Below are 202,494 nucleotides of genomic sequence, written 5' to 3' on the forward strand. Positions count from 1 at the left end.
CCTTCCCTGGGCACCCAGGTGCAACCACAGCACTTTATTCTGTTGCCAGGGCTAGGCAGGAAGATAGAAACACATGCTACCTCATTGCTTTCCAGCTTTCCAGGTAGACTAATGTCCCACCTCTGGAAGACAGCTTTTTATCACTGTGGATGCAGTGCGACCAAGTGTAGAGGGCTGTCAACAGCTGCACAGGGCAAGCATGCTCTAGATCCCCACGTTTTCAGCACAGCTCTGAACCCCCAGACAAATCTGGGTCTCATGGTTTCTCAGACCCAGCTAAACTTCATCAGTGGATGGACACTGCTAGGTGTAGATAAAAATCATATCTCAATTCCTCTGTGTAGAGGAAATGCTGTCCATCAGTGACCTCAGGGACAAGTAGCCTCCACCCCCACTCCCTGCTGCCCATCCCCATCCCCAGGTCCCTCTGGGGTCCTCCTGTGCAGAGGGAGCTGCCAAGCCCCATGCACCTGAGGCCACTCATCCTGAGGGTGGAGGTTAATTTTCAGAGGCAGAACTATAAATCAGCGGTTCCCAGCTCTCCCATATCACAGACCCCTTGGGGTCTCCAAAACACTTTACAAGTATGTATATGCTAATAATTTAGTAGCCGTTTGAAAGCCATAGACATAAATTAAGACAGAACTATTTTTATTTCACTCTGAAAAAACTACCATTTAGTTACTAGCAGGATATGTGTGTCCATTGGGCGCCGCACAGCTTCTCAAGCCTCACAGTTGGATGCGACATCCCTTGCCCCACAGTGATCTCCATGTGGTACTAAAACCCATCTTTGCCAGGGTAGGATCACCAAAAGGGCTGGAGTGTCATGTAGGGCCTAGGGCCCGCAGCCCCACCATGTTTAGCAGAGGGATCTGCATCCCCTGGAACTGAGCCCCCATGTACCCAGCAGCTCCCACCTCCCAGCAGGCTAAGGAACTCCCCACCCCTGACCCCTCCACCTGGCCCCAGCCTCAGAACGCAGAGCCTGCAGAAATCAGGACAGGTCTGCCAACAGTGGTGGGCTCTGAGCCAGGGTGTCAGATACCCAGGCAGGAGCCTGGCTCTGAGTGGTCACTAGCATAGAACATGAGTGCCAGGGTTCATGCTCCCGGGACCCCAGGCGCTCATGGGAATGTCCCCGGGTGCTTGCATGACTATAACCTCACAGGAGAGTGTGGGTAACAGCACCCGGAGGGCACCATACTGAGGCAGGAAAGGGGCCTCAGTGGTGGAACGCAAGTCTGTCCTGCACCACTTGACACAGAAACCAAGACCAAGAGTCTGTCCAGCAATGAGCTAAAGGCAGTCCATCATGTGGTCCCCACACAGCAGGGCTAGACCAGGGTCTGTCTGTGGTCTCTGCAGTCCCAGGGAACCCTACAGGGATCAGCCACATTCCTGAACATAACTGAGGGCACAGTGATGCTCTATGTAAAGACATTTTTTTCTTATTGAGATTTTATTTATTTATTCATGAGAGACAGAGGAGAGACAGAGACAGAGACACAAGCAGGCTCCATGCAGGGAGCCCAACGTGGGACTTGATCCCAGGACTCCAGGATCACACCCTGGGCCAAAGGCAGCGCTAAACCACTGAGCCACCCGGGCTGCCCTGTGTAAAGACATTTAAAAGAACAGATTGCACAGAAAGAAGACGGAAAAAAATACACAAACAATATTTGATATTCAGAGTATTTGTTTTTGAAGTGAAAATACAGGCTATTTATCTTATTTTCTTGCACTTTTCAAATTTTCTAAACTATATAGGTATCAGAATAAACTTTTTAAAGCAACGTCTGACTCACAAACCCTGAATTCCTCTCCATCTAAAAGGGCCAAAGTCTGAAAAGGGGGATCTCAAACTCAAATGGCTCGAGGTGTCTGGCAAGTTGAGTAAATGAGAGCAAAGGTGGACCCGAGGCAAAGGGGAGTTGGTGGGGACTGCGGAGAACTGGCTGCTCTGAGAGAAGCAGGCGACTCCCAGCTCCAGCTGTGGCCTCGGTAATCTTAAAGCATCATAAAAGCTCTGCTGGAAGCCTATTTTGAAGACAGAAACAAGGGAAGCAGAGCCCCAGGTGACACAGCAAGGAGCAGCTGCCAGGTGCGCACAGGACTCGGAACGTGCGGGAGTGCGGAGCGTGAGCGCCACCTGCCGGCCGCGGAAAGCCCTCCCGGCAGCGGCTGCCGAGCGCCACCCCCTGGATGCCCCCCAGAGGGATGCCCGCGGGCGTCCTTTCGGCAGCTCAGGGCGGCCTTGCAGGGGGTGCGGGAGTGGGGAGAGCACTCAGAGGTGCGAAAATTCCCCAGCATCATTATGGAAAGCCTACCGGTGAAACAGAATCTTTACAGACTTCGCACAAGGGAAAAGATGGCTATTTAGAAATTGTCTACATTAAAATCAGGAAGTTCTGGTCTTTAAAAGGCATCAAAAAGAAATGAAAAGCAAACAAACGAGGTGAGGAGAGAATGATATTTAAAATAATATACGTGAAAAATGACTGATAGATAGATAGATAGATAGATTCTTCAGTCTGGACCAAAAAGAAGAAAACACAAACTGAACGGCTTAAAACTTAAAACTCGCTACTTAATAAATAAATAAATAAATACATAAATAAATACATAAATACATAAATACATAAATACATAAATACATAAATAAATAAAACTCGCTACTTCCTAGGAAAGGAGCCAGGAGGGCCAGTAAATGTGGGAGATATCCAGCTTTGTTTTCAAGGAAGCATACATTAAAAGCTGGTATGCAATTTCCCACTCACTAAATTAGCAAAAATTAAAATCTCTGTCAGTATAGAGTGTTAGGAAAGAGGGAAAAATAAAATAACTTCCATACCCAGCTAGTGGAAATCGAAAATGGAGCAATCACTGGAACTCCGTTTGGCAGTTAATGAGGGTGGATATCTAACAGAGGTGCTTTCCTGTGGTCCAGGATACCTCTCCTTCATGAATATACTCAAAAGAAATGCAAGCACACGTGCCTGGGGACCCAAGTCAAAGAATGTTTGCAACAGAAAAAAAAAAAAAAACTCTGAAAACAACCCAAATAGTCATTTGCTGGCATGTCCCCACAGTGGACTAGTAGCAAGGAAAAGGAATGGCTGCACACATGCATGAACCCCAAAATCAAAGTCCACATACCTGACACATGCACAGGATTTACATAAAGTTCATTTATATAATATATGTGCTTCCGAAGTGAGCGCAAAGTTCATTCATATAAAGTTCAAAGAACAGGTAAAACTAAATAATATTAAGACAGTGTTTCTCAACCTAGATTTCATAATCACCTTCCAAAGGAGACCTTTTAGAGATTTTTTTTCTTTAAAATGCCAACCTCCCATGAAATTTTAATTCTGTAAATATACTATATAACTGTTCACATATTGTGGCTCTTTGGGGACCACAAGTCACTGTGTTATCTAAGTATTTTTTGCCTGTCTCCAACTAAGAACCAATTTTCACCTCCATGAAATAATATTGCCCTCTTGAAAATGCATGGGTTAAACCATGTGAAATTTTCTACATTCAGTTTCATGTGGTTTGACCTAATACATTGCTTTAAAGTACATATGCTTAGTGAAGTAAGTCGATCAGAGAAAGACTATAATCATATGATTTCACTTATATGTGGAGTTTAAGAAACAAAACAGAGTATTATAGGGGCAAGGAGGGAAAAATAAAATAAGACAAAATCAGAGAGGAAGGCAAACCATAGGAGACCCTTAACTATAGGGAACGAACCCCCTTCAACTAGCAGTCACTCATCAACTAGCAGCAGATGAGTCACTTCACTCATCTGAGTCACTTCACTCATCTAGGCTGAGGATTATTCTATCAGTCCAAACTTCAGCAGCCCACTTGTGGACTTTAGCCCCAGAAATACATTCATTTGTTCATTCTTTCAGTCCTTTAACCACCTAGCATTTCCCTCATGACTACTGCTGTATTAGGCTGGACAAGAGAGGGAAAGAATCTTTACAACCCAAACTTCATTCTCAAGAGGCGTGTCTGGCTTTCTGGACCTGGTTCATTGGTACCACCAGTCCCCACCAATATGACAAGAGATGTGCAAGACCCATACACTAGAAACCACAAAACACTGCTGAGATAAATTAAAGAAGACCTATACAAATGGAGAGATAAACTGTGTTCCTGGGTTTGAAGACTCAGTCCTGTTAAAGTGTCAGTTCTCCCCAGATTGAACAAAGATTAATGCAATCCTAATCAAAATCTCAGCAAGCTTTTTCATAGCAATTGACAAGTTGATTCTAAAATGTATGTGGAGGGGCACCTGGGTGGCTCAGTGGTTATGTGTCTGCCCTCAGCTCTGGGCATGATCCAGGAGTCTTGGGATCAAGTCCCACATCAGGCTCCCAGGGAGCCTGCTTCTCCCTCTGCCTCTGTCTCTGCCTCTTTCTGTGTCTCTCATGAATAAATAAGTTAATTCTTTTAAAAAATAAATAAATAAAATAAAATAAAGTTTATGTGGAAATGCAAAAGACCTAAAAAAGCCAAAATATCTCTGAAAAAGAATTTTAAAAATTTATGAGCCAGAACTACCCAGCCAGAGTGCTCCCAAATTCCCGACCCATGTGAAAATAATAAATGTTTATTGTTTGACACTGATAAGTCTGGGGGTTATTAATGCAGCAATAGATAACTAAGATAGTAATCTTGGGTCTGGCAAAAATGCCTTAAATATGACACAAACAGCATGAACTAAAACCAGAAAAAGAAATTCATAAATCTGATTTTATAAAAATCAAAAACTCCAGGGTGCCTGGGTGCTGAGTTGGTTAAGCATCTGCCTTGGGCTCAGGTCATGATCCCTGGGTCCTGGGATGGAGCTCCGCATTGCAGAGCTTCTCCCTCTGCCTCTGCCCCTCTCCTCACTTGTGGTCTCTCTCAAATAAATGAGCAAATAATCTTTTTTTTTTTAAGATTTTATTATTTATCTAGGAGAGACACAGAGAGAGAGAAGCAGAGACATAAGCAGGCTCCACACAGGGAGCCCAATGTGGGACTCGATTCCAGGACTCCAGGATGATGCCCTGAGCCACAGGCAAACACTCAACCGCTGAGCCACCCAGGCATCCCAATGAGCAAATAATCTTAAAAAATTATCAAAACTTCTTCTCTGTCCAAGAAACTTCAACAGCATTCCAGATAAGATGACATAGACATCATTTCTCCCAGTTCCTTCCACTAAGTACAACTAGAATCCTGCACATACACAGCTGGCGATCATAGGATCATAGGAAGGGAGTCTCAATGAGCTCAGACAGCCACAGCACAACACCACAGAACTGTGAGGAGTAAGAACTCCTCACAGTTCTAGAGGGTGGGAGTCCAAGGTCAGGGTGCTGGTCGATTTAATGTCTGCTTAGAGCTCTCTTCTGGAGTTGCAGACAGCTGCCTCTTGATGCCTTCTTACATGGTCTTTCCTCAGTGCACTTAGGAAGAGAAAGAGAGCTCTGGGGTCTCTTTTGAGTTATGTAAGGCATTAATCCCATCATGGGGGCATGACCTCATGACCTCATCTAAACCTAATCACCTCCCAGAAGCCCTGCCTCCAAATACCATCACACTGGGAATTAGGACTTCAACATATGAATTTTGGGAAGACACAAACATTTAGTCCAAAACAAGAACTCCGAAAGATGGAAGGCAGATTGGTGACACAATGGTAGCAGAGAGGCCTGGCCAGCCTAAAGACAGCACTTTGGTGCCCTGTCAATATGCAGTCAGTGATGAATGAATAGAGAGACATCCCCCTGCCCTGTAGTAGCAGGTAGCCCTGGGTGGAATGCTCTCCTCCCTCCAAGCACGGCATCAGCAGAGACTATAGCCTCCACGTGGGTAACAGATAGCCTATGGCAGCACAGCAACAGCAGATAACCTGGGGCATTTTCTTCCCCCCTGCCAGCTATGTTAACCAAGGATGGAGTCTGGACTTCCATCTACCACCCAGCAGCACCTGAAGCCTCAGAGAGTCCTCCCTTGTGGATAGCATTTAGTTTGCATTTAGCAGTGGTAGGCAATGCCCCTCACTTTCCAAACTAGGAAATGGTGGGAGGGTTTTGGAGAGAACAGAACTACAGGGATCCTCTAAACCTCTCTAGGATATTTTGGGCAGACAGCTAATTGACCCAGGTTTTCAGAGCAGCCTTTGAATAGCACACATACAAAGTAGACCAGAATAGCGTTGCAAGGACTTGGAAATGAAATTGTCATTGGAACCAAAGCCCACAAAAGTAGGCCAAGACCAGCATACTAACCTAAATAGAATGACTGTTTGCTAAAATAGACTGTTTCAATAGGATCCACAGTCTCATAACATTATATCCATAATGTCCAGGTATACAATAAAAAATCATTCATCATACCAAGAATGAGGAAAATCACAACTGAAGGGGAAAAGACAATCAACAGATGCCAACACTGACATGACTCAGATGTTGGAATTATCTGACAAAGATTTTGAAGCAGCCATCATAAAAATGCTTCAGTAAGCAATTATGAATACTTTTGAAATACATAAAAATAAAAAGCCTCAGTAAAGAAATAGAAGATATAAAAAGAACCAGAGGGGAATTATAACATTAAAGAACTAAAGAATCAAAATTTAAAACTCACTGGATAGGCTCAATACTAGATTAAAGATGAGATATGAAAGAAGACAGATCAATATAATTTAGTCAGTCTAGGGGTGCTTGGGTGACTCAGTTGGGTAAGCAGCCAACTCTTGATTTCAGGTCAGGTCATGATCTCAGAGTCATGAGATCAAGCCCCACGTAGCACTCTGCACTCAGCAGGGATTCTGCTTGAGAGTCGCTCTCCCTCTCCCTCTGTACCTCCCCCTGCTGTGTGCTCTCTCGCTCCCTCTCTAAAATAAATAAATAAATCTTTTTTAAAAATAGGATTTGTTCAGTCTGACCAAAATGCACAGAGAGACTCAGAGGACAATAACAGAAGATCTAACATGTGTGTCATGGATGACCCAAGAAGAGAAGAGAAAGTGTGGAACAAAAAGCATATATATTTGGAAACATAATGGTTGAATATTTCCAAAATTTGGTGAGAAGCATAAACCTATTCATTCAAGAAGTTAATAAATCCACCTAAGACATATCATAATCCAACTTCTGGCAAGTAAAAACAAAGAAAAATCCTAAAAGTGACTAGAAAGAACTCATTGCCTATAGAAAAACATTTTAAATGACAGCAAATTTCTTATCTGAATCCAAGGAGACCAAAGGAAGCAACACAACATTTTTTAAGTGCTGAAAGAAAAGAACTATCAATACCAAACTATATGCAGATAATATTGCCTTTAGAAATGAGTAGGAATGAAGTCATTCTCAGGCAGAGAAACACTTAGAATTTGTCACCAGTAGATCTACTTCTAAAAAATGGCTAAGGTCAATCTCCAAATAGAAAGGAAATGATAACAGAAAGAATCTTGGGACATCAGGAGAAGAAGAAGAAGGAAGAGGAGAAGGAGGAATGAAAGAACAGTGGAACAGGTTTAAAAATAGGGGTAAATATAGTGTTATCCTTCTCACAAATTTTTTTAGTTGTGTTTGGTGGTCAAAGTAAAAATTATAGCATGAGCTAATGTGATGCTCAATACATGTTGAGGAAATACAACAACTGTATTTTAAAAGTGGAGAAGGTAAAAGTATCTAAATGGAAGTAAGTTTTCTATACTTTCTTTGCAGACATAAAATGTCAGTACTAGTAGTCTGTAATAAGTTGTGTATGTATATGTCAGCCCTGGAACAACGACTAAAATGAAAATATGCACAGAGACATACTCAAAAAAACTATAGAGAAATCATAAACATAATCCCCCCCAGAACGTTCAAGTAACCCAGAGGCAAGCATTGAAAAAGAAACAGAGAGGAACAGGAAACAGAAGGAACAAACAGAAAAATATTAGAAATATTGGAAATACTGATGGTTCCCTAAATCTCTAATTTGGAAGTATGCATAACAATCACCTCCTCTGAATCTCTTGACTTGAACTAAGCTTTAAAATCATATAAGTAGGGGATCCCTGGGTGGCGCAGCGGTTTGGCGCCTGCCTTTGGCCCAGGGCGCGATCCTGGAGACCCGGGATCGAATCCCACATCGGGCTCCCGGTGCATGGAGCCTGCTTCTCCCTCTGCCTGTGTCTCTGCCTCTCTCTCTCTCTGTGACTATCATAAATAAATAAAAATTAAAAAAAAAAGTTAAAAAAGAAAAAAAAATCATATAAGTAAATCAAGTGGAATCCCCCCAAAAATGCTCAGGTAACTCACAGGAAGGCAAGAGAAGAGAAGCAAAGAAACGAAAAACAATGGAAACAAACACAAAACAAAGAACTTGTAAGACTTAAGTCCTAACATAGCAATAATACTTGAAATGTAAATGATTTAAGGCAGCTGGAAAGGGGGGAGCTTAGTTATTTAGCACCGCCTTCAGTCCAGGGCGTGATCCTGGGGACCCGGGATCAAGTCCCACATCGGGCTCCCTGCATGGAACCTGCTTCTCCCTCTGCCTGTGTCTCTGCCTCTCTCTCTCTCACACATTCTCTCTCTCTCTCTCTCTGTGTCTCTCATGAATAAATAAATTCAATCTAAATAAATAAATAAATAAATAAATATTAATGATTTAAATATACCAATCAAAAAACAGACTGGCAACATATATTATAAGAAAACACAACCCAATTGTATGTTATATAAGACACTCATTTCAATCTATAGGTAAGCTGAAAGTTAACAGGTGGAAAAATATACATCCTGCAACTTTTTTTTTTTTTTAAAGCAGGAGTGGCTTGGGACGCCTGGGTGGCTCAGTGGTTGAGTGTCTGCCTTTGGCTCAGGTCATGATCCTGGGGTCCTGGGATCCAGTCCCATATCAAGCTTTTCGCAGGGAGCCTGCTTCTCCTTTTGCCTATGTCTCTGCCTCTCTCTGTGTGTCTCTCGTGAATAAATAAATAAAATCTTTAAAAAAAAAAAAAAAAGGAGGAGCAGCTATACATTAACATCACATAGAATAAACTTCAAAGAAAAAATTACTAATGATAAAGAGGAATATTTTGAGATAAAAGAATTGATCCACTGGAAAGGTATCATGATCCTAAATATGTGTGCACCAAAAAACAGAGCCTTGGGGTGCCTGGGTGATTCAGTCAGTTAAGCATCTGCCTTCAGCTCAGGTCATGAACCCAGTGTCCTGGGATGGAACCCACGTTGGGCTCCCTGCTCAGTGGGGAGCCTGTTTCTCCCTCTCCTCACAGTTCCTGTTCTATCTCTTTCTCTCTTTCAAATACATGCATACATACATACATACATAATCTTCAAAAAAACAGAACCTCAAAATACAGGAAGCTGAAAGAAGAAGTAGACAAATCCACAACAATTGCTAGGGACTCGAGCACCCCAGTCTCAGCAATTGATAAAACTAGACAGGAAATCAGTAAAGACATGGAAGAACTGAGCAACAGAATTTAACTGACATTTACAGGACACTCTAGCCAACAACAGCAGAATATACATGATTTCCAAGTGTCCATGGAATATTCACCAAGACAGACCATTTCAAGGGTCATAGAGCAAACCTTAATAAATTTTTAGAAATTGAAATCATATAGAGTATATTCCCTGACCATAATGGAATTAAAAATATAAATAAATAACTAGAAAATCTTCAAACACTTGGGAACTAAACTCCATGCTTCTAAATAACCCATGAGTCAAAGAGGAAGCCTCAAATGAAATTTAAAAAACACATAAAACTGAATGAAAAGAAAAACACAACATATCAAAATTGGTGGGATACATCTAAAGTAGTACTGAGAGGGGACTATATAGCACTAAATGCTTACATTAGAAAAGATGAGTTCCTACCTCAAGAAACTAGGAAAATAAGAGTAAATAGACCCAAAGAAAGAAGGAAGGAAATAATGAAAACAAGAGCAGAAATCAGTGAAATTGAAAAATAGGGAAAAAAAATACAGAAAATGAAATAAAAATCAGTTCTTGAAAAGATCAATAAAACTGGTTAAAACTGAATAAAATTGATAAAAATAAAGAAAAGACACAAGTCACCAATATCAGGAATGAAAGGGGGGTATATCAATACAGATGCTACAGCCATTAAAAGTATAAAAAGGAAATAAATAAATAAAAGTATAAAAAGGAACTATTACGAAACTACTTACTTAGATGAAAGGCGCCAATTCCTATAGAGTCACAAACTATCAAAACACACCCAGAATGAAATAGATAACTTGAATAAATTCTATGTCTACTAAAGAAATCGAATCTATAAATAGAAATCTTTGTGCCATGATAGTTTCCCTGGAGATATTTATCAAATATTTAAAGAATTAACATGAATTCTATACAATCTCTTCCAGAAAACAAGAGAAGGGAACACTTCCAATCTCATTTTACAAGGCTCTGAAGCCAAAACCAGACAAAGATGAGATTTTTAAAAAAGAAAACTATAGACCATATCTCTCATGAACTTAAATATAAAAATTCCTCAACAAAATATTAGCAAATTGAAATGAGCAGTATTTTAAAACATTATGTACCACACCCACCTGGGATTTATTCAAGGGATAAAAGGCTGGTCCAATATTTGAAAAGTAATCAATATAATCTGCTATATCAGTAGACTAAAAGAAAACTCGTGTGATCATGTCAATTGATGTAGAAAAATAATTTTACAAAATTCAATATCCATTCATACTAAAAGCTCTCAGAAAACTAGAAATAAAGAGGAACTTCCTGAACTTGATTAAAAAAATACATCTAAAAAAAATCCTACAGCTAATATCATATTTAACAGTAAAAGACTGAATATTTTCCCCTTAAGATCAGGAACATGGCTCTCACAAATCTTAGGCAACATAGTGCTGGAAGTCTTGGCCAGAACAATAAAGCAAGAAATGCAACAAAATGTCCATATGTGAAAAAGGAAGAAATAAAACTGTCCCAATTTGCTGACAGCATGACTATCTACATAGAAAATTCTAAGGCATCTATTAAAAATAAAATTCCTGGGATAAATGAATTTAGTAAGGTTGCAAGATACAAGATGAACAAATATAAAGCAACTGTATTTCTATATACTAGCAGCAAAAAGTGGAAACCAGAGTTAAAAACACAAAACCAGGGGATCCCTGGGTGGCTCAGCAGTTTAGCGCCTGCCTTCGGCTCAGGGTGTGATTGTAGAGTCCTGGGATAGAGTCCCATGTCAGGCCCCCTGCATGGAGCCTGCTTCTTCCTCTGCCTGGGTCTCTGCCTCTCTCTATCTTTCATGAATAAATAGATAAAATCTTTAAAAAAAATTTACAATCCATTCAAAAAGTTAAACATAACAAAACATACATAGAACTTGTATGCTGGAAATTACAAAACACTGATGACAGAAGTCAAAGAAGCTTAAAATAAATGGAGAAACATTCTGTGTTTGTGGATTGGAACACTCAAACACTCACATAGTAAAGATTCTCTCAAATTGATATACTCAATCTATCAAAATGAATTAATTCAATTCTGTCAAAATGCCAGAAAGACTGTTTTGTGGATATAGAGAATATTTTTAAATGTAAAACCATTTCAAAAAGGAAAAATAGAGAGGAACCACCTAACTGATGTTAAAACTAGCTCATAGCTACAGTAAGTCAAGACTGTGTGCTATTAAAAGGGAGATAGACACAAAAAACAGTGGAACAGCATAGACTACTCCAGAAATATGGAACCCCAAATAGATTCATGCAAAATCACCCAGTGATTTTTTTTTTTACAAAGGCACAAATTAGTTTAATGGAGAAAATATAGGCTTTCAACAAATGATGCCAGGATAGTTGGACATTCATTGGCAAAAACATGAACCTCAATCTAAGTAAGTCTCATGCCTTTCTAAGAAATTAATTCTAAGTTGACAATGCATTTAAATATAAACTGTAAAACTATTTAAAATTTTTAAGAAAAAACAAAAGAGTATTTTCAGGACCTAGTGCTAAGCAAAGTGCCCTGAGACATGAAGCTAAAAGCACACAAAAAAACTGGATAAATTGAACTTCATCAAAATTAACATTTTTGCTCTATGAAGTAAGCTAAGAGGATGATATCCACAATGAGCTATCACTACACATCTATTAAAATGACTAAAATTTAAAATAGTGACACCACCAAATGAGGAAGCACCTGGTGAGGAAGCAAAGAAACAGTTTTGCATACATTTCTGATGGAAATGTAAAATGATACAGACAGTCTGGAAAACAATTTGATGGTTTTTCAATAAGCCTAAACATGTACTTACAAAATAAACTAGCAATTGCACTCTTCAACATCCCCCCCACCCCGCCAAAAAAATGAAAACTTACGTTTACACAAATGTTTATCCCACTTCATTCATAATAGCCCAAAGCTGACAACAACCAAAATTTCCTTCAATGGGTGAACGGTTAAAAAGAAACTCTCTGGTGTATCCACACAAGGAAATACTATACAGCAATAAAAAGTAGCTTTTAGGGCAGCCCTGGTGGCACAGCAGTTTAGCGCCGCCTGCAGCCCACAGCGTGATCCTGGACACCCGGGATCGAGTCCCACGTCAGGCTCCCTGCATGGAGCCTGCTTCTCCCTCTGCCTGTGTCTCTGCCTCTCTCTCTCTCGCTCTGTATCTCTCATGAGTAAATAAAATAAAATCTTAAAAAAAAAAGTAGCCTTTAACACACACAACTTCAATTGTTCTCAAGGGAATTATGCTTAGTGGGAAAACATCAATATCAAAAGGTTGCATACTATATGATTCCATTTTCTGTATGACACCTTGTGAGATTCTGGAAATGACCAAACTCTATAAATGAAGGACAGTTAATGGTTGCTAAAGGAGAGGTGAGGGTGATGGAGAGAAAAGCAACTGTAAAGAACAGTACACAGCAATTGTTTCATGGTGGGGGAACAGTTCCATATCTTGATCATGGTGGTAGTTACATAAACACATATGTGACATCAATTTGCATAGAACTACACACACACACACACACACACACAAATGAGTGCATATAAAAAAAACTGGTGAAAATGGACAGTTCTGTGTCATGTCAGTTTCCTGAGTTCAATGTTGTACTGCAATTAAACCACACGGCCCTATTAGTGGAAGGTGGGGGGAGGGTAAATGAGACTCTTTGTACCATTTTTGCAACTTTCTGTGATTCTATAGTTATTTTAAAATTAAAAGTTTTTTAAAAGCTAAAAAAATTTACAAAAATGAAAACTCAAGCCACAAACGAAAACGAAATATTTGCAAAACATGTATTTGACAAAGGACCTGTGTCTAGAATAACTTGCAGAACTTGATAAGAAAAATACAAATAGCCCAATTTGAAAAAAAAAAAAAAAAAAGAACAAAGTATTTGAACAGACGAACTAGGGGTGGTAGAAGGGGAGGAGGGCAGGGGGTGGGGGTGAATGGGTGACGGGCACTGAGGGGGGCACTTGACAGGATGAGCACTGGGTGTTATTCTGTATGTTGGTAAATTGAACACCAATAAAAAATAAATTTATTTAAAAAAAGTATTTGAACAGATACTTTACCAAAGAAGATAAACAGATGGCAAATAAGCACATGAAGAAAAATATTCAATTTCACTAGTGTTAGGGAAATGCAGATTAAAACCTCGACGAGACCACCACACACCCAGGAGAGTGACTAAAATTTAAAGATTTAAAGATAAAAGATAAATTTTAAAAGATAAATTTTATCTTAAAATTTAAAGATAAAGACCATACCAGGTGTTGGGCAATGATATAGGGAAACTGGAACTTTCCACCCTGCTAGTGGAAATTTTTAAAAATGGTAAAATCATTTCGGAAGCCAGTTTGACAGTTCCTTAAAAAGTTAAACATACACTTTTCATATGATCCCGACTTTCCACCCCAAGGTATGCACCCAAGAGGAAGGTGGCTGTACAAAAGCGTGTGAGTAAATATTCTGAGCAGCTCTATTTATGATACCTGACCACCAGGATTACTTAGCCAGAGCCTCACAGGTACCGAGGGTAACCTATACTTTCATATGTCTAGGTCAGTGTTATTCCCATAGTCACATGGGGGTTTATACTTAGACAAAGGATGTGGGCAGGAGGTAGAGTAGGGCTGGGGACAGATCTGCTGTAGGGGGAAGGTGCTTCGGAGCACTTAGTCTCGCCCACCTCCAGGCAAGCCCTGGGAGAGCAGAAGACTTGTCAGCAAACTAGCCCACCTCCAGTCCTGAAGAATTGCAAGCCTACCCAGTCCTCAAAGGCAGATGTCTTGGGAGTTTCCACCCCTGGCAAGGAAGGTGAAAGGAGACGCAGCCCTCAGACACCCTACATCTCTGAGACCCTCTACTGCCATGACCTTATACCCACCGGAGCCTAATCTCTAAAACATCACTTTTTCCACCAAACTAACAAAGAGGTTTTTAAAGTGCTGATACCCCGGGTTGATGAAGATGGGGGAAAAAATAAGACATACTCATATCTGCTGCTTCTGGGAGACATTCTGCAACATATATTGTTTTTAAACCTTAAAAATATGCAAACTTTCCCACCATTTTAAGAATGTATCCTAACTCAACATTTTAAAAAAATAGCACCAACTGAAGTATTTATAATATGAGAAAGTGGAAATAATTTTTTTTTAAGTCCAGCAAAATGTAGGAAAATTATTCCCAGCCTCAAATTCCACATTCATCCACATACCATCAACTGTAAGGGCAGAATTAACAGATCTTCAGGCTTAAAAAGACTTAGAAATAGCTCCCATACACTCTTTCTTAGAAGGGATGTCCTTTGACAAAACAAGGTGAGGCTCTGAGAGGGGGAGGCCCTGGAATCCAGGATACAGGGCTCCCACAACTGAGAGGCAATGGGGACCCTGGTCTTGAGCCCCCTCAGCCAGGATGAAGGCCAAGCTTGAGCAAGGAGAGCCATGGGGCAAGTATCCCACATCCAGATGATCTGAGGTCTGTGCATATTCAGGAAGATGATAGAAAGGCCTTTGATAGAGATGTTGGACCGTTTGGGGAAAAATGAATGAGTAGACAACTAAGCAAATGAGAGACAGAGAATTAACTCAGTTAAACTAAGTTATGTCAACAAGGAAAGAAGTTGAGGGGGGCAAGTTGGTGGAGGAGTCCTCACCTCCCCCGGCCCCACCAACTCACCTGGATAACTTTCAAACCATCCTGAAAACCTACGAATTCAACCTGAGATTTCAAGAGAAAACAGCTGGAACGCTACGGAGAGAAGAGTTTGTGCTTCTAACAAGGTAGGAAGGCGGGGGAAAAAAAAATCCAGTCGGGGAGGGGCCTGCGAGGAGCCGTCTGAGGCCCAGCCCCGGAGAGGCAGGAGCTTTAAAAATCCACACCGGATGCTTCCCGGAGGGAGATGTGCTCAGCGGGGAAACCAGGCAGAGCCGCAGGACGGGCGGTGAAGCCTCCGGGTTTCCGGGGTCACTAACAGGAGGTGCGCCCCGGGGACATTGCGCCGCGCACCGCGGGCCGCGCGGGAAAGGGCTGGAGCGCGCGGCGGGGCCTTGGGAGCAGCTCGGGCGGCGGCTCCGGGCGGAGGGGGCTGCGCCTGCTGCCTTCGAGGCCGCCCCCCGGGAGCAGATTCCCGCAGCGCAGGCCCCGGAGCCCAGGGCGCCCAGCGGACGCAGCCAGGATCCTGCGCTGCCCCGGGCAGGCAGAGGCGGGAGGGCACAAGAGAGTGAGGATGCTCCTGCCCCGGGCGCCCCCGAGCTGTGCAGATCAGCGCCCCCGTCCCGGGAGCACCCAGGCCCGAGCGGACTGGGAGACTGGGCTAACTACTGCGGGAGCGGACTCCAGAGCTGGAGACCTGGCCGCTGCCAGTGTCACCCTGTGCCCGGGACAGAGCAGGGCCGCCAGGGAACAGGGGCCTCACAGGATAAACAGCTGCCACTGAGCGTGCACACACCTGAGAGTCAGCACAGCAGCCCCCCCCCCCCCCAAGAAGACCAGCTGGAAAGAAAGCTCCAGGGGAGGTCTAGGTACTTACAGTATATAGAACCATAGGATACACCTCCTTGTTTGTTTTGTTTCTGTTTTGTTTTTCTTTTTGTTCTTTGTTGCCCCCCCCCCTTTTTTCCTCTTGTTTTCATTCCTTTTTCCAGTACAACTTGTTTTTAGCCACTCTGCACTGAGCAAAATGACTAGAAGGAAGAACTCACCACAAAAGAAAGAATCATGGGGATCCCTGGGTGGCACAGCGGTTTAGCGCCTGCCTTTGGCCCAGGGCGCGATCCTGGAGACCCGGGATCGAATCCCACATCGGGCTCCCGGCGCATGGAGCCTGCTTCTCCCTCTGCCTATGTCTCTGCCTCTCTCTCTGTGTGGATGACTATCATAAATAAATAAAAATTAAAAAAAAAAGAAAGAATCAGAAACAGTCCTCTCTCCCACAGAGTTACAGAATTTGGATTACAATTTGATGTCAGAAAGCCAATTCAGAAGCACAATTATAAAGTTACTATTGGTTCTGGAAAAAGCATAAAGGATTCAAGAAACTTTATGGCTGCAGAATTTAGATCTAATCAGGCCGAAATTAAAAAGCAATTAAATGAGATGCAATCCAAACTGGAGGTCCTAACGACAAGGGTTAACGAGGTAGAAGAAAGAATGAGTGACATAGAAGACAAGTTGATGGCAAGGAAGGAACGTGAGGAAAAAAAGAGAAAACAATGAAAAGACCATGAGGAAGGGTTAAGGGAAATAAATGACAGCCTCAGAAGGAAAAATCTATGTTTAATTAGGGTTATAAAGGGCACCAAAAGGGACAGAGGACCAGAAAGCCTATTTGAACAAATCATAGCTGAGAACTTCCCTAACTTGGAAAGGGAAACAGGCATTCAGATCCAGGAGATAGAGAGATCCCCCTAACATCAATAAAAACTGCTCAACACCTCAACATTTAATAGTGAAACTTACAAAGGATAAAGAGAAAATCCTAAAAGCAGCAAGAGACTAGAGATCCCTAACTTATATGGAGAGAAATATTAGACTAACAGCAGACCTCTCACAGAGACCTGGCAGGCTAGAAAGGGCTGGCAAGATATATTCAGGGGCCTAAATGAGAATAACATGCAGCCAAGCATACTTTATCCAGCAAGGCTCTCATTCAGAATAGAAGGGGAGATAAAGAGCTTCCAACATAGGCAGAAACTGAAAGAATATGTGACCACCAAACAAGCTCTGTAAGAAATATTAAGGGCGACTCTGTAAAAGAAAGAGGGAGCCCAAAGAAATAATCCATAAAAACAAAGACTGAATAGGTATTATGAGGACACTAAATTCATAGCTTTCAATAGTAACTCTGAACATGAATGGGCTTAATGATCCCACCAAAAGATGAAGGGTTTCAGACTGGATGAAAAAGCAAGACCCATCTATTTGCTGTCTATAGGAGACTCATTTTAGACCTAGGACATCTACAGCCTGAAAATGCAAGTTTGGAGAACAATTTACCATTGAAATGGTCCTCAAAAGAAAGGAGGGGTAGCAATCCTCATATCATATATATTAAAGTTGATCCCAAAGACTGTAGTAAGAGGTGAAGAGGAACACTATATCATACATAAAGGATCTATACAACTAGAGGACCTCACAATCATGAATATTTATGCCCCTAATGTGGGAGCTGCCAAGGATATGAATCAATTAATAACCAAAGTAAAGATATACTTAGATAATAACACACTTACACTGGTAGACTTCAACATGGCGCTCATGTAAATGACAGATCTTTGAAGCACAATATCTCCAAAGAAACAAGAGCTTTAAATGATACACTGGACCAGATGGATTTCAAAGATATTTACAGAACTTTACAACTGAATACACATTCTTCTCAAGTGCACATGGAACTTTCTCCAGAATAGACCACATACTGGGTCACAAATCAGATCTCAACTAATACCAAAAGATTGGGATTGTACCCTGCAATTTTCAGACCACAATGCTTTGAATCTTGAACTCAATCACAAGAAGAAATTTGGAAGAATCTCAAACACATGGAGGTTAAAGATCAGCCCGCTAAAAGATGAAAGGGTCAACCAGGAAATTAGAGAAGAATTTAAAAGATTCATGGAAACTAATGAGACTGAAGATAACAACTGCTCAAAATCTTTGGGATACAGCAAAAGCAGTCCTGAGAGGGAAATACAACACAATACAAGCATCCTTCAAAAAATTGGAAAAAACTCAAATACACAAGCTAACCTTGCACCTAAAGGAACTGAAGAAAGAATAGCAAATAAAACCTACACCAAGCAAAAGAAGAGAGTTAATAAAGATTCAAGCAGAACTCAATGAAATAGAGACCAGTACAACTGTAGAACAGATCAACAAAACCAGGAGTTGGTTCTTTGAAAGAATTAATAAGATAGATAAATCATTAGGCAGCCTTATTAAAACAAAAGAGAAAAGACTCTAATTAATAAAATCACAAATGAAAAAGGAGAGATCACAACCAATACCAAGGAAATACAAACGATTTTAAAAACTTATTATGAGCAGCTATATACCAATAAATTAGGCAATCTAGAAGAAATGGATGCATTTCTGGAAAAACACAAAATACCAAAACTGGAACAGGAAGAAATAGAAAACCTGAACAGGCCAATAACCGGGGAGGAAATTGAAGCAGTCATCACAAACTTCCCAAGACAGCTGAGTGAAATGAGTCAATCAGAGAAGAACAAACATATGTTCTCATTCATTTGGGGAATATAAATAATAGTGAAAGGGAATAGAAGGGAAGGGAAAAGAAATGGGTAAGAAATATCAGAAAGGGAGACAGAACATAAAGACTCCTAACTCTGGGAAACGAACTGGGGGTGGTGGAAGGGGAGGAGGGCGGAGGGTGGGGGTGAATGGGTGACGGGCACTGAGGGGGGCGCTTGACGGGATGAGCACTGGGTGTTATTTTGTATGTTGGCAAATTGAACACCAATAAAAAATAAATTTATTATTAAAAAAAAAACTTCCCAAGACACAAAAGTCCAGGGCCAGATGGCTTCCCAGGGGAATTCTATCAAACTTTTAAAGAAGAAACCATACCTATTCTACTAAAGCTGCTCTGAAAGATAGAAAGGGAAGGAATACTTCCAAACTCATTCTATGAGGCCAGCAACATCTAATTCCAGAACCAGACAAAGACCCCACCAAAAAGGAGAATTATAGACCAATATCCCTGATGAACATGGATGCAAAAATTCTCAACAAGATACTAGCCAATAGGATCCAACAGTACATTAAGAAGATTTTTCACCATGACCAAGTAGGATTTATCCCCAGGATGCAAGGCTGGTTCAACACGCAAAAAACAATCAGCGTGATAGATCATATCAACAAGAGAAAAAACAAGAACCATATGATCCTCTCAATAGATGCAGAGAAAGCATTTGACAAAATACAGCATCCATTCCTGATCAAAACTCTTCAGAGTGTAGGGATAAAGGGAACATTCCTCAACATCTTAAAAGCCATCTGTGAAAAGCCCACAGCAAATATCATTCTCAATGGGGAAACCCTGGGAGCATTCCTCTAAGATCAGGAACGCGACAGAGATGTCCACTCTCACCACTGCTCTTCAACATAGTACTACAAGTTCTAGCCTCAGCAGTCAGGCAATGAAAAGGAATAAAAGGTATTCAAATTGACAAAGAAGAAGTCAAACTCTCTCTCTTCACAGATGACATGATACTGTACATATAAAACCCAAAAGACTCCACCCCAAGATTGCTAGAACTCATACAGCAATTTGGCACTATGGCAGGATACAAACTCAATGATCAGAAGTCAGTGGCATTTCTATACACTAACAATGAGACTGAAGAAAGAGAAATTAAGGAGTCAATCCCATTTACAATTGCACCCAAAAGAATAAGATACCTGGGAATAAACCTAACCAAAGAGGTCAAGGATCTATACCCTAAAAACTACGGAACACTTCTGAAAGAAATTGAGGAAGACATAAAGAAATGGAAAAATATTCCATGCTCATGGATTGGAAGAATTAACATTGTAAAAATGCCAGTGCTACCCAGGGCAATTTACACATTTAATGCAATCCCTATCAAAATATCATGGACTTTCTTCAGAGAGTTGGAACAAATTATTTTAAGATTTGTGTGGAATCGGAAAAGACCACGAATAGCCAGGGGAATATTAAAAAAGAAAACCAGAGCTGGGGGCACCACAATGCCAGATTTCAGGTTGTACTACAAAGCTGTGGTCAACAAGACAGTGTGGTACTGGCACAAAAAAAGACACATAGATCAATGGAACAGAATAGAAAAATCCAGAAGTGGACCCTCACCTTTATGTTCAACTAATATTCTACAAAGCAGGAAAGACTATCCACTGAAAAAAAGACAGTCTCTTCAATAAATGGTGCTGGTAAAATTGGACATCCACATGTAGAATGAAACTAGACCACTCTCTTGCACCATACACAAAGATAAACTCAAAATGGATGAAAGATCTAAATGTGAGACAAGATTCCATCAAAATCCTAGAGGAGAACACAGGCAACACCCTTTTTGAACTTGGCCACATCTTGGAACTTCTTGCAAGATACATCCATGAAGGCAAGAGAAACAAAAGCAAAAATGAACTATTGGAACTTTATCAAGATAAGAAGCTTGTGCACAGCAAAAGAAACAGTTAACAAAACTAAAAGACAACCTACAGGATGGGAGAAGATATTTGCAAATGATGTATCAGATAAAGGGCTAGTTTCCAAGATCTATAAAGAACTTATTAAACTCAACAGCAAAGAAACAAATAATCCTATCATGAAATGGGCAAAAGACATGAACAGAAATTTCACCAAAGAAGATATACACATGGCTGACAAGCACAGGAGAAAATGCTCCGCATCCCTTGTCATCAGGGAAATACAAATCAAAACCATGAGATACCGTATTTATTTAAAAAAAAAAAAGGGGGTGGTGGGCAGCCCCGATGGCGCAGTGGTTTAGTGCTGCCTGCAGCCCAGGGTTTGATCCTGGGGACCCTGGATCAAGTCCCACATCGGGCTCCCTGCGTGGAGCCTGCTTCTCCCTCTGCCTGTGCCTCTGCCCCCCCCCCTTCTCTGTGTGTGTGTGTCTCTATGAATAAATAAATAAAAATCTTTAAAAAAAAAGTATTAAAAAAAACACGAGATACCACCTCATACCAGTGAGAATGGTAAAAATTAACAAGACAACAAATGTTGGAGAGGATGTGGAGATAGGGGAACCCTCTTGCACTGTTGGTGGGAATATGAACTGGTGCAGCCACTCTGGAAAACTGTGTGGAGGTTCCTCAAAGAGTTAAAAATAGATCTGCCCTAAGACCCAGCAATTGCACTGCTGAGGATTTACCCCAAAGATACAGATGCAGTGAAATGCCAGGACACCTGCACCCCGATGTTTATAGTAGCAATGTCCACAATAGCCAAACTGTGGAAGGAGCCTCAGTGTCCATCGAAAGATGAGTGGATAAAGAAGATGTGGTCTATGTATACAATGGAATAGTACTCAGCCATGAAAAATGACAAATACCCACCATTTGCTTCGACGGGGATGGAACTGGAGGGTATTATGCTGAGTGAAATAAGTCAATCGGAGAAACATTATATGGTCTCATTCATTTGGGGAATATAAAAATTAGTGAAAGCGAATAAAGGGAAAGGAGAGAAAATGAGTGAAAATATCAGTGAGGGTGACAAAACATGAGAGACACCTAACTCTGGGAAATGAACAAGGTGTAGTGGAATGGCAGGTGGGTAGGGGGTTGGGGTGACTGGGTGATGGGCACTGAAGGGGGCACTTGGCGGGATGAGCACTGGGTGTTATGCTATATGTTGGCAAATTGAACTCCAATTAAAAAAGGATTAAAAAAAGAATTACTCATGATGATGAAGTGATATTCATTCCTGGGCTCCAGGGGTGGTTCAACATTTACAAATTAACCAAAGTGATATACCACATTAGGAAAGAAAGGATAAGAACCATATGATCCTGTCAATAGATGCAGAAAAAGCATTTGACAAAATAGAGCATCCTTTCTTAATGAGACCCCTGAACAAAGTAGGGATAGATGGAACATATCTCAACATTATAAAGGCCTTATATGAAAGGCCCATAGCTAACATCATCCTCAATGGGGAAAAACTGAGAGCCTTTCTGCTACTCCAGGAATAAGACAAGGATGTCCACTCTCACCATTACTATTTAACTTAGCCCTGGAAGTCTTAGCCTCAGTGATTAGACAACAAAAGAAATAAAAGGCAACGAAATAAGCAAGGAAGACGTCAAACTTTCACTATTTGCAGATGACATTATATACTATGTAGAAAACCTGAAATACTCTTTCAAAAAATTGTGAGAACAAATACATGAATTCAGCAAAGTTGCAGGATATAAAATAAAAATGCAGAAATCTGTTCCATTTCTATACACCAATAAATAATCAGCTTATAAAGAAATCAAGGAATCAATCCCATTTGCAATTGCACCAAAAATAACAAGATATCCAGGAATAAACCTAATTAAAGAGGTAAAGGATCTGTACTCTGAAAACTATAGAACACTTATGAATGAAATTGAAGAGGACACAAAGATGGAAAAGTATTCCATCCTCATGGATTGGAATAATAAATATTGTTAAAACATCTATACTACCCAAAGCAATCTCTATCAAAGTAACATGAGCATTTTTCACAGAATTAGAACAAACAATTCTAAAATTTGTATGGAACCAGAAGAGACTCCAAATAGCCAAAACAACCTTGAAAAAGAAAAACAAAGCTGGTGACATCACAATCCCAGACTTTAAGCTGTAGTTCAAAGCTGTGATCATCAAGACAGTAGTACTGGTACAAAAACAGATACTTAGATCAATGGAACAGAATAGAGAACCCAGACATGGACCCTCAACTCTATGGTCAACTAATCTTCCACAAAACAAGAAAGAATATCCAATGGAAAAAGTCTCTTCAACAAATGGTGTTGGGAGAACTGGAAAGCAACATGTAGAAGAATGAAACTGGACCACTTTCTTACACCATACACAAAAATAATTTCAAAATGGATGAGAGACCTAAATGTGAGATATGAAACATAAAAATCCTAGAGGAGAACACAGGCAGCAAACTCTTTGATGTTAGCCGTAATAACTTCTTACTAGACATGTTGCCAGAGACAAGCAAAAGTGAACTATTGGGACTTCATCAAGATATAATGCTTCTGTACAGCAAGGGCAATCATCAACAAAACTAAAAGCAGCCTACAAAATGGAGAAGATATTTGCAAATGGAATATCTGATAAAGAGTTAGTATTCAAAATCTATAAAGAACTTATTAAACTCAATACCCCAAAACCAAATAATCCAACTAAGAAATGGGCAGGAGACATGAATAGACACTTTTCCAAAAAAGACGTCCAAATGGCTAACAGACACATGAAAAAATGCTCAACATCACTCATCATCAGGGAAATACAAATCAAAACTATGATGTGATATCACCTCGCACCTGTCAGAATGGCTAAACTTAACAACACAAGAAACAACAGGTGTTGGTGAGGATGCAAAGAGAGGGGAACACTCTTGCACTGTTCATGGGAATGGAAACTGGTACAACCACTTCGGAAAACAGTGTGGAGTTTCCTCCCAAAGTTAAAAATAGAACAATCCTATGATCCAGCAATTGTACTACTAGGTATTTACCCAAAGGATATAAAAACTCAGATTCAAAAAGATGCATGCACCCTAATGTTTATAGCAGCATTATCAACAATAGCCAACCATGGAAAGAGCCCAAATCTCCATCAACTAATGAATGGACAAAGAAGAAAGAAGAAATGGTACATGTATACAATGGAGTATTACTCAGCCATAAAAAAGAATGAAATCTCGCCATTTGCAACAACATGGATGGACTAACTCCATCCATTTGCACTTAATGTGAAATAAGTTAGTCAGAGAAAGACAAATACCATATGATCTCACTTGTATGAGGAATTTAAGAAGAAAACAGATGAACATATAGGATGGAGGCGGGGAAAGGGAGAGAGGTGAACAAACCATAAAGGATTCTTAAGGATAGAGAACAGAGTTGAGGGAGGTGGGTAGGGTAGATGGGTGTTGGGTATTGAAGAGGGCACTTGTTGGGATGAGCACTGGGTGTTGTATATACAAGTGATGAATCATGAATTCTACTCCAGAAACCAATTGCAATTGGGTATGTTAACTAAAATTTAAATTTTAAAATTATTTCCTTAGTAGTTATGTTGGGTATTACAATTAACATCTTAAACTTACATAGCAACTTAGTTTGAAAAACAACTTGGTTTCAATAGAATACATTCTGTCCCTCCCCTATTATTTTGCCAATTATATCCTTACATAATTTGTGCTCATTAATAAACATTTTCAACTATTGTTTTATATATTTGCCTTTTTAATCATATAGGCAAAAAGATGAGCTATAAACTAAAAGTAAGTGATACTGGTTTTCATATTTACCCTTGTAGTTATGTTTAGTGATGTTTTCTCTTATGGCTTTGAGCTACTGTCTAGTGTCTTCATGTCAACCGGAAATATTCCCATTAGCATTTCTTGTAAGGCAGGTCAACTATTAATGAACTCTCACAGCTTTTGTTTTCTAGAAGCATCTTAATTTCTCCTTTATTCTTCAAAGATAACTTTGCCAGATATAGAATCCTTGATTGAGAGTTTTGGTTTCTATCTTCTGGTTTCTGTGGTTTCTGCAGAGAATTTGGCTATTAATCTAAACTTGTACTTGATTCGTTGCTTCTCTTTTGCTACCTTCAAAATTCTGCCTTTGGTTTCAATAATTCAACTGTATGTCTTGGTGTGGATCTCTGAATTTATCTTGCTTTGAGTTCATTAAATTTCTTGCATGTGTAGATTCAACAGATTTGGGAAGCTTTTGGCCATCATTTCTTTAAATACTTTCTCTGCACTTTCTTCTCTTTCTAGGACTCCTATGATGCTTATGTGGGTACACTTGCTAGTGTCCCACTGGTCTCAGATTCTTCCATTTTCTTTCAGTTTCCCAGACTAGATAATTTCAACTGTCTTAGTCTTTAATTTTCTGATCCTTTTTTTCTATCTGCTCTTATCTGCCTTTGAATACTTTCAGTGAATGTTTCATATCATTTAGTGTACTTTTGAGCACTGGGATTTGGTTCCTTTTTATAATTTCTATCTTTTTAAAATATTTTTTTCATTTTGTTCTTATGTCCTTTTCCTGACTTCCATTAGTTCTCTGTCCATGGCTTCATTTAGTTCATTGAGCATATTAAATCAGTTGATTCAATGTCTTTAATAATTCCAATGTCTGGGGATCCCTGGGTGGCTCAGCGGTTCGGTGCCTGCCTTTGGCCCAGGGTACGATCCTGGAGTCCTGGGATCGAGTCCCGCATCGGGCTCCCGGCATGGAGCCTGCTTCTCCCTCTGTCTGTGTCTCTGCCTCTCTGTGTGTGTGTGTGTGTGTCTATCATAAATAAATAAATCTTTGAAAAAAATAATTCCAATGTCTGAGCTTCTTCAAGGAGAGTATCTGTCAAATTCGTTTGTTTTTCCTGTGACTGGCCATATTTTCCTATTTCCTTGTATGTTTTTAACTTTTCTTTTTAAAGAAATGGACATTTTGGGTATTATAATATGCTAACTTTGGAAATTGGATTCTCCCAGTCCTCAAGGATTGATGATTTTTGCTTACTGAAGCTGAATCCATCGGTTTGTGGTTTTCCCAAACTATTTTTGCAAAGTATGCATTCCTTGTGTGTGGTTCTTGAAGTTTCTGCCCCATTTTCTCTGTAGTCAAGCAATGACTGAGAACAATTTCCTTAAACATCTATCTCCAACAAGGGAAAAAAGAGGGTCCTATCTCTACAATTTCTGTTAGATGACACCAGGAAAAGCCATTGCTACTGAGGGCCAAAACCAATGCAGGTATCTGTGCCAGTTCCCCAGGCATAACTAGACCAGCTCAAATGCACAAATCCAAACATTTTGAAGACAAGATCCCCTCTGCCCACACTGGCATCAACCAGCTGTTTCAAGAATACAGGCTGCTGTTCCCACGGCCAAAATTGTGCCAAAATATGGGAGTAGTAGTGGGTTTATGAATGCCATTCACAAAAGATCAGAAGCCTCTCCCTTCATGCAGCACTATTCTGGTTATTGTGTCCAAATGTGTTCCAGAGTTCCAAAATAGTTTATTCCAATACCCTTTTCAGTTTAGTCATTGACTCAATGAGTGGCTGACCACAGATACATTTTAAAGTAATATCATTAGATGCATATATATTTAGGATTGTTAACATCTTCTTGATTGACTTTTATCATTATAGAATGTCCTTTCTTATCCTCTGGTAATATTCATTGTCTTAAAGTTCACGTTGTCTTATATTAACATAGCCCCATTAGTTTTCTTATGCTTGTGTGGTATATTTCTTAATTTCAAACTATTTCCATTTACTGTGCATCTCTTAGAAATTATTTTGTAGGGGCACCTGGATAGCTCAGTGGTTGAGTGTCTGCCTTCAGCTCAGGTTATGTTCCCAGGTCCTGGGATCAAGTCCCACATCAGGTTCCCTACACGGATCCTGCTTCTCCCTCTGCCTATGTCTCTGCCTCACACATTGAATGTTAAAACAGCTTTTTATTTTTATTATTTTTTGCTTTTCCTTCTTTCAGCACTTTAAAACATTATTTCACTGCCATTTTTTTCCTATTGAAAAGTCAGCTCTCACTATTGTTTTGTGTATCACATGTCTTGTTTTCCTGGCTACTTTTAAAAGATTGTCTTTATCTCTGGTTTTTAGTGTTTGACTAAGCTATGCCTAAGGTATGGCCTTTATATTTATCCTGTTTTGAGGGGAGTAGGGTGACTGTCTCCCTTCTTTGCTCTTCAATTTGGATAATTTCTATTAACCTGTCTTCAAGTTCACTGATCCTTTCTTTTGCAGTGTTTAATCTTTTTACAGAATTTTTGTTTTGTTTTGTTTTTGAGAGTGGGGCAAAAAGAGAGGAAGAAAATCTTAAGTAGGCTCCATGCCCAGCAGAGAATCTGACATGGGGCTCAATCTTGCAACCTTCAGACACTTAACTGGTTGAGCCATCCAGGCAACCTGGTAGTGTTTAATCATTTAAGCCCTTCCATGAAGTTAATTTTTTAAATTGTAGGTCTCCTCTAAAATTCCCCACATCATCCTTTGTATTTATCCTTTTCTATAGATACTTTAATGTATTTATAATTATTTTAAAATTTTTATTCAATGATATTAACATCTTATTTGTTGGTCTGTTTTTTTTTTCCCTTGGTTATATGTCATACATCCCTGTTTCTTCCACAACACAACTTCTCCAGAGTTGTAATTGCGTATGGACATTGCAGATATGTGTAGAGACCCTGAATTGCTGAGCTTTGTTTAGTAGGCCGTTAAGTTACCAGCAGATCACCTTGATTCTTGGCTTTGAGTGAGTCTGTTTTAGTTCTGCCCTTAGTCCTAGGGCCTAGACCTGAGTTCTGAGCTGTGGTTCTTATCTTAAGGCACAACCTACTAGGTTTTCAATGAAAAGCCCAAAATATTTACATCTCTCGACTTGGGACATAAATCCCAAACTTTCCCTCCCCAGCACCAGCCTCTGCTGAAATCTTAGTTGAGCTTGTCCAGCCTTTCAGGTGTTGTTTTCCGTTGGGCTCCCTGGAATCCCAACCAATTTATGTATAACCTAAGAGTCAGACAAGGATTTGAGGGGAGTATCAGGCAAACACAAGACTCTGTAGTTTCCTCCTTTCTGGGATTTCCTTCTTGAATTTCCAAGCTGTTCCAACAACCCTGAATTCTGACTTGCTTCCTGCTTCATGAGATTGTCACTTTTTGTTTTATTCCCTGTGAGCACATGAGGAATAGTCACTGAAAATAGATCCTATCCAGTGTCTTACTCTTCTTTCAGTAGATGAATCCCCTCTAGTTGACGTCCGTCTCTGATCACTTTCCTTACTTCCCAGTGCATTTCAAAAATGTGTATAATTATCAATAGGAGGGTTTGTCTGATACGACACTCTTGCCCTCACAGGAAGCCAGACTAGATAACATGTTTAAATAACATGTAAACACCTTATTTAAAATAAAATCCAGCTTCCTTTTATTTATTTCAGTAATGGTTACACAAGTGTGTTCACACTGAAAATCCATCAAAGTGTATGTTTGTGTACTTGGGTCTGTTATTTGCCAATAAAAAGTTCATTATGAGAAAAAGCCAACTTCATGTCAGTACCCAGTTAAAAACCACTCCAGCTTTCCTCTGGCCTTGGGATCAAACTCAGATCCTTGCCTCAGACTTCTCTCCTGGCTATAACTTCTAGGTTCACTTGCAGCTTCCTAAATGAGACACATTAGCTCCTGTTCTTCCCTCTATCCCCACCTCCCACATTCTATATGGATAACTTCTACTTACTCCTCAGGCTTCAATTTAAGCATCGTCTTGTAGAAGCTTGTCCTGGCCACCAAGTTAATCCATCCTTTCTTCCACCTTAGGTATCCTCTGTTGCCTTGTCACAGCCACCAGGTCCCACTCCCTGACCCCCACCTCAGCAAGAGCACTCGTTAAACTAGCTTGCAGTGTCCAATGAGCATCTGAGTGTCAGGAACCAGATCTTTAAGTCTAGCCCCAGAGTAGTTCAGAGAGTGTGCAAAATGTTCAAACTATGCCTTCTCGTTATGGTTAGCCTTCCCAGGGCAACTTGCCTACAAGATCCCACCTACGGCAGTTCCCCAAGGCTAGTGACCTTGAAGAGGTACAGATGCTACTGTGAGAATTCAGAGAATTGGAAACAAGTACACCTAGCTCCAACACCAGAGGAGACATTCCGATAAAGGTCTCCTTCCTGTCCAGCCCTGCTTCTTCTGTCAGATGAAAGGTTGGAACCTTAAATTCTGATAATTCAGTTCTTCCTAAACATAATAGCTGAATGACTGACCAGAACGTTTTGAAGAAGACAAGGAAAAGTTTATTGTGTTGAGCAGACCTTATTTTCATTACAGTACCAGGAAATTCATTCTCAGTTCACTTCAGGTGCAGAGGGCTCTGCAGACATTTAGAGCCTCAGCGCTTCTTCCCAAGCAAGGGGCAGCACCTGGACCAATGTTGCATTTGATGGAATAGATTACAGTAAAACAAAACAGTTATAAAGAAGGTTTTCTAATACATACTGTTCTTTAAAAATTCTAACATTTTTCATTTTTCTGTTTACCTTGTTATTACCAAGGATAAAATGGTACTTGATCATCTTTCTCTCAGATTGTTAACCTTAGATTTTTCTACTTTTATTTTGAAGAGGAATTATGCCACTTCTCTGGAAATCTAAATGGTGACAAGTAAGGCAATGCATAAGTTACAGATGGGTAAAGGCCTTAACTCATACCCTAACTTGTTTCCTCTTAAATCTCCACATTTGCCCTCTGCGTTGCTAGGTAATTTAAGACTCAGGAGATAGCCTCTTGCTTGCAAAATCATTATCAGTGAGTTTAAACTTAATGCACTAAAAAACAAAAAACAAACAACAATAAAAAACAACCTAAATGCACTACTTTTGGGGAGCATGCAGCTGCATGAAGCTGATTTTTAGTTTCTTCTTATAAACTTGTCAGCACCCAATGGCACCCTGAAAGGAGAGATCCACTACTCCATGCCCTGACACACTGTTACCTGGAAGTGTTGTTTCTGTATTAGACCAAGAGATCAAATACCAAATGAAAGAGAAAACTGGTATCCTCCAGATAGTTTGAAATATCGATTACAACCTGAGCTAACAAAGTCTCATTAGCTCGAGTTCAATCAGGTAATTAATTACCAAAGTCATGATTGAGACCTTCCACCACTACATCAAGGCAGGGAAAACATGAATTTAGGTAAAAAATGTTATCCCACCAAACTAGACATGATAGCTATATTTAACTCTTATCATCCCACAAAAGTATTTCCATAAAATCAAATATTTAAAAATTATTAAAATTACACAATGGAATCGATATTTAAATAAATTTGCACACAATGCACCTTCCATTTGTTGTTGCCAACAAACAGTTTCCATTAGGTGACTTTACCTAAACATTTCCATTTCCATGAAATCTGATGCCATAGCACTAACACTATATTCAGAAAAATGCACTAGAAATTTCCTTATAACTCTTGAGTTGAATTATTTCTTTCAATCATTCATGGCAATTTTAGAAAAGGACTGCTCTTAAGTACCTACATTTACTCCTAGGGGAAATGTGGGTAAGGGGAATCATTTTACTCATTGCTAGGAGGGTGGTGTCTGACTTGTTCCAAATTATGGCATCCTTCAAGTGTAACTCCCAGCTAAAGGAAATGGATTCCCTTCCTATTACCTGGGCCAGTCTCTTCTGAAAACTGTAATGCCACCTCTAGCTTTCAACTCTTTATCCGAGGACTGAGTCCCTGCAACCAGACAAAAGCTTTTCATTCAAGTGAAGCCTCAACACAGTCCATTATATGAGGACTTGAGGAAAGGAGAGTTCATTAAGCTCTATTCCTGGAAATGATTTGATAATCTTTGCTCTCCCACGAGCTGAGTTCATACAACACACAGGCGTATCATGAGGCATATGCATGTAGTAGGTAGGCAAACATCTGTACGTTTCCATTTGAAATGCCACATTTTGAGATTCTACACTTTATCGGCCTTAGGGAAAACTAATGTGTCATCATTCTCAATGTGTAAGGATTGAGTACAATTTTAAAATAAACATAGGCATGCCCCCACAGCTCCAGCAGCAGGCTGTGTGCATGGGTTTGATCTCAATCAAATACCACTACTCATAGAACATAAAAACACACTGCTGCGTGTCACTCTGACATGTAACATTATTTTACAGCACTCTGGCACTGATTCAGAAAGAAAATTTCCCATTATGGCATGATAAGAGAAAAAATTCCATTACATATAAATAAATGATGGTTAAAAATAATGCACTGTGAAGTTTCCAGAAGCTTGTGTGTTTCATTGCCATCCGCTCTTGCCTCTTGAAAAAAAAATCTTTTCAGTCACAATTTGTTTTCACACAGTAAAGACAATAGACAAAGCTGACCAAGACCAAATTTTAGTGGTATTATCACTTTCTAGGGCATCAGAGGTTCATCCTGAAAGATGCTGATGACACATGAACCAAGAGAAGGAAGGCAGGCCCTCGACTATTTCAGAAGTAAGCTGGATCTTACATATATAGATTCAGCTACTGGTAAAACTTCCGTTTAGGGTGGTGATGAATAAGGGCAGTGAGGACACACATACTACAGACAACAGATTTCACACTGTACTTTCCTCACATGGAATATGCACACGAGACCTGGTGGAAAGACATGAAGAAATGTCCATGTCCCATGGGAACCACCATTTAAAAAGCATACTCCAGTGACTAGTATTTCCTGCTCAGTCTCCCAGAAAATAAACTCAGAAAATGCACAACTCTGTTCACGATTATAGACTAAAGCTGCGGGAGCAGAAGCCTCTCTGAAGGCTTAATTAAATTGAAGACGAAGCTGAACAAATATTTTTTGCTCTGATTCTATCCCTTTAGCTATTCTGACCAGGTGAGCAGCAGGGCAGGGGGAACTCAAGCTACAGCCTTTGTCAACAGCAATGATTCTGAGGTATCTTTCAGTCTTGGATCAATTTACAGAAAAATCTTTTGAGCTCCCCTCGTCCCAATTTTTAATGTAATTATAAAAGCAAACTGAAAAGCTCCTTCAGGCTGAGAGACTCCTAAGCTAACTTTTGCTTATGTGTATATGGAAAAAATTCCTTGGTAGTTGTCACAAGACTTGATTTTTAAAAAAAGACTGCAAATCAATGTTCCCTGGCTTAGAAGAGTGAGGATTCTCCTATCCATTTGCAGCCCCTCCTCATATTTTTAAAAAGCAGGCAAAATATTGGAGACAACACCAGTTTGCCCTGGAAGAAAGTGCAGTCCCATGGGAGTACTCTTGCTGCTTGCTGTACTCTGCAGCCTGGGCAGATGGAGGGAAGGAACCCAGAGCCTCACACCCATGCAGCCCAACACCACACCAGAAGACTCTCTTGTGGGTGCCTCCCCACACTGTCTACTTACCAGGAGAGGCTTCTCCAGAAGGACTGTTCTGGGTTGCTAAAGCAAAGACACTAAAGGCAGGGACTAAAGGGCCAACACACCTTCAAGGTGTGATTTTGTGCAATCAGAAGAGGTGGCATACCGGCAATTTCAGCAAACCAAAGGCAACCCACAGGCTCAACTAAAAGGAATATAGAACAGTGTAGAGAAACAAATTAACATCTCTCCTGTTCAACATCTCTCCTGTTCTCAGCTCTGGGATTTCCTCACAGAGAAGTCAAGCCAGCTTTGCCTGGGTCTAAAAGAGACAATCCCTTCCCCAGGAAGCAGAGGGATGAATGATGCAATGACCTTTCTGAGGGAGCCCCGAGCCCTGCGAGATGGATCACCAGAGGGGCTCGCTATGGCTGTATCCAGTAAGGAAATCCATAACAGACTTTTTTTTCTTTTTTTTTTTTTAGAAAGTGGGAAGAAAAAGCAGACCTTCACAAATACAAAAATTGTTTACAAAACAATTATCTAAAAAGTTTACTGGGGTTGGGTGGGGATTAAGAATCATGTTTTCATTTCAAATTAGTCACATGGTACTGATGGTTTATAAAAGAGAATAGTCAATTTCTGTTTTCCTCATTTCCCCTCAGACACCCCAGAGTCTTCCTACTTCTGCTATGTTCCCCACCTTCACCCCAACCCACCCCATCCTGTCCCCAAATTAATCTGTCCCGAGCCAACTCCAAAGACACATGATTGTTGGTTGGGTTTCAATTAGACAATGAACTTAATGCTGGAGAAGAGAACAAAAGGACACAGGAGCACACTGGCATAAACCTCAAGGTGTGTGGACCTTGCACAAAGCTTCTGCCACACAGAAGCTTCTGCCACCACAGTGCAGGCTGCAGACTGAGCTCCACTGCCAGTAAACTGAGGTAAGGAAGAACATGGCTGCTCTGGCTGGTTGGCTTCCTGTGGTGGTACAGCATGTGTGTGCTCTTGGGTGTGGTCACCACAGGACTCATTTTCTTCCAGTTGCCTTTGCCATTTTCCCTTCTGGTCAGAAGACTGCTCTTTACAGAGTCTCAAAAGATCAGTCACTTGTCTTCCTATGAGGTACAAATCCAATAGAGGTTTAACTCTAAAAATCCAGAGCCCACTGGTATGCAGAAGTCAAAATCAAATGGTCAGAATCAAAAGGTGTGGCACACCTGCCCAGCCAGTTTATCAGCAGTTGTAGAGACAGATCAGAAAAAAACTAGCATTTAATATAAAAAGTGTTTTTCAAATGGTGTAATTTCCTATCCGCTTGTGAATGAAGATCATAACTCTTCTCGTTTCTGAGGTCCTATGGAAAAAGAGGACAATTGAAAATAAAATGGTTCAATCTTTAAGTTACAAAAATACAGACTGGATTTCTTTTCTGGTATTATAACCTATTAATTACAGCCCCACCTCCATTTTATCTCTCTTTTAAAATTTTTAGGAGCTCTGGTTTGGTGTATTATATTTTGAAAAAGAAATAAAGATCTTTTTTTTTTTTTTTTGATCTTTTTGTTTTTAAAAACACTGACACTACCTGCATACTCCTACTCCAGCAGAACTGTTTTCACAAATACAATATTTACTTCTGGTAAAAACGCGCATATTTTTAGTCAGGATTCTTCTTTCTTCACTTAACATGTAAACATTTTCCTAAGTAAAAGTGCAGCTCATATACTTTATAAAGTGCAGCTCTTGGATGTTTAAACTGTTTTTAATGCTTTTGGTTTATAAATAATATATTTCTCCATGTATATGACTTTTTTCTTGTGTGGACTTATTTCTTTAAGGTAAATTCTCAAGAAAGGAACTATCAAGGGAATAAACATGTTAATGGTTTCTGACAGCCAATTTATTATCTCCCTCCTTTTTTTAATAGAGGGCAAGAGGGGAGCTCACAGAGAGAGAGGGAGAGAATCTTAAGCAGACTCCATACCCAGCACAGAGCCTGACACTGGGCTCGATCTCACAACCCTGAGCCAAAATCAAGAGTCAGACACTTCACCAACTGAGCCACCCAGGTACCTTATTATTGCTTTTTAATAAGGGCTGTTCTAATATACAAAGCTCCAGCAAGGTAGACCCAGAGGAGTTTCTTCACCATCTCCGCAACAAAGGGCATTATCAGAAACAATATACATATTTTTTCAATGGAGTATATATTTTAATGACAGATTCCTTTAATGTGATTACTGTTTCTTCAACTTCACTTACTGTGTTCTTCTCTTATTTGAACAGTTTGTCTACATTCTTTATCTATGCATCGACAGAAATCCTTTAGGTTTCACTACTGAATTTTAATTATTTTTATGCTGAATATCCAGCCTCTCGGCCGTGATACTTAACATCATGGTACAGTCTTCAGGATGGTTGGGTGAATCACTCAAGATCCATGTTCTGTAATTGCTCTTTTAGAATTAGTTTTGAGCTGAATAAATGTTTAAAATCCAGATCTCAGCTTATTAATAGTTTACAAAAGGTCACTTTTGTATTCTAATGATTTTTGTCAACTGCATACCATTTGAGATGTATATAGCATAGGGAAAATATTACATGAACATTTAGTCCCCCTATTCTTAGCCTAAATTAAATAAAAACACTCTATCCTCCACCCTAATATGCTTCTTTGAAATAATATTTTTTTTCACATCAATATGTACTTTGTCTTGATCCTAAATGTATTTACTAGTGCCTGGAGAGATTTAATAAAAAGCCAAGGAATATGACAAGAGATCCCCAAAATAACACTGGGCTTGTCAGATAGAGGGAAGGACCTAGAACCTTATGCCTAAACAGGCCAACAACACACCAGAAGACTCCCTGCTTGTCTTATGTATCACAAAACTCATAGGCCTACCTAACAATAATCTCAATTAAAGCACCTTTTCTTGAGATGCCCGGGTGGCTCAGTGGTTGTGCATCTGCCTTTGGCTCAGGGTGTGATCCTGGGCCCCAGGATTGAGTTCCACAACAGGTTCTCCATGGGGAGCCTGCTTCTGCCTCTGCGTATGTCTCTGCCTCTCTCTCTCTGTATCTTTCATAAATAAATAAAATCTTTTAAAACAAAACCAAGTCAAAAAAAGCACCTTTTCTCAAAAACATAAATAAATAAATAAATAAATAAATAAATAAATAAATAAATAGGCAAAGAAAAGAGGACAGTGATTGTATTAATACAATCGATGTATTACAATGGTAATACATACCATTTAGAAGGCCAATTGAAAAAAGGAAAATAAAAATATATACTGGTTGACGTCAGGACAGAAGTGCTGAGATTCCTTTTATTCATTATTCTGTTTTTGCAATAAACACAAATCAGGAACGTAAATAAGTACTTCTCTAGGGCTGAAGGTTGGACCTACCTTCCCAGCGTGACTCTTGTGTTGTCTTCTCCTTGTCCAGCACTCCTGTCTCTTTCTCCCTCTGGAAACGGGTCTGTAGCTGCTTGATCTCCTGGTCGTAGTCCTGCCACTCTGGGACAATTCGAACAGCTGCTTCCAGCTTGGGCTCTTTGGTCATTGGATTATTACACTGTGAAAAACCAAATCGTATACTTCAACCAAGGTAAAGACAGGGCACATTATCCAGAATTCAAAGGTATGTCTGTTCCTGGGTTATAAATCCCAACTGAACAAAAAAGAATAACACTGAGGAATCAAATGACAGATGAGCAGAAGCAACATGGTCACATAAAGCTTCTACAAAGTTGTGGGAAGTGACAGGAAAGCAGGAAAAGAAAATTCTTGTAGTAAAATCACAAGGCACAGAGATAATCCATAAGAAAAGTAGTAACTTTGCTGATTTTAGTGAAAACAGCCCCATCAGACACTAGAGGACTTGGCTGCCTGCTGCAAGCAGCAGAAATCTATGTATGTTACTGTAAGACAAGCTGCAGTCCCCCAACTGTACAACCACAGAGAACACTAAGTAAGACTCTCTCTGTGTGTTAATAATGATCTAGTTGTAAATCACATTGGACTAGGACGCAGAAAAGAACCACAGAGAGCTTACCAAATCTATCGTTTTTGCCCTTTTCTTAGAGGCATCATCACACCACGTTTCACACCAAAGCCATTCTTGAGGGAGTGATTTAATTGGCACCTGATGGATCATGTTATTGGGCAAATCCTGTTTGGTAAAAAAGAAAATAAAACAACAATCTAAAGTTCTGGGAGAAATTTAAATCAATGAATAGCAAATTAGTGATGATAGTTGCTCATTACATATCACATACCAATCACAAATTTTTAGAACTGAAAGGGTCTACTAAAAACCTTAGAGAAGCTAAAATATTTGTGATGTTTTTTAAAACCACAAAGTTTAGAGGACTCAAACTACCTATGATAAGCACCTGAAAAATTTTAGCTTAAAATTCACAAATAACCTGCACCTAGACTTCCCTCCATGAGGACAATTCTAAGAAAAGGTACTACTGCCTCTTGAAAGTTAACTAAGCATAGAGCGTGGTTTTATACTTCACAGTTTTGCATAAAGGAAGCTCTGAATCCACCTTGTCACCTGGGGCTTGATCCCAAGTGGACGAAGCTCACATGTTTTTGAGTCAACTATATGCCTTGAAGCTTTGTTCTCAGTGTTCCATGGTCTTGTAACAAACAACCAATATGATCCAGAAATTCCACTTCTGGGTATATACAAAAAAGAATTGAAGCAGGGACTCAAACATATACTTGTATGCCAATGTTTACAAAAGCATTATTCACAATAGCAAAAAGCTGAAAATAAGCCAAATATCCATCAACAGATGAACAGATATACAAAATATGGGATATATATATATATATATATATATATATATAAAATATATAAAATGGAATATTCTTCCATCATAACGAGAAGGAAATTCTGATGCTATGACATGGATGAAACTTGAAAATAGGGACGTCTGGGTGACTCAACAGTTGAGCATCTGCCTTCGGCTCACGGCATGATCCCGGAGTCCCGGGATGGAGTCCCACATCAGGCTTCCTGCATAGACATAGAGCCTGCTTCTCCCTCTGCTTGTGTATCTGACTCTCTCTCTCTCTCTCTCTCTCTCTGTCTTTCATTCATTCATTCATTCATTCATAAATGAAAGAAAGAAAGAAAGAAAGAAAGAAAGAAAGAAAGAAAGAAAGAAAGAGAAAGAAAAAAGACAAACTTGAAAATAGTATACAAAGTGAAATAAGCAAATAAGCTAGGCACAAAAAGGAAAAATACTGTATGATTCTGAAAGTATCTAGAATAGGCAAATTCATACAGATACAAAATAGAATAGAGGTTGCCAGGGGCTGGGGGAAGGAAAGAAGGGAGAGTTATTCTTTAATGTTTACAGAGTTTCAGGATGAGATGATAAAAAGCTCTGGAGATGGTTAGCTGTAACAGTGTGAATGTACTTAATGCCACTAAACTGTATAGTTAAAAATTATTAAAATGGGAAATTTTATGTTACATGAATTATACCTAATAATGCAAGTACAATAGACACTAACAGACAAAAAGAAAAAGAAAAAAATTGTTACTAGTAAACTTACATTAAGGAAAATAAAATGATATTCTTTAGGCAGAAGGAAAATGATCCTATATGAAAGCCCAGAAATGCAGGAAAGAATGCAGAGTAACCATGTAAGCAATTCTAAAATGACCAAATGTCAAGGAAACTACTACCTATAAAACATGCGGAATGCAACCAAGTTTTGCTGAGGTAGCATCTGATCCTTTCAAATGTATATATTAGAAAAGACTAAAAGTTATGAACTAAACACCTATCTCAAGAAATTAGGGAAAAAAATCAAATTAAATAAAAGAAAGAGGTAAGAACAATAAAGAACAATCAGTGAAATAGAAAAGAAACATAGGATGGAACACATTAAAAGATGCTTCTTTAATTCTTGGCGAGGTGATAAAGGAAAAAAAAGCACAATAAACAATGTCAGGAATTTTTAAAAGAGAAAGAGAAGACACTAGTATAGATGCTATGGACTTTAAAATGATAACTGGAGTAACGGAAGCATTCTGGCTCTGGATATACATTTTCTGATGTGTATCATCAGAAAATTAATTACACAGTGCACTTAAAATCTGAGCATTTCACTATATATAAATTATATTGTTTTTTAAAATGAAAGGATAGTAAAAGCAATTTCATGACAATATGTTAAGGAAATTTAGAAACCACTTAACAAAAACAGTGATAAAAGAAATAACAGAAAATGTCAACAGTCCCATAACTATTAAAGAAACTGGAATCATAATTTAAACACAAAGAAATTAGAGGCTTCACTAGTGAATTCGACCAAGCATTTAAGAAAGAAATAAGGCCAACCTTATACAAACCAATTACAGGTAAATGAAAACAAAAACAAAAACAAAATCCAACTCATTTCATTAAGTCTCAATACCAAAATCTGATAGAGATATTATAAGCCAATGTCACATAAAAACATAAATGCAAAATTCTTAAATAAATACTTACCCCCAGAATCCAGGGCTATATAAAAAATTATAAATCATGATCAAGTTTGATTATATAATTCAGAAATTATATTTAGGTATAAAATTAACTCTATTTATAATAAAAGAGAAAAGCATATCGCAGATGTCAAAAACAAAATTTAACACAAAAGATTTTTTTTTTAAAGTAGCAAACCAACACTAAAAAGAACTTCCTCAATGTGAATAATGGGTATCTATAAAACATCTACAACAAACATTATACTTAGTGGTGAAATGCTGAATGCTTTCATCATTTTGAGTCAAGAATGCCCACTATCAACATTTCTATTCAACATTATAGAAGTCCCAATAAATAGTGAAAGCGAGAAAAAAAAAAGTTTTTGTAACATAAGATTGGAAAAGAAAAAGTAAAACAGCCATTATCTGTAGATGATACACTTATATATATAGAAAAGACAAAAGTATATAAGATTAGCAGGGTAGCTGAATACAACAATGAACAAAAATCAACTGCAATTCTAGACACCAGTAACAAATAGAAACAAAAGCAGACTGTTGAGCACATGTTCCAACATACACCCAGAGACTGATGGCAAAGAATGCAAATCTTAGTGGTTCTGAACACTTAAGGAAATCTCCGTTCAATTTTAGCTGACTACTAAGCTAATCAAGCAAACCAAAAATGCAGTCTTCACAGAAATGGTTTAGAACTCCAAAAACAACTACTACTACAATAAGCAGCAACAAACTCTGGGGGAAGGGGAAAGTCTGATTTCCAGAGCTGCCACACTATATTACTTGAAATGTTCGGTTTTCAACAAAAATGAAGAGACTTACAAAATACCAAATATATAAAACCCATATACAGGGGTAAAAAACAATCAATAGAAACTATACTTTTGGTGGCCTAGACATTGGATTTAGAACACAAGGACTTTATCAGGTATCTTAAATATGTTCAAACAGGACAAAAGAAACCATGTCTAATAGAACTAAAGGAAAATATGAGAATGATGTTTCAAAAATTAGATAATAAAGAGATACAAATTATACAAAAGAACCAAACAGGAAATACACTGTTGAAAAACACAATAATTTAAATGAAAATTCGCTAGATGGGTTTAACCACAGATTTGAGCAGCATAAAAAATAATCAGTCAACTGAAGATAAATCAATTGAGATTATTCAGTCTTGAGATTATCCAGAAGCAGAGAGAAGAATGAAGAAAACTAAACAGAGCCTCAGAGAACTGTGGAAAACCATCAAATAAATACATGAACACACACAATGGCAGTCCCAAGAGGAGAGAGAAAGAGGTAGAAATAATACTTAAAGAAACAGAATGTTCCCAATTTGGTGAAAAATCTTAATCTACACAAGCTCAATGAATTTCAAGCAGGATAAATTCAAAAGAGATCCAACCTAGCTATATCATAATTAAACCATCAAAAGAAAAGACTAGAGATAGTGACTTGTCAGGTAAGGGATTCTCAAGATTAATGCTAACTTCTCATCACAAAATACAGAGGCCAAGAATTTGTGGAACAATAGATTCAAAGAAAAACAGGAGAAGGGAGGAAAAAAAAGCTGTCAGGCAAGAATTTTATATCTAGCAAAATTATTCATCAAAAAACAATGAAGGAGAAAATTATACATTCTTCAAGAGTTTGTAGCTCCAGGGCTATCCTATCAGACAGATTATAGGGAGTCTTCTGGCTGAAACGGAAGGGCACTAGACAGTAGTTCAAATCCACGTGAAAAAATAAAAAGCAGCAGTAAAGGTATGTAGGTAAATATAAAAGATAATATCAATGTACTTCTTATGAAGAGTTCCTCCCCCCCCCCAGTTTAAAAACAATTCCAAACAGTAATAATTATAAATCTGTGTTGGTGAGCATATGATGTATAAACATACAAATTGTATGATAATAAAAGTATGGGGAGGAGGGAACACAGCTATTTAGGAACAAAGTTTTTGAATACTACTGAAATTAAGTAGTTAGTAACTCAAACTAAATTATCATAAGTGGACAGCCCCGGTGGCCCAGCGGTTTAGCACCGCCTTCAGCCTGGGGTGTGATCCTGGAGACCCAGGATCAAGTCCTGCATCGGGCTCCCTGCATGTAGCCTGCTTCTCCCTCTGCCTGTGTCTCTGCGTCTCTCTCTCTCTCTCTCTCTCTCTGTGTCTATCATGAATAAATAAATAAAATCTTTAAAAACTGTCATAAGTTAAAGGTGTTAATGATAGTCAAGACAACCACTGAGAAAATAACTCAAAAATACATAGCAAAGGTAACAAGGAAATTTAAATGGCAGATGTAAATTCTACTTCACTAATGATTATATTAAATATAAACATAAAAAACTCTCCAAATGAAAGTCACATAGGATAATGATTCACATATACCAAATTAACAGACTGACAATAAATACTGGTCAAAACATGAGCAATAGGAATTCTTACATGGCTAGTGGGAGCATAAATTACAACTACTCTGGAAAACTGTTTAGGATCATCTAATAAAGAAAAATACACTAATCTGATGACTTGGTAATTCCATGTGTTGCTGTACACACAACTGAAATGTACATGTGCATCAAGACAGTTGCATGAATGATCACAGCAGCATTATCCATGGAAGACAAAAAATGGAAAACAACCCAAATGTTGGATAAACAAAGCAATGTACCACTACACACAACAAAATGGATGGATTGTACAGACATAATGTTGAACAAAAGAAATTAGCTCAGAAGAGTACATATTTTAAGATACTGAGGTAGGGAGGAAAAAACCATTCAAAACCAATCTATAGTATTTAAGGATACATGTTAAAGCAGTAATTTAGAAATAAAGCATTGAGGTGATTACCACAAAAGTCAGGATGCTGGACACCTTTGTTAGAGAAGAAGGGTGGCTGCTGGGATGCTAGCAATGTTCTATTTTCTTTTCTTTTTTCTTTTTTTTTTTCTTGTTTTGCAATGTTCTATTTCTTGAACTGGATGGTGGCATATAGGCATTTCCACAAAGAAATTAATGCATGTGAATATGTACATATTGGTATATTTTTGTTTTGTATGCTTTCTTTCATAGATGCTATATATCACAATAAAGGCTTTAACATGTTTAAAGCAGACTTATGCAAAACAAAATATGTGAAACTAGGTATCTAAAACAAACTATAAACTCACTTCTGAAAAATATTTAGCTAATACACTGATTTGGCTAAACTTAAGAAAACCCATGGTTTTTGACATAGAAAAAAGGGAAATTGAAATTGTGAGACTAGATACAGTGAATCCTTGCTAAATAGCTCCTAAAGAGAAACAAATTGCTCCTAGCAGGCAGAGAAACAAATTTATCAGATTACCGTGGGTACAAAATTTAAAAATATGCTAATGATTTGAAGAGGCTGCATCATCCTTCTATCTCCCTTCCAAACCAACATCTATGACATCTATGACTATGACATTTTTCAGGAGAGATAAAAATGTCACACACGCACACACTGCACAATTCCTTTCCACGAAGAAACAAAACACTGTCCTAACAGAGGAGAGAACAGAGAGGAAAATAATTCCTGACACAATACTGCATACCCATCACTGAAAGTGTTAACCAAAAAAATAGCCACTTACTTGATCAAGATTTGAGAGGCTGTTAGGATCCTGACTCAGACCTTGGTACTGTCCCCTGAGTCTGTCACCAGCAGCTATTTTCCTAAACTTCTTCAGATCCACGACATACAGTGCACTGGATAGAGAAGAACTACTTGTTATAACCATGGATTGTGGCACCAAAAGTAACCTCACTAAATAACAGTCACCAGGTAAACATCCTGGCCTCTCTTTGAAAAGTGAACTATGGCCTCATGGTACAGCTCAGGGTCAGTACGTGCCTCTTCAAAGATGCTCAGGAAATTATTGCAAAATCCATATTCTGCCATCACAAGCTCACTTTGTCACTCCTCCTTATTCAACTATCTTCCTTACTTAGCTGCCTTAAATCTCTGACAAAAGACAACTTCTATGAAATGTCAGCAAATAAAGTAATAAAAGCTAATCATCAAAGATACCCTGATGTCTTAAATGTTGCAGGAAAAAATCCCCACAGTGTTATGGATCTTCTGGACCAAGAACATAACTAAGGATAAATCACCAAACCTCAGAGATAAATATCTCTGTAAATGCTACTACCTACACATCCCCTGACCTTCCAGATCTTCCAAACCACATCCAGCCCAGAGCAGATAATGTAACATTACACAGTCCGTTCTAGCAGTTCTACTTCTAGGATTCTGTCCTACAGATATGTCTGAAATATACTAAGTGATGTACCTAATTATTCACTGCAACAACATATGTCACAGCAAAAGATCATAAAAAAACATCTATCTACTGGAATAATATGTAGATGTAAAGGAAGGTCTCTCTCAACTCACTGACATAAGATTTAATAGAGATATTAAATAAAACAAGGCACAAAACTGTAAATATGATGGTATTATTTTGTGTAAAAAAGAAGTCTAGTTGTTTATGTAAGAACTAAGTTCTGGGAGGATATATATAAATTAATAGAAGAGGTTATCTGTTATAGAAGTGGGAACTGACTAGAAGACAGGACTGGGAAGATTCTTTTTCATGACATATTTTTTATAATTTTTATTTCTGAACCATATTAATTTATTACCTACTCACAATTTCTAATATGCAAAATAAATTTTTTAAGAAAAGAAAATCAAATAGCTTTAGGAATATAGCTTTTTCAATACCTGATATGATACTTTCGCCCAGCCAAATGACTGGCCCAGTACCCTGATTTCCAGAACCTGTAGCCATCCATTTCTTTCCGGCTATCACAGAAGGGAGTATAGCCATAAGGAGCACCATCCAAGTTGAAATCTCTTAACTCTTTCAGATCTGTTCGTACAATCTGGAGAAAAGAAGATCCCAAGTCATTTGGGTTGTTTTGTTTTGTTTTGTTTTGAGTGTTTTAGAGGAAGAAAAGGAGAGGGAGAAGGTAAGAGAGAGAAAAGGGGTAAGGGTAAAGGGCAAAGGGAGAGAGAGAAACAGAGAAAGCAAGAGAGAGAGATACAAAGGGCGAGGGAAAGGAAGAGAGAGACTCTTCAACAGGCTTCCCACCCAGCACAGAGACCAACACAGGGCTCCATCTCAGGACCATGAGAGCATTACCTGAGCCAAAATCAAGAGTCAGACACTTAACAAACTGAGACATGTAGATGCCCCACAAGTCATTTGTTAAACAGCCATAAAGACAGCAGTTTCTTTAAAATACAGACTACCGGGATCCCTGGGTGGCTCAGCGGTTTAGCGCCTGCCTTTGGCCCAGGGTGTGATCCTGGAGTCCCGGGATCGAGTCCTGCATCGGGCTCCCTGCGTGGAGCCTGCTTCTCCCTCTGCCTGTGTCTCTGCCTCTCTCTCCCTGTGTCTCTCATGAATAAATAAATAAAATCTTTAAAAAAAAAAATACAGACTACCTCACTGAGACATTACAGAGGGTAGCTCTGAGGTTAATAGCACAGGGTCTATGGGTAGACTCAGTCTAAACCCAGATTCTTATACTGATTAGCTGACTGCCATCACTAACATGTAAGATATTTTGTCTGGTGCCTGGCACACAGTATTCTAAGTATTCAAAAAGACAGAAATAAAACAAATTTACACTACTTAGCCTCTCTATGACTGAGTTTCCTCATCTGTAAAATGGAGACCCCACAGGATTACATTAATCAATTTATGGACAAATGTGGAAAGATGTCTGGCACATATCAAGTACTCAATAAAGAGTAAGTGTGCTTATATCAGAATCCAGAAAGCATGCTTCAGGTCTAGCCAGTTGTGATACTATGAGCCAGATGAGGCAAGTAATTCCAAAGAGGTAGATGAAGTTTCTGGCCATATGGCTTTTACACATATTATATATCACTTCCATTCAGATGATTACCTCAGATTTCAGCCAGATCAGGGTAAGGGGGAAGTCTGTGAAGGAGAACTATAATCACACTTTTTGAGTTTGTATGTTTTAAAACCAAAGTGTGTTCCTTTTAGGTCAAATCTTGACACGGGGAAGAATAGCTGAAGACTTCCAAATTATCAAGGCCAAGCATCTATCAACTAGAGCTTCCCCTCTCTTAACCATGTCAACAACTCCTAGCTTTTGGGTAAAAAATTGGAGATAATTGCAAGCACTGTTAAACCTCAATCTTCCAGTTTTTAGTTTTAGTTTAGTTTTTAGTTAAAGTAAGAAACAAAACTGCATACATGATGTAATCACAACTGTGCAAAAGAGGCATTAAAAAAAAGATGAAAAGGAGATAGATCAAATGCAAACTTTAAAGGTGATCACATTTGGGTGTCACTTTCCATATATCCTAAAATAATGTATCATAAGCATGTATTTTTCTGTAACTAGAAAAACAGGGGCACCTGCGTGGCTCAGGGGTTGAGCCTCTGCCTTTGGCTCAGGTCGTGGTCCTGGGGTCCTGGGATCAAGTCCCACATCAGGCTCCCCAGAGGGAGCCTGCCTCTCCCTCTGCCTGTGTCTCTGCCTCTCTCTTTCTGTGTCTCTTGTAAATAAATAAAATCTTAAACAAAGAAAAAATCATTTAAAAAATGAAAAGGAAGTCTAATGCCCTTAATGCAAGCTGTTTAAATCTGGCTTGTAAGAGAGCTTACCTGATCAGCATCCACAAACAGGAATTTGTCAACAACTAGTGGGAAGAGCACATCCAGGAAGAGGATCTTATAACCCCAGATGATGCGCTGTTTCTCAGTCTGTTGATGAAGCCACCGGGGCCATTTGTACTGAACAAGTTCATATTGGAAATTGTATTCATTTGCCATATAAGGTATGAACTCCTATTTTTGGACATAGGAAACAACAAACCACCATTTATTTTGATGAAGAAAATCAACTGTATAATGTAAATCAGTCATCATGATTATGGTACAAGTAAAACACATTTACCATAAGAGCAGTCTAATACAGAAATCTGACCCTGACTTACCTACGACTACATAAAAGAATACAGAATAATGTGCCAAACCCCCATTTCTTTATGACTTCTGATTACCACATGAAATGACAAATCTTTCAATGAAGGGCTTTTGTGTTTATATGTGTGTTTTATGGGAAAAAACTGTCAAAACATGATTTCAGTAAAACATTGTTTGGGATTGATTTAAAGCCTTTCTCATACCTATGCCTAACCCAGGAAATAACATGGCCAATCCAAATATTCTGAACAAATTTATGTTAAGTCTTTCAGATCCTAAATGTAAGTACCTTCAGAGGATCAGAAGTGAATTGCCTATCTAGGAAAGATACTGCTGAATACATTAAAAGTTGTTCAGCAAATTCTATAGAACAATAACAACCAAAAGATATATATAAATCAATTTAGATAACAAATACTAACTAATATAAATAAAGCAGAAAACTTTTCAAAGTCTTGTTTTCATTTTGCACATAGGGAACATTACTTCCAGAGACCACTGGGTAGTTAATTGCTCATGATAGAATGAATCATCCTCCTCACTGGAAACCAGCACTATGCTTTCTTAATTGTGCTTTATAATGTATGTGCTCAGAGGAAGAGAATGTTATTTCATCAACACAAAAGATTCTCCTCCAATGTTATCCAAGCTTCAAAAAGGTCAGAATTTTGTGCTTGGTATCATAACAACTATTCCTCCAAAATAATCCAGTCTGCAATGAACACAGAAATATGCAACTGGGGGTGCCTGACTGGCTTAGTCGGAAGTGTGTGTGACTCTTGACCTTAGGATCACCAGTTCGAGCCCCACTTTAGATGCAGAGATCACTTAAGATAAATAATTTTAAAAATATATGCAACTGAATTAAGGAAACCTAATCAAAAGGAAAATTTTTTAATCATACAAATAACATAGAAGCAGTAAAAAGTATATTATTCCATTCATATCTCCTTAACAAGAATCTTCTCCTTCCCCCTGAGAAACAAACCTTAAATGTGGGAGACAAATAATTCTTCAAGAACCAGAATTTCACAGGAGTCTTAGTATTCTTCAGTACTGATAGCATCATTATACTGTCAAACAAAAGCAAATGTAATAATAACCTTTCAATGCTTTTTAATGTCAACAAAATCAAGTAGAGTTAATCATGAAACCATTAAGTGTTCTCCATGGCAGAGCAGACTGATGGCAAAGAGAGACCTTTACTAATGGAAAATGGAAAACTGCAGCTATTATAAGGTTATCAATGGATGGAAAAGAAAGAGTATTTCTCACCCATAAAAATATATCTGATAAAGACAAATGTTTTAATCATGTTACATTCTTTAAATATACTTGCTTCATGAACTGCTGTCTTAATTATGGTACAAATAAGTAACAAAGTTTGTGGTAAACTCACTACAGGACTCTGAAAAGAAAACCTGTAAGGTCACAGCAGCTCTGTGTGGCTGCATGCCCCCCACAGCCTCTATTAGAGACCCCGCCAGGAAAGAGAACAGGGAGAGGACGGGGGTGGCAAATGGCAGCAGCTCTGTGTGGCTGGGCAAATGGCAACAGCGTCATGATTTCCTACTTTGAAAACAGACAAAAACAAACTGAGTCAAGGAACTTAATTAAATTATTACTAACACTTGACATAACTATTTTAGGTCAGTTATTTCTTGGAAATAGGAGGGCTGAATCTGATTAACATGATAGTTTAATTCTTTTCCATAGTAGATTTGTCACAGAAAGTTAAAAGTAAAGTGAACCCTAGCATTAGGAAACTCCCTCAAGTAAAGGAGCATATTCACAGCCAAGCCTTCCCCTGGCCACCACTGCATCAACCAGCCCAAGGCTGTGACTTCCCTGTGGCTCTAGCTGGGTGACCTCAGGCCTCCCTTTACCCTCTGAATAGGTCTATAAAACAAAGGTGTTCTGCATCTTTGGAGGCCCTATTCTACTTCTACTCTCTGTGTTAACCTCCTAATTTCTGGCTTAAGCAATGCTTGGGGGCCAATTATTTATAATGTGTGCATAGTGGTATTAAACGTTTATAGTCTTGTAATATCCACAAAGATGCATTTATGATACAGCCAGACTTTATGAGACTACCAGATCAAAACAATACAATGATATATTCACAATCTTCAGAGTGCTTCAGATACACAGAAACGTTAACAGACAGAATCCCATAAAACATTCTCTAAATAAGAATATTGTGACAAACTCATTGGTATATACTGAAATAATCAACATGACTAACCGAAGAAATCTCTCATAGAGATGACCAGATGCCACAGAGAAAATATTAATTATGTCATCTTTATCTTGTTTCACTTCCTCAGTCTTCTGTCCTCCTGTAAAGCCCCTATAATAATAAAGGTAAAAACAAGAACACTTGAAATGCTAGTACAGAAACATAGCCCTTTAAGAGAAGAGCTACAGAGATGGTGTTTTCCATTCCAGTTCCTTCCCTGGGGGGGTGGGGGTGCAGGAGGAGCCAGTGAAGCATCTGCTGGCACCCGGAGAGGGCATAAGGCAACGAAGCCACCACAGGGTAAAGAGATGGATGCTGCCTGCAGGCTACCACGTAGCTTCAGGGACAGACTGAACACAGGCGATTCCACAGAATGTGATCTGCTCAATGGAAGGACAGGCACAACGCAACGAGAGGCAGGAGGAAGTAACTTCCCCACAAGGGGACATTAGCCTCCTTCACTTTGTCAGTGGAAAACACACATCTACTCTAAAGAGAAGCAGAAGATTTGGTGGCAGAGTGTAGACGCTGAAAGGCCCAGATGGGATTCTTTTTTTTTTTTTTAATAATAAATTTTTTTTTTTATTGGTGTTCAATTTACCAACATACAGAATAACACCCAGTGCTCATCCCATCAAGTGCCCCCCCCAGTGCCCGTCACCCGTTCACCCCCACCCCCCGCCCTCCTCCCCTTCCACCACCCCTGGTTCGTTTCCCAGAGCTAGGAGTCTTTATGTTGTCTCCCTTTCTGATATTTCCCACACATTTCTTCTCAGATGGGATCTTATACTCAAAAGAAGGGAGGGATGGTGTCATATCTCAGTCTTTCCTTAAAAAATCTTACTTTATCTTACTTCATTAAATGATGCCAATTTACCATTTGAAGGAGTCCCAAAATCCAGATTCATTCTCAATAGTTCCATCACTCAGCAAGTCTTCATTCACCATGTCTGCCTTTTTCTGAACCTGCAACCATATGCGAGGAGTGCCATCAACAACAGGGAATGAATTCTCCCACAAGCAGACAACCCACCTGGAGTACAGATGAATTCAACAGAACCATCTTCAACATATCATACCAAAGCCTCAGGTGACGAGACAGCAACCTCTTTTAATTTGTTTTTACTCTGAAAAATGGTCACAGAACCTCAAATTCTACTGTGTAGGAAACAGAATCTGAGCAAAATTAGAAGCCTCATTCACCAAGCTGACAGCTGGCTGCAGAGGAAGAGTGCAGTTGGCATTAGCATGGTCAGGAAGAAGTCACTTCATGTCACAAACAAATCCTGTTTTCAGGATTTACCAGGATAAAGACAGGTTCAATCTTCTCACCAGCAGAGACCAGTTTTCTGCTCCACCGTGTATGGTCTGCCTTACATTTTACTGTGTATAATGATTATTTATTCCATAATACCTTTTACTTGAATTTAAGGCACTAAGAACTTCAAAATTCTAAGTGAAAAGAAATGAAAGAGGGCTACCACTTATTACTGTCATTGAAATTTTCTTCTCAATTTTTTGAGAACAGTCATGAACAATAATGTGAACTATGGCTATGTAAGCAAAATCATATCTAGGAAAACACTTTATGTAAAATGAGACTGATATTTCTCACTGAGATTTCCCAAAAGGTGCCATCTCTCAGTTGAAGAAAGCCACAAATGTATATTTACAAAAGACATTTTACATTTATTTTTTTTTATTTTTATTTTTTTTAAAAGATTTATTTATTTATTCATTCAGAGAGAGCAAAGAGAGAGGCAGAGACACAGGCAGAGGGAGAAGCAGGCTCCATGCAGGGAGCCCGATGTGGGACTCGATCCTGGGTCTCCAGGATCACACCCCGGGCTGCAGGCGGCGCTAAACCGCTGCGTCACCGGGGCTGCCCAAGACATTTTACATTTAAAGAAGTATTCTGGAGCACCTGGGTGGCTCAGCTGGCTAAGTGTCTGACTCTTGATTTTGGCTCAGATCATGATCTCAGGATTGTGAGATTGAGCCTCACATTGGTCTCCACACTGGGCATGGGGCCTACTTAGGATTCTCTCTCTCTCTCTCCCTCTCCCCATCCCCACCACCCTACCCTGCATATGCTCTCTCTCAGGGGGAAAAAAAAAAAAAAAAGGGCATTCCTATAAACACTATAAAACTCCAAAGGTGAATTAAAGTTTTAAGCTGGATTTTTCCCCCATCAGCTTTACTGGCATAAAATTGACAAACAATATTATATAAATTGAAGGTGTACAATGTGATGATTTGATATGCATATATATTGTAAAACGATGACCATGGTGATAGCATTATCAGTTAACACATCCATCTATTTCTAGGTAAGAGCTATTGAATGCCAGAATATCGCCACCTTTACCCACTATAAAAGAGTGGCTGCCTTAGCATTACCAAACTCACCTTCACTTTAATAATTTTGCTCTTGAAGTTGTTGAGGACAACAACAACTTCATCAGCATCAGGAGGAGAATCTGTGCCATCATGGCTTAGAAAGAAAAGAAAGGGAAAGAGTAAGACAGACATTACAAATTACAATTCTCAAAATGCAGTAAGTGGTCTGACATCAATCTGCCATATTTGTCCATCATCTTTATCATAAAGGAGTTTTCCAGAACAAATTATTTCCTCACAACCTGTAGGAAGCCCCTTCAAGCTACACAGAAGCACTTTGTCAGAATCTCTATCCTTCAAACATTGAGCATTCTAATCAGTCACAACCCAAACCTCCTTCTTGAGTCTCCTCTTTAAATTACCTTTCACAGAGTGAAAAGCTGCCAGTGCTGGCAAGCTCATGATGAGCACTTAATCAAGGCCTATATTCACAAAGTCTGAGCCAAGCTCAGTACCAGCAATAAAGGAGTGCCCAGGGGCATGAGCCACTCTTAACCATCACTAGAAACATATTACTCTACTCCTTCATGGACAAATAAAGCATGACTCTACTTCAGAGTTCTGTACAGGCATCTATCTACTCTATCCTTTTGCCTAGAGGCACACAACCAGCCAACTGTAGGCCCTGTACTCAATCTGGTGCCCATGTTCTGGAGAAAGAACTATAATAAGCTCTATTTGCAGGCAGAGCTTCGGCAGAGGAAGAAATATTTATAATTAAAAACAAGATATCCCCAATCAACTGCAATGCCTAAAATTTCCAAGCACCAATTTTCAAGGTGTTAAGTGCAGAAAGCCACAACAAAATATGAACTCACTGTATTCATTCACTGTAATCCAGCAGAGAGCAGAGTTCTCAGGCAAGGTAAGTTTCTAATGGGGGAACATGAAATACTCCTAATGGGGGAACATTAAATACTCCAGAGTCTGAGAATATCCAAGATAAAGAGAGCCCTAGACAGTAGGAAGAAAGGAGGACTCCCCACTGCTAGGGAAGGCAAAGAGTAGCCAGGAAAACAAAGGGACAAAGTTTAGAAGAAGAACAAGTAAAACTTCTAACGATGGGATTAAATTCTACAAAACAATATTTGGAAAACATTATTTGGAAGAAAACCTGGTATTTACAATGAATCTGTTATTATAATACAGGTTCAAAAATCCACACTGCTCTAAAGATCCTATAGAAGTAAGATGACACAAGAGAATATTTTAAATACACTGTAATGGGAATCACTTCCTAAAAATAGACATGAACTCTCTTCACATAGCTTAAAATTAAATTGTGTTAAGCAGAATTTAGATTATACCTTTTAAAAGGCAGTATAATTTTTTTAAACTAATAGGCAGTCAGAGCAAATCTCAAGGCAAAAACCCTTAACCAACGAAATGCTCTGACATACTTCCATACTCCCACAGCCTGGGAAAGCCAGGGCCAGTACTACAGATTTCATGGCCAAAGCTTATACTTATTGTGTATCTGCAATTCACCCAGGGTCCAGAAATACACTGTCTAGGTAGAAAAATCTGTTATTCATTTTTTCTTTCCTTTCTTGAAATGACTCGATTTTTCATCTGCCTATGGTTTTCATTGCAGTGAGAAAATGATCTGATTCAAAGATGCTATTAGCACAAAGGAAAGACTAAAGAGTGAAATTTGACTATACTTCCTAGTATTTAACACCAGTTATTGCCCTATCATACCCTGACAGTTCTTCTATACTCAATTTTCTAGAATAGCACTGTTTCATCATACATAAATTAAATCCTTATTCCCTAGCTGTCAGTGTAGTACTCAATTCAAGCTGATTCTTTACAAAGTGTTCTGGAAAAACAGCACTTACATCACTTAATCCTACCTGTAGATTCTATAAATATCTTCAGAACGACCCTTCCTTAGTCTGAGAATCCAAGCACCCGGGTTGGCTTTTAACTGAAAGTAGCCCTACAGCAAGAAGAAAGACAAATTTTAGTTCTCTTTGAAATATCAAAATACTGTTTTCGAGGGATAGTTATAATTTCGGTGCAATTCTTTAAAAAAACAACACACAAACAAACAAAACCCTACACATTAGAAACACTAGCAAAATACAGGCCAGTGAAGCCAAGAAGGGGGTTCTTGATCTGTGAGTGAAGGATCAATGTGTCATGTGTGAATAAGCTACAAACCTTCAAAGCCAAGAAAAACACTGTCAGCTCATAAGCAATTTATTTGCAGGGGCCAGTTTACTTAGAAAAGAATATTAAGAATATTCTAGCATTTTTTTTAGGCTGACATGTAATTCTGACCTACAAGCTCATAAGCAATTTATTTGCAGGGGCCACTTTACTTAGAAAAGAATATTAAGAATATTCTAGCATTTTTTTTTAGGCTGACATGTAATTCTGACCTACAAGGTTAACTTATAATTTTTATATTGACCAAATTCAGTCGAACATGGATTTTAATCTCCCTCATGTTCACATTACAAACTCCTTCATCATAAATCGTAGTGTCCAAATTAATATGACTCAATACCACCACGTGATGTACTGCTTATTTACCAGATTGGCCATAACAATGGTATCCACAATGACTGGGTTGGCTGAAGTTCCTAATGTAAACTGCAGTCCTCGTGGGGGCTGGCCTGTGGTGATGTCGTAGCAGTGACCTTCTAGTAAGAGGTACTCCAGCTCATACTCAGCAGCCACCACACTATCCACCTGCAACAGCAGAATTAAATCACTTGAAAATTACTCACCAATAAAAAAACCCAAACTGTTATGGGCACATGGGTAGCTCAGTGGTTGAGCATCTGCCTTTGGCTCAGGTCATGATCCCAGGGTCCTGGGATTGAGTCTCGCATTGGGCTCCCACAGGGAGCCTGCTTCTCCCTCTGCCTCTCTCTCATGTGTCTCTCATGAATAAATAAATAAAATCTTAAAAAGAAACAAACTGTTGAGACATGTAATAACATGGGATTTCAAACACATTGTGCAAAGTGAACAAAGCCAGACATAAAAGACTATATGCTGTATGGCCATATTTCTAAGAAATTTAAGGAAAAGCAAAACTATAGTGACAGAAAGGGGAGGGGAATGCCTGTAAAGGGGCACAAGAGAACTTTCTGGGGTGATGGAAATGCTCTGTATCTTGATTATGCTGGTGGTTAACAACCATATACAATTCTCAAAACTCAGATGGGTTGGGAAAAGAATCAGGAAAAAAAGAATACAATAAGGAGGTTCTGTACAGATGAAAAGATCACATTATCATCTAGGAAGTAGTATGGGGAAAAGTACGTAAAATACACTGTCAAAAGAACAAATAGATCTAAAAGCTAAAGAATAAGGAAGATAACAATGAGAACAGCAGAGAAAACTGTAAATTCATCTTGGCCTACAGGATATAGCTGAAAATACTAATGCTGTTCTAAATGCAAATATCTAAAATGTATCATAGCTCCATGACATAAAACCATTCATATTCTACATCAATTGCCTAAATTATTACTGATTCCTTGCAGAAAATACAATATAATTGCAAGGTCTTGGGGCAGCTTGGCTTTTGTTAATTAAAGGGTTTTTATCCCAGGCTAGTTCACGCTTGGCTCTGTAATTCTACCTAATGCTAATAATGCACCATTTGGAGCTTAATGTGTTACTGCAACACTAAATTCCAAAAGCATAATAATGAAAGCTAAGGGGTAAACCTCCACAAGCTCACCAAGTCCCATGCTCTGTTTTCAGCAGATACAGAGAAAGCCCAGGAAATAGCAGCAAAAACTCTAAGGATATGGAAGAGAGCTGCTCTGCATCTGTTCTGTGCCTTCTTGCACTGCTCTTTAGTGCTTTCTGTGGCCATTGTACAATCTCCTCGCCAAAAGTTGGTTCTTCAAGGGCAAAGACTGTATTTCCCATTTGTTACAAATATGGTAGACAGGTTTGAGGTGGGAAATAAGGCAAGTGTGTACACACACTCTCCCCTCACTTATTAGCACCTGTGGGATTCTTCTTTACCCTAATGAAAAGAAGGCTGAGGAGTCCTTTAATAACTATCTTCAAGTTCCTGATCTCCCAATTCCTAAGAAGAGGAGCCAGGAAACAGGCTTCAACTCTAGGAAGAGATCTTTAGGACAGACACAGAGACAGTTATCTTAAAAGGAAGAAGGCTCTGAGATGCCATTAGCTCCTTGTAAGTAAAGACCATGTGTTTTAATTCTTTTGTTAATACACTCTGAGCCAGGTACAGAGAGTGAGGGCTGTAAAGAGACATCAGTGAAACTACACTTGTGAACTCTCGATCTTTGAAAGTGGACTGAGGGAAAGGACCACTTACCTTAGACACTCAAAATAGTTATATGAACATAAATGAAATAAAGAACAGAAAAACAGAGAAAAAAAGATCAATGAAGCCAAAAGCTGGTTCTTCAAAAATATCAACAAACTGACAAACTTTTAATTGGAGTGACCACAAAAAAAAAGAGAGAAGAGCCAACTCACTGAAATCAGCAAGGGAAAAAGACACATCACTATTAAGCTTAAATTTAAAAGACTGTAGAAAAATGCTATAACTACAGACCAATTATAATCTAGATAAAATGGATAAATTCCTGAGACACAAACTCCAGAAACTGACTTGAGATAGAAAATCTAAACAAATCCATAATAAAGGAATTAATTGGTAATTTAAAATTTTCCCAAATAGGTAAGAAAATTAAATAAAAGATATTTGGTTTGAAGAAATAAAACTACCTCTATCTGCAGATGACATGATCTTTTATAAGCTTGTATACTAAGACCTATAAAACATTTCTGAAAGAAATTAAAGACTCAAATAAATGGAAAGGCATCCCATGTTCATGGGTCAGAACACTTAATGTTAAGATGGCAATATTCTTCAAACTGATCTAGGGATTTAATGTAATCTCTAACAAAATCTCAGCAGCCTTTCCTACAGCTATTAATAAGCTGATTCCAAAATACAAAGAAACCAAAATAGCCAAAACTATCCCAAAAAAATAAGAATAAAATTGGAAAACTCACCAGTTTCAAAACTCACAACAAAGCTACAGTAAGACAAGTGTGGTCTAAGGACAGACACAGATCAAGAGAATAGATCTAGGGATCCCTGGGTGGCGCAGCGGTTTGGCGCCTGCCTTTGGCCCAGGGCGCGATCCTGGAGACCTGGGATAGAATCTCACATCGGGCTCCCAGTGCATGGAGCCTGCTTCTCCCTCTGCCTGTGTCTCTGCCTCTCTCTCTCTCTGTGACTATCATAAATAAATAAAAACTAAAAAAAAAAAAATTAAAAAAAAGAGAATAGATCTGAGAGTCTAGAATTAAATTCATGTAGGTTTAACAGATCTTTGACAAAGGTAGTACCAAGATCATTCAATGGGGAAAGAATAGTATTTTCAACAAATAGTACTGTGACAAACGGATATTCACATGCAAAGAAAGGTGTAATAATACCTCATACCAAATACAAAAAACTCAAAATGAATAAAAGACCTAATTGGAAGAGTTTAAAACTTTGAAAGTCTTCTAGGAGTAAATCTTCGTGACCTATGATTAAACACTGATTTCTCAGGTATACAACCAAAAGCACAGGTAACAACAAAAAAAAAACAGGGACACCTGGTTGGCTCAGCGACTGAGCATCTGCCTTTGGGTCAGGGCATGATCCCGGAGTCCCGGGATTGAGTACCATATCATGCTTCCTGCATGGAGTCTACTTCTCCCTCTGCCTATGTCTCTGCCTTTCTTTCTCGCTCTCTCTCTCTCTCTCATAAATAAATAAATAAATAAATAAAATCTTAAAAACAAAACAGCTTTCATCAAGATTAGAAACATTTGTGCTTCAAAGAACATTATCTAGAAAGTAAAAGACAGCTAACAGAATGAAAGAAATTATTTAAAAAAAGAGAAATTATTTACCAATCGTGTATTTGATAAGGGATTTGCATCCAGAATATACAAAGAACTCTTACAATTCCACAATAAAAAGACAAGGAAAAATTTTAAAATAGGCAAAGGAACTGAACAGACATTTCTCCCCCAAAGAGAATATACAGCCAATAAACACTTGAAAAAAATGCTCAACATCATAGGCAGGAATGGGAAAATGGTGCACTCACCCTGGAAAAGTTTGGCAGGCCCTCAATTAATTAAACAAAGAATTACTGTATGATCCACCAATTCCAAGAGAAATAAAAGCACATCTACAAAAACTTGGACATGAATATTCACAGCAGCATTATTTATAATAGGCAAAAAGTAGAAACAACCCAAATGTCTATCAATGAATGGATAAACAGAATGTGATATATCTATACAATAAAATATTACCTGGCAATAAAAAAGAATTAAATACTAATACATGCTACAACATAGACAAACCTTAAAACTAATAATTTAGGTGAAAGAAGCCAGTCACAAAAATATATGATTCTCTTTAGATCAAATGTTAGAACAGGCAAATCCACAGAGGCAGAATGTAGAATAGTGGTTGCCAGGGGTCATGGGGAATGACTGCTAATGGGTATGGTTTCTAAGTAGTGGTAATGGCTGAACAATTTTGTGAATATACTAAAACTACTGAATTGTATACTTTAAAAGAGTGAATTTTATGGTATGTGAAATAGATCTCAATGAAGCTATTATTTTTTAATAATACAATTATAAGTGATAACAGACATCTCTGTTCAGTCAGAAACTACCACCACTCCATCTTAAACAGTTTTACAACACAAGATTACATACGTAGGAGCAATGACATTCTTACCTCTTCTAAATAAATATTATCAAGATCATACGGTGTTCTGACAGACTCCACCATCCAACTCTCCGGTGTGTTCAAATTCAGGGTGAAAAGAGGAGACTGTGGCATATCCAAAAATTTTGCTATTGGACCCTTAGCAAAGCTATTGTCTGGAGTGAAAGAAATCTCTGGTTCTAAGACATATCTGTAAAAGCTGAAATTAAAAAAAAAAAAAAAAAAAAGTGAGTCTTTTTAGTACTCCCATAGTCTTTAAGTTCACAGGCATTCACACAGGTAACTAGCTAGTTTAAAATAAAACAAACTAGATTTGCAAGGGTATCCTCCCAGACTGGGAAAAGTGTATCCAATACCATCTCTTGACCTAATTATGCCTCCTGTGGCTGTTGCAGATGCAAGAGCAGGAGGAACAGAATTGAGAGGAGAGGTCATTCTTTCTGATACTGGTAAGGGTGGCTGTTGTTTGGAGTCACAAGATTTCCTGAACACATGCCTCCCATCAGTAAGAGAAACTTATTTTTCTCTTAAACACAAAGTCCTAAATGGTTCTCAGGTGAGCCCTGAAAACACTACATGCAGTAGTTTAAACATTTCTCCTACTCAAGGACAATGGTGGAGGTTGAGAATGGTTTAGTCACTTTCAAACGGTGTTTGAGTTCACTTAGAATCTAACTTCTAAAACATGGCACATACAGGGGCGCCTGGGAGGCTCAGTTGGTAAGCATCTGCCTTCGGTTCAGGTCGTGACCCCAGGGTCCTGGGGTAGAGCCCTGCTCAGCAGGGAGTCTATCTCTCTCCCTCTCTCCCTCTGAACTCGCCTCCTGGCTTGTGCTCTCTCTTTTTCTTTCAAGTAAATAAATAAAAATTAAAAAAAAAAAAAACAAACAAACCCACAAACAAAGCACATTTGCACATCAGGAATTTCCCACAGACCCAGCAGATGGCTACCCTATTACTATTAACATCTTTTTATATAACTTTCTCCATAAATGACCATTCCAAGGTTCAGACAACATAGAGCTAAGCCTGCTCTCCTTCTCAAGATACATGCAAATGAGTTTCCTCTGACAAATATACTCCAACTTGAAATAACTGCTCCACTTTTAAGATAAAAAGGAACAGACAAGTTTCTTTCTGTACCACAGCACATTTTTTTAACTAGGTAAATTTAATAGCTACATTGATCCAAATACTCTAAAATTAAAGAACTATGTAATTCCAAGGGAGGGAGGGAGAGAGGCAGGCAGGCTCAAGTAACCTGAGTTAATGCCACTTAAATGCTTCCATGCCCACACTAAGTTCTTAGAACTGTGAATGAGAGCAGAAATTGAGCAAAACTGAACATACAGTTAACAATCTTTTCAAACATGAAGTCCACCTATAAACCCATTTGAACTTTAACATTTAATATCACCTTTCAGATACCACATTTTCAATTGATTTTCTTAAACAGTTTGTTTTACCTTTTTAAAGGCATGTCAGAAAGTTTAGATTGGCAGTTCATAAACACTCTTAGATTCATGTTGATCAGCTGGGTTAAAACCTAAAAGAGTAAGCCAGGGACAAAACATAAAATTTTCCTACATAGAAAGTGACTGATATTTGAGGCAAAATATTTATATATTCTCTTCAGAAACATCCACTCTGACACTAAGTTAACACCTCTTAATATCTCAAGAAACACAGAAAGGTAATAAAAGCCATAAAATCTGTACTGGAGAAATTTCTGAAAATCACAACTCTGGCACACAATCTAAATCACAAACACTTATCACTTGGCAAAAGCATGGCAAATGGGCTACTGCAAATCACTGCTCCCCCTCATGTAATGAAGCAACTGATGGATAATGGGAGAGCTGTCTATACAAGGAAAATTTTAAAGGTTCATCAGTATGGTCTATATACTATAGTAGGAAAAAACCTTATATACACACACCCACCAAAAGGTTAGTTGATTATATGTCAATTAAATGTCACCTCAAAAAAGAAATACAACTCAAAAAAAAAGATGTTGAGGCAACTGTCTTTTTGGCAGAGTTCTTAGATTTTCTTAAAATTGTAATATACAAATCTACAAGACATGCTAATCTAAAAAATGCTAGTTTTTAAAAAGGAAAATGATAAAGTAAAATTATTTTACCCTTTTTAACTCTTATTCATTATAAATCAAAATATGGCAAAAATCAATTTAATTATTTTTTTTTAAGATTTTACTTATTTATTCATGAGAGACACAGAGAGAGAGAAGGGCAGAGACACAGGCAGAGGGAGAAGCAGGCTCCACGCAGGGAGCCCGACCTGGGACCCGATCCTGGGTCTCCAGGATCAGGCCTTAGGCTGAAGGCGGCGCTAAACCGCTGAGCCACCCGGGCTGCCCCAAATCAATTTAATTAAAAGACATCTTGCTCTAGGGACGCCTGAGTGGCTCAGAGGTTGAGCCTTTGGCTCAGGGCATGATCCCGGGTCTGGGGATCGAGTCCCACATCTGGTTCCCCCCGGGGAGCCTACTTCTCCCTCTATGTCTCTGCCTTTCTCTGTCTCTCATGAATAGATAAATAAAATCTTAAAAAAAAAAAAAGAGAGAGAGAGAGAGAGAGAGAGAGACCTTGCTCTAAATAGGACATTTTTAAAAAATTACATGAGGAAACCAACCAAACTTGTGCCAACTTTCAAGGTTATAAGGCTGTTTGCAGAGCCATTATCAATCTTTATGAAGACATTTGTGCTTTGCCAAGATGCCCTGTAACATTTTCCAATGCTCTCTGAAGATAACCAGGGGAACAATGACACTCAGAGAGTCACAGGGCCTGGGACCAAGAAATGTGAACTGCCATTTAGGGTATGCCTACCAAGAGCAATGGGGCAAGTCTCTGTGCTTCTCTGGTGACAGGGTCAATGACAACCACGACATCAAAATACGTCTCTCCTTCCTTTGGCCTCATTTTAATTGCACTACAGAGATCAAAAAGACAAAACATTAATCTATTGGAAAAGAGAAAACAAGTTAACTTTTTTTTTAAAAGGTCCATATAACCTATCAGCCCTCTCAGCATTTCTAAAAACACTTGTTTACTAGAACAGTAAGATTACATGGTGGTTAATCATGTAATTATATCTACCTAAAAGTTTGCAAAACCTGCTAAAGACTCAAGTTCACTCTAAATGAACAAAGAGATATGTGTTGAGAAGGAAAACCAGCTTGATGCTAAAAGCTGATGTTTGTTTTTGACAATTACAAACACTATACCAATTTTTTAATTTCTTGGCAAGAAGAGTAATGAGTAGTGAAGAAACAGATTTTTAAAAATAATACAAAGAACATTACAGAAAACTTGTGAGAGAAAAAGGAAATAATCACAAAATCTCGCCATCCCAACCCAACCATGCTGTGGCATTTTTTTCCGTAGACCTTCTCAAATGCCCATAGATATAGAGCAGCTATACCTAACGAATATTAGCAATTTTAGAACAATATCCTTGCTTCCCCCACCACTTTATCACAATGATTTTTCCATATTGTTACACATTAAGCATCCTGAATAGGAAATAATCTTCAATATACCAAGTCAATCTGGCATGTTTACTTAAGCTATTCCTTATTGCTGGACATTTGGACGGCTTTTGCAACCTATAAGTAACACCATACATACAAGTTTTTTTCATACTTAGAAATTTCTTTAGAGTTGACAGAGTCCTAGACATGAGATTACTGAGTCACAGGATACAAATATTTTTGTGCATAATACATGTTTTTAATCGCATTTCCAAAAGAACTGAGTCCCTTTACAAGGACATTAAGTCATACATATTTTGTCTTAGTAACTGAAAAACAGTAGCCGTTTAGACGTCAGGTTGTACATCTAGGCTTTCTGAGGAGAAGGTGCACCTTCCCAGCTGCTGTTTCTAGTCACATGGCCTCCTTCTGAAGTCATATTGACTTAGATGACTTAAGAGGAGCAGGAGCCTCTGATACATTTTGAAAATGAATAAACTTGAAAGGGTTTTAAAACACATCCAATTTTCCAAAATCTAAATTTGTCAAATCAATGCCTATCTCTGGTTGCTCTCAACAATATTTTAATGTAGTTCTGGTGCTAATCATTACTGTTCTGTGCAAAAGCAATTTACTCAGTGGGAGGAAAAACAAAAGTACAAAATAAAATGTAACTAACAAAACTGAGGAACTATAGTTTAAATGGTGATGAAGGCTATTTCAAATCTTAACTGCTTTGGAAATAACCATCAAAATAGCTTTGTGCCCGTTATCAAAGCAGATGTTTTCAATTTTTGATAAAATTTCCAGCTGCCAATAATTATTCCACAATAACCTTTTTCCCCACTCTAATACAGCTGTTTTCAAAGTGTGGCTCCAGACCAGCAGTATTAGCTTCATCTGGAAATTTGTCAAAAACAAACTGTCAGCAACAATCCACACTTCCTAAATCAGAAAGTCAGGGGGTGGGTCAGGCAATTTGCACTTTAACAAACTCTAGGTAAAAGTCAAAGTATGAGAGCCCTTCAGATAACCCGGACCTCTGTGCTATTCCAGAATTCTGGACAGAGAAGCTCACTAAAGAATGGGATTATATAAATTCTCACAAAAGGAACCAGAAGAAACGTCCCAAACAATGCTCTATAGCATCTGAATAAGGCACACCCAGGTCAAAACCTGTGAACCTGGTAGGTTTGGGTAGAGTTCTGTGTGACAAGTTAATGTTCTGACCCAATGTTCTAGGTGATCCACAACAGGCAGTACCAGAAATTGACCTTGTGTGTTCTTTTAACCACTCCACATTTCTATCACAAAAAAGAGAATAAGACAAAAACCAAGATTAGAGGACTAACAGTATGGAAATGGAGAATAGTATAAACTAACAATATCATGTTGAAAGATACTAGCTGTATTAGAGAGAGGACCAGAGTTAGGCCAAAAGTGACAGACAAGAAAGGGAAGAAACGTGTGTTAAAGCCAAACCAATCATTTCATGTTAAAGATTAGCTCATGCTGTTGCTGTTCTGTGAGCCACACTTCAAGGGCAAGGATATACATAAGCAATAATTCAGACCTTTCTATTTCTCACACAAATAAGAAACTTCTGATTTAAATATAACAAACACTTATTTAACACAACCCCAATGAGAAGAATTTCTCTAATTAGAATTTGTCTCATAACAGAATTTGTAATTAGAGCATTTTAATTATTTAAGACTCATGGAAAAAACGATGCTCTAAAAAGAAGAGATTCTTGCTCGAGACTCACTATCTTGGCCATGAAAGGCAAACAAGATAGCAAGCCAATTAGGAAATATGTTTCCTGTGGTGGTAACTGGGTAAGTTATTTCCTGAAAGTATACAATGATAAAAAGATGAGTGCTAATGGGCAAAATCCAAACAGGGCTAGCGAGGAGCCCAGAAGTCTTCCCCCAATGACAATGTAAGAAATTAGAACATACAGCCAGGGAGAAAGGAGAGGGTCTCCTCTCTAGCCTTAATCATCAAATAAGTCTGGTCAAATTTGATCCCCACAAGAACCGGCTGTCAGAAAGCCCAGATCAATGAAACCAAAGTCCAATCTACCCCAGACTAATTAAATCAGAATCATAAAGGAGCATGATGCAAGCTTCAATATCTAAAACCTCTAAGGCACAATCAAAATATATAATCTGCCTGGCTATATACATCAACTGCAAGGATTCTTCCCTAAGGATAACTTAATCTTAAGACTAATCAGAGGAGATGACCCAGACTATGGGACATTCTACAAGATAACTGGCCTGGACTCTTAAAAAAAAAGTCATTGTTGAGGAGGAAGGGTAAGATGGTAAGGGGTCCTCAACAAACCTGGTGCCACCAACTTACCTAGATAACTTTCAAAACATCCTCAACACCTACAAATTTGACCTGAGATTTAAAGAGATACAGCTGGAATGCTATAGAGAAAAGTTTTCGAAGGAAGGAAAGGAAGGAATAAGAAAAGAAAGAGAAGAGAAGAGAAGAGAAGAGAAGAGAAGAGAAGAGAAGAGAAGAGAAGAGAAGAGAAGAGAAGAGAAGAGAAGAGAAGAGAAAAGAAAGAAAAGAGAAGAGAAGAGAAGAGAAGAGAAGAGAAGAGAAGAGAAGAGAAGAGAAGAGAAGAGAAGAGAAGAGAAGAGACATAAGAATAAAGTAGGGGAGGGACACCGTGAGGAGACTTTGGGGGAGGAAAGCCCAGCCCTGGAGAAGCAGGAACTTTAAAAACTCCCAGGAGGTCACATATTCTTTCAGTTCCTGCCTGTCTTGGAAGCTCTTTCTCTCTCCTTCTATTCTGAATGAGAGCCTTGCTGGATAAAGTATTCTTGGCTGAATGTTTTTCTCATTTAGGACCCTGAATATATCATGCCAGCCCTTTCTGGCCTGCCAGGTCTCTATGGAGGGGTCTGCTGTTAATCTGATATGCCTCCCCATATAAGTTAGGGATCTCTTGTCTCTTGCTGCTTTAAGGATCTTCTCTTTATCTTTGGAATTTGCAAGTTTCACTATTAAATGTCGAGGTATTGAACGGTTTTTATTGATTTTAGGGGGGGGGGGGTCTCTCTTATTTCCTGGATCTGAATGCCTGTTTCCCTTACCAGATTAGGAAAGTTTTCAGCTGTGATTTGTTCAAATACATATTCTGGCCCTCTGGCCCTTTCAGCACCCTCGGGAACCCCAATTAAATTTTTCTTCCTCAGGCTGTCACATATTTCCCTTAATCTATCCTCATGATCTTTTAATTGTGTCTCTTTTTTTTTTTTTTTTTAAGATTTTATTTATTCATGATAGTCACAGAGAGAGAGAGAGAGTCAGAGACACAGGCAGAGGGAGAAGCAGGCTCCATGCACCGGGAGCCCGATGTGGGATTCGATCCCGGGTCTCCAGGATCGCGCCCTGGGCCAAAGGCAGGCGCCAAACCGCTGCGCCACCCAGGGATCCCCTAATTGTGTCTCTTTTATCCTCAGTTTCCCTCTTTGCCATCAACTTGTCTTCTATGTCACTCACTCGTTCTTCCACCTCGTTAACCCTCGTCGTTAGGACCTCTAGTTTGGATTGCATCTCATTTAATTGATTTTTAATTTCTGCCTGATTAGATCTAAATTCTGCAGTCATGAAGTCTCTTGAGTCCTTTATGCTTTTTTCTAGAGCCACCAGTAGCTATATAATAGTGCTTCTGAATTGGCTGTCTGACATTGAATTGTAATCCAGATTTTGTAACTCTGTGGGAGAGAGGACTGTTTCTGATTTTCTTTTGAGGTGAGGTTTTCCTTCTAGTCATTTTGCTCAGTGCAGAGTGGCCAAAAACAAAGATATAGATGCAATGAAACGCCGGGACACCTGCACCCGATGTTTCTAGCAGCAATGTCCACAATAGCCAAACTGTGGAAGGAGCCTCGGTGTCCATCGAAAGATGAATGGATAAAGAAGATGTGGTTTATGTATACAATGGAATATTGCTCAGCCATTAGAAACGACAAATACCCACCATTTGCTTCGACGTGGATGGAACTGGAGGGTATTATGCTGAGTGATACAAGTCAATCGGAGTAGGACAAACATTATATGGTCTCATTCGTTTGGGGAATATAAAAAATAATGAAAGGGAATAAAGGGGAAAGGAGAAAAAATAAGTCAGAAAGGGAGACAGAACATGAGAGACTCCTAACTCTGGGAAACGAACTAGGGGTGGTGGAAGGGGAGGTGGGCGGGGGGGTGGGGGTGGCTGGGTGGTGAGCACTGAGGGGGGCACTTGACGGGATGAGCACTGAGTGTTATTCTGTATGTTGACAAATTGAACACCAATAAAAATAAATTTATTTAAAAAAAAAAAAAAAAAAACTCCCAGGAGGGGCAGTGAAGCTTCAAGATTCCTGGAGTGACTATAAGAGGAGGAGCACCCGGGGGTAAAGCGCACTGCAAACTTCCATTCAATATCGGTAAAGGGCTAGAGCACTGCAGCCCTCAGGGAAGTTAGGAGAAGCCAGTCGGTGGGCCGGCTCCAGACAGAGGTGGCTATGCCCAATTCCCTTCAGCAGAGGTGGACCCTGGGAGCGCGGGTCCAGCGGCACAGGGTCCCAGATACCAGGGCACCCAAGCGGACAAAGCCAGTGATCCTGTGCTCCCCCTGGGACAGGCAGAAGCAGGGAATGCACAGGACAGTGAGAACTTTCCTGCCACTGGGCACCCCCAAGCTGTGCAGAGCAGTGCACCCATGCTGGCCCCAGGAGCATCTACGCCAGTGAGGAATGGGAGATTGCATTAATTACTCGCAGGGAGCTCGACTCCAGAGCTGGAAATCTGGCCATCACCATTGTTGTTTTTCCTCGTTTCACCTTCTGCCTGTGAGAGGCGGGGCCACCAGGGAATAAAGCCTTGCTGAGGGATAAACCAAGGATAAACAGCTCATACTGAGCCCTACACCTGGTGAGGGGCAGGCATCTCCACCCAGGCACAGACACCAGACAATAAGCACAGCAGGCCCCTCCCCCAGAAGACCAGCTAGAAGTAAAAGGAAGAGCAAGCTCTTGACCAAGCAGCGCTGGAAAGGTCTAGACCAAGGGAAAATCGAGGGAATACAGTATATAGAACTAGAAGGTACCCCTTTGTTTTCCTTTTTCCATTACAACTCGTTTTTATACCAGACTAAAAGTTTCCAATATTTTTTCTCTTTTACCATCTTAACTACAATATTTTATCAACTCTTCATTTTTAAGTTTTTTCCTTTTTGGGCTTCATATTTCTATAATTACATGTCTTAGATACATTTTTCACTTCTGGATTCTTTTCAACATATTCAATTTAATTTTAGGAGATATACAAAATATAGGTTTCTGTTTTGTGTTTTTTGTTTTCTCTACCTTGTTTTGTTCTACAAAGGCAGAAGTTAATACCTTCTAAAACATGACCAGCATACACCCAGAACCAAGTAGAATACCGTGCTGGTTCATTCTGTGAGATTATATTCTCTTCATTCTCATTCTGCTCCCCTCCTTTATCTTGCTTATGCTTTGGTGGTCATTGTTGGGGCTTTCTATAAGTATTGCTGGTTTATACAAATTTGGGACTGAGCATCTTCTAACATACAAAACAAAATACATTCAGAACTAAGAGGATCACCCTCTAGGACCCCTCAGGTAGACTACATTCTCCCTCCACTACCACTTCTTCACCACCCTCAGCCCCCAGCCCCCCCTATTTCTCTTCTCTTTTCTTTTTTTCTTTGTTCTTTTTCTTTGGGGTTTTGGCCTTTTATTTTTTACTTTTTTTTTTTTTTTTTTCACTTTAGTGGTCCTTAGTTTTATTTTCTGATCTTTTTCATTTTCTGGTCTCTGACCTCTTTGGAATCATCTAGGGTGAATTTTACTTAAGTCGTGGTTGATATTTTTGACTCTGCCTGCTCATACAGCCACTCTGCACTGGACAAAATGACTAGAAGGAAGAATTCACCACAAAAAAAAAGAACCGGAAACAGTACTCTCTGCCACAGAGTTACAGAATGCGGATTTCAATTCGATGTCAGAAAGCCAATTCAGAGGCATGATTATAAAGCTACTGGTGGCTCTGGAAAAAGGCATAAAGGCCTCTAGACACTTCATTACAGCAGAACTGAGATCTAAACAGGATGAAATTAAAAACAGATTAAAAGAGATGCAATCCAAACTGGATGTTCTAACTGCTAGGGTTAATGAGGTGGAAGAGAGAGTTGAGTGACATAAAAGACAAGTTGATGGTAAGGAAGGAAACTGAGGAAAAAAGAGAAAAACAATTAAGAGACCATGAGGAAAGGCTTAAGGAAATAAATGATAGCTTGAGAAGGAAGAATTTAAATATAATTGGGGCTCCAGAAGAGGCTGAGAGGGAGAGAGGACCACAAAGTATATGTGAGCAAATCATAGCTGAGAATTTCTCAAATCTAGGGAAGGAAACAGGCATTCAGGTCCAAGAGATAGAAAGGACCCCCTCCCGAAAATCAATAAAAATTGTTCAACATCTCAACATTTAATAGTGAAACTTGCAAATTCCAAAGATAAAGAGAAAATCCTTAAAGCAGAGTGAGATAAGAAATTCTTAACTTATGTAGGGAGAAATATCAGATTAACAGCAGACCTCTCCACAGACACCTGGCAGGCCCGAGAGGGCTGGCAATGATATATTCAGGGTACTAAATGAGAAGAGCATGCAGCCAAGAATACTTTATCCAGCAAGGCTCTCATTCAGAAGAGAAGGAGAGAGAAAGAGCTTCCAAGATAGGTAGAAACTGAAAGAATATGTGACCACCAGCTCTGTAAGAAATATTAAGGGGAACCCTGTAAAAGAAAGAGGAAGCCTAAAAAAATAATCCACAAAAACAGGGACTGAATAAGTATTATGATGACACTAAGTTCATATCTTTCAATAGTTACTCTGAACGTGAATGAGCTAAATGATCCCATCCAAAGACTCAGGGTATCGGACTGGATAAAAAAGCAAGACCCATCTATCTGCTGTCTACAAGAGACTCATTTTAGACCTAAGGACACCTCCAGCCTGAAAATGAAGAGAGGGAACTGGGTGACAGGCACTGAGGAGGGAACTTGATGGGATGAGCACTGGGTGTTGTACTGTATGTTGGCCAATCGAACTTCAATAAAAAAATAATAATAATAATAAAAATGGGATGAACACTGGGTGTTGTACTATATGCTGGCAAATCAAACCAGTAAAATAAAATAAAATAAAATAAAATAAAATAAAATAAAATAAAATAAAATAAAATAAAATAAAATAAAATAAAATAAAATAAAATAAAATAAAATAAAATAAAATAAAATAAAATAAAATAAAATAAATAAAATAATAAATAAAATAAAATAAAATAAAATAAAATAAAATAAAATAAAAAATAAAATAAAATAAAATAAAATAAAATAAATAAAATAAATAAAATAAAATAAAATAAATAAAATAAATAAAATAAAATAAAATAAAATAAAATAAAATAAAATAAAATAAAATAGATTTCATGATATTTGGTATGTGGTAAAGTACTGAAATAAATCTCTAACTTCAGAACGTGGGAAAAAAATGTCATTGTCATAAAAGACAAAACAAAACAAAACAAAACAAACAAAAAGCATGTAGGGAAATGTTCTGGATTTAAGGAGACTAAAAGAGACCCACAACAAAGAGCTGCAACATGTGATCTGGGTCAAATCAAAGAACAAAACAGTTTTCAAAGGTCATTACTGGGGCCTTGGAGAAATGTGAATATGGACTGTGTACTACTTAGTATCACTGCTTCAAGGTTAAATCTCTAAGGTATGCCAATAGTGGAGACACTCCTGGCGCTCAGGAAACAACATGCTGAGGAATTCAGGCATGATGTGTAATGATGTCTACAATGTACCTTCAAATGGTTCAGGAAAAATATAAGTACGCGTATGTTTGTATGCAAACATAAATATACATTTTATGTGCTACACATACATATGCACAAACAAACCCACATAGATGACAGATAAATGTGGCATAATGTTAACAACTGGTGAACCCAGGGTCAAGATATCTAGGTGTTCACTGTAAAAACGTTTCCACTATTCTTTAGGTTTGAAACTTTCAAATAAATAACTCAGAACCAAAAGGCAAGGACTTTTTTCACAATGCTAAAACTTATTTTTATTTTATTGAAAACAAAATCGTTTTCATTGGTAGGGTGCCCTACCAACCTGTGTTTATTTTTGGGTATCAGAAAATTACAACTAATTTTTTTCTATTTATGCTTTCTGTTTTCTAGAAGGGTACAGTCAGAAGTATTTCAGATTTATTTAGAAAAAATGTCAACTTTTATGCAACTGAGTCTGTATATGAATTCTGCATAAGAAAATGAGTATATATGAAAACTGCACAACCAGGCAAAATTTTCCATTCAAACAACTTATATACACACTTCAGATAGAAAAATAAAGGAGATGAGGTAAAGGCAATTTTACCATTTTATTCAAGAATATGCATAGATTCAATATTAATTCTGTACCTGTGTCGGTCTTCAAAAAATTGGTATTCGATTCTTGCATCTCCTTTTGGTTGAGCTGACAGGAGAGCATCTACCTTCATTACCAAGTCACTTGCCCTGAAAGACATGGTTGGTGAAAATTTAGTATCTCTTTAACTGAAAGTTTTTCCAATTACCAGTCTAAGTATTGAATGCCACCGAAATTGTTTAAAGAACATATGAACTTTTACCAATAGGCAAGAGAAAAACTACTGATTTTGTAACTGAGTAGTTTCATAACCTTGAAGAAGATACTGATTTTTGCATATGTGAAATGGGGATAGTACATACTTTGTATGACACTTGTAAATATTGCACCAGCTAAACATTTTATAAAGCACCAAGCTCAGGGCCTGGCCCATAACAGACTGTAAGTTTGTGTTATTTACCTTCTCCCTCACCCGCTTCTAAATAGCTTTATTAGTCTTTAGGATTATTAGAGTAATAATTCACTGAAAAAAAATTCAGGAAAAAAAATGAGAAAACTGATATATATACAATATCATTATCAAGAAATAAGCATTAATGACATTTTGGTTCATAATTCTCCTACATTTTTAAATATATACATATATATAAACAAAAGTTGGATTATATTATTTGATAACCTGCTTTTCCTTTTTTTTTTTTTTTAAGATTTTATTTACTTGAGAGAGAGAGAGAGATGGTGAGCTGGGGAAGGAGCAGAGGAAAAGGGAAAGAATCTCAAGCAGACTCCACGCTGAGAATGGAGCCCAATACAGGGCTCAATCCCACAACGCTGAGATCATGACATGAACTGAAACCAAGAGTCAGATGCTCAATCGACTGAACCACCCAGGTGCCCCTGATGACCTGCTTTTTCATTTAACTATATATTACAAACATCTTTTTGTTAGTTAATACATATAGGGTACATCAATATTTTCAATGACTATCATTAGATTTCCTGATACACAATAATCACCAACTGGCTAGTAAACATCTAGGTTGCTTCCTACTTCACTATTACAATCAACACTGCAGTGAACAACTTAAAAAAGCACTTCTGCTTTCCCTGCCTCTTCTAAAGTTGATTTCTAACCAAGGAAGATCTTGAACTAAACCATAAGACTGAAAAAAATGCTTGAATCTGCTGAACCAAGGACTGAATTTTAAGAATTCTAAAAAAACACTTGTGAATATATATGAACTGGAAACAAGCCTATACATTTTCTCACTGAACCAAATCAAACTATCTCTCTTGGTACTTCTCACTGAGTCTGAACCTATATAATACAGGCCACTTGTATCCTGTGATATGTCAACATTCACAAAACATTTAAAGGGATGCTGGATTATGTAGACTTGAGTAAGCAATGTGGACGTGGGTGAGCAGGCAAACAACAGACTCCCTAAAGTTTCACAAAGCACGCTTATGTTTAGTCAGTGCAATTGTGATCAAACAGCCCACAGTGAACTTCAGAAAGTGGAGAATGGCCTTGTGGCTGCAGGTCTGGGCCATGAATGAAAGCTGTGGCTATCACAGGGGGCCCTCTCCAAGGTGGAGCAGCTATGGCACTAATGAAAACCCTAGGCAGGCAAGGTAATTCTGAGAACCCAAATAGTTTTAGTTTATCTTTAGGTAGCCCTATGACTACCTTATTTCCCTCAATTAACCCTCGAGAGATGGTGCCACCTCTCTTTAATAAACGGCAAGTCTTCCATGCCTAGTCTGGCAATTATATAGTCCAAAAGGAGAAAGAATGGTCCAAGGGCACAGCACACCAAGCCTATGCCGTGATATGATGGTTTCAAGTCAGGGGCGCACCTCCTGGCCTGCATCAGGGAAGTGTTTCATAGGCTGGAACAAGGGGCATCACTAAAAAGCCACTAAAGTAGAAGGAAACTTCTTTATCTGTTGCCTTGTTTTTGGTTGAGATAAAAGAAGATTCCTTCCTCTATCACAAGACTTGGCAAAGGGACTGGTCTGGCAGCTCTCAAAGTCAATACTTCACTGCAGCATGAAGGTATATGGAAGAGATGAAGGAAAAAACCAGAACTTTCAAACTTTATATCCTCCAACTATTCACCAAAGGACACTAACAAAAGAATGAAAATGTAACTCATGGAATGAGAGACCATATTTGCATATTGTCTATCCATAAGAGATCAATACCCAGAATATTTACTTATTTATATAGAACTCCTATAACTCAACAATAAAAGAAAAACAATATAAAATGCACAAAGTAAGGGCACCTGGGTGGCTCAGTTAGTAGAGTGTGCATCTCTTGATCTCAAAGTTGTGAGCTCACAATGGAAATAAACACCATGAAATAGGAAGCAGGAGTAAAGTTCAACACAGTCCCTATGACATTCACTAATTAATTTCTTCCACAAAACTTACACATCCTCTTCTACCCGAAGCTGTTGAATATGGGATTTGATTTTCTGTCCCGAAGTTTTTAAGATGATATTTTCTAGGAGGTGGAAATCATCTTGATTAAAGAGTTCACTGTCCTCCAGTGGCCCAATGATCTGTGAAGAGGAGCAGGGCAGTCAGTGGTAGCATTATAAGCTGAAAAGAAGGACTCTGTTGTCCTTAGGCTATCTTATAAACCTAATCATTTTAAAGACCCAAGACATGTATACATCTAATAAAATCAGTGAAAAAGGTAAAAATAAAACCCAAATCAACTCATCCAGTTATTTATTTAACAATTCCTCAATTACAGAATGTAGACTTAGACTGTATACTCCACAATATTTTTATAGTTAAGCAACTCTGAAATAAAACAAAATAGCGAGTTTCATTGATTCTCACTGGATATAAATAACAGAACCAAACAAGAGATGCAGTGTAGTGAGGAACAGACAGCAGAGATTTCACCCTTGGTGCTAAGAGTTCAAAGTTTGGTACCCCACCCCCCACCCCCAGTTTCATGTCCCTGGCTGCAGGTATGTATGAAATAGTCTAAGCCTGCACCACTGAAGTTGACAGAGACTACACAACTATGAACACAGTTCCCACAATGGATGTATACTTCATGTATCAGAGCCTTATCAGCTTATTCTCTGAGAGACAACACACTCCTGCCACCACTGTACATGTGGCAGGACATAATTAAACAGCAAAAAGGTTTTAGTTTTACATAAGGATGCTTCTGTCAAAAGCAAATCACCTTTGAAATAGGGTGCAGAAACTACCATCATCACTGCATAAGCCCCAATTCCCTTTGGAAAGAGTGGCTCTGTTTGAGGAGTCTACTAGCTTCAGAGGAGAACACGACCAACACTGCTCACTGATCTAATCTGAAGTCAAGTTTGTCTCAGGACAAAAAAATCCTCACCCTTCCATTGCTGATCACTGCCCTCTGTCCCTTCTTCAGCTTCAGAACATCCCTGCAGTACATGGCATGAGACAAAATGAAATCCATTTTGGAAGACTCAAAGACCTCTTTAAAAAGACTGAAATCCATGCCCTAGGAAAGTAATTGTTATTAAGGAAAAGTAATTGTTATTAAGCAAGCTATAAAAGTGAATAATCATAATGAATAAATCATAAAATGATCTCTTAATGGAGAGTCAGAACTAATTTTAATAATTAACATTAATGATGTCTCAATTCTCTACTCCTCCCATTTTCTCCCACCCTCTAATTTATCAAGTAATGCCTATTTCCTATAACTATTCTCTTATGTGATTGCTCAATTGGCAAGTTATTCTTCATCATATCTTTATTCTGTATTTTTTTATTCTGTATTTTAAAATCCTGCTAATTTTAAGAGCCTTTTTGCTAACTGAAACATCAAGTATATACTTATCATTTTGTAAGAATTTTAAAATTATGAAATAGTTCAAAAGGTAGTAACTTATATAATGAACATATATGGGCTTATATCAGAACACATCAAGAACACGTAAGCCTCTAACTCATAAGAAGCTTCAATCATAGTTTTTTGCTCTATAAACAAATCAAATATTGCCTGTCTTTTAAAAACTATACAAAACAAATGGCTTTGTGCTTAAAATATTTAAGAGTTCAATCCTGAAACTTTATTTAAAGGTATTAAAAGTGGTAAAGGGAATGTGGCACAATTGTTATTTCCTGGAAAGATACTTCCAAAGTAAGAAAAATCCTCTGAAACTCAGTACTAAAATCACAAATCCCAATCATGAACAAGATACATCAGCCCCTGAGACTGAATTTCTGTGAAAAGTAACAAAACAAGACAGCTCCATGCAACACACAGAGACTTACCCCGACAGAGAACCCCCCGATGTCAGCTCCTGCAGCCAGGGCCTCTGCAGTCTCCTCCTTGGCCATTTTTGTGATGAAATTCTTAGCAGAGTTGGAGGTCTGTGTTTGGAGAGCTGCCCAGATTGCTCTGGAAATCTGAGTGTTCTTATAATTTATATCTTCACTAGGATTATTGATCATGCTTATTCTAACATTGTTACTGGATTTCTATTTACAAAATGAGAAATAAGAGTTATATGGTAGATGTTTTGAACTTAAAGAGTGACACTAACATCTTCGTATTTTATTAAGAAGCAAATATAATCTCTCTTAAAAGTCTTTAGTACTGCTCATCTGTATACAGAATAAAATTTAAATGCTATAGCCAGGTTTTCAAACCCCTACATGAACTGGTCCCAAAACTACCTTTCCAACTTCCACTTCTTACCATCCCTATATATATAGCTCCATTACAGGCTGTCAGAGTCCCATGTTCCCCAACACATTTTGTATCACTCTAACACACTCCATGCTTCCTGTTGGCATGCAAACCCCAAGTCCATCCCATCCTTCCTTCCCTCAGTCCCAACCAATCTTCAGTTTCTATTCAAAGACTTCTTTGTTCACATGGCCTTCCCAGATTCCTTGTAAAAATTAATCTCTCTCTGAGTAAAAAGATAAGAACCTATGTTGGAAAAGTTATCTGGGATCCATAAAACCTTGTGTCACAAACATGAGCAACAAAAACTCATACTAAGGTATAGCTAAAGATGCATATAAGGACGGTGAAAGCAGCCTTCTTCAGAATAGCCCCTAACTAGAAAAAAGACTATCCATCAAAAAGATTAAATGAACAAACAAAACTTTGTGGTACAGCCATATAATATGATACAGCACAGTGAAAAAAGAACTAACTACCACTACTTGTAATATTATGGATAAATCTCAAAAATGTTGATTAAAAAAAAGGAACACAAACAAATATGTGAGGGGTGATGGAGACACAAGCAGGAGAGGGCTTTCTGGAATTTGATAATTCTCTATGTCTAAAACCAGGGTGGTGGGCCACCTGGATGTTCCCTTTGTGACATTAAGTAATTCTAAGATTTGTGTACTTCTTTTGATCCTATATTTTACTTCAATTAAAATATATTTTTTTAAAATTTCAATTCTTAGGGTGCCTGGGTGGTATAGCTGGTTAAGTGCCTGACTCCTGGTTTCAGCTCAGGTCATGATCTCAGAGTCATTGAGATCAAGCCCCGCATAGGACTGTGTGCTCAGCATGAAGTCTGCTTGAGATTCTCTTTCCCTCTCCCTGCCCCTCCCACTTGTGCTCTTCCTCTAAAATAAATTAAGAAAAAAATTTTTTCAATTCTCCCTTCTTGTTCTCCCACTCTATCACCACTCAAAAATTATAGACAATAAAGGCACTTAACATGTTAGGGAAGTTGAAATCACCTCGGTATTTCAGTACTCCAATAAGCCTCCTTGGGACACAGGGTGGCAAGGAAACATGGGAAGGGTGTGAAATTGGATGAAGATCCAATCTGAAACTGCTCAGGAAAAGGAACAGCTCAGTCTCTGACAATGACACTCTTTAGAAGAGTCCGTTTCTTCTCAACCATTCACCCTTGCCATTCACTCAAGTTCTACAATTTATGTGCAATGTATCTTTCAGACCATCTATATATGCATTCCTCTGCGTGCCAAGATCTGCTATTACATGAGCACTAAGATATCTGCATAGTATTTCCCCCACATCTAGACCTCCTTCAATGTAAAGGTCCTGCCTCCCCCCACACAATATACAGCCTGATCTTTGCAGCATCTCTGTAGAAAGAACATGAACAGTCACCCAACAAAAATTTGTCTATGATAAGGATCTCATTATTTCTTTTTTCTAAAAGAATCTATACCCTTAAGTAAAGTCAGAATACTGCAGTCTCCTCTCTTTTCTCACTAGTGGGCAGACCTTCAGAGAAACAATGCTCCTTTCCCTCAAGCAGTAGAAAAGCAGGACTCCCACTTCCCATCTAGTACAGTAACATCAGCACACAGAATGAAGGTGTAGATACTTGCCTGATGTTTAATAGCATCATACAGTAATTGTCTTCCAGAAGGGCTATCAAAATCCCCAACAATCCAAAAAGTTACAGGCCTAATGAAAGAATCATCTATAGAAAAACAAAACAACACACTGAGTCAGAGGGAAAAAAGCACATTCTATGTTTCAATATTATTTAAGCCAAAAATTTCTGAAAACCATGCAAAAAATAAGAAAATGACAAGTGTAATAAAACAAAAGTAGTAAAACTTCTATACTAGATCAAAAGCAGGGTAACCTTCCATGTGGCTTAATTACAAACTAGGAACATGCATTTATTAATTCTGTGATTTAGGCATCTGTTAGCATATACAATGAAAAATAACCTTTGAACGTGTGGGTAGCATATCTAGTCTTTAAGCATATTAATTTGTAACTTTCTAAAATAGAATTCTTTGTAAACACTTATACAAATTTTATCTGCATTTGATAAATTATCTACTGTTACCCACAAGTTCCAGAAATGTCATAATGAAGTGTCAATAAATTCTGAATCACAACATTGCCTGAAACCACATAAGATAATTAAGAAAAGAAACCGAACATTCTGAAATTTAAAGTTACCATAGATTTCCTTGGAGGACATTCCTAGACAGAGGTAAAGGAAAAAGAGTAGAAGAAAATGTCATTGCTATAACTGATGCCTATCATAAGAGTCAAAATTTTAAATAATTCCTAATACGATCAATCTTGTCTCTGCTCTGTAGTCCCCTTAGTGGTATAGCACTATTCCAGGACCCCTCAGAACAATTTCCTTGAGGAACCAAATGGAGCAATTACTTTTATTTACATAGATCTGGAAAGCCAGAAATTCTCTCTAGGACAAGACTACAGCATGGATAAAAATAGCTGCCTTAAATGACAGTCAGTGCTTTGAAAGGATAATAAGAAAGACCAGAGAAAGAAAGCATCTGTCTGCCATTAAAATGATATCAATTTCACACAATATTAGCCTAAATAACTGACTCCACATTAAAATCAGTTTTAAAATGTGCACAAGGATTCCTAGAACCAAGTTTATCTTATAAACCCTTAAAAAAATTAACTCAATGTTGTCAGTGAAGAGGCAAGTCATATCAATTTTCAATCCATTAACCCATGTTTACATCGTAAATGTTTTCACATTTTGAATCATGAAAAAACTTTTCATTCAACCTTAATATCTAATAAAATTTATAAAAACATCTAAACTTTTAAAAACATAAAGAATTGAATTTTAAATAGGTATTTTCTGGATTCAAATCATTTTAAGAAATTATTAATAAAAAAATGACAATCTCTGACAGACACTAAAGACTGAATTATTTCTAAAAATACTAAAAAAAGAAAGAAAAAAAAGTTGAATCCAAGATAAGCCTAAAATGGATTACCTTTCTTTGTCAGATAGTTCATACTATTTGCAATAGCAGCAGTCTTGCCTTGGGAATCCAAGACACTAAATCTAGCATAGTCATCCACAAAAAAGTTATCTGAAAAAGAAAATTGAAACAGATTTATAATTAACGAGACTAAATTCAATCTAACATTAATATTCAATTGATAATCTGACTTGACCATAATACAAGATTTATAAAAATGCATGAGTGAAATCTATTGTTTCATGTTTATTGATTAGTGCCCTCGGGCAACACTCTTATCAATCATTTCCCCTCAAGTTACTTTTGCTAAAATCTCATTTTCATCAAGTCATTCCTTTGATCTAAACTACCCAGTAGGGATCCCTGGGTGGCGCAGCGGTTTGGCGCCTGCCTTTGGCCCAGGGTGCGATCCTGGAGACCCGGGATCGAATCCCACGTCGGGCTCCCGGTGCATGGAGCCTGCTTCTCCCTCTGCCTGTGTCTCTGCCTCTCTCTCTCTCTCTCTCTCTCTCTCTGTATGACTATCATAAATTAAAAAAAAATAAAAATAAACTACCCAGTAATTTCTTCCTACATACAAAATGGTCTCCATCCTGTATCATCCTTTATCTCCAAGAACCTCCTCAATCTCGTGCCTTATTGCACTCCAACACAAATGTCACTCTTCTCTCACCATCCTCCAAGTAAAGCTGGCTTATTTACCCCTCCTATCTATGTCCACTTACTCACCTGTCTATCCTTTCATTCAACAGACCATACCAAGCACCTACTATCCTTAAACTCAATATTCTAGTAAAAGGAAAGAAATGGTAAGTAAGACACAGCTCATGGGGACAAAAGCACCAAAAGCCTTAAAGCCTTAAAACAGTCTCCTTCTAAGAAGGTCCCAGGACAACAAAGGCCAACAGCTGTGTAGGTAATCATGGAACTATGACTGCAGGGTCAGAAGGATGCTAGCTGCTCCTCCACTGACAGCTCCAAAATGTTTACCAGGCAAACTGCATTTTTGCCACTATGAACTAGCATCATTTCACAGGTGATCACTTCAACATCCAATGGATAAAGATATCCAAAACACAGAACTATTGTTGTGCTCCTCATCCATGAATACCTCAAAGAGAGCTCCTTACGGTTTAATTTTAAATGATAGAAACTACAAAAACTTAGGACAAAGACTCTATTAAAACTTTAGGTAAAAAGCTAAAACCCAATTATGAAGAAACAGTTTAGGTCACTTTCTGACTACTTCCTTTTTTCAAATATAAGCAGAGATGTACATCTTGCTCTAAAAGAAAAGGCATTCAGTTTCAAGCAGATTAGAGACGGGTGCCATAAAGTAACAAGCACACCTAAAGCTCTGTGTGCATCACACCCCACTCACAACAGCAAAGGCCACTGGCTTGTACTTCTTTGTTACATTTATCCTTTCTTGTGGAGTAAGACTTCTGCAAGTGACCACAGCTCCACCTATTTCCAGCTCTTTGTTCAAATGGCCTTCGGAGCGACAAGGGAAGGCATAAGGAACAAACTGTACCTAGGCTCACACAACTACCTCTGAAAGGGTATTCTTTGTGTTTCACACAAACATCTATCAACTAAGGATTAGATATGCCAAGTGTGGACTATCCATGTAAGAAAATATTAATTAGCCATACAAAGGCAAAAAGTACTGTGACATGCTGCAACATGGATAAACCTTAAAAACATGGTAAGAAAAAGAAGCCAATCACAGAAAACTCAGAATCATACAAAATATCCAGCAGAAAACTCCCTCAGAGACAGACACTAGATCAGCGGTTGCAGGCCGGGTAGGGGAAGGGGAAATGGAGAGTAACTACCAATGGGTACATGGTAGGGGCCATGATATATGTTCTACAATTAGACAGTGATGATCAGACAACTTTGAGAATACACTAAAAATTGTGCACTTGTATAAAGTTTCAAAAGACTGTTTTATGGCATGTACACTATATCTCAATGAAAGTTTAGTTTTAGATAGGCATTCATTCCTAGCCTCTCAGAGTAAAACCACCTGAGTTGTTTGTCCACATCACCGCTAGCGGATTCTAGAACAAGGCTGAAGAATCAACAGCTGCTTAACAGCTTTATGACTCTTAAGAAAGTCAACAATTCAGATGTAGTCCCATCACTTAAGGCCTTAACAGCTGGCATTTAAAGGACAATGAGGGGTACCTGGGTGGCTCAGTCAGTTAAGCATCCTACTCTTGATTTTGGTTCAGGATTCAGGTCAGGATTTCAGAGTTGTGAGAGGCTCTGCACTAGGTGTGGAGCCTACTTAAGATTCTTTCTCTCCCTCCCTACCTCCCCTTAAAAAACAAAAAAAGACAATGGATACTCTTCAAAGTTTATAAGGATTTATACAGGAAGAATTTCTCTGTTTTTGGAGGAAACGCTTATGAATTTAGAGGCTCATGTTATGAACTAAATGTGTGATGAATGAAAACATAAAACATTAAAACACTGTGTCACAATCTTGGGTTATCTTCTGGACTTTACAATCCAACAGATGCAAAGATTCTGAAACAAAAATGAGAAAAAGCCCAAAGCTGTTCCTGAAACACTCCTTACTGGTTGCTGTTAAATCCAGGTATTCTCGCTCGGATGTCAAAATCCTAGAATTGATTCGTGGAACAACATTTGGCTGATTCATGATATACTCTACCACATCCTGATCATGGGACAGTTCACCCTACAAGAAAAAAAAATTAACAAGATGGGGGTGGGATAAATGTTAAAAAAAATTAGAGCAATAATAATAATTTATTAGGAATTAAAAAGTTATTAACTTTACAATTAAAGGTTCTTATGTATCGATAACAGCTAAAAACAGAGAAGTCTCCATGTTAGAGGTCCCTATTGTTGTTAAGCACAGCTTGACATGTTATGTATGTACATTATCTTTAATTCTTTCAACATCATGAGGCAAATGTTATTGACATTTGTTTTAAAGATGGAAGCTGAGGTACAGTACAGAAAGGTTAACAAATTTATTCAAAGTCATAGACCTAAGGAGATTCAAGTATGAAATGCAAAGCCATGTCTATGTTGTCTCTCCATGCACCACTGTGCTTCCCCCAAAATAAGTAAGCTCTACAAACTGGGTAAGAGTTACCAAATTCAAAAATCCATCCTCCATTCTGCTCATAGCCTCATTCTAAAGCAAAAAGCCAAATGCCTTCTCTCAAGCAGTTAATGTATTTTATAATAAAAATCACTCCAAGGGGCACCTGGATGGTGCAGCCAGTTGAGCGCCTGACTGTAGGTTTCAGTTCAGGTTGTAATCTCAGGGTGGTAAGATCAAGTCCTATGTCAGGCTTCTTGCTCAGCAGTGTCTTTTTAAGACTCCCTCTCCCCCTGCCCCTCCCACCTCCCCGTACACCCTCGCATTTTCCTCTCTCTCAAATACATAAATAAATCTTAAAAAACAAAAATCATCCCAAGCTTTTTTCAATCTCAGGCATCCAAGTAATTTCCAGAGTCATAATTACACTTCAGGGATTAGAACTCATTTATCATTTTTTCTTCCCTTTTATATACCTCCAAGATGTATAGAAATACTTGTACTTTATGAAGGTGGTCTCAAAGCCAAGTTTAAATAGCAAGTTCTTCACACTCAAAAAATTTCATATAAAACTGTATTTTAAAATATAAAATTTCATATAAAATTGTATTTTAAAGCAATTTTCTTTCTTTTTTTAAAAAAATTATTTATTTATTTATTCACGAGAGGCCAGAGAGAGAGAAAAAGAGAGAGGCAGAGACACAGGCAGAGAAAGATGCAGGCTCCATGCAAGAAGTCTGACATGGAACTTTATCCCGGGTCTCCAGGACCATACCCTGGGCTGAAGGTGGTGCTAAACCACTGAGCCACCTGGCTGTCCTAAAGCAATTTTCAAGGGAGAGATAGATGTAAATCAAATACACAGTCAAGTCTAGAAAACTGCAATTAGGCATCTTCTGTGGCTACTTACCCAGAGAAACTCATACAATTCTCAAACTATAAACTAATAATGAGTATACGAACCAATCATACAAAAGACTACAAAGTTACTAGATGATTCAGTATATACGTAAGCCCATGTATATAACTTTGGTCTCTATTATAAATCTGGCCTGATTCTACTCAGAAGCCTTAACTAGCTAAGGGAGGGCAATTTGGTAACATCTATCAAAATTTCAAATGTACTTAACTTTTAATGCAACCCATCCACACACACACACACACACACACACACACACTGGTTGTTTCTAGAAAGAGAAGATAAGTTGCAGGGAAAGAGGAGTGAATGAGTGAAAGTTTCTCTTCATTCACACCTCTATTCACACCTTGAGTTTTACACCATCTGCCTATCGTACCTTTTTACAGTGACTCTAGTTCAAAATCTTAAATGTACATGACCCTTCGACAAAACAATTCCAATAACTGGTATTTCTCAAAAAAAAAAAAAAGGGTATAAAGATATACATATAAGACTAGTCATTTTGGGACACCTGGTGGCTTAGCAGTTAAAGCGTCTACCTTCGGCTCAGGGCGTGATCCTGGAGTCCCGGGATCAAGTCCCACATCGGGCTCCCTACATGGAGCCTGTTTCTCCCTCTGCTTATGTCTCTGCCTCTCTCTCTCTCTCTCATGAATAAAATCTTTAAAAAAAAAAAAAAAAAAAAGGACTAGTCATTTCAGCAGTATTTGTAACAGTGAAATTCTACAAGCAATGTCCAACATTAGGGGATGAAATAACTGATTGTTCATTCTTAAAAATAAAAAAACCAGAGGGATCCCTGGGTGGCTCAGCAGTATGGCGCCTGCCTTCAGCCCAGGGTGTGATCCTGGAGTCCTGGAATCAAGTCCCATGTCAGACTCCCTGCGTGGAGCCTGCTTCTCCCTCTGCCTGTGTCTCTGCCCCTCTCTCCTTCTGTTTCTCTCATGAATAAAATAAAATAAAATCTTTAATAAAAAATTTAAAAACCAGACAGCAATCTAAAAGTACTAACAAAGAGTTGTATATTCCGAAATACAAAGCAGAGATACATTTAATTAGAAAGGTAAGCTAAGGGCAGCCCCGGTGGCGCAGCGGTTTAGCACCGCCTACAGCCCAGGGCGTAATCCTGGAGACCCGGGATCGAGTCCTACATCGGGCTCCCTGCATGGAGCCTGCTTCTCCCTCTGCCTGTGTCTCTGCCTCTCTCTCTCTCTCTAGCTGTGTCTCTATGAATAAATAAATAAAATCTTAAAAAAAAAAGAAAGATAAGCTAAAAAATACATATATAAATATATATTTCTATATATATGGGGACACAAAGAGCTATTTCTCCAGGGATTCTGAAGAAGGGAACAACTCTCATATTTACTTTAGACACTTTAATATTCTCCCAAATTTAGACTTTTCTAAATATGTACAGGAGCACATCTGACTTTTGTCACAATATTTCAAATAAAACTTTCTTTAGCTAGAGCAAACCAAACTTCTCACTGGCAATTTAAGGAGAAGCAGAGGAAAACTAGCATCCAAAGGGAGAATATTTAAACCACAGATATCTGAAAAACAAAAACTCTTCTGAATTTTTACATCCAACAATGTTGAAAAAGAAATGTTTTAAACAGATGCTGGAAAACCAACATGTTTGAATTATCTTTTATCTTTTCATTAATATTATTTAAACAAAGAGAATAATTATCATTTCTTCTAAACTATCCTTAACTTTGGAAAATAAGTGAAACTCATTAAAAAAAAAAAACCATGTTTTCATATTTTGTTCTAGTAGCTCCATGAAGAACAAATTATTTAACAAAACTACCTTATTCATGAGGGAGCATGCAATAGAATTTAGTCAATACTTTTTGTTTGGGGTTTGTTTTCTTGTTTGTTTGTTTTATAAAAGGATTATCAGCATGATAAGAGTAGCTTTTAAAAATATTTTTTGGGTCTTTTCAACAAATGGTGCTGGGCAAACTGGATATCCATATGCAAAAGAATGAAGTGGGGCCCTTACTCACATACTCACACCACACACAAAAATTAACTCAAAATAGATCAAAGTCATAAACATAAGAGCTATAACTATAAAACTTTTGGGAAAAAACATTGGGGAAAATTTTCATGACATTGGATTTGACAATTATTTCTCAAATATGATACCAAAATCATAGTTAACAAAAGAAACAACAAATAAGTTGGACTTCATCAAAATTCAATACTTCTATGCATAAAAGGACACCATTTAAAAAGTGGAAAGACAACCAAGAGAATGGAGGAAAATATTTGTAAATCGTGTATGACAAGAGATAAATATCCAAAATATATAAGGAACTCTATACTTCAACAACAAAAAATAACCTAGTTCAAAAATAAATAAAGGACTTGAATAGACATTTCTCTGAAGAAGATAAACAAATGGCCAATAAGCACATGAAAACATACTCAGTCCATTAGTCCTTAAGGAAATGCAAATAAAAAAAACCATGATGGGATACCACTTTACACCAACTAAAATGGTTATCATCAAAATAATAGAAACTAAACAAGTATTAATGAGGATGTAGAAAAATGAAATTTTTGCATATTTGGTGGTAGAAATGTAAAATGGTATGGCTGCTTTAAAAAATAGGGTAGTTCCTCAAAATGTTAGACAGAATTACCATACAGTCCAGCAATTCCACTATGTATATATCCAAATACTGAAAGCAAAGATTTGAACAATTATTTGCACACTAATGTCCAGAGCAGCATTAATTCACAGTAACCAATAGGTGGAAACAACCCAAATGTCCAATACATGAATGGATAAATAAAATGTGGTATATACATATAATTCAATTTTTAGGAAGGAAATTCTGATACATGCTACAACACATATGAACCTTAAAATATGCAAGACACAAAACTGACAAAAACCCTATGATGTCATCTAGAATAAGCAAACTCAAAAACACAAAAAGCAGAAGAGTATTTACCAGTGGCTGATGAGAGCCAGCAATGAGAGTTACTGCTTAGTGGGTAAACAGTTGGTGCTGGAGGTGATAAAAATATTCTGGAGATAGAGGAGTAAAAGTCAAACAACACTGTACCTACTTAATGTCTCTCTGCATAATTTAAAATGGTTAAAATGGTAAAATTTATTTCATATATTTTACTACAATAAAAATACTGTATTTGTGAGTGACATTCAACAGAAATGGTCCAGTGAAGATCTCTAAAAAGCCTCTATTTCAAAAACAAACCATCAAGGACACTGAGAAAAAATCATCAAACTTTTTCAAAACTCTGGAAATTAACCAAAGGCTTACAAAATTCCAAATGACTTTTATTCGAGAAAATGGCTGATTCTTGGCAGGAAAAATAACCTTCATAAACTTTAACTTGTCTTGTTACTTATCTACCCAGCTACACAGGAATCTTGAAAACCAACAGCCCTGAAATAAATGTAAAAACCAGCAAGCTGGGAATATTCCCAGGTGCTCTTTCTCTAGTTGAGCTGAATTAGATCATACTCAGTGCCAATAGCTTTTTCCTGGAGACCTTTTCAAAAAGAATCAGAAGCAACTGTTTAATGTCTCAGTTGCTTAACGTGGTGACAATAGTTGGGCTGACAAGTGTCAAAAACATAAAAGAAAAAGGTGGCGAATGAGATGTCCATTAGGGGTTTTGAAAAGCTCTCCCATATTCCTTGGAACCTCAAAGGCCACATGCACAGTGCCCAGGTTTGAATGCATGTCCACAAAAAATCTTGGACAGTCCTAACACTCTTGCTTCTGACTAACCTGACCATCTGTTCAAGTAGGAATTGAAGGCTATGGCAGAGTTGTAAATTGTCAAGTTAAGTATTGAAGGTGTATCCCAACATGTACACAAAACACTCCTGAGAAAAAAATGAGAGACTTTCTTGGACTCATGCATTTAAGAAAATCTCTGTTTATTTAATAGCTGACCAATAAGCTACCAAACAGAGACATAAGAGGTAACACACACACACACACACATACACACACACACACACACACACACAAAAGAGGCAACACAAGACAAAGAATACAGACTTTAAAGAATTAGCATAGGAAAGTCCCTAAACAACCAACCACCATAACAACAAACCTTGGCAGACCTAGGACTCTGATTTCTAGAAGCGTAATATAATATTAGTCAAAATGTCCAATTATCAACAAAAATTTAAAAGACATGCCAAAAAAAAAAAAAAAAGACTGTATGACCCACATTAAGGAAAAGAAACCTAACACATATAATTCCTAAAATAGCCCAACCATCGGACTTACTCCACAAAAACTTCAAATCAGCTCTTTTAAATATATTTTAAAAAACTAAAGGAAACCATCTAGCAAACTAAAGGAAACTTTGAGACTTAACGTCTCACCAAACAGATTGTATCAAGAGAAAGAAATTATGTAAAAGAATCAAACAGAAAAACCAGAGTTAAAAATATAATAACTGAAATTAAATATTTGCTAGAAGGACTCAATAGCAGATTTTAGCTATTAGCTAACACTAGCAGGTATTAAATTAGCTAGTGAGTAGCTAATTTACTGCTATTACCAGTAAAAAAACAAAGAACAAAAAACCCAATTAATTTCAAGATATGTCAACTGAGACCATTCCATTTAAGGAAGAGAAAGTATCAATACATGCATCTATCCAGAAGAAGAGGAAAGAAAGAAAGAAAAAGAAAAGAAAGAGAATGTGTGTAATAAAGAATTTGGCTGGTGCCCTCATAAGGTAACCTCTTAATTCTGGAGTTTCCTGAGTGATAGTAGTGGCATCTTTGTTATTCATGCCAGGACCTATCTATCAGACCACATCTGATAGTTTATACTAATAAGGTGACTCATGGTGGTGGTCTTTTAGACTGTTTATGCTAATGAGACAACTCAATGAAGGCTGCCCAAGCCAGAAAGACCAACCAACTGGCTAAAGGGTTGGTTGGGATTTTGAGCAGCAATAGTATTAGTCCGAACTCTGGAAACAGGAAGAGGGGCTAGAGACTGAATTCAATCACACAGCCAATGATTCTATCAATCGTGGTTACATAGGAAGTCCCAATAAAAACTGAACACCAAAACTTGGCTGAGCTTCCTTGGTTGGCAATATCCCATGTGCCATCACACACCAATAATCAGGAAGGGCAATGTATCCTGACCTCACAGGGAGAAGATAACAGAATCTTTATGTTTGGAACCTTCTGAAATCCTGCCCTATGCACCTCACCCTTTGGCTAGTTCACATTTGCATTATTTTATTATCATAACACAAATTGTAAGCATAGCACTATCCTGAACTCTGTAAGCTATTCTAGCAAATTACCAAAACTTAGCCAGTTCATACTAAGTGCGGGTGACTTGAGGACTCCCAAATTTGTGGCTGATGTCTGAAGCGAGGGCAATCTTCTGGCAAACTGTGTCTTTAAACATCACATATGGCCTAACTCTGAATAGTTTTGGTGTCAGAAGTCATTACAGGAAGAAAGACTACTAAAAGAAACAATGATTGGAAAGCTCCTAATTTTGATATTTAAGAAATGTAATGTACTCCACATAGGAAAAATTCACAGTTCCACACTTAGACAAATTAATGAAGTGTCAAAAATGAAACACAAATAAAGGACTCTGAAAACAGGAATGAGAAGAGACTCCTAACATAGAATGGATCCTCAGTAAGATTAACAGCTAGTCAAAAGAGGGTATGAGGGCGGCCCGGGGGCTCAGTGATTTAGCGCCACCTTCAGCCCAGGGCCTGATCCTGGAGACTCGGGATCAAGTCCCACATCTGGCTCCCTGCATAGAACCTGTTTCTTCCTCTGCCTGTCTCTCTGTGTGTGTCTCTAATAAATAAATAAAATCTTATAAATAAATAAATAAATAAATAAATAAATAAATAAATAAATCCTGATTTGACTGGAAGAATCAAAACTATCTCTAATCAGAGATGGCATGTTTTTGTCATCTGTAAGATGACAACATTTTCTATATAGAAATTTTTTTAAAAAGCTTTAGAACTGGGACGCCTGGGTGGCTCAGCGGTTGGCTCAGGGCATGATCCCAGGATCCAGGATCTAGTCCAACATCAGGCTCCCTGCATGGAGCCTGCTTCTCCCTCTGCCTGTGTCTCTGCCTCTCTCTCTCTCTCTGTGTCTCTCATGAATAAATAAATTCTTTAAAAAAAAAAAAGGCTTTAGGACTAATAAGTTCAACAAGGTTGCAGCATCTAAGATCAATATATAAAAATCAATTGTATTTCTATTCACTATCAATGAACCATCCAAAAATTAAATTAAGGAAATAATTCCATTTATAATAGCATCAAAAAAATACTAGCCAATAAATTTAGAGAAAGAAGAGTAAGGATGCTTCATTGGAAACAACAAAACATCACTGAAAGAATAACAAGACCTAAATAAATGGAAACACATCCTGGGTTCATGGGTTAGAAACTCAATGTTGCTAAGATGTGAATTACTCTCCTAATTGATCTACAGATTCAATGCAATTACTACAAAATCCCAGCAGCCCTTTTTTGCAAATACTAACAAGTTAATTTTAAGATTCATATGAAAATGCAGATGACATAGTTCAAACAATCTTTAAAAAAGAGAAAGAAAAACCCAAAGTTGGAAAACTCACACTTGATTACAATTAAGACTGTGCACTACTGGGCAGTCCGGGTGGCTCAGCAGTGTAGCACCGCCTTTGGCCCAGGGCCTGATCCTGGAGACCTAGGATCGAGTCCCACGTCAGGCCCCCTGCACGGGGCCTCTTCTCCCTCTTCCTGTCTCTGCCTCTCTCTCTCTCTCTCTCTCTGTCTCTCATGAATAAATAAATAAAATCTTAAAAAAAAAAAAAAGACCGTGAGATAAAAAAAATTTATCTCAACTTTTATTAGCAGTTGGGGAAGAAAAAGGAGAAAAAAGGATGAAGTGAATTTCTCAGATGCAAACTTCTTTTCTTAACCTGTAAATATTCATTTCTTTTTATGATGGCATCAATGTTGAATGATAGTTGAATGTGAAATTCAGACCGACAAATATATTCCCTGTGCTTCTGACCAAAGAGTCCCCACACTTGCTTCCTTCGGTTCCATTAATCTGCTTGAGCGGCTCACCGACCTCAGAGACACCCACTCCTTGCTACATCTCCGGCTTACTTAGAAAGGCTAACTCAGGAACAGCCAGCTGGAAAAGACGCGTAGGACCAGGTGGGGGGAAGGGCACGGGGCTTCCACGTGTTACATAAGAACAAATATGTAAGTGAATGGAAAATAGGCAGTTCATAAATAAATCTATATATTAATGGTCAATTTATTTTTTTACATGAGTGACATGACACTTTAATGGGAGAAGAGCATTCTTTTCAATAAACAGTACTAGGACAACTGCATATCCCAAAAGACATCTAGTTGCATGCCAAACTGGATATGACCAAAAAAAAAAAAAAAATGTGGACTCCTACCTCACACCATATACAAAAACTGAAAATACATCCAAGAACTAAATGTTTAAGAGAAAAAACTATAAAAGGTATCAATCTTCATGACCTAGAATAAGCTCATACATATGGCACAAATAGCACAAGCAACAAAAAAAGTAAATTGGACTTAATCAATATTTAAAGCATCTGTCCTTTAAAAGACAAACCATGAAATCAGAAAAACACTGGGAAATTCTATATATAAGGGATTACTACCCAGAACACATAGAGAATTCAAAATAACAAAACAAGTTAGTCAATTAAACACATAGACATTTCTCCAAAAAAGATATAAATGGTCAATAAGTACAGGAAACAATTTTCAACATTATTCGTTTTCGAGTAACACAGGTAAAAACCATAATGAGATATTACTTAATACCCACTAGGCTATAGTCAAAGAAACAGACAATATTAAGTATCAGCTAGAATGTGGAGAAATTAGAACCTGCATGCATTGCTGGTAGTAATGTATAATGGTACAACCACTTTGGAAAAGACTAAACAGGCAATTTCACTTCTAGGTATACACACAAGACAAATAAGAACATATGTCTACACAAAAACTTGTACATGACTGTATTCACAAGTAGCCACAGAGAGGAAACCTAAATATGCATCAACTGATGAGTGGGTTTTTAAGATGTTATATCCACTCAAGGAACTATTATTTGGCCATAAAAAGAAATAAAGTACTAACACATACTCCAACTGGAATAACCTTGAAAATATTACACATGAAATCACACACACTAGACCACATATTATATGATTCCTTTTATATTAAATGTCTCAAATAGGCAAATCCATACAGAAAGAAAATAGATTTGAAGTTGCTAGGGTTTAGGGTAGAGGCAAATGCAGAGTGAATGCTACAGGGTGTTGGCCTTTGGGGGGTGATGATGATGTTCTAAGATTTCACAGAGGTTATAGTTGCATAAATTCTGTGTACACACTAAATACACTGAATTGTCCACTTCAAAGACTGAATTTTATGGCATGTGAATTATATCTCAACAATAACTGTATATACACAAGTATATATACACACATATATATATGTGTGAGCCTTTCCTAAGTCAAAATCCCCTACAAATAGAACAAATGACTATTGGAAATGCTAAGTTCTTTAGAATTTTTTAAATAAACACTTAATCTTGACAACAATAAACTTAGCTATTTCAAATAGAATTCACAAAGTCTTGTGAATATTTTCATTATATCTGTATATGTGCAAATATATATATAATATATTTTTAACATATATATTACAACTGATGTATAAAAACTAATAATACTTAAAGAATGTTATGGCTTACTACAGAGATTACAAAAACATAAGCAAAACCATTCGCTTTCAAAATCAGCCTTGAATTACCACTCACCAAGTACACTGCTCTTTGGAAGAAGGTTGTGGTCTCCAGGATTTTGTGCATTGTGATGGTTTCCAACTCATCAGGATCTAACTGTTCCTTTTCAAAGGGCATTCCGTTGAACAGAACAACAGGCAATGGACCAACCCCAGTCTGTTCATAATAGCCTCTCGCTTCCTGAGACACAAGGGACAACAAATAATATCTTTTGTCCTTTGTAAGATAAATGGAACAAAGCATATTTTTCAGGCATATGTGCTAATAAGAAAAGTAAAATCAACAGAAATATGATCACCAAGAAATAACTAAAGAAATACCTTTAAAGAAATATCAGAAGAGACAGAGTTAATATCCAACTGGGTAATCTGAACCTGAGTTACTCAGTTTTTATAAAACCACAAAACCTTGCAAATTAAGAAGTGATTTCAGGGTAAGGGTAATTTTAAGCAACCCAGGCTACCAAACCTTAATTACATATACTAAAGCCAAGGCTGTATAACAAACCTTTCAACAATGATGGAGATATTCTATCTTTGCTGTCCAATGCAATAGCCACTAACCACATGTAACTATTGAGCACTTGAAATTTAAATTAATTTCCATTTTAAAAGCCACATGCGACTAGAGGCTACCATAATGGGCAGCACAATGACAGACTGCCATAAATTATGAGTGCTCTTGGGCAGATAAGATGAAATATTTACACCCCAATCTAAATTTAAAAGATCCCTATCACTGACAAAGAAATTACACTTTTAGAAAACAAAACAAAACTGGTAGTAAAAGAGTGCTTAAAAATTGCTCTATGATAATACTAAGCCCAATCTTTTTCCTTCTTCTCAAAGACAAAAGAGGTTCCTTAGGAGGAAAATGCTAGGCTAACAAAAAAACAAATATATCTAAGATGAGCATTCTTCTCTGATGGTCAATATATAGATATACATTCCCCCTGGATATCAACCACAGCCCCAAAGCCAACTTGTCACAGTAAAAACTTTAATTACCCAAGGTGTAAAAGGATTCCTTGTAACATTCTTGTTAAGACATCTTTTAACTAATACCTCTGAAAAATAGCAAAATTATATGTATTTATATATAAATAGAAAAGTATTTCAAATGGGTAACTGACAATCAGCAGCAGCAACACACTGCTCAGTTTCTAATCAGATCTAGCCATAACAGTAACACTTACCAGATGGGTGAGAACATGGCACAGGCAGAAAGGCCTTGTATGTTATTTCTGCCATTTCCACATATCATAGTTTATACTTTTAAAATTTACATTTCCAAAATTTTTACCATGCTAATTCTGTTCTTTAATGTCTCAACTATTTCAAAGACATTCATTAAAAATTCAATTTTAAAATACTTTGTTTCGAAAATCATCCCAACAAAACAAACAAACAAACAACAAAAAAAAAACAAACCCACATTATAACTCTAAGAGACAACAGGGCAGCCCGGGTGGCTCAGTGGTTTAGCGCTGCCTTTGGCCCAGGGCATGATCCTGGAGACCCGGGACTGAGTCCCACATCGGGCTGCCTACATGGAGCCTGCTTCTCCCTCTACCTGTGTCTCTGCCTGTGTGTGTGTGTGTGTGTGTGTGTGTGTGTGTGTGTGTGTGTTTCTCATAAATAAATAAAATCTTTAAAAATAATAATAATAACTTAAGAGACAATAAAAGTAACACTGGTTTTCTCCAGAAATGGCAAATGAGTGAAAATCAGGAGTTAAGAAGGAGATGTTTTGACTATATAGACCTGCCTTCCTTACAAATTGTAAATAACTTACCAACCAAATAACAGAATGCAGTCTAATTACCAAAAAGCCAAACTTAAAAATTACATAAGAATTTCTATCAATACTAACTAAAAATGTTAACTGTAATTTAAAAACCTTAATTAATTACAGGCAAGGTCTTATGAATTAGCCACTCACAAATGATAACTGAAATTAATAAGGACTCAAAGTTAACATGCCAAATGCAAAATGTCTACATGTATAAATTAGGACTTAAGTATCATTATCTTATTAGCTTGAAAGATATATATATACCTATCAGACATATTATCTTCAGTTTAAAATTTCTACTTTAATTGTACACTCTAGTACAAATAATTACAACTTTCAAATATCATACACAGAGGATATCATAGCTTCAAATTTATAACAAAAGGTACAGGTATGTATTTTTTTTTTTAAGATTTTTATTTAAGAGAGAGAGACTGTGCACGTACAAGGTGGGGAAGGGCAGAGGAAGCTCGGAAACTACTAATGAGCTATGTAATAAATTTATCTGATACATCAGTAAAATGAAGACTGTAACACATGTAATAAAAATACCCTTTTACTCCATTTGTCCAATATATCTCAAGAAAATACTTTTATTTATTTTTTAAAGATTTTGTTTATTCATGAGAGACACAGAGAGAGAGAAAAAGAAAGAGAAAGAGAGAGAGAGAGAGAGAGAGAGAGAGAGAGACTCAAACAGGGAGAAGCAGGCTCCATGCAGAGAGCCTGATGTGGGACTTGATCCTGGGACTCCAGGATCATGCCCTGGGCTGAAGGCAGGCGTTAAACCTCTGAGCCACCCAGCTGCCCTAAGAAAATACTTTTAATACAGCAATCATCCACAATAGAAATGCAATGTGTACTGTTCCTTCAGGAAGATGAAGGAAAATTAAAGGGAACTGTTTTCCAGGTGAAACCAGTGAAAGAGATAAAGGGATCAAGAGTACACTTAACAGGATGAGTACCAAGTAGTGTATACAACTGTTGTATCATTATATTATACATTTGAAACGAATATAATACTGTATGTTAATTATACTTGAATTAAAAAAATTATTTAAACAAGTGAGATCTAATGTTAAAATGGTAAAAAGCAACCAAGCAAGCACACTGGGGCAAAATCAGGCACTTCTCCTTTCCAGGGGAAAAAAAATTAAATTAAAAATTAAAAATAAACATTTTCCAAATGAAAAATATGAGAAAACTTCATGAATTCCCTCAATTCTTTCATATTCCCAAAGTGGTCCTTCTTTCCTTTTATTTCACCTATTCTTTTTCTACAGAGTATTACCTCTTGCTGTTTTTGTCTATCTAGAAAATTACTGGGCACCATATCAGTTTTATTTTATTTTAAAAAATAAATAAGGTGGGGATAGCACCTGGGTGGCTCAGTGGCTGAACATCTGCCTTTGGCTCAGGTCATGATCCCAGGGTCCTGGGACCGAGTCCTATATAAGGGTCCCTATAGGGACCATGCTTCTCCCTCTGCCTGTGTCTCTGCCAATCTCTCTCTCTCATGAATGAATGAATGAATGAATAAATATTTAGAACACACACACACAGGCAAGTGAGCAAATGGAAAGATACAACAGAACAATGGAATTATGTTCAGTCTACCCAGACCAGACCTCATGACCAGCTGCAACCCTAAATCTGACTTAATACACCTTAAAAACAAAGGAGCTCAACACTAAAGCAAGAGTGACATCAGTATTTTGGCTGAAGAAGAAGACATACACCATTGGTGCCCCCAATCCTGAACAATAAGTCAGCATTTAACCACAGACAAAAGTGCCTTTGTGGAAGCTTTGGGATCTAGCACCATATGCCAAGAAGTTCACTTACCCATGCATCAGGTAACAGCCATACAAGTTCAACCCTGGCTGTGGACTCTGTATTGGTTCATCAACTGGCTCCAGCCCCTCCCAGTCACAGCCTGAGGACCCCTAGAAAAAACTGTCTTAAACAATCACACCTTCAGACAAGAGACCTCTGTGTAAATCCAGGTTTCCAGAAAAGAAGTTCCAAAACACCACTGGAGCAAAAGAAAAAAGAGATTGGATGCACCAGAGAAGATAAAAACAATAGTCTGACTTGACTTGGCCCCAGCACAGCTTAGGGCCAAGAAAGATTTTTTGGGCCTATGATGTCTCCTGCTGGGGAAACAGAGAGCAAGTGAGAAAACACTCAATTTCCCCCACTACAAGCAACACTGCCAAAGAAGCTCATTTTTCTCTTAACCCATCGAGAGTACTGAATTGTGAACTGTGTAACGGGGTAGAAAAAGGCTGGAAAAGGGCAGCCAATAGTACTCAGCACTCAAAGAGGATGGATCATACTTACTGCATCACAAACTCCATCAAGAGCTCACCCATGAACCACTGGGGACACTTCAGCCACAGATCCCACTAAATGGCTCATTGGCACACCTCATCTACACTCACCCTCACCCTGTGTCCAGCTCCTTGTATATGCTCCTTACAGTAGTGGCAAGAGTGAGCTTTACCAGATGGCTAGTGAGAAAGCACAGAAAGCCAGCCCAAACATGAGGGCAACAGAGAAAAAATACTGGAGCTTTATGGCCACCTCAAGGAAAGCAAAAGAAGGACAGTCAGCACCCCAGCCTTTAGCAATGTAGACTCCAAAAGTTAGGCACGGTTAAGAATTCTGTATAAGAAAGAATAAGTATGGAGCATATACATCCACAAATGGCCTGAGAAAGCCTCAGAATTCCTAGGTTTGACAGAAGGTACTTCTCTCCCAAAGGCAGTTTAGTAGAGACTGTGGGAGGTGACTGCTACCTCAAATGCAAAGAAGCAACAAAACTGCAAGGAACATCAAGAAAGCACAATTGCACCAAAGGATCACAATAATCATTCAGTACCCAATTCCAAAGAAGTGGATACCTATGATTTACCTAATAAAGAATTCAAAAAAGTTATTTAAAAAGAAACTCAATTACCTACAAGAAAACACAAAGATAATTCAACAACAACAAAAAAAAACCCACAAAATTTCAAGTTTAACAAGAGAGACAGAGAGAAATCATTTAAAAAAAAAAAAAAAAAAAAGCCAAACATATTCTGGAGCTAAAGAATACAATAAATTCTTTGGAAAGAAGAATGAAATAGCATTAATATCAGAATGGATCAAACAGAAAAAAGAATCTGTGAGTTAAAAGGAACTCTGAAATTATCCACTCAGAGGATAACAATAACAACAAAAACGATAGGAAAAAAAATGTTATCTAGATGTTTTCCAAATTACTAGAGTTCCAGAAGGAGATAAGAGGTTTGAGAAGGTGTTAAAAAGTTTACTTAAAGAAATAATGGCTGAGAAGTCCCCAAATGTGGGGAGTGATTTGATATTCAAGTTCATGAAGCTTATAGGTCACCAAACAAAATCAACTTAAAGAAATCCTCTGCAAGACACATAATAAAACTGTCAAAAATCAAAGACAAAGACAGAATCTTGAAAGCAGCAACAGAAAACACCTTGTCACTTATCGGGGAAGGCCAAGAGCAGACTTCCCAAAAGAAACCTTACAGACCAAGCAAGAGTGGGATGATATCAAGTGCTGAAAGGTAAACACTGCTAACCAAAGATATCCTACCTGGCAACATTATCCGTTAGAAATGGAGACAGACTTTCATAGATAAATCAAAGCTAAGACACTTCATCACCACTAAACTTGCTTTACAGGAAATGGTGAAAGGACCTCTTCAAGCTGAAATGAAAGGATGATACTGAGTAACATAAAAACATATGAAAATATATAAAATTGGTAAACACAAGTATACTGTAAAATGGTGACGTGTTAGCCACTCACCTCTAATATAAAGGTTACAGGACATGGGTTTTGAAAATGACTATAGCTATACTAATTGGTTCATGAATGCACAATATAAAAAGAGATAAGTTGTGACAACAAAAACAGAAACAGGGAGAGAGTAAAAAGAGTAAATAAGTTTTTGTATGCAATAAAAGATGTCAGCAGCATAAAGCAGACACTATACATAAGATGGTCCATGTAAGCCTCAAAATAACAAAGCAAAAATCTACAGTAGCTTCACAAAACATGAAGAGAAAGAGATCAAAGCATACTACTACAGAAAAATCAATTCACAAAAGAGGCAGGAAGAAAGGAACAAGGGAAACATAAACAGCCAGAAAATAACTAATAAAATGGCATTTGTTTGTAAATAATCTATGGAATACATCAATAGTCTATCAATAATACTCTAAATGTAACAATGTTAAATTCTCCAATCAAAGGGCAGAGAACATAGCTGGGTAGATCAAAGAAAAAAGAAAGAAAACAAGACTCAACTATATGAATCCACAAGAGTCAACTATATAAACCTACAAGAGTTTCATTATAGCTTTAAGGACACAGATAGGCTCAAAGTGAAGTGATGGAAAAAAATACTCCATGCAAATGGAAACCGGAAGACAGCAGGGGTAGCTATATTTATATTAAACAAAATAAGAGTTTAAACACAAAACTGTAATCACATGGAAAAAAAGATCCTTATGTAAAGGGGCCAATTCATTGAGAAAGCATAACAATTTTAAGTGTATGTACAGGCAACACATATTAAGCAAATATTAACAAATCTCAAGGGAGAAACAGACAACACAATGTGAGTACAGTGAAGAATTCAATACCTCACGTTGAACAATGGATATATAAACCACACAGAAATTAGTAAGGAAATACTGGACTTTAATTATACTGTAAACCAAATGGACCTAACAGATATATACAGAATACTCCATCCAACAGCAGCAGAATACATGGCTTCAAAAGCACATATGAAATATTCTAGAAATCAGTAACATGAGGAAAACTGGAAAATTTGCAAATATGTGGAAATTAACAAATGCCTTGATAATCAGTGAGTCTCAAAGAATAAATCAAAAGTGAAATAAATACCTTGAAATAAAATTAAAATGGAAACATAATGCATCAAAACTTACAGGATACAGCAAAAGTAGGTCTAAGAAGGCATTTTATAGTGATAAATGCTAACATTAAGCAAAAAGAAAGATCTCAAGTAAAAAGCTTAACTATATATACCTCGGAACTAGAAAAAAAAAAAAGAAACTACACCCAAACTGCTGAAGGAAAGCAACAAAGATCAGAGACCAGAAAAACAAATGCAAAGTTCAAACTGTTTTTTAAAACTAAGCTGTTTTTTAAAAGATAAAAAAATTTAGCAAACCTTTAGCTAAATGAAGAAAAAAGAGAAAAATTTAAATAAAATCAGAAATAAAGCAGGAGAGAGGAGGGGCAAGATGGCAAAAGAGTAGGGGTCCTCAACTCATCTGGCCTCACAAACTTACATTGATAATTTTCTTTTTCTTTTCTTTAAAGATTTTATTTATTCATGAGAGACACAGAGAGAGGCAGAGACATAGGCAGAGCGAGAGGCAGGTTCCATGCAGGGAGCCCGATGCGGGACTCGATCCTGAGGCTCTAGGATCATGCTCTGAGCCAAAGGCAGATGTTCAACTGCTGAACCACCCAGGTGTCCCACATAGATAATTTTCAAAGCATCCTGACCACCTACAAATTCAACCTGAGATTTAACGAGAGAACAGCCAGAATGTTCCAAAGAAAAGTTTTCACTTCTAACAAGGGAGGAAGGGGCAAAAAAATAAAAAAGAATGAAGTGGGGTAAGGGAACTGTGACTTAGCAAGACTAGAGCAGAGCTGCAAAAGCCTCTGGGGCAGGAAAGTGTGGAGGCCCAGAAAAATTAAGGCCATTCCACCTCAAGTTTAGCATTAGCACAAGCACAGCCATCTTAGGTCCCTGGGAATAAGAGCTGGACTTTACAGGAAAAACTGCAGATTGTCCTAGGCAGGGAATCCCATATCAGAAAGACAATAAAGCTCAGAATGCCCTCGGCAGAGAATGCCGTATCGGATCTTAAGAAACTCTCCCACCCTTTCCCCCATATTGGAATGGAAAAAATTCCTCCACTCCTTCTGAAGATCCCCTAGACCAGCCCATAAAAAAACCCAGCTGTAACCCACTTCGGGGTCCAAGTCCCTGCTCTGCTGTATGGAGTATACTTGGACCCAAGCTTGAGCTTGTAAATAAACCCTCATGTACTTGCATCGGTGTCAGCTCCTTGGTGGTTTCTCGGATTCGCAATCTTTCTGTTTCTCGCACAACAGAAAGAACAGCCCTGGAGAAGTGGGAACTTTAAAAATCTGCGCAGTTTTCCCTGATGGAAAAGTGCTTAGCAGGGAAATCGGGCAGAATCGCCGGAGGGGCAGTGAAACCTAGAGAATTCCGGAGTCACTTTAAGAGGAGGGGCACCTGGGGGAAAGCGCACCCCAAACTGCAGTCTGACACCAGTTAAGCCCAAGAGTGACTCAACCTTCGGGGCATTTGGGAGAAGCCAGTAGGTTACGGGCTGCTCCGGAGCTGCCTGTACCCAAGAGGCTGGCACCGGTGTTTGTGCCCTATTCCCTTCAGGAGAGGCGGCCCCCAGGACCACCGAGTCCAGCAGAACAGGGCCCCGGATCCCAGGGTGCCCAAGGGGACAAAGCCCACAATCCTGCGCTCCCCCTGGGACAAGCGGAATCAGGGAGGGCACAAGACAGGGAGAACTCTCCTGCCGCTGAGCACCCCCAAGTGGTGCAGATCAGCACACCCGCACTGGCCTCGAAAGCATCTAGCCCAGTGCAGACTGAGAGCTGCCATTAGTTACTTGCTAGGAGCCAACTCCAGAGCTGGAAATCTGGCTGTCGCCATTGTTGTTGCTCCTCTTTGTTTCACGTTGTGGCTGTGAGAGGCCAAGCCTCTAGGGAACAAAGGCCTCACAAGATAAATAGCTCTTACTGAGCCCTGCACCCAGCAGGAGGCAGGACATCTCCAACCAGGCACAAACACCTGGAAATCAGCACAGCAGACCCTAACCCCAAAAGAACTGCTGGAAGTAAAGGTGAAAGCAAGTTTACTCAACAAACAGCATTGGAAAAGTTCCTCGACAGAAGAAAAATAGTATATAGAACTAGAGAGTCCTTTTTTTTTTCTTTTTTCTTTTTCCATTACGACTCATTTTTATATCATACTAAAATTTTCCAATGCTTTTTTCTCTTTTCCCACCTAACTATAGAATTTCATCAACTTATTTTTAAGTTTTTTTCATTTTTGCCTTCAAATTTCTTTTTTTTTTAAATTTTTTTAAATTTTTTTTATTTATTTATGATAGTCACAGAGAGAGAGAGAGAGAGAGAGAGGCAGAGACACAGGCAGAGGGAGAAGCAGGCTCCATGCACCGGGAGCCTGATGTGGGATTCGATCCCGGGTCTCCAGGATCGCGCCCTGGGCCAAAGGCAGGCGCCAAACCGCTGCGCCACCCAGGGATCCCGCCTTCAAATTTCTATAATTACATGTCTTGAACATATTTTTCACCTCAGGATTCCCTTCAACGTATTCAATTTAATTTTGGTAGACATACAAGATACGGGTTGTTTTGTGTTTTTGTCTTTTCTACCTCGCCTTGTTTTTTACACTGGTGGAAATTAGCACTTCTAAAACATGACCAACATATACCCAGAACCAAGTGGAACACTGTGTGGTTCATTCTGTGAGATTATATTCTCTCTTCATTCCCATTCTGCCCCCTTCTTTTATCTTCTTTATGTTTTAGTGTTCAATGTTGGAGTTTCTATAAGTATTGCTGGTTTATATAAATTTGGGACTGAGAATCTTCTAACATACAGAACAAAACACACTCAGAATCAAGAAGATCACCTCATAGGACCCCTCAGGTAGACTGCATTCTTCCTCTCCTACTACTTCCTCACTACTACCATCCCCCCTTGCCTTTCTTTTTTTTTCTCTTTTCTTTACCTTTTTTTTTTTCTGTTCCTTTTTTCTTTGTTTTTGGTTTTGGCTTTTTATTTTTACCACATTGTTTTAAAATTCCTTTTTTCACTTTAGTGGTTCTTTTATTTTGTTCTGTTCTTTTTCTTTTATTTTCTTCTCTCTGATCACTTCAGAGTCATCTAGGATGGATTTTACTTAAGTCATGGTTTATATTTTTGACTCAACCTGCTCATACAGCCACTCTGCACTGGATAAAATGACTAGAAGGAAGAATTCACCACAAAAAAAAGAACCGAAACAATACACTCTGCCACAGAGTTACAAAATGCAGATTTCAATACCATGTCAGAAAGCCAATTCAGAAACAATTATAAAGCTACTGGTGGCTCTGGAAAAAGGCATAAAGGAATCTAGACACTTCGTTATTGCAGAATTCAGATATAAACATGCCAAAATTAAAAACAGATTAAATGAGATGCAGTCCAAACTGTATGTTCTAACTGCTAGGGTTAATGAGGTGAAAGAGAGTGAGCAACATAGAAGACAAGTTGATGGTAAGGAAGGAAGCTGAGGAAAAAAGAGAGAAACAATTAAGAGCCCACAAGAAAAGGCTTAGGGAAATAAATGATAGCCTGAGAAGGAAGAATATACATCTAACTGGGATTCCAGAAGAGGCTGAGAGAGAGGACCACAAACTATATTTGAACAAACAATAGCTGAAAACGTCCCAAATCTGGGGAAGGAAACAGGCATTGAGATCCAAGAGATAGAGAGGACTCCCCAAAAATCAATAAAAATCGTTCAACACCTTGTCATTTAATAGCGAAACTTGCAAAATTCAAAAATAAAGAGAAAATTCTTAAAGCAGCTTGTGACAAGAAATTCTGAACTTATATGGCAAGAAATATCAGATCAACAGCAGACCTCTCCACAGAGACCTGGCAGGCCAGAAAGGGCTGGCATGATCTATACAGGATAACAGATGAGACAAACATGCAGCCAAGAATACTCTATCCAGCAAGACTCTCATTCACAATAGAAGGAGAGAGAAAGAGCTTCTAGGATAGGCAGAAACTGAAAGAATTTGTGACTACCAAACCAGCTCTGCAAGAAATATTACGGGGGACTCTGTAAAAGAAAGAGGGAGCCCAAAAAAAACAATTCACTAAAACAGGAACTGCATAGGTAATATGATGACACTAAATTCATATCTTTCAATAGTTACTCTGAACGTGATCCCATCAAAAGACACAGGGTATCAGACTGGATAAAAAAGCAGGACCCATCTATTTGCTGTCTACAAGAGACTCATGTTAGACCTAAGGACACCTACAGCCTGAAAATGAAGTGGTACAGAAATATTTACCATTCAAATAGTCCTCAAAGGAAAGCTGGGTAGCAATCCTCATATCAGATAAAGTTTATACCAAACACTGTAATAAGAGATGAAGAAGCACACTATATCAGACTTAAAGGGTCTATCCAAAAGGAAGACCTAACAATCATGAATATTTATGCCCCTAATGTGAGAGCTTCCAAGCATATCAATCAATTAATAACCAAAGTAAAGACATACTTAGATAATAATACACTAATAGTAGTAGACTTCAACACAGCACTTTCAGCAAATGACAGATATTCTAAGCAGAACATCATCAAAGAAACAAGGGCTTTAATTGATATACTAGACCAAATAGATTTCACAGATATATATATATATATATATATGTATATATATAACTTTCCATCTGAACGTAACTGACTACACATTCTTCTCAAGTTCACATGGAACTTTCTCCAGACTACACCACATACGGTCTCCTATCACAAATCAGGTCTCAACCAATACAAAAAGATTGGGATTGTCCCCTGCATATTTTCAGACCACAATGCTTTGAAACTAGAACTAAATCACAAGAAGAAATCTGGAAGAAACTCAAACACAGGGAGGTTAAAGAACATCATACAAAAGACAAATGGGTCAGCCAGGAAATTAGAGGAGAATTAAAAAGATTCATGGAAACTAATGAGAATGGAGATACAATTGTTCAAAATCTTTGGGATACAGCAAAGCAGTCCTGAGAGGGAAATACATCATAATACAAGCATCCCTCAAAACATTGGAAAAACCTCAAATATACAAGCTAACCTCACACCTAAGGGAACTGTAGAAAGACCAGCAACGTAAAGCCTACACCAAGCAGAAGAAGATAGTTAATATAGATTCAAGCAGAACTCAATGAAATAGAGACCAGAAGAACTGTAGAACAGATCAACAAAACCAGGATTTGGTTCTCAGAAAGAATTAATAAGAGAGATAAACCCCTAACCAGTCTTCTTAAAAAGAAAAAGGACTCAATAAAATTATGAATGAAAGAGGAGCGATCACAACCAATAACAAGGATATACAAATGATTTTTAAAACGTATTATGATTAGGAAGCCTGAGTGGCTCAGCGGTTTAGCCCCTGCCTTCAACTCAGGGCATGATCCTGAAGTCACCAGATCGAGTCCCACATAGGGCTCCCTGCATGGAGCCTGCTCCTTCTGCCTGTGTCTCTGCCTCTGTGTGTGTGTCTCTCATGAATAAATAAATACAATCTTTAAAAAAAAAAAAAAAAACGTATTATGAGCAGCTATATGCCAAATTAGGCAACCCAGAAGAAATGGATGCATTTCTGGAAAACCACAAATTACCAAAACTGGAACAGGAAGAAAAGAAAGCTTGAACAGGCCAATGACCAACAAGGAAACTGAAGCAGTCATCAAAAACCTCCCAAGACACAAAGTCCAGGGCCAGATGGCTTTCCAGGGGAATTCTATCAAATGTTTAAAGAAGAAACAATACCTATCCTACTAAAGCTGTTCTGAAAGATAGAAAGGGATGGAATACTTCCAAACTCGTTCTATGAGAACAACATCACCTTAATTCCAAAACCAGACAAAGACCTCACCAAAAAGGAGAATTATAGACCAATATCCCTGATGAACACAGATGTGAAAATTCTCACCAAGATACTAGCCAATAGGATCCAACAGTACATTAAGAAGATTTTTCACCATGACCAAGTAGGATTTATCCCCGGGATGCAAGGCTGGTTCAACACTCCTAAAGCAATCAATGTGATTGATCATATCAACAAGAGAAAAAACAAGAACCATATGATCCTGTCAATAGATGCAGAGGAAAGCACTGGACAAAATACAGCATCCATTCCTGATCAAAACTCTTCAAAGGGATAGAGGAACATTCCTCTATATCTTAAAAGCCATTTATGAAGAGCCCACAGCAAATATCATTCTCAATGAGGAAACACTGAGAGGCTTTCTCCTAAGATCAGGAACACAACAGGATGTCCACTCTCACCACGGCTATTCAATATAGTACTAGAATGAAGAAAAAAGAAGAAAGAAGAAAGAAGAAGAAAGAAAAAGAAGAAGACTGATTCTGCCTCAGCAATCAGACAACAAAAAGAAATAAAAGGCATTCAAATTGGCAAAGAAAAAGTCAAACTCTCCCTCTTCACAGATGACATGATACTGTATGTAGAAAACCCAAAAGTCTCCACCCCAAGATTGCTAGAATTCATACAGCAATTCGGCAATGTGGCAGAATACAAAATCAATGCACAGAAATCAGTGGTATTACTATATAAAAAATGAGACTGAAGAAAGAGAAATTAAGGAGTCAATCCCATTCACAATTGCACCCAAAAGCATAAGATAGCTAGGAATAAACCTAACCAAAGAGGTCAAGGATCTATACCCTAAAAACTACAGAAAACTTCTGAAAGAAATTGAGGAAGAGATAAAGAGACGGAAAAATATTCCATGCTCATGGATTGGAAAAAATAAATATTTTGAAAATGTCTATGCTACCCAGGGCAATTTACATGTTCAATGCAATCCCTATCAAAATACCATGGACTTTCTTCAGAGAGTTGGAGCAAATCATCTTCAGATTTGTGTGGAATCGGAAAAGACCCCGAATAGCCAGGGGAATACTGGAAAGAAAGAAATCCAACGTGGAGGTATCACAATGCTGGACTTCAAGCTGTATTTCAAAGCTGTGATCATCAAGACAGTATGGTACAGGCACAAAAAAAGACACATAGATCAATGGAACAGAATAGAGAACTCAGAAATGGGCCCTCAACTCTATGGTCAACTCATCTTCAACAAAGCAGGAACAATTATCCCCTGGGATAAGGACAGTAAAATGGTGTTGGGAAAACTGGACAGCCATCGTGCAGAAGAATGAACCTGGACCATTCTCTTACATAAAGATAAACTCAAAATGGTTGAGAGCTCTAATGTGAGACAGGAATCCATCAAAATCCTAGAGGAGAACACAGGCAACACCCTTTTTGAACTTGGCCACAGCAACTTCTTGCAAGATACATCCATGAAGGCAAAAATGAACTACTGTGACTTATCAGGATAAAAAGCTTCTGCACGGAAAGAAACAGTCAACAAACTAAAAAAACAACCTACAGAATGGGAGAAGATAGTTACAAATGACCTATCAGATAAAGGGCTAGGACTTAAGATAAAAAGCTTCTGCACAGCAAAGGATACAGTCAACAAAACTCAAAGACAACCTACAGAATGGGAGAGGATATTTGCAAATGATGTACGAGAGAAAGGGCTGGTATCCAAGATCTATAAAGAACTTCTTAAACTCAACACCCAAGAAACAAACAATCCAATCATGAAATGGGCAAAAGACATGAAGAGAAATCTCACGGAGGAAGACATAGACATAGCCAACAAGCACATGAGAAAATGCTCTGCATCACTTGCCACCAGGGAAATACAAATCAAAACCACAATGAGATACCACCTCACACCAGTGAGAATGGCGAAAGTTAACAAGACAGGAAACAACAAATGTTGGAGAGGATGTGGACAAGGGGGAACCCTCTTGCACTCTTGGTGGGAATGTGAACTGGTGCCACCACTCTGGAAAACAGTGTAGAGGTTCCTCAAGAAGTTAAAAATAGAACTACCCTATGATTCAGCAATTGCACTACTGGGGATTTACCCCAAAGATACTGTAGTGAAATGCCGGGACACCTGCACCATGTTCATAGCACCAATGTCCACAATAGACAAACTGTGGAAAGAGCCACGATGCCCCTCAACAGAAGAATGGATAAAGAAGATGTGGTCTATATATACAACGGAATATTAGCCATGAGAAAGGACGAATGAATACCCACCATTTACTTGGATGTGGATGGAACTGAAGGGTAATATGCTGAGTGCAATAAATCAATCTGAGAAGGACAATCATATGATTTCACTCATATGTGGAATATAAGAAATAGTGAAAGGGATTATAAGGGAAAGGAGGGGAACTGAGTGGGAAAAATTAGAGAGGGAGACAAACCGTGATAGACTCCTAACTCTGAGAAACAAAGGGTTGTGGAAGGGGAGGTGGGTGGGGGGAATGGGGTAACTTGGTGACAGGCACTGAGGAGGGCACCTGATGGAATGAGCACTGCGTGTTAGACTATACGTCAGCAAATCGAACTTAAATAAAAATGAACGTAAAATAAAAATAAATTTTAAAAAAAGAAATAAAACAGGAGACATTACAACTGACACCACAGAAATGCAAAGGATCATGAGACTTCTATGAAGAATTTATACACCAACAAACTGGAAAACCAAGAAGAAATGGATACATTTCTAAAACCAGTATAGCAAGACTGAACCAGCAAGAAATATGTCCTTCACTTAAAAGTAAAAAAAGAATTCATAAATACATTTTTATTATTTTAAATTAAAATGTCTCAGAAATGTATTTAGATCCTTTGCCTGAACATTTATTTTCAATAAACCAACTACATTGTTCCTGCTTGCAATAGATAAAGTTCCTTTTAACTGTATTTAATGTTTCACAAAATAAAGTATTATCTTTAAGTAAAAATTTTAAATGTTTCCCTATATCCTTATTACCACCCTTTCCCATTCTGCTTATTATGTTTCTTAATATATTTTTATCTTTAGACTACACAACTAAATAAATGATATACATCAATATGATAAGTCATACATCATACACTTCTAATAGCTTTTATGTGGAACATACATCATACAAGTACTACCACTGCACCTGTGAAGAAGAAAATTTGTTTTTCAATTTAACAGTTAATATGCCAGCCAAAAATCAGTAGTTTCTTCACAAAATTGAAATATAAACTGCATTCATAAACACAGAAAAGTAACCTGGTTTCTAAGTTAAATGCTAGGTACCTAAATACTTGAACCACCACTATCTTTATTAATAACAACTCCCTAGAAAGGGGAGGTAAGGAAAGTATAGTGTTGCAGGCCAATGAGAACTGCCAAAGAATTTCTCACCTTCCGGTTCTGGTCATAAGCAGAGTCAATCCCCAAAATGCTATTCACTTCAACATATGGATACTTCTTTTCCAGGACACTGACCACATGTTCAACTTTTACTTTTTCTCCAGTCCTTACTTTGTTATATATCTGAAGAAAGAAAAATCAAGTAACCAAATATACTTTTAAATCCAAATTTCAGAATGTTTATTACAAAAGATTTCTGAATGTAAAGTGAAAACATGGCTATTTTTCTCGAAAGGTAAAATGGAACATGTTAGCAATTCTCCCTTTTTTATATACTTCCTTAAGGTATCTTCTTATATTAGAAACTACATATTCTTTTTTTTTTTAAGACTTTATGAGAGACAAAGAGAGAGAGAGAGAGATACAGAGAGACAGAGACACAGGCAGAGACACAGGCCGAGGGAGAAGCAGGCTCCATGCAGGGAGCCTGACATGGGACTCGATCCCAGGTCTCCAGGATCATGCCCTGGGCTGAAGGCAGCGCTAAACCGCTAAGCTACCAGGGCTGCCTGAAACTACATATTCTTAAAACGACCCAATTAGTTCATACTCATATTTAAGTCTCAAATGCAAAAACGTGTTGATTTTTTTAAAAATCTGACTGCCTTTATATAATCATTGAAATAAGAACTCATGGCCTTGAGGCGCCTAGGTGGCTCAGTGGTTGAGCCTTTGGTTCAGGTCGTGATCCACAGGTCCTGGGATCAAGTCCCATATCGGGCTCCCCACAGGGAGCCTGCTTCTCCCTCCGCCTATGTCTGTCTGTATCTCTCAGGAACAAATAAATAAAATCTTAAAAAAAAAAAAAAAAAAAAAACTCATGGCCATGATGTTTAGGGGAGAAAAAGTTATATGTATAGCAAAATCCTTGTTTTTAAAACAGCAGATATAAACCAAATAACACAACTGTCTCTGTATACATACAGTTAAACACCTAGAAGGACATAAGACAACCTTCTAATAGTGTCTGCCTTTAAGGAGCAGGATTTGGGAAGGCAGAGAATGAGAAATTTTAAATCAATACACTTTAATATTATTTTTAAAAATTTTACAATCCACATACAATGTTTTTTCTTGTTGCAATTAAAGATTTTAAAAAATGAAAACTCGTATTATCCTTTCCTTCATATACACAGCTATCAGGGTGGTGGACCAACTTTAAAAAGCAGACTTTAAAACACATCCTCAGCAGCTTCTTCTGAACTTCTTTCTTTCTCCCTAGTTCTATTGCTAACCGCAATTCACCATCGTCTCTCTCACAGAGATCCCAACAAGAGCTCACAAACTATCACTGCCACCACCTTTACTCTGTGTTAGATCTGCCTCCATACATGCATCAGAATGCTTTTAACTGGAGTTTAACTTCTGCAAACTGGACACTCGTTGCCTGGCTGATGGCCTTGATGACTAGGTTCCCCTCTCAGCTCTGCTCAAGCCAAATGGACAACAGGGAATCACTACCTCTGATTTGTAGCCATTGCTCAACTGACTTCTGTTTTCCCTCCTACACTCAGTTGGGACAACTTCCCACTCCAAAACAATGCCATCCCTAGTGGAATGAGGTCTTGATGTTGCCATAGTTGGCTGTGGTTCCCACACTGCATTAACCACCTGCACAGACATCTCTCCCACCAGACAGCAAAGTCTTTGAGAACAGGGGGAAAATTTTACTCTTCTTTGTATTCCTTGCAGCTTGTAGCAGGCCTGGCAAATGGTAAGTCTTTAATAGATGTTAGCCAAATAAATAAATGAACATTTTAACTAATAAAAAAATGCCCCAGACTGAATTTCTAAACAATAAACATAACAAACATAATAAACAGCAGGCTGACATGTTTATAAATTTTTTAAAAAGTGGTGAAAATCAACTGCTTTAAAGATGGTTTTCTAATAATTACCATTAATCTGTAAGCAAAACAACTGTTACTTATAAATTTTTTATATTCAAAAATAGAAAAAAAGAAAACACCAGACTTCCTTGTTTGAACTTGAACAAATATCTTAAGTATATTTAAAACTTAGAGCATTTCAGTTCCCAAGGCAAAAGATATAGAGAAAACAGACAATAAGAATTTATAATTTGAATATTAAATTGAATTAAAATATCATAAAGACCTTAAAGGGGATAAAAGCAAACATTTTTTTAAACAAGAAGAGAACATTACATTTACCAAAAAAAATTAGTGATTTCAAATCACCAAAAGGCAGAAGACTAAGATATATTAGTAGGGCTCCTAAGGAATCTTAGCTGAAATCACAGCAATCTATTACTAACATCAGTAAATCAGTAAAAGCAACTCCTTAAATATAAAACACAAAAGTTGAGAGAATTTATCAAGCTTTTTCTCTTTATAGAAATATAAGATCCTTTTAACTCATACTGTTTCTTAAAGTTAAATTAAGAAAATTATTCACCATTTTGATTGAAAACATACATGTATCAGAGTTTGGAAGGCATGATAATCATCCACTTCTTGAGCAACATAATTATATGCTCTCAGAATAGCCACTCCAGCATCTTGCATCCCATCAACATCTTCAGAGTCATTAACCACAAAGATTAAACCAATTCTGAGGGAGAAGGGGAAGGGCAAAAAGAAGAAAAAGAACTTATCTCAAAAACGCAACTGGTTAAAAGGAATGGCATTCCTGTATCCCACTCACATATTGTAACTTCCTCTACTGAAAACTTCCTCTTCTGAAAAGCACAGTTCACATCCTACTCTAACACGGTTGGCAAAGGCATTCATCACTCAAAGAAGAGAAAATCAGGTTCCCAAAGGTGGTTTAGACTTTGCAACTGTTAAAGCACACTGGTTCCACATGGTGAAATAAGGCCTTTACTGAAATGAAGGGTTTCACTATAGTTTTAGATGGGGATTTTGTTTTTAAACAAAACTTAGGGGAAGTGAACATTTTCAGAATGTGAAAATATATTAAAAAAGGGGGTTATTTAACATAGGCAAGATGAAAATCATTGGTAAATGGAAAACATGAAAATCATTATATTACCTGTTGGCAAAAAGCTACAACCGAGATTAATGTTTATTACATATTAAAAGAATGAACCACAATAAGATACCATACCATTACACATCTACAAACTAACATGCACACACGCACACACACAAACAAAAAAAGCCAAATAAAAGCAAAAACTTGCACTGGCCAATACAGAAGTCACTAGCCTACATACTGAAGCAAAACCAATTCAATTGATAAAGAACAGTCTTTTTAACAAATGATGTTGTAACTGGACAACCACAATGCAAAAAAAAAAAAAAAAATCTAGGCAGAGACCTTGTATCTCTCACAAAAAATTAACTCAAAATGGATCATAAACATCAATGTAAAACACAGAACTATAAAATTCCTAGAGAAAGGAACACAGAAAATTTAGGTGATCGTGGGTTGGGCAATGATTTACTGGATCTAACAGCAAAAACATGATCCATGACCAAAAAAAAAAAAGATGAGCTAAGCTTCATTGAAATTAGGGCTTCTAAAAAAAAGAAAGAAAGAAATTAGGGCTTCTGCTTTGTGAAAGACATCATTAAGGGAATGAAGACAAGCCACAGATTGGCAAAAATCCTATCTGATAAAGGGCAGATACCCAAAATGTACAAAGAACTCTTCAAACTCAACAAAATTTTAGGATGGGCAAAAGATCTGAACTGGTACCTCAGCAAACAAGGCAGAGTTGTCAAAAAAAGATGCTCAACATCATGTAATTAGGGAATTTCAAATTAAAACCACAATGAGATTTCACTACAGAACTATTAGAATAGCTAAAATCCAAAACACTGACAACATCAAATTCTAGAGAGTATGTTGAGCAACAAGAACTCTTATTCATTGCTGGCAAGAATGCAAAATAGCCCAACCACATTGGAAAACAGTGTGGTAGTTTCTTTTAAAACAAAACACTTGGGATGCCTGGGGGCCCAGCAGTTGAGTGTCTGCCTTTGGTTCAGGGTGTGGTCCTGGAGTCTCAGGATCAAGTCTCACATCGGGCTCCCTGCAGGGAACCTGCTTCTCCCTCTGCCAATGTCTCTCTCCTTCTGTGTCTCTCATAAATAAATACATAAAATCAAAAAAAAAAAAATTTACCTTTTACCATAAGATAAAGCAATTGTGCCCCTTGGTATATACCCAAATGAGCTAAAAACTTATGTCCATACAAAAACCTATACATGGATGTTTTTTTTGTTTTTTTTTTTTTAATTTTTTTTTTTTAATTTTTATTTATTTATGATAGTCACAGAGAGAGAGAGAGAGGCAGAGACATAGGCAGAGGGAGAAGCAGGCTCCATGCACCGGGAGCCTGATGTGGGATTCGATCCTGGGTCTCCAGGATCGCGCCCTGGGCCAAAGGCAGGCGCCAAACCGTTGCGCCACCCAGGGATCCCTATACATGGATGTTTACAGCAACTTTATAAATTGCCCAAACCTGGAAGCAACCAAGATGTCTGTCTATAGGTGACTGGATTTAAAAACAAAACAAAACACTGGAGTACATCTATATAATGGAATATTATTTGGCGATAAAATGGTCTATCAAGTCACAAGAAGACATAGACAAACCTTAAAAGCATACTGCTAAATGAAAAAAAAAAAAGCCCATCTAATGAAGATATAAATATCATGAGCCTAGAAACTCATATTGTCTGGAAACAGCAAAACAAGGGAGACAGTTAAAGAGACCACTGGTTGCCAGTGGTTGAGAGGGAAGGACAAACAGATGAGGCACAAGGGATGTGGAGGATAGTGGAACTATTCCATAGGATTGTGTGCTGGTGGAAACATGTCATTGCACATCTGTCAAAAACCACAGAATATACAATGCAAACAATGAACCCTAATGTAAGGTACAAACATTAGTTAATAATGTATCAATACCAGGTAATTAACATTGCTCTAAAAAAATACGGTCTATTAATTAGACAAAGGTAAAGCTTAAAAATAGAAGAAGAAAATACAAAAAGATACATAACCAACATCATGCTCTCCTGAGATATGTGTACAGTGTATGTATATGTACATGGTGGTAGCAAGAGGGTTTGTTTATAGATGAAAATTGTGTTTCTTTTTTAAAATCCCACTCGTAACAGAAATCATAGGAGTAGGCTCCGGGCACAAATGACCTAAATGTTACTCTTATGAAAACAGATATAAGAGCTAAGCATCTCCTCACAAAGGAATTCCCCTTTCCAAGTTTCTAATTTCTAGAAAGGGCATCAGTTTTTCTGTTAGGTAGGCCTCAAAATTCAGACTTCTTTTTCTTTCAGGCCCAGTCTCTCATCAAGTACCACGGATTTGTCCCCTCTCCTCAGCCCGTCAACCCCACAGCAACAGAAACAAAGACTAAAGGAGATGCCAGTCTGCCTTGGGGCTCCATCAATGATGCCAACACACCTCTCTACTACCATGAGTTAAGGGTCTTCTCACCTACTTTGCAATATGAAAACTATATTCCCTCTTCTTATCCCTCAATACAACTCAATAAACATTTAGTGCCCACTGTGTACCGTGGGCCAACTTCTTCGATGTTCTTTTATTTCCCTTTTAATCAAAATAGAGCTCTGGCTGCAATCCAGTAGTTTAGTCCTCCATCAAACGAGGGGATATTCATATTTCACATGAAAAATTTCACTAAAAAAAATCTCTGCTTTTCCATCAATAAAAACCCTCTATTTTCTTCAAAGCTTAACTAATATCCAACTGTTCCATAAAACCTTTGTCTCGCCCAAATAACCTTCGTTTATAATCTTTGGTTTCCCTGAAATTATAAAGCTAGGACATAACCTAGCACCTGATCAAGTATCTTTAAGTGAACGAAATCACATACAGTATTTTTTCCAAGGAGGTAGGAATACAGCTTAGATACTATCCACAGCATTTAGCTCAGTGCTGGCTGGGTACAGAACACACACAACATTTGTTGACTAGCCTTTTCTTCTTCTCTATTTTCACGTTTTCTAAGAATTCAAATTTTCTGTTGACATTATTCATGAAAATATCTTAATACACATACATAAAGCATTAAAACACAGTTCTTAAAAGGCACAGTGAAAAATCCAGCCAATCAAGTACTCTGTTGGTAGATTTGGCAACGCAAATAAAACAAGTGTGTCTGCATCTACAAAAAGCAGCATGTACACCTGGTCTTTAACAGTCTAAAGAAGCTGTTGGCAGAGCTCTTTATCTTCACTGGAAGGGGAAATAGGCTTTGCGATGTTGATGCTTACCTAGGAAAATTCCCATCCACTGGGAAGCAAGCTGGTCTATTTTTACATGGGCTATTTATTAATAATTCAGTGGTGTTAAGTTTTTATTCATTGAGAATCAAATTTTCTAACTCAAAAGATACTGCTTCATACTTAAACAAAAGATACAACTGCCATTAATGATCCAACTATTATTTTTTTTTTAAGATTTTTTATTTATTCGTGATATACACACAGAGAGAGGGAGAGAGAGGCAGAGACACGGGCAGAAGGAGAAGCAGGCTCCATGCAGGAAGCCCGATGTGGGACTCGATCCCAGGTCTCCAGGATCACACCCTGGGCCAAAGGCAGGTGCTAAACCGCTGAGCCACCCAGGGATCCCCGATCCAACTATTATTTATCTAATAGCAGCAGACTTGCACTTAAGAATGACAAACAAAACCTCAGCTAATTAGGTTTATAGCATACAATAATACCAGTGTTACCTTAATGGTATATGATTACTGAGGAACATCTCAGCTGTGTTAATCAACTCTGCTGTGGTCTCATGAGGAGGATCAACGATGAAAACCTGTGAAGGGGAAAGGAAAAGGGAACACATAAAATGAAATTTATTCAAATATCACAGGGCCAATAAAAATGCTGTTACGCTTTGTACTTAAAGGTAATCTTTTCCCAGTGACTCTTGAACCACATAAAAAAGGAGTTACACAAACAGCAGTTTCCCTCCTTAATGTTCAGAGAATATGGTACTGAAAAGCGAACTCATTTTCCATGGTGTTCTGCTAATAACATGGGAACTGTGTTCCAGATTATCAACACCCATACTTTTATGACACCTAACAAAACCCAGGTTTTATTAACTCTCTTACCTTTGAAAACAGAGATTACCTTTCTTGTGTATTCATTTCTAAGCATCTTTTAATTAAGAACTCATTCAGAATTCAATTTTTAGACCACAATAGAACTATCATGTATTAACACTTCATAATGTGCATTAAATACATTTATAATCTCATTTAATAAACTTCAGAAACATAATAAGAGAAAGAATGAAATACTGACTGGGAAGGAAAAGAAGTAGTTTCAAGAGTGAGGCAAGTATAGAGGATAGTTTCGCTTGCAAGCTCCGGGGAAGATGACCTGCCCCCAATCTCTAAGAGCAAATGGTGGAAAAAGAAGAAATGAGAGGCAGAAAAGAAGGCCAACTAAAAACCTCTCCTCTCTCTAACAAGTAGGAGCTCACAGAAAGATGTATTGAAATTTTAGAAATTAAGATATTAAAGGAAAAGAATAGCGGCATATTCATCTTCTGAGTAAAAATATCTTTAAATAAAACAAAGGGTGCCTGGGCGGCACAGTCACTGAAGTGTCAGATTCTTGATTTAGCTCAGGTTGTGCTCTCAGGGTCTTAAGATTAAGCCCCACATCAGTCTCCACACTCAGTGCAGAATCCACTTAAGATTCTCTCTCCAAAAAAAAAAAAAAAGATTTTCTCTCCGTCCCTCTCCCCCTGTCTCTCCCCATTCTTGCCTGCATGCACACACACTCTCTCTCTCTCTCTCTCTCTCTCCCCCTAAAATAAATAAATAAATCTTAAAAAAAAAAAACTAAAACAATACGATCTGAACTTTCAGGTTAAGGATGAGGAACATTTTTTATGACTTGATGGAGGCAGTATTGCTACTGTGACATCTCACAGCCTTAAACATGATCAATACATTTTAAAACCCTTTCAGTTTGAATATGGAGGTAGAAGAACATATTTAGTGGTCATAGTGGTGGAAGAAGCAGCTACTACAGGGGAGAAATGAACAGTCTAGATTTGCCTGAAAGGCAGGGAAGAAGGCAAGGGAGAAACAGCACATTGCCAGACAATAAGGAATTTTACTCACCATGTTATGCAAGTTTTTCCTTATCTGCCGGATAACACCAGGAAAGGTGGGTCGAAGCAACTCTTGTAGACTAGAAGGCCATGAATTATATCTGCTGTCAACCTCCAAGTTGTTGATCCACTAGGAAAAAAAGCACAACATGGGGCATACACTTTAGTTACTATTAGTGAAATTACCAAAAATAACAGTAAGACTTGAAATGATTTTAAGAAGAATCACATAGGAAAGACCTCTAAATACAAAATAATCAAAGTTCTTTTAAAGAAGGATTGGCCAAAAAATATATACACAATAATCACACAGAACTTGTATGCAAATGAGAAAATACAAACTTAGCATTCTTTTTCCCAAAAGACACTCAAGCTGAATTCTAGGGGGAAACAAAACTGTAAAAATCACTGTCGTAACCAAATTAAATATAATAGTTTAACTTTTTGGAGGATTTAAGAGACTACTTTATCTTATATACAAAGTCCCACATAAGCAGTTGTTCTAAATCACTGTTTGATGCCAATAATGTAAGTAAGGGATGGGAAAAATAATTTACTTCTCACAAAAGACAAGTGAGAAAACCATAATAAAATGCCTGGCTAGAACGCTCCTTGGACACCCCAACAGAATACCTACTGAAATAGCAGGACTCCGGATGTCTACAGCATAGTCAGCCTCAGAGGGCTGGATGTTCAGCTTCAAAACATTATGCAGAGAAAGGCCTTCTATTCCCAATCTATGCAGACCCTCCATTACCCGAGCTTCATTCCTCAATACATCAAACAGACTGGGGAGGAAAAAAGGTATTTAGAAGAAAAAACTTTATTTAAAAAAACCTCACCATGAAAAAATTTATCAGTTCAAACACAATGTTCTGTTCAAATAAAAAAAAAAAAAAGGAGTTCTTCCCCTTGCTTCATCTTGTCAAAATATGTAGAACCAAGTAGATAGGACTTGCTTCTTATTTATACTTATCAATGTTATCTACCAGATATAAAATTATCTCTAAATATAAACACCCAGTTTGAGAATTATATAATCCTCACCTGAATTTTATACTGCATGTTTTTAAAAAACACTATGGTAACCTCTCTATTATTTCTTACAACTGCACATAAATCTACAACTATCTCATAATTTAAAATTTATCTCAAAGAATACATTACGTAGATTTAACGTAAATTACAACATCGGTGTCAATTAACAAAGTACACACACTTACAACCACAGTAAAAGGTATGGAGGAATTTATACCCAACGAAGAGATTTGCTAGGAAAAGTAGAAGAGATATGGAGGAGGAAGAAGTAAGAAATCAGGATGAAGGGGGATCCCTGGGTGGCGCAGCGGTTTAGCGCCTGCCTTTAGCCCAGGGCGCGATCCTGGAGACCTGGGATCAAATTCCACATCAGGCTTCCGGTGCATGGAGCCTGCTTCTCCCTCTGCCTATGTCTCTGCCTCTCTCTCTCTCTCTCTATCATAAAAAAAAAAAAAAAGAAAAGAAAAGAAAAGAAATCAGGATGAAGACTTTACTTTTCTTAGTTCTTTTACCTGTGTATCATCTAAAATTGTTTAAATGAGCAAAGCACTCAGTTGTAAACTCTGAAAAATTAAAGAGACATGCGTCTATTTTTTACTTTAAAAAAAAAAAAAAAACAGACCTGGGCAATTTTTTAAAGTATCCATACCCATTTTACTAACTCTGAAAAGTAGGAGAACATAAAAGCTCAATTAAAATAATGTAAAAAATATCCTACTGTGAGAGAACTCGTTCTTCTGAAGGATTAGCAATAACTTTCGTTTTTACTATTACAAAGCCACAGTGTCAAGTCTGTCGATCTTAATTCTATGGACAAAAATTTGAATTCTACCTAACAATCCACACCCCTCCTTGTAAATTCATGAAGCCAACTAAGAGCAAGTTAGTCCTGAACCACATTTTAACAACACAAAAAAGAAATACTTTTTTTTTTTTAAAAGATTTATCCATTTGAGAGACAAAGGAGAGAGAGAGACAGACAGAGAGGGAGGGAAGAGGAGAGAGGCAAAGGGAGAAACCCAAGCATACTCCACGTGGGCCTCAATCTCACAGCCCTAAGATTACAGTCCAGAGATTACCACCTGAGCTAAAACCAATAGTCAGCTACTTAACTGTGCCACCCAAGCGTCCCTCTAGATATTCAAAGGCATCCTCTAAAGACACTTGGGCCCTCAATGTCCATTATGATAAATGACAGTATCATCATGCCCATCCCAGTCCTGAACCTACCTAAAGTGCTCTCACTGCACCTAGTAAGCCATTAGGCTTTACACATGTCACATCAAGTAAGAAAAACAATTTGAACATGTTATAAGGAGCTAACATTATAGAACATTTCCAGAGAATATTATCCATACCTGAATATATCCTGTGTATCTAAATCAATATGAAGTCCATTGATGAACAGTGCACTATCTCCAGGCTGTAATCCTAAAGTTCCCTTGAAATACTGAAATATTAAAAAAAAAAAAAAAATTGTTAAGCAGCAAGAGAATGTTTAACAAAAACTTCCATATTTCTGATTTCATGTACAAATGCTGCACCCTTGTATTATAGAAAATCCTGAAGCTGGGATAAGATTTCCTTTTATGTACTCCCAAAGACCCTTCTTAGCATTTATTTCATGGTAATGAAACTGCTGGTTCATGAGAAATATACCTCTCTTCCCTTCTTCCTTCCAACTATGATTAATAGAATGGTTTCCTATAATGTTGGGGGAAGGAGGAAGAGGGAGATTGGTTAAATAAGCCAAGCGCTGAGGGTCACTTTTCATAAAAGAGGACTTCTATTACTTTTCCCTGCTTGTGACACCAAGGTGGTAGCAGCAGTCACTAACAGCTGGGCCTTCTTGATGAACTCCAGGGATCTAATCTAAAATGGTTTCAAACCCCCACAGCTCCCTTAAACCTTCAAACTAATGCACACTAAGAAACTGAGTTGCTGCCCTGAGGATAGCACCTACATGCAACCTAACTCTCCAAGACCAGCTCTACTCCCTGAGACCATGGCTGCCATGGCACACAGGTGACTGCAGTCCCTACAGCCCTTCAGACCTGCCTGACCCATCCAACACACTGCTTGGATGTCATGCTGTAGCTTCTGTTGACTTCTTTCCATTTAATTACTCTCCTTCCAAGGAAACCGAGACTACTATTCATATTCCGCACCACAGGGAGTTAATCCACACAGCAAAGGGAAGAAATTACTCAGATACTAAACAGAACTCAGTTCTCGCAGTGCTAAGAGGAAGAAGACAGGGACTGCTGAACTTCCTTCATTTCTCAGTCATCAGCAAACTAAGAGAAGTAAACTTTAAGGTCCAATATTGCAATGAGTGAAGCATAAAACGATGAGGAAGCCACAGCTTTTGCTTCTTTCCCTGTAAGGCTTAAACTGCCAAGTAAAATAAGGGAAAACTGGAGAGTTACATCAATTCAGAACTGGAAATTTCTTACATGGGAAAGAAAAACTCCATGTCCAGGTCCACTCACACCCAAGCCCAGTCATCCTCTGACTGTAAGAAGTACTGATTCTGAACTGATAAATACAACTCATATTTATTTCAAGATCTGAGTGCTGGTAACAGACTGAAGTTCACTTTGTGAAAATTCATCACACTAAAGATTTAGGGTTTGTGTACATTTTTGAGTGTTTTATACTTTCATATTTTATACTTTAATACAATATGAAAAAAAAAGAATCCAGGAAATACTACAGTTTATGTGATTTAGTGTTTTATTCTCTTGTGGGGGAAAAAAGCCCTAAAAAAAGGTAAATAAAAATTATCAATAAGGTTTCTTCAATTTAGTAAACATCTGAGATAAATTTGGTTTCCTTATCCTCCGATCTATTAGTTAATATCTCATATGCAAACATCTTAAAAATCTGGGGTAAAGATATTAGACTGAACACAAGCATTTCTTTTTTTCCCTCCTGAAACTCTGTTGAAATGTCAGGGTTTTTTTGTTTTTTTTTGTATTTTGGGGGGGAAAGATTTTATTTATTCATTCATGAGAGACACAGAGAGAGGCAGAGACACAGGCAGAGGGAGAAGTAGGCTCCCTGTAAGGAATCCAATACAGGACTTGATCCCAGGACCCCGGGATCACAACCTGAGCTGAAGGCAGATGCTCAACCACTGAAGCACCCAGGCATCCCAAAATGTCAGTTTTTTAAAAAGGGACTTTTATAAAGTCATAAATCCAAAACAATAAACAGAACAAAAAAGAAAAAGGGTAATTAATTTTAGAAGGTAGAAAGGAGCTGCATGAATAGCAGCAACTGTTTTAGCAACCCTAAGAAAGCTAAATGCCAGGCCAATAGTGGAAAAGGCCAACTAAAACCACAAGTTATCTTATGGAACTCCTTAAAAGACTCAATCAAGATTGACAGCACAAAGAACACATGTACAAGGGGGTAATAACTAAGTTAAAAAATGAGTTCTGGTGGACAGCTTTTTATAGATAAGAGCCCTCAGACTCCCCTGCTGATTTCATGCAGCAAGGTGACTGCTGTCATGACTCCCTCTACTCCAGAAAAAATGGAAGCTCATTCCCTGGAAAGAGTGAAGGATAGAACCTGGAACTTGGGAAACCCAAAGAGGGCAGGGATCCCATAATGAAAACAGGGGACTGAGTATAAGTTCCCTAATGTTCTTCCTACTGGGCTTCTACCACCCAGGCAGACAGACTTCACCCTCCAGGCAGAAGATCCTTTTCTGGAGACTGAACAGCTAAAGAAGAGAAGTTTCAGGATACTAACACTGGGGCAACCTAGGAAAGCCTACAGTCAAAAAGCCTCATCCTAAAGGCTTCCCACCAGCTCTTTACTGCCCATTCTCTTCAATAAGAGCAGATCACCACACCAAACACGTAAGGAAAGCCTCTAACATTAAAGCAAGAAACCAAGACAAAAAGAAAGTGAACTTAAGAGAAAACAGATGATGCAAGAGAGAAAAAAATATACACACACACCACTGATAATTCAAAAGGTAAGAGAACACTATAAAAAGAATCTAAATACAATATCCCTTAGAAATTAAAGATTTGACAACTAAAGGAAAAATGTCAACCAAAAGGCTTGAATATCTTTCCCAGAAAGTTTAAAAATATAAAAGAATTGAAAATAGGGGGGGGGGAATTTTTTTTAATTGGTCAAACTAGCCGAGGAGATGCAATACCTTAAAACTGAAGAATTCCAGAAAAACAAAAGAGAGAAAGCAGAAGGAATGAGGCAAAGAAATAATTCAGGCAAACTTCCCAAAATCAAAGAAAATTAATTTCCAGATTTGAAGACCACTAACCACCTAATAGTACAGAGATTTTTTTTTTTTTAAAGGAAGAGCAGTGTGAAATTTTGGATTACTAGGGTCAAAGAAAAGATCATGAATAATTCTGGAAAAGAAAAATCAGATCTAAGTTCAGATTTCTCAATATTCACAACAGAAACCAAAATTCCAAGAAGCAAGGCCTTTCAAACTGCCACCCTTGACCACCTGAACTCAGGACTGACCTACTGAACTCAGGAAACTCCTAAAAGGTTCTACAGGCAATTTTACTGTTTAGAAACTAACAAATTGCTGGAACAGAAAAAGAAACAATTGAGGATGATAGATGACACCCCCTGAGAAAAATCAAAACTTGCTCCACATCCTCAGCTTCATTACAATGCAAAAGTCCCTGGTTTGGGGAATATTCATCCCAAACCCTAAAGAAGGAGCCAGCTTACCCCTACTGGGACAGTCATGGCTTTGGAAATTATTCCCCACGATCTCCCTATTTATACAAATAAAGATGACCTCAGAGGCAACCCACCTGGTATGGTCTCAACCTGCCTACCAAGGGGCAGAACCATCCTAACCTAGTAACAAAACTTCTAAATGACTTCCAATATAGAATTCTATACCCAGCCAATCTATCAATAAAAACAGAAATGGAAAATTGATTTCTCAGAGTCTGAAATTTATTTTGCACACAACTTTTCTCATGAAGAATGATGTGCTGCACCAAAATAAGGAAGTAAACCAAAAACAAAGAAGACCTGGAATCCAAGAATAGGAGATCCAACAAAAGATTGCTTTAAAGCAAGGTCTCAGGATAACTGGTATGCCCTAGACATAAAGAACCACCAGACTACAGTGGAGCAGAACAAAAATTGATAAAATTACAACACGAAAATAGAGAGACATGGGAGTGCCAATATGGATTAAAGGCAGACATGGGGTTGAGGGACAGTGAAAGAAACTTAAACATCATCCTTGTAATAGGAGGCTGAGACAAAGTTTGAAACTGGAAAACTGTACCAATTCAAACTTGCTAGAAATCTGGGGATAAATATCAAAACAATTAGCTAAGTGTTGATAGTAAATACTTCTGACAAGGGGGATAAAACAGGGAATAAAATTTTTTTTAATTTTTACTTATTTATGATAGTCACACACAGAGAGAGAGAGAGAGAGAGAGGCAGAGACACAGGCAGAGGGAGAAGCAGGCTCCATGCACCGGGAGCCCGACGTGGGATTCAATCCCGGGTCCCCAGGATCACGCCCTGGGCCAAAGGCAGGCGCCAAACCGCTGCGCCACCCAGGGATCCCCTAAACAGGGAATAAATCATGTTAGGAGTATGCTGTTTATATAAACAAAGTGGTGGCACCGTCTGATTTTTTTTAAGATTATTTGTTTGAAGGCAGGAAACAACAAATGTTGGAGAGGATGCGGAGAAAAGGGAACCCTCTTACACTGTTGGTGGGAATGTGAACTGGTGCAGCCACTCTGGAAAACTGTGTGGAGGTTCCTCAAACAGTTAAAAATATACCTGCCCTACGACCCAGCAATTGCACTGCTGGGGATTTACCCCAAAGATACAAATGCAATGAAACGCCGGGACACCTGCACCCCGATGTTTATAGCAGCAATGGCCACGATAGCCAAACTGTGGAAGGAGCCTCGGTGTCCAACGAAAGATGAGTGGATAAAGAAGATGTGGTTTATGTATACAATGGAATATTACTCAGCTATTAGAAATGACAAATACCCACCATTTGCTTCAACGTGGATGGAACTGGAGGGTATTATGCTGAGTGAAGTAAGTCAGTCGGAGAAGGACAAACATTATATGTTCTCATTCATTTGGGGGAATATAAATAATAGTGAAAGGGAATATAAGGGAAGGGAGAAGAAATGTGTGGGAAATATCAGAAAGGGAGACAGAACATAAAGACTGCTAACTCTGGGAAACGAACTAGGGGTGGTAGAAGGGGAGGAGGGCGGGGGGTGGGAGTGAATGGGTGACGGGCACTGGGGGTTATTCTGTATGTTAGTAAATTGAACACCAATAAAAAATAAAATAAAAAATAAAAAAAATAAAAAAAAAGATTTCAAAGATTGTTGTTTGAAAGAGAGAGAGAGAGAGCACATGTGAACAAGCCCAAGCGCAGAGAGGAGCAGAGGGAGAGGAACAAGCAGGACTATACAATGGGCACAGAACCCAAGATGGAGCTTGATCCCAGGACCCCTAAGATCATGATCTGAGCTGAAATCAAGAGGCAGATGCTTAAATGACTGAGGCACTCTTGTTCAAATTATATTAATATTCAACTTTGATTAAAAATTAAAAATATAAAAAAAGATTACAGAAATAAAAGACTACCATTCTTGATAAAAGGAGAGTAAAACTGTTAAATGTCACTGATGTAACTCAGATTTCCTCATTTTAAAAAATACAAAACAGAAAGGAAAATAGTGATTTTCCACTGGGTAATACCTTCTGATTCTCTTCCACTTCGCTTCTAAGTTCCAAACTCACTGCCGTTTTTGTTATTGCTCTAAAGAAATAAAAATATTAGTGTTTAGGTTAACATTTGATATAAATGTCTTCAATTTCCCTATATTTAGATATGAAACAACACATTGCTCAATACTTTACAAAAAAACTAAATGGAAAAAAAAAAAAAAACCTCATCTTTACAAATATATTTCTCCACTCAGGTGTACATAATATTTTCATTATTACAAGATATGACACCACAGAAAAGTAGCAGAAATAGCAGTATTTTAAAGCAAGGGCAGTTATTCCCAAGATCTTAAATTAAATATATGTAACTCTATTCCTATATATGAGCTCTATTGTTCACAGGCTAAAGGCTAATGTTAAATTAAGGTGACAGACTGCTCATCCTATTTGAGCACTTTTGATGGAGGTGGAATTCTACATGTATATCTTTAATAGCACGCTGAACTAAATGAGAATGTACCATATGATTTATAAGTCCTGTCTAAGAAATATTTTCCAAGACTAATCAAATAAATTTATTTATAAAATATCTCACATCAGAAGTCAAAACACCTGTTCAGTTACTCAAGAAAAATACTGGCAATCATTTAAGTTGTTATAGTCTCTAAAAATTTGGCTTTTAAAATTATTTACTTATGTGATGTGGAGGATCATTATACAATTGAAAGCAGTATCAAAAAGCAGCATTCAGGGGGCGCTTGGGTGGCTCAGCAGTTAAGCATCTGCCTTTGGCTCAGGGCGTGATCCCGGAGTCCTGGGATCGAGTCCCACATCGGGCTTCCTGTATGGAGTCTGCTTCTCCCTGTGCCTATGTCTGTGCCTCTCTCTCTCTCTCTCTATGTGTGTCTCTCATGAATAAATAAATAAAATCTTAAAAAAAAAAAAAGCTGCATTCAAAATCTTATTGCGTCATAATGAACAAGTCAGCCTCTAGAACTCATTTTCCTCACCCAGTTTGTTTGTTTGTTTGTTTTCCTCACCCAGTTTGAATAAGATGATATATATGAAACTCTTCAGGAGCTTGCAGGTACATCTGCATACATCAGATTTTGTTAACTCATCTAATCCTGAGAGGCAGGTATAATTATTTCTATTTTACTGCCGAGGAAGTAAGGTAAAGAGAGGTTGCTTATTTGCAAACATCACACAACTACCAAATGGTAGAGCCAAGGACACAAGCTAGATGGGTCTCTCCAACCTCACTATATATATGGTATTGCCACCTTCCCAAAAAGCACTATCAGTAGTATGGTACTGGTAGTAAAACTTTAATTTCCTAAACATTTTCATATTTTACTTGCCTCATTTTGCATGTAAACATAAAGGTAATTAGATAGTGTCAAAGAAGAATGTCTCAGAGCCTTACTCTTTATTACCTGGCTTTGGTAGGAAAATTTTGACTAAGATCCTTCATAACCACCAAAGCTAATTCAATAGGAGCAGCCAAGATTCGGGCAGCAGTCTGGAAACTGAGATCTGCAACAAAGTCAAATACAATTGAAAGTGCATATTCTAATGCGAAGAGAAATAAGAAAAAAAAATGCATTTCTTTCTCACAATTTTTTGGTAACTGAGAATGCCTGAGAATACAACCATTTCAGGGAGTGCAGATGGTTTAATTTCAGTTCGTATTCACTTCATAGACCCTACAATGTTTATTGTTGCCCTTCTTTGCTATACTTGCATAAAACACTGAAATATATACTAACACATTTACATTTAGCACAAGATAAATCTGTCCCAAATCTTTTTCCTTTTTCTGAATTTACAACATACCACAAAGTATAGCAAAAGATTTAATAAAATGTTAAAAATAATAATACGACAGATCTTTGGACCAGAAAAGCACAAATATATCCTGCCATGTTAATATTTTTTTAACATTTGACTGATACACTGTTTAAGAAATGTATATATAAAGAAACATAAAAACTAAGACAGACAAGTTTGTACTATTATACTTATGTATCTGTTTAGATAAAGATCAGGCACTCATCTACTTCTGCACAGTATCTGTCTACAAAAGGTTTTCTGATTAATCATAATCACTCTATCTTGAAAATCTGTGTACCCTCGGAATCAGGCAAATAAATAACATTAGGGACACTTGGGTGGCTCAGCAGTGTTGAGTGTCTGCCTTCGGCTCAGGTCGAGATCTCCGGGGTCCGGGATCAAGTCCCACATCGGGCTCCCTGCATGGGACCTGCTTCTCCCTGCCTATGTCTCTGCCTATGTCTCTGCCTCTGTGTCTCTCATGAATAAATAAATACAATCTTTAAAAATAAAGAACACTAATTTTTAATTCTACATTTTTTTAATACCATAAAATTTAGTCAAAAAGTAAACCAGTGATTCTTCTATATGTTTATTACCTTGCAACTGCCAAACTTTTAAAGGTGCCATTTCATTGGTGCTCTCCACAAGGTGTTTTCTGAGTTCTTTCAACTGCCCCTTCAGGTCAGGGTGCAGGTCTCTGAAAGAAACATAAAATCAAGTCTTATTAATGTGCCTTTTCTTTCTAAAAGCACATTTAGAAGTTGGCTCCAATTTTATCTTCATGCTTTTCTCCCCTTAGCAATTAGGAGAAAACTCCTACTATATAGGAAAAATATTAAAGCATAATTATTTTTCTTGAAAAATAAGTTAATATAGAAAATTATAATTTTAAAAACCATAAAATTTACAGATTAAAAAATGAGTCATGGGACGCCTGGGTGGCTCAGTGGTTGAGCGTCTGCCTTTGGCTCAGGGAGTGATCCCAGAGTCCTGGGATCAAGTCCCATATGGGGCTCCCTGCATGGAGCTTGCTTCGCCCTCTGCCTATGTCTCTGTCTCTCTCTCTGTCTCTCATGAATAAATAAATAAAATCTTTAAAAAAAAGAATCAATAGTGATTTTCTGTGTCGGGGAGAGGGGACAGGACTGAGAATAGGAACAAAGGGAACCTCAACTCTACCTGTAGTGTTTTACCCTTGTTTGTTTCTTTTTTAAGTAAAAGGCATATGTTGGCATAAACTTGATTAATAGTTCTTTGGAACAGAAAAGCAAGTACAATTACAACAATCAATTCTGGGTAGTAAGTACATGGGTATATTCTATTATTTTCCATACTAGACTGAATCTTTCTACTTTCTCAAAATAAAACTGGAAATATATCATTGTCAGTCCCAAAATGAATTTCTTTCAGCTACATGGACACAAATCCTTTAATCACATAAAAAATACAATTTAAACTAACCAAGATAATTGGATTTCCTTTAGTTTTATCTCGAAATAGAGTACATTCTATTTAAAACTAGTAAAACAGAAGGTATCAGAGGTAGATATGTATCATTTAGATCAGACAACAGATGGTTGGTAGAGTAATTCTGTACTTTTAAGTGCTAGAAATTCAAAATTTCTTAAATGCCACATACATAAAGTAAAATATTTACTCAGATTCTTCACCTTCCAAGCAATCCATTTCCAGTCAGTTACTACAAACTTTTCTTCATGATAAGACTATCAGAAAATGGTCCCATTACTTTAGACAGCTAAATAACCATTCTGAACACCTACATAAGAAAATCTCTTGAATACTCTACATACTACCTTTGTGCTCTAAATACATAAGATCATGATGCTATCCAGAAACCAAACATAAAAAACATGAATATGAAAAGAAACTCTGAAAACCTGGGTCCAATGAAATTGGAATCTGACTGTATACTAATGAGGCTAAAACTGATGTTAAACACAAAGAAACATGCATATGCATAGGATGAACTGAACACATGCGCAGAATTCAACATGAACTGAGTCACCTCTGCTAACCTGTTCAGATGATTAAGTCATTTCACTGGGCCAAATGTTAAAGCTCAAGTACATGAAACTGGGCCTACACATATTTCTTCATGATCCATTCCTTTACAAAAGAAAAAAGACAAAACAAACAAAAACACAAAAACCAAACCCCACTGCAGCTGTCCTAATTAAGATTTCCAGATAAAGCAGAATTCAAGGCTCCAAACAATTATCACGGCATAATAGAAATAACACTTAAAATGACAGCTAAGAATTTTCAGCTATAAATTTCAATGACACTTTCATAAAATGGCTATGAAATTTTCTTCAAGAAACATCTTTTGTCCTCTTTCATATAAAGCAAAGTCTAATGTATTTCAACTGAACATGTATAAGATCTATTGCACCTTTTTTGCATTGTTTCAGGCTATTCTTAGTTTAAGTAAACAACTATAAGCTCTTTCACTTAAAATACTTTTTATTCTCTTGGGAAAATTTGAGTGAAACAATCAGATGTCTCCTATTATGTGAATCAAAAACTGGCATGTAACTTTCTGTCATCAACTGCAAGGCTCAGAAAGGAAGTCAACTAAAGCCATAGCCAGGCCACCCTAATATCATTTAATAATAACATGCTACAGATGCCTGGAGATCATAAACTATACAGTTAGTGAAGTGGTAATCGCTTCATATCAATTTGCATATATACAGTATTACTGCGAGACCTGTAACTGTGGACAGTAAATAGAAAGATGATGCTTATAATGGGAGGAAGCCTAGAGCATAAAGAGAATAAGGGCATTTCCCAAAAGACTATGCCATACCTTAATTTTCCAAAGAGGAATCCTTGAACTTCATCAATGGGATCATTTTCACCAATCACTGTGGTGTTTACCTCAGTTCCTATAAAAGCACAGGCAAATACATGTCTAATTGTTCAGAAGAGAAATTAAAATGTTATTAACCTCATATAATTTGAGTAATGTAAACCAAATTAGAAACACCTGAAACTCTAATACTATTTAAAACACTGAATACCTCAATGAACACTTTGCAATTTTTTTTTAACAGAATAAATTTGTTTTTCAATGTATTTTGTATTCTGGATAAAGCAAAAATATATTTTCCCCTTAAACTTTGGAAAATTTTATATTTTAAAAAGCTCAAAATTAATACCTTTAAAATTATGAATAGTGGATTTTTCGGTTATCTAAACTCTGAAGACTTTGAAATTAGGCAACCTACACCTAAATATAATTATTGAGTACAGTATGATGTACTAGACTATCCTCCATTTACCCAATCATTTTTTTCTTTAAAGTGAGTTCACAACGATTATAATAGACTGCACATAAAACTTGTGGCTGAGAGATGGCTCAAGATAACCCCAGGGTCCTGGGATACTGTCTCACATCAGGCTTCCCGCAGAGAGCCTGATTCTCCCTCTGGCTATGTCTCTGCCTCTCTCTGTGTGTCTCTCATGAATTAAATAAGTAAAATCTTTAAAAAAAAAAAAAAACTAAACAAAAACCTTGTGTCTGAAATAATGACTTCAAAACTCTAAAGTAGTACAATAGGAAGTATATTCATATAAAACTATTCTAAATGCAGAAAATAATAAAAAAAACACAAAACTGTTCATTAAGTATATGATAATTTACGATTTCACACTAGATCACAAATCAATGTCTACTTGTGAACTATGCATTATCAATAATAACAGCTACAATTATTGAAATTTTTGTGCAAAAATACTGTGCTACACCTTCTTTACCTATATATCTTATTCTCTCCTCACAAATACTTTAGGACGCACAAACCATTATCCACACTTTACAAAGGAAAAATTTAGGACCTACGGAATTTGCTTAACATCACCCAACTCAGAAGTAACAGAACCAGCATTCAAACACAGGTTCATCAAACTCCTAAATCTGTTATTTTACCTTCAGGAAACAAATTCCCTTTCATTCACATTTTAAAAAAAGAAAACACATCAGTCTTAATTTACAAATTCACCTTTCACCTGAGTATCATCCTTGGCCTTGTACTCAGTGCTCTTAATTGCCAATTCCACACCATAGCCAGAGAGGTAAACAGGCTCCTTCCTGGGATTCTGCAAGCAGAGTTAAGTATTCCATCATTACCATTTGGCTCTTTATATGTCACAGTGAAGGGGACGTGGAGGGTATTAACTTCACATAGACGCCACTAGGATTACGCACTCAAAGTATACTTAAACTTCCATGAGATTCAAGCCTCCTTTAGACTTCATTAATATCCTGCCACAAGTATGGAAATGGGAATTCTAAAGTAAAAGGAAAAGCAGATGAAGGGACAGCTGACAGGGCAAAAATAACCAAATCATGTGAAAAAAATGGAGAAAAAGAAAAGGAAATTCCAGAACCTACATAGCAGGGCTGAAAACCGATGAGGTTTCAAACCCAGAAGTACTTTGCTGGCATCGTGTGTGTTATGCGTTCATTGTTAAATGAATTTAAATGTCTTCAGGTAGGGCTTAGGCTGACCAGCTGTCACTGTCACAGGCTTATCACCATCCTGAATGAGGATGGAGCTTTAGACATTTTAATCTTTAAAAACAGAAATAAAGTCTGGGAAGCAGGGAGAAGGAGGGCAGTTGCCAAAAACTGTGTATTTTTTTTAATCTGTTTCTGTTCATACAAATTTTCATTTAAAAATTTTACTTGGGGCACCTGGGTGGCTGAGTGGTTGAGCATCTGCCTTCAGCTCAGGTCATATCCCAGTGTCCTGCGATAGAGTCCCACATCAGGCTTCCCACACAGTACCTGCTTCTCCCTCTGCTTATGTCTCTGCTTCTGTCCTTGTCTCTCATGAATAAATAAATAAAATCTTTTTTAAAAAATTTATTTTACTTGTATGGACTTACCACTCAATTTTACTGAGATTATGACACAGAAACTTTAAAGGCTAATATGTTTACACACATATATTAGATGCTAAATGTTACAAAAGATTTTTAAAATTTAATTTTAAATCAATTTCACTTGTTTTTACCTCTCTAGAAATCCCTCCCTTTCTATCTAATGAAAACATTCCAAAATGAAGAAAAAGGTTTGAAAGGAACCGAATTTAAGAATCAGTTTAAAAAAAAAATCAGTTTCACAGTACACTGATTATACTAAACCTAGAAAATATAAATTACATGCTACATTTTTAAATATAATATAAATCTTATTAAGCCATTTTTTAATCATAATTCTTTTCTATTTCTTCAGAAAGGCAAGCAAAAGTACCTCCTATGTGCAAATCCATGTGCACATGAAGAAAAGTAGTTCAAATTATTTTATTTTATAAAGGGGTGGTATTATTAACTTACATGCCAAAGTCATGCTGGGCAAATTAATATTTACAGAAGTTATAAAATAAATCAATACTTACAAGTATATAATGTCTGAATACATAATTGATTTTGCCTGCATTGCTTTCTGATATAAGTTGGTGGTGGAAATTATAAAATTCCTCATAACCAATCTCAGAATAGAAAATCACCACTGGGCTTTCAAGATTAGATGAGGGGTATCTGTGATCTCCTTTGAACAATAAAGGCTTGGGTCTGAAAATAAATATCAAAATCTTAAAATTTTGTTTCAATTTTTATTTCAAGTCCATTCAATTAACATACTGTTATATTTTTTCAGGTGTACAATATAGTGATTCAACAAATCCATACATCACCTGGTGCTCATCACAAGTGTACTCCTTAATCCCCAATACATATTTCACCCATCCTCCCACACCCCCTTAAAATTTTAAACTTAAAAAAGTACTTAAACATTAAAAACAGTACAAGATATAGCTACAGCAGCAATGATTTAAGATTTTAAGTATCTTAATAATATAAGAAGATCAAAATCTGAAAGTTTTGACAGTAAGAATACTGTCAAATATGAGTCTTACTTATTCATGACTGAAAATAATAAAAATACATGCATTATATAAATACTAACTATAAAATGCGGACTTAAGATTAATAATTGTTACCAATTCCTAAAGAAGGATGAAAGCCAGAAAAAGGATACTAAACTTTAGTAAGCTATTCTACTATGTAATCATTTTTTTAGACTTATCTAAAATAAAATCTATTGACCTAAAATAGATTTATCTATTTCAGGGAGAGAGAGAAAGAAAGAGAGAACGTGAGCAAGGGGAGGGGCACAGACAGGGGGAGAAAGAATCTCAAGCAGACTCCACACTGAGCTCAGTGCCCAACTCAGGGGCTCAATCCCATGACCCTGAGGTCAGGACCTGAGCTGAAATCAAGAGTCAGATGCTTAACTGACTTCATCACCCAGATAACCCTAAATAGATTATCCTTTTATCTGAAAACATAAGTACAAATAATGTGAAAAGGCACGATGACTTTAAAGCATATAACTTGCCAACCACAGCATCTCCCTCCTCTATCATTTTATTAAATGATCTTCCTACTAAATGATTTAACATTTAAGTTTCCTCCCAAATTTCAAAACTTCACCCTCAAAAACAATTCCCTAACAATGGCATCAAGATATTAAGAGATCACAGGTGCCTGGGTGGCTCAGTCAGTTGGGTGTCCAACTCTTGATTTCTGCTCAGGTCATGATCTCAGGGTTGTGAGATGGAGCTCTGTGTCAGATGTAGAGTCTGCTTGGGCTCCCACCCTCCATCCCTCCCCTCTTATTCACTCACTTTCTATCTCTCTCTCTCTCTCTCTCTCTCTCTCAAAAAAAAAAAAAGATATTAATAAGTCTTATTACACAGACTTAATGATCTGCCATTCCCTCTTACAATGAACTATAATTAAACTATTTCATAGAAAGTAAAAATGTATAAATAAGGATGTTCACGAAAGCCTCACCATAATAACAAAAACAAACAAAGAAACAGAAAACAACTTTAAAACTATCAGTAAAAAACTACAGGACATTCTTACATAGTTATCTTGCATGTGGTAAAAATATGGAGATACACTACATATACTACTGGGAAGAAATCGCTTGTAAAAATAAACCTACATACCTGTATAAATTTATAACCACAGAAAAAAACTCCAAAACACTATGACAAACCACTAAAAATAGTTATCACCTCTCAAAAGAGGAAACACTATCACTCTTTTCTTTACGAAGGCTTATATTATTGTTTCAAGAGTAGGGATCCCTGGGTGGCTCAGTGGTTTAGCACCTGCCTTCGGCCCAGGGCATGATCCTGGAGTCCCACATCAGGCTCCCTGCATGGAGCCCGCTTCTCCTTCTGCCTGTGTCTCTGCCTCTCTGCCTCTCTCTCTCTCTCTCTCTCTCTCTCCTTCTGCCTGTGTCTCTGCCTCTCTCTCTCTCTCTCTCTAGTTTCTCATGAATAAATAAATAAAATCTTTAAAAAAAAAAAGTTTTCGAATGTCCATTCCTTGACCTGAAGGTAGCTGGAACACACACCCCATTTTCTGGTTGTCATTCTGAGTAAAAGGCTCTCATGCCATTTAGTGAGCAGAGAACAAATGCCAGGCAGATAATCTTACTAAAGAAGAACTACCCTGCCTAAAACGCTCTTCTGAATCAACAGAGCAACACCAGAGAGAGATCACTGTTATCTTATTTATAATGCCAGTGGAGAAAAGGTACAATTATTGCCATAGCCAGACAACAAGAGGCACCTGTTACATCTGTCCACCACAGGAAACATAACTTTAAGCAAAAAAGTCAGCCCTTTAATTACCAGTTTAAGGGATGCCTGGGTGGCTCAGTGGCTGAGCATCTGCCTTTGGCTCAGGGCGTGATCCATGGATCGAGTCCCACATTGGGCTTCCTGCATGGAGCCTGCTTCTCCCTCTGCCTATGTCTCTGCCTCTCTCTCTCTCTCTGTGTCTCTCATGAATAGATAAATATTTTTTTTAATTACCAATTTAATATTCAAATTAAGCTTGCAATTATCTTTTAAATGGTCTCCTTTGCCTGAAACTAATAATACCCTGAGAAATCATTATTAATATAATTACTTCAGGCCCTTGCTTTAATACACCAGGTAATTCTTTACTAAGCTAATGACAACACCTATGTAATCTCTCAGACAGTTATTACTAAATAATAATAGTTACATTAAGTACTCTTATTATCTCCATTTCGAAATGAGATAGAAAAAGAAAGGTTAAGTAATTTACCTAAGTTTACAAAACTATTTTTAGTAATGGAGCTGGGATTCAAATCTAGTCAGTCTGGCGCCAGAATCCATACTCTAAGCAACTGTACCTACAGACCACAAAACCCATCAGAAAAATCCAATGATGGATTTGATATAGAAGAAAGCATAATGCAATGCATGACATTTACACAAAGAAACACACAATCTACCTTTCAGATGCCGTGAGGAGAAGAGTCTCAAGGGTATCAAAATCACAGGTCTTCTTTCCATGCACAGAGAAAAATGAGTTACATTCTTCTGGTGGAGGTTCATCAGCTGCTATCTGCCATTTAAGACACAAGACATGCTTGCAATGATTTCTAATCAAAGAAGAGTAAGGACGTGAATACTCTAAATAGGTAATCAGATGGCAATACAATAACATCAATAAAAACAAAAATTAACATCTACTGAACCCCCATGATGTGACAGGATTTAAGGGTTTTTATGCATCACTGTTTCCTACTTATTATTTCACCTAGCTACTCCCAATATCACCCCAAGAGGTAGATGTTAATATCGCCAAAAGAGAATTTGTAAATTCTATCTCAGAAAATAATAAAAGATGTCCAGGGACACAGTATGTACCTTGAAGAAAACTAACCTTACAAATGTCAACTTCAAGCATCAGAGTGCAACTACACAGTTCTTATTAAGTGTATTAGGCCCATATAATAAGTATAAAATGCAAATTAACTTGAATCCCCTCTCTGAAACAGGAAGATGACATAGAATCTAAAAAAGTAACTGGATTGGGATGCCTGGGTGGCTCAGCTGGTTTAAGCGTCTGCCTTCAGCTCAGGGTTATGATCTCAGGGTTCAGGGATCAAGCCCATCAGGCTCTGCTTGGCTAGAAGCCTGCTTCTCTCTCTCCCTGCCGCTATCCCATTTGTGTGCATGCTCTCTCGCTCTCTCTCTCTCAAATAAATAGATAAAATCTTTTAAATAAATAAGTAACCTGGATCTAAAAAGGAATGTAGACAAAAGGTAAAATTATCTACAAAGCATAGTAAGATATTTCAGGGAAAGGTTGAATGAGACATAAGTTTATTTTAAGTGAATATGCATAAATGCCAATGCATGAGATGAGTCAAGCTGCAACTTTCTAATGAGAGGCACAGTGAGAAGAGTGAGTACAATGAGATGGGAAAACAAAGGATATAATGACAAGCAATGTTGTGTGCACTGATGTCATTTACGTAATACAATAATATTAAGATGTCCTTTTCTATTAATTATAAATTTAAGAGAAATAATCCAGAGATATAGAAATGGAAAGCTTGCCATGAAAAACTGACATGAAATCTTTTCATTACAGTCTTGATTTTTTTTTATGAGTTATAAAACTTACAAAGACAAAGAAAAGAATAGTATGATAAACTCCCCTGTATCCAGGACCCAGCTTCAGTATTATCAACTCATGGCCAATCTTACTTCATCCACCTTCCTGCCACACTCCAATGGATGGATCACTTTGACAAGATCCCAAATAACATTTCATTTGTAATGTTCAGTTTATCTCAATAAAAGTTTTTTTTAAATACCTCATTATCACACTTTTAAAAAGGAATAAAATTCTGCATAGATGACAACTGGCAATAGTTTTTCAATTTTCCCAAGCTCCCTCATTACAACAGAGCAACTAGTTAGTCAATGGATCACACTATGACAAAATGAATGCGAAAAAATATCCCTATGACATAAGACCTGCAGGTATCAGATGCCATAGAGAAGAAAGCAGAGGGATGTTTTAATAACAGAAATTTTGATGATCCTGACAACAAAAAACAAAACAGCCAACAGGTTTTCACTGCAAAGTATGGTGGGCCAACGCATTTGTTCAATCTAGTACCAGGTGAGCACAAGGAGGCCCATGAAAAGGTTAAAGGGCTTAGTGCAATTTAGCTGCTCTGAACTCTCAAAACTCACAAGCTAGGAGTACCTGCTAGGACAGGGCCCCATTGTAAGGAGAAGCTGCTGAGGGTACAACAAAACTTGAATAGCAGAGAGATATTAAGACAACTAAAGAGAAAGTCCAATGAAAGGGCAGGAGGGGAACAGAGGAAATCTCAAAAACCATACCACCATTTTTTTTTTAAAGCCACCATGTTTTTTAACACTACCTAAAATAAACAGAAGAGGGAGCCATGCCAACCTTTAAAAGTACAGGAAAACCCATTTCACATCAGAAGGAGCAGAAAAGTCCCAATGTCAAATCCCTCACAAAGCTAAGAAAAGATTGGAAGGAGAAATAGAGTAACATCCTTATCTTTATAGATGAAGACCGTACAAGAGAAATTTCAGCAACAACAGAAATCTATATCCACACTGTCCAATGTGGTAGCACTTGCCACCAGTGACCATCAAACACTTAAAATTTGGCTGATGCAACTGAAGAGCTAAATTTATTTCATTTAATCTTAACTTATTTAAATTTAAATACTGACACATGGCTGCTGGCTACCATATTGGACAGCACAGCCATACTCAATAAAGCCATGTCAGAAATACACAGCCAAAAAACAGATGTGAGGACAGCCTGGGTGGCTAAGCAGTTTAGCGCCACCTTCAGCCCAGGGCCTGATTCTGGAGACCCGGGATCGAGTCCACGTTGGGCTCCCTGCATGGAGCCTGTGTCTCTGCCTCTCTCTCTCTCTCTCTCTCTCTCTCTCCCTGTCTCTCATGAATAAATAAAATCTTTTAAAAAAATAGATATGAACTACTATTTCAAACAAGTTAAAATATATCAAGAAAATCGTATTAGACATGATTCTGCTTTTAGGTTCTTCTTTAAGAACCTAAGGCAGAATTGGAAAAACTCAGAAGTGAGGTGAAGGTGAAAGATTAAAGAGAAAATTTGTAAAAGAAAAATCAGCGTAGAAATGAAAATTAAACTAGAAGGGGCACAAAAACAAACATGAGAAGTAATGACTTAAGAAAAACAGAAGATGAAAAGAGAAAATATTTTAAAATGATAAAGAAATAGGGACACCTGGGTGGCTCAACGGTTGAGCATCTACCTTTGGCTCAGGGCATGACCCCAGGGTGCAGGGATCGAGACCTGCATTGGGCTCCCTGCATGGATCCTGCTTCTCCCTCTGCCTGTCTCTGCCTATCTCTCTCTCTGTGTGTCTCTCTCATGAATAAATAAATAAAATCTTTTTAAAAAAAAAGAAAGAAAAGAGAAAGCAATTCAGAGAAAGTGACAATGAAACTAAGCAAAGAAAATTCAACATAGAGATAATATGAATTCCAAAACAAGGGACTAAAACAAACTATTTTAAGTTTTTAAAAAAATTTCTTGAAATAAAAAATGATCTGAAACTCTGAATTAGTAAGAACATACTGGATACCTGGGAATAATAACCCAGAATAATCACTCTTCAAATTTCTTCAAAGTCATAATTTACTAGAATTTAGTATAAGCTATATTCCAGCTATAAAGTATAAGCTTTATTCTAATAAATTATGACTTTGAAGAAATATTAAAAATTCTTTGGGCCTCTAGACAAAAAGAGCAAGAGACTTTAAGGGAAAGAAAATCAGATTATCATACAACTTTCTGCAGAAAGATTTTATGCTAAAAGAAAATGAAATTCAGGGGGATCCCTGGGTGGCTCAGCAGTTTAGTGCCTGCCTTCCGCCCAGGGTGCGATCCTGGAGTCCCAGGATCCAGTCCCGCATCAGGCTCCCTGCATGGAGCCTGCTTCTCCCTCTCCCTGTGTCTCTGCCTCTCTCTGTGTGTGTCTTTCATGAATAAATAAGTGAAAGAAAGAAAGAAAGAAAGAAAGAAAGAAAGAAAGAAAGAAAGAAAGAAAGAAAGAAGAAAGAAAGAAAGAAAGAAAGAAAAGAAAAGAAAAGAAAAGAAAAGAAAGAAAGGAGGGAGGGAGGGAGGGAAAAGAAAAGAAGAAAAGAAAAGAAAAGAAAAAAGAAAAGAAAAGGAAAGGAAAGGAAAGGAAAGGAAAGGAAAGGAAAGGAAAGGAAAGGAAAAGGAAAAGGAAAAGGAAAAGGAAAAGGAAAAGGAAAGGAAATTGGTTTTAGTCAAAGAAAGAAGATATAAACTAAGGAGTTTATATCTAACATATATAAACATGCAAAACTGAGGAAACATTGTTCCCCTGAGCCCTTCTTGAGCAATCTACCAGAAGCAAGAATCAGAAAAGCCAACTGAAAAGAAAAAAAAAAAAAGAAAAGCCAACTGACTAGAGACATGTGGCAAAAGGACTAGTGGGGAGCATTAAGATATAAATTATTTATAGAACTACAACTAAATGAGTGTTGAAGGGTAAAGTATAATATGAAATATCTATGTTCTAGGTAGAATATATTCACTTTTTTAAATGGGAGAAGGGAAAATGGCAATCATTATGCCAAAAGAAAAATTTTTAACTGTTTATAGGAAATGTAATTGTGGAGGCGCATAGTTGGCTTCTCAGTCTGACTCTTGTTCTCAGCTCAGGTCTTAATCTCAGTTCAAGCCCTGCCTTGGGCTCCACACCCAGCATGAAGCCTACTCAAAAATGGAACAGAACAGAAATGAAAGGAAAAGGGTAAGGGAAGGGGAAAGGAAACATAATTGTGGAAACGGTATGACTACTGTTATTAAGGTTACTGCGTATGTAATGTGGATAAAACAAGTAAACCATAAGATAGTTTAATTCTATCATCCCTTATAACTTTGAGAACTAATATTCTTAGTGTGGAAGAATAAAGATATAACAAAGTAGTCCTAAATTTGAATTGGAAAATCAGTATGAACTCATGAAGTATTTCATCTATACATAGCTTTATATATTTTGCCTTTAGATACCTGTAGTCACTTCCTACCTCTATCCATTTAAAAGGCCTAAGAACAATGACCTACCCATTTGCAATGAATACCCCTAGTGCTTTCACTGGGCTCTTAAAATACCATTTCCACCAAAGAAAACAACAAACAGATAAACAAAGAACTTTAATTAGCCTCTTAGACAAATAACTGATCTCAAATCTAGGGCCAGAGATATACAAGATAAATCTGAAACTACTTACATATCAGATAGGAAGGAAGCAATCAAAGACTACCAGCATGGCATCAAAAGGACTCAGTAGAAGACTCATACTTTGTTTTCCAAAATTAACACAAAGCTCAGCATTCAAAACAGTATAGTACTTTCATAAATAAAGATATATAAACCAATGAAATAGAATAAAGACTCCAAAAATAAACCATCATATTATACAGTCAACTGATTTTCAACAAGGGTGCCAAGACCATTCCAGAGAAAAAGGACAGTCTCTTGACAAATGGTGCTGGGAAAACTAGGTATCTACATGCAAAAGAATGAAGATGGACTCTTATTCTATACCATATACAAAAATTAATTCAAAAAAAAAAAAAAGAAAAAAAAAACTATTTCAAAATGGATCAAAGACCTAACTTGAGAGCTAATACAGTAACTACAGAACTATAGAAGAAAACATAGTTTCATACATTGGATTTGGTAATGATTTTTGGATATAATACCAAAAGCACAGGCAACAAAAGAAAAAATTGATAAATCAGATTTCATCAAAATTTTAAATTTTGTCTATCAGTGAACACCATCAACAGTGAAAACACAACCCATAGAACATGAGAAAATATTTGAAAAGCATATATCTGGTAAGTGACTAAAAACCCAATGTATATATAAAAAAAAAAAAAAAACCCTACCACAACACAAAAACAAATAATCTACCTGAGAAACAGGTAAAAACAAATAATGGGCAAATCTCCAGAGAAGATACACAGATGGCCAATAAGGACAAAAGCCCCACATCCTTGGTCACTAGGGAAATGAAAGTCAAAACCACAAGACACAACTTCCTATCCATGAGGGCAGCTATTATCAAAAACACAGAAAATAAAGTGTTGGGAAGTATGTGGAAAAAGTGAAATCCTGGAGCATTACTGGTGATAATGTAAAATGGTGCAGCTGCTGTGAAAAAGTTTGGTAATTCTTAAAATGTTAAACACAGAATTGCCACAGGATCCATGAATTATGCTCTTTTGTACACACCCAAAAGAACTGAATACAGAGTCATAAACCAATGTTCCAAGCAGCATTATTCACAATAGCCAAAGCCAGAAACAATCCAAATGTCCATCAACAGAGGACATACATAATCAAATGTGTTCTATACATCCAATGGAGTATTATTCAGTTATACAAAGAAATTAAATTTTGATACATGCCACACATGGATGAACCTTAAAAACATTATGCTATGTGAAATAAGCCAGACACAAAAAGACAAACACCATTATGATTCCACTTGAAGGAGGTATTCAAAATGGGCAAACTCAGAGATAGAAAGTAGAATGATGGTTACCAGGGATGGGAAGGGTGGGTATGGGGGATGGGAAGTTATTATTTGAGAAGTATATAGTTTCAGTGTAGCAAGATGAAAGGAGTTCTGAAGATGCATGGTGGTGATGCTTGTACAATAAGAATGTCCTGAATACCACTGAACTGTACACTTAAATTAACAGCCAAGATGATAAATCTTACATTATGTACATTTTCCCACAATAAAAAAAAAAAAAGTTGAACCAAAAAACTAAATGGTTGGGCAGCCCGGGTGGCTCAGTGGTTTAGCGCCGCCTTCAGCTCAGGGCGTGATCCTGGAGACCTGGGATTGAGTCCCCCACGTCGAGCTCCCTGCATGGAGCCTGCTTCTCTCCCTCTGCCTGTGTTTCTGCCTCTCTCTCTCTCTCTCTCTCTCTCTGTCTCTCATGAATAAATAAACAATTTTTTAAAAAACTTAAATGGTTAAAATAAAAAGATGCTAGTGAATCAAACTCATTCAAAAACCTGGTAAACAACAGGAAAGAATCAAGCATGTACTCTGCCATCCCCATGTGAACAGTACCAGGTGAGGAGAGGTACCTCTTTAAATCCATATTCCAGGAACAACAACACAAGAATGAGAGTCACCACTTTACAACATAAAGAATTAATAGATTAAGCACAGAGCAGTAATGGCTGCTAAATCAAAGAGGTCTCCTAATGAAACAGTGTACTACCTATACACTTGCCGAAGGGGAAAAAAGCCACAATTCTCATTGAGCCTCTGGATCAGCTGCCAATTTGCAAAAAACAGAGGACAAAAAAAGCTGAACTGCATCATGAGTATGTGATCACCAAAATACAGACTGAAAAAATTTACAGGGCCAACAGCTCGTGTCACTCAAAGAAAAGAGAGGAAGAACCTATAAATTCAGCACCACCCACCAAAAACATTATCAAAATTTTTAAAACTGAGCAATACTAAATTACTGTGTAGATATGCACTCTTAGACAACATAATGATAAAGAAACACAGCAAGTCATTTCAACAGAGGTTGATAAAGTAGTTCCTGTTGAGGGTGAAATGTGGCTGTAATGAGAGCAGAGCACAAGAAGGGTAGGCTGCCAGAGGGCCTGGCTAAGCTCTACTTCTTGATCTGGGGGAAAATTACAAGTGCTCACTTTGCAAAAATTCATTACACAATATAATTCATGTGAGTGGTTTTCTATGCCTACTTTATTTTATAATAAAATAGTGATTTTAAAATTAACATTTCTTTTACATCAAATATATGATCAGTATGTGCTCATCTTTGAGTCTCTCACTTTTTTTTTTATACAAGGAGAGTCTGGTTCAACTCAAATTCCAACAAGATCCACACACTGCATTAAGCAGATACATATTTTAAGTCTCCCTTGAAGTTTTTCCTTCCTTCTTTTCTTTCCTCATAACATATTTGTTGAAGTAATAGACTATTTTACTACAAAGTCTCCTACATTCTGGATTTTCCTATTACCCCTGTGATCCTGCTTCATATTTCCCATCCCCTGTATTTCCTGTGAACTTTTTTTTTTCCTGTGAACTTTAGATCTAAAGGCTGTGATCCAGATTTACAGTCAATTGGTTTAGCAAGACTATACCTCCTATGCTGTGTTGTATAAATGAAGTCTGGTAGTTTCGTCTTTGTGTGGATATTTTTTCTTTCTTCTTAAATGAAAATGAGTGCAAATTATGTTTTTTTATTTAAAAACACCTGTGAGAGGAAGACATAGACATGGCCAACATGCACATGAGAAAATGCTCTGCATCACTTGCCATCAGGGAAATACAAATCAAAACCACAATGAGATACCACCAGTGAGAATGGGGAAAATTAACAAGGCAGGAAACAACAAATGTTGGAGAGGATGCGGAGAAAAGGGAACCCTCTTACACTGTTGGTGGGAATGTGAACTGGTGCAGCCACTCTGGAAAACTGTGTGGAGGTTCCTCAAAGAGTTAAAAATAGACCTGCCCTACGACCCAGCAATTGCACTGCTGGGGATTTACCCCAAAGATTCAGATGCAATGAAACGCTGGGACACCTGTACCCCGATGTTTATAGCAGGAATGTCCACAATAGCCAAACTGTGGAAGGAGCCTCGGTGTCCATCGAAAGATGAATGGATAAAGAAGATGTGGTTTATGTATACAATGGAAGATTCCTCAGCCATTAGAAACGACAAATACCCACCATTTGCTTCAACGTGGATGGAACTGGAGGGTATTATGCTGAGTGAAATGAGTCAATCGGAGAAGGACAAACAGTGTATGTTCTCATTCATTTGGGGAATATAAATAATAGTGAAAGGGAATATAAGGGAAGGGAGAAGAAATGTGTGGGAAATATCAGAAAGGGAGACAGAACATAAAGACTCCTAACTCTGGGAAACGAACTAGGGGTGGTGGCAGGGGAGGAGGGCGGGGGGTGGGGGTGAGTGGGTGACGGGCACTGAGGGGGACACTTGACGGGATGAGCACTGGGTGTTATTCTGTATGTTGGTAAATTGAACACCAATACAAAATTATGTTATTAAAAAATAAATAAATAAATAAATAAATAATAAAAACACCTGTGATCTGAAGATCTAATGTCAGCTTTGCTTTCTATTTATAAACAAATCATAAATCGTCAGAAATTTCACACAGAAAAATTATAGCTCTGTAACACAATGCCAGGACAACCCCAATATATCCAATCATCATGTTATACAACCCCTAAAAAATACTGTTATCTCTAAGCACTGAACTTACCTGCTGGAAGGCTTGAATTGTAGCCGAGTAAGAATGAAGGGACAGACAAAATTTCAACAAATTCTGCTGTAGAGGGGACAGAAACTGAAATGCAGTTTCCAGTATTGCATGATAATAGGAATAATCAGTACCTGTCAAAGGAACAAATTAACCAAAGTAACTATATAGGACTAGACATACCCAAATAAGATAGTTCACAAAGTATAAAGCTATGTGTTACAAAGGTATATGATGGCAAAATTTTACCACTATCCTATCTTGAACTATTGTCAAATGCTTAGAATTCCCTAGAGTACACAAAGTAATTGGACTCTTCCTCTCTTCTTTCCTTTTTTCACACTATTCCCTCTACCTGGACTGCAAGTGTCCCACTTACCTGGATGACTAACTTCTACTTAATCTCCACTGGAAGAATTCAGTTATGACATTACTCACTCTGCAAAGTCACTCCCAATCCCTACCCCATGCCTCACTGGACCAAGTACATCTCTTCTTTGGTCCCTTAATATTTCTCTGCTTACCTCTTTCACTTATCACATCAGATACTAAATTATTTATTCACTATCCACCCCTCCCAAAATAGTTCTTGAGCCCCAAGAGGGGCTCAAACGTATCTTTGTATCCCCAATGCTAACATGTTTATTACTTAATCAATAACCCAACAAAACTGAGCTGTATAATGAGAAGTACAAAGTATTAAAGGATATTAAGGAAATGGTAGTTTGGGGAGAAGCATATTTAAACAATTGAAACAAACTATCAGAGGGGAGAAAAGTTACATGTACCAGTATGAAAAAATCCCCAGGATATATTCTTAAAGTGCAAGGTACAAAACAACCGGCAGTTGACCCCTGAACATAGTTTAGAGGCATCAACTGCCCCACAGTCAAAAGTCCATGTATAACTTTGACTCCCCAAAAACTTAACTACTAACAGCCTCCAAGTGATACAGTTTACATTGTCCTGAATTTGATACCTTGACACTCAAGTTGTGGGTGACTGGCAGGCTTAACGGGAAACATTGTGAATGGCACTAAATTAATGATAATAAACCTAACAGATAACAGGTAAGTTGTATAGTTAATTCATAACAAAAGAAAAAGGGAATCAAAACTGATGGTAATTATGTTAATACTAAATGATTTTAAATGAATTTGACTTCTACAAAACATTTATACAGCACTTCTAATAAAAGAACACAAAAGAACAAAGACAAAGTGGGGAAGAAACAGTACTTATAGGAGAAGTTATAAACTGCTTCAGAAGGAAGTATTAGTTTGTATTGGCTCTGCAGGCTACCATCACAGCTCTAGTCATTAAAAATAAAAACGTTTTCCATTAATTGCCATGCCACAAATACTATGAAAGAGAGCGTTTTTTCCTAACATTTTCCCAGATACCAAAGTCAAAGAAGCATTTGCTTCAATTTTACCGTGATGATCAGATGATCCAATATTTTGACTGGCTTCTACAAAATTCCAAAATTTCTCTTGACTGTCTTCTGCTAAAAACTCACTGGGAGAAAAGGGAGGAAATATCAGAAATAAAATAACTTAATAAAATCCTCTAATATAAGTTACATTACAAAAGAGAGCAAAAAGAGGTTTTTAAGTATACAAATGTCCACAGTTTGGCTTTTATAACATATATTATACACAAGCATGTATAATATATATCCTAATGATAAGCAAGTCTTATTAGCGTATTGGCTATTTATAACTAATTAGCTTATTAGTAACTTATTCACTTACTCTATTAATAGCTTAATAGGTATTCCTTAAGAAACCTGGATTAATGTAACAAGAAGGGAGTCCCAATATAAATAAAGCTTATGAAACCCTGTTTTGTGATAATGCTGCTGGTAGTAGAAGCAGAATTAAGAACTGATAATTCTGGTACTAGTTCTGCTCATTTATTTTCTGAAAGACTTCATAAAGAACAAAAAAATATGTTTTGCCTAAGATTCTCCCAAGGAAAATATGAACCCTAGAAAAATCTCTAGGAGACTAAAGGCAGCATGTTGTAATCTTTTAACATCCATAAATCCAAATTTTCAAGATTACCAAATTTCAGTTTAATAAAGTTCTTAGAACTTAATACCACTTTCATTTTTTCTTGACTTTACAGATCTAAAATAATGGCCATTCTAAATTTCCTTTCATTGGAGAGTATAAAATCCCTAAAAGAAAACACATGTACTGATTGAATGATTCATGTCAATTGGTTCTCTTCTCTGAGATAGAATACCAATGTAGGCGTGATCTTTCACTTCTTAAAGCAAACTACAGATCTGGATCTCAGCTTACCTAGCCAAAGGAAGACTTTCCCATTACTTGCCAACACTGGGATGTACAACTCTCACTCTACTCCACAGCTAGACACAGAAATATGGGAAAAATAAGAAACATTTCCTGGTAATACACAGCCTCTCTAAAAATAGGTTTCTGAAAATACCCATTATCATAATGTATTAAATACTTTAGTACCTCCTTGAATGTGGAATTTTTCTAGGCTTTCTAGTAACTAAGAAAAACATACTAGCCTTATAATAGCTTGTGGTCTAAGAAAACAGATACTAAGACAAATAGATTGTAATATGCAAATAAACACTAAATTAATTAATTAAAGCTGCGTCTACAAGATAAGTTTGTGGAAGACAGGGAAGGGATAATACACTCAAAGGTTGTAATGGTGAGAAGAATTCACTGAAGCTAAGGCCCTCCACGTAAAGGCCATGTACAAATACATATATGCTCTTCATATAATTACAAGAAAACTTGAAACACACATTCTTCTTCATCCCACTGCATAAATAAGTCTTACAACATCTAAGTTTCAAACAGTCTTAAGAAAATTAATTACTAGATCCACTGAATTAATCCAAAAACAGTAAGAACAATACAAGATATTATTAAAAGGAACGCTGCCATCTGTTTACAATATAATTCAGTTTGTTTGCTTTTCTTTTTTTTTTTTTAGCTTCTTATTCCATTGAGTAAAACATCTATAGTTTTTCAGATGAAATTATATGATGTGTAGGATTTGTTTTAAAATATTCCAGTAGGATAAGGGAGGAGGGTAGCAGTGATGGTGATAGATTACTGGACTTCTGTTGATAATTGCTAAAACTGGGTGACAGGTAGAGGGAGAGCACATTATACGTACCACACTCTCTCCACTTACAAATGTTTTGAAAGATCACAATAAAAAGTTTTCAATTATGGCAAAAGAAAAAAAAAAAACTATAAACCACCTGAATGTCCACCAGATAGCATAAATCTGGTAGCAAACTTGTTTTCTAGATTTCCAAAGTTGTTGGAGATCAGAACTCGTCTTCCTTCCATACAGAACTAGAAAGGGAAGGGAAATGAATATTTAAGGAGGGCATACTATGTAACAGGCACTATGCTTGGCATATTCACCCATGTCCTTAAAGCCTCAAAGCCATTCTGAGTTATAACCATTTTTAGAATAAAACTACAACTCAGAGAGGTTACTGATTTGCTTAAGGGCACAGAGATAGCAAATGAAAATTCTGGAATGCAAACTCAAATCTATTTGATTTATCTCTATCATGCTGCATTCTTGGGCCATTATAGTATCTAGTGCTCAATAAATGATTATTGGTTTCAATTTTAATACTACTTTACTTATACAATATTTGTTAGTCACTATGGCTGTTCAAAACATATTCAGTGTTCTACTTCAATTAAATATGTATCACTTCATGAACAACCAGAAAGCTACAACCGCTTCAACAGGATCACGCCTAATCTAAAAATATACATGGGAATATTTTTAGTCCCTAAGGGCTAGATACAGGGAAGGCAAAATATCTGTGGTAGCCGCATGCCTCAATATGTAGAAAAATATTCTGTCCCATCACCCTCACTCAGATGGACGGTGCTGTGATCCGCCACTGATGTCTGCCATGGACCTGGGAGGGAAGAATGGTGGCCTCAGCTAACTCTGGAGGTAAATATTGAGGATTTCAAATATGCACAACTTATTTCTGAGTTGCCTAAATGTCCCATTACCTTGGCAAACTGTCTGCAAATAGCCACAGAAGAGAACTAAAAATAACCAACCAAAATGGCAAATGGCCAGGAAATTATGAAAAGGGGCAATGTTTGTGAGAGGAAAAGTTGGTGAAGGAAGTGGTATACACTATCCACTTCACAGAGATCAAAGAAACAGAAAAAAAAAAGTGGATTAATTAAGGCTGACAGTTTTAACATACTTTTTCAAAAGTCCCATAAGTATGTACCATAAGAATCTTCTGAGACAATGAGACAAAAACCAAAAAATTAGTGTGAGAACAACCGAGTGGAACTAAGGAATGTCAAGCAGAGTATTATAAAACATCTGTTACAGTTAACTACACAAAATTATTTAGAAAGTGACAGTAAATCTCAAACACTTAGATTTATACCAGACAAATCATCCAAAATAGGATTGTGGGGAAAAGAGTTCAGCTAAGTCCCGGCTCAGGCAGTTTAGATGTCAAACAACCTTTGGTCACTTAACTTTTATAACTATCCTCTATCTAATAAAGTTCTGATACTGGAACCCATTGATCAGATTGTAACCCTGCTATGAAATAAATGCAGTAGGAATTCTTTCTTTTGGCCATTTTATTGCTGAGAAAAGGGAGGCACAGAGAGTGCTGATCAGCAAAAAGCCCATGAGGCTCCTCAGCAAGCCAAAATCAGGTCCTACAAGTCCTATTTTCCCACTGGCCTTCTTATCAATACCAAATGAAGCTGTTTCCTTAGGAGATGCAGCTATTCATAACTACAGTCAACATAACAAAAACTCTTCATTCACATTTTTCTAGGGATTAAAAGGAGGAAATGTTAGAAGACATAATTCTAAGTTGAAGAGTACAAAGACCAAAATTAAGTAAAGTAATGCAACAGTTCAAATTTCTAGCACTATCAGAATCTGAGATTTACCAACTGCTTGACATTCAATCTACCTAAATTTATACTTTAGAACTATTCTCTAGAAGTCCTAGCTATATATTACTTCAGATACAAAAATAAGTTCCTCTCTATAAACAAAAAACTGACCAAAAGAGGGGTATCTGATTAATTATATTATAAACATTAACTAAAAAATACACTTGTAACACAAAATCTCCCAAGAAAGCATTGACTATATCACATTTTATTGATTTGAAGATAACCATCAATTTTAAGACATATTATTGTTTTTATGAAACACTAAAAAGGAAAACGCTACCAATTTTAATTTTAAGGTAACATCTTGATTTCATTAAAATGTCTCTTAATTTTGGAGATGTTAAAAAACAGAACACGTACATCTTAGATAAAATCCAGCTGTGTCCTCAGCCTCCCCTCTGTGCTCTTCTATCTCGAGGTCTTCTTTCAACTTCTTAGAAGGCACATGCCCTCTCTCCCTCATCTTGCCAAGCTCCCTTCTTTTATTAAACACCTCTTAAAACTTTTTTCAAATAAATTGAAAAATTCCTTTAAGTACAACTCTCTCTTCCTTTATTACCACAGGTACACGTTTCTGAGAAGATAATGTAACCAATTCAATATATTTGTCCAAAGAAGTCCCTAAGTATCTCTATGAATTAGTATTATCCTATCCTACCGACAGATTCTATAGTCTAACAGCCTCTGACTAGCATACAGCACAGTGCACAACGAAAGAGGCGCTGACCAAATGCATGTGATGATGACAATCTTACTGCCTAAAAAAACCTCCTGAATACTCACTAGCAGATCCTACATTATTACTTAAATACATGAAAGAAAAAAAAAAAGACATCTTCTTACCTGACTTCTAACAACAATGGAGTGGAAAACCATTTTGTCGTAAGAGAAGTTGTAATGGCTTTTGAATCTGCCTTTACTGAGGAAAACAGCCATAGTCCAATGAATACAATCAGAAGTCCCATTTTATTGCAAACCCCTAAAAAGGGGGGAAAAAAAAGGTTTTGCTACAAAGAAATGTTTAAATTTAAATCTTAATACTTAAAGACACAAAATAAACATGAAAATTAAAGAAATGGAAATGCTTCTGAAATTTAACAGCACCTAATATCTCCATGGTTTCAACTTGCTGAGTGACTAAAAGTGTGTAGATCATATACTCTTTCCTACAAAGACTCTATTTCATTTACTGGGGAGTCTATGCTATACACAGGTATAAAAGCCAGGTGGTTGCACACAATCATACTTTACAAAGCATGAGAGTAAATAAAGCTGAGGTAGATTAAAATGTAAATGATGGATATTAAATGGTGTCCTCCCAAAGTCCTAACCCCAGCACATTGAAATATGAACTTATTTGGAAATACGGTCTTAAGCGGAGGTAATCTCATTAAAACGAGGTCATTAGGGTGGGTCCAATATGACTGGTGATACAAAAAAAGGACAATGTGGAGAGAGAGACAGGCATGCAGGGGGAACACCATGTGAAGAGACACAGGGAGAATGCCAGGAAAGACAGGGGCAGCCCCTGGAATACTGTAAACCAGAGAATATCTGGAGCTGGCCGATGCTGGAAGAAGCAAAGACAGACCTTCCCCTACAGATTTCTGAGGGAACATGATCCTGTGACACCTTTATTTAGAATGTCTGGCATCCAAAACTGTCAGACAAGAAACTGTCATTGCTCTAAGCTACACAGTTTGGTCATTGGAGCCTTAGGGAGCTTACAGATGGGCCTTGAATGTAAAAGCAAAGGTACAGAATGAAGAAATGTTAGAACTCAATGGGCCCCTATCTACAAAATAAGGAAGTTGGGGTCGATGGTAAATTGGCATGGCCATTGACTGCAGGCCTTCTGAACTCCCAGCAGTAACCTCCTCAAGCATACTGAGGTGTCCAGATCATTTCAGAAAAAGGCCTCCAGGGACGGCTGGGTGGCTCAGCGATTGAGCACCTGCCTTTGGCTCAGGGCATGCTCCTGGAGTCCCAGGATCAAGTCCCACATTGGGCTCCCTGCAGGGAGTCTGCTTCTCCCTCTGCCTATGTCTCTGCCTCTCTCTGTGGGTCTCTCATGAATAAATAAAATCTTAAAAAATAAAAAAAAAAAAGGAAAAAAAGAAAAAGGCCTCTAGCTTTAGGCTTCTTTGGCCTGATTTTTCATCTCAGAAGTCTGCCTGACAGAACCTTAATCAGACTTCCCCTGGACTAGATAAGTCAGCATCTAAATTCCACCCACTTCATGGAAACCCAAAGAGGACATAAATATGTGGGAAACACCAAACCAAAGTTGTGCTTCTGCAGGCTAACGTCTGGTAAGGCTCACCCCAGATTCACCCCAATTTCTTGAGATACTGGTTGGAAAAGCTATTGTTTGTAGGACCAGTCAGTATCCTCTTTTTACAAAAAGCATTAACATTTATTTGTGCCAACATCCTGCTTCAGTAACACAAAATATCTCTAAAGAACAAATGGTCAAAAGAAAAATAAATTAAACCAAATAGAAACGTTACTTTTAAGAGTCTTTAGTTCAAGCACTGCCCACTTAATTGATTTAATTAACTGATAATATTAACATCCCATTTATAAATAAGCACAAATATATAAATAACCAACGTTTATAAAGTCTAGGGCTAACCAACTAGACCCCTGACACTGAAACCTGTTAGCAGTGATTTCTGGCTAGAGTGGGGGTTGGGGAAGTGGGGAGGGTGGCCCTTTCAGAACGTAACAAAACTTACACATTTCCTGCAGAGGGGCAAGCAAAGACCCAAACTTTTACATATAATTTCAGACCACTCAAGAACTCTTAGACACCCTCCTCTACAGGTCCCTGGACTGCAGCCTCAGAAACCTGTTCTGCATGATAGAAAAATGTGGTTAGTGAAAAGAGAGAACCTTTTAAAGTAAGGGACTTGTGATAAATTACTGTGTTTGCTACTTACTAGCAGTTCAACCATAAGCAAGTTCCCTAGTAACTTCCTGTGGCCCTTAGACTCCCAGACTCTGAAATAGGAATATCAGAATCTGCCACACCAGGACACTGTGAGAATGAAAAAGCAACATGAAAATCACTCTGTGTAGTGCCAAGTACTCTACCAAATTAACTGTTCTAGTAAAAGATGTTCTCATAAGAAGAAAAAGACTCCTAACTCGGGGAAACGAACTAGGGGTGGTAGAAGGGGAGGAGGGCGGGGGGTGGGGGTGAATGGGTGACGGGCACTGAGGGGGGCACTTGACGGGATGAGCGCTGGGTGTTATTCTGTATGTTGGTAAATCAAACACCAATAAAAAATTAATTTATTAAAAAAAAAGATGGTCTCATAAGAAACCGCCTTCTAAATTATAGAATAATAATGCATCATTATCACATGGGCTCAAAAAAGATGTCTTGGAAATACATTTTCTGTGGTTAGGGGGAAAAAAATCCTCCCCAAAGTCACGAAACTTCTAAACTGGAAAGAGAATACATGAACTATATTCCAGTAGTACTGTGCTACAGTTCTGTTTACAATTTGTCCCAAAGGGGCCTAGATGTGTAATCCCAAAACTGATGATTCTGGACTGGAAACTGGACAGCACTGCCAGCAACCCCAGGCAGAGTGGTAAGGGAACAGGGAGTGACAAAAGGTCCACTAGGGAACATTAGCATTTCTGAGCAACTGCCTGGGACAAGCACTGGGTCAGGTGCTTTGCAAATACCATAATATCTAGTCCTTCCACACAACTATCCAGGAAACTATTGTCCCTGACCGGTGGCAGCCATGTCCACTTTGTTCACCACAACAAGTAGACCATTGCCTGGCAAACAGTAGATATTCTAAAACTATGCTGCATAATGGAACACTCTCATTCCCACTTTAAAAATAAGAAAATGGAAGCTCAGAGAGGCTGAGTAACTTGCCTAATGAACAGCAATGCTTGGAATCCACAACTGCCTGCCTGTTTTTTACAATTATCATGCTATCTCCCGATTCTCTGGTTTTGGAAGGGTAAGAATCCATACTGTGAGGTCCCAGACTGAGCAAAGAGCTTTCTTGTGAGAACCAAGGCAAATCCAAGGACTTTCTAGGGGCAGAGTCCTTGGGACACAGGTAGATGAGGAAGGCAGAGTTTCAACCTGAAACCAAGCATGCCAGCCTGAAGCTGGGACCAAAGTGAACTGACCAACCAGCCTGACAGATCTGTATTCAGGCTTGCTTCGGGGACAGAATGTGAGCTCCTCAGGAGCAGGGAGTTTTGTCTGTCAGAGTCACATGCCTAGCATAATGCCTGGAACATAGGAGGTACTCAAAATGAAATAAACAAATACAGACTTCATTCCTTAAAGAAGGAAGGAAAACAAATAGGAGTGTGACACCAAGAAGAAAGATGCTACAAAAAGCCTAGGACTTAAGGATGGTTAAAACGAAAACTCTGTGCACCAAGATTTACCTAGAAATCCCCTTGAACTGTTTAAAAAGAGATAGAGTTCTTGGGGGCAAGATATAGCACCCGTTAAGATAACCCCCCTCCAAAAAAAAAAAAAAAAAAAGACAGAAAAAAAAGAGCTTTCATACCCAAACCCTACATCTTTGATGCCACAGGTAAAACTACAGGGAAAGACTGTTTTAGAGAAGCGTAAGTAAGAACTTCGCTGAAGTGGCCTTTTGTTTGACAATGCCTTCATTTTATGAGAATCTTATCACTCTGATCCTAGTGGTCTTTAAATGTTGCTAATTACTATAAAAAGTGTGAGAAATAATAGCTGTCAGAATTTACAATGTGGCATTGCATGATCACAAGCATAATGCTTGTGGCGTGGTGGGTAAATTAAAACATTCTTTAATAAATCCTAGGCCTAAGTGTATTATTTGTAAAATCTAGTCTGTAGGTTATTTTCCTTAATTTAAATTAATGACTATCTCTTGGTTAATGATCTACAGTAAGATAATGGAAATATTAACAAAAATTGTATCGTGGAAAACACTTTTCAGTTTTTGGGAAACAGAAGAGGCATAAAATTCTAAATCTTTTTCTTATTCTATCTAAACTGAAGATAATGCTATCAAACTCAAAAAACCAACTTGCTCTCTACAAGTTTATAGACACCCATCTGAGCTCCAACATACATAACAGTGAGGTAAAATATTAGGAAGCACCCTTAAGAAATAAATTTACTTCCCAAATAATTAAAATTGATATGCATTTATAACTCTTAGCAAAACCATTTGCTGTGAACCACACAAATCTAATTTTTCACAAAAGTAGTTACTATACATCTGATATGAAAACTGTCACAGGTAACTGCAGAAAAGATCTAACAGAATTTTCCACATAGTTCAATATCTTCCCCTTAAGTTAACGTGCACTGTAAAGCTGCTTCGCTCCTGTACAGAAGCAAGGTTTACTTCCTTTAATAAAAATGAGCGTCAGGCGCCTGGGTGGTTCAGTGAAACTCAGAATCTGATCCCCACTTAGGTCGTGATCTCAGGGTCCTGACACCAAGCCCCTCACCCCTGCAGGCGCAGCGCGGAGTCACTCGAGGTTCTCTCTTCCCTTCTCCCTCCGCCCTCACTTATCTCTCTCTCTCTCTCTGTAAAAATAAGATCTTTTTCTAAAAAATAAGTGTCAACTAAGTTTGTCAAAAGCAAGCCGAGTGAAAAGGCTACCCAAATTCTGTGGTGTCGTAAAGCAACTATTTTAAGTGTCTTTAAACATCACACTAAATCTCGCTGGCAAGTGCAGGATGAAGGTTTCCGACACAGTGTAGCACAGCAAGGTAGAAGATCTCCGGACTTTAACTGGACAAAATATGCGAGTTCTCGAATCGGGTAAGAAATGCAAAACAATCTAGAGATTTTGGCCAACGAGGAACAGTTCACATCCATAATTTACTGGCGATGGACGAAGATCTTCTTCTTCTGGCAGGCCCCACAAAAAGTGAAAGTGGATCATCCAATTTCTAGCCAACGGATCCTCGCATTTAAATGAAAGCGACGGCCAATAGGCATCCCCCGAATTCATTTCAGAGAAAATAGAAACCTATAAAAAGACCCAGGCGTTCACCACTCGGAGTCCTGCCCCTGCGCGGGCTCAGGCGTGTCTACCTTCAGGTCGGGGCACTTCCCCCACCTCCTGCACTTGGGCACACGGTCTCCAAGGAAGGTTCCAAGCCGCTACTCTCGCAGTAGCGATACCTTCCCTGAAAACCGCCGAGGGCAACTCCGGACGCTCGCAAATCCGGGAAGGACGGATACACGGAAGGAGACCCTGAGTCAAGGAAGAAGCGGAAGCTCAAGGTGACCGGGGCACAGGGTGGCCCCGCGTCCCGGACCCCGTCCCCGTCCCCCCGACCTCCCCACGCCGCGCCGGGGGTACCTGTCACCGGCAGCGCAGCCGCGACACACGCGGTGCCCGAGGCCCGCTTCCTGCCCAGGCTGGGGCCCCGCTCAGTCCACGACGATGCCAGCGACGACGCCGGGGCGGGGCGGTGACGGCAACCGCAGCCGCTGCGCCAGTGAGCGGCCGACACGCGCCTTTCCCGCGGCTCGGCTCACTAGCCGGTCTCGCAGAGCAAGAGCCCAACTGCCGACCGCCTCCTACTTCCGCTTCCTGCTGGCAGGAGCCGGAGGACTTCCGGCTGCCGAGTGCGGCCGGGGCAGCCCAGAGCGTCGGCGGTCGCCATCTTTTATCGCGGAGGCCCCGCCTTCCTCTGTGCCGGCCGCGAGCGGCGAGGTGGGGGTGAGGGGAGGGGGGAGGGTGCAGGGTGGCGGCTCTAAGGTCGGGAGGACCGCCCCGGGCTTGCCTGCTGAGACCGAAAACCGTGCGGGGTGCTGAAGCCGGGTTCGGGTTTCAGCCCCTTTCCCTGCTTGAACGGGGGCGTGTGACCGTCTACTTCCTTGAACCCTGCGCAGGGGCGGGCAAGATTGCTAACGTCTTGAGCGTCTCCGACTTCGTGTTAACTGAGTTTTGGTGACCGCCGTACCCGGAGATGCGGGGACAGGAAGAAACGGTCTAACGTACAAGGCGCTGCGGTTTCTGTGCAAGGACTGCTTTGTCCTTTCTACTTTGTACTTTTTTTGGCAAATATAAATCCCCATGCCAAATCGTCTTAGAATATGTCGCACCGGGCAGGTCATACTACCCACCCACAAAGAGCATCTCGCTCTGGAGTACATAGTTTTAGCCCAAGTCAAAATGAACTGAAAACTGAACATTCAGGGCACGTCCCCAAGAAGCGTCCGAGGGTGGCCGGCGGCCGGCGCCCCGGGCCTCGCAGCTGCGCCTGCGCGGTGCCTCCGCCGCCGCCTCCTCCGCCTCTTCCGCCTCCTCCGCCTCTTCCGCCTCCTCCGCCTCCTCCGCCTCCTCCGCCGCCGCCGCCTCCTCCTCGTCAGGGCACGCGAGGCGGTGCTTCGAGGCTGGAGGAGTCGTCTCTTGGACTCATCACGTCGTGGACTCGGGTCTGCCCCTGGTTTTCAGCCTTGTGAGGTATGGACGCTACCAAGGTTTGCTTAGTGACGACGTACGACCGCGTGACAGCTCAGAGCTCCTAAGAAAGTTGGCTTTCTCTTCTTCCAGACCTTTCTCAGAAAATTCGAGGCTGTTTTATTTGAACAAAACCAGATTTTTATTTTTTTTTTAGGTTTTTATTTTGAAATAATTACAGAATCAGAAGAAGCTGCAAAGATAGGTCCCGTCTACCCTTCGCCCAGGCTCCCCCAATGATTTTTATCTTAAATAACTTGGAACACAACATCAAAACCAGAAAAGTGTGTCTAGTTCCGTCACTTTATCACATGCAGACTTGTGTGATCACTGTGAGCATCGAGATGCAGAACCATTCCACAGAGCTGTCTGTTGGGTTAAGGAAGAGGGACAGGTAGGTGGAGCGTGGAGGACCTCTAGGAGAGGGAAACTATTCTTTTTGTTTTGTTTTTTGTTTTGTTTCCATCATTTGTTTTGTGGTTTCACATTTTATTTTTATTTATTTATCTTTTTGAAATTTTTATTGGAGTTCGATTTGCCAACATTTAGCATAACACCCAGCGCTCATCCCGTCAAGTGCCCCCTCAGTGCCCGTCGCCCAGTCCCTCCACCCCCCGCCCTCCTCCCCTTCCACCACCCCTAGTTCATCTCCCAGAGTTAGGGGTCTCTCGTGTTCTGTCTCCCTCACTGATATTTTCACTCATTTTCTCTCCTTTCCCTTTATTCCCCTTCACTAATTTTTATATTCCCCAAGTGAATGAGACCATATAATGTTTGTCCTTTTCTGATTGACTTAAGAGTGAAACTATTCTGTGTGATCTTCTAGAGAGAATACAGATAATCAATCATACATGGGTCAAACCCACAGAATGTACACCAGGACTGAACCCTGCAATAAACTACAGATTTGGGGTGATTAGAATGTGTCAGGGTAGGTTTATGAATTATAACACATGTATCACTGTGGATGTTGATAGTGGAGAAAGTTGTGCTTCTGGGGGGCAGGAGGTTTATTGGAACTCTACTTTCTGCTCTATTTTCCTATGAATCTAAAACTGCTTCAAAAAATAAAGTATAGGGGCACTTTGGTGGCTCAGTCGGTAAAACGACTGCCTTTGGCTCACGTGGTGATCTCAGGGTCCTGGGATCCAGCCCAATGCCAAGCTCCCTGCTTAGCAGGGGAGTCTGCGGCTCCCTCTGCCTCTCCCCTCCCCCACCTCGTACTTAACCTTGCTCTCTCTCTCTCAAATAAAATCTTATAAAAAAAATAATAAAATAGTGTATTTAGAAGGGGGGAAATCGTAAATGTTAAAGATGGAAGAAATATAAGAAATAACCTATTCCTCTCTCCTCATTGTAAATTGAGAAAAAATGAGACTCCGGCTTTAAAAACTAATTGATAGACTTTATTGTTAATACAGTTTTAATTTTACAGAATTGAGCAGGTAGTACATATAGTTTCATATATTCATCATACCCCACCTCCCACACCTGATACAGAATTTGTTTGCCCTATTGTTAACATCTTGCATTAGTGTAGTACATTTGGATTATATCCCTACAATGGAATAGTGGGAATAATTTCCAAACCACATATCTGGCAAAACACTTGTATATAAAATATATAAAGGACTCCCAAAACTCAAATCATGGAAATAAGATTGATAAATTGTTATCAATTAAAGTCCATAACTGACATCAAGTTTCATTCAGCATTGTATAGTTTTATGGGTTTTCACAAATGCATAAAAGCATGTATCTACCCTTAAGTTTCATGCAGAATAATTTCACCACTCATATAATTCCTTATTCTTCACCTCTACACTTCTCCCCCCAAACCCAGGCAACCACTGATCTTTTTTCACCATCTGCTATAGACTGAATATTTGCATCCTCCCAAAATTCATATGTTAAATCCTAACCCTCAGTGTGTGGTATTTAAAGGTGGGGCTTTTGGGAGGTGATTAGGTCAGGAGAGTGGACCCTCATGAATGAGTATAGTGCCCTTATAAGAAGAAACCCTAGAGACCTCCCTTGCCCTTCCATCTTGTGAGGACACAGAAGTTCTTGTGTATTATCCACTTTTTTTATTAGACCCCTTAGCTTGTTAAAGTGACTTTAAAGATCCTACTGTGATAATTCCAGAATCTCTGCCTGTATACCTATAATTTTTGCTTAAAACCCATATACAATATACTGGGTGAAAGGAACTGGAGTAAATAGGCCTCAGTGTGAAGTTTTGTGTTTTTCTGGCCAGCTGTTAGGCTATATTTACTGTTTGCCACAGCTGTACACGTCAGAGACCTCCATTTCCTCTAGTGTCCTTGTTTTTGTTTCCTCTGTAATATTTGAGTTTCCCTAGAAATTGCATGTTTTTTTAAGATTTTATTTGTTTATTAGAGACAGAAATAGCAAGAGAGAGCACAAGCAGAGAGGAGAGGGAGGAGTAGGCTCCTGCTGAGCCAGGAGCCTGACATGGGGCTGGATCCCAGGACCCTGAGATCTTGACCTGAGCCAAAGGCAGATGCTTAACCCACCCAGGTGCCCCTAGAAACTGCTACTTAAATAGAGCCTGATCATTATAGTTCTGTCAGCTGTAATCCACATTATTATACAGGAGCCCTGTTGATGCGGTGGTAAGGTTGATGGGAGGGCAAGCATTTGTAATCCATCCTATGAGGTCTTTTTTTTTTTTTTTTTAAGATTTTTATTTATATATTCATGAGAGACACAGAGAGGCAGGGGCATAGGCAAAGGAAAAAGCAGGCTCCTCACAGCCCAATGTGGGACTGGATCCCCCTGACCAGGATCACACCCTGAGCCAAAGGCAGATGCTCAATCCCTGAGCCACCCAGGCATCCCAATGAGGGCTGTATTTTAGCAGGCCTGTGCCCCAGGGCTGTGGCAACAGAAACACCTGGTGCCATCCGATTTATGATATTGTGATATGAGGCCACATTTTTTAAAGCAAGTTGTTAAACATGTACCATCACTGGATAGGAAGGAAAGTGTCACTGTATGTCCTTTTATATCACTCTTATAGCCTCTAAATTTTAAAACATATGACACAACCTGTTGAAGAAAAAGTAAATGAACTTATTTTCAAAACATATTTTAAATATGTGGCCAAATAAAGTAGAAGAAAAGGAGAAGAGACAAAAGAATATACAGATGAAGTTTCAAAAGGCAACACCTAGAATGTGTCCCCACCTGTAAGACAGTAGCAGTGGCTTGACTGGCATGTGGGTAGTGAGGTCCACATGTACCAACAGGTTTTACTTTCTCCCCCAAATAAGCCCTAATTCCACAGACTGACTAGCCATGGCCTGGTTGGGTCTAAAGGTAAAGCCTCATGAGACACACCTAACTCTGGGACACAAACAAGGGGTAGTGGAAAGGGAGGTGGGCGGGGGCTAGGGGTGACCAGGTGATGGGCACTGAAGGGGGCACATGGCCGGATGAGCGCTGGGTGTTATGCTGTATGTTGGCAAATTGAACTCTAAATAAATAAATAAATAAATAAATAAATAAATAAATAAATAAATAAATAAATATAAAGATAAAGCCTGACCTTTGGGGTAATCATGGCTGTGGAATGAGCAGGCTGCACCATGTCTCGAGACTCAAGAATCAGCCCTGGTGCTCACCAGCTCTGTAAGATGCATGTCGTGCTCATACTCCTGAGTGAGCAAGCCCTCCAGACACAGAACTGACTCTCTTCATTGCCACTCCCTCCCCACTCCACTTGGAGAGGCTCCGTTGAACCCTCCTCAAACTGAGAAGATACTAATAGTCTTTTGGGAGACTTTAGCTGCACCTGATCCATCTTGGCCAGACCACCTCTATCATCTGGATGTACAACATGTACAGTATGTACAACAGTCAGAGGTCATCACTTGATGCATTTCCACATGGCAACTGGAAGAATAATTTCCAACTATCATCCCATAAGCCTTTGGCATTTGGAATGGGAGGAGGGATGGTTTCCAAGTCCTGATTTTCTCTAAGCATTTCTATGCCGTAGGATTCTTCAATATGGTGCCCATGTCATAATGATTTCTTACTGTTCTTTTAATATAGATTCAACTCAATATATGTTCATCCTCTCACTCCTAGGCTGATTTCAATTATATTCTTGTAGAAGCTTGAATAATCACCTCTTGGTAACTATAATTTAGGTCTTTATTCTGCTAAAATAAAGTCAAATAGTTTATCTGTATAACATTGCTTCAGGAGGTTGTGGGGAGGTTTGGAAATGGCCTCCAAAGATTCTTGCCTCCTGGTGTTCACACCCTATGTGGTTCCTTCCCAAGCAAACCCAGATGACCTGCATTACCAGTAAGGATAGTCTGGAAATTATGAAGTATGTTCTTTGATGTTAAATCATAAAACATTGCAATTTCCATCTTGCTTTCTCTTGCATCACTCTTGCAGTTGGGGTAAGCCAACTGCCACATTGGTGTTGAGAGTCAAGCAGCCCCGAGGAAACATCTACATGAGCAGGAAGTGAGCCCTGAAACCAAGAGCAGGCATCACTTTTGCAGTCTCATGGGATTGGATCTTCCTGTTGTCAAATGACTGCAATATTTCCCCATATCTTAACTCTGACCCCGCGAGAGACCCTATGCCAGAATCACCCCATTAAGCCATTCTCTAATTCCTGATTTACAGAAACTATGTACGACAATGTCTCTTTTTTTTTATTTTTTAATGCCACTGTGTTGTATAATTTGTTACACAGCTCAAAGCCACAAAGAAGTGTGACCCTGTGCCGGTGCACAGAGTGGCCTTGGGTATAACAGCCCAGGCAGACCTGAAGTTGGATGCGCAAGGGATCCCCTTGCTGGGAGTAAAGAGAACAACTAGAAATTGTATCCTCATTACTCTGACCAGAAATAGAGGTTTGGAAGAAGAATCTCTACCCCACATGGTAACTGGAGGCCTATATCTCAATGATACCTTGAAAACAAAACTACTCAATGAGAATTCTTTTTTTCCCTAATATTTTGTCTTTATAAGCAGGTAACCAAAAAAATAAAAAAAAAAAATCCCAACACCACAAATTGTTCGATCGTAATATAAGGTTTATGCATAGCGGCTGCATTCTAATGAACCAATCTAGAGCAGTGTTTGAAATACAATAATACATTTCACATCATGACCTAGTGCTGATAAACATATCTACAAAACTGAAAAATTTCATGAAACAATACTTTACACTTGCACATTCAATCATGCAAAACAATTACAAAGTTTATGTCAAGTATTATTCTATTCATATGCATATATATATCCCAGGGGAAAAAATAAACTAAAAATTAGGAGTAACTTTCTTTAATGCCTGTTCACAAATTTATTCCATCCCAGAACTCTCAAGGACAAAGTTACTATGAATGTATCTAGTTGAGGCTTATGTGACTCTTCTTAAATAAACTCAGTGGGAAATCTCATACTTACTAAATGCAGGTAAAATTCTCACATTTCACAACTGTAAATTACAATAATATTAAACTCTACAAATCTACCTCCTCCATTTTGATAATGGCAAAACTGGTTGTCATTTACCACTGAATCAAGTGATATCAGTAAACAAGAGCTGGAAACGTGATCGGTAGCCCACCTATATCCCTTGTATGGCCTCCCTCACTAACTTGTCACAATTGGTGACAATATTTGTCACAATGGGTACAGTTGTGGGGTCAGAATCTGGGAAATGCACTGTGATATTTTCTGTTCTTTTTTTTACTAAGGTACAATAAAGACACCTCAAAAAAAGGTAAACTTGTTACAGCCCACAGGTTAATGGGTTGTGGTCCACAGATTTGAAAACACTGGTTCAGAAGCTCTCACCTTTTAAATAAATGCAGTATACGATTTCTTGCCTGTGTTAGTTTTCTATTGCTAATAGAACAAATTGCCACAAACTTAAAACAACATAAATATTTTGTCTTACATTTCTACGGGCCAGAAATCCAATGTGGATCTTGCTGGCTGAAACCAAGATAGTGGAAGGGCTGCATTCCTCTATTGAGACTCCAGGGAAGCACCCACCCACTTCTTTGTTCATTCTGGCTTTGGCAGAATTGAGTTCCCTGTGGCTGTTGGACTCCAGTCCCCATTTCCTTGCTGCCTGCCATCTTAGGCTGCCCCTGGCCACTAGAGGCTTCTCTCTGGCCCATGCACATAGCCCCCTACAGCTCAGACCAATAACAGGGCACTGAATCTTCCTCATTCTACCATTCCCTGACTCTTTTGCTGCATCTCCCTCATTGCAACTTGGAAGAGTTGGCCACTTTTAAAGATTCATGTGATTAGATCATGACATTTGGATAATCTCCCTGTCTGAGGGTCCATACCCTTAATCACATCAGCAAAGTCATTTTTGCCTTCTAAGCTAACATTTACAGATTCTGAGTATTAGAGCATGAACAAATTTGAGGACCACTGTTCTGCCCACCAAATTAACACAGAAATGCAGCCTTACACGTGTACATTTTATCAGTAGCAAAGCCTAGGATTGGTGGATGATTTTTTTTAATCATACTTGAGGATGTTTTAGATGCAGGGCTGTGGGGAGCAAGAGCCTTATAAGCTTCCATCTGGTGCTTCTCCACAGATTTCAAAGAGCCATTTGCTCTTCCAGATGGTGTTTTAACATTTCTACATAAATCTGGGTACACACAATAGCACACAGGACTCACATCTCGGTGTAAATCCAGAATACTAAAGAAAGAGATCCCTGCCAGTCTTTACTTGTTATTTGTTAAATGTGAAAAGGAAAACCTGCAGTTGACACACAGCAATTCTGTGGTGTAGAGTTGGCATCCAGCTGCAGTTTTGCTCGGGGTAACTGTCACTGAGCTCTGTGCAGTGTTGGTGATATGATGCTTGTAGGTCTCCTGTGATGGAGCAAAGCTTTGGCCACACGGAATTAAAATAATGCAGCAGTACGTTTATTATTTTATAATAATAAAGGCCCTCCTACTACTTGAGTTATTTCCCATTCCAGGCCAGCTTTTCCAGTCCCCATTCTTCCTCTCTAGAGCTCACATTCAACTTTCTGAGCATGGACCCAGGTTGCACGTTCAGGGGCATCAGCCTGGGCTGAACTTGCTCTATGCCCCTGCTTAGGCACAGTTAGGACCCTGATATCCCAAAGGGGAAAGACAGTTCTTTATGTGGTACCCGAATAATCTTCCTTTAGGACCCAGGCCATCTTGTATTAGCTTTGCAGGAACCCTCTATAACTTATTAATGCCCATGGCTCATGCTCCAAAATCCCTTGTTTTGAGATCAAACATGGCTCATTGATATGGGATAGGTTCAGCTTGGTTTTGACATAGTATCTGGCCTCGGGAACCAACATCCTGCAGCCACACCTCTGGTTCCATTCCAAAGCCCTGTCTCACAGAATTCCCCACACATTTCCTGTTTCTTGATGTAAGAGGGATGGTGTATCCAATGTAATCTATGGTATAAAGAATATAGGTGTTATATCTAATGTTAAATGGTATATTTAACATTCTTTCATTCATCCAGTAAACTAATGCTTGCTCTGTGAAGAAAAAATTTTTGCCCTCAAGGAGCCCAGATTGGGAGGAGAGAAACATAGACACAGATGATTATAAAACAGGTGAAAGGCTGAGACAGAGGTCACCTTGGGTCACAGTGGTATGCAGAGAAAGGGCACAAAAGCAGCTAGGAAAGTCTAGGAAAGCTTCTTGGAAGAGATAACTCTCCAGTTAAGAGCTGCTAAGAAGTTCTTTGATACCTCAGATTTCTGTGTGGTAATCCTTTCGGTATGAAAAAATACAACCCATTAGCTAAAAAAAAAAAAATTGGAAAATTCAGGTGTAGAAAAATTAACCTATATTTCTATCATCCAAACAAATCTTCATTTCTAAATTTCCATGTTTTTCCTTCTACTCTTTCTCCTATGCATAATTTTTTTACTTCAGGAGATTTTGTTTTAACAAACAACTTTTACATGCAAGCACCACCTTCTAGGCCTGGAAAATTTAGCTGATCACTAGTGCATATATTTGGAAATACATTTGACATTTCTTCCCCCAAATTCTTTCACTAATTTAATTTCCAAATACTTGGGGATTTTCCACATATATTTCTATTATTTATTTTTTTAAGTATTTATTTATGAGAGACCTACAGAAAGAGGCAGTGACACAGGCAGAGAGAGGAGCAGGCTCCCCGTGGGGAGCCCGATGCGGGACTTGATTGCAGGACCCCAGGATCACGACCTGAGCCAAAGGCAGACGCTCAATCACTGAGCCACCCAGGAGTCCCTCTGTTACTGATTTCTAACTTAATTCTGTTATAGTCAGAAAACATACTTCCTATGATTCAACTTATTAAAATTTATTATAATTTGTTTCATAGACAACAATATGCTTTATCACAATGAATGTTCTGGGAACGCTTGAATGTGTATTCTGCTCATGTTGAACAGAATGCTCTAAAAATGTCATTTGAATCATTTGGTTACTAGTCTTATTCCAATCTTCTATATTCTCACATATTTTCTTATTTTCCTTGCTTTTATCCAAAAGTGAACATATTATAGGTATTCTTTTGCACTTTGCACTTTTTTTTTCCACTTAAAAATGTATCCTGGAAATTCTCTGCATGTTCTTTAAAAAAGTCCTCATTTTTTCTTTCTTTGAATTATTCTAATTTATATATAACACAACTCCTTTTTATAAATAATTCTGTGTGTTTTGATGATAATATTCAGTTGTGTAATGACCACTACAATCCTAGTATAGGACAATTTCATCACCCCTCAAAAATTTCCCTTGCCCCTTTGTCATCAAACCCTTCCCACTACCCCAGCTCCTGTCAACTATGGCTCTGTGTTTCTATCCTTATAATTTCGCCATTATCAGAACATTACACAAATGAAATCATGCAGTGTGCAGCCTTCTGATTCTAACTTCTTTCACTTACGATAATCTATATGAGATTCATACACTTGGCATGAAACAGTAGTGCTATTCCTTTTTATCACTCAGTAGTATTCCATTGAATAGATCTAACACAATTTTTTTGTCCATTCACCAGTTTTTTAACATTTGGGTTGTTTTGGTGATTATGAATAGAGCTATACTAAGCACTCATATAACATTTAGTAGAAGCATTTGTTTTCATTTCTTTTGGATAAATACATAGGAATAATATTATAGGATAATATTATAAATATATATTTAACTCTATAGGAAATTGACAAAATGTTTTCCAGAGTGGCACAGTTAAGAAGCATTCACCTTCTTTAATTAGAAAGATCCCAAAAGTACGTACCTCCTCAGATTTGGTACCCTCACTTAGCCTCACACACCTTACCTAGCACAAACCCCATCCTAATACACATAGCACTATTCGGGCTGTTTTTTCTTCTACAATCACTGGTAATTTTAATTTTTCAAAGAATTTGTCTATTTCATCTAAGTATCAGGAAATTTTTTATATAAAAGACCAAATCATAAATATTAAAGACTTTGCAGACTTTATATTATTCTGTCATACATTCTTTTCTTCTTCTTCCTTTTTTTCTTCCTTTTCTTCTTCTCCTCTCCCTATTTCTCCTCTTCCTTCTTTTACAACCTTTTTAAAAATGTAAAAACCATTCTTAACTCATAGGCTTATGTAACCCAAAAACCATATCATGCTGACCTCTTTCCTAAATTATCAAATTTTGGAGCATAAAGTTTATATTCTTTTTTTTGGTCTGTTTAATAACTGTAGAATTGCTAAAATATGTCACCTGTCTCATTCTTGGCATTGGTAGTTCGTGCATTCTCTTTCTCTCCTTACCAGTCTAGTTAGAGATTTATCCATTTAGTTGCTCTTCTCACAAAACCAGCTTTTCCCTTCTGTGGCTATCTCTATTGATTTTCTATCTTTATTTTCATTAAAGTTTGCTCTTCATTTCCTTCTTTCTGCATAATTTGTATTTAAATTGCTTCTCTTGGGATGCCTGGCTGGCTCAGTTGGAAGAGCATGAGACTCTTGACCCCCGGGTTGTGAGTTCCAGCCCCATGCTTGGTGCAGAGATTACTTAAATGAAATATTCTATAAATCCTGGCTAGGTCAGTTTGTTGGTGGTGTGGTTCAGGATTTTTATGTTCTTACTAATGTTCTGTGTACTTTTCCTATCAATAATTGGAATATATATTCCAAATATAATAGTGAATTTTTCTGTTTCTCCTTTTATTTCCTTCACTATTTGCCACATGTATTTTAAAACTCCATTGCTAGATGCAGATATCTTAACACTGTTATGTTTTCTTGGTGAATTGACCACTTTATCATAATGCAATATCCGTCTTTGCTAATATTCCTTGTTCTGAAGTGTATTTTTTTTGTGTTAATGTTGCCAATACAGCTGGGGTATGTCATTTGTTCTTAGTGTTCACATCATCTATTCTTTGAATCATTTACTTTTTTTAAGATTTTATTTATTTATTCATGAGAGACACAGAGAGAGAGGCAGAGACACAGGCAGAGGGAGAAGCAGGTTCCATACAGGAAGCCCAATGTGGGACTGATCCCAGACCCTGGGATCATGCCTTGAGCCAAAGGCAGACGCTCAACCGCTGAGCCACCCAGGCTAATCATCTACTTTGAACCTACCTATGTTGCTTTTATCTGTAAAGTAGGTTTCTTCTAGACAGCATATATGATCTGTCTCCACCCACTCTCCAAGAATTTAAACTCCCTAAGAGCAGAGATTTCATGTGTTTTGTTTGTAACTGTATTCCCCGTGCCTACAACACCGTGGGGCTTAAAATACATATGATTAAATCTTTACTGAATGCATAAACCAGCTTATGTATGCTTCACTGGAAAAGTTTCTTTATTTGAAGGTATAATCTAGTTCTTATATTCACCCCTCTAGTATTTATGTTGAGGGACCCCGTTTTTCTTTCTCTCCAATATGATAAATGTAATATTTTCACTGGTTTGGGGGAAAGGGCTTGGTTTGTTTTGTCTTTAGATTAACTTGCCAATTGAAAATTTGGTGATAGTTGCATACTCCAACTGAATCTCCCTTTTATCTTTCCCTCTCCTGGAGTGTCTTAAGGTCATGGTGTATTCTATTGTACCCCAGTGTAATAAGAATCCTTATCTATGAAAATTTTATTTCAACATTAACAAAAAATAATTAGGAATATCAGGTCTATTCTGGGACTCCCTAGAATTGACCAATAGAACACACTACACAGGCTTCAGGGCATTTTTAATATTAAAAAGTTTCATTAACATTGGCTACTACTTCATTGGCTGTCCATAAGAGGTCATATGCTGTCTCTAAACATCCTATTTCTTCACTGCACTTACTCTAGAGCAAGAGTCAAAACTGTGGGAGTGCTTCCATCAAAGCAGCACCAAGTCCTGGCATTTGTATTCCCGTTGCTCTAGTCCTGTGGGGGACCCACTGGCAGCTGTAAGTTGTTAACTGGCCTTAGCTGTATACTGGCTCCTCATAGCTCTGCAACCCGAAGATCTTGTGCAGAACACCTATAGGTTTACTGGGAATAAGATAGTACATTGTTCCTTCCTTTGCAGTCACTACCTTGTTGCGCGCGCTGCGGCAACACGATCAGGGTCCTGAGGATAAGGGGATGAGGAAAATAAAAGAAAAGTAAAGAGATGGGGACAGGAGGGACACAGTGGATGATGTCCAAGCAGTGCCAGCTTTATTCAAGGTCTTACAACATTTTATAGCATGAGCAAAACAAAGCCAAGAAGGTGTTTATTTTTAGCAGGTTTGTGAAACTCTCCAAAGTTCCCTTTTCTCCAAATGCAAGACAGACTCACGGGTGCCAGAAGACCTTGGTAAATAGATAAGCTTGTTGCTCCAGATGTACATACTTCAAAGGAATATTAGGTATGGTAAACAGACTAGCAAGGACAGACAGACCCTTATTTACATTTATGCCCAGGTCAGAATAAGTTTTATCTATTGTGTTATGTGAGCGATCACGCACAAGCGAGCCCTGAGAACCACTGCTCAAGCCCTTTCTCAAGCGTCTACCAACTATTCACTCTTTAGGCTCTCGAGCCTTCTGAGTGAATGAGGGACGCAAGTCCGGGCCTGGTTTGGTTCAGTTACTCCAGCTAGTTCGTGGTCGCCCACACTACCTCTTTCTCCAATTTTTTTTATTGTGATAAAATACATATAACAAAATTTACCAGGTTCTGGTTTAAGATGGCAACTTAGGAGGATCCTGATCTCACTTACTCCCAGGGACACACCAAATTCACAGCTACATATGAAAGAACTTCTTTTGAAACAAAACAAAACAAAACAAAAACCTAAAACTGGCTCAGTGACTCCTACACACAGAGCCAATAAGAGAAGGCCTACATCAATGCAAGTAAGACAGCCTGGGTACAATCTCACCATAAACCCCATCCCTGGCACAGTAACCAGGGAGGGAAGCTGGGAGGGAATTTCAATTGGGAGGGAGTTGGGAGGGAACTCAAAGCCTGGAGCTTCTGCCCAAGAAGCAAAAGATTTGAACCCTACATTGGGAACCCCAATTTTTATGACCTAAACCTGAGAGACAAGCCCCAAATACATCTAGTTTTGAAAACCAATGAGACTCATGTCCATAAAACCCACATGGCTAGACCAAACTAAGAATGGCTCTTAAAGGATTCACATAGACTCACCAACCCCAGGGCTCAGTATAGAGGCAGTCGATCAAGAGATCAAGAGGCATTCAGACTTTCTGTGAATGAGGCTCATTTGCTAACTTTAAAATGTCAGCCTGAGAGGCAGGCATCTAATTTAGCACACATCTAGGGGCCTGCTCTCTGATGGGCACCATCTTTGTCCTATCCCTCTGCCTTATTCCAGCCAGCATATGCCGACTTTACTCTCCCTCAGTCATACTTCAGAGCTCCAGGATCTCCCCAGTGAAAGCTTTTACATGAGTCTGGTGCCTTGGGTTTTGCAGCTACTGCTCAGGAGACACCTCTTGATGACCAGGCTCTGGAGGTCATAGGGGCTTTCCAATCCCACTGCTATAGGGCTATAATAATCAAAGTTTTTGGCAGACTACCACTCCAGGGGCACTGCACACACAGCAGACTGAAGCACACCGCCAGTCTTTCTGTGAAAGAGGCCTATTTGCTTGTCTAGGAGCTCTAGCCTGATGGGTGGGCTTCTGGATTAGCAAACAGCTGGGGACCCACTAAGGTGCCCTCAGGGAATGGAGGCTGGTGAACACAGCTTTTATACTCTTCCTCTGCCTTGCTCTAGCTCACCAGTATTTCCCAGAAAGAATATTATACTCTTGTCTAACACCCTGATTTTTGCAGCTGTTGCCAAGGGGACACCTCTGTATCACCTGACTCTAATGGCCAGTAAAGCTTACACTCTTAGATCCCACAGAACTGTAACCAAAGGAGAAAGAGTTCTTTTTTTCCCCCACACTAATGCCCTGCCTCTGGCAATCACCAATATATTCTCTGTAACTATGAGCTTGGATATTTGTTTGTTTGTTTCATTTTATTTTCATTTATTTATCTATTTTAATTGTAGATTTTCCTTATTTTTTCAATTGAAGTATAGTTCACATGTCATGTTAGTTTCAGATATACAACATAGTGATTCAATAATCATATACATTATAAAATACTCACCATAAGTGTAGTTACCATCTGTCATCATACAAAGTTATTAAATTATCTTCTATATTCCCCATGCTGTATTTTTCATCCCAGTGAATTATTTATTTTGTAACTGGAAGTTTGTATCTTTTAATCCTCTTCACTTATTTCACCCATCCCCTGCCCCTTTCCCTTCTGACAACCACCAATGTGTCTATATTTGCAAATCTTTTTCCAGTTGTTTTGTTTTATTTTGTTTTGCATTGCTTTGCTTTTTAGATTCTGCATATCAGTGAAATCATAAGGTACTTGTCTTTCTCTGTCTGACTTATTTCACTTAGCCTAATACCCTCTAGTTCCATTCATGTTGTCCTAAATGGCAAGATTCCATTGTTTTTTATGGCTGAGTACTATCCTTTTGTACATATACACCACATCTTCCTCATCCATTCTAAAGCAATCTACAGATTCAATGGAATCTGTATATATGCATATACATCCATCTTCCATCCATCCATTCTGAAGAAAACTAAAACAATAATTAGTTTTTTAGTCTAATTAGTTTTAGTTTGTTTTCTTCAGAAAATACTCAGAAGTGGAATTACTGGATCATATGGTATTTCTATGGTTAATTTTATTTTAGGAAACTCAATACTGTTTTTCATAGTGGCTAAACCAATTCACATTCCCACCAATAGTGCAAGAGGGTTCACTTTACTCCACATCCTCATCAACAATTGTTATATTGTCACATACTTTTGAATAGTAGCCATTCTGACTGGTGTGAAGTGGTGATTTTGATTTGTGTTTCCCTGGTGATTAGTGTGATGTCAAACATGTGTCTGCTGGCCATCTGTATGTCTTCTTTGGAAAAATTCTTTTCTGGGCAGTCCGGGTGGCTCAGCAGTTTAGCGCCGCCTTCGGCCCAGGGCGTGATCCTGGAGACCCAGGATGGAGTCTCAACGTCTCTGCATGGAGCCTGCTTCTCCCCCTGCCTGTGTCTCTGCCTCTCTTTCTCTGTCTCTCATGAATAAGTAAATAAAATCTTTAAAAAAAGGAAAAATGTCTTTTCAGGTCCTCTGCCCATTTTTTAATCAGCCTAGGGTTTTTGGTATTAATTTGTATGAGTTCTTCACTTATTTTGGATATTAATCTTTCATCAGATATATCATTTGCAAATATCTTCTCCCATTCTGTGGGTTGCCTTTTCATTTTGTTGATAGTTTCCTCTGCTGTCCAAAAGCTTTTTAATTTGAGGTAGTCTCCATTGTTTATTTTGCTTTTGTTTCCCTTGCCTGAGGAGATAGATCCAGATAAATATTGCTAAAGCCAATGTCCAAAAGTTTACTCCCTATGTTTTCTTTTAGGAGTTTTATGATTTCAAGTCTTATATTTAGGTTTTTAATCCATTTTGAGTTTATTTCTGTATATGGTATAAGAAAGTAGTCTAGCTTCATCCTTCTGCTTATAGCTGTCTTGTTTTCCTAACACTGTTTATTGAAGGGACTGTCTTTTCCCCATTGTATACAATTATTGCTTCCTGTATCATAGACCAATGGACCATAAAGCATGGGTTTATTTCTGGACTATTTTGTTGTACTAATTTATGTGTCTATTTTTGTGCCAGTACTATATTGTGTTGATTACTACAGCTTTGTAGTATACTTTGAAATCTGGGATTGTGATTCCTCCATCTCTGTTCTTTCTCAAGATTACTTTGGCTATACAAGGTCTTTTGTGGTTCCACACAAATTTTAGAATTATTTGTTCCAGTTCTGTAAAACATACTATTGGTATTTTGATAGGGATTCCATTGAATCTGTAGATTGCTTTCGGTATTGTGGGCATTTTAATGTTATTAATTCTTCCAATTTTTGAGCATAGAATATCTTTCCATTTGTTTGTGTCATCTTCAGTCTCCTTGCATTCTTGTGTCTCACAGGATTGTAACCATCAGACAGTTTTTGCAGGATACCACAACCAGGACATTGCACAAACAGCTGACTGAAATGCCATCCCAGTCTTCTGTGAAAGAGGCCTATTTATCTGTCCAGGAGCTTCAGCCTGAGGGACAGGCTTCAGGTTTGGCACACATTGAGAGTCTACAAAGGTGCTCTTGGGGAAGTAGGCCGGTAGATGCCACCCTTGTGCTCACTGGTATCTCTCAAAAAGGAACTTGCTGGGTGGCTCAGTCATTTGAGTGTCCAACCCTTGAATTCAGCTCAGGTTATGATCTCGGGGTGGTGGGATCAAGCCCCGCATTGGGCTCTGGGCTCAGTATGGAGTCTGCTTGGGGTTTTCTCTCACCCTCTCTCTCTGCTCCTCTCCTCCCAATAAGTAAATAAGTTTTTAAAATCTTTTTTTTTTTTTAAAGAACTTACATATACCTGTCTGGAGCCCCAATTTTTGCAATTGTCACCAAGGAGATATCTCTAGATCCCCTGGCTCGGTGGTCTGCAGGATTATGCCTGTGTCCCCACAGGACTGTATATATTTGCACATATATATTTTAAAAGCTACTGCCTGAAGGTCTGGCTCTCAAACATCCTGAATTTAGGTGCTAGATAGGAGCCTTCCCTTTGAGACACTGACTGGTCTTGGCATACCCTCAAAAAATGGGAACTATTAAAAATAAGACAAGGGGCGCCTGGGTGGCTCAGTTGGGGAAGCATCCAATTCTTGATTTCAGCTCAGGTCATAATCCCAGGGTCATGAGATTGAGCCCTACATCAGGTCCCATTCTCAGCAGGGAGTCTGCTTGAGATTTTCTCTCTTTCTCTGTGGCTTGCTGTCTCTCTCTCTCTCTTTCTTTAAAATAAATAAGTCTTTTTTAAAAAAAAAAAAAAAAAACCACACTGCTTGGAAAATGGTGCTGGGAAAACTGGATGTCCAGAAGAATGATGTTGGACTCTTACCTAACACCATACACAAGAATTAATTCAAAATGTATCAAAGACCTACATATCAGACCTAAGCCTATGAAACCATAGAGTAAAACTAAAAGTTTTAGAGTTTAGAGTAAACAAAAGTTTCAGAGACAACTAAGAGCTAAGGCAAGATTCAATGATAAAGTTTCATTTGCTACACAAAGTCACTCCTTCAAGATTGGGCAACATGGCTGTTTCATCTAACGCATAGAAACCAACACAGAGATTCGATCAAAATAAAGAATCAGAGGAATATACTAAAATGAAAAAACATTAAAACCTCAGAAACTTTAATGAAACAGAGAGAAGTAACATACAATTTACCATCTTAACCATTTTTAAGTGTATAATTCAGTTGTATTGAATACATTCATAATGTGTAATGAAAGGCACCATCCATCTTCATAGCTCTTTCCATTTTGTGAAACTGAAACTCTATATATCTAAACCATAACCTAAACCATAAGTTCGCATTCCTCCCTCCACCTAACCCTGGCAACCACCATTCTACTTTCAGTCTCTGTGATTTTTGGCAACTCTAAGTATTTCATGGAAGTGGAATTATACAGTATTTGTCTTTTTTGTGACTCGTTTATTTCACTTAAGCATGAAATACTCAAGTTTCATCCACGTTACCACATATATCAGAATTGCCTTCCTTTTTAGGGCTGAATAGTATTCTACTGTATGTATATACCACATTTTGTTTATCCATCATCCATTGATGTACACTTAGGTTGCTTCCTTATTTTGACTCTCCTGAATAATGCTTCCATTAGCATGGGTGTGCAAATATCTCTTTGAGATTCTGCTTTCAGGAACACCTGGGTGGCTCAGCAGTTGAGCGTCTGCCTTCAGATCAGGTCATGATCCTGGAGTTTTGGGATCGATTCCCACATTGGGGTCCCAAGGGGAGCCTGTTTCTTCCTCTGCCTATGTCTCTGCCTCTCTCTGTGTCTCTCATGAATAAATAAATAAAATCTTTTTTAAAAAAAGAGAGAGAGATTCTGCTTTCAGTCTTTTGGGCATTCAGAAGTCAAATTACTGGATCACATAATAATTTTATTCTTAATTTTTTGAAGAACTGCTCTACTGTTCTCCACAGAGGCTGCACCACTTTATATTCCTTTTTTTTTTAATTTATTTTTTATTGGTGTTCAATTTACTAACATACAGAATAACCCCCAGTGCCCGTCACCCATTCACTCCCACCCCCCGCCCTTCTCCCCTTCCACCACCCCTAGTTCGTTTCCCAGAGTTAGCAGTCTTTACGTTCTGTCTCCCTTTCTGATATTTCCCACACATTTCTTCTCCCTTCCCTTATATTCCCTTTCACTATTATTTATATTCCCCAAATGAAAGAGAACATATAATGTTTGTCCTTCACCGACTGACTTACTTCACTCAGCATAATACCCTCCAGTTCCATCCACATTGAAGCAAATGGTGGGTATTTGTCATTTCTAATAGCTGAGTAATATTCCATTGTATACATAGACCACATCTTCTTTATCCATTCATCTTTCGTTGGACACCGAGGCTCCTTCCACAGTTTGGCTATCGTGGCCATTGCTGCTATAAACATCGGGGTGCAGGTGTCCCGGTGTTTCATTGCATTTGTATCTTTGGGGTAAATCCCCAACAGTGCAATTGCTGGGTCGTAGGGCAGGTATATTTTTAACTGTTTGAGGAACCTCCACACAGTTTTCCAGAGTGGCTGCACCAGTTCACATTCCCACCAACAGTGTAAGAGGGTTCCCTTTTCTCTGCATCCTCTCCAACATTTGTGGTTTCCTGCCTTGTTAATTTTCCCCATTCTCACTGGTGTGAGGTGGTATCTCATTGTGGTTTTGATTTGTATTTCCCTGATGGCAACCACTTTATATTCCCACTGACACTGCACAAGGGCTCCAATTTCTACACATCCTTCAACACGTGATTGATTGGGTTTTGCTTTTTGTTTTTGATAGTAGTAGTTATCCAAATGAGCGGGAGGTAGTTTTCATTGTGGCTTTGATTTGCTTTTCCCTCATTATGAGAGATGTTGAGCATTTTTCGTGTACTTGTTGGCCATCTGGATGTCTTCTTTGGAGGAATATCTACTCGAGTTTTTTGTTCATTTTCTTAATCATGCTGTTTGATTTTATTTTGTTGAGTTTTAGGAATTCTCTAGATATTCTGGATATTGATCTCTTGTCAATATATGACATGCAAATACTTTCTTCCATTCTATGGATTGCCTTTTTGTTCTGTTGATATTGTCTTTTGCTGCACAAAAGTTTTAAATTTTTGTGAAGACCAATCTGTCTGCTTTTCTTGTTGTTGACTGTACCTTTGGTGACTTGTCAATAAATCGTGCCAAATCCAATGTCATGAAGTTTTACTCTATGGTTTCATAGGCTTAGGTCTGATATGTAGGTCTTTGATACATTTTGAATTAATTCTTGTGTATGGTGTTAGGTAAGAGTCCAACATCATTCTTCTGGACATCCAGTTTTCCCAGCACCATTTGGGGTTTTTTTCCAAAATTTTATTTAAATTCTAGTTAGTTAACATACAGTGCAAAATTGGTTTCAGGAGTAAAATTCAGTGATTCATCACTTACATACAACACCCAGTCCTCATCATAACAAGTGCCCTCCTTAATACCCATTCCCTATCTAATTCCTCCATCAATCCTCTGTTCTCTATTGTTAAGGGTCTCATATGGTTTGTTTCCCTCTCTGTCTCTCTTTTTTCTCCCTCCCTGTATGTTCATCTGTTTTGTTTCTTAAATTCCACATGTAAGTGAAATCATAAACAGTATTTGTCTTTCTCTGACTAAATTATTTTAATTAGCATGACATACTCTAGCTCCACTCATGTTGTTGCAAATGGCAAGATTTCATTTTTTTGATGGCTGAGTAATATTTATATCTATATAAGAACATATTCTTAATCCATTTATCAGTTAATGAATGTTTGTGCTTTTTCCATAATATGACTCTGTAGATAGTGCTGCTATGAACATCAGGATGCATGGACCTCTTTGAATCTATATTTTTGTATCTTTTAGGCAAATACCCAGTAGTGAATTGCTAGATCAGGTAGTTATATTTTTAACTTTCTGAGGAATGTCCATACTGTTCTCCAGAGTGGCTGCACCAGTTTGTACTCCCACCAACAGTGCAAGAGAATTCTTCTTCTACATCCTCACCAACACCTGTTGTATCTTGTGTTGTTAATTTTTTTAAGATTTTATTTATTTATTCATGAGAGACACAGAGAGAGCGAGAGGCAGAGACACAGGCAGAGGGAGAAGCAAGCTCCGTGCAGGGAGCCTGATGTGGGACTCGATCCCAAGACTCCAGAATCACGTCCCAGGCCAAAGGCAGGTGCTAAACTGCTGAGCCACCCAAGGATCCCCTTGTGTTGTTAATTTTAACCATTCTGACAGGTATGAGGTGGTATCTCATCATGGTTTTGTTTTGTATTTCCCTGATGATGAGTGATATTGAGCATTTTTTTTCATGTGTCTGTTAGTCATCTGGATATCAGCTTTGGAAAAGTGCCTATTCATGTCTTCTGCCCATTTCTTAACTGGATTATTTGTTTTTTGGGTATTCAGTTTGATAAGTTCTTCATGGATTTGGGATACTAGCCCTTTATCTGATATGTCATTTGCGAATCATCTTCTCCTGTTCTGGAGACTGCTTTTAGTTTTGTCGATTGTTTCCTTTTCTGTGCAGGAGGTTTTATCTTGATGAAGTCCCAGTAGTTCATGTTTGCTTTTGTTTCCCTTGCATCCAGCAATGTATCTAGTAAAAAGTGCTATGGCCGAGGTCAGAGATTGCTCTCTGTGTTCTTCTTTAGGATTTTGATGGGTTCTTGCCTTACACTTAGGTTTTTCATCCATTTTGAATTTACTTTTTGTGTATGGTGTAAGAAAGTAATCCAGTTTCATTCTCCTGCATGTTGCTATCCACTTCTCCTCAGACCATTTGTTGAAAAGACTGTCTTTTTTCCATTGGATATTCCTTCTTGCTTTGTCAAAGATTAGTTGACCATCCAACACCATTTGTTGAAATGACCTTTTTTTTTTTTTACACTTTTTTCTTTACTTTTCAGATCAGGGATCATGCCTTCCTCTCACTTTATTGTCAGGAAATGTGTGTGAATGGGGTGAGAAAGGTAAAATCCAGCCTCTTTTGGAAAACATCAATCTCCCAAATTCTTATACTAGAAGTTATAGGATAAGAGTTCCTCTGATCTGTATTCTGCTCATAGTGTCTGGTGTTGCAGTTGGCCTCAAGAAAGACCTGAGTAAAATCTTCTAACACCACTTATACTTAAAGAATCTCAGGGGTGGAGGGCATGTCCAAACAGCCTAGTCTGCTGGAAAAGATTATTTGGATGCATGAAGATGGAAACTACAGGTTTTATGATCTCCACAGTTTTGATTAGACCAGATAGCAGTCTTTAGTTCACAGAAGGGATATAGATACAATCATGACAACATGGCTGGTCAACCAGGATTCCATCAGTAAAACAGAAGCCACTATAGATGGTCTAAAAAAAGTTAGACGTTTGCACAACAGTTTCGTTAATAGTATGGTACCATTGTTAATTCCCCAGTTTTGATCATTGTACTGTGATTATATAGTTGTTAACATTAGGGAAAGATAAGTGAACTGTATACTATATTCACAAATTTCTGTGAGTCTAAACTTTTTCATAATAAAACCTTGGCATGCATGCATACTCCTCCACTCATATTTAAAATGCCAACAAACAATAATAATTCCATCATCCTAGTTCTGCCAAACATTCTGCTGCCTCGTACCATAAGAGATTTTCCTGTGCTCTCCCTAAGAGAGATCTTGAGTCCTTATAAGTAAGTCATTGTGTCTCTAAGTGATGTTCACTTCCTTTTCTAGGTCAATTACAATCCACTTTTGATATACTGCAAAGTCAAAGCTACAAGGTTAACATTAACAAATATATTTTAATGGGGTACCTGGCTGGCTCAGTTGGTAGAGCATGAGACTCAATCCTGATCTCAGGATTGTGAGTTTAAGCCCCATATCTGGTGTAGAGATTATTTTAAAAAACAGACAAAAATGGGGTGCCTGGGTGATGCAGTTGGTTAAACATCCAACTCTTGGTTTTGGCTAAGGTCTTGATCTCAGGGTCATGAACTTGTCGGGCTCCCAAGCCCCATGTCAGTCTCTGTGCTCAATTTGGAGTCTACTTAAGATTCTGTCTCCCTCTGCCCCTGAACCTCTCTCTCTCTCTCTCTCTCTCTCTCTTTCTCTGTCTCAAATAAATAAATCTTTTTAAAATAAAAATAAAATGAAATATACCCCCCAAATTAAAAAAAAAAAAAACAAATACACCTTAAAATCAGTACTAGCAAATTATGTAGAACAATTCCTAGACCAAGCCTGAGAAGAAAACTAGTCCTTATCAGTCAACTGGTCATAGGAAACTTCCCATGAGGCCATAATGTGGGCTGAGAGAAAGTATCAGTACAGCAGAAGTAACTGTCATGCAAATCCAAGCCATTTGCTCTCATAACTCACTTGGGTCCTCAGGACATGTTCATGCACAATCTCCTATATACTTTTTCACTTGATGTTGAATTATCAGTATGCATGACCAGTTTTATGGCTTCATGGACCCAGTAATACCCAGATCAGGATAAGCAACTGAGGTCAGATGATAATTGAGTTTCCCTTTGGTGTCTATCAAGACTCAGAAGTAAATCAGGAGCTGTTTCTCAGAAAGGGAATATCTGTCTTCACAAGATGGCATTTCTTTGCTCCAAAATCCTAGAAGTCTGAGCTGAGGTCCTCTATTGGGATTTTCCAGAAGCTCCATGATATCCATCAAAATATCAGAAATATTTTGGGAGCCACTGAATCTGCTGGGTCATAAAGCTCAAGTGGCAGAGTAGCTAGCAATAAAGTTAAATAAACTGCAGGGCATTCTCTTGCTCTGAGTTTGTCTCAAAACTGAAAGATTATGTGTTAGTCAGTAATCAGGTCAGACAACACACTCAAATGTATATGTTCCCTCTAGAATCAATCCAAAGTGGCCCACCAAAATGCTATGCCTTTTGCAAGGTGCAATAACTTATATTTTATTTGGAACTTAAAGTCACTACTATATTTTGCTTCATAAAAAGAATGAGCAACAACAGCACCACTCCCTGAAGGCAACCCTGAAAAATGAAAAAATAAGCAATAGAATTATAAATTGAAAACGGCTTATCAAGTTCCTTCGAAGAAGTTTGCAACAAAAGTTGAGAAATTCTAATAGCCAATATGCCTGTCTTATATTTTCCATCTCCAATGCTTCCTCCTCCTACAGCTCTCAGAAGATGGTTTTAAAAGATATTTCACATTTCCATGGAGGACCATAACAAAGACAGTAGGTAGAGCAATTAACACAGACAAAAAGGGAAGACACCAGGACGACTGGGTGGCTCAGCGGTTGAGAATCTGCCTTTGGCTCAGGGCATGATCCCGGGTCCTGGGATGGAGTCCCACATTGGGCTCCCTGCATGGATCCTGCTTCTCCCTCTGCCTATGTCTCTGCCTCTCTCTCTCTCTCTCTATCTCTCATGAATAGATAAATAAAATCTTAAAAAAAAAGGGGGGGGGGGAAGCACCAAGCCAGTGATGTGTCAGGGGAAGTACCCTCCTATAATATTCTAAGAGGCCTATCTGGGATTTAGGAAATGGCCCCTTTGTTTCATTAACAAAAACAAAGTCTGATTAGTGACTTATGCTAACAGATTTGGACTAGGGAGACACTAAGATCTAGAAGGTTTAATTTCTCTGGGAAAATAAAATGGCTACTGGGAATAACTTTTTTCAAGTAACTATTATTTTTATTTTCTTAACTTTAGGATTATAAAGTAAAAGATTGCTACGTGTAATAGCTTATGATGTCATAAAACATAATGCAAAACTTAAGCGATATCAAAGTTTAAGGACGACTGGATTTAAAACATTCTTTTCATCATACAATGGAAGTGTGGTACCCTTTGGCATGAATATTTTATTTATGCATTTAAGATAGGTAAGTTACACACTTTTAAAATAGCTTCATTGTAATGTAGTTCACATGACTACAATTCACACTTAAGTGTACAATTCTGCGGTTTTTAGTGTATTCACAGAGCTGTGCAACCATCACCCACAATCAATTTTAGAATATTTTATGACCGTAAAAGCAACCCTGCACCTATTAGCAGCCACTTCCCGTTTCCCATCAACTCTCCACCCCCATTCCCATTAATCTATTTTCTGTCTCCATGAGTTTGGCTCTTTTTGACATTTCATACAAATGAAATCATAAAATATGTAGTCTTGTGTGACTGACTTCTTTCACTTAGAATAATGTTTTTTAAAGTTCTTCCATTTGTAGCACTTTATTGCATTAAATGTAGTACTTCATTGCTTTTTATAACTGAACAAATATTCCATTGTATCACTATATCTCAATGTATTTACCCATTTATCAGCTAAAGGACATTTGAATTGTTTCCACTTTGGGGCTATTATGAATAACACTGCAAGCTCATGTACAAATTTTCAGGTCTCCAGAGTACATACATAAGAGTGGAATTTATGTTCATATAACAACTCTGTGTTTCAGAAAATGACAATCTTTTTACAAAATGTCTGCACCATTTTACATTCCCATCAGCAGTGAATGAGGGTTCCAAATATACCATATCCTCACCAATATTATTTTCCCTTTTACTATATTCATCACACTGGATATGAAGTGGTATCTCATTGTGCTTTTGATTTGTATTTCCCTAATGACTAACAATGCTGAATATCTTTTCACATGCATACTTTCTTTAGAGAAATGTCTGTTCATATTCTTTGCCTATTTTTATTGGGTTATATTTTTATTATTGAGATATAAGATTCTTTATATATTTTGGATATAAGTTTCTTATCAGATATGTGATTTGAAAATATTTTCTTCCTTTCTGTGGATTGTGTTACCTTTTTAAATTGGCTTTACATACAACATGGGCTCAAACTCACAACTCTGAGATAAAGAGGTACATGCTCTACCAACTGAGCCAGCTAAGCGTCCCTGTCTTTTCACTTTTTTGATGGACACCTAAGAAGATTTTGCCTACCCTAAAGTCATGAAGACATACTTCTGTGTTTCTCAGACCTGTGTCGAAGAATTTTACAGTTTTATATAATCCACTGGAAACTCCTCTTTGCGTATAATGTAAGCAAAGGATCCAACCTCATTCTTTAGCATGTGAGTATCCAGTGTCCCAGCACCATCTGTTGAAAAGACTATTCTTTCTCCCATTGAATTATGTTGGCACCATTTTAGGAAATTAACTGACCACAGTGTAAGGGGTTATTTTTAGATTCTCAATTTTATTCCATTGATCTATATACCTATCCTATGCCAATACCACACTGTTTGATTACCGTAGCTTTGTAGTAAGTTTTGAAATAGGGAAATGCGAGTCCTTTAGCTTTATTCTTTTTAAGATTGCTTTGGATACTGTGAATCCCTTGTATTTCCATGTAAATTTTGGCTTGTCAGTTTCTACAAAAAGCTCACCAAGATTTTGATAGAAATTGTGTTGAATCTGTAAGGTACACCTTTTTCTAGACAGAACTAGATGTCATGCTCTTTACTGCTTGTAACAGGAGGAACATCTGAAGACTACTAAGAAAACAGTCAAATTTTCCTTTTATGAATAAAGAAATTAAATGGCTAGTTCTGCTTTTTCTATTTTAAATGATCAGTTTACCTGATAAATAAATCAGCATGAATTAGATTCATTGACTTTGAATCTCATTTTGTCATTTAGTCTTGGGAATAATTTAACTTAATTTATCTAGTATTGGACAGGCCACTGCAATCTCCCTCATACTCCACCTACACAGATATATAACTTCTAAGTAACATTCAGTTGAGATGTTACCATACCTTCCTTTAATTATATAAGCTTCATGATTGTTTTTAAATGTAGGTTTAAATATTATCCAGATATAATGAGGCCACTAGACCAGGAAATGGTTGCCATTGAAAAGATAGTTTTTTCCCTCCCTGGCTGCTTGAAGCTTGGCCACCATCATGAATGACACAGTAACTATCCAGACCAGGAAGCTCATGACCAACCGACTACTTCAGCAGAAGTAGATGGTCATTGATGTTCTTCACCCTAAAAAGGCAACAGTACTTAAGACAGACATTCAGGAAAAAAACAGCCAAAGTGTACAAGACCACACCATATACCATCTTTGTATTTGGATTCAGAACCCATTTTGGTGGGTTGGCAAGACAACTGGCTTTGGCATGATTTATGATTCCTTGAATTATACAAAGAAAAACAAACCCAAACATAGATTTGCAAGACACAGCCTGTACAAGAAGAAAAAGACTTCAAGAAAACAGCAAAAGGAACCAAGAACAGACTGCAAAAGCCAACATTGGTGCTGGCAAAAAAGAAGTGAGCTGGAGATTGAACAACAAAAGGAGTAAAGATTCTGTAATGATTTTATCTGTGGTGATTGTACATTATGATTGTACAAATCTTAAAAAAAGATAGTTACTTGTAGTTTATAAGAGGAAGGGGCATGCTATGCCATGGAGAGCCATAAGGGAAGCACCAGATCTGTCAGGCGATAAAGAGAACAAGAGGAAAACTTAGGCAAGAGCTTTTTATATTTATTTTTAGGGTTTTATTTATTTATTTATTCATGAGACACACACACTCTCACACAGAGAGGCACAGACACAGGCAGAGGGAGAACAGGCTCCATGCAGGGAGCCTGACGTGAGACTCGATCCCAGGTCTCCAGGATCACACCCTAGGTGGAAGGCAGCGCTAAACCACTGAGCCCCCCGGGCTGCCCAGCAATAGCTTTTATTGTGGTTTCCAGGGGAAGGAATGAGCAAGGCAGGGTAGGCAGGCTAAGGGTTTAGGATTTGCAAATATAAATTATTTCAGCAGGCTCCAAAATGTAGGAGCTGTCTACTACTTCTATATGTTAAGTTACATATTAGACAGGGGTACTTAATATGGTATACACCATGCTAGGAAGACATGGTCTTGGGACTGTATTATTAGGGTTACGTTGGTACTAGCTAGGATCGTCTTTTATATTATATGGAGTTTGGAGTTTGGATTTTGGATTTCTGTTGATGGCACTTGGCAGGAGTTCCTGGGGAAACCGCTTTGTAAGAGTGGAGAATCCCTGGGCAAACACCACTTTCTGTAGTGTTTATATACATATGATCATTGAAGCTTGAGTACAACAGAGCAGTTTGAATTTAGGTACCAGTTTCGAATATAGGATAGTGCTTATCTTTTGGTTATATTTTTTAAGTTATTGACAAACATAGGTACAGTGCAGTGTGCATAATGTGCTATCATTTCTGTAGCGAAAAGGAGCCATTCATATACATATATTTGCTTGTAAACGTATAAGCGATTTGGGGAAAGGCTTGCAAGAAGCTAATAAGATTCATTTCCTCCAGGAAGGGGAACAGAGGGGCTATGAGACAGGAGCATGTTGCAAGGGACTGGCAGTAGGGAGGAAACTTTGCATTATTCATGCTTTTACAACATGTGAATGTATTCCCTACTCAAAAGAGTAACATTTAAAACATAAAATAGAAGGATAAGCAGGTTATTTGTGCCTGGCAAGCCCAGACCCTGAGTGTCTGGGTTCTCAATCAGAATCAGGACTAGGCCCAGGAGAACAATAAAAGGCAGGCCCAGCAGCTGGCCCTTGGGAGCAGCCAGAGGCAACAGCCTGGCACCTGGTGCCCACCAGTGCTGACATATCTGCGGAGAAAACCAGTCTCCCAGCTGAATAACAAAAGGCCTGCATTCTTTGGGGATATGGAGCTCATTAGAACAACCTTTATGGTTTGAAAGTTTTCTGGGAGACAGTTCTAGTAGATGTACACTGAAGTATTTTAGGATGAAGCATCTTGATGTCTGAACTTACCTTCTAATGGTCCATGGAGAAGAAAGTGAGCATTTACGAACAACACAATATTCTACACACAAACAAGGGGATGGGTAAGGGTGCAAAGGCAACAGAATGTTAAAAACTATCATGCAAAATGTTAAAAATTGTTGAATTTTTAACACATATGGATGGAATATATCTGTTCATTATGTGACTCAACTCTTCTGTGTGTCTGAAATATTTCTGAATACAAAGGTAAAAAAAGAAAAATAACATATTGAAGTGCTTCTAATGACCAGTGTAAAGGGAAAACAAAACTGAACATGATACAGAGCATTGTTTATTCCTAGATAGAAGACCAGATGAGATTAGAGATATGCATTTGTCCCTGACTCTTGTTTTCTAGATATACCCATTACATCTGTTGGTTACAATCTGGAGCCTCCACTGATGGAGTTCTTCAGTACAAAGTACTTGGGTACTTAGGCTAGGCTGAGCCTAAGCAGTCAAGAATCTATTTGCATTGTGACCCCCACATAGATAAATGTTGGCGGTGGGCAAAGGCTGGTGGGAAGACAGACTAGACATGATACATCAAGTAAGGCATTCCTGCCCAAAGAACACTAAAGGACATCAGTGAACTTAGGATATGTGGACGAGACATGAGCCCCATTCTTCAGGACAGCTAGTGATGAAAGGTTCCAGATTCCTGTTCCCAGAGGCTCAGAACTGCTTCTCCTTCTCTCCCTCATTCATAGGGATCCCTCTAGAGGCCAGAGTGTGCCACTGACACATGGGTTGTGCAGGAGCTAAGCTATCCCTCATTCTGTTTAGGATGATCTCTCCAGTAAAAAGGGGTGGTTACTGGAAGGTATCACTCTGTTCTTTGTAGTAGCGTGGCATTGCCCCCAATGTTGACCAGGTGGGCAAGCCAGAATGGGAATGCTGTGTGCATGGGGAAACCTCAATGGGTGAAGACCCGAATTACTGTGAACTGGAAGACAGGCTGTGCAAGGACACACTTTGGGAGGTGGACACACCCTATATGGCCACTGATGGTGCAAGTGAGCCATGGCAGTGTGGACATATGGAGTCTAGAAGGCCTTGGATAGAGCTACACATTCAGGTCATGAGGGGGGATCTAATATGAAATGATGTGATTGGGGAAACCACAAAAGTAAGCCAAACATCCTCAGGAGGCAGGAACAAGTCCATGGGTCCCGAAACGAAATAGTTTCCATTTGTGCTGCTGACAATATAAGCTATTTTTCAAATGGCCAGCAACTCTTTGGGTGGCCTTGTGGCCATGCGTGGCTCAGCCAGTTAAGCATCCAATTCTTGGTTTCAGCTCAGATCATGGTCTCAAGGTTGTGAGATTGAGCCCTATGTTGGGCTTTACACTGGGCATGGAGCCTGCTTAGGATTTTCTCTCTCCTTCTGCCCTCTCTCTCTCTCTCTCTCTCTTAAAAACACACACACGTACATATATGTATATATATTTAAAATCTGTACATAGTAATACATGTGTTTCTTTATTAATATATTAAATAATAAATTGTATCAGTAAATCTACTTATACTTTTGATATAATAATGGTTGTGATTAATCTATTAAGGTACAGTTTGTGTGACATGGTATGAAAACGTCTGATTTCTACTGATGACAAAGTTACAGGTATTTCTAATATTATTGAAATCTGTTGCTTCCATTTATTCCATTCCATTTTCTATTTAGTTGATAGAAAAGGTAATTTTGAGATACACATTAGTAAAAATAAATATGTACCTTTTTCCCAACCAAATTCACAGACCTTGTCAATTCTATCCCCAAACTCCACCTTAGAACACTATTCTAGGGGTGTCTAGAAGGTTCAGGCAGTTAAGCGTCTTCCTTAGGCTCAGGTCATGTTATCAGGGTCCTGGGATGGAGTCCCTGCATCTAGCGCCCTGTTCAGCGGGGAGTCAGCTTCTCTCTATCTCTCTCTCTGCTCCTCCCCCCCCTTGTGTGTGTTCTCTCTCTCTCACTTGCTCTCTTTCTCAAATAAAAATAATCTTTTTTTAAAAACACACTTTTTTTCCTTTGAAAAAGAACACTATTCTAGAATTATTTTCCAAGGAACACAAAGCCTTGTAAGCCATTTCTTTTCCTTAATTTCTGTCTGGGAAAAGTGGAGCCAGAATTTCTCCAGGTTTGCCTAGTGCAAGTATAATCCAGTTCAACTGGCTTGTTTCAGAGCTGGGAGGCAAAATCCTTCATTTCTTCTAATTCAATGTTTTTCAAATATTTTGGCCTGTAACCAATAATAAGAAATGCATCTTGCATTGAGACTCAGTACCTAAACACACAACTGAAACTAAAATTTCACAAAACAATACCCTTACCATTGCATATATTGTATATAGCTTGCTCAGGCTGCCAAACAAAATAACACTGATTGCATGGCTTAAATATCAGGAAGTTATTGTCTCACAATTCTGGATGCTAAAAGTCCAAGATCAAAGTCTCAGCAAATTTGGTTTCTCCTGAAGGCTCTACCCTTGGTTTGAGGATGGCTGCCTGTGTCCCCAAATGACTTTCCTCAGTGCACCTGAAACCCTTGTGTCTCTGTTCTAATCTCTTCTTGTGAGGACACCAATCAGACTGGATTAGGAAACCACCCTTAATGACCTCTTGTCAACCACATTGCCTTTTGAAATGCCCATTCTGAAGGACTGGGAGTTTAGACATCAAGATATGAATTTGTGGAGGACACAATTCAGCCTATAACATATAGTAAAGTAAAATCATAACTGCACTTACACAAAATCTTATTTACTAATATTTAATTGTAACAAGTAAATCCTCCCCCAAATTAAGAAAAATACATTGTAATGAGTAAGCATGCCAATCAGTAGGCTTAATATGGCTTGAAATACACGGGGCAATGCAATGTGAATAGCTGATGGACTGTCAAGTCTGTCTTTTGATTTTTATTAGGTCAGCATTGAAAATTGTAGTTCATACTAATAGAACAGTGACTATAAAAAATGAAATGATACATTCTTTTTTCCTTGACAAATGAAATTTTTTCATCTTAACATTTTATAGTCATCCTTCAAGGTAAATAAGAAACCAGTTCATTCTCCAAGCTCAAAGTTTAATTAAATTATCAGTAAATGGGTATTTTATCTAACTGTATTTATTTAATGTTTCAATTTTTGTATAAAATGATGAACAAAAGTTTGAGACACATAATATGAGATAGAAAAATATCTCCAGTTGTGTTTGTTCAAACTATCTTCATTGTAACATTTTCTTCATATTGTAGCTAAGGCAATCACTTTTTTTTTTTACTTGCTGTAACAATAATGTCTTTAGAACCCTGAAATATCCTGAATATGTTGAAATCATGCTTCCCCTCTGGTTTCAAATTTAGTCTATTAAGAATAAAAAAATTAATTAAATACACCAATTTTGTTGCTCAAATCACATCTTTAAAATATTTTCCAAATGAGATTGCTTTTCTTTCTTTATTTATTTTTATTTATTTATTTTTTTTTGAGATTGCTTTTCAACTAGAAAAAGGAAACTCTCATTCTTGTACTCTTGTGGAGAAGAGTGCTTTTAGGACATATTCAAACTTAACCATCAACTTAATATTGACCGCTATGTACTTAGGATGTTATATATGGACCTCATGACAACCACAAACCAAATATCTGTAATAGATAGACAAAAAAACAAAGAAAGAAAACCAAGCACAACACTAAAAAAAAAAAAAAAAAAAAATCATCAACTCACAAAGGAAGAGAGCAAGAGAAAAAGAAAGGAACAAAGGAAATCCATAGGGGAGGAGGGCGGGGGGTGGGAGTGAATGGGTGACGGGCACTGGGTGTTATTCTGTATGTTAGTAAATTGAACACCAATAAAAAAAATAAAAAAAAAAAAAAAAAAAAAAAACAAAGGAAATCCATAAAAACAACCAGAATACAATTAACAAAATGGCAATAAATACATACCTACTAATAATTACTTCAAATATAAATGGTCTAAAAGATCCAATCAAAAAACATGGGTGAATGGATTAAAAAGAGACCCATCTAAGTATTGTCTATAAGACAGTGACTTCCGACATAAAGACACATACAGACTGAAAGAGAAGGGATAGAAAAAATATTCCGTGCAAATGGAAATGACAAAAAGCTTAGGGGTAGCTAAACTTATAATCGACAAAACAGACTTTAAAATAAAGGCCAACAATAGACAAAGAATAGCATTACATAATAATAGAGGAATCAATCAAATAAAAGGATATAATTGTAAATATCTATGCATCCAACATAGCACTTAAATATATAAAGCAAGTATTAACAGACATAAAGGAGAACTTGACAGTAATACAATAATAATTAGAGACTTTAACACCTTATTTATATCAATGGATATATCATCCAGACAGAAATTCAATAAGGAAAGAGTGGCTTTTTTTTTTTTTTAAGGAAGAAAGGTGGACAATTGTTTTAAAAGATCTTATTTAGTTTTGAGAGACAGAGAGAGAGAGGGAAGGAGAGAACATGAGCAGTGAGGATGGGCAGAGGGAGAGGAAGAAGCAGACTCCCCTCTGAGCAGGGAGCCTGATGCGAGGCCTGATTTCTTACCTTGTCAGAGCAATCCTTTTTCTCTCTGTAGCATTCCAGCTGTTCTCTCATTACATATCAGGTTGAATTCATAGGTGTTCAGGATGTTCTGAAAGTTATCTAGGTAAGTTTTTGGGACCAGATAAATTGAGGACCCCTACTCTTCTGCCATCTTGCCCTGGATACCAGGCTCAATCCCAGGACCTTGGGATCATGACCTGAGCTGAAGGCAACTGCTTAACCAACTGAGCCACTCGGTTCCCCAGAAAGAGTGGCTTTGAATAGACCGGATAGATTTAACAGGTATATATACAGAAAATTCCATCCAAAAAACACCAGAATACACATTATTTTCAGACGCACATAGAGCATTATCTAGGATAGGTCACATGTTAGTCCACAAAACAAGTCTCAATAAAAGATTGAAATTATATCATGCATCTTTACGACCACAACAGATTCAAATTAGAAATCAATTACAAGTGGGAGTGAATGGGTGACGGGCACTGGGGGTTATTCTGTATGTTGGTAAATTGAACACCAATAAAAAATAAATTTAAAAAAATCAATTATAAGAAGAAAACCTGAAAAGGATCACAAACACATGGAGGCTAAACAACATGCTACTAAGCAACCAAGAGGTCAATGAAGAAATCAAAGAGGAAATAATACCTAAAAAATGATTATGGAAACACATGGTTCAAAATCTTAAGTTACAGCATCAGCAGTTCTAAGAAGAAAATTTATACTGACATAAGCCTACCTCAAGAAATAAGAAAAATCTCAAGCAAAAATCTAAACTCACACCTAAAGGAACTACAAAAAGAAGAACAAAGCCAAAAGTAACAGAAGGAAGAAAATACTGAAAATCAGAGTGGAAGTAAATTAAACAGAGACCAAAAAAAAAGAGAGAGAGAGAGAGAACATCACTAAAATTAAAAGATGGGGGATCCCTGGGTGGCTCAGCGGTTGAGCATCTGCCTTCAACCCAGGGCATGGTCCTGGAGTCCCAGGATCAAGTCCCACATTGGGCTCCCTGAATGGAGCCTGCTTCTCTCTCTGCCTATGTCTGCCTCCCTCTCTGTGTCTCTCATGAATAAATAAATAAAATATTTTTTAAAAATAAATAAATAAAATAAATAGATGGTTCTTTGAAAATACAAAATTCATCAGAGAGAAAGAGAACCAAAATGAATAAAATCAGTAATAGAAGAGAAGTTACAACTAATACCACAGAAATACAAAGTTTTATTAGATGCTACTAGGAAAAATTCTATGCCAACAAATTGGACAACCTAGTAGAAATGGATAAATTCTTAGAAACACATAAATTTCCAAAGATGAGTCAGGAAGAAATAGAAAAACTGAACAGACAGATTACTACTGACAAAATTGAATGAGTAATACAAAAACTCCCAACAAACAAAAGCTTAGGACCAGATGCCTTCATGGCTGAATTTTACTAAACATTTAAAGAAAAGTTAATGCCTATCCTTGTCAAAGTATTCCAAAAAGTAGAAAAGGAAGGCAAACTTCCAAATTCATTCTAGGAGGCCAGCATTACTCTGATACCAAAATAAGACAATGACACTACAAAAAAAAAAACTGTAAGCTAATATCTCTGATGAACATAGATGCAAAAATCCTCAACAAAATACTAGCAAACTGAATCCAACAATACACTAAAAAAAAAGTCATTCTCCATGATCAAGTGGAATTTATTACTAGGTTCAATATTTGCAAATCAACCAATGCTCTACCTCATAGCAATAAAAGAATAAGAACCATATCATCATTTCAATAGATGCAGAAAAAGCATTTGACAAAGTACAACATTCATTCATGATAAAAAAAAAAACTCTCAAATAGTAGATTTAGAGGGAACATATCTCAGCATAATAAAGTCCATACATGAAAAACCCACAGCTGACATGAACCTAAATAAGGAAAAACCAAGAGGTTTTCCTCTGTAGTCAGGAACAAAATGGGGATGTCCACTCTTACCACTTATTGAACATAGTACTGGAGGTCAGAGCAAAGCAGACAGCAAAAAGAAATCGAAGGCCTCCAAATCAAGAAGGAAGAAGTAAAACTTTCACTATTTGCAGATGACATAATATATATTTTTTAAAACTGAAAAACTCACCAAAAAGCTGTTAGAATTGATCACTGAATTCAGTGAAGTCACAGGATACAAAATCAATGTACGGAAATCTGTTGCATTTCTTTTTATACACCAATAACAAATTAAACAGAAAGAGAAATTAAAGAATCAATCCCATTTACAATTGTACCAAAAACAATAAGATACCTAGGCATAAACCTAACCAAGGATGTGAAAGAGCTATATTCCAAAATTATGAAACACTGATGAAAGAAATTGAAAATGACACAAAGAAATGGAAAGACATTCCATGCTCATGGACTGGAAGAACCAATATTGCTAATATGTGTATACTCCCCAAAGCAATTACACATTTAAAGCAATCCCTATCAAATACCAACAGTAGTTTTCACAAAGCTAGAACGAAAATTCCTAAAATTGCGTGGAACCACAGAAGACCCTACATAGCCAAAGCAATCTTGAAAAAGAAAAGCAAAGCCAGAGGTATTAACAGTTCCAGACTTCCAGTTATATTAAAAGCTGCAGTAATCTAAACAGTATGGTACTACCACAAATATAGACACATACATCAATAGAACAGAATAGAAACAAGAGACATGAATATATGGTCATATAATATACGGTCAATTAATTTTTGGCAAACAGGAAAGAATATCTAATGGGAGAAAGACTGTCTCTTCAACAAATTGCATTGGGAAAAGTGGACAGCAACATGCAAAAGAATGAAAATGGACCACTTCCTTACATCATACACAAAAGTAAACTCAAAATGAATTAAAGACCTGGGGCACCTGGGTGGCTCAGTCAGTTAAGCAACCAATTCTTGATTTTGGTTCAGGTTGTGATCTCAGCACCATGAGATCAAGCCCTGCATAGAACTCTGAGCTCAGCTCTGAGCTCTACCTCTGTTCCTCCTCTCTCCCTCTCTCAAGTAAATAAATAAATAAAATCTTTTTTTTAAAAAGGCTGGATTAACGACCTAATGTGAGACCTAAAACCATAAAAATCCTAGAAAAGAACACAGTTGGTAACTTCTTTGATGTTGGCCACAGCAACTTCTTTTTAGATATGTCCCCTAAGGGAAGGGAAACAAAAGCAAAAATAAAAACTATTGGGAGTACATCAAAATAAAAATCTTCTGCACAGTGAAGAAACACTTGACAAAACTAAAAGGCAACCTACAGAATGGGAGAAGATATTTGCAAACGACTTATCTGATAAACGGTTAGTATCCAAAACATATAAAGAACTTCTAAAATTCAACACTTAGATGCACCTGGCTGGCTCAGTCTGTAGAGCATGCAACTCTTGATCATGGGATCATGAATTCAAGCCCCCCATTAGATGCAGAGTTTACTTAAAGAAAAACAAAATAACTCACTCTCAAAAAATGAATAGTCTAATTGAAAAGTGGGCAGAAGACATGAATAGGCATTTTTCCAAAGAAGACATACACATGGCCAACAGACACATGAAAATACGCTTGACATCACTTATCATCCAGGAAATAGAAATCAAAACCATGATGAGATACCACCTTACATCCGTCTTAATGTCTAAAATGAACAACACGGATGCCTGGGTGGCTCAGTAGTTGAGCGTCTGCCTTCAGCTCAGGTCATGATCCCAGGGTCCTGGGATCAAGTCCTGCATTGGGCTCCCTGCAGGGAGCCTGATTCTCCCTCTGCCTATGTCTCTGCCTCTCTCTGTGTGTCTCTCATGAATAAATGAATAAAATCTTTAAAAAGTAAAAAAAATAAAACAAAATGAACAACACAAGATACAACAAGTGTTGGTGAGGAGGTGGAGAAAAGGGAGCACTCTTGCACTGTTGGTGGAATGCAAAGTGCAAACAGGTGCAGTTACTATGGAAACTAGTAGGGAGTGTCCTCAAAAAGTTAAAAATAGAACTACCCTGCTATCAAGCGACCACACTACTAGATTTTACTACTAGATTTTATTTTAAGAATACAAAAATACTAATTCAAAAGGATACATGTACCTCAATGTTTATAGCAGCATTATCTACAATAGTCAAACTATGGAAACAGCCCAAGTATCCATCAGTTGATGAATAGATAAAGAAGATGTGGTATGGGGTGTCTGGGTGGCTCAGTCGATTAAGTATCCATCTTTGGCTCAGGCCATCATCTCAGGGTCTTGGGATCAAGCCCTGTATTGGGCTCCCTGCTCAGCTGGGAGTCTGTTTCTCCCTCTTCCTCTCCCCCTCTCACCCCCCCCACCCATGTTCTCTCTCTCCCAAATTAATAAAATTTTCAAAAAAGATATATATATATATATATATCACATATCTAGAACACATAATCCTGAAGTGTATATGGAATTGCAAAAGACTCTGAACAGCCAAAGCAATCTTAAGAAATAATGCTGGAAGTATCACAATTCCAGATTTCAAACTATACTACAAAGCTATGGTAATCAAAATAGTATGGGAGTGGCACAAAAATAGGCACATATATCAATAGAACATAAGAGAGAGCACAGAAATAATCCCACATTTATGTGGTCAATTAATCTTCAACCAAAGAGGCAAGAATATACAATGGGGAATAGACAGTCCCTTCAACAAATGGTGTTGGGAAAACAGACAGATACATGCAAAAGAATGAAACTGGACTGCTTTCTCACATTGTATACAAAAGCAAATTCAAAAAAGATTAATAACTCTAAATGTAAGTTCTCCTAAAACTTTTAAAAGAAAACACAGGCAATAACTCTTATATATTGGTCTTAGCAACATTTTTTGTTGGATTTTTCCTCAAAGCAAAAATTAACAATTGGGACCACATCAAACTAAAAATAATTTGCATAGTGCCATTCACAAAACAAAAAGACAACCTACAGAATGGAAGAAGATATTTGCAAATGATCCATTTAATAAGGGATTAATGTTCAAAATGTATAGAGAACTCATACAACTCAACACCAAAAAACCAATGTGATTAATAAATGGGCCAAGGACCTGAATAGACATTTTTCCAAAGAAGACATCCAGATGGCCAACAGACATGTAAAAAGGTCATCAATATTACTGATCATCAGGGAAACAAATCAAAACCACAATGAGATATCCACCACACACCTGTCAGAATGGCTAAAATCAGCAACATAAGCAACAAGTTTTGGTGAGGATATGGAGCAAAGGGAACTTCCCCTCATGCACTGTTGGTAGAAATGTAAATTGATTCAGCTACTATGAAAAACAGTATGGAGATTCTTTAAAAAGTTAAAAATAAAAAAAAATAAAAAAAATTTAAAAAAAAAAAGTTAAAAATAGACTACCATATGATCCAGTAATTCCACTACTGGGTATTTATCAGTAAAAAATGAAAACACTAACTCAAAAAGGTGTTTGCACCCCTATGTTTGTTGCAGCATTACTTATAATAGCCAAGATATGTAAGCAATCTATGTGTCTCTCCATTAACAGGTGAATGGACTCAGCCATAAGAAAGAAAGACATCTTGTCATTTGTGACAATATGGATGGATATAGAAGATATTCTGCTAAGTGAAATAAATCAGACTCTGAAAGATAAATGCTAGATGATTTCACTTATATGTGGAAACAAAAAAAAAATAAACAACAACAACAAAACAGAAAGAGACTCATAAATGTGGAAAACAAGTTGATGGTGATCAAATTGGGGGACTGGAAGTGTAGGTGAAATAGGTAAAGGGTACAAACTTCTAGTTATAAAATAAATAAGTCTCAAAGATAAAAAGTACTGTGTAGGGAATATAAACAATAATATTGTAATAACTTTCATGATAAAAGATGATAACTATATTGTGGTGAGCATTTTATAATATACATAATTACAAAATCAGTATGTTGTACACCTGAAACTAGTGTATTATGTGTCAACTACACTGCAAATTTTTAAAATGACATAAAAGAAGCCCATGTTCTATATTCACACATGATAGGTGAGTATTTCTTAGATGTCCTCTTCTTTTGGCACATAATAGGCCATTAAATATAACACTGAGGCATTTTCATGAATATTTATATAACAACTAAGAAATTGAGATAATAGCTTTTTTTTCTTTTTTTGGACATATTTAAAGGGTTTATTTATAAGTTCAATGTGAGTTTTTTTGTTTTATTTTGTTTTTTTAGAGTGAGAGAGGGCAAGGAGGGAGGGGCAGAGGGAGAAGGAGAGAATCTTAAGCAGGCTCTATGCTCAGCATGGAGCTCAAGAGGGGGCTCAGTGCAGGGCTTAGCAGGGGGCTTAATCTCACGACTTTGAGATCATGACCTGAACCGAAATCAAGAGTCTGACGCTTAACCAACTGTGCCATCCAGGTTTCCCTCTCCTTATACATTTGGAACCAGCTTTTCATGTCTGCAAAAAGTTTGCTAGGATTTTGATTGGGATTATGTTGAATTCATAGATCAATGTGGAGAAAATTGTCACTTTAACACTTAGTCCACTAATCCAAACTCATGATATATACATCATCACTTATTTCATTTTTTCATTTTTTCTCAGCAATCTTTTGAGATTTTCAATATACAGTGTTTTATATATACACATTTTGTTAAATTTATCCCTAAGTATTTTATTTTTGTTATTATAAATAGTACTATTTTTACATTTCATTTTCTTGAAGTTCATTGCTATTATATAGATATAAATTGATTGTTATATATGGATCCTATATACTCTATAACCTTGCTATATTCACTAGCTTAGTTGTTGTTCTCAAACTTTCCAAGATATGCATCCATTTGACTTTGCTTCAATATCCATAGATATCTGAAAGAGGTAGATCCCTACACCCATTTGTGCTGACTCTCCAAGGCCATTTCAGCTACTCAAGACTGCAGTGGTGAAGTGGTTACCATAGTGGAACAAGAGGACAAGTCCAGTATTGTCAGTTTTATTTGGGTTCATACAGGAATACAAGCGTTAGAACTGGCATTTTACTTTAAGTGCACAAAATTCATAAAATAAGGAAAAATTTCAAATACAAACATTTGTAAATATTTAAAAATGTCTCCCTGACCCCTCCAGACTTTTCTATTTACTTTGCCTTCAATCTCTCCATCCAGGAGATCCCTGGGAGCTATAACTTCTGATGTACTGGGATCTTCTTTTTTTAAAAAAATTTTTTTTATTTATTTATTCATAAGAGACACAGAGAGAGAGGCAGAGACATAGGCAGAGAGAGAAGCAGGATCGCCAAGGGGAGCCTGATGTGAGACTTGATCCCAGGATCCCAGGATCACAACCTGAGTCAATGGCAGATGTTCAACCACTGAGCCACTCAGGTGCCCCTGTACTTTATCTCTCTCTGTGTGGCTCCCTCAGTGCCACACTAACTCAGGGAAGCAACTCCAATCTGGCCAAGGACCAAGCTAAAGTAGTTTCCATTTCTCCCCTGCCAATGTGGGACATACTCTGGTTCTTGATGTATTCTGATATTCCTCTTGCACAGAATACTTTTTTGCCTAGTCCTTGCTCATTTTGGGGGGAGGCATGGGGGAGTAGAGACATAGTAAATGGGAGGGAGCTGGGACATTGTCAGAGCTGAGGGGAAAAGAGCATGAGGGATGATGGGGGAACAGTGAAGAAATTAGAGACTGAATCAAGAAAGGCATACAGAACAGCTGACCAATGCCTAAATTGGTTGCATTACATCCAAAATACTCTTTTTGGCATAGATAAAAGTGTCATGATAAAATTCCAGACGTACAGACAAAGCAATAACACTCAAAACAATATAGCACTGACACAAAAATAAACACATAGATCAATAGAACAGAATAGAAAGCCCACAAATAAGCCCATAATTATGTGGTCAATTAATCTTCAACAAAGGGGGCAAGAATATGCAATGAGAAAAATGCAGTCTCTTCAATAAATGGTGTTAGGAAAACAGGACAGCTACATGTAAAAGAATGAAACTGGACCACTTTCTTATACTATACATAAAAGTAAACTAAAATGGATTAAAGACCTAAATGTGAGACCTGAAAACATAAAAATCCTAGAGGAGAACACAGGCAGTAACCTCTTTGACATCAGCTATAGCAACTTCTTTCTAGATATGTCTCCTGAAGCAAGGAAACAAAAGAAAAACTATTAGGACTACAACAAAATAAAAATCTTCTGCATAGTGGAGGAAACAACCAACAAAACTAAAAGACAATCTACAAAGTGGGAGAAAATAGTTGCAAATGACATATCCAATAGAGTATTAAAAACATACAACTCAACACCCAAAAAACAAATAATCCAATTAAAAATGGGCAGAAGACATGAAGACACATTTCTCCAAAGACATCCAGATGGCTAAAAGACACATGAAAAGATGCTCACTATCACATATCATCAGGGAAATGCAAATCAAAACCACAATAAGATATCACCTCACACCTGTCAGAATGGTCATAAAAACAAAAACAGAAGAAACAGCAAGTGTTGCCAAGGATGTGGAGAAATAGGAATCCACACGCACTGTTGGTGAGAATGCAAACTGTGGAAAACAGTATGGAAGTTCCTCAAAAAATAAAAAAATAAAAAAACTACCCTGTGATCCAGTAATCACTACTGGGGTATTTATCCAAAGAATATGAGAACACTAATTCAAAGAGATACCTGCAACCTAGGTGTCCTTTGATAAATGAATGGGTAAAAAAAATGTGGTTTATGTATATAATGGAACATTACTCAGCCATAAAGAGGACATGGATGAAGCAAGAGTGCATTATGCTAAGTTAAATAATCCAGTCAAGAGAAAGACAAATATTACATTATTTCAGTCATATGTGGAATTTAGGAAACAAAACAAATGAACAAAGGAAAAAAAGAGAGGGACAAACCAAACACAGACTCTTACCTATAGAGAACAAACTGATGGTTATCAGAAGGGAGGTGATTGGGAGATGGGTAACATAACTGAAAGAGATTAAGTGTACATTATCTTGATAAGCATTGAGTAATATGTGGAATTTTTGAATCACTATATTGTATACCTGAAACGAATATAGCACTACATGTTAACTATACTGGAATTAGAATTTTTATAAATGTCATGATTTTATTTTATTTTTATTTAAAGATTTTATTTATTTATTTGTAGAGACAGAAAGAGAGGGGTGGCAGAGGAGGCAGAGGCACAGCCAGAGGGAGAAGCAGGCTCCATGCAGGGAGCCTGATGTGGGACTCGATCCAGGGTCCCCAGGATCACACCCCAGGCTGCAGGCAGCGCTAAACCGCTGCGCCACCAGGGCTGCCCAAATGTCATGATTTTAAAAAGCAAATAGTAAGATATACTCAAATACTGAAAAGCAGGACTGCCAGCTCTAGAACCATCTGAGGACTCTTTACAAGGATGCTGATCTCAGAGAGTCAAGCCTCTAAAGTTGACCTTCATAGTGAGTTCTTGTTCCCAAAGCAGATAGTTTTTCTCAAGGCCAGCTTCCTGAAAAAGAAGCTCATGAACAGAGGTCTCTGAACTGCATGGCTCAACCTAGCACCAGAGAAAGTCAGGTGATTTCAAGATGTGTGGATCAGGAAGGAAATAAAGGGCCCAGACAGGTCGGCAAGCCACCTGAGCTTTTCCCTAGTCCAGATCCAAGAGAGGCTACAAGGTCCCCAAGTCCATTTGTGGCTTGTCTTCTTCCTGAAGGGGCTGTATTCCAACTAATGACTTAGCTGACCAAAAGTATGGTCAATAGAAGTAGCTAGGCAGTGGGGAACTCCAAGGGAATTACCAAACAAGGCTTTGTAGAAGGGGCAGAAGGAAGGCCTGGAGCAAGTCTCGGCACCTGAGGAGAGGGCCTGCTGGATTTTCATATGGCCTGTGGCTTTTGTGTGGTAGGAGAAAAGGGAGGTAAGGAATGTGTCCAGGAATGAGATCGCATCCCAACTGTTCAAAGGGCCTGATGCTACAAGGCCACCAAGAGTCAGAAGGGGCCAGACTGAGCAAAAGGCCCATGGAGTCTGCAGAGGTCTTAGGGCCAGGGAGTAGATATGAGATCTGGCTCTGCTGCCTGTTGGCCTGGCTGTGCCCTGTCGCTGCCTGACTTCCCACTCACATTGTATTGGCACTTGGCATGATAGCCTTGCCTCATCCTTTCTTCATGAACCTGCCTTAGCTCCAATGCTTCTGCTCCTCTCTGGCCTCTCCAGTTGGCCCCATGGCTCTCTTCCTCAGGAGCAGCTCTGCTCCCACCATCATACTTAATCTACCCCGATTCCTCCAGGGAACTAACCTGTTAACATTTGCCCTGTGTCACTTGTATCGCAAGTCTGTCAACACGGCTTACCAAGACATGAACTCCTGGTGTGATCTGCTAGCATAAAGACAGGAAGTGTCTGGTCCTGTGTCAGACAGTTGACTAGAAGCAAAGTCAGGATAGAAATCAGATCCCCAACCTCCAGGAATTAGTCAAACATGTAGAGTGGTACAAAGAATAATGGCCTACCAAAGATGCCCACCATGTATCTAATCCATAGAGCCTTACATGGCAGGAGAGAATTTGCAGATATAATTAAGGATATAAACCCTGAGATAGGGAGATTATCCTGCATTATCTTGGCAGGCCTGGTTTAATCATGAGTCTTTAAAGGCAGAGAATATCTCCTGGCTTGCTCAGAGAGATGAGATGGAAGGAGAGGAGATTTGAAAAATGAGACGGACCCAACTTACGTTGCTGGCTTTAGAGATGGAGGAAGGGGCCCACGTCCAAGAAACGTGAGCCCTTAGCTGAAAGCAGTAGGAAAACAAGGCCTTGGACCCACAGGGAACTGAATTCTGCCACCAACCCAAATAAGTGAGGAAACGGATTCTCCCTAGAGCCTCCAGGAGAGAGAGCAGCCTGCCTGACACCAGGTGAGATTCTCATTGGACAGATGACCTGTGGAACACTAAGACAATAAATGTGGGTTCTTTCAGTTTGTGGTAATTTGCTGTAACAGAATAGAAAACTAATTCAGACACATACTGGAAAGCACATAGAGCCCAAAGAAGAGTATAAGGAGCAGACTCCAGGAAGAGTGGGAGCCCAGGCCTCTCTGGCATCCTGTGTACCAGGAACCTCAAAGGGCTGCCATGAGGTGACTGGGCTCCATTCTCATTCAATCTCTGCATGTCTTCACACCATTTTCCAGGTTGTAGGAGAGGACTCACTCTTCCAGCAGGACCTACACCCATCCAAGAGGTCAGGGGACAGGGCCATGTGATGGTCATCACATCACGTGGGGTTGTGGGAATGAGACTTCCCTAAAAAAGGAAGGACTATGGATTAGCCAAAACACTAGTTGCTCATTGCAGTGTTCAGTCACATTCTTCTACAAAAAGTGTTTGAACAATGGTTCTTCACTGGGATTTCTATGGCCACACAAGCCTGGGAGTAAAGATATCGTCCTAACAGTCAGTGCTTATTAGTTCTGTAACTCTGTCTCTACCCCTCTGCAGGGAAGTTTTATTGTCTTTATATAATGCTTTCCTAGGGTGGTGATGGATCTGTTTCACTGGCTCTGCATAACTAGCCTCTGCAGAATGCCTGTCACTCAGTCTATTGGTGGAATAAGTGGCCCATTCATCCTGTCTGTTCCATTGGGATGTGTGCTATTGTCTTCGCCTCTGGATGCTGGGGTGATTTCTCTTGTCCTTCTTGACACCATAGACAGTAACCTAGCCTCTAATGTGGTCATACTCACAGTTCTGCTTCTGGCAGCCATCACCAGATCTCAAGGGTGGGGGCCAGGACACTGGCATTTGTTACTATGGAAACTGTTCACAGCTATGTTAGTGGGTTCCTTGACATCTCAACTTCCCACAGAGGCTGAAATGAAAAAACTTTCTGCCTTTCATGTTTCTCTCCCTCCTTTGCATGGGTTCCGAGCAAATACCACCCATTGCCTACTGAATGACCAATCTTCCCTCCTTTCCTAAAAATAGTATCTTCAATTTTTAGCTAGACACATTGCTGTCAAAGAAAACACCTGCAGTCCCCAGGGTCCCTTGCAACACAGTGTCTGTGTTCCAGCCACTAGATATCAGCAGAATAGTCCTGTGTAGCTTCCAGTAAGTATCTTTAAGAGGAAGGGATGGGGGACTTCTTTGCTCCTTAGTCCTGGCTAAAATACAGATGTAATGGTGTGGTATATTAAATAATTTGTGTGGTCTTTGTGCTGGGTTCCTAGCATCAAGGTTCAAAAACATCTGGGATTTCCTGGATGATGAGGGTGATTTTGTTATGTTAATAAGGTGACCCCTGCAGCTTTGGGATTGGGGCAGAGGGCAGGGACTTTCAGCTTTGAGGATGAAAAAGGGGCTGGAGATTGAATTCAATCATGTGGCCAATGATTTAAGTGATCATGCTTACACAATGAAACATTAATAAAGTTTCTGGATATTGAAATTCAGAGGAGCATCCTGTTTTGTGAACACACTGATGTGCTGGGAGGGTGATGCACCCCAATTCTATAAAGAGAGGGTATGGAAGGTGTTTCCTTCCTTTCAGATCTCGCCCTATGTGTATCCTTTATAATGAAACTGTAACTATAATGATTTCCTGAGTTTTGTGAATCATTCTAGTGAATTATTAAACAAATTCGTGGGAAACCCTGAATTTTTAGCCAGTTAAGTTAAAAGTGCAGGTGGCCTGGGAACTCCCTGAGACTTGTGGCTGGCATCAGAAGTAAAGGCAGCCTGTGGAAGACTCTGCCCTCCACCTGTGAGGCCTGCACTAACTGCATGGTTAGTGTCACAACTGAATTGCAGTCCACTTAACATTAAACCGGTTGCATGGAAATAGAGTAGTAGATGGCTGGAGCCAGTGCTGCCACCCTGGATCATGAGGCAGCAGATGAAATTTGGCAGAGCAGGAGACAGTAATCTAGATCTTTATAGATAATGCAACCACCATATCAACTCTTCACTGTCTACTTTCAGACTTCATACTTCACCTTGACATGTTTGGGCAGCTATAGTGAGACTCACTCAAATTAATGTGAATTTATCAACAAGTTGTGAATGGCTATAAAGAAGACAGGTTCACTCTGGCTCATGAAGAGTGGGCTGTAGATAAAGACCCACAGGGCTCCTGGTCAGGTAAAGAGATTTAGTCAGCTGGTTGCTCTGACTTTCTAAGAGGTGTTTATCCATCTCCCCTCCACTGCCTGGTGAATTGGCCCCCATGTGTTGCTGCTTTTATGGGTTTCCCCTGACGACCAGTTGTCCTTAGGAACTCTATGCTGCTCTTTTCTGTCTATGGCTTCAGCCTATTTCTGGCTCACTTTTCTCATGGCTTTCATGAAGCTCAGGCTTTTCAGCTTCTGCTCCTTGTCTTCTTCTCTAGATTTCAAATTCTACTTTCAAATTATATACTTTCAAATTCTGGAGAGAATTGAGAAGTTTGGATAGTTATATTCTTTCTTGTTTGGACAGAATATTCCTTCAAGACAGCCTATAGAAGAGATGCCCTAGCATCAGATGCCACCTACCCTGGGTGTATTAGGTAGCTATTGCTGCATAACAAACCACCACAAACTTAGCAGCTTAACACAACACACATTTATTTTTTTAAATATTTTTTAAATTAAATTTTCCAACATATAGTATAATACCCAGTGTTCATCCTATCAAGTGCCCTCCTTAGTGCCCATCACCCAGTTACCCCATCCTCCACCCAACTCCCACAACACACATTTATTATCTCATAGTTTCTGTGGGTCAGGAGTCCAGGTATGACAATTAAGGTATCAACTGGACTAGGTTCTCATCTGGAAGCTTGACTAAGGAAGAATCAGCTTCCAAGCTCACCCAGTTGTTGGCAGAACTCATTTCCTTGGTGTGTAGGACTGAAGGTCTAAACTCTTGCAGATGTTTTCTGGAAGCCACCCTCCAATCCTAGAGGTTGCTTGCAGTTCCTACCAGGCCACCTATGGTTCTTTGCCATGTCACATGGCTGCTTTATCAGGCCAAATAGAAGTCTCTAGAGCAAGTCTGACAGCAAAATAGTCTCATAGAACATAACATGGTCAAGGAAGTGACATCTCATCACCTTTGCCATCTTCTATTAGAACAAATCGCAGGTCCTTCTCACATTCATGGGAAAGGAATTACACAAGGGAATAAACACCAGAAAGAGGATCATAAGGAGTCATCTTACGATCTATCCACCATACCTAGCACATGTACATTTGGGGTAAGGACAGTGGTACAGAATGTGGTGCCAGGAGGTAATACATGGTGAGTCTCACCTGAGTAATCAACAGATGAAGGTTATAAAAACAATGGATATGACAAAGTTCAAAAACATCACATCCTTTATATCTATAGCTCATTTAATCTACACAATAAGTTGGAGATAAGTAATGGCATTCTCACTTTACAGATGCGTGAACTGGATGGGACTAGATTTCTCTGGCTTAAGAGTTGAGCCAAGGGGGGCATCTGGACTGAGAGGAACCACAAGGAGTATCATTAGACCACCCAGGTTCTTACAGACTGAGAACCATAGGAGTCCAGTGCCAAAAGCCTACTACAGCTTCACCAACACTTATAGGCCACCCACTGACACTTCACTACCACAGGACAATTGCATTGAGACCCTGTCCTCTTTGTTGGTAGAGGGCAGTAGTTATTTGCCTTCCTTTAGATAACCACCCAATGTGTGGTGTTTGTTGGTGTCTTTGCTCAATCCATCCAAACTACCTTATATGAGCAATATCATTATCAAGACCCAAGAAAAGCACCTGGAACTGACAGGAGGCTTGAATATTTGGGATGTATGGAAGACTCAGCCCAGCTGGGGTACAAGGATTGTCTTGGTGTGCCTTCAGCACACCAAACTCAGTGGTGGGGATTCTAAAACCCAGCAACATAACCATGGATTTTCCTTCAAGTGTCCATGATATGAAGGACCAGAGACATGCATGAATAAAGCAGCAGAGGCTGTCCCTAGTAACTGAGGAAAACTCAGATTTCATCCATGTACTATGATGTGTTTGCGACTATACTCAGCAAACATTTATTGAATCCTTCCTGTTGACTGGAGATACAAACATGATTAATTTCTCTCTCTGCCTACTCCAGGAGGAATATAGAGTAGACAGATTAGTGCTATATTAGAAGTACTGAAGAAGTTTCAGAAAGTATCCTGCAGGGGGTGTGGGGGAGGAGTTCAAGGAAGGCTTGTAGGAGAAGATAAATAATTTTCTTTCCAGGTAGGTAGTGTAGAATTGGTGGAACTCTACCAGGTGATTGCTGAAGGTTGAGGCCTTATAGAAGGTACATCAGCCTTGAGCAAAACCCTGGAAGTCAAACTATGTGGAGAATTGGTGGAAACTACTGTTGAGAGAGTATCCTATGTTTGAGTTGGAGGGACTAAATTATCAAGACCTTGAATACTGGATTTAAAGATTTATTCTGAAGTTATTGGAACATCATGGAAGGGAAGAATGGACTCAGATTAATGTTTTAGAAAAAGAAGTCTGTGGAGGTCATATTGGGAGTAGAAAGAGATTCAGGTGGGGGCACTCTATTACAGCACTACTATAATCCAGACAAGAAATAGTGAAAGCTTGAGCCAAGATTATGGAAGCCACTGGAAAGGCAGTACAGAGGTACATATGGTGACATTGGGTGATAGAAAAGTGAAAAATAACAACAATAAAACCAAAGGCAGAGAGGATGGTGATGTCATTTATCAAACCCAGAAATCAGAAGGAGTGCATAGATAAGGCAAATCAAAAAAAGTGTTCAATCTGTTACCTTTCAGAGGGTTGGGAGACATATTTGTGGAACTGTAGGTGTACAACTCAGAGAGAAGTCACTGTGTGGATAAGATTTTGAGTCATTTTCAAGAATGCATTAAACTAGTTAGGAAGATAGTAGAGCGTTATAAGACGGTTGGGCCCTTGGCGAGTGCTGTATTTGTGAAAAAAAAAAAAAAAGTATAATGGAGCTTGATATGGATAGGAGTAGAACCAGGAGAGAGTGTGGTTATAGAGGCCACGGGATAAACGTTAAATGGAATTACTGTCAGTAAGACATGGTAAGAGCTAAGCAAGGACCACTCCATAAAACAGATCACAGGCAACTTTGAGAAGCAGTTTGAGAAGGGAGGCAGGAGCAGACTCCAGCAAGAGTCATAGACTGCCTAAGAGGGGAGGCTCAAGTGTATCACATCAGTTACATTTAGAAGAAATTTGAAGAGGGAAGGAAAGTAGCTTGAGGAAGGAGAGGGTACTTGAGAGTCATCCTTGTTGCTATGAGCTACTGTCTTCCTAGCAAGCAGTTATCTTACCCAGCTGTGCAGGATAGGAAGGAGGAACTTCACCGCTACTTATTTCAAACTAGCCACAAAACTCCAGGCCTAAATTACCAACTGGGAAAGGAGAAGGGGCAGGTAATGTCTATTAACAGATCCGAATTTTGCTTCAAGACTTTTGGCTAGGACTTCCACAAGTGTGGGGATCCCTGGGTGGCTCAGCGGTTTAGAGCCTGCCTTTGGCCCAGGGCGTGATCCTGGAGTCCCGGGATCGAGTCCCACATCGGGATCCCTGCAGGGAGCCTGCTTGTGTTTCTGCCTCTCTCTCTGTGTCTCTTGTGAATAAATAAATAAAATCTAAAAAAAAAAAAAAAAAAAAAAAAAGACTTCCACAAGTGTGCAAACTCCAATCCTCTACCCCAAACGAAACAACAACAAAGCAGCACCATCCCCCTTCGCTTCTTTGTAGCCTAGACCAACGGAGCCAGTGCACCGTGCCCGAGTCGTGCGCCGGGAGCCGCTCGGAGCCAGCCTGCTTTACCCCCAGGTGCACGGCCTGGGGCTGCCTTCGCGGAGCCGCGCACGGCTCTCTGGGCGGCGCGCTGGGCGCAAACACCGCACAGCTGCTCCAGTTCAGCGCGCCCGATTCTCCAACGATGCATAGGCTTCGCCAGCCGTCGCCTCGGGTGGTGACATCAAGTCCCACAACGCGGCGCGGGGAAGTGAGCGCAGGCAGGACCACCCTCGGTCCTGCTGCGGCCTCTTCGCCCCGCTGCAGTCGGCCTCCATTACCCTTTTCCCGTGCCGCACCTC

The 202,494-nt window shown here is 38.3% G+C and overlaps 1 protein-coding gene and 1 long non-coding RNA gene across 4 annotated transcripts; one reads left to right on the forward strand and one right to left on the reverse strand.

Moving 5' to 3' along the window:
• Nucleotides 1-29,100: 29,100 nt before the first annotated feature.
• UGGT1 (UDP-glucose glycoprotein glucosyltransferase 1) lies at nt 29,101-152,280 on the reverse strand. Of its 3 annotated transcripts, XM_025436005.2 has the most exons (41): nt 152,058-152,278; nt 146,544-146,679; nt 142,169-142,251; nt 140,737-140,867; nt 131,802-131,914; nt 128,857-129,031; nt 127,456-127,552; nt 126,261-126,339; nt 124,027-124,127; nt 123,031-123,130; nt 121,625-121,685; nt 116,221-116,312; nt 114,462-114,612; nt 113,835-113,954; nt 112,425-112,510; nt 108,148-108,283; nt 105,704-105,835; nt 89,710-89,874; nt 79,423-79,543; nt 76,846-76,944; nt 76,040-76,063; nt 75,451-75,545; nt 73,393-73,599; nt 72,482-72,613; nt 71,539-71,669; nt 69,153-69,248; nt 59,979-60,081; nt 58,593-58,672; nt 57,136-57,325; nt 52,914-53,072; nt 52,229-52,314; nt 50,382-50,466; nt 48,850-48,938; nt 47,979-48,083; nt 46,722-46,806; nt 45,413-45,595; nt 43,489-43,649; nt 42,356-42,470; nt 36,274-36,390; nt 35,625-35,793; nt 29,101-33,565 (listed from the first exon to the last, which is right to left on the reverse strand). In XM_025436005.2, exons 2-41 carry the CDS (start codon nt 146,663-146,665, stop codon nt 33,540-33,542), a joined length of 4,602 nt encoding a protein of 1,533 aa, XP_025291790.1. In that variant the 5' UTR covers nt 146,666-146,679; nt 152,058-152,278; the 3' UTR covers nt 29,101-33,539. The 3 variants fall into 3 exon arrangements, 2 of the variants coding, with proteins under 2 accessions (XP_025291790.1, XP_035558279.1); XM_035702386.1 differs by lacking the exon at nt 76,040-76,063; XR_004807140.2 differs by lacking the exons at nt 29,101-33,565; nt 42,356-42,470 and having other exon boundaries at nt 35,654-35,793; nt 152,058-152,280.
• Nucleotides 152,281-152,430: 150 nt separating this feature from the next.
• Nucleotides 152,431-191,041, forward strand: LOC112652478 (uncharacterized). Its single transcript, XR_003131492.3, has 3 exons — nt 152,431-153,558; nt 176,619-176,791; nt 190,877-191,041. It is a non-coding gene; the product is annotated as an uncharacterized LOC112652478 (long non-coding RNA).
• Nucleotides 191,042-202,494: the final 11,453 nt, after the last annotated feature.

This window comes from Canis lupus, chromosome 19, assembly GCF_003254725.2.
Source record: "Canis lupus dingo isolate Sandy chromosome 19, ASM325472v2, whole genome shotgun sequence".
Taxonomy (NCBI): Eukaryota; Metazoa; Chordata; class Mammalia; order Carnivora; family Canidae; genus Canis; species Canis lupus.

What these genes read in the sequence shown, in the direction of transcription:
- UGGT1 (XM_025436005.2), bottom strand. Translation starts at nt 146,665, where the DNA reads ATGGGACTTCTGATTGTATTCATTGGACTATGGCTGTTTTCCTCAGTA. An exon ending in TCTGACATGCCTTTAAAAAG is followed by an intron (nt 57,326 to 58,592) that starts GTAAAACAAACT and finishes TTTTAATTTCAG; the next exon opens with CTTTTACAGATATGTCTTAG. An exon ending in GGGCAAAAACGATAGATTTG is followed by an intron (nt 35,794 to 36,273) that starts GTAAGCTCTCTG and finishes GGTTTTTCACAG; the next exon opens with TGTAATAATCCAATGACCAA.